At 37.9% G+C, this 243793-nt stretch overlaps 1 protein-coding gene across 11 annotated transcripts; it reads right to left on the reverse strand.

The window, feature by feature from the left end:
- Positions 1–35661: 35661 nt before the first annotated feature.
- On the reverse strand, positions 35662–243066 carry LOC149918847 (uncharacterized). 11 transcript variants are annotated; one of them, XM_090134789.1, is made up of 8 exons: positions 242077–243066; positions 142756–142933; positions 142225–142396; positions 97080–97189; positions 86458–86563; positions 40829–40893; positions 37720–37924; positions 35662–36247 (listed from the first exon to the last, which is right to left on the reverse strand). In XM_090134789.1, exons 5-8 carry the CDS (start codon positions 86479–86481, stop codon positions 36224–36226), a joined length of 318 nt encoding a protein of 105 aa, XP_089990915.1. In that variant the 5' UTR covers positions 86482–86563; positions 97080–97189; positions 142225–142396; positions 142756–142933; positions 242077–243066; the 3' UTR covers positions 35662–36223. The 11 variants fall into 11 exon arrangements, 6 of the variants coding, with proteins under 6 accessions (XP_089990915.1, XP_089990916.1, XP_089990914.1 ...); XM_090134790.1 differs by lacking the exons at positions 142225–142396; positions 142756–142933 and adding an exon at positions 99267–99440; XM_090134788.1 differs by lacking the exons at positions 142225–142396; positions 142756–142933 and adding an exon at positions 133779–133843.
- Positions 243067–243793: the final 727 nt, after the last annotated feature.

The following is a 243793-nucleotide window of genomic DNA, read 5'->3' on the forward strand; positions in this document are numbered from 1 at the left end:
TCAGTAAAAGTACTTAGAATAAAGTATGCAATAGGAAGGCTGCACATACCTCAGAATAGTTATTTCATTCAGAAATCTAATGCAATATTCTTGTAGCTAGTGTAAATGCTAAGCTTCATGTAACATCTAAGTGCATATTATACAGAGAAGCATAACTAATTGCCAACTCTAAACCTATGTTTAACCTAAGCATCTTTTTCATTCCTTTGTTTTTAACATGATTCCTGGCTCATTCTTCAAATCCATACTGGGAAAATCCACAACCGTGCTGCCACATCCAGTGTTACAAAGCATTCTGAAAAGCTAAGAAGGTGGGGAGGAGGGGCATGCAAGACTTCTGTCCACATAATGACAGGAAACAGAAAGAGTTGGTAAAGCTGAGGGAGAATTCATTTGGAAAACACAAAGTCTACTTAATCAGTATTGAACTGTTCCTTATTTGCAACTGAAGTGTTGATATTTTCATGAGTTCACAACAGGGAGAAGAGAATCCCAGCTGAGTGAAACTAAAAGTCTTGCCCCCCATCTGAGGATTACGTTAATTATCCGATAATTAATTTCACATTCTTAAGGAAAAAAATACTGTCATCATGTATCCTGATATCAATTCCGTCACCAACTTCCCTTTATTCCAGCACCCAGAGACACAAAGACTAGCGAACCTGAAGATCCAGCAGCAGTGAATTACCTAGACTGTATCCAACCCAGTGCCACAGTGTGACCTGAGGGTTAGGTCCTCATCCTCACAGTCCCTGCATAGGCAGATGCAGACCAGACAGATACCCCTCAGCTGCAGTCCTTGGGACATTGGGCAGAACTGAGTAACACAATCCAGCTAGTTTTGTTTCAAGCATGTTTACTGCTTTAATTATCCTCATACAGCTTGGATCCAGTTTAGCAGGACGCGATTCCAACGTAACAGGGAAGTTCCACTGAAAAGCCGTAGCCCCCAGAAAAGTCTTCCAACTCTACTTCTGTTTTAGAAGACTCTACCTGTACTGTTGCACAACTTGACTCAAAATACATACACAACTGGGCATATTTTCATGCTTTTGCAAACAAAATACTATTTTCCCCATGCTCTTGTTCCGTTCAGGTCCTGACTCACTAGCTTAGCTTTTCCTTCAGCCTAGAAAGGAACATCTTCCTTTACATAGTCTACATCCATACGTCAATGCTATTTACAAGGCACTACAAGTAACTACCACATAACTTTTTCCTTTGTAAATTGACTTTCCAAGTGTACTTAAGTTCCCACCATGAAATCTACTTTGTTAGAAAAATTTACTTACCTTACAGTGCTAATTAGAAATTTATAATTAAACTGGACCAAACCACAGAAAATACACTGTAAGCAGAAAAATCTCCCAGTGCCAGAAGCAAAGATTACTTAAACAGTCTTTCTTCTTAACTAAAGCCTGTGGCTGCTAATTAAACTATGATATTTGGACATGAACACCAGTTTAGCTATTTAATGATTCCTATTCACAAGTCCAACAGAGAATAGCATTTATTGCACACAAACTTCATCCTTTTTCCCCCATAAATATGACAGTAGAATTTTAAAAATCCACCATAAGCCATAATGTAATGTCTTTTCAGATAGACAAATAGAATTGCAATGACAAATTTGTACCATACAAATACCCTACAAACGGTGCAGTTCCAATAGGGGGAACATTTGAGGAAGGGGTAGAGAGGAGATGTTTCAATAAATTTTGAATATACAGTCAGCTCTTTATATAAATAATCAACCATTTCTTTTTCTGGGGAAGGTGAAAGAAGGCTAGATACCATCAAAATTAATGAACCATGAATTGACACACAATAGCTAAGCAAATGGGACTACTATAACATCCTGGGAGTTTTGCTCCATCCCAGTTGTGCTACATGCCCTTTTACACCTTGCTGCACGACAACAGGCCCTTTGAACATTAGTAGCTAAAGAAAATAAATCATCAGTGCTGTGACAATGCTTCAAGCCTTGAACCAAAAACACAAATGCTAAAACCAATGCAGACTAGATGATGCGAAAAATTTTCCTCTTATTTTTTTTTGCTCTTGCACTTCCTTATTTCAAAGGAAGGTCTTACTATTTGGTTTGTATACTTGAGAATTTTTAGATAAGAAAATAAAATACAAACAGTAGTTTGTTAATCTTAGTTACAAACAGCAATTAAATTTCAACAGCTTAGTTAGAAGCATCTCAGAAGAGTATTTTTGATGATTACCTAGTTTAGGCAATAGCACAACATTAGCACAGATGAACAAGGGTGAGAAATTGTCACAGAAGCTAAAATTATTCAGAATATTCTTGGAGAAAAATTAATCTACCAACATCCCATCTAATCATTCCATCATGCCTCTGTGTCAGCCACCAGTCTGACTAATTTACATTATCTGTAATATATGCAATGACTTCACCCACATTCTCAGTAAGAATAGCTACCACTGGCATGATCCTTCATCTCCCTAAGCATTTCTTGACTCAACTGACTATTCCACGGATCCCTATACAAGTATTGCTAACTATATATAACACAGATGTTACTTTGACAGACAATGCCCTTGCAGATTTAGGTATTCAAGAAGTATGCCATCCCAGAATTGAGATTACATAAGGGACTTAAATTTGCCATCCTTATGCACATGCTTTATGTGCAGCAATTTAGTCCTCCATCAAAGCAGTCCACACTGTCTCCTACAAATAGGAAATCTTTTTAAGTAATACTTTTTCATACACAGGCTGGACTTGCACGCAGTGCCTAAAGATAAAGATTCAGGTAAGACAGAGTTTACTGGTACAAAAGATTTAATCTCTCTCCAGCAGAGATGCCATAAGAAAGGATGCATCGTGCTGCATGAGATGGCTGCAGAGTTCATATGTATGCTAAAGGCAAAAAGGAGGACACACAGCACCTGCAGGAAAGGTAGTATCAGAAAGAGGGTGTGAGACATTTGAACAATTCACCTGCTTCCAGAAAGTACTCTCGGCTATTAGTCTGAGAGGTCACTGGAGCAGCTGCCAGACATGCTGATTTATTCAGGGGACATAGTTGTCACACAACTGGGAACCCTTGCAATGTGGCACTACATCCAAGATGGTTTATTTTCTTCTCTGGGTGTATTAAGCTCTTATATATGCAGCCCTGTCTTGTAATAGACAAGAGGTAAAGAATGAACGGAAAAGGTAGAGCCCTCCAAAATAGGTGATGAAAGTTAAGATATCTTATGCACTCTGACACTGTAGATACTACCTTAAGATAAATACAATTTAAAAAAAAGTTTAAAGTTGTTTTCAGTCCAGCTACAACTTTACTGCTTAAGGATGCAAACCATATAGAGAAGACATAAGTAGAGGAACATAGATCAGACTATATAAAGATGTCAAAGTTATTCTTGACAGAGACAAAGAGGCTTCCCACCTATTTTGGAGAGCTGTGACACTAAGCAAAAAGCCCTCAATTCAAACAAAGCTTCTATTTCATGGGAATTTCATTACTCACATAATGATTTTCTTCACAGATCAGAAGAAAAAATTGGCATGACAACTTTTCACTTACAAAAACATTATAGGAAATTCTGATCAGAAATATTGAAACATCTAAGAGAGAAAAAAGCAAAAGTAGGAGCATCTCCATATTTAAAACTCACTATATTACATCAGTATGAGTATAGCATCAGAAAGTGCTCGTGAAACCCAGGTCCTACATTTCAACCGCATTTCCTCAGTCCCCCTTGTTTACTGAGCAAGTTATGGATGCACAGTAAACTCTTTATAGCTTATCTGCAGTAACAGCTACTGGAATATCTTGGATGTATCTGCACCATTTTAACTTAGTTTCAAATTCCCACTAGAAACACAACCCAATTAGGGCATTTGTTAGAGGTTCCTAACAACAAGTTAATAGAAAAAGATACATTATTTCTGTTGATAGTTGATAAAAATTGTAGAAAGGAATTCTTAAAACACTGCTTAGAAACTTCATGCACAACCACTGTCTCAAACAGTACACAAAGTACAGTTTTAGCCTTTCTACTGTAAAAGGATATAGAATCTTGAAAGACCTGCTAGATAATACAATTTGCTGTGAACTGTGACATCTGAATGTCAAGTAAACTAGCCTAGTTCTGCTAACAATTAAAAGTGATTTTGCTGCAAATGTAGAACAGCTTGGCCATTTGTTACAGACGCCTTCTGGGTTTTGTCACCGCAGACTGATTGATTATCATTGCCTGGTCTCAGTCAAAAGGCTGCAATAAACTGCATTTATTAAATCCGTTTATAGTCCTGTCAGTTTATGGGTTGATGAAATAGGGGTGGATGGATAGTGACCCATAACACTTGAAAGTCATTCACAAGCCAAGGAAAAGAGCTTTTGCCAGACAAACCCAAGATTAAACTAGTCAGTCGAGAAGAGAAGATGGTACCTGATCCATCATAGCAACATTTGCTTTATTGGTGAGTGAATGTGGGCGATTAACTTGTATTTTACCCGCATACTGCTTTGTGGTATGCAGGCTTTTACTATTTTATGTCAGTTTTTGAGATAAGTTTTATTTACATAAACACATAATTAAATAAGGTTTTAAAAGCATAGCTGCCCATTCAAATCACCTTGTTGAAATCATATTTATACTTTTCATTCTGTAAATCTCATTATTATGCTACTAAAAATAAATACAGAAGGGAATGCTTTTAACTTCAGAGAAACGACCCGCTTTATCTTCAAGTTCAGAAAAAGAAAAAAGTCATGGTATAAAGTTCAGATATTGCTATTGAAGTCACCTCCATGACTTGCACTGGAAAAATATAAAACAGGACATTTCATACTTCTTTGGAAGCTGAGTCAGGCCTTGTGAAGTCAATTGTTTCTATAGCAACGTATGAATCAGGGAGAAGATAAGATGTCTGAACGCAAAGAATTAATTTACCTGAGATCATCCAATTCCTCTTTGAGAGGACGTATGCACTTACTCGGAAGAGAAAAATCTCATTTTAATTACTATGCATCATTTTCAATAACACTGACAAAAACACTGAGGTTAAAAGGAGTATCATCCAATGCACATTACCCTACCACTTGGAGTGGTTTGATATTTAATCACCTTCCAATAACAGATCAGAGGTAAATATAACACATTTCTAGATATTCTCTCTCTCATCAAGATATAAGTTAGATCTGTTAGGTATTTAAAAAGTCTACACCACAGTACACTGCAATAAACCTAATTACTGTGCACTGGTTTAGAAGCTTAACTATTGCTGTCCATAAAAAGAGTTCAGATGCAGGAAAATTCATATTTCCAATTGTTTAGTTGAAATGAAAATCTGACTTGCCACAAAAATCAAAAGATATCTGATAACACATGTTAAAACCTTTAAAAAATATTTTAAAAATGAACAGCAAAAGGAGAGTAAAAATTCATACATGTGTATTTCTCAAAATCTGTTTTAAGATTAAATTACACTGCCTCAGGCTGGAATCAACATGTTCAGCATATGAAATACCTGCTGCAGCAAGAATATGATCTAGGTTTTCTATCCTAATCATCCAGCAGCTTTGGAAACACCTTTCTTCTGCTGGAGGCATTACAAGCTAACAACTCACACAGACACAGCACAAAACCACACCCTCAGATATCAGACTCTCCACCCATTTGCTTTCTGGCTGCTGGGTCATGCAAAGCCTGCTATATCAACTGAGCAAGAGCTTCACTCCTCTCACACAAAAAAAGACACAGAAGGAACAAAAGCAATGCTTGTTAGTGAGAACACAAGCCATGAAATGAGATGCAGCTCACAGAGTCATCTGTAAACGGATTAGCCAGAGAAGGAAAAGCAAAACAAGTGCAAAACAGCTGCTTGAATGAGAGAAAAAGTATCAGCAGGAAGTCCAAGGAAGTTCAAAGAATGCTCTCCTGGTTTATGTCAGTTTCTACTAACAAGGCTGAGTTATTTCATGCAATTAATAACAGCTGCAAAAGCATTAAATGCAGACAGAGCAGAGGAAGGAAATCGTGTAGATCAGTTAGCCAGGTTTCATACGCTTCATCTCCTTAAAAAAAAAAAGCATTGAATAAGTCTCAGAATTGTTGAATTGTTACATTTATTAATAAGATCTAGAAGTTACAGAACCTCATTTTCATTTAGCAATTGTATAAAATGTGGGCAGAAACCAGGATGCAGAAATCATTGCCTTTGGCAGACTCAGGAACCCATTTTCACCCTTGCAAAGGAGAAGAACAGCACTTCAAACTTCACTATTATCCTGCAATCAAAAAAAAAAAAGGGAAAAAAAGGAAAAAACACCCAACTGAACCCTCTTTGTGTCACACCCAATACCTGATACCCTACAGTGCTCAGCTGTCTGGATACACCTCTAAGGCCCCAAGGCAAACTTCTGGAAACACCACAAGTAAATGAGCAAAGAGAGGAACAACAGTCTGCCCATAGCCACAGGCCACACACACCAAAACTGCAGCCACCTGCTGTAAGTAGTTAATATACATTCTGGTAATAATGCTCAGGATACACAGTCTTCCAGGGGGACATGGAAAATGGGAGAGATTAGTCAGTATTCAGTTAGACTTGGTGCTGTGCTTCCCAGATGCATCTTGTCATGTGGAAAATTAGCAGAGACTTGACACAAAGATAGATCTTAAAGCTTCGTCCCTGTGGTCAGCCACAGAGAATCATCAGCAATTTCCCTTCTTCCCTTGACACAAACGGATGTGAAAACTGGAGGTGTTTAGGGTCTCCTGGGTAAGATAACTGCAAGATAATGAAATTGAGATAATGAAAGCACATCAGGTGGAAGAGCCACACTAACCAGCAAGGAACAAATTCTTCCTGGTTTGCAACCGCTTAGAAGAGCTTCAGTAACACTGAACAAAATATTTTGCTACACTTGCAGTAATGGGATAATATGACTATGGCCAATCAGAAAAAACACACAGGCTAACTTGCAAGCAGACTGAATCAATACCTTCAACTCTTAAGTGTGAGGTTCCTACCTGCCCTTGTGAGCACTTCAGAGATTACATGGTATTGCCTGCCTGTGATAACATCAGAACACAGGAAAAGCAAGTACAAGGCAACAATATCATGACCATGTTTTATCTGCAGAGCAGTGAATAAAAAAATGCTACAAAATGAAAAGCATTCAGATACTCCAAAATATATATCCAATATTTGTGAATGCACTGTATATTCAGTAAAGAAGAAACAAAGCACTGGAACAGGTTGCCCAAGAAGGCTGTGGATGCCTCATGCCTGGATGTATTCAAGGCCAGGCTGGATGTGGCTCTGTGCAGCCTGTTGTAGCAGTTGGCAACCCTGCACATAGCAGGGGAGTTGAAACTAAATGATCATTGTGGTCCTCTTCAACCCAGGCCATTCTCTGATTCTATCATTCTAAAGTGAACAGTCTTCTGTGCAAAGGATGTACGTGGTAAGCTGCATATTGCAAGAGAAAGCATGAGTGCTGTAGATGTCCAAGCATCCCACAGGTCTACTGCAAGAAGGTAGCTCAGCAGTGACTACAGACACCAGGACATAGAACAACTCAGATATAAGTATAAAGGATTACTGTCACTTGGGTTTATTTCCACCTTCCACTGTGAAATGGGAGCAGTAAGTCAGAGTGTTCGCATGACATCTTAATGCATCATTCATATACTCGTATCAGACATACAAACATCTCACCAGCAGGTTTTACAAGCTTAATGCTTAAAGAGTTAGAGAACAGTCCCATCAAGCTGCAGGAAGATGTGCAGTTCAACAGCAGAGCTCTCCTTCAACTAGCAAAAAGAGGAAACTATAATTGTTTTATCATTTTGTTGTAATTTAAATGTTTGCATCTATTTTCCTTCACACACACAAAAAAAAAGAACAGGAAAAACCAATCTACTGTAAGACCGAAGCCACACCACTCTCCACTGCCAAGGTGACCTCAGGCAAATTATGAAAACATTTGTTCTTCCATATTATAGTTCCTTTTGCTCACAGAAGGGTTGTGAAAGGAGCTTCCAAGCTACAAAAGTTACAGACCAAACTATCTCCTGCAATTTGGTGTTGGCTTTGCTCCAGAACAAACCCACTAGGAAACCAAGGAGGAAGCTAACAAACTCTTAGATTAGAGAACACTGTTCAAGTTTCAGACATTCCAGTGAAGTTTTTCAGGCTTGTAAACAAGCTGATTGCTGAACATTTGTTTCAGAGGGCATTTCTAGCTTGGTGCAGTCAGATTTCAAATGAACAGAACCGAAGCTGTCAAGACAGTGTTCACTTGAAACATTAGCTCAGATCAGCAGAGACCGCTCCTGGTGGACAAACACTGTTACATCTTACTGAGACTCAAGCTGAAGTACGGAAATTACACAGTGCAGCACTGCATAATACCTATATTGAAGCTGCTTCTGATGCACATGCAAGAGAACTGAATGGTGATGCAGCACTACCTGTTCATGTGGCCCCCTTCCAGTTATATTGCCTTAGTACTGAAAGGCAAGACATGAGAGTTTTGCCCAATTCCAGCTTTGCTCTAAGTCAGAATATTCTAGTTAGAATACAGATAATTATCAGGCATAGTTTTAGAGTCATGTATCTGTGCTACTTCTGTTAAATAATTTGCATCCTTTAATGCCTGCAGTTTAACACATTGGGTAAAACTTCTCCAGATTTTGCTGTTACTCAAGAAAGTGTTTTGCTTGATTCACCAGGAAATCTTTCTATAGTTTCCATCTACCACAGAAAAAGAAAAATTAATATATGAATTGGGACAAAGTAAATTTGGTTGCAAATACAAACATCCACTGAGAAGGCAAAATACAAATAATAGTTTTACAAAGTTCTTATGACATTTTGATGTTCTTCAGTTAGTCCTTAAAAAGAATTTCCTTCTGTCATCCTGAGGCATCGTAGCATCTCTAGGACAATCAACTGTTGCTAATAATCACTGATGATACATTGACAGCATGATACTTGAAGGACAATATTTTCCAGCACTTCAGATATGTATACAGCACTGAATTACTTGCTTCACTCCATCTGCAGGACAAGCTATTCCACTGGAAAACTGAACCATGTATCAGTTACATCACATTCCTTCTGGCTTTACTCTTTATGTTTAAAATTTTACAGTATAATGGCAGAAAACTACAGGGCATGAAAAATGAAAGATGATCAAGATATCATAGATTAAAAAACCTGAAACTTGTTAAGCTTAGCCTAGCCAGTGAGGGAAATAAGACATTTACATTATCAGTGTAGTGGAGGTACGCAGTGGCCCATGATGGAGAAAGTTAAAACTATTTGCATGTGATATACCCTGATAGTTTTTTTGGGAAGGAGAGAAGAAGAATAGTTAAATACTAGAGACACTTGTAATTTAAATATATTTATATTTTAGTAGAATCTTGTAGAATTGCAAGAGTGAATGAGAGTGCATGAGTAGACAAACAGAAAATCATGCATCTCTACAGGGCTTAACAGGACTTTGATTAGCAAGCACCATGGGAAAGATGTTCTGCTTCTTCATTATCCTATATCAAAGAAATCTGCAGCTTAGATGAAGACTTCAGGCAGTTCTACCCTCATTTATATCCTTCATTTTATCCTTCAGATAAAAGTTAGTAATAAATCAAGTCAGCAAGGAGATAGAAACTTAAAACCTCAAATAGCACTATATATAGTGCATAGGTCTTAAAAGTTGAATATTCAAGACAGATCATGAGTTTGCATCTCTTGTAAAACTCACTCATGAGAACAAAATTTTCAGAAAGCATTATGCTTGATCTGAGGAGTAACATTCAAATACATTTGCAAAATGTTGACTGAAGTGTTACTTCAACTTTTTTCTGAAGTGAGGAATGATGCAACATTCTAATAACAAAAACAGTTTTGTATTTTCCTGCAACAGACCACTGCAGTTTAAGACTGCCAATTTATAAAGACACCTTTTTTCTTCTTTAATAATGACTATATTTCCCTTTAAGTACTCTGCTGCATCCATTTACAATTCTGAATGGAAGTTGCTTTATATTACAGCTTGCAATTTAGGAGATGAAATTCTTTATACAATGAATGGCAAGAAGTCAATGGAACAATTCAGAGCATCTGTGCTAGATGCACAAGTTGGATGACATGAAGATCTATCTGCAGTGCTGAAGTTTGAATTATTTATTCAAGCTGCAAATATGTTAACAAATTATTTCTATTCAAGACATTAAATCCAAGAAAAAACAAGAAGTTGCTTGTATCACAGTTTTCAAAAGGATCAAAGGCACGTCATTACAAACATGGTTCAGCTTTCTGTCTACTTCAGTGATGCTGCTCGTTTGTTTTCAATAATATAACAATCATTTTTTGTTATTACCAAGTCTTTCTACCTATTTGTGCATTGCTGCTATCAACTTCAATGCTTTAAGCCTGGAAGTCCCAGCAACTTTTTCCTTTAATGAAGTACAGAACCCTATAATATCTCCCATTTAACTTATGTATTGCCCCTCTACAGTCTACCCTGTTCTGCAGGACACTGAACAGCATCATTTGCACAGCAAGAAATCCAACCTTTAGCTTAGAGCAAGGCACCAAGCCTAACTTGTGGCTGCCACAGCGGTCACCCAACTCAGGCTCAGAACATACACCAGAGCACAATTCAGGGCTAGATCTGGACAGCAATTTTCTAGGGTGAAAATCTCCTTGGTTTACTTAATTTTTATTTAGTACTGAGCTCTTCTGCTATTGCAATTGTTCTAGGAGATGTCAAGCTCCTGACAGCTGGAAGAATATTATTGCTGTCTGCAGTATGTCTTGTCTTCTCATAAATGCCCCCTTCCTCAAGGGAGACAACACTACACTCCCAGCTAGACAGATGCACTGGTGGCAATGCTGTCATTCCTTCTAACAACTGACAGTAGCCACGATGCTCAGCACTATATTTAATAGCAGTAAAAAAATTTAACATACCAACAGCAGTAAACACAGTTGTCAGTACCTTGCTGCTTATTAAAATCCGTAGCAGGTATTTATATTGCCCTTTAAATGTACAAGGCAATTCATAAGACATATCTGTAATTTAACTCTCCAAATTAGCAGCTGTAATTTACGGCAAGGGCACCAGCACAGTTTTTCTGCAATAAAACTGTCAGCATCGGTGTTCAGGTAAACCTGATCCATAAAAACTTATCTGCCAGAACAAGAACAGGCATGACAGAGTAAACAAACATAAGTAGGAGGGATGACAGAAAGACAACAAATATTTTTCATCATCTAGCTGCAATGGCATGTTCAGATTTCTCTGCTGTAAAATACAGAAGGTCAAGTGCTAGCATTCCCCACATCTCACATGTAAATATGCACTCCAGTACAATTTCAGCTTCCTCCCTTCATACAGGTGGGATCACAGAGCTTTTTCACTAAGGCCCAAGACAAAAGCCTAGTCTAATGCAAGCAGAGGGAAAAGATAGAAACATTTACTATGCACAAATTTAAGCCAAATAAAAGAACCCTTCCAGGAGTTTAGGTCTTCCTGGAAATCAAGTAACCTTCACTATCTGAATTCCACGTAGGAAGATCATTCAAGCTACTGTGGAGCTGTAGGATCTTGTGTACATGCATACTACTTCCCAATTATTTGGGTTCTGGGAGCTATTTACTTGGGAGATAGAAAAAAACTGATTAGAAGAATTAGAAGGCTTTGTTAGTGCTTTTTCATCTCTGTAGAAGACCTTGCACATCTTTAAAGTGTGAAATTCAAATGTGAGATGCAGCAGACCTGTCACTCCTCAGGGATATTTCCCAAGAGTTCAAGGAGCAATTTGGGCAGCAGCTGACCAAAAAAGCAGCAGAGCTCCTCCTCGCTGCATTACAAGGGTATCCTAATGATAAAAGGGTAGTGTTTAACAGCCATTGAGCCCACCGCTTCCCACAGATAAAAACCACCATTGAGGGAAAAGAGCGCTTGGAACCAGATGCTGAAGTAGGCAGGAATCCCTGGTGCTTGTGACTAAGAGTGGCAGCAGCAGTAAGCCCTGCTGACCAATGCACATGGACTATAACAGCAGCTTATAAAGTTTTGAACTACTGTTTCAAAGTGATTCAAATTCCATGTTTTTTTTCCAGAATCTGCCTTTATTCCCCTTATTAACCTACTAAGGGTGTTTTTCGTTCATTCATGTGTTGCATCAGTAGGAGAAGCACACTTGTGTGAAGCAAAACCATTCTTATTCACTAGAATGCTGATGCAATTGATAAAACCAATGCTAGCAATACTCCAAAATCCTAATCTATATTTAAGCAAAGACAAATCCTAATTATGAGCTAAAATGTAAAGTATAGATCAAAACAAGGGACAAACTACATCCGCAGGGTCATTCTCACAGTGACACAGTATGAAACAGTAACAAACTCTCAATGATCAGCTAATCAGGCTTATTTCTAAATATTTGGTTATCATGTACTATAGAGTAGCCAAATCTTAAAACTATATTGCAATATATCTCCAGTTTTACAGATGAAATTAATGCTTCAGTGTTGTTCCAAAATACCTGACTGCTTACAGCTGTTTTATCATAAAATGATGGGTATTCATCTTGTACTGGGCTGTGAAGTGGTCATTGGCTTTTCCATTGCCATCTGTAGCAGTAATTTTAGAGACTGAATGTATAAGGAGGTATCATTTTTAGGAACAGGGACACTTCTAATTGTTTTATCCTTGTAGTCTTCTAGAAAAAGAACAGGACACAGAGCCACAGTACTCAATCATTTTTCAGTCCTGGTTAGAATCAATAAAAGGCTGTGAATGACCACTCCTCTGACAATGCAGCCTCCAGAAAAGAAAAAGGTAGAGAAAGGAAACACTAATCACTGTAAATCAATAGAGCAATGAAATCTTCTTCCTTTGGAAATAACAAGAAGGGCACTTTATTTAATCATAATTTGCCACAGTCTAGACTCACTTTCTACTTGGATTCACGTACATGCATACAGAGAAAAAGCAGCCATCCCTAAAAGCACCACACACTTGTTAGGAAGTTTCTTCCTTCCACACACACACTTTTTTCTTCTCGAGGATATTTTGAAATACATTTTGAAAATATATTTTAGTAATGAGAGTTATCAATCTAAGTAACTTTCTTCTCATTCTAAAAAGCCACAACTTGTGTTTTTCTGTTGTAAAAGCTAGATTGTAACAGTCATTAGTTCTGCACAATGGATCAAATGATTCCAGAAAACTGATTCCTAGCATTTTGCACCCAGGTGTACAAAAGAAAACAAGAAGGGGAGAAAATCAGAGCAAAGACTGAAGAAATATTTCACTAGTTCTCTTATAGACAGCATTAATGGTATTGAACAGAGGAAATATCACAGATACCTATTCCTTCCTTCAAATAGAGGACCTTTTAGAAGGCTACAAATGTATTCCCCCAATCCAAGAGACTAGCTTAAGCAGAAGAGCACTTTTCTGGTGCTTTTAAGATTCAGAAAGGCTTACACTAATGCTTCAGGAGCCGAATAATACCTGCATTCCTTGCCTTTACATTTTGAGAGAGAATGACACAGCTTTTAGACAAATTAAACCGTACCTGCTGTAGTGACCCACTTGCAGGTTATAATTGGGATTCAGAAGTTCAGTACAATTGGTTTAGGCTAACCTGGTTGAACTCCTCATATTCTGTTGCTTGCCAAAATCCACTGCTTCAAAAAGTCTCAAGCTTTTTGTAGTCAAACCTTCTTTGAAAAAGAAATGAGTAACATTCTGTTTCACTGGTAGACTACAGAAGAGCTCCAGGTTCAAGGCTGTCTTAAAAAAACCTTATTCTTACTTTGCACTTTATCAGTACTATTTAATTCCTCCCTCTATTAGAGGTCTTCAGTTGCCTTTTCCTTACAGTCATGGAAAAGAAGGGACAAATCAGAGAATATGGCCAACACACAGGTATGGGGCTGACAGAGAGCCATTAACAGCCATGTTCTGCTGGCGTCCCGCCCTTGGTAGCAGAGGCCTGTGCAGTGTGATGGGGCTGAACTGCCAGCCATACATACAGATAGGGATGGGTCAATGCACATCCCTATGGCTACCATCAGAGAAGGCAGCAGAGAAATGAGGTTCCAGCCCAGAATCATGCTGCACCTATAATGAGTCCCTACATTACCAATTTAAAAAAAAAAAAAAGAGGTTGTCAGCTCTAACAACAAGGAAGTTTTTTCTGGAAATCATGAGTGAGCTTCTTTTCCAAATTTTTCACTGCTCAGAAAATGTCTCCTAGTCTGCCTGTGCTCTCATTCATGCCTGGGTTACCTACTGCTGCAGGGCATGACCTCCTCCTCCATGCCATTGTTTCTTACCCATCTGCTATTTCTTTCCAACAGCTCTGTGTACTCTGTGTATCTCACTGCAGAGACAAGGCAACAGCATGGTCTGCTCAAGGGAATCCCACCTTCCATGACAATTGGACAAGTGTAAGAGTCTTTATATTCTAATGATTCATTTTTCCACAAAGCAAGGTGAACGGAGCTCTCAGGAGTACAACAAAAAGGACAAAGCCCAAAGTTCTCACCATCACCATAATGGCTTAAAGCTGTGCCAGGGGAAGTTCAAATCGTATACTAGAAAAAAGTTTGTCACTGTAAAAGTGGTCAAGCACTGGAACAAGCTCCCTGGGGAAGTAGTCATGGCCACAAGCCTGTCAGGGTTAAAGAAACTTTTGGGAAACGCACTTAGATGCATAGTTTAACTCTTACATTGCCCTGTGTGGAGTCAGGAGTTCGGCTCAGTGATCCCTGACAATTCTGTTATACTATGATATTAGGAGCATAAGCAGTCACTTCCTCCAATTAAAAACTGAAGCAATCAAGCTGATCCACTCACATTATGTCAATTTGCTACTTACTTACAATACTTTCATACCAAATCAGAATAGCTGAACCATTATGCCATTCTTCTCAATTAACCCACCAAATTCATACCAAGATAAAAGTTTCCTCCTGCCTCTATGAGGCCTTCAAATTGCCTGCTATGGTGTTTTGTACCATTCAGGCACTACTGTGCATTTCAACTAACATACACAACCACAATTTAAAATTAGTTTCTACTGTGACACATCACAGCAGCATCGGGGCAGAAAATAAGCAGCCACAAAAGGGGATTGCAGGAGATGCAGAAGAACAAAGCAACTAACCAGAGAAGCATTTGGAGAAGAAAAAATACACAAACACACACACCTATGGTCTTCAGATGATTTTTTTTAAATCATCTTTTCTCCTTACTTCTAAGGAAAGATCACCACCTACTTAATATTCTTACTGGTTATGCTTGACAGAATACAGCTATCTAACAGCCTGCTACACAGCAGTCTAACAAGGCCATGTGAGAGCAAGCTGAATTTCTCATCTACAACCAACAGTCTGATCAGGTTGTCTCTGGCAACCCAGCAAACAGATCAGCCCTCTTTCAAAGAGAGACTCTGCACTGCTGTCAGACTGTTCTCAACTGCAGTAAGAAAGCTTCCGTGCTCTTACCCCAGCTGGTACCTTCTTTATGGCTCTTTCATCAACTCAGGTTGCAGAGGCAGCAGTCAAATGGCTTGAGAAGTGCAGTAGCAGAATTCCATGTCATGCTTTGCTTAGTGAACAATACCATGAGAAGCCTGGGAAAACACATTTTCACGCAGACTATAAGATTCCTATCACAATAGATCACCCTTGTCCACCTGAGCGTTTCTTCCAGGAGAAGGGTCATAGAAAACAAAAACCATATATAATGTATTAAGTTAAATGTTCTGCTTTAATGATTTTCTTTGTGTATGCTGCTTCAGAATGAAAGGGAAAAACATCTATGCAAGGAAGATGCTTAAATATAGTCATCTCAACTTTCCCATGTACACAGTTACTATTTCCCAAAATAGACTCACCACAATGTTTCCTAAATCACATACAAATTGTGTATTAATTGCTTAAACATAGCCAAACAAGCTTTCTTTGTCACTGGAAGCACTTCTGACCAAAAGGCAAATGTCCACAGTGATTACACCAACAAGAAGCAGCCCTTAGAATGTCTGTGATGTTTCTTTCTACTGTCTCACTATCAAAAGGTCTGACAAAGCAGTGGGAAGTGAACCTCGATATATCCAACAGGTAGCAGATTTAACTGAACACTACTAGGAGGATCCTTAATTCCATGAGTACAATGCCATACAGCCTCCCTCTTGTTTTGGACACCTGCTAGCAGCCTCTGAATCTGAGAAGCACATAAATGCATTTCTATTTGATTTATTCAAAAAAAGTAGCAGCCCTCTTTTAGAAATAGCATCATGCATCAAGCACAGCACTCTGAGATTACAACAGACTTCAACATTTGTATTGGAATAATACATTGTTCCAATTCAGCAGGTTCCACATCCTTTTTTTTTTTGAAAAGGCTTCATTCTTTCTTCAGTCAGTGACTCGTTATTTTTCCATAGTGTCATTTTACTACAAACCGTATAAATCTGCTGTGCTCTATGGCTAGGAATATGTCTCTTGCTCTCTAGCAGGTGATAAACCTAAATGATCAAATAAGGAAATGGACAAACATTTCCTAGCTCACATCCAGTCAGAAAGTGAAACTGCATCGAGTAAGTTCAATCTGCTACAAAAATATCCTCTTTGAAGCTGCCTTTCTTCACTCATGTTTCTTCTTTAGCAACTCCTGGTGGGTCAATAAAAAAACAATCTTCCTTGATAAATATCAGCAGTAGATAGCAGCAATCCAATTTTTCCTCCATGTACACATACAAACTCAGCACGGCTTGAGAATTTCTCTCCAATTGCATTAGAAACTAATGCAGATCTTGAGCAATAACATTATTAAGATGATGACAGTCACTCAGTAGCGTTTGGAAGTTATATCCCACAGATATTCATATTTGATCTTGGTTACCAGCCTGTAACAAGTGACATTAGCATCCTAAACAGCCACAAATTGCCCTGCAGAATTGCCAACTGAAAGTTTCCACAGTATTCAGTGTTTTCCATTATGTGCCAGCTCAGATCACATGATTTAACCACAGATTCATACAATCTGGAGATCATAGCTTTTGTGATGGAAATATCTGTTCCCAGAACTTGTTCAGTAAAGGTTCATTCTATTATCAGATAAAAAAATCCAGCCCATCCTATAGATTTTGAGTAGCACAACACTTGCCCTGTTTCTTCACACACACACCACCTATTCAATCACATGCCTTGCACATTCTTGATGCATAGTCTTCAGTACCTTCTCCCTGCTGTAAGAAAGTATTTTCAGGTTTGTATATTTATATTCACTATCCCATGGTCCAACTCACACCAGAGTCTAAAGCAGCTTGCCCAGCTAAGGACTAAATAAGAATGTGATGTTCTTAATTTAAAGGAAAATTAGTTATTGTTGTATTTATTATCAAAGTATCTTCTGGGGAATTTGAGCCAACACAAGCAGTGCTTTTACTACTGCATGAAGAACGTTCATTCACAAGGGCATGCTGCACATTAGGCTCAGTAGAGGAATCTCATCAGTGAAACTTTAGCCTTGCTTCTGTATCAATACAAAACGATTGCCTCCATTTGTTAAAACATTAAGTGATCCAAACCTAATTTAGGCAGAGAAAAAAATAAAAATTATAATCATATTGCATAGTGAGGGGTGGGGTGGAGAGAATTTGTTAGCATGCTGGAAGGCAGGCTACAGACCTGTCAGACTCCACAGGCATCTAAAGAGAATAACACTGCTATGAAAGGCAGCTAAAGTACATTTCAAGAATAAAATGTTCTCAGAAAGTGAGATCATCAGTAGGGCAAAGGCAAGTTTATTTTTCTGTGAAACCAGACAAGCTGCGCTGATCTGTTCTAGCTGAAGATCTCACCTCTGACTTTCACCCAGTTCTGAGGAAAAGATTTACCTGTATCAGCTTCAAATGGTAGCAAGGATAAAAGATAAAACAAGAAGTGATGCAATCCATCCAGAGGAGTGAGTTAGAATATTTTAAAAGATGGAGTTACAGTGTGCTTTCAGTGTACATGACTTATATGTGGATATTGTGCTTCATAAATATGTTATAACATAGATACAAAACAAAGCAACTAAACAACAAAGATGCAGAACAGATTCTTGTTGGAAACCAATCATATCTCAAGGACATTTCTAGCTGACTAAAAGACTATCAGTTCACAGGGCATACTATGCATAATGTATTCAGCTAGTAAATGTTAATTAAACTATCATCTTCAGAGCGGAAGACTGACAAGTTTCATTTTCTTGGCTTAATTATCAGAATCCAGGAAGTTCATGAATTTAGCACTGGAAGATGCATGTAAGCACCTAGCCTATTAGCAACTGCATCCTCAAAACATATAAATATATACATATGTTTATGTATAGACGCATGATTTTTATGTAAACTGTGAATTCATATCAAAATACCCATCATATCAGGCTTGTTGGATTGTATTGAAGGTGCATATTTAAAAGAAAGCTTGACCAGAGAAGAGAAAGCTTTCATTCACAAATGCCAGCCAAACTACAGAAAATTCAGGCTACCTGTGAATTCTCACAAAGCTAGAAGAGAAACTATTGCACCTCCTGCAAAAATGTTACAAGGCAGAAAACTGACAGTTTGTGCTGGTATCTAATATTCTGAATTAATGTGGGAATCAATTCTGAAAACTGTTTAATTCCTTGTTAAAGGAAAAATCCCTTAAGTTTGACTCAAGTCAAGCACACCCCACACAATCTCCTTAACAACCGTAATATAAAAGAGTACAAAACCAGGTATTCCATGAGAAAAAAGAATTTTACTTGCATATAACTACCCTTGCAACAAACGCCAAAACGATCAAAAGTCTCACAGGGTTCTGGTTTCATTTTAATTTGAATTGAAACGTTTCAAAACAATTCTTGAAGTATATCAACCTCAAAAGCAGTTCCAGGCTTAGTTATACAAGCAGCCACAAAAGCCTGTGTATAGGTTTACACAAAAAGAGTTGTTTGAAAACGTATCATTTCTGCTTCTTTCAGTTGTTTTCTCCGAAGTATACTTTCAGGATAAATCAAAAGAAACAAAACCAAGATCACAAGAGCAACTGTATCTGTCAGCATTACACCTAAACGAGTGTCCCGAAGGTAACAAGAAGTGCTACAGAGAGAAACTGAAAACAGTGGGTTGTAGAGAGACATTTGGAGTCACAGACTCTGACTCTGTTCTGTTTAGTGACCAAGTTATTACTAGTTAGGGCAGGAAAACGTGAGTACGATCACCCTCTGTGTGATCTAACAGAATAAATCCCTTAAGAAGCCTTGCAGAAAGTAATTAGAAAAATCTTATTCTCAAGGAATGTTTCTTCTAGAAATCTCTGCAGTTTGACATTTGGCTTATCCTTGAAGCATGAAAATTTACTCTTAAATATGGTTCTTTTATTGTAGCATGACTGTCAGCATTATAAAACTCTTCCTGAAACTTGTTGATTGGTTGTTCTGAGAGGGGGGGAAAGATGGTGTCAGCCTCATGAGTCATTAATGTCCTTGAAATCTCAAACTGATCATTCCTTCTTTATTTTCTACAAAGAACACATTCTTTATCTGTCTCTCCATGAGTTTTCTCCTCCATGTACTGAACTCTCCAACACTGGGGGACATAGTACTATACTAAGAAATATCCTTTACTCACTATTCTGTTTTTAGTGCATATACATCTCTCATATGCTTTCCTTCAGATGCAATTCCTTCAAGTGAAAAATTAACTATTTAAAAATCTGATCATTCTAAAAACCACATCATTACCTCTTCCCTTTAGGACTTCAGAATTTCTTAATTTGAAGAGACAATATGATATCAAGTCATCTAGTTTGGATTCATGCTGAAATCCAGTCTCCTTTTGACTTTGATTAAGTTACCATACACAATCATCCAACTTTGCAATTTTATTCATATTTTTGTGAAAAGTTTGAGAGCGAAGCATCATTGATGTACAGCTTAGCTGATACATGATATTAACCTTGGATGAAATATGTTTTCCTCCCTTCTAAGATTCCAGACAGTGTCTGATTCATAATAGTGCTTTGACCCTCTCATTAGGACAACTGGCATCAGTAATACTTTGCTATGAAGGACTCTTTGTGGGGTACATCCATAAATCTCTGCAGGCTTTGCAGAATACAACAGCTGACACCACCTAAAGCATGCAGTGGTCGTAGCGCTGTCTTCTATACTCTGCCAGAGCAAATAGCTTTGAAATCTTCCCATCTAATCTCATCATTAGCAAGTGTCTGACCCCCTAACACTGCAGTGATCTTCCATACCCACAAAGCAGTGAATTTAAGTGTAGGCACCAGCATTGGAATGGCCATAGAAATCTACAGCTCTGCAGAGAGCTCCTCACACAGCTGTGTGCTGCTTCACTGCTACCAGGATGAATTGCTCCACTAGCTCACATGCTTCTGCGCCCTGCTCCGCAGCCTCAAGCAGCAAACCTTCACGATACCAAAGAAATAACACTCAATTTACTCTAGTAATGAGCAACACTGTTTCTACCCCACATGGAGATTTCCCTTGGAAACATGCCAAAGTCTTGCAGCACATTCTTTGGAGTCCTAAATACCAAAGCCATTAAAAATAATAAGTTTTTCTGATACACATGCACAAAAGTCTTTCTACCACAGAAACTTCTCTCTCATGGAATAAGAAAGAAATAAGGATTTTTTTAAGAAAGTATTTCAGTAAGCAAATCTTCACACTTCCTGCCTTCAGAAGTTAACCAAGCTGTACTGGTTAGCCATCTAGGGCACTCCCTAAAGCCATGTCTGCTGGCTTTTTCACAGATAGAATGTCATCACACCACTTTATTCCCCAGTCCCATTTTGTAGTCTTACTGTCACATTATCCGAGTTCCCACTCATGAAAAGGAACGTACAAACATTAGTTAATATGCTCTAACTCAGAAGTTACCATCAAAGTCTGGAGCAGAACACTTTGCCCCTCTTTCCTTTTCAGCAGTATAGATAATTGCTACTGAACATAGAATAAAATGGCACAATCACTCCTCTATTACTGGAAGAGTGAAATATGAGTCCAATGTCTCTGCCTGCTCAAATGTTCTTCTAGAATATCAGCTCCTCTATACTTCAAGGGTTTTAATTACATTAGTATTTTTTACATTACTACAATATCCATTAGTTTGAGCAAAAAAAGCCAATGAAATTTAGGAAAGTCTGGCATGAAGTTCTTGAACAGAAGCAGCACAGCAAAGCTGAACAGTCTTCAGAATAGAGAACTGTTATGCACGAACTGTAGTGACTGATCCACCCTAAGATAATTGCTATAGGGAACAAAGGTTTTTTTTCCAGTCAGATGTATGATAGCATAAGAGAGCTAATGCTAGAACTTCTAAGAAGCTATTATGAATCTGAGAAATGTCACAACTTCTTTGCAATCTGTGAAAAAGTCCCTTCCTTTTGCTTCTGAGGCAACATTACGCTTCAGCAGGCATCAAAAAACTTGAAAGTAATGGAATTGGATCAACATCACAGCTCTTTCACAAAGCATTGCTTTTTGCCTCTGAGAAATTAATCTTTTCTTATGAAACACTACTTAAAATAAAGCATCTTTTTCACTGAAACTCAGGGTACTGAGATTAATGATACAAGAAGCGCATCCCCCCCAGTCAAAATATCTACTTTTGAAAGACCACATCATTCTCACCTGTGGTTCACTCCTCCAAATTTTAGGAAAAGTCTTTGACATCTGCATACACATACTAACCAAAAGGTTATTTTTTCCCTAGCCAAGCTATCAAAAGACAAGTAATTCAAATGACATTTTGTTTAGATACTGTATTTATTTCATTTTGAGGCAAAGAGGCCAGACACATTCAAGCCTTAACAAAGCCTTCACTAGAGTATGCTTTTCCATGCAGCTGCAATAGCTAAACATACCTAAAGTATGGGACACAGCCTCCAATGAAAGCAGAGCCAAGATTCCAGCAAGCAATGATTTTCAAACACTGTAACTGACAGAATAGACACTTTCATGGCACATGAAAAATCCTCACCACAGAACAGTATGAAAGATATAGAAGTGACAAATTTTGCTCTAAAAATCTGTGCCATTAACTGAGCCTCGCAATAACTCCACCGGTAGTAACACTTCAGCATCTGCCAAACACAAATATTTTTGGTCCTAGTGTGGAAATATCCAGTATATTCAGTACAAGCTCTGTGATTACTTGGTTTTGCTATACTATTTTTCAAGTTATCATTGTTCAGGATACTTCTGAACTGACAACTTGTGGCAGACTAGCCACAGTTTTCTAGAAAGGCACAACTTCAAATGCTGAGGGGAAAAACCAGAACAAGCCTTTCTTCCAACCACAAACACACACTTCTGAAGTTCTTGTGAACCATTACAGACTCAGAAGCAAAGAAAAGAACTTCTCTGAAACAGCAATGAATAAGACTGAAGGAGACACAGATCCTGCATGAGTTGGCAGCAAGCAAACACTCTAAGCAGGTTCAGAAACTCCATCACCTTTGAATAGTTATTTTTCCATCTTTTTTTTCCTCTTCCTCCTACTCCAAATCACCTCCAAGTTTTAGGTGATAAGTAATAAATATAAGTTTACATGAAATTCTCTCCTCACAGTTTAGGAAGTACACAGCTTTAGCACTTGCTTCTTCCAGACCAGTTGTTTGCTTGATTGTTCTTTCCAAGGTGATCTTTAGAAGGTAGAATGACAGACTGACCTATCAAACCAATGTTTCCTTTTCCTATATTTCCAATCTCTACACAATCAAGCAAGCCCAGAACTCTCAGGCTTTTCCAAGGCCAAAGGTCAGTTTGGTCTCAAGTATTTGCAGAGCTCTTGATAGCTTACACATTGCAGGATGAAAGGATCAACACTCCTGGTTGCAGTTCCAGCCTTAGAAGGATAATGAGGTTGACTCAAAAACCTCTTGTGGCACTCTGAGGTTAGAGCTCCCTTCTCAGCTGCTCAAGAGCCTATTATTTCTTTTTGCAAGCTTTGTCCATGCATGAGTACATTTCCTTGAATCAAAGGGAGAGCTCTGGGGGGTAAAATGGGATGTATATGCAATAGCTGCTTTTTCACTTTCACATTCTGTGTGCAGAATCCAGAAGTCTCACAGATTCTGTAAATAATTATGCATTTTAAAGGTACATTTACCAGGGGGAAGGAAGAAGGAAAAAACTGTCAGAGAAGACTTCCATAATTTCTGCAAGATTATCCAGCACTAGCTTGTCACGTCTGTGGTACTAACTCCTAGCTGAATAGAATGATGGAAGATACAACAATCAGAAGCACAATGACACAGATAAGATAGTTATGATTACACAAAAATCCTCTCATGAGCTGCCACTTGCTTTGAAACAGGACAGACAGCTGAATCAGAAAACTGGCTGTTGCAAAAGAGAAAGTAATTGAAAGTACACTATTTTGGGCATGCTACTGCTCTCAGATAGTTAAGACTCTCAAATACTGGAATTACACATCAGTAACCCTTTGGCTTGTTTCGTGGCCTAGAGATTTTTTAAAAAACATCAATTTTTGTTTAAGCGATTAACAACTGGATAATACCAAAAAGTGATGACTTAACTCAGGGTTCTATTTTTTTCTTGTAACATATTGGATCACTCTACCGGATATTCAGGCAAAAATGACATACTGAAATCTCAATACTAAATACCTGAAGTGTTTAGAATATTTTACTCCAAGTTCTGTCTCTCTACTTAATATTTAGTCAAAGCAGCAACTGTGTTACGATGCTGATCAGAAACTAAGATTTAAAAATTGCCTAGCAAAATAAAAAGATAAGTTAAAACCAGCTCTTTTATGGATTGCATGAATAAGATAAGATGAAAACAACAAAGTTGAGCCCAAAGCAGCTATGAGGTATTATCAGTCTCATAAGTATCAGCAATCACATCACTATGGCTGCCCATAAATCACTTCACATAACTGTGCATGTACACTTCCAAATTTACACTGAAAAGGTTCAGTAATAAGTAGTCCTTCAAGCAATTTGAGTTTACATAAAAAGCTTTTACTCCATAGTTTCAGAGTTCTTCTCAACTACAGATTATCACAGATGATCAGCCAAATTATTATATTTGTGTGTATAAAAATATGGGACTGTTAAAAGTAAAAAAAATAGATGCAATCAAAATCAGCCAAGAGTCTGTGGCAGAACTTGTCAGAGAATACTAGAAATACTGGATCCCGATGCCCCAGCTTAACCACAAAAACAAAGTTCATCTTCTCGTTTGCAGTATCGGTTTCTAAGGCTCTAAGGAAGATGAGGCTAAAGTAAGAGTCATCTATAGCTCTTCACTGACATAGTTTGTACAGAACAGTAATGAGATTTTTTCGTTTCTTCTTCTTCTTCTTCATGTCCCCCAGTGAGGTGTTTTGATTTTAAATACCAGACACACGAACCCAGTCTGTATAGTAGAGTGAAATTGGAAAGATAAACGGAGCAGAAATATCACATTGTGGATTGAATGTTTTCTCATTACATTGAAACACGCATGAATTTCCTAGACTACTAGATTTGTCCAAAAAAAGAACCCAAAACATTTCCACATTCCTGAGCACCTTGCAAGAGGGCAGAAAAGCTGTCACCAAAAAGAGAAAATCAAAATCGAAAGAAAAATGTGACTATAGTTACCTGTTATGTGCCTGTCACATTGCATGGCTATGACTGAAAAGAAATCCCCTTGGAAATGATGCTAGCATTGAATTATTTATTTATTGTGAGAGCTTCCCTAGAGAATTCAAATTGTTCTGTCAGTAAAGCAGTGTACATGAACCAATGCTCTGTCAATTTACATTTAAGCCTGAACAAATATTAATGCTGTAGCATATGTCCTAAGCCAGTAAAAAAAAAAAAGAAAAGTAAATTAAAAAAAAAAAACACTGAAAGGTAGTCAGTACTTAAAAAATAGATACATATACTTTATGCAAGAAACTGTCTTCACTCAAATGACTACAGCTGTCATTAGATTTGCTTCCATTATATTGAGAGCTTATGTATGAAAAGAATATTGGACATGCTTAAGTTACCCTACTGCCACTGGTTCTCTCTACAAATAATGGCAAATTTAATAATTTAAGAGGGTGATTTTAAGAGTTATGTACAAATGAATTTTAATGCAGAATTTACTGCCTTCACCAGATGTGTTGGTACTGACCAGTGATTAAAACTCCAAGCATAGAAGCTTTAAAAAGATCAGATCAAAAGCACACACACTTCATTAGTACCTAAGACCATCAAATCACAGTCTGAGGAAGTGCTTTACATCTGATATAAGGAAACACTTAAACATAGTAACGAGACTAGAAAGTTTGTGATTTGTTTACTGAAGTAAAAAGCAGATAGATATCAAGTAGTGTTCATTGTGTAGGTTTTCATGTTGTTTAAAAAGGATGGTAATGAGATTAAATCAAAGTGGATGGAAAGCAAAGCTGGGATTTCTGTAGGAGGGCAAAGGAGGGGTACAGATGCAAAGTAGCAATGCTATTTCCCTATTTCAAAGCAATTCCAAGAAAAAAAAAAGAGAGAAAGAGATAAACAGACATAAGAGACACTAAGAAATACCTGAGGGTCCATGCACCTTAAGTGCAGGAAGAGATACAATGTACATGCCAATATCACACCTAGTCTTTTCACTCCACTGTACCAGAACCTCACCCCGCTGGAGAACTCAGCACTTCCTAAAGTAGAGGAACACAAGCACCAAGGGGAGAAAGATGTGGAGGGTTTTTTAGCCTTTTTACATTAGGTAGGCATCAGAGCTAGCAGCAATGTAGAACACATTGATCATAATGCTTAAAATAATGCTTGAATACTTCAGGTTTGCCAGGAGAAAGGCATTGAGCCTCCCAAAAATATCATTTTCAGTAGAGTATGACTTTCTTGAGAATTCAGGAATAAATTAATTCATAAATTAGAATGGTTAAATTGGCCCTTCAGGAAATACAGTCACATAAGAGCATAAGAGATCACATTTGTTACTTTTCCCAAATAACTCATAAAAAACCAGACATGAATCTGAGTTAATTCACATTTAAGCTTGAAGACTGTTTTTCTTTGTTCTTCATAAATAAAAGCTTCTTATTCTGCACAAAGATCAAACAAGAATAGATGTTCTCCAAGAACAATTGCATGATTTTCAACCAGTTCCATTTAAACTCAGTTCCTCAATAATCAGCACAAATTGCTACAAAGGAGGACCCAGCAACTACATTGATGTTTATTAGTGGCACTTGAGTTCACATGCATCTTCTCTCTCCAAAATCACTGTGAAATGCTTATCATATTTAAATTGTGACTGAAGTAAATTAGGATGAGATACGGAAAATTTCATCCTTCAAGGGTAAAGGGTCAGGCTATTGTAACTAGCAGAAACCAGCAGAGCAAAGCAGAGCTCCTTATGTAATATCAATTGTTGCAGTTACCACCATCTATATTTATCTGATAAATAGAGTTAGTAACTTGTTCATTCTGAAATCAATTTAAATTTTATTCTGCTTACTGACCACATAGCTAAGAAACAAAACCCATCATGCCCAACCGAGCTTTGCTCAACTGAAGCTACAAAACACTCAATAGCATTTGGATGGGCAACAAACACGTAAAACAAATGCTGAGATTCTTCTCACTTATGTGGAAGTGTAATTAACTCTAGATTGAGTAGGTCAGCTACTGCAGAAGTTAACAGATACTGTTCAACATTCCTTGATTTTTCAGATACTTAGGTTCCCAAACCAAGAACTGAGACATTTCTTTTCAAACTCAGCATTTAAAAGGTATAGGGAAGCTACTCACCATTCAGGTAGGAGATTGGAGAAGACAGTGCTACATTCTGACAAATGGGAAAAATACTAAAGTTACTGCTGGTTTTGGGATATTTCTGGGACTGATACTACCAACTGAGACTTTTGATAGAGTCACAATTTATTGCCCTGGAGTAGCCCAGGAGCTGTAGCAAGCTGTTCAGTTCACTCTTTTTCCACTGTTGCTGTCACTGGGAAGAAGCCTCCACAGGATTTACATCCAGGCAGGTACAACAGTAGGAAAGATTACTGGGTCTTGCAGAGCTCACTTTGCTTAAGCTGCCCTAACATAGTGTCAACACTGGGAAAGCATGTATGAGGTCAGAGGAGTGCTAATGGAAATGCACTATTAGCTCTTCCCCACCCCCATGCACACCGAACACTCTCCAAGACTGCTTGAATATTAAGTTGCAGTAAAAGTGAGGCAGTAATTCTGCTAAACAGGAAATAGCCTAATTGCATCCAACACTCACTTTTTCCCCTAAGGCCACCGTGACCAAGAGTCTACTTTAAACATCCCTAGGACTGGAACTCAGATTTATTAGCACACCATGAAGCTTCAGCAGCCCTTTATCATACCGTGACTATCTTGCATCACAGACACACGCTTTCTCCTTACTCTGCTATAAAATAAAAACAGGACAGAAAAAAAAAAATCCAACTGCTTTCAAACAGGAAAAAATCCTTTTTTACATGTGTTTCAACTTGAGTTCTGACATCACCTTTCAGTTGATTTTGCCTACATAAGTTTACACAAGCACAACACTGCATCTGACATTACTTTTTTCTGCTTCTGAGTGTTCTCCCAAGTACTTGCTATCTGGAAAAAAAAATAGTCACCTATAGGGCAGGATTCAGTTCTGCTGGCTTTTGTTTTTCTTTAACCTAACTCCTCTCAAGCCACAAGTAGACCCTGGAAGGGATTATTTTGACCAAATTCAGAACATTGAGAAATTGGTTTGAGCTTAAGAGATGCTAGAAGTTACCTTTTAGCAGTAACATTTCTTGGCATCGCTAATGAATATCCACACTTGAAAAAAATAGCAGCTACCACACAGCAGCAAACTTGAATAAAAATAAATTTGGAACTGAGAGCAGTTTACTGTGCCTAATTTCCCTTATCCCTATTGTGCTTGCTAATTATGGACATTTTTGTCTAACTTCTTTCAGACTAGGTTTTACTTCATTCTTTGTGATCTAGTTCCATTGCAGAATAATATATATGGCATAACTTTTATTGCCAAAACTCACCTGTAATCTCACAAGTATTAATCACAATGACTTTGAAACAGAATCTAGAGTAGAGCAGAGAACATTTTCCCCCAGAAAGAAATACTGTCATTTCTGATAATTAGTTCAAACAGCAGTTATTTAAAAGTGTGGGAGAGACACAAGTCCGCATTTAAATACAACACACGGTCCTCAAGGAACTTACTTGGATTCTTAGTAACTCACTTTTGCATAATAGGAGAACTGGATATCTCCCCTGCCATTCATCATTTGCACCAGGAAGTCCACTGAATCTGAATCCTCTTTTATCTGAATGAATTCTATCTCCCCACTCTGCTCAGGGAAACGTAATTCTACTTTATGCTTGGTTCCCATAGTACACACATACAAAACATTATAGAATTATGTTTCTCCAGTTCACCTGCATTATATATCTTCATATTTGCCTAGATCTTCACATATACATACAGGGCTAGCTTATGGCATATGAACATCTAGGCTGTTTCTGAACAGACTTCTAAATTTCTTTGAAACAGAGTAACTTGTAAAATACTAGCAGTCCTATCACACCTGTATGCACTGTACTGTCACCTCACTTGCAAACTGGCTAATATCTAATATACTGATAGAACAGACAAATATATTTTATTATGGAGTTATGAGCAATTCCTGAGTGTCCTGTGTACTTGAGGTAACAGCTACAGTACGCTCAAATGTAAATTCTTTTACTGTAAAAGTAGTTAATAGCTCTCAAAGATTTAATGGCATAGTCAAGGTTTATTATAGAATAATATTTAAAATGTGATGGAAAGTGATTTTTTATTTCTATGTGACATTCAGGATAATAAAAGCATTAAGCCACAACAGACACAAAAGTAATGCCTATGCTTATAGACATTTAAGAGACTATTACCAAAACAGAAATTGAAGAGTATTTTTGGTTTCCCACTCACAAACACTTCATTATTTTATTACCTTATAACAATAAAATTGCAATTTCTAGTTATTAACAGTTCATCATGGTGAACATTTAATATGATTTACTTTTTAATTAGGGAGCACTTTCTGAGACTGAACTAGTTCATTTTTATCAATAAGAAAGTCATCATCTTTTTTTCCCCCTATAAACTGTGAATCCTTGAAGGGCTTAACAAGCTACAAGGCTGACTTCGCAATCATTGCTCTCAGTAAAAACTGAGACTATTAAAGTTTATTTTATTAAGTAGAGCAGCTAACATGGTGCACCCTCTCAATATTCTTGAGGATACAGTAGGCTGGGTTTTATAACCAGTTAGTTCTATCTGTACCTTCCTCCACAGGATAATGGAGATTTGTATATATATTGTATTGATTGTATATACATACACACACACACACACACACAAAAAATATAGCTGGTAAATCATAAACAAGCAATCTTCAATTTCAGAGAATAACACGGGGCAGGCAGTGCTTTGACCCTCTGAAGGCAACCTTGCACAGAGCCTTTCCTTCAGCCTGCTGACAGAATGACTCACCACAATGTGGGGGGGGAGTTTAAGAGAAAGCAGCATTGAGCAGAGACATCATCAACCACAAGCAGGTTTCTACAGATTATCTGAGAAAGGTTCCTCAGCCACCAACGTGCTGAGGCACAAGAACAAGAATAAAAAACATTTCTTTACAGGAAGATGCTCATAAAGCTGAAGTAGTAGAGTACTTGAGGGGGTGTGGAGCAGTAGTAAAGCCTGGTGAACTCCATAATCCTACACTTCTATTTGGAAGAAAAGTAGGCGTCAAGTGGGAGATTCACGGTAAAGTACCTTGGCCTGCCCCCCCCCCACTCTCCTTCACTTTTGATGAACTCTATCAGCTGTTCAGAGTTTGAGAAAGGAGCCTTTTTAAAATGCAATAATGTTAAAAAAAAAAAAAAAAAAAAAAAGAAAATCAAGAAAACTGCCATGCAGAGTTTGGAAGGAGAGGCCAGGCTGTGAGCCCAGGTTTGCAGCCTGCTAAAACTGGGAAGCCTGACCAGGCCCAGCAGCGTTGCCATGGTTACCACCAACAATGCAGTAAGATGAGGGTGCACATGCACAACATCACTGTTGCACCCCTGCTTCAAAATTCGAGAATATCCCCTATACAATTCACACAGGACTTGGTTGTTTCTTGTTTGACTGTTCCCAAAGTTCAACATCCTTGAACAGAAATCACAGTTTCAAGGCACACCGAAACACATAACTGACACTACAACTAGAAGCATTATACAATTATATTTCTAGTTCATGTACACTATTCATGTACAGAAGAGAGTGGATTAATTTATATTTTGCAAATGAAAATGCATTAGTAAGCGAGCAGAGTCAGTCTGAAAGAGGAGGGCCAGATTCAGAAGTTTTACCCCAAACCTCACATTTGCTGCTCCTGATAGAAATAAGGATGATATCCCATGGGTAAAAGATCTGATAGCATTTTTCATTAATTATACATACATTTATTAAAAATATTCAGAACAGGCTGGACAAGCCTTGATGGATTTCAAAGGCCAGCCTCTATGTACTAAATAGCCCACATTTATTAAAACTCTGCTTTCAGCTATATATACTGTACATTGCCACTCCAATAACTTCCCATAAATTGATGATCTTAGAAATGTAGATTAATTGAGGCAATGAAATAGCAGCTACAGTAAAGAAATTACATATTCCCTTTCATAATTTCTTCCCTTGAACTTTCAGATTTATCTGTGGTGGCAAATTCTCCAAAACAAGCCAGCAATAGAATATTAACTCATATAGCATTTATTAACTCCAACAGCAAAATTGATAAATGGTTGCATATTGACTTTCCTTTCTGTCATATCATTTTGAAGCAACCAAATAAACATATGGTTGAGCACTGTGGTTGGACACTTAGCTTGTCAAAGAAAAATGAGAAAGAAGCAAGCATAATTTGGTTTGTCATCCTTCTTTGCCAGTAAACTACAGATGCTTATGGAAACAGTGCATTTGCTTCCTGAGACAAGTAATTTTTTGCTTTTCAAGAAGTAATAAACTCAGCAAAGCTCATGGGCCATTTAGTTTCCTGAACAGACTTTGATGCTTTAAGCATATGCCCAGCATTACATGGATGATTTCTTACTCAGTTGGCTCTGGATGGCTCCAAACCATGCAGTTACTGGAGGATTTTTATGCTGTGAATGCAGAGTCACACATTCAGCTAACTAAACAGCAAAGGCACAGAAATCAAGGGTTCTTGGTGTGGGATGCTAAATTGTATTCTTTACCAGTCACATCTACATTACTAGAAGTAAATTGGCTAACTAATAAGTTGTTAGAAGATCACATTCTATGAAAACAGCATAGATCCAGAGCCACTAGTGAGCCCACAGACTGAAGTCTCCTCCTGCATGAAAAGTTACCGTGATAAGAATTAAAACTAAAAATTAAACTTCCTGTTCCTGCCCCCCACTACCAGCAGCTAACTGATGAGCAGCCTTTTTTCTAGAACTATCGATAAGGATAAGAGGCAGCAGCTATAACTGCCTTTGACTAGCTTTTAGGTCACCTAAGAAAGATATTAGTTACAGACCAGTAACAAAGAAGAAACAGCTTACCGTTTTCCAAGGACCAGTGTTTTCCAGAAACATCCGAAGGAAACCATCTCCAAGTAAAGATGTTTTCCCGTCGGCTGCCTGCCGTTAAATGAGGTTAGGGAGGGGTGGATCCAGGCCCCCTCCTTCTGGTCACACAAGTGAATTGCTTGCACCTGTGCTCCCAGGGCTTGCCCCGCCCCTTCACCAGGTGCTCAATCAGTGGTTCAGGCCGTGACCTAACGGCTCCTACACGCCGCCCCGTCCCCCCTTTATACCCTTCACATCCCCCCTTTGGGTTGACTGAGGCCAGGCTCACCATCTGGGAAGTGCATCAAGAAGTGGATAAAATGTAAATGCTTCAGAGGAGTGCTTCACCTTAAATTGCAGGCCCTGTTCTTTTTTTCCCTTCACGAAGTGCATCCAGGCATGCAACAACTGCTACAGCAGCATGGCTGCTCCTAAGTCTCTGAAAAGCCAGACTCTGGTAGTTCCCCAATCTTGAAGATTGTTTTCTCTTCCATCAGTGGAAAGGTAGCTACGTGATGCTGATTATCATTCAGAAAGCACACACCTAATATAACTGCACTGGCCTAGTTACAAAGCTAAGAGAATCAATAATAACAATAACAGAAAACAATAATGATGAAGCAGCTCAGTGTCTGCATTTAAAATGAGCTGTAAGTATCTAGCTCAAATTAATTAAAACACAAACAAAAAAAAAACCATTAGTAAATAAAGCATTTTTTTTTTCTATAACTTCTCCTGTTCAACCTTTTAACTGTCTTTAAGCCACTCACAGCTTTAAAATCTTGTCAAAAAGATTTGCAAAAATCCTGCAGATGGACCAAGCAAAAAGGAGGCAAGGAAAATGAGATCCAGGTCAATTCAGCTAATTCAAAAAGCAAATCGGGAGAACTACTAGCAAATACACCAACAGCATAAATCAGGCAAGAAGTAACCACATCACAGTGTAAGCAGAACTTCTGCAGTAACATCCAGAGGGTGGAGAGCCAGGTGGCAGCACGTCCCAAGTGTGGCTGATTAGGGCAGTTAAGGCTCATTGATGCCTCTGCAGGCCCTGACACAGTGTTTTGTTTCAATGAGCTTTAGTGATCAGGGCCTTTTTGGAGAGACACTGTAGCAAGCGAATATTGCATTGTAAGATATATCAACTGATTTCTTGCTTGCACCGAGGGCTTACATGGTGTAGATTAATGGAAATCCATTTCACAAAGAATTCTACACACATTGCACATAAAATCCATAGGAAACTCAGTGGGAAAACTACAATTAGTAAGCTTCCAAATTGCATACTTTGAGGTTTCTGTCTTTTGGCCTGCTTTTATAACATTTTCATTCTGACAACGGACAAGAGGCCAGCTGTTTTGCAAGGATATTACTATCAGAGATCACATCCAAACCTGAATCTGGAAAAAATAACACAGAATGAGGGCGACCCCAGGAGCACTTTTCATCTTAGCAACACTGGAAGTCAGGAGAAGATCTGAGCAGCAGCTCGTTTTTCCTGCCTGCAGTATGTATGTATGGTCATGTCTGTGGGCATCTCTGTAAATTCCAAACTGTGAATTATCCACACACATAGCAGTGTAGTTACCAGCTCCTCAGCCTGCCTTAGCCTTGGTACAGACATTCCTTGAAGTTTAGTGCATTTCTCTCAAGACCTATTTCCCCAGTACTATTCCCTGCAAATATGGACCTTCATCTCTCCCAGCCAAGGAATGACTTATATTTTCTATGTATGGGATTTAGAGAAAAAGACTTCAAAATGTGTAAGCATCAGAACAGAGATTTTTTTTTTTTTCAAATAAATAAAATGTATGAGATTGCGAGTTGCTCTTTCACTTCTGAAAAACCTTCCTCAAGCCCTGAAGATAACTTGTTTACCTCCACCATATTCCTACAGCCCTTTTAAAACTTCTTCACACAGTGTTCCAGAATACATCAAAAAGCCATCTTTGATTCTAAAAGTAGTCATGGCTCCCTCTTGAATAACACCAGACTACTGGTATAGTTGCACTTGACATGAAGCAAAGCCCAGACACAATTAGAAGAATGTACCCATCAAGTACATCATCAGCCTGTTTAAAGGAGTGCTTCACAGAACATTAAAGAAAAAAAAAAAACAACCTCAGAAGACTGAGCACTCCAAACATACTTGCCAGTGTTTTTGTAGGCTATTGCTGCTTGAAGCTACTAGTTTGAAACAAGTTTCACATAATAAATGTCATAATAAACTATTAAAGGCATGTATTTTTAAATACATATTTTTATGGAATGCAAAATAATCTTCAAACTTAAGCCAAAGCACACCCAGACAATAAGATAGCAAGTGTGGCTTTCACCCTGAAAAGGAAAAATGCCTGCCTGTTTTCACAGCAATATGCCAGCACACATGTACATGGAGACAGTGCAGCCACCTGAAGAAGCAGCATGAATCTACAGAAGAAGAAAGAGCTTTTTCTCCCTCTTCTTTTTATTATACCTCATGTGGTGACATTGACTCAGCAGCAAGCAAGACAGATTCATCCACAGAAACAGAACAGCTTTAAGTGCTTCCACAAAAACAGCAGCAGAAACAAAGGCACAAAAACAAATGTCCCTAACAAACAGCACTGCCTATTAATTTTCTTGCACTACTGTCAAGTTTCAGGGCTATCATTTTCTGTGCATTTTTTTTTCCTGTTATTTTCATCTGCCAGACACTCATTCAGGGCAGCCAGCTAACTTTTGCTTTTGGCGGAGAAAAGCTCTACAGAACTTGAAGCCTACATTTCTCAAGAGTTCTGCTTAGCTGCTGTAAAATTTGATGAGTGAAAACACCATTCCTACATCCACACTTTTTTCTGACAATCATAGACATTTTTTCTGACCCTCCTGTGCAGTGAAACACCACAGTCTTCTTCCAGTTTTAAATCAAATAGGGCCAAGAAAGAAACAAAATCTCTAACCTTATGGTGGTGGTACTATTGCTTTCATTACTACACTCTTTTATCCTTATTCCTTGCTAATATTAAATAGCAGCTACGACATAGGCCTGAATGAGATTGATCCTTGTACTTGTTTTCTAGAAGCAGACAGATTTGCCATTCCTCGATTCCTTACAAATGGCAGAAGCAGGAACTTATTGAGTTCCCTCCAGCTCCTGGGCAACCACTGACCTGCTTTTATTGGAAATCAAGTTGCATCCACTCTGCCTTCATCACTGAGAACTTGGGCTTCTCTCACACCCAGGTCATTACTTGTCTCACCAAAGCCAGAGCAAGAGCTATATGGGCCATACAGATTATCAGAAAGAATGTAGGATCGAGTAATAGCTGTGATTCCAGCTTATCCCAGCTGTGCAGGTAGAGTCAACACTACACTGCCAGATGCTTGATGACTGGATAGAGGAGAGACACTGCATAGTCCTTGCCAAGGGACAAAATAAAACATTTTCAAGTGCCCTGAGATCAACAAAAGAATGACAAAAACATCCTAATAGGAAGAAGTCACAGTTCAATAAATCCTGTCCTGTCAAGACAGTGGATGCAAATTCATAAAACATCACACTTCATTTGCCCTGGTGCTCAGAGAATTATTCATTTAGTGATATTTCCTAATGTGACTTTAATCTCATATTATTTGATAATTTAGCCAACATGTTCTTTACATAGACAATTTTATGAGATAAATTCAAATTATAAGCAGCAAGCAGCAATTAAGACATCAGCACTGAATTGTATTTGATAGGTGGTCATTCTAAAGGACTGTCTAGCTAATGTCTTTATTATTCTTCTCTCTCACCCACATATACACAAACTTCTTTCATTAGCTTCCTGCATGGTTTTGAAAGTGCAGGCCTGAGAAGTAACATGAGTTTAGCAGTCCCTGTGCAGACTTCCAGCCATTACAGGAGCTCAAGTTTCACTTGTTCCCTGCTCTCTTTGAATAGTGACAATGAATCATGTCAACTTGTGCAAGATGCCAAAGCAGTTTTGTGGTGCCAATAAATATTCAGAGGAGACATGCTTCAGATAAAGACAGCAATTTATTTCAAACAATGATCTAAGCAGGGTTCAGACCTAGAGGTAAGAGGATGTTGGACTAATTTACTGCATATCCTTCATCTCGTCAATCCTGGGAATATGAAGTCATATTTTAGGAATGAGAATTAATATTTTTTTCACTGATAATAATGCATGCTAGCCTCATCCTGGCATCTTTATAACTAGGAACAATTCATTGGCTTTTGTTAGAGTACACACGCACAACACTTTCAGGACAGCAATTTCTGTTCTATTAAAATAGAATCAAACTCTCTCCTTCCTTTTTTATAACTCTAGTTTACATTCCAGGATTTAAATAAAATTTTTCTTTCACACTGGACTGTAGATACTGGTCAACAGCCCTGGTAAATTCCCACAGCAAGGTATTTTGGAGTTTTTTTCTCCTTCATCTTCACATCAGATCATTTTAATTCCGGCAGAGACTGAGCGAAGCAATGCTGATTTCCCCAGATGGTTCTGCTTTCTTAGAACCCTGATGGAATGACAATTACAGCTGTGGAGATAGGCAAAGCTGTGAAATAAATGATAGAAAAAACAATAACTAGATTTCACTGGCATGCACAAGCTAACCGAAGCGATCATATGATTCATTATTGGCCCCATGCACAGTGCTGCCAGGCATATCTTTCATTCTTCATCAGATATCACTAGGTCTCTTCTAGACCTCTTTTCTATGAATCCAAAATGATTGGCAAATTTCTAAAGTAAGAAAAATGCTTTTCTTCCAGACTTCTCCCCTGTGACAAATAGGGTGTTATCAGAAAGGGAAAAGCCATTTACTGGATTATCAAAGATGCTACTTCTTGCTATTTCCTTCAGGAACACGTGAAATTCTTTTTAATTTTGAGACAGTTTAGCTGCACTACTGATGGGAGTGGAGTCCCCTGCATGATATCAGAAGCCAAAACCAAAAGCAGAGCCAGGTGACTTATGGATAGGCTCTGGCTGTCTCACAGTAACTGACAGCACTGAATAAATATGGACAATATTTGTTTGAACAGGACTGCAATGCCTCAGAACAGCTTATGTATGCTCAGTAATAGAAAAACAGCAGCAAATCATGGCCATCAGTAGACATTAAGTAAAATACATTGTTTGGGTAGGAGAGAGTTGGGGAAATTGTTGTTTATACTGAAGTTTTAGTTTCCTGTGAAGTTGCTGATTCAACACCTAACTTGTAACAGCTCTTTTTATTTGCAGATATCCTGGGATAATGATAGGTAAGGCTAGTAATCAGCCCAGCAGCTGTCCATGAGATCTTCTCTGATTACGCCTATTTCTTTCCAATACAAGACTTTCTGTGAGGTGCCCATTAGCAGCACATTTCACAGAAATGAGAAAGTGGCCTTGCTTTCTTCCCACACCTTGATGATGCACAAAAGCAGCTAAACAGGGAGAGCCTGTGGCAGCCAAGTTACCCTTTAAACAGGCAAGTCAGCAGAGACTCAGCCTAGCAGACATCCATGTGTGAAGCATCTGCATAAAGCAGGGCTATCTCATATCCCCCACTGACGTTAAACTCTTAACTAGAATGTGCTACAATTTATCCTACCCTCCAGCTGAGCAAATGGGGGGGGCAGACCACTCCTGGGATTGATATTATTCATTATTATTTTATAATACCTGCTGGTGTTATTTTAGCAGCTGCTTGCATGAAGGAGTACCTAAAAGCCAGACAACCTCTGTGGCATCAGCACAAGGCACATACACTGGGAACAGAGAGCAAGGATAGAATGATGCTGGGTATCTGTGTCAGTGCTAGTATTATTACCTCACTATAACATACATGCTAGTATCATGCAATTTCTATGAGTGGATAACTCATAAATCAACCAAGCTAACCTAAAGTTAGGCTTAGTTTTTGGGCATGCTTGTTACCTGCAGTGCAATGGCAGAAGCTTCAGCTGAGAGAACTACTAAGAGCTCCAGCAGCATTGCACAGGATAAAACCTGTCAGCAGGAGAAATACCAGCAAATCCTTACCATTTTTACAGTGTCATTTGCTCTGCTTCTGTAAAGTGTTCTCCAATGTGAGGCCTGGAAGAGGGAGGCAATAATTGAGGTAGCTGGGTAATTCAGAAGATCTCTCGACTGCTGTGCTCCTACTCTACTCCGTGCACTCCAAACCTCAGAACTGGTCACAAGCAGGTGCCAAGTGGCATGATCAAACTCTTCTTTTAGTAGTGGCCTACAAGAGAAGAAATGTGAAGATAATTGATAAGAAAATCATCAGTGATCATTTGTAGTATTATAAATGACAGGGTTACATGCTGTACACTTTCCTTGACTGGGGGAAGTTGCTTTCAGAGACCTAATTCTGATACAGCATAACACCAAATTTACCTAAAGTTTTACAAAAGTTACAGAACTCCCACTTGGATTCTCTCATTTCCTTCAATCCCTTTCCCTTCTATTCTATCTCAATGTCCCACTGTTCTGCTGCACACAGCACTCCCAATCCTCCACTGTTCTGCACTTAAATCCCTTCCCCACAGCTCCTTCCCAGTCTCCCCATGGACACCAAAACACCAAACTCAGCACCTTGATACCAGCACAGAGTTAAGGAGATCTGTTCTGCAAAATGTCCAGGGTCTCCAGAATGTCAGAGTGTCTTGGGAAGCAAAACTGAGCCCTTTCCAACAGTTCTGCAAAATTGGAGGGTGACAAAGGAATCTGAAGACTCTAGAGTCTGGCAGCTACATCACTGTTGTGGGATATGTGGGAAATGGCTCTTTATTTTTCCTCATGTTTATCATCACAGACAACATAGTCAGAAACACAAGGGATCTCCCAAGTTAGTTCCATGGTTTTAGATGTACTATCTTTCCCTTGGGGAAGAAAAAAAACACAAAATCTCCTATCTGTGAAATAATGTAATTGCTCCTCACTCCATTTCTGTAAGTTAGCTCAAGTATATTTCTGCTAAATGTTTTTAGCTTTATAAAGCAGCATCTTATTAAAATCCCCTTATTAAAGTTTCCTTTTGTCTCATGAACATTCAGCTTGGGCTGGAAAGAAAACAGTAAAATCAGTATATTCTAGCACTTCAGTGAGTGGAGTCATCTGCAGAACAGTGAATGACTCTACTGGTAAAAGCATTCACAATTAATACACTATTGACATAGCCACTGTAAAATATTTAAATGTTTATTGGCATCAACATCTATTATGAAATCAATATTATTGAAGTTACTGTAAAAATAACTGAATTTCATTACATCCTAAATAATTACTGTCATTGTAAAAAAAAAAAAAAAAAAAAAAAAAAAAAAGGTAGATAGGTATTTACATGAAATAACGCTGCAGAAGAATATGCAGAAGAATAAGCCAAAAAATCGACATAAGGACAATATAATTTAAGACAGGCAGGGTGTTAATTAGAAGACAATATTTCTGATGAGTTAAACAGATCAGATCAGCATGGACATTTTCATTTAATCAAACATTGCAATTGATGCCATGCAGATTACTTAACCTGTATCCCAAATGCAGAACAGAACTTGTCCTGTTTTCATGTATGTTTATAACTTGTAAATTATATACTACAAGGACAAAACAAATGTTAGATACTGCGATGTGTGTGCATTTTGCTGTGACCTAAGATAGGTCATTCAGTGATGAAATGATTCAGTGTTAAGAATAAGGAGCAATCACACACTCCAAATTCCGAGTGCTATCAAACCTCAGCCTTTTCTCTTTCCTTTCTATTATTTCTTCTCATCTGATCTAAACATAGTGTCTTTTTATATTGGTTTGTATGATTTTAATCTGATTCCAAAACACATGAAAAAATTATATACATGATACACTGGGCATATAATGGGACTGTAAGAGTATTTGTCATCCCTTTAATAAAAATACGGTGAAAAGCTAGAACATCAGGAATCTTATTTTAGGTCCTTGTTTTAGGATAGTTACAACCATTCCAGTTATTACAGACTTCACAGAGAAGATACAACTTTCTTTCCTTATCAGGTCACAACAAACTGCTGAACATCTAAACCTCTGCTCTCTGCAAAAAGACACAGTAGATACATACCGAGATTATTAGCACAGATACTCCACTGTGAGGGTTGCATCCAAATAATCTGAAAATAAGTCATACATGCCTGCTTTTCTCTAAGAGCACAGCTTTAGCAATGAAATTTCCTACTGCTTTAGCATACAGGTCTCTTGAAATTTCCTGCATGCTCCTGCTTGCTTTCATTCCATAAATACTTAATAGATGGCCTTTAAGTTGAACTCTGGCTGATTAGTTTTGAGGTTTGGTGGTTGGTTGGGCTTTGTTTTATTTTGCTTTATTTTGGCAGTTCTACTCTCCTTACTGTAAATACACCACAGTGAAAAGTTTCTGAGTAAGAAGAATGATAGTCTGGAAATTCTTATTCAAGTAATGGTATGAATACCAACAGTTCTGCTTGATTTCTCATGGAATATTCTACTCTACAGACTGCGATATTATTCCAGCTGCAAACCTACTAGTATCTCGGAAATCATGTCATTGCTGCATCTACATTGCTTCTGGTACCAATGCTAACTACTGCAGATACAGTTGGTGTACCTCTGCTGCTCTAAGCTGACATCAGGGACCTAACAAATTCCAATCACAATGGGCATTGAGGAGCAGGGGCTGGATTTTTGTACTGTTTGATATCATCCAAAACTCAATAACTCCAAGAATTCACGAAACACTGTTCAGCTTGCAAAACCACTTCCTAAAGCTGTGAACGTCTAGGTTCTCCATGGAATACCATATTCCTTTAAAACCTCAGTCTTTTTGTTGTCTTTATTGAGTCTAAATTCTCAAAACATCAGTTCCTAAATTCTAAATTTGCCTGATGACAAAAAACAGAATAACTCCTATGACTGAGGAACAAGCCCACTGTTCTCTTTCTGTTTCTGTGTACCCTCTCTATTGTTCACAAATATTTCAAACTTTCAAAGAAGGAAAAAAGAAATACCTTTGTGACATGGGGAGACAGGCCACATTTAACAGGGGAATAGAAAATTTATTCCTCTAGTGGAAGGTACAGCTGTAGGTTCATTATCATTATTTCTTTCTTATTTTATGCTTTTGAAGAAGTCTCCTTACAGGTAGCTGGGAAGCTGAACATGAGCCAGCAGTGTGCACTTGCAGCCTGGAAGGCCAGTTGTATTCTGCATCAACAGAGTGGTGGCCAGCAGGGAGATGGAGATACGATGGTAAAGGAAAAACGCAGTGAGAGTAAAAAGGAAAAGAACAGTAAAGAAGGTTAAATATATAGGCAATGGAGTGCAGTGAGAACATTGCTGTTTTACTTGATACTATTATAAAAACTCACACAATCAAAGATCTAGATAAACAAACACACCTTGCATGAAGGCTGATTATACAAAAATATTGATGTAAAATTAGCAATTTTACCTACTACTCTTATGTTAATGAATACCTACAACACTGCAAAATTATTTCACATCTCTTATCAGCAAGACACATTACCATCATTAGAAAATACACTGTAAGAGTTCCAATGAACTTTTCATCCTTATTTTTATCATATTTTTATCTTGTCTTCTAAGTTTACTTTTATTTTAGTACCATTACTCCGCTCTGATTTACTCTAGTGCTTTGCATCTGATTGCAGAGCCACTCCAATCATATTTTCCAAAAAATTAAAGCCCCCTTCCAAGGAGTTTGGTTGCATATTATGACACAGTGTCATGCCACACTTGTTGAGTTATAACTGAATCACAGGCAACCAGTCGTAGCCTGAAACAGTTAATCATGAAGCTACACAAACAGGCAACATGAAAGGAAAAGGAATTAAATGTACACATTGAAATTATATTTCTTCGACTTGATACGACTCAACTCTCAAGTCTCTGCTGCACATCAGCAGCTAGCTAGTTGATTCAAACCCTTCTTGATTACAATTTAATTATAGGATTATAAATGTGATGTCATTTAGCATTTTGACAGTCAAATTAACCAAATACATTGCTTAACACATCAGCTTAGAGTGGTAAAGTTGCATGCATGAAAGACAAATTATACTTATCTCAAGCGTTCGTTATAGAGCATGTTTTATATCTCTGAGGTTTCAGAAGACACTCAGAACAAAGTTCAGGACTTCTTTTCTTGTGGTCCCAGGTCTCCTTGAAAAATCAGGGTTAGATTTTTGTCTATTCAGGGCTAAATTTTCATAGTGAATCCTGCCCTTTCTCAAAACTGATGAGAATTTCCACATCAACAGAAGTGGGGATGTGTGAGGATCCCCTACACTCTGAAGGAGCTCTTCACAGTCCAGAAAATAGACCACTGGTGCTTCTCACAAGCGAAGGTCTCCCGAAGTTCAAAAAATATGCTTAATTCCAAGGACTGGTGAAAAATCAGACAAATGACAAAATTCAGGTCTGGGGCCATGAGAAAACACCAAAAAGGAAGTAGCAGGATGGCACTGTTGTAGGAAAAGTGTTGCTATTCTGACCTTTTTGTGTTTTACACTGGTTCCATGCTAACCATAAGGTTTCTGTTTATTCACTGTTGCTTCTAATCAACCAAGTTTGAACTCTGCTACCCAAGTCAGAGTGGATTTAAGGTGTGGAGGTACAAACTGACAGGAATTTTGGTCCTTAGGACAAATTCTAGATACATCTTTTAAAAATTAAGGAAGCAAGATGCTATTCAAATACTGAATTTTGTTAGGTCTGCTTTTTCATCTCTAATATGAGGTAGAAATGAGAAGACTTGTAGCAACTTTTAGATCTTAATTAATGGGTCCAAACCAGGAAACACCGCAGTCTGCTGAGCAGTGCTGATAGACACACACTGAACTAATTACAAATATCCTTTAGATGAGCAAAACTTTAAAACTGCCATGGATTTAAGCCATATTGTAAATTTAATTGCAATTATTCACACACAAGTGGAATGAGCCATTTCCCCTTTTCTAGTGAAGTTCATTTATCCTCTTTTAATGCCACGGCACATCGTTTGGCAAGGACTGCTGTTATTGCAACTTCATCATATCATTTCTGGAGAGCAATCATTTTGGCACAGCAATATATGAGACTGTACCATATGGCATTAGCATGTTAAGGGGATAGGATCTTCTTCTTTCCTCTTCACAATGCTTTACATATAAATATATATCTTCTATGAAATAGCGCATTTTTTTCAAGACTCCAGTCATTAAAAAATTCCCAGGCCTTTAAGTCTGAAGTCTTATTACTGCTATGTCTGCCAATGCTGAAAGTTAACTTAAATTTCAAGATGTTAAATTTAAATTTTCATCCAAAGTAAAGATTTTAATTCAGTGAGTTTCGTATCACTTAAAAAGGTAGAAACAGGAACAACAAAGGTGCGCAAGTCAGATCACCATCTTTCAAGAATCGTCAAATAGCTTGATCACCAGTTTCTGGATGACATCAACAGAAACTGAAAAGAATGTTATATATGAAAAATACTTAAAGTTGTTCAGTTTTGGCACATACTTTTATAAATCTGATTCATTAAGGAAAAATAATTCTGTGTAATCTAGAAGTTCTGAAACTTTAAACCTTCTACCAAAAATTTTTAAGTATAGAAAACTGTAAATGATAGTTTTACAGACTTAAGACACACTCTTGACATAGAAAACACACAAGAAGATTACTCTGAAGCTTGTGGAAGGGAGTAATAAAATGGAATATACTGTAATTACTTCACCAGAAAAAGCGTTGACTAAAGTAATTCTGGACATTTCTGGAGTAAAAAGTACACTGCAAAATTAGGTACTAGTTTGTTTGAGCAGAGAAGAAAAATGAGATGCAAGAATATTAGAACACTGATCAGGGATAACAAGGAAGGACCCCAGCTGCACTGAGAATGAGAGTGGTAAAACAGCAGAATAACTACTATAACAGTTTTGTATTTCAAAGTTCTCCTTCAATAGTTTATTTAATAAGGAAATTGAAGAAGAAAGAAAGAAAAAAAAAGCAAGAAAAATTCTGAGGTAGTAGAAACAAAACAAAGCCAGCTAGAATAAACAGAGCAGAAAGCAATAGAGACCTAAAGTTCAGTGATTATATACACCATATCAGGAAAAAATACCTCCAGGCACAGAGAGGGGAAACAAGAACACAAAAGAAAGGGACATGCACTGATTAACTACATCTATTCAGCAAATAGCTTGATATGTTTCACTCCGTTTGCCAAGTCTTAAGACTTAGAGGAATTTAGTACAAGAGATGAGAAGATCCTCAGCTACATGGACTTACATCAGCCAAGGAGCTGACCCAATACCTTGCAATGTAAGTCTCTCATCTTGCTGTTACAGACTGCTCCATGACACTATCTGATATACACGTCTCTGAAAATGAAAACTCTGTACAGGATGCTCCATATGGAGGCTGGCTGCAGGAGCTCCTCTCTCACTCATCTCCCAGAGCAATGGAAAACAAACATTCTACTTCAAGGAACAGTGCATTGTATTTCCTGAGAAGTTTTCCCTCTCCGACCGTGCCCTGCTGACCATGCACTACATGGCTAGTGAGGCCTGTGCCAGAGAAGTGTGTCAAGATATTGAAACTTGTTTTTCAGGGGAGAACTGTCATTTTGTTTTGTAACTTTCCCCATTCTAGAGGTAGTTGGTAATGTTCCCGTACAATAATGCTTTTTTTTCAGACTATGTATAACATACTGTACTGAACTGTATGAAAGGACTCATTTTCCCCTTGTTCAAGTTTCAGATATGAATTACATTCCCAGACTTCTGTTGGATTTGTGACATAGCCCCACACATGCAGCTTGCTGACTCAGGCACTCACAGAGCTCCGAAAAGTAGAAGGATGGGTTGACTGAATGCACCATAAAAAGTTCTATGAAACTGATGGATGAAAATTAATATCTAAGTGCTAAATATTGAGCAATTTCTTAATTATTCTAATCAAGCTTTTAATATCCTTAATTAAGTGTCATTTCAGAGTATGATTTGAAGTTGCTTTTTCTACACTAACTAAGCACTTTAGACAGGGTCCCACCAAGCCCCATATGAGACGATCATTTAATGCACCATCTGCCTTAGCTTCTTTCAGTCTATTCCCTTAAAGGCTTTAATCCATAGCTGCAAGCCAGGCACCTGCAGTCAACAAACTTGTGCTTGAATATCACCTACAACCCATCATTTCCTCATCCTTTGATGGTCAGAAAATACATGTAACTTGCTTCTAATGTGATCTCCTTTTAGATTTTTCTTCTGCTGACTCACTGTGTTTCTTTACAGGAGATGGCAAGCAGAGCCTCTTTATCATAAGTGTCCTTTGATCCTGCTTTCTGACTTGCCTGTCTCTCCCTCGTTTGTTCAGTACACCCTGTGAGTGCCCTTTGATCTCATGCACTCTGGCCTCCCTTATTCATTCTTCCAGTACAAAGGAAGCTGCCTTTTCCAAATTAATAGGTGGACCTCTTCTTCTGAAACCCATACATTTACTAGAACTTTCAATGTTTTAATGTTGTTTTGTTTCTACAAGCTTTAGTTTTTTACTGGCACATTGGATCACTTTGCACATTTCCCTACACCTGAAGCATAAGCTTTTTTTTTTTTTTTTTTTTGGTAAAATAATATATATTTCCTTTAAAATGTTCCTTTGTATATAATCTTCAACTTGTGGGATTTTCTTTACACAGACTGTTCTGCACCAACATAGCTCCACAAAGATTGTTAACACTTAATGTACTCAATACATTAATTCTCATTTATTGGTAGGCAGTTTGAGGATTCCCTTATTACTGTTCAGCAAAATCAACCCAACTTAAAACTTAAATCTGGAAGTAAAAATCCTTCCACAAGTCTCCAAATTTCTTTATTTTATTCACAAAGATTGAAGAGTAGACAGGCCAGTTCTCTCTCAGGGAACCCTGAAGGACAGGTGTGCCTCCTGCCTGTGTACATGATGCTTTTGATGCTTTCAGCCTCTCCCCATAACTCCCCACTGCATCCATGATCCCACAGAAACCTTATTTCTGGAGGGACAGGAAGAGGAGCTGAGGCTGCACTGTGATTTTTCACTCACAAAATGCAGAACCATAATCTAAAAAATTTAAAAGTAATAAAAAATCACCAAAAAAAAGAGACATGCACTGTCTGGACCTTGCTGCAAGCTCTGAGACAGATGGAATGGCAAGAAGTGTCAGCACTGCACCCTCTTTTTCCTTCAACTCTTTGGGACTAAGTCCTTCCTATGCTGCTTCCCCTTGATGAAGTACCTCTTCCTTCCTATGTTTTTTTTACAATTTTATTTGCAGTATCTCAAAAAATACCATAAAGTCCTGATAAATCAGTGCAAAACAACCAGCTACACATCCCACAGCATTTGAAAGCTCAGTTCTCCTTCCTGGTGATGACCCAATAACATCATCCAGTTCAGATGTGCATTGTGGTGTCCTATAAAAGTGGCCCCCTCAAATTATGCTCAGTTAGTATTTTCCTGTACCAGCTCTTCAGTGCATCTGCTACTTCAAAGGGGAACAAGTACCTTCTAACATGACCAGCCAGCTTCAGCTTAAGGCCCTGTAGCTGCTGACTGTGGATGAGAAACCTGCTGCAGGCCATGTGACTACACAACTTATCTTTGACATTTTATATAAGCTCCATTTCCAAATCTCAGTCTCTCCATGCACTTGACTGTTTCCTCCGAGTTCATTTTCGCCTGCTTTCCTTCATCATGTGCAGATACCTAGCATAGGCTAAAGCCTGCAGCTATTGCTGACCTAAGAAAATATTGAACTGCCTTGCCTTCAGTGCTATCCTGACTTAGGTAGAGACATGCTGTTTTCTGGCATTTTTTAAAATTCTTTCTATACACAATGCAGTGTATGCTAAGTGGTGCTGCAATTCAAGCCTTTCCAAATGTAAGAATCTTTCCATCCCTGGCTGTTCCCTTGTTTTTTTATTGACACACAGCTAAATTCTGTTGCCCAATTCAAAAACTTTTTGCAGCCTTTAAAGTCAGCTGAAAGTGTTAAATTCTAATTTGTCAGTGCCAGGAAGCATAAAATCTCTGAGTCCTTTTTTAAAAAGCATCTGAGGAGATGGCTCTCAAACTTTTGTGTGCCACATACTTACTGTGAAGTCTGACAGAGAAAAATGTGTGTTGGCAACACTGCTTAATCCACATTGAAAAAAAGAAAATTGAAGCCATACTTCTAGCAAGATTGGTTAATGATCAATAGCGACAGGTAGCTATAAATACAGTAATGGAGATCCTCTCATATTCTCTCTCATCCTCTCATGCAGCCCTCCCATAACTACATTTCAGGAAAATGAATTTGTTCTGACTCCCACTCTGGGCAAGCTACCACAAAAATAACATGAGATTGGGAAAAGAAAAGAAAAGAAAAGAAAAGAAAAGAAAAGAAAAGAAAAGAAAAGAAAAGAAAAGAAAAGAAAAGAAAAGAAAAGAAAAGAAAAGAAAAGAAAAGAAAAGAAAAGAAAAGAAAAGAAAAGAAAAGAAAAGAAAAGAAAAGAAAAGAAAAGAAAAGAAAAGAAAAGAAAAGAAAAGAAAAGAAAAGAAAAGAAAAGAAAAGAAAAGAGAAAAGAAAAGAAAAGAAAAGAAAAGAAAAGAAAAGAAAAGAAAAGAAAAGAAAAGAAAAGAAAAGAAAAGAAAAGAAAAGAAAAGAAAAGAAAAGAAAAGAAAAGAAAAGAAAAGAAAAGAAAAGAAAAGAAAAGAAAAGAAAAGAAAAGAAAAGAAAAGAAAAGAAAAGAAAAGAAAAGAAAAGAAAAGAAAAGAAGAAAAGAAAAGAAAAGAAAAGAAAAGAAAAGAAAAGAAAAGAAAAGAAAAGAAAAGAAAAGAAAAGAAAAGAAAAGAAAAGAAAAGAAAAGAAAAGAAAAGAAAAGAAAAGAAAAGAAAAGAAAAGAAAAGAAAAGAAAAGAAAAGAAAAGAAAAGAAAAGAAAAGAAAAGAAAAGAAAAGAAAAGAAAAGAAAAGAAAAGAAAAGAAAAGAAAAGAGAAAAGAAAAGGCCAAAGAAATTTCCCATGAAGAGAAATACGAACAGCTGTAATGATAAACAAAAACAGCCTAACCCATCTGTAAAATAAGAAAAATGCAACGACCATATTTAGAGTAAAAGAAGAAGGTGCTCCTGAGGAATATTCTCTGTTGGAATCTTAATATCTGTAGAATACCACTCTCAAGAGATGAGAGGAGACAGAAGTTTATGGACAGTCTGAAAAGCACTTTTTTTTCTGGTAAAATGCCTAGAGGTTCAGCCACTAATGGTTAAAATTCTGATTTTCCTGAGCCTATTTCTTACTTATTAATGGGATGTTCCCAGAAGCACTCCCAGGAAGAGAGGAACCATAATTCTACCTGAAAATGTCACATTTTTTGACTTCTTAAAACAGGCAGTCCAGAAGAAGGGGCTGAATTTCAATCACTATGAGGAAAGGCAAATACTGCTTTCAAAATAACTAAATCATTTCTCAACTGACAGCAGAGCAAATGAGAGATTGAAGGTTCTACAGTTGCTGGGTTAACCACACTCAGCAGCAGCCTCTTGGACTGGGAAGACCCAAACAAGAACACAGCAACTTGAAGAAGTTTCTTATTCAGAGCCAAAAGAAGTCTGATGGCTTCCTGATGTAACACAAGCGGTGGGTTCACTTGAACTACTGAAGTCACTGGAAAGATTTCATTCTCACTGAGATATTTTGATGTAAATTCCAGGTCTATCCAAGAGTATCTCACTCTCTCACTTCAGCTGACTGACCTGGCATTTGGCATGCTACCTGGACATAGTTTCAGAGTGCCTGTGCCTGGTCACTACATTGCTACACTGAGCATTCTCCTATCAGGGATACACAACTCAAATTTCTTAATACAGCTCACCTCGTTGTAAATGTATTGTCAGGAGACTTTCATGTCCATATTCTTAAATTACAATGGGCGTATTTCTTACTTATTCTATTAGATGAACGATCATGATTTCATTCAGCATTAGCAAGGATGTCAGTTCTATTTCGGTGAGAGTCTCATTAATTCAGGGTAATTTATATAGGATTTTAAATGTGTTTAAGTAGTTTCCTGCAATGAAAGTGATTTCTAAGCTTCCTGGAGTGATTATATGTTCATTATCACTTTGTGCATGCTTTGGCATGTTACAAGGACTCCACCGTTTCAGACAACTACATTTGGAAGTCTGAATTTAAAATGTGGGAATATTAAGTACTCGATACACACGGATCTGCAGAATCAAGACACCTACTCTGAGCACTCTTAGACATAACTTAAAATACAAGAGAGCATACCAGAAAGCATACTGGCAGTAACAGTTTCTCAGTAAAAGAACATACCTCTACACTTTCAAAAAGAAAATAAACACAAACAAATAACAATTTTGCCTGTCTTAAGTGAGCTATAAATCAAACTAATTAAAGGAAAACTTCATTAACCATTATTTTTTGGCAAGATATATGTGTAACAGGATAACAGTCAAGGTAAATAAATGCAGCACATGTAAATTGCATACGTATATATTTGAGATATAGTAGAACTGACTAAGCAGAACTATCAACACAAAACGAATTTGCACAGTTAACTAAGAGCAGATAAAGCTCAAATCTGTATTTATTAATATGAATTAAATTAAAACATAGTACCACAAAATTGCAGGGTTTAGAAGGGACCCCAGGAGATCATCAAGTCCAATCCCCTGCTAAGCAGTTTCCTACAATGGTTCACACAGATTAGATCTTGAATACCTCCAAAGAAGGAGTCTCTACAATCTTTTCTGGGCAGCCTGTTCCAGTGCTCTGTCATGACAGTAAATAAGTTCTTCATGCTTGTATGGAACTTCCTGTGTTACAGTTTCTGCCCATTGCCCCTTTTCACATCACGTGCCACTGAAAAAAGCCTGATCCATCCACTTGACTCCCACCCACTGGATATTTAAAAACTCTTATGAGATCTCCTCTAAGTCTTCTCCACACTGAACAACCCAGGTCTCTCAGCCTCCTGAGATCACCTCCTTCGACATTCTGGCCACTTTATTTTTGATTTCCCCAGGATACCATTGGCCCTCTTGGCCACAAGGGTACACTGCTGACTCATGGCCTACCTGCTGTCCACATGGGCAAACAGAAGCAACATTAGTATCCGAACTATTTACTTTTGCATAAGAAGGACTAAAACGCCTAGTGCTACCTTGAAGACTTAGAAATATTTAAAGCTGCAAAGTTTCTTCTTTGTGGTGTCCCACCCAGACAAGGCTGAGTCTGGTGTCCATCCTCTAAGAGTCCAGAAGAAGGTTGAGAAATATTGCCACACAACCCTCATAAAAAAAAATCCTGAGTCCATTTGAAAACTATATCAATCAAGACTTCTGCATTTTCCACTGGCTTTTGGGCACCCAGAGAAATACAGAACAAACTGTGCATACAAAGAACATCCTGTAAATGTTGTAAGCAAATCTGGCTCACTATAGGAGTGATTTTTCTTCTAGATTTACCCTACCTTTCAGCCTTTAAAATCTGATAGCTCCTAGAAAAGAGGTGTCACACTACCACAGCATTTCACTGATTGCAGAAGTTCTGTCTCTAGTCCTTGAGAAAAACACTTTTTTATTCATCCACATTTAAGAGATGTTACTGCATAGATAATTCTTTGCTACAGTTAAACAGACCAGAGCTCCTTTTCTTTGCAGTCTCCATTTCAATCTGTATTGTGAGTTTCCATGGAGATTTGCAAAGGGAGAGATCTCAGCTATGTCAAATCTGGAGAGCACATTTTCTTTCCAATATTTAAGCAAACAAATCTAGAAAGAACACCTTGCCCTTAAGCTCCTTCCCTTGATTCACAGCTTCAGCCTCCTGCTGGATCTTAGAACAAGTTAAAATCTCTGAGCTTCAGTTTCCTATAAATATAACAGTTCTTCTTTTCTGCCACATTTTGCCATTCTTGTGTACTTCAAAGGTATGATCTTTAGGGCACAGAGTCTCTTACTAAAATTTTTTCACATCACTTAAAGGAAAAAGGAAAAGAAAAAGGAAACATTATTAGTTTGAGAATTCATAAAAGAAGTATTCACACTTGTTCAAACCAATTAATGCCAAAGAGATAATTTTCTATAAGCTTGGTAACCTCCCGAGCTTCTGTAGGATATTTTTCCATTTCTCTCAACAGGTGCAACTAGTGCTTCCAACCACCAGTGATTAGACCTTGTCATCTGAGCATACATATATAAAGTTCAGAGCAGAACTAGCTTAATTATGGTGATAGGTATAATCAGATTCTTCTAAATAAACGATTAAAACAATTAACTGAATTTACAAGACACTGAATACACACAGCAACACTATATTGCTTTCAAACATTGCAGATGATTTGGTTTCTTATTATAATGCTTAGGAGAAAACTATTTGCACTGACAATAAACTAATCTAAGAATTTTGTCTACACAATTTCCATACATGAAAACTGTAAACAGCCAGCACTGAGGAAAAGGGAAGGGAAACATCTAAAGAGAAGTTGTGTGGCAAACATACTATTTTCCAAAGGATTTTAACTCCTTTTTCTGTCTTACGTTCTTTTTGATTTTTGTCAGCATCTTACAAATGCCTTCTCTAAGCAGTTTTTCTATAAGGTTGAATATTAGCACATTTTCACCAGTTGATTTTTTTAAGTAACTTCATCAAGGTAGGATTCAATAAACTGAGCCTAGAGAGCAGTCCAAGATTAAATGCTATGGAAAAGCTTCAACCCAGCATTCTGTCTTTCCCCTAACATTGTAGTACATACATTAAAGAATAATCAGATGGAAAAAATCACTTTATTTCTCATGCTGAAGCTGCTTCCCAGGTTTAAATTTTATGGATAATCCTGATCAAGCTTTAAGTATAAAGTAATACAGAGTAGAGGTGAAAGATCAGTTAAATAGCAGGTTTCATAGTTTTGTGAAATAAAATTTATGATTTAATTTACTGTATGGTAACTGCTGAATCACAGCCTGAACCTCCAATTGATCACCTGAGGCGAGCAATGAAGGCAATTCACCTGCACTGCCAGAAGGGGTAGACCTTGGCTCCACCTCTCCTAGACCCCATTTAAGAGCTGACTACCAGTAGGGAAGGATCTTTTTCTGGACATTCCTCCTTTTAGAGTTTTCCAGCAAGCCCAGGATAAGGGGAAGCCCTCTATCCTTTTTTGGTGCAATAACCTGCTAAGTCAAACTCTCTTGCATATTTCTTAATTATAGCATCTGTATATTCATTGATTATACATTTACTAAGTTTTTGCAACATGTGTGAAATTTACCAGTCAAAAACTATGAAATGATCAATTCCCCTTTTTTCATTTAAAAATAAGGATTCTTTCTCTTCTTTCCTGCTGTTTTCTCACCCATATCTTTTTTCCCTTTCAACTCTATTAGCATATTTTCTTACTGTTACGTTCTCAAGTACATTGAGCTGAGAACAAAAATCTTGCAAGGGAAACATCTGCGGAGTTTTGAGAGAATGAAGACTCACAGCAATAGGAATCTTTCGAGCACTATTTCTCACAAAGGTTCACCAATAAAATGATCGCTGCAGGGCTCTGCAGTTTCAAAAACAAAACAAAACAAAAAAAATGTTAAAACAATTCAGTGTATACTTTAAACTGTAGCACAGTACATTTATTTTGGCATTTAAATCCCTCATTTCCCCAAGGACAAACTGTGTACGTCTCGAGTAATGGTGCCCAGATGGCTCTATGGATATGGCTCACCAGTCAAGTTTCTGCTGGTGCAAACTGGCAAATTCACTGATCTTTCATGCTCTCTTGTAAACTCACAAGCTATTTAATCTTCAGGATAGCAAAGTATTGTTAGTAGGTCCAACAGCCTGCTTAAGAAACGATTTTTCGGTTGTAATATTTGCCGTTATGATTTTGAAATGTACTTTCCAGAAATACACATTATTTATTCAAAATACCTTGCTTTGCAACCATTCATGCTACTAAGCTTGCAAGTGAAAGGAAATCTCCAAGGATGTGAACGGTGCCAAAACAAATGCACGTATTAAGTCAAATAAATATTTGCAGATTTCTTTTCAGCATTCACCAAGCTTCAGTGTCAACACGTTTGCAATCACTGCAATTAGCAGCAAGTGAGACTGCAAGACTGTGATGTAGGGAAATATTCTTAAAGAAGGAAGAGACCTCACTTGACTTGCCAGAATGATGAGGAGATAAACTGGAACTGAACAAGCAGCACATGGTGTTTCTAAGGAGTTATACAAGTTTAGCAGAAGGAGCTGCACCATTAGTTCAGTTAATAGAACATTCTGTTACTGTTAATTTGCTCTGTTGCTGTGCAGAACAAAAGAGGAATATATAACTTTATTTTAAACAGAATTAGAGCCTAGTGAAAGAAGATCATACAAAATAATTACGCTATTATGAGACTAGACTTACTGCCAGAATTGCTAGGACTCTCTCTTCATTGTCTTTTTAATCGGTATGTATATTCAAACATAAATCACCGTATATGGAAAACTGACACTCTCTGACTTCAAGAGTAAGGAGAGGGATTTATTTATGTATTTATTTTTCCGTAAGCGTCATTAATAGGCTACAGGCAGAATAAATTCATGTGTTTATTTTGATCATTACAGAATTCAAAGATGAAGATATCTCCTTCATTTTATCACATCACCTTATGGCTGACTCCATAGCAGTTAAAATATATCTAGTTTGCTTAATGGCATAATAAAAGCAAGAGAAAGGTGGAAAATTAAAAGGGAATGAATATTTTGGCCTTTGCAATACAACTTAAAAAGGCAATGCTCTTCTGGAATTAAGAAGCCATATAATAACTTCATTTTCTCCCAGAAAAAAATGTAATTATTCACAGAATGCAAACTAGAGGAATCATTCAAGTTGGTGTATCTCCTGTGATTTATAGCTAAATAGCTCACGAGTTTTTGAATGAAAGAAGGGCTTTCTTTTTTCTTCTGAAGACAGAATCTTGAGCACCTGACAAGATAGTGAATAGGCAGAAAAAACCTTTCCTCTTATTTTCCTACTATCAATTTACTCAAAAGAAAATTACAACAGAAAGGTCATCACACTGAAGAAAGTAGCTGAGGTTTTTCATCCTCAACAAAACACACAACTTTGTCATTCGCTGTTAAGATCTAGCAGACTTTAACAATAAACCTTACAAAAGAGGTAATTTTTATCTTACAGTCATTTTAGCTGCTGTTTTTCTCCCTTCTTATTCTTTAATTTCCATTTTGATTGTTTAATGAAAGGATGATAAACTCTTGACCTTTAAATCACAGGCTGTCAGGTGTGGCATTTGATAAAACACATTTGATAGGTGTTCTCTGTGATAGAACACCTTGCTGTGAGGTCTCCATGTATTGTATGTTATGAAGTTTCTGGGGACCAGTAAAGTGCCAGTGTTTTGTTGTTGTTTTTTTCCCCACATTTGGAACATTTTCAACATTTTTTTGATACAGCAATTCTGTTGCTGTATGAGTCAATGCAAGTTTGGGCTTTTTGATTGTTCATCCGTATTTCTAAGGTTGCTAATTCAGATCATGATAGCAGAAGGCACTGTTGTTTGTGTCTGGCATTTTTCATGGGTTAATCACTGCATTCTCTTAAAACATTCCAGATTAGACTAGCATGTGTACTCTCAGGAGGAAAACCGTTCTTTAAAATCTTTGAGGATGGACTACCATGCTTGTCAAGTTAAGGAAACAATCATCCTCCTGATTCATGTATTGAATTTCACTTCTGAATTTGTCATCTTTGTATTCTAGCCTCATGAGTTTGTTATTCTTGTATTTTTCTGAACATCCATATAGCATAGAAAATTAATTTATCATTGATTGTATAGTGCATCCATACCACTCCAAGGAGGACAGTGTAGAGATCTACTAATAGCACTGTTGAGGAAAAACAAAACATTGAGTCAGCTGAGTGGCTTTTGGTTCTGGACCTGCTTAGGTCAGTATTCACTTACAGTTGCGGACTCTGGACCATTTGTGACCACAAACACCAATGGTACAGATGATATACCTTCTGTACCCTAAATATTTGATAGTTATCCATGTGCATACTTACATTACATAAATATGTTCAGTCAGATCATTACACTGATTTCATGTCCAGATCAAAATATATCAGAGTTTCAAGACTTTTCCATCCTTGCTTGTCTCTACCCTTACCATTATTATCACTAGAGGAAACAATTTGCAATAAAACACAGATTTCCTTGCTCTTTTCAGCTTAACAACCAATTTAGATCATTTTGCATAACTAATCTTCTCTTTTCCAGCAACTATCATATTCCCAAAACTTGTATCACCTTCGAACTTCACTAGTGGTACACATCTTATTAAGCCAATACTAGAAAGAGACAAAAGGAAGCATTTCAGGCAGGAACTGTTTCTCAATGTCTTCTTGCTTACAATTCAATTTGAGACAAAACTTTTAGATATTCTTCATTCACACATTTTATAACATTTTGATTTTGAGTAATTTTAGTTGTTAATGAGGAAGCTGGGTAGTATCAATATGATATCTCATCAAATTATCACTGATTCCCATTCATCAGGAACAACAGTAACAGATATTTCTCAAACAGAATCACAGAATGGCCTAGGTTGGAAGGGACCTCAAGGATCATGAATCTCCAACCCCCCTGCCACATGCAGGGCCGCCAACCTCCCCATTTAATACTAGACCAGGCTGCCCAGGGCCCCATCCAATCTGGCCTTGAACACCTCCAGGGACGGGGCATCCACAACCTCTCTGGGCAGCCTGTTCCAGTACCTCACCATTCTCACAGTAAAGAACTTCCCCCTGACATCCAACCTAAATCTTCCCTCCCTCAATTTAAAATATTTCCCCTTGTCCTGCTGTAATCTATCCTTTCAAAGAGTTGATTCCCCTCCCCTCTGTAGGCTCCCTTTAGGTACTGAAAGGCTGCAGTGAGGAACCCCACAGCCTTCTTTTCTCCAGGATGAACAAGCCTAGCTTCCTCAGTCTGTCTTTGCAGGGGAGGTGCTTCAGTCCCCTGATCATCTTTGTGGCCCTCCTCTGGACCCTCTCTAACAGCTCCCTGTCTGTCTTGTACTGGGGACTCCAGACCTGGACACAGTACCCCAGATGGGGCCTCACAAGAGCAGAGTAGAGGGGGACAATCATCTCCCTGTCTCTGCTGGCCTCCCCTCTTCTGATGGAGCCTAGAATATCATTTGCTTTCCAAGCTGCAAGAGCACACTGCTGGCTCATGTTAAGTTCTTCCATCAGGACCCTCAGGTCCTTCTCTGCTACTCTCAAGGACTGCTCCTTCCAGTCTGGGATTCCTCTGGCCCAAGTGCAAAACCTTGCACTTAGCTGTGTTGAATCTCATTAAGTTCACTTTGGCCCACCTTTCAAGTCTGTTGAGATCCCTCTGAATGGCATCCTGTCCTTCTACTGTGTCAACCACACCACTCAGAACAGAATGTATCTAGCACAATTTTGTCCAGGTTTAGCATCAGATTGACAGGCCAAGAAGTATCACTCTGTTTTAGTATATCTAAATGCTGTGTACTTGTTTTCTTTTATTTCAGGGAGGTTTTTTTTAATTTCCTGAAAAATCAACATCTATAATCCATAAAAGCTCTTCACAAGTTACTTAGGTCTACAACTACAAAGTATTTTCTTTTTATCAGTTTCTGTTTAAGAAACTGCTGAGTTGCAACTCTCTTTCCTTTTCCATAAAAGATGAGACCTCAGTATCCATTTGAAAGCAGACTCAGTAAAGCACAGGGGTCCACACACATCATGCTATGTAAACCAATGAAAAACTGGACTTGTGAGGAAGCATCTCAGGATTTTTATTTATATATTTTTAGGCTAATATTTTAGTGATGTGTTCACAAAGTTATTTAATTCAGGCTTCTGTTTTTCTGTTTATATAAGCAAAGATTTTAACGTGTTTAAAATGACTAATATCTGTCCATTGGTGAGAGAAATAAGATATTAACCTTGCTTTCATATCCTCTCTCATCAGGGTATTTTTCTCTAATGCACACACTTCTCATGTTGAGTATCTAGATTGTTGGTTTGATTATCAATTTGCAAACATTTACTGACATGTTCCTAACTAATTCTAGTTATCATTCCTATCTTTTTCTACTCAAATTCATGGCTAATTAATTTAGCTATGACTAATAGCAGTTTCAGCATTTGGAAACTGCCAAAAAATTGAACACAATTTATCTGTAAGGTATCAGCAACAGGATATGCACAGTTTGTTGTTTCCTCTTCCTTTTTTTTTTAACTTGATACTGTGATCACTATTTCTACTCCCACAATAAAAACCTCCTCCTCAGGATTCATTAGTACTAATACTGGTAATATCAACCAAATTACTGTCTATAAATAAGCAATATTTCTCTACTTTGTTACCAGTGAAATTAGTGCTAACGTAAGCACATGAAACAATTTTGTTCAACTTCTTTCTTTAGTTTTATAAATGCATGGGTCTGATTTGGATTTGTACTCAGTTGATTCTAGCATTCACTTTCTACTTTCTTCTGTTCTTTAATACTCTCCTAATGTCTTTTTGGCTTTGTTTTCAGAATAATTCCAGCAAAAAAACAGGCCTCCTTCTCACAGTTTCTCCAGCTATCCATCACCCATGTTTTGAAAGGGGTTAGCACACAAAGACTAATCATCATTCTCTGAGAGCTTAGCTACTAATAAAATCCTTCTTACTCAGTGGGGAAACTGAAGGATGATAGAATATGATTTTTGGAATGAAATGAAGTAAATTTTATTCAGCAAATTCTATTAAGTAATTCAGTTTCAGAATAGCCATTGGAACCATAGGGATTCAACAAATATTGATTATTCTTCCACTGATACCAGCCATGCAGCTAGTCATATGATTAATACCAGCATGGGTAAATATTTCTACAACCAAAAAGCTTTCAGTATCTTAACAACAACAACAACAACAAAAAAAACCCTCACATTATTGTGATGGATTTTAATGCCATTCCTATCAGTAATGTCACATACATGAACACAATGTTTTATTTTTTTCTTTTTTTTTAAGCAAAACTAAATAGGCCTACATTATTGAAACTGTTGCACTAGGAAACTGTGGGAAGTCAAATTTCTTGAACAGGGTGGATCAATTATTCTTCAACATATGAGGGCTACTCTGAGAGTAACGTATCTTATTATGTTGGCACACGATGTCAGAGGTGGACATTAGTGATATGGCAGTAGAGTTTGAATCTCCCCACCAATATTCCATTACATTTTGTTGCCATGTGACAGATGTCAGTAGAGGGGCAGTCTGAGAAAATGGTGTCTGACATGTAAGTGCATATGAAGCAAAACTGTAACTGAATTCCTCCATGCAAACAAAATGGCACCCACTGACATTCACCAATGCTTACTGAGTGTTTATGGAGACCAAACAGTGGATGTGAGCACAGTGAGATGGTGGGTGGTGCATTTCAGCAGTGGCAACAGTGGGTCACCTTTACTGGTACAGATTTTTACGAGTGCAACATGCAGGCTTTTGTTCATCACTAGCAAAAAATGCACAGCTAATGGAGGTGACTGTGTTGAAAAAGAGTGTTCTGTAGCTGAACACTTGTTCTACCAAATAGTTTTATTGTGCTCTTTGTGTCTGTTGTAGTTTCCGTGGAAATAAATAGGAGGTGTTACATTCAGAGCAACCTACTTACAATGAGAAACTCATTTACAAATTTTCTTCTAACAGTGAGTTTGTGTGACCTGATGTAGACTCCATGAACTGCTTTTGGCAGTGGCTTAGTGCTACCTGACTGCTCCAGCATGACTATGCTGCTACATTGCTTTTATTACCCAATACTGTGTACATAGATCTTCATATCTGCCTCAACTACATACAAAAGATTTTCTTATACGATTGTTTCTGCATTTACAAAAACAGTTTCTACTAACTAGTTGCAAACATAATTTCTATGTCCACTTTGGTCAGTTCTGCAATAGAAACCACTTAGATTCTCTGGTATGGTCATGCTTTCCATTTAGTTCCTGTGTTGATTATTTTTGGTACGGTGATAAATAAACATAGCTCTAGACATAGCAGGAGCTGCCTGAGGGAATTTCTGGGACTTATTCAAATTCCTACCTGTTGTAGCAAGTGGTCTAATACTTTTTTGAGACAGTGGCTGCAAGTCAGAAGTCACCCCATCTCAAGTCAGTCTATGGTCTCAAACAAGTTGCTTGTCATATCTAGGCAAATACATCTATATCAATGAGATCCTGGACTACCTAGAGTACTAAGTTTAGTGCACGAAGTCTGTGTACAGATACAGCACTGATATGCAGCTACACTATACCACAACTGCCATTATAGGAAAAATTTAATTTGCATCCTTATATCTCCCCTGTGGATTAATTTCAATAGATTTTGGCACAGTATGATCCATATTTCTTCTAGATTTTTTGAAGGAAATAATTTACTAATAGATATAAAAATTTGATTTCAAATATCATCCATTTTCATATGTTTATTTATAACCCACAAAGGTCACAAACTAAAACCAAAGCATATGAGGCTATTTGTACTGCTCACTGGGTCTGGAAATCTGCTATGTATTTCCTCTTTTTCCTTAAAATATTACACTGTCTTTATGTTGACCAGTGAGTTTTCTCACTTTCTGTTCTCTCCCCTGTTCTGCCTGTTATCTGGGGAAATGAGCAAATGGCAGTGTGGGTGCTTGGCTTCTGCCTAGGGTCAAATCACCATAAAAGGTAATACCTTTTTCCACATTAAATACTTTAGAGATATTAATAATTTTAGCAATATGTAAACTCAGAATTAATTTAGGAACCATCTTATCAATTTACAGATTATTACTACTAAGTTGCCTAACTAGTGCATAATGATGTGCTTTAAATTTTGCTGCCAATCATCCTAAGTACTCGATATAATGACAGAAAGTATTGGCTGCCATTTTAATTTTTTAATCTGGGCAGAATTTAGCTCAAAGTAAGATTTGGTTTGTATACGGACATCTCCTAAGTTGATAAGGATATACTTTCACTCTGATTTAGAAAACATCAGGCAAGCAAAATACGGTAATGTCTAGACTGAATAAGAAGGTTGTAAAATTGAGGAGATAAGCAAATGTTGATCCAAATTTGACATCAGTGTCAGACTTCTTCATATGCCTAAATGTAATGAAACTTTTGAAATTGACTTCTGAGGGTGACATGATTAAAATCTAATAATGGGTCCTTCCATCTTCCATATTTCTTCTGGCTTAGCTTTTTCATCCACCTCATAGTGATGACCCTTATTTAAGTGTCTGATACACATTCACTCTCAGTCTTCCTTACTGGGAGATGTTTTGAGAGATCAGACAAATGGTTATTTCTGTAAGGCCTTTGGTATCAGTCCTGTTCCTTGGTATTTAGTGTTTTCTGCATGTAGCGAGTTAGATTTTAAGGCCATGCCTACCTAACACATCGGAGTATCATATACAAACTCTTCTGAAAGCCTCTCTGGAAGTCTTTGTGCATTTTAAGGTAGACAGAAGATGAAGACCACTGGCTGGTATTTTCCCTAGCTCCAAGCAGGAATATCATTCCTGTTTCTTAGCAGTCTGTAAGACAACTTACAGCTGATTAGACGTGTTTTAGAATCAAAAACTGTAATGGCTATAAGGATCTCTGAGGCAATATCCTAAGCAGCTCAAAATGTACTAGGATCATTTATATGGAGAGGAAAAAGTATAAAGTAACTTTTAAAAGAAACACACTTAGAGCATATTTTGCTCATTACAACACTTTACAAGAAGTTTTTGGCTCTCTCTACTTTCCGCTTATATCTATCAGTATATATGGCTACTGTTGCATACAGATCTAGAAATTAAAGAAAAGTCACATGTGATTCAATGTGAAATCCAGGACTACCAAACATGCTTCAGTCAATGTTGCCCCAGTGCACTACAGATACGGTAAAGCATAGAAACATACAAGAGAGCTGAAGAATGGAAGCAGGCTGAGTCAGCATTTAATGCAAGTTGACTTTTCCTCAGGCTCTCTCTCAACGCAACAAAAGAGTCATAAAAATGTCCATCATTTAAGCATTTTCTAAGTAATTCTAGGATACTTCAATTAAATTGCATTACATTTACAGAAAAAAATGTTCTCTTCTGTTTGTTTACTTGACTGATTGTTTGTAATGATGGAGTTTGAAGGCTGCTACTAAGAGCACTTCAAAAATCATAAATGCTGTGATTTTGCTTTGAAGTAAAATTAAGCTGCTTTGAATGTTTTGGCCAGTTCAGTACACACTACCCCTCTTCTGAGAGGACACTCAACTGCAGGCACACAAAGCAATTATCAACATTAAAAATAAAAGAGTAGTAAAAATCATATAAAACATCTTAACATCATAGTAAGCCTCAGCTTTTCATCTAGCTTTTTGGTGTTTGGTATGCAGAGAGGAAACTGTAACTGTATCTTAAGTGACGACTGAAAATCACTTTGTTCAGCAGGAAATTTCAGGGAAGTCTATAGGGAAATGCTTCACAAACACTGTGAAGCCTGAGCCTCTAAGGGGTGATAATTAGGAATCTTCTCTAGAGAGAATGTACTTAGAAGCACTCTCAAATTTTGGAGCACTTTAGTTGGAGACAAAAATGCCAGGTGCCTGCCTCTTCTTCAGATTATGCGCGGTAAATCCAGGTTATGCTTAAATCCATTGCCCATTTTCTCATGTGTCTTAATTAGTCCTTCCTTCAAGCTTTGTTTTAAGCCATGCATGCAACTGAGGGGAGATTAATGGCCTGTCCTTTTCCTCATCACTTTTTCTCCCTGTTCTTAAATAAAGGTAGTACATTTGCTATTCGGTATTCATATCCACTCTCCCCTGAGGTTTATTAAAAATATTCACCAGCAGTCTTGCAGTTTCATGTGCCAGCCCTTTCAGCAATGTGGGATGGAAATTAGTTGGTCTCCGGGCTTGAAAAGATTATGTTCTTTGGGTACCCATTTAGGAACTGGTAATTTCTACCTATGTAACTTCACTCCTCTTAGCCATCTTGCCCTTGCTGTAATGGTCAACATCACAGGCCTGCAAAATTCCAATACAAACCAACATAAATTTTGATTCCTAGCTACGCTTGGATTATGCATTCTCTCTCTCTCACTGTGTACCAAACCATTCTTCACTCATTGCTCGTTATGCTGGCATTTTTTTGTGTCTGTGGTTTTTGTTTGCTTTCAAGGCTGAAGAATCTTTTGCTTTTTCCTATCAATATTTCTTCCAAAGTCTCTCTCAGCCTCGCTTGTGGCAGCTCCATTTTTATTCCTATTCCTCTTGACTTCTTATCTAATATGGCACTTGAAAGAATTTTCTCCTTTTCTCTGTTTAGGATCTGTCTTCAGATCAGTACTTTCAATCATTGGAGCGTAAGTCCTAACTTGAGTTCTCAGGCATTTTAATAACATACAAATCCACACATTTGTGACACAGCAGCATAAGGCACAAATAATTGAGAGTGAATGACTTTTGCAAACTGAAAAGAAGAAACTGCAAAGACCTGAACGTGTAACAAAGCAAAAGAAATACCAGTGTTGTCAAGTATATATTGAGGTCTTTGTATGTGAGACAACTCTCCTTCAGACACTCAGATTAGGAAAAGTTCCACTGAGGTCAGAGGAATTACTCTTCATTGACTACGAAGTAATACAGACAGGAGTTAGGATTGCTAAAAGTAAATACTTATAAGATTTCCTCCTCCATTTGGTTTTAAGTTCTTACTCTCATACACTAAGATCTTCTTCAGGGAAACATAAACCAAATCCTGAAGCCCGCGTACAGTCAAACCCTATATCAACACTCAGAATTCACCAGCATTAGGATCCCAGACTTCCTCTAATATTCACTTTTTGCATGGCCCAGATGTGTTCTTCTCACAAGGCAGTGTAAAGTGTTTGAACATTCAGGACTGTCTGTACAAAATGGAGAACTGATGTTTCCTGCAGACTATATGCAAGCCATTAGAAAGAAGGACACATGTCAGTGACATCTCTCAACATCAGTCATATCAACTGCTGCTGCAACCCAATACAGGGTGGAAAATCAGGAGCTGACAGCACTGCTGTTGTTACTGTCGAGGATGGAATGTTACCTTAAACCTTGCGGGTGCTCTTGTATTTCATGGTACATCCTCTGGGCAGTTGGGTGTTAAGAAAGATCACAAGTATACGGAAGTGATCCTTTGGGATGGTGGGAAGTGGCTAAATGCATGAGTCCTTCTATACTTGTGCTCCTCTGTCCATGATCAAATTAAGGTTAAGAATTCATGTGTTAGGTAAATTCGTGTTTAAATGATTTCTTTATGTTGCTAGCAAGACAGAAAAAAAAAATTAAAAAAAAACCAACCAACCAAAAAAAAAAACAGTCACATCTGCAAAGGATTCTTAAAAACAAAACAAAACAGGGTTTACTGAACAATTAAAATGGTTAATGTTTCTACTTGAATATTTTTCAAACTTGCTCACTCCTCACCACAGCCTTACGTTTATTAGACCTTAAAATTAGCCCATAGTGGTTGCAGTGAGCAAGTACTAAGCTTCTCCTTCAAAGTTCACAAGCTCAATTTTTAACATTCACTGCCGTTCATTCATATGCAATCGACGCTTTATTTTGCCTATAAAACTCCCCAGTCAAAGAAAGTTTCTATCACTTTCTTCCATGTTAGAAACTAGGAAATCTTCCCAGTCTCAATACTATTACTACAAACATCGAGAACTCAGTAAGAGAAACATAAACAAGAGATTTAATGCACCAAAGTGAAACTTAACCTTCTTCTCTAGTGTCTTTCGAATTGTTAAATTTGAAGTCTTAAGACAGCATCTTGATATAATAGATTAAATCATCACTTTGGCTTGTACTGCGCTCCAGTATATTTATAAACTTTTTTAAAAATGCCAACTATTTCTATTTTGTTGTACATTTAACATTTGTTTTGCAATCCACAAAGGAATAGACATGCTATTATGATGGTTGTTTCTGAATCAAGACTATCAGTTCCATATAAATTGCACACAAAACCAGTTTAACCAGCCACATCATGAATTCAGTTAATTGGCAGTCTCCTGGAAGCTTTAAATGGACCATCTGCAAGTAAAGACAAGAATTGTAGATGATCAACCTCTATCAAGCAGTAGTAGCCCAATATATCTAACACAACTCAAGGAACATTTACAGATGTTCATTTTATCACTCTATAATGTAATGCACCACAAACTGGGAAAATATCACTGAGTAAATCTCAAGAGTGTATTTGATAATCCAACATTATTCAAATTCATGTATGTGCTTCCCATAGATTCTTGGACCTCAAAGCACTTCTCAGTCCTCTTGTTAATTCTACTCACTGCTCAGAGTAAATCCATTGTGAATAATGCTGCAGATTACATTTAACACAGTCAGATACAGAAAAAAACAAAGCTAACCACCTAAATTCAATGAGAGGCTGAGCAACAGGTATGATTGACTAAAGAGATGCTAATATCTGTGGACTGTAATGGCCCAAGATTTTACAGAAAACCTGAGCGTAAGAGCTGAGGGAGGGTATTTCCTTTTGTATGCTTCTGACATGTCTCTAAAGTGTCACTAACTGCCAAAATCAACACAAGAGTACTCATCCTCGCTAAGAGTAATAGCAAAAAAGATGTGCACAATTGACCAAGGCATTAAAAAAGAAAAAAAAATCCTCAGTCTCTAAGTGTTCATTTCACTCTCAGTGAGCAATAACTCCAACTGATCTCATATCATGGAGGTGGGCATAACTGTAGCAGCAGGAAGCTACAAGGGAGTATTAAAATACTGCACTGACTGTGTGTTGGGCTGTATGGAGGTGAATCAATCAGGTTTTTTGAACCTGCTATGGAAACCAGACTGCTATAAATTACATCTAACGTGCTGTTTCCTGCCAAACCATCTCTCCTCTCCAGATGCATGCATGCAACAGTTTCTCAAGGGGCTTTTCCTAGGGTTTTCCTTACCTCCCAGTCTCTGTGGGACTCCAACACCAGATGCCTTTTTACATGCAAGTTGAACACAGCCATATCATCCACCTTGGTTTTGTTTTGTTTCCAAAATGGATTTCATTACTGCTGAAATGCATGTCATTATCTACTTGTTCTGACTGATGACAAACGAAAGAAAATAAGGTGAGTACAGAGAAAGGTAATCAAGTATGGCTGTAGGCTTATCTGTAGTAAGATCTGTAATACAGGTGTTCAACATCAGACAGCCAACAATAACAGACATTTCAGCTTCATCTGATATTGCTCTCCTTACTCAAATATGCAGTATCTCTTCCTTTTAGAACTCTCTGCCCTCACCTCAGATCCTATATATATATACCGTAACGTCTGTTCAAATTCTCTTTCATTGCTTGCTGCTTGAATGCCTTGCTCTCCTTTGCTGACTTTGCACACATCCTCATCCTGCATTCTTAACGCTTCTTGTTGAAGAAAACCAGACCAGATATCTACTATGGATTTGTCCCAACAGCAGTTACGTCATTAAGCAAATCTCTCTCACTTGAATTAAATTCTATGTCATCATGCAATTGCTTTGCAATTGTTGCACGTATTTATCTTCAGTAAGTGTACAATTGGATCAGATGGACCTTCTGGTAGGAAGTGTAGAGGTAAGGGAAATCAAATATCCAGCCTGCTTAAGTGTAGTCCAAGATATGAATAAAGGGAGTACAAGAGGTCAGCACAGAGATCCTAGCAGCCCAGGATAACCAGTTCCTCAGAAGCCAGCAAATACTAATGTTACTTGTAACAGCGTCACAACTGTGGCTCAGATGTAAAGGGAAGAAAGAGACATCGACAAACCTGCATAGAGCTCTCTGAGGAAGAAATCCAAGCTGATAAGAAGCAAGAATGAAAGGAGACTATCACCCTGCATGAGCAGAGCACAGAGGGGCAGTTCTGTTTACAACTTCTTTTTATCTGTCTCACCTGAAGTTTTCTCTATTTTCAAAGATTTCCTTCTAGTTTATGTTCTAATAGAGTTGGCTATTGAATTTACAGTCCTTTTAGACTGTTCCAGCATGCTCACTGTAAGAAGCAGGTCATCTGGGGATCCTGTTGCTCATTTCTAAAATCCTTGCAAACTTTTCAGCATCTTTGGCTCCTCAAATAGACATTCTCACTTTGACTCCTGTTTCTGCACAGAAGCTGAGTGTCTTACTTCAAGGGAGCACTGACACAATATATTCTGTTTTTCTTCACTTGCTTCCTTTCCTCTTTTATTCTCCCTCCAACAGATGAAGAATTAATCATTTCCTTTTCTTCTCTAATCCTTCATATGTCTCACTCTTGTTGCTCTTCTCCTTCTCTCCCCTGTTGCTTTTTCCCCTCAAATTGCAGCGTATTTTTGCATACCCATGACTTCATTTGTCTCTTTCCTTTTGTCACCTGTTTCTTTGACCTTTAGCTTCTGAGATCTTAGATAAACTGCTGCTACTGGTTATCAGGTATCTCCTTTTCTATAGTTCAGTCTCAACCACTTCTTACCTAGCTTCAGCTTTTCTTGCCCATACTCTCCACTGAGAGCCAACCAGTGCCTAATGGCTGTTTCATAGTTTTGATTTTAGAGTAGGAACTCCATTTTCATATGCTTTGATATACATTCTTCTTGGTATTACCGTTTTCTGTTATTTTATTCTTCTTTCTCCTTACTCTCATGTTGTACCTACATGAATCCAACTTCCTTCATTTCTGAAAGGAGCCAGTTCTTCTACAGCATATCCCATTTAACATGAGATCAGAAATGCAGATATGTTCACCTTGCCATCACCTCAATTACCTACGTATGTTTTATATTTGACTCCTATGCAAATGCTGTCTTGGCCCACTTCTCAGTGATTGTTAGCCATGAAGTGCAACAAAACCTAAAAAGGAGTTCCTGATCCATCCATTCCACAGGCCCTCCTTCTTTTCTTCAGTCAATATAACTTGCTATTTCACCTGTTACTCAGGTTGATAAAGCCCAACCTTATCTGAGCACTTGTCTAAACTCAGTAGTGTATCTTGCATAGAATTTTTGAGTTAAATCCTGTCTAGCTACTGCCATGCTACTAAAAACTACTTTCATACTTTCCCTTCCATTTTGCTTAGTACAGTGTCATTTACTCTAGCTTTGAAAAATAAAGCCTGTAACTGTTCATAGCCATCCCAAACGCTGCAGGAAGGATCATATTCCTAGACAATCATTTAAACTACACCAACTTTTGGTTTGTATCCTTTTATGGAATCCTTTATCACAAAAGTCACAAGGAATTTTCTTTCTTTTCATTTAAAAATTCCATAAAGCGCATTTTCCTTCTAATCTTTCATTACCCACTGAAAGATTATTTCCAGTCCCTGTTTGTTTTGTGACCCCCTCCTGCCATCATTTATTTGTGGTGGTGTAGTTCTTTCTATCTGTCTTTCCACTGTCCCTTATGGCATCTTCCCTCTAAACTTCACATTCTCCTCAGCTATCCAATAAGTCATACACAAAGATGACAAAATATCATTTTCCTGTTTCCTCTCAGCCTCTTTGATAGCTGGATATGCTAGTTTGCAGAAATTTCCTTAAAGGGAGAAATTATTTTCTGTGTGTTTCTCCAGTTCCTAATATAGTAAGCACTGATCAGAGATGAATGCTCCTTACTGGTATTATAATACAAATAAGTGGTAGTAACAATATAATTACAGTAAGAAGTCACTGAAGTCTATTTTTTTTTATCAGCTGCCTTTGCCAATATCTCAGTGAAAAAGCATCATCAAGAATCAACACTGGGGCAGTATGAAAGTGCATGTACAGTCATTCATGCTGGGAAGAACTTTTAGACTGCAAATGCATTTATGCTTGAAAAAAGCTGGTAATTTATTCATTTCAGAGAAATAAAAGCCACATGTCTCAATTGTACTCTGACACCATATCTTTAAAAGTTTGGAAACTTTGCATTATTCTAATATAATCTACCTGTGTGTCGTTATTACAGATACTACAGCAGTACACTCAGGAAATGGACCAGGACTCCAAAGTTTAGGGGTTATTCATGAAGAGAACGAAATGGGGGATCCATTCTCAGCTATGATAGGGTCTATTCTGGATAGTAGTACAAGCCATGCTTTCAAAATTGTCTCTCAAAATTAGTCAAATAAAAATGAAAAGAAAAAGAATTTTTGCATTTCTGCACTAAGACAATACAGATCATTTTGTATATACCATCTGCAGAGTGCTAATTATACACACCGTTGTTATTTGTCAGTATAAGATATTTCAGAATGATATCTGTAAGCCATCTGCCAGCTATCTTACTCACATTCTTTAGATCATCAGCAAGAAATCTTACACATTTTTTCCATAGGTAACAATATGCAATATACAAAAGTAGTTAAATGGGAATGACTTTCTAAAAATGACTTCTTAACATATAACTGAATTCAAGTGAATTATATGGAATTGTTTAGAAATGTCACATATGAAGTCATGTTTTTGATACTCCATGTGAGGCGTTAGGGAAGAATTTCCAGAGTCATTTTGTTCTAATTATTTATGTCATTAATGTGATCTTTGTGTAGAAACAGTAAGGAATTAACGTATTACAAAAAACTACCATGAGCAATTATGTTATGCATACAATTTATGTTCTTTTTTTTTTGTTTGTTTTGTAGCTGCACAACATTATTCATTCTTGTGGAAGTATTTGCATAGCAAAATTTTTTCTCCTTTCTTTACATAATTCAGCCTCTAAAACTATAATTTCATTGCACAGATGGGTACACTTTGGGTACTGGAAAAAATGTGGAAAGGAGGAGTTAAGAAAGATCATTCCTGAATAAATGGTGAGCAGCAACTGAAAAAGTGAAACACTTTCAATTCAATAGCCATCACACAACCTTCTGCCATGACAAAATCAAAAGAAGATCTCATAACCATCTAAAAAATGCCTTTCATTCAAACACATACATAGGACTTGAAGAGTTATGCTCAGTTCCTGACTCTGTAGCAGGTTCCTGACATGACCTTCTGCACAATATTTAATGTCTCCTTATTCAGGTGTTCAGATGTTTATATATATACATATCCCACCATAAAGCCACAGTAATTCTTAATCTCTACTCTAATAATTCTTAATCTCAGCTTTTTCCCGTTTGCTTGCTAAGAATGCAAACAATGAGAATTCCCATCATCTCTTACTTTGCATGTACACAGGATTCATGCCATCAGTGCTTTAGTTTCAGCATGACTCACTGCTACTACTGCAGGATATGCAGGAAACAATCTGGACCATACCAGTAATTCTATTGTTAAATTTGCCAAGCTGTGATGACAGTTGCTTATTGCTGCTGAATTTAAAACATAAGTTCCAAAAAAACCAGTGAGGTGATCCAAGAAATGGATTGTTATCACATGCTAAAAAGAGTTGTAATGTTTGTTCTAACAGATTTGTGCTTCTACTTAAAATTCTACCACGTAGGAAATTTTAAGATAATTGTTCGTACTCTTCCTAACTCACTATTATTTTTATAAGCTTCAGGAGTACTGCCACAGTATTTATTGTCCTGACTAGAGATCAACAAGTTACTGTAGTAAGTATTTTACAAATGTGGAACAAAAAACCCACCAAATTTCTTTCTCAAAGAGGATAAAATTTAGTACAGGAAGTTTGAACATCTACAGACACAGAAGGGATTTTTTTAGACATCTTTTCAGAAGATAATTAAGATGATATGCAAATCTATAAACAAATTCTTGGCATGTAGGTTCTCCAGAATCATGAATCAAATCATTCAGGCAGGCTCTGTTCCTGCGCTCAGCACCTGTCAGAATTTCCTAACAAATATATACAGAGAAAGAAATCGTAAGAAAATATTCACAAAATCAGAATCAACTATCGATAAAAGAAGAAAAAAAGAAGACAAAAAAAAAAAAAAAAAAGAAAAAGAAAAAGTACCCTTCAACACAGAACCAAATGAGTTACTTTCTACTCCCTTCATAAGAACATTAGCTTCTACCTTCACCACCCTCACTCCATCTGATGGAGTTTTTCTACTGTCAAGTACATTGAGTTTATGTTTTCATTGCTAGAAAAAAAGTTGGCTATTTGACAGCAGCACGACTAACCTGATTTAGTTAGAACATTTTGTAAGAAAACCAGCTTTGTAAATGTCATATTAATATAGTTGATTTAGGTCAGCTTATAATCAAGAGGACATTATTATCAATTTCCCCTAGCTACGTTAAGTTTAAGGATCCCATGATTCCAGCTAAGATTTTGCCACAAAGCAACTGTCTGGAATTAGTTATCTACTAAAACAAGAAAAAGCTCACACACTATTACAGTTTTTAAGTCATTTCACAAGCATCTCTGTTTGAATTTCCTCTAAATTCTGTTCAGTCCCCACTCTAGGCTGCCTCTTAGTGATGAGTCCAGTCAGTGTAAAGCCAATAGAGACAAGTTGGAATCATCTTGTTGAATCTAGGATACTTAAAAACAGGACTGTTTGCTGTGTGCATTCCAAATCATATGGCTAATGCAAAAATATTACTCAGATAAAGAAAATCTTTCTCAATAGAAAACAATACTACACTTTCTGTTCAAATTCAGTGCTCCCAAATACTTCCTTTATTGTATCAATTATACAATACACTCAGCTGCTTCCCTCTCCATTTCATTTACATTCTTTTCAAATACACTTTTATACTTACTGCATAAATCTTATTTACCAGTTACATTATGGTTTTCATGTATGTCACAAGCACTGCCTCAAAGAGCTCACTGCTCACTTTTCAAGGAAACGCTGTTAGTGCATGTAAGAAAGAGAAAGTAAGACATGATCTACACTGAAAAGATCATTCAGTTTCTGCCTTCAAGCAAGCACACAGCTTTAATCAGAAGTGAAGTTTTCATTTAGACTCACAGACTCACCTCTTGTTGGCTTTGTAGAAACGGTGTTAAGAAGGAATATCAATAAGTGCAAAGATTTATCAAACAACCTGAAAGAATATTCTCCAAGCATAAAACAATATAGAAAAAGGCACAGACTATGTTTATGTATGAATGGAGAAAAAGTACAGTAAAGAGAAGATAAGTAATCAGGCAGGAGATGCGGACAAACATGGACTTACACAGGATAGTAGGAAAAGCACAAAGTCCAAATCTCTGTGGCATGGTGACAGAAGGGTAGAAAGACTTCACTGCCACATATTCAGTGGATGGGAACAGCATGGGAAAAATCCAAAGAAGGAATATTGGGGCAAGGGGAGTTAACTGGGCTCTGGTTCCTTGCTGATAGAGTTCTAGTTCTTCAGAGGAAAGTAAAAGAAGGAACAGCAAGACTGGAGATAAAGGCAATGATCAAAAAAAAGCATCTCCTACATTATCATTCTAAGTGGCAGTAGTAGCTGTCATACAGTAATACACATGATGAAGAAAGGTTGGGAAAGGAAAATTAGTTATTCTCTGTACAAGATTTAGGAAAGAAACACCTATTCAGTCCCAGCCATACCTGGGGAAGAGACAATTTTGGGTCTGAAACGTCATGGAGAGCCAAGGCATCTCTCTGCAGTGATTCTTCCAGTTACATGTGAACATATTGGTGCAGAGATGCTCTGAAAAGCTGTCATATTCAAGTATATAGTGACTAAGTAGCCAAGGTTATACTTTAGCACTTTACATTACCTTGATAATGTAACCTCATTACTGCAAGCATGTGTTTCACAATCTTGTCTCTAACTTTCATTTAAATCCAAAAGATAAACAAACTCTGCTTAAACTGTCTATTGAAAAGAGAACTTGAAGAAGACAATTATTAGAAAAAAAACTTTACAACTTTGAAGGTACATAAACTAAAAAGACATCACTGTCTCCTCAATTGTATATGCACCTTATTTCTTCATTTACAAAGGTCACCTCTTTTAGATTAGAGTGGAAGAAAGTTAATACCTGGCTTCAACAGTAGAGGTACTTTGTAAATCCCACATTAATTTTGATTCTCCCTGGCATATGGCTTTGAAAGCTTTTTAAGAAATTCTTCATACCAAAAGAGCAACCATTAGTAGCAGCAGAACGGAGATCTACCCCAAAAGGGACATGGCTGGAGAGTTTCAGGATGTTCTCCACTAATCCACTAATCTTTTATAATCTTGTAATTTTTACATTGTTTAAAAGATAGGTAAATAAACTACTGAGATTATTTAGACCTTTTTTTTTTTTTTTTTTTTTTTTTTGCTGTATACAAACAGCCTGACTGCTGTTCACTATAGGGTCTGTGCTTTGAGTGCTTTCCCAAAACAAGTTGTCATCAGTGGCCCCTGCAAATTGTTGAATTGATTTCCCTTAAGTAATCAAACTCCATAGCAGCTTTAGTGCCTCATTACCTGTATCAGATATTACAGTTATCTTACATGGTGGCCTTGTTCTCTTATGTTATAGCTTAATTGTAATGCAAATGTAAAACATTTGTCAGGAATCTTTACAAGAAGTAATTTTCTCTAGGGAAAGATAAAGAAAAGTGAAAATTATTTAAATTTGTGCACCTGGTGGTCATCCCAAAACAACAGAACGTATTCCATAGGAAAGGAACTCCTTCCCCCAAAAATGTAGACTTCCAGGTCATAACAATCCCAAACTGAGGAAATAAAATCAATAAAACAATCAATATGTAAAATCAATCAGTATAAATAAAGTTTTTTCCAGCTGTTATTGCTCTTGCTGCCAAATATTTTTTTCCATTGCACAGTAACTCAGCACCACACAGTAACTCAGCTTCATAGCTTCTTCTCCATGATGCAAATGGGAGAGAAATCAGCTTTTTGTTAATGCATCCACCACCTTTTTTTGCATGAAAATAACTAACAGATGAGTATTTATATTTAGGACTGGAGTTTTGAATAGAGAAACTGCAAATAAATGTGCCCTTGGTATCTGGGTTACAACCTTTAATGATACACAAATACATGCCAGGAGCACTTTAATTGCATTCAGGAGAAAGTAAAAAGTTTGAGAGATATAAAAGAAAGTGCAAGATACAATGAGATATAACAAATAAGAACTAGAAATTTGCAAGTCAGAGCAATGTTCAAGCTTATTTACAAGTCCAAGAAAAAAATAATCACCCTCAGGTTCAAGAAAAAGCCTTTATGGTGACTCATGTCACTGCTAGATTTTAATAATCTAGTCTAGCTTTCACAGAACAGATTTGCCTCCTTTGTGACCCTTTTGGCTAGCCAGAGCCTGGAGGATAGAAGCCATGCTTCTCTCCAAGTAATCGAAAACTGGTCATGATTGCCTACCTACACCTACATACTGTGGCAGAAGCAGTATGCAGCTGAAGTGCAGCATGAGTGATGCAGATGAAATAAATGTCAAGGCAAATGCATGCAACCATGATTCTGGTTTCTGCTGTGGTCTACAGGGACCACTGCAGGAAAGCTGGAAGATTCCCAAAGATCTTTCTGAAGGCTGTACCAGCTCTTTTCATTTCGGTCTTTCTAGTGTTGCCTTTATTTCCTTTTCCCTGGTAAGACTGACAAGGTTTGGAACTACAGAGAGACTGTGGAAGACATGGTTATCTTGTATCAGCAACTTCAAAACTAAGAGGAAGCAAAAACACAGCCTACTCAAATACGTAAAAGCAAAGCTCAAGGCTAAGAGCAGTATTTCAACCTGTGTCCTTGAGCAGAGTGTGTCTTGAAATCTTAGATCACTACAGCTGTCTCACTGACGGACCTTCAAAGTACTTGGTATATTCTGCTACATGAAAGAAAGGTTTTCAGTGTTACTTTCTTCTTGAGCAAGAGAAATATAGTATATATGCCTTATACTGGCAAATAAACAGAAGTGAAAAATGGCTGTAGCACAGATGTGCTTGTGAGAAAATATAGCCAAATAAATGAAAGAGAACCACTGTAGCAATGATTCATGTGTAGCAAAGGTATTCTACTCATCTGCTTGTTATTCTGCAAGGTGGCTCAGTTTGTCCAGATATATCAGCCTGTTTGTTTGCTCACTGTTGGCTACAACTGACCCACAGCATCCCATTCACCTGAGAGTTCTTTTTCCTTGAGTGTTCATATCGACAGATCTTTTCCAAATAGTTTCAAAATGGTGGTCCCTTCTAACAGATGAAACCAATGTGGACAGACTGACCACTACTAAAAGCTAGGGGAAGTAAAGCAAAACACGTGGAGCCATATTAGTCAGCTAGACTACTCAGCACCATGAAAAAAAGAATAATGGATATATGAAGATTTTAGCAAGAAAAATATCATTTGCCATTCATTGTTTTTTTAATCTACCTGTTTAACATTTTTCAGCTGGACAATCAGGAAGACTAGTCAATGCTTTGTGTCCTACGTCTGCCAAATTCAAGAGCAAAATTCTTAATTTCACTTCACTGTGAAAGGAAGACCTCAAAGAACACCACATAATTTGCAAACCTCAGCCTTTTACTGAACAAATACTTCCGCACTTCCCAAACAGTTTATGAACATTGCATTAAGTGCAATAAATAATTCAGTTTGCATTGCTCCTGGTACAAACCATTTTAAGAACTGTGGTAAAATACAGAGAGAGCACATGCCCAGACACAACAGATAAAACCTGGGATGGGGCAAAAACAACACCTGACTGTCAAACACTGTTGCACTATAGAACGTAAGAAGAGCTTTATTGGTACCTACGCTTCTCCTATTCTCTCTAAGGTCTGAGCCTCAGCTTATCTGTGTAGCTGCAATCATATTTAGAAGGATGCCATGACAAAGAGATGCTGCCTCATGCAGAATTTCAGAGCTGCTGATTTCAGAATCTCCAGCACTCCTCACAGTCAGATCCTGAAAGCTTGATAATTTCCAGTGATTTGATGGCTCAACAGCACAGTTCTTCTTGACCCCCTGCATGAACTGAGCTTGTGACATAAAGGTGACAAGTTTAAAGGAGCCAGATCAGAGTCTGAACAGTGTTTTCACTACCATTAATGTTCTCTGCTTTTTACTAGGTGCTTTCACAGGCCATAAAGAATGGTGCAGCATTTCTTGCTCTAAGAGACCTTAGTTCATAGTTTTCCCAGTCCTCAGCAGGACACTGATTGCAATGCTTCTGTTGGGAACTAAGAGCATATCCTACTTTTTTCAGATACTCCTTAGCTTGCTGCCTAAAGCCCCCAGACATCCGTTAGTTCAGGGCTGTGACAGAGCAGGCAGCGAAGCCCATAGCCCTGGTAGCATCCGTGGGGTAAAACCAAGTGGGGTTTCTGTGGCTCATGCTGAAGGATTAGGATTAACAGAAACATTTTGCTCAGCTTAGGTGATAATCTTTAATACTACTGCTGCTTACAGATGTGATCATTTGGATCTACATATACTGTGATCTTCTGTTTTGTTCTAAATACAACTAAGAAAACACTCTCCTCCCAAAAAAAACCTCACCACCACATCCACAACTATTAATTTGAATATTTTAAGTATTTTTTCAACTCCGTTTGAAGCCTTTGGTTTTCTGACAATGTTTGACTCACCTTGCTCTTCTGACCTAAGTCTGTGGAGAAATTTTAAAACCTCAGGAGCATCCCTGGCAAACCAGGCCTCAGTTTTGCCCGCACTATTTTTCGTGCTAGAGTGCCTGCATGTTTGTCTAATGAAGGAGTAGAAAAACCATTACAAAATGCTTCTAATCAATAGCCTGTAGGCACAAAGCTCGTAGGCACAGAGCTTAAATACTGAATATTCACTGTCAATCAATAGAGTAAACATTCAAAAGCACTTGCTGAAAAAAATAAAAAAATTTTCTAACCACAGCCCACTCCCAAATATACTGCTAATGCTAGAAGGAGCATTCTTCCATTCTTCTAAATGATGTTCCTTGCAGACTGTCGATTCCTTTCCAACTACATATTTAAGTTGCTTAAAGCTTTCTATAAAGTAAACATTTTCCAGATTTAATAGTTCTTTTCAGACCAGGAAAAAAGAAAAGCCTAGTTAAAAGACAAGGAGGGGCGTTTAGAAAGACTAACATTTGGACAGACAAGATCTTTAAACCAACTTCATGTCAGGAATCAACAGATATGCGTCTTTCACACAGGCACAGCAAGAGGCATGAGAAGGAATGATATAAAACTGTAGTTGTATGTTTTTCTATCAAAGGAAGATGCCTTCTCAGACTTTTAACCCAGGAGGTTTGCAAATAACATGTTAAGCACAATTTATTTTTGCAGTACTTCTGAAAAAACATGTGAGACATCATATGTGGATTACATAGCACCATACTTCACTTGCAACACTTAAAACGTGTGTACGAAAACTTTCAAAGGCAGTCATCTTGCAAGTAAACAATTTCTTCATTTATTTCAATGTATTTCAAAGGAAAAAAACCACTTTCACACTTCAGCAGTACAGTCCCTAGGGACATGAAGATGATTTAGCAATACCTGGATAGTGTTCAGTTGTATATATATAACAGTGCTTCTTCAGTTTGCTGAGCCATATACTGTGGTGTACTGCTTATAATTTGCACTTTTATGACTTCATCCAGATGAGAATCTCTAAGAATTTTTCAACAGGAATGAATTAATCCTTGCAACTGAAGCAAGGAGAGAGGTTCAGTGACTCCTTCAAGGACACAAAACCCAGCTTTGACTCAGGCTCCAGACTGGCACATAGCAAATTCTCCGTGTCCAAATGTTCCCTAGAAGTTCTCAGCAACATTTCTCTTTACAGCTCTGATTTTGCTAAGGTGATGCAAATAAATGAAAGAGTTTTAGTCGCAGAAATGAACTAGTCCATAAATCATACAACAACACCAGGAGTCAGCTCTCTCCATTCTTCCTAGTCATCACACCAGATTTTCTAATTGGAAATTTCTGGAAATTAGTTGAGGCAGTGGAAGGGCACTGGAAGGCCAAGCTAAATATCATAGAAGAAAATGAACAGCAAGTATTGCCATATTGTCTCATCATTTTTCAACTAATGAAAGTAAATTGCAGAGAAAGAGATGATCGCTTTGCAGAAGAAACAGCAAATGCCCTTGGGGAGATGTGATATGCAAACCTAAGCCATCATTTCTTCCTTTAAGCCAAGTGGGTTGCTGGAAGATCTAAGACTAATGCACACCGTAAGTCAAAACTTAAGACAGAAAATATTACTTTTCAAACAGAAAATACATTTTCCTCTTTTTTTTTTCTGCAAAGAAATAAAGCATATCAATATCAATAGCACAGGAACAATGCAGAACTTAATTCCCCTATATACTACTGAAAGCTCCACTTGAGGATTCTCGTGTAGGCAGGAGGGAAAATCTTCATTTTGCAACAAAATCAGGTATTAGATGTCCAGACAATAATTAATGGGGTTATTTCAGGAACTGGAGAAACATTCAGTTTTTAGAGTACCTTCATTTATTAGTTTGTTTTCAGCCATTTGTAGCAAAAGCACGTTATTTAAACCATAAAACATGCAAAATATATCAAAAGGCATGCAGGAAATAGGGGAGATTCACCGAGGGACATAGTATTAACGTAACTGTACTCAAGTAACTGTTGCTTCAGTAAATAGCTCATTCTTCAGAGCTGCACTGCACAATACAGTTATTCACTTTTTATTCCACCTATATATTCGACCTATTTATTTATTTATTTTTACAAAAGATTAATCTAATATCAAAAAATACTGACTTCTTCCACCTTGCAGGGATTATAAGGAGTATTGGTATGCACAGTGCACCTTGGAAGATTCTCTCTTCTGCATAGATGAATAGCCAGAGTATCAAAGTTTCTGATTCACCTCTTAGCTGAAGATGTTTTCAGTGTTATGCTTAAAACCTTTAAGCTCAGAGGCTTGATCAAGCATTAACACTTCGCTAAAGCAGGAGCCCTGGTGCTTAAGAACAAACACTGGAGTGAATAATACGGTGTTAAAGATCATATTGGAGATTTTAATAGAAATCAGGCATATCTACCTCATTACACAACGAAACCATCTCTTCTCACTTGGTTGCTTTTATCTATTTCCATATATGCAATGTGTTCATGAGACAATGTGGAATATGCTCCCAGGTTAGAAAATAGACATATCCATTGACTTGAATAGAACATACACAAACTGAGGATATGACCTCCATATGACACAAGCCTCTCCCAATGAAAGAACATACTGTCTGAAAGGATAGTTTGCCTAGCAGCAGGAAGCCAATTAGAATGGATACAAAAGGTCAAATTGCCCAACTATTTCTGATCTTACCCCAAAATCAGCAGAATTATTTGCACAGACAGAAAGGAGTTTTGCTGTAAGATGTGACTTTGAATGTAAGATGGACTAAAATTCACAGAATTCTAACATCTAATTCCAGCCCTCCCTAGTTACACGTTTTTTACATCACCCAAATTTCATTTTAAATCAGCAAGACTAATTTTATTTCATATTTGTTAATTAAAATAAGTCTTTTGATTAATTTAGTCCTGGTGGAAAGTCAGAATTGTTCCTTAAATCTGTAGACAGTAAACTCAATATTTTAGCTCATGTGAGAAGAAAATAAAAACAGAGTTAAAAGATTTCTCTCTCATGTAGACTCTGCAAAAAGTATGCTTAATGCATACAGAACAGCAGTGAGCACTGCAGTGAAGCAGGAGTCCATCACATACAAGCACAGCACCCTCAGTCCCCCAGAAAAAGGTTCCACAAATTCTAAAAGCATTAGGATTTCAGTCATAAGCTTGCCAGTTGCTGCATTAGCTCAGGCAGCCAGCATTTTCGTGGGAGATAAACTAATGCCTCACTAATATATTGGCCACACTTCAGTGACATTCCTAGAAGAGCTTTTGTGGTAGGAACTGGAGGTAAAACACCATTTATTTGAGAAATCAGCTTTAGTCCTCATAAAATCACTGTATGCTTTTATACACTTTCCACTTCTTAAGAGACATACTTCTTGTTATCCTATACCAGCTCTTCCATCAGATCTACAGTGGTGTATTTATTTCTCACAGAAAGGGATGCAGAAGGAGGCAGCTGACCCACCACATTTTGCAGTGAGCAGTAACAATAGCAATCACCCTTTAATAGGGCTACATATATATTACTGGGCAGTAGCCCTATAAGTATGGGATATATGGGATACCACAAAGAGCATTCTTATCCTGACCAGGAAGGGCTGACAGAAGTAGCACCAACCTATTCTTTTGTTCCCCCCATGTCAGCAATGTTGTCTTTGCAAGTTGCAGAATACTGAAGCCATAATGAAATTCCCATGTAATTAAATCAATATCAGTGTTGGCCTTTAATATCTCCACTGTGACCAATGGAATTAATTTGTGCTAAATTTCAAGGTAACAAGATCAGCTTCCAGTATGCAGTGTTACTTGTGGTGTGGCCATACCATATCTGTGTCATGACAGAGCCCCATACCGCCAAAGAGAAAAAAAAGCTTGCTACAACTTTCAAGTAATGGGATTTAAGTTTAAGCAAGACTTGGCTTTTTACATTCTTCTTCTTCTAAATACATACAGTCCTTTTATTACTGCTTTATATGCCAAACTCATTCTGAACCTCAATTATGGCACTTTAGCATTATTCTCCTCAAACTATATGAAAGATTCAGAATTAAAGAGACAAATATTTATGCAAGACAGACAAGCAGACAAAGAGAGGCAAAAAACTCACTCTTAAGGTGTTATCTTCTGCCAAACACATTGTACAAGATGCTGAGATCAATTTTTCTACGATATTACCAACTGTCTTCAGCATTTGTTCAGGATATTCAGTGACAGTAGGTTAAGGCCAAGGGAAGAGAAAAGCGGATCGTGCATTAAGTGGAATACCTCAGATTTTTCAGGGCAGCAATTACTTCTCACTGTAACAAGCAGAACACATGGTAATGTGCCATGGTGCACTGCAGCCAGGAGAAAAGGTCATGCTTAACAGAGGGCTGCAGAATTCACTGCAAAATGAGCATCTATTTAATCACCACAATGAGGTCAAGAGCATTATCCACGGGTAATCATATTATTTCTCAAACACAGTTTGTCATGTTAAAACAGTATTCCACCAGAATGAGAAGCTATTTGTGCCACTGTGTGACACTTTAAAGCTGTGACTATCAGTTTGGTGGATTTGTGTCAAATGTACAGAATGCATGAGTAATAATTCCCTTTGAGTTTTCCCATTAAGAGGAACCTCGTGACAAAGAATTTAAACAAAGATGTGCTGATACTATTTGGGCAACTATTTCAGGCAAGCGTGTGGAAGATCTCCTGCTAATTGTATTACTGATAAAGGTACTGGGCAAGTAGAACAGAATAATTTTATCCAGAAGTTCTTCAGGAGTATTTATAGAAAAAAAAAAAAAAAATCAGGTCAAAGAAAAACTAAGTTGAAGTATTATGGTGAAAAGAAATCTTTAATATGTACTTAAGTATTTTTATCTCATGTATTATTCTGGGCTCTAGTGACTGCAAAATACCCAGAAACAGATTTATCTTGTTTGTAAATATAAAGATAGCTTTAGCAGTAGCTTTTCTAAATCACTTAAAGATGAGATTAGCATTCACTTTGATTTCTACAAGTAGAAACAAAGATCTTTAGTAAAAAAATTTCTCTCTACAACTACCTGAGGGGAGGTTGTAGTGAGGTGGGGGTCAGCTTCTTCTCCCATGTAACTGGCAATAGGACTGGAGGGAAGGGCCTCAAATTGCTCCAGGGGAGATTCAGATTGGAGATTAGGAAATACTACTTCTCCAAGAGAGTGGTGGGAATGGGCTGCCCAGGGAGGTAGTGGAATCATTGACCCTGGAGGTGTTTGAGAAATCTTTAGATGTTGTACTGAAAGACATTGATTTAGTGAGAAATATTGGTGATAGGTGTATGGTTGGACTGGATGATCTAAGAGGTCTTTTCCAACATTGGTGATTCTATGGTTCTAAGTTGACTTAATAAAAAGAGTAAGATCAATCATTGCTCAATGTGCACTTCTGCCATAAAACTATGGAAATCAGGTAGAATCTGCCACTGATGAAGCTGAGTAAATTTAACTGAGAAAATCAGATACTATTCCACATTTCAGATAACCATTTCCTCCATTAGCCTCCACTCTTTCCCTTAAAACCTGCTGGATTCGTTATTACAAAGTTGAAAGTCTTTACTTCTTTATCTCTGAAGGCAGTCCCAATTTGTGCTGTTTCCAATTAGGATTCAGCTGCAGACAGCAGATCAGCTGGAGTCAGGGAGAAAGGGTGGGTGTATTGCTGGAAACCCTGGTCTCTGCAAATGAGTTCTCAGAGCTTCAGCATCATGTTTCCATGCCAACAAACAGCACATGAAGACACATGTAAGTAGCATGCTTTGTGAAGAAAAAGAACTATAAATTTTACTTGTTCTTCCCTCTGGAAGATTCATTATAGGGCTGATGAATATCTGTCCATGCACTTTCTTGATCATTTAAGAGAATTAAACATCCAAGTTGCACTTCCTTCAACACCAGTATGTTCACAGAGTTTACCTGGGCCTGGACCTAGCCTGTTCTGTGGTTAAATTGTCCACGTTAGGCCTCTCGATCTTCTGACCCAAAGGATGCCAGGATGCTCTGTACCATTAGAGTGTTATGGCTGCAGGCTACCCTCTTTTGAGTCTCTTAATTTTGGGGCTATTGCAAACCACTGCTATCAGTGTCCTCTGCTCCCTTGCCAAGTGCGTTTGGTTCTGGCTACAATAAAGCACTATGCAGGTACCAGAAGCGAGACTCAAATAGCAGGCTGCAAAGTAATGCTAGGCAGAGATATATAAATAAATAGGTATCTATTTCACATCTCCAAAATTGGTCCCCTTCAGCATCCAGCATAGGATCAAGCACATATCTTTTTCAGGCATCAGCTAAAAATTGCTAAACAGCCTGGTCCCCAGCAGCTGCATTTTCTAAGACTTCACAGCTCCAGCTCCATTCCTCTCACAGGGCTGGCCTCTAACCTTGACTAAAGATCCTTATTTCCTTATTATTTACATCAGTGAACTGGGTCTTGACTATTTCACATCTCTTGAACCTGTCTGCTGAGTCTCATTCTGGTCTGAAATTGAGATGCATTCACATGCCCAGACATTTGACCTAGTCAACATAAGCAAAGCAAAACATATTCTGAGATAAAAATGAAAGACTTAAAATATATACTGGGAGGAATTTGCAGATATAAATTCAAAGGCCAGATTAACATTTAAAAAAAAAACAAAAAAACATGCTAATTGCTGGCTAAGCATAGTGGACTAGGGGCACGCCTAGGTTGCATGGGGCAGGGGAGAAATTCCCAAAGCCACGTGTCAACATTCTTCATTGCTAGTTAAAGATGCTCAGACCAATGCATTTAATTCAATTACTCTTTTGGCGATCTTCATTTGGCAGCTTCCATACTCAGGGCATCAACTTTTCCCACACTCCTCTGAATGCTGTATGCAGAAGCTCTGAGGAGGAGACCACCACTTTATCCGTGGTCAAAATTAAAAGATAGAGTGGGAGGCAGAAGTGTCAGTGGCAGATAAAACTTGAAAGCTTTCCATTCCCTCTTTCTCAAAGCAAAGCCTATGGCATACCATTCTGCTTTTGCAATGGCTCTGCTTAGGATGGACCATTCACTCCGAAATATGTTTGGCACAAGCCTGTCATCTAAGATGAAGTTGTGCAATACACAGTCTTGCCAGCATCATCCTTGGAAAACAAACTGTAGTGTTTTGAAAACCATAATCCATCTCTTCTCATATAACTGTAGAGTTCAATTTACTTAAGTACCATGCATTTGTGATATACAAAGATATTATACAGAGTATAAACAAATATACTGTAAAAGAGACTAAAAACCAGTTGTAAAATTCACATCTATCCAGTTATCCACTGCAACAGTACATCTATGCTGTAGCATCAGCATATGAACATAAACAGCTACTGTGAGGTCACAAAACCTGAAAATCCATAACTACATTTTAAGGGGGGAAGCTTCATATGGTCTGGCTCCCATGGAGCTAGCAATGTAAAGCAATGCTTAAAATCTGTAATGGAGCTATTCTGTTTAACAAATACCACTTAATTTCAAACAAAATGGGAAATACATCCCTACTGATTTTCAACATTATTTCCACATCTCATGGACTTTTATACAGTAATAAATCGGGCACAGTGGTAATTTATCCCCTAAGTTTGTATCTACTATCTACTAGCTTCATTAATGATCTGAGCTCTGTCTATTTAAGCCTCTGTTTAATGACACCATTCCCTGTGTTTGTCCTTAATGCCTTTACAGTTTAATGCAGCATGACAAATGAACACTGTGCATTTCATATAGTTGCAACTACAGTAATGCCCCATTTTGTATTCCTATCAAGTGGAAGTAGAACAAGCAGACAAGAATGTGCTAGAAATGCAAACAGACTTAGGGAAAAATATTCAGTGTTCACAAGTTCTACACTGCTTCAAGAATTTCACTTTTCTGTATTCACCTGAAGTGAGTTTTCCAAGCAGTTTAGGTCACAATGGAATTAATCTCACAGAAAAGTCTTCAGATTTGGCTTACTGCTAACTTTCAATTTAGTGCTGTTGTAGAGTTGCTTCAAACTCATCATTTGAATTCACATTATCTTAAGGGCTACAAAATCTAGAAGTTATTTGTAAAATAAGGGTTTGTTATAGTGAATAGCCTAGAAATTTTTTGCACGTTCTCTTACATACATTTCCTACTGTGGTATTAATAAATAAATAGATAAAGCGCAACGTGTCTGCAGATTAAGGAAGAATCAAATTTTATTTCTTAGACTACTTAGTCTATTTGCACCAAGATAAGTTTAGGTTGGACGTTAGGAAACACTTCTTTACAGAAAGGGTGGTTAAACATTGGAATAGGCTCCCCAGGGAGGTGGTTGAGTCACCATCCCTGGATGTGTGTAAGAGCCGTTTGGATGTGGTGCCCAGAGATATGATTTAGCAGAGGGTTGTTAGAGTTAGGGTACTATGGTTAGGCTGCGGTTGGACTTGATGATCCTTGAGGTCCCTTCCAACCTGAGTAATTCTATGATTCTTTGATTTCTATATATGTTCTTGATTGTTCTGCTGTCCTAGTCTCAACAGTGACTTCCTCTTCTATCCACGCGGCAGTTCTTTATATCTTCCCTGATATGTAACAGTTATTCATCATTTCTATGCTGTGATGAGAATCAGGGGTTATAGTTTTGTTTAAGTTGTTCTTACTGTACTGTGTGACAATCAGATATGGGATCCCCATCTTATTTTGGGTTCTGCTCCCCTCTCTCCAGAAATGATTCTTAAAATCACACTCGGTTTAACTCATCTTCCTCCAGCTCCATTCTCTGTCAATCTCCTTATCTCCAAGGCAAGAATCATCTTTTTTTTTTCTCCTTTTTCCTGCATCAAATCCTTAAGTTCATCATTGCTATAGTTTCATCCTTGAGTACTGCTAAAACAACCCTTTTCTCCCTGCTAGCTGGCTCACCAATACACTGAATGTTACTCATCTTTCTTACCACAGTACGCCATTAAACTTAACTCTCTCTCATATGCCTTTCTGCTTTCTCTCCAAAACACCACTTCCAGAATCAGCTTTGCAAGGCATCAACCTTCAGGTACTTTTTTCCCTAAAAAAAATTATGCTCAAAAAAAATTTTAAAAAGCAGGCATAATCCTAGTGGAGGCGGCTGCTCTGTCTTTCACTATCTAAGAATAAACTTCATTATGCTGTGAGCAACTTGTTAGACAACTGAGTGACAGAATTATTGAAAGATTACATTTAAAAATTAGGTGAAGGTGTTACAAAGTTGAAAATAATATAATCTGCACACATTTTCAGAATTACAGAAGATCTGTTTCAGCTATGCTTAATATAAATAGCTTGCAGCTGGTTAGTGCATGAATGCAGGTTCTAATAAAGAAGGATTTTTTTAAAAGATACTATTTAAGTAATTACAATACAATGTACAAGAGGAATGCTGATTTCATCTAAGTTCAGTAGATAATCTTTGAAGGAAGCTTTACCCTAAAATGAATCATGAGTCACAAACATCTTAGGAGTTGAAGAAGCATATTGTGGAGTTGAAAATAGTTCCATTTTTAACAATAAAATATTTTTAAGTCCTTTGAAGTCCTTGAAATAGGAAAGGAATAGTCCTTTCCTATTTAACTAGCAATTTTGATCATTAAGAAAATACTGCAGGAAAAAGTAAAAGATAAGACCTCGGTGTTTCTTTGAGTCTTAATCTCAGGGTGCAAAAAGATACAAAAACAGAGACTGCAGCAAATTTTGGGATAAAAGCCAAGTTCGCAATTTTTAGAGGCAGACTTCTAGCCAAGAGATCAGCCTGACCTTGTGTATGAGACGTGGCACTCAAAGGCACTCTACTGGAGGGCCTAGAATTAATCCCTGGTACAGCAAAAGAATTTTCAAGCAAAGGATTACTCTTGAGAGAAGTTTATAGAAGAATGTCCTGACACTAATGCAGTAGACAATATAATTTTTCTTTAAGCTCAAGAAGACTTCAGACACTAAAGAATTCAAAATAGGAAAGTTCTCTCATCCTCAGCGAGATGCAAACAGAAAAGCTGGAAGGGCTTACTGCTTTAAAGTCACAGTGCAGCAGGGGAAAAAAGAAACAACCAAATTTAAAAATGAATGTTTTTTTAATTTTTTGTATGAAAGACAGTTTTTGAGAGACAGACGAATTTTTTACTTCACTTATATGAATAACCATAATTGTAGGACACAATCAATGCTGGTACACTGAATATGGTACAACTCTTCTCACTCAATAGACATCTACTTAACAGTTTTAGGAAACTTTCATCAGTTTGCCACTCAATTGTTGGCAGTATCACACGCACTGGATAGAAGGGAATAATGTTTTCCCTAAATGCTAGATGTGTGTTTGGCCTTCTTCCATGCAACAGCACGTTAATTCAATGGTACTCTTCTTCCAGAACAAGAAGTGCAATAATGTGCTCCCAGAACCTCGTCTCCAATAAATATTTGCATAAACTTTGAAGTTCAGTGTTTGAACTCTTTTCAGATATACTTGTCATTAATTAGAGCAGCTATGGATACCCAATACAAATACCTACTTCATAATCTCATAAGTTTTATTTTCTTGACCTCAATATCTTCCTGTGTCTGGAACTTCAACAGTTTAATCAAAAGTTGTATAGAAAAGCATTTACATTTATCAGTTCTGCATTTCCCATTTTAATGTAATCATGTTTGTTCTAATCTTCTGCTTTCTCAAACAATTGGATTCTTCAACTGAAGTTAAAAATGAAGTGATAAAAGAATTTAGTATCAAACTGTTTCAAGGCTGTCCCTCAAATTCTGTACATTGTACTTCCCCTGGATAAGAATCTGAATTCTCATAATCTCTGACATTCTTTCTTCTGATGAAATGCCACAGTGTAGCCATCAATTACCATTTAGTGGCCATTTGGTTGTGTTCTTCTGCATTGTCCATAATACCACAAAGTTACCCATAGGTGCTGCATTGTTATACTCCTACAGATGGTATGGTCTTTACTGTTCAACATTAGTTTACAGGCAAGAAAGCATTTCCTTCCATTTTGCACTCTCGTGAGGACTAGCCACTACAGCTAATGCAAAAATTGACCAATGGAAATTATTTCAAAAAGCATTTGTTTGGTATAAAACTTCTTTGACACCATGCATACTCACAGTTGTCAAACCCACAACTTCCATTTCTCTCCCCAGAGGTTATTATAGATTTCCATCAGCTTGTGCACTGAGGAAGTCAAGACTGTATTTTCTATTGATTCCAGCACTGTGGCATTTAAAAAAAAAAGAAAAAAAAACCACAATGTTAAACAAGTGCAATTTTTAAAAAAGTTTGTTTAAAGGCACAGATGAAAGGGAAGGTAAGCATTCTACAGTTAAAGAACTGGAAAATGATTATGTTCCTCTCAGAAACTCGTAATGGCAGTCTGTCAGAGGAAACAGCCTTTGCTTTTCTTCCCTACAGAAGTAGGTTACTTGGCCCAGACAAAATCCCCCTAACCTCCCAGAGTTCTCACGCCCGGAATAACATCCTGTCTTCATGTATTTTTCTTTAATACAACAGAAGTTACTCTAAGAGAGAGAAAAAACTCACTAGTTATTCATTCTGCATCCAAAGTGGGGTCAGAGTAGAGTGCATTAAATGGGGCTTTCAGTGACAACAAAGTACTGAACAGGTGTATGTTTTCTGAGCAATATTCACGTCTGTGCTTTTAAATGGTCATAGGTCTTGTGAGGGGAGAAAATACATAAATGGTCTACTGACAAAATAATGCTTATCTTAGAAAACACTCATTCAGTATAACTGCATTTTCCATGGAAACATATCAATGCCATTGAACAGTTTGACTTGAAAGGCGGTAAGACAGCCCAGAGCTTATTTGAACTTTGGTTTGATTCCAGATTTCTCAAAAGTCAAACAACACTGATTTTGTTGTTGTTGTTGTTTGCTGGTTCTCCTTTTGCTTGCCCAGAAAGCCCTGCTCTCTTTTCAAGGAGCCTGCAGAATTTTTTCAGCTTTATGTCCCCTCTGCCTTTCACATGCATTTCAATTTTTTTTTGCTTAGTGAATAAAGTTTCGAAAGATGTGTAATGTATTTATTGATTTATTTCACTGTCAGAAAAATCCCCACTTTAGTCAGTTCTAACTATGAGCATTATTACATGGGCCTTTATGAAGGTTAAAATAGCCTTCAAAGACAACTCCATCTAGTTCACTTTGCCAGAGGTTTGACTTTAGTTTGCTTTAACTAGTCTGTACGTACTCTGACACTCAAAACATATACAGGACACTTGGGAAAAAATGTCTATCTTGTCAGGAAAGTCAGAATTTGTTAGCTTGGCATCAATGCAGCTTCTCCTCTTCATAGTTGTACCAGAGGATGACTGGCAAGTTTCCAACCAGTGCTGGATGAAAACAGAGCAGTAAAATACCTATGTATATACATACACATCTATTTCCCATGCTTTAGCTTCAGCAGCTTAGCAAATCAAAGACCTTACCTACTTTTTTTTTTTTTTTAATTCAGCTTTTCTGTCTACTCCACCATGCCTGCACAGCAGGTAAGAGAGAGGAGTGAGAAATGGGAGAGAAGAAGCCCTGCAGTCCCCAAGGTCAGTGCAGAAGGTGGGCAGCAGCTCCCTGCAGGCCAGGGGAGGCCCATGGAGAAGCAGGCTGTCCTCCTGCAGCCCACGGGCACCAGATCTCCACGGTCAGCCATGGAGGAGCCCACAGTGCAGCCCATGGATACCCTTGCAGGAGCAGCCTCTTTGAAGGATGGAGAGTGAAAGACTGATGTGATTGTGCTTAGCTATCTACTAATGTTAAACCATCACAAGCCATATCTACTCTTCTTTCTTCCTTGCCCACGCTGATGAAAACAGACAAATCAAAGCCAAACAAAATACCTTTCATTCTGAACACACATTTTGCTCAGGTTATAGTTATTTCCCCAAAAGATTAGATTGCAGGCTATTGGCAAATTAGGGTATACTATCAGATTACAGCAATCTGATTGTATGTATATAGAGTACAAACACCAAACACACAAGTTCCTCAGCTAGACCATTCTTCATCTTAAAACAAAATAGTTTGATTACCTTTTCTCCAGTCTTACATTTCCAATCTGCCAATTTTTAAATTGGTTTATCACCTTCCTCAAGTTTCAAGTAGAGGTGTTTTGCACTTATTTAAATACTACTCAGTGACCTTAGCATAGTCTGTTCTTATCTACTGTCTTTATGACAAGCACAACTGAAGGTCTCAGGAGACAAAGCAGCCAAGGTGAGTTTCTGTATTTCTAACACAAATGAAATGGAAAAATAAACCTGGGTTAAGCTGTTACAACTTTCATGGAACAATTTTGTTGTTTGATACACTTGTTTCATGTCCTATTTTTTCCTAGGACTCTACTATGTCGTTAATTCCCTCCTCAGATTGGAAGTTCCATCCATGGAGATGTTCAAGGCCAGGTCAGATAGGGTCCTGGGCAGCCTGATGTAGTTGGAGATGTCCCTGTCCATGGCATGAGTGTTTGGACCAGGTGATCCTTAAAGAACCTAAAACATTCTATGATTCTGTGGTACTTAGCTGTATTATAAAATAAATAAATAAATACCGCTAGTGGAAATACTTTCCTTTGATTTTCATGGAACTTAACATCTGAATCAAATTTAATGGGTAATAATTTTTGAAACAGATATTCCTACTCAAAAAAAACCCCAAAAAAACTGTAATTCCTAAACTGAAATGAGACAAACTGAACTAAGATATCCTTTAAGCTATTAAAATAGCATCATAAAAATCTGCTTGGCTATTTTTTATAACACGGAATTTGAATTATTTTGTAGTGAGTAGGCATCTGAATGTAGGTTCTTAGGCTTGATGAATTGGATCAGTGATTTTTATCAGCAAACAATCACGTACTATTAAATTAGTGTTTCTTGATAGCTATGACAATGACTTCTTAATCTTTCATTTGTCCAGAAATTGCTACTCATTGATATCTCCAGTCCAAGGTTTAGAATGCTCCAATAGACAAATTATATACAGTAGGATAAGGGAAAGTAAAAATACACCACTTTCATTTCTTCAAAATTCAATAAGTAGCTCTGTAATAACAAGGAAAGAAACTTAGCAAGATAGAAATAACAAGTATTTGTGAATGGCAAAGATAAAGTCTTCACAAACTTTGTCTTGAAACAGGCAGCCACCAGGGTGCTCCAGTCACACCAGAGCACCACAGTTGCACTGTTAGCATGTAATGTACAAATGAACAGCACACAAGAAAAAAAAAAAGCCTGGAGCTTTTAGGCCAAAGTATAGCATCTTGATAGAGCGCGCTCACCTGAAATGAGAGGGGCACAACAGATAACAGATAAGATACAGATAAGATAAGCTGAATTCCAGGCAGCAAAGGGAAAAATTCCCTGCAGCAGGAACTAGAAGGTATGGCACAGAGGTCACCTGGTTACTGCTCAAGGCAAGCTTACAGCAAAATGGGATGGCTCATTCCTCAGAGATAAAGCTTGCAGTAACAAGTGTAAAGGCCTGTGATCTAAAATAAATGGAATCCCTCATTTTTCAAACATAGGAATGTAACTACATGAAAGAAGAGGTAGTATTCAGGAGTAAGAGTTAATTAAAGGCTGGAAGTAACAGTCAGCTAAGAGAAAAGAGAAATAACAGACTAGGGAAAGCCTGGCCTTCAGCAGTCACTGTGCCTATGTATTTATCAGAAGGCAGATTCATCTTTTTTAACTTTAGGCAGATTTTGATTTCTTGCTTGCCAGTATTTCTAGCCTTCCAGCTTAATGCTTTCACAATGGCCAACCTAGCTCAGCAGAAGCCAGACCCATCCTGTTGGTTCCATCACCATCATTTAACTACATCAAAATAAGCATGTAATTCTTGTGGCTATTAAATCTTCATTTAGCCATGTAGAAAGTAAACCTTGTGATGTTTATGTGCAAAATGCACCCATTTTGAATGGTATGTTTAAATATCTTTGGAGATATTATTTAGAAGCCATGAAAAAGCTCGTAATGGCAACAAAATGGGACAAGAACGATAAAGAATAGCAAGAAGGATGCTCTTTCTACTCTGGTCTTGCTCAGGAACAAATTATTATACCAGATATAAAGTGAATGGCATAAAGATCACCTGCCTAATTTTACATTCATTCTGGGTGTATGTACAAGACTAAAGATAGTGCAAGTCAGAGAAATAAGCCTAAAATATTATTTTGATAAGTCTGGTTTTTGTTAATAAGGATAAAATAGTTATGAATATACAGAATGTCCTTAAAGAACATTGGTTTACTTATATTCCAAACAGAGCAATTTCAGATATTTGTAAAATGTTCATTGAAACATACACAAATTTAACAATTTTCCTCTTAAAATGTCTCTTCTTTGTAATCTCTCATTTCCAAGAAAAGCTGGATTAATATGAACATATTGGAGCCTGAAATGGAAAACTGTTGTGAGATTTCTTCTAGCCACTCTACCCTCTCTCTGGCAGAATCTCTTGCATCTGTTCCAACACTAAATTCTAAAGTGTAGTTTAAGCACCCAAGTGAAACTGAACTATCCATAACATTAAGAGTGCAGAGGTAGTTACTCATGCCAGTTCAGAAATAAAGGAAATGAAGGTACAAATATAACAGCCTTTAAAGATGTCCATGAAAGGCATAGAGTATTAGCAGAGAGAAAATTCATGAAACGCTGCACAGCAGTACACTGATAAATCACTTCAGCTGGTTTTAGCCCTGTGAATATGCACTACTTCTCTAGAATGGAAATCTGGGTATTAAATAGAATAACTCATAACATACAAAGTAGGCATACGTGAACAACTCATTCAGGCAATTAAGAAAACCCATGTGGCTCAGGTTTTTTGTTCAAAAACACCTTCTCATTTAGTGGTACAAATCAAAAGTAATTGCATTAAAAATTAAGAAATCAAACCAGTATGGGAAGAGATACAGATCCATTTAAAGTTACGTAGAAAGCCAAATTTCAGACTCAAGAGAATTCCTAACACTTCAGCAGTAATTTCAATGTCAAAAGAGAAGGCACAGTGAAGCATAATAGTGTAGTATAACAGACAGGTCTGACATACTAAGCTAAAAAACCTTAAATTGCATTGTTAAAATTTAAGCTATCTGCAGAGTCCTTATTCTTCAATATTGATTAAAAACTAATTATCTTCATTGGAAATTTCTCAGTTTCTAAAGCTGAAGAGTTTGAGGTGCTTGTTCTAAACTTTCCTATAAAAAAATGAGAAGTATAAATCACCATTGAATAAGAAAAGCATACTTTCTATCAATAGCCAATATATTAATCAGAAAGATTCTTTCATAAACTTTAAGACTTTTGTAATGTTAATGAACAAACATTTTGCTGTCTCGCAATGTAATCAGAGAACTTCATTAAACAATTACTCTTCTTCTCATGTAAAGACAGCTGACCAAGTAAAATAGCGAGCAGTGTTTCCTCAGTCTCTGGCTTCTTTAGTAGGTTAATCAGGGAAGGATTCTATAAGAATTTTCTTATTTTGAATTAATAAAGACATAATCATATGGTTTCCCCAGGTGTACGAATAAATGTGTTCCTGAATCATTTTCAAAGATAGTATCACTTCACTGCAGAATTCATTTATATTTATGACATTATAAATGTTCTTTACAGCGGCTACAATAGATGAGGGCTGCTCTGAAACTAATGCCTCCTATTTTATTATTCAGACCAGTGACGTCAGAGGCAGAAGTTTGTGGTATGGAAGTAGAGGTTGAAACTTCCCACCAATATTCCATTACATTTTCTTGCCATGTGACAGATGGCAGCAAAGGGGTAGTCTGACAAAAAGGCATCTGACATGGAAATGAATATGGAGCCAAAGTGTGGAACTGAATTCCTTCAAGTGAAAAAGTAGCCCCCATTGCCATTCATTGACACTTCCTGAACAGTTATGGAGACCCAACAGTGGATGTGAGCACAATGAGATTGTGGGTGGTGCATTTCAACAGTGCCAGCTCTGGGTCACCTCCACTGATGCAGATCTTTAAGACTGGGTCATGCAAGACCTTGTTTGTTGCTGCTGAAAATGCGTATCTAATGGTGGTAATAGAAAAATATTGTGTTGCAGCTAAGAATTTGCTCTACTCTTTATGCGCCAGTTTCCATGGAAATAAATAGGAGGCATTACATTCAGAGCAACCTATATATTTATCAGAAATCTTGAGATTATTCCGAGGAATGCAGGGAAATATAATCTACTCTGCCACTTTTTTTTTCACAAGCATAGCCAGATCTCTTTTCTCTTCACTCCCACACACTGTGGAATTGGTGGTAGATTTCAGCTTTGGGTCAGGCCCAAAGGGCAGAGATATAAACAAATCAGTCTTGTCGTCAAATCACAGGTAAATTTGTTCATGGTAAAATCAGAATTAGGCTGACATTTCATTTGGTGTTTTTAATATTTATGTCCCATCCTAATTTTGAACTCCTCAATTCTCCACAGAAAGGCTAAAACAGTTAATAATCTGCCATCTTTAAGTCACACCCACAGCATCTAGGAGTCATGAAAATCACACCTCTTGTCTTGTGACTCATGTCTGCAAGATTCTGTCTACTAAATGAGAAACTTCTGATAACATCAGAAAAGCTTCAGAAAATGTGAACTCTTGGATGCTCACTTTGCCTAAGCACAGCAACAGGTTTTGCAAACTGTCCTGCCTTCCAGCTCTGCACATCCCCAAGCTGTGTCTGCCTGTCCTCAGGGTAGCTCTGCTATCACCCAGTGTATAACCTGGGACCAGACTGCTATGAATAGGTTTGTAAGAAGCCTTGTTGTGTCTCCCACCCATCTTGGATCAGGAACTGTATGTAAGCTCAGGCACTTGCCTTGCGCCTTGCTGATTGTGGCTCACTGTATTCTTGGACTAAGTTGTCCTGTCTCTTTACTGTGGATTGAGGCCCTAAACACTTGGTTGAACTCAGCAGCCACTCCTGACCCTGTTCTGCTTTTCTTTGTCACATGCTGTGGGCCTGTCCCTTTGTCAAGGAGGACACTTCATCTATATGCAGACTTGTCACCCTTGCTTCCATCTTGTTTTCCCTTGCATAGAACAGCTCTCTCCTTTTGTTCCTTGACTCCTGCTCTTCAGCTTCTCAGAAACATTGGTAACTTCCCACACCCTATTTAATCCGTCCTAATTAACTTGAGACAGCTGACAATGACATAATACATTCTACATCCAAGAAGATAGAATCATGGGTTATCTCTAGAAAGCGAAATACAAGTGAGGAGATTTTTGGAACTCATTAACTCCATATCAAGAAAATATGCAACTCTGATCCAAATTAACCCCACAATAGGCAAGATAATTGTACAACATTTTAGGTGTTTAATAGATGGTTGTAAAGAAGAGTTTGTCTGGCTGAACCCTACGTGCCAGAATTATGCACACTATGCTGGCTGCTGATAATTTTCTGGGGCAGATGAAAATAGCAACTAGGAAAATCAAGCAAAAAGCTTAGCCAGCATAGAAAGCAATCTCTTAATTAAGCAGGTTAATCTCTCTCTCCCATTTACGTAAAGAAAGAAGATGGTAATCAAAATGTAGTGTTAAATCTGGAGGAAGAGAATACCAGTGTCACCAGTTTCTCAAAGTACAGTGTCGGTGACAATTACTGTTAAAAATGAATTATATCTGGTTTTTAGCGAAGTATATACACAGCACGTACGCCTGAAGCCTTTTATCTGCTGTTTTTTCATCTGCTATTTCTGTATGTAGCCTTCTTACTCACATTTTGTCCTGTAAATAATGCATATCTTTCTATTTATTTTCACTTAGCTAGCTGAAGAGGGTTTTCTTGAATGTTGGAATAAAATTTAACAAATCTTCATGATAATATTCTGCATCTAAAGAAAGCTATTGAGAATGAAGCTTTATTCCAGTTAAATCATCTTTAAAATAAATTTTATTAACAGGAAGGTAAAAAATATATTTAAATTTTAGTGACCCTAAACCATACCTGGCTGAGGGAAGTCTATAATAATTGTTGAAGAGACAGTGAAACTGAGCATTCAGATTCAGCTTGTGCTTTCCTACTGACATCAGTGCAATACCAAATATGATTGTAGCAGTGGGAAAATGAAACTATAGAACAAATTTTAGGTTTTAGATCAAGCCCAAAACGTTTAAAACACATGGTCATAAGTCAGTCCTCCACATTCTGCTCCCAGCTCTGCTATTCACCTGCAAAGAAATGCCCATTTTTCCTTGCTATTGATTTTCAAATAAATTCGCTTTCTTCAAGCTTTTGTGGAAAGAGCTTTCCACAGCTACCAACAGATTTCAAAATCCTTGAGTGAAAGGAGATACATACATGCAGCTTGGGGATATTTGTCTGGGACTTTACAGCAAGTCTGCACTGCCTGTAATACTAACCCACACAGCCATGAGGCACAGAATGCTGAATGTGCTGAGCACTAATAGAGGACATGCACAAATTGAAATGTTCTTCAACTTAAAGAGGCTTTTTTTTCCAAGCAAGTTCTGCCTATTTTGTTTCACTCAGATTAGTATGTTTGCTTTTTTGTTTATTTTGTTGTTGTTGTTGCTGTTTGTCTGAATGTATCTTTAAACATATAAAAACCTCAGTTCCAAGTTCACATTTATTTCCTTGTCTTTCTTACAAAACAATGCTAGAACCTGCTCTTTAATAATAAAAATTAAAATCAGCAAAACTTTGATTTCAAATGCCAGCCTAAATGATATCCTCATCATTCAAACACAGGTTGCAACAGGCTGATGGCCTTTAATAGACTAAATCATGAAAATTCTGTATAATCATGTTTGAGAGGACTTTTTCTGGGCTAATTATATTCATTGCAACTAAACATAATACTCATAGCCATGTTATTTTTATGAAGGACAAACTTTACAAATTTTCAGGAGAAATTTTTATTTAGATTTCTCAAGCCTGATTTCGAAGCAGACCTTTGATTTCTTCCGCATAAGTACCTCTCAGAAAAGGGACTGAGCAGGAATGAATTAAACTATATTATTAGATGCATTTCTGAGTTTTGTCCTTAGCATATATTTCATAACAAAGAACATCAGTAGGTGTTTAAATTCAAGTCTGAAAACAGTTTCAATAGTAATCAAGAGTGAGATTCATAGGGTAAAGGTGAAACCATACTCTTAAGTGCTTTTCTGAACGAGTGCCTTGGTCAAATTGGTAATTTCATACTGTTTTGAAGTACTTTTATTTATTTATTCTACACTGTGCTGAGGCTCTCACATACTGCTAAGATTATAATTACATTATACAGAGTACAAGAACAGTGAAATAGTCCCTGACCAAAGTCCTGGCAGTCTAATTAAAGAAAAAATAAATAAATAAATAAATAAAAATGAGAGAGAAAAGAGATACTGAGAGGGAATAGAACTGAAGATTTCTAATTCTTAGATTATCAAGAAAACTATATTGCATGTGCAGGCAAATTTCACTATTTATTTCAACTGCTTATGGATAGGCACAACATACAGAGAATGCTGAGATTTCTCAGTCTCCTACAGAATTTCATGAAGTCAGTATGGTTTCCAAGACTTCTCTTCCTCCAAGAAATGTAATTTTTTGGAATTATTTTTAGAAACATCTTGAAAACAAAGGAGGCAGATGATCATAAAATATCATGTCAAACTCTAAGTTAAATGCATGTGCTTAAATGTAGGATTCGGAATCTTAAGTATTTAAATAGTATATCTACTATATATATGTATTATTTCATATTAAAAAGAAAAAATATTGTAATATATTGAAGGATTAGTACTAGGATATTTATCAAAGCTGAAAAGCTGCAAATTCCCTTATTGCCAACTTTCAGAAATAAGCAATGGCAATACCCAACAAGTTCTTGGCCACAGAGAATTAAGCTGCTCAACTAGCAAATCAAGAAGAATGCTCTTTAACAATGGCTTTTCAGAGAGGAAAATGAGTTTGCCAAAGAGAGGAGACAAAAGAAAAGCTTTATCCAGTGAGTGCTTCATAGTTACTGACAATGTCAGTCATTTACTTCTTGCCAGAAAAAAATGAATCACATCAAATCATTCCAAGATCAACAGCATCCGTTACTATCTGGCAGAAGAAATAAACCAGTAAGATAACTCTTCATTACTTGTGCTGTTTAATAAGCACTGCAATGTTAGTTCCAATCTTCTGGCCAAATTCCAGTTCAGGTAATTGCTTCTCATCTCCCAAAACTCCCTGTGAATTTCACTTAGTTCAAATGCTCTTCTGCCTGCTCTAAGCTGCCCATATACTATTAAACACTAGAACTGACTAATTCCAATAAGTGGATTATACAGTGAGCCAGTGCCTCCAGTTCTTTCTCAGAATTCACAATATGCCCATACATGATGAGAAACATAACTGAAATTTGCAGTATGCATGCATGAAGCATTTTGCTAACTGTTACTGGGCCTACCAGGAAGTTTTAATTCTGAATTCACTGGATGCATACTTTAGTATGAGATCGGGTGTTTTGCTGGTTTGCAGGCCTCAGCCAATAGAACCACAGTCAAAATGCATTGTGCTATATATGAGCATTCTCCACTGGGCTATCAATGGATTGTATCATGAGCCCAAAGGCACAAACTTTGTCCTAGCTTTTTAAAGGGTCTGACTAATTTTTATTTCTATCTTCTGTATCACAAAAACAGGAAAAATCAGGATGTACAAAAACTGCCTGCTATAAAGATACAAATTCTTACCATCTCTGCACGGCCATTCTGACCTCTACCAGGAATTTCTGTCATCCCATCCTCTTGGAATATTACATACACAGCCCCCAAGGTCAGTACCACAACTCCACTGCAATTCCCTTTGAAATTAAGAAGAAATAAGAGAAGAATTATGATATTACCACAAGAATGTGGAAAGTATGTATCCCAATTAACTGGGAAAATTACTTGCATGGCCTAGAAGTCTGCATCTCCGATATTCATAATCCTTAAAGACAAGGTAACCTTAATGTGAATAGGTAAGCTTTAGGCAGCAAAAAGATTCACTGCTCCTCTCATTTATTTCTCAAAACATTAAACTACATATTGTCAGTCATTTCACCTGTTGGCTAAATCTCCATACTTCCTCACACATGCAAAAATGAATGCAGGACTTGTATCTAACAGAGACATTCTTGTCACTTACTTTGACCTTTAGGTTGCAATTACAAATGATTTTTCCCTTTTTGCATATTTTGCTTTTCAAGTGCTGTGTTCTTTATGCATTTTAATTTTAAAAAATTATCTAGTGAAAAAAATCAATACAAATTTAAAATAATTTCAAGTGCTGCACAGATACCAGAATATGTCTCTTCTATGAGTAAAGCAAAAGGAAAAAAACTATATGTTGGAAACAAAATACTCTAAGTTGCAGTTTTATATTTGGTTTAGTCAAAGACATGAGCTTCATCCATGAAGCACCATCATGAATTTTTTATTTTTTCATTTCCGAGTTATCAATATGCAATTCCTTTTCTTTTTAGAATGAGCACTTATTTTCCACATTTTCATTAGTTTCTCAATTCCTTTCCAAATTCCAATATTCAGCTGCCATATACACCATATCTAAGGGCAACAAAGAGATTGCCTGAGACTTGCAGGCAACATACAATCGTGAGAAAATACAATTTCCTTTTGATGATGAACAGTCATCTGTGATAGTCTCTTGCTGTAAGGGACTGGCATAGCAGCTTATTTTTCTACAGATTTAATGAAGAATCAAAGCCAAACAGTGTCCATGAGGACAAGACTGCCCAATCAGCTCATCATTACATCAACAGTATGACAGACTCCAAAAGTAGCTCCAGAACCCATCACAAGAATTACCTCATTTGCCTGCAATTTCTGCCAAGGAATAAAATATTGCCTTGCATCAGGGCACTTGGATTTGCAGCTAAATACAACTAAGCAGGACAGACAAAATCCTTTCTGAATAGAATTGTTCAAATATGTAGCACATAGGAAAAAACATAGGAAATAAGCAACAAAAAAAAAAGTCATATGCAGCTCTCTAGAAACTGTAGTATGTATGTCAGGCCAAGAGCTCAATTCTGCATTACTTTATGCAAAAAAAGTCTGAAAGAAAGCATTCCTTTTATGCAGTTAATCAGTTACAACAGAAATTATTTTTCCTTCTGTGGAGAAGATGGTCCATCCATAAGGCCTGAAGCTGCCCTGAAGTGCCAGAGTTTCTTGAGGACAGAACTCCTCTTAAAAACAGGTAGGTGTTCACCAAGTTGTTTTCAAAGCAAGGTATAAGCACAGAATTACTTTTGAACAGTGATCTGAAATCATACTGTAAATAATTTTGTAAAAGCAAAACAAATAGCAACCAGACTTTCTGTTAGAGAAGAAGAAGGTGGGCTTTGTGGCCAAGGCAGAGCACTCAGATTAGACAGGCATAATTCCCAGCTCTAACAGCACCATTACAATGACATCTGGGAAAATCATACATAATCCTTTGAGTATGATTCCCCCTTTATGCAAACAAGAATCTCCAAAAAATCTTATTTTTTGTCATGTTACTTTAGTATATAAACTCTTCATGTTCAGAAATCCCTTATAATGTTTAGATGCACTGACCAACATAATAATTCTCCAATTGCTGCTGCCTGCCTGGTGCAGTACAAATAATAACCAGAAACCCTGTTTGCCAAACATCAAGAAAAAAGAAACAGATTAATTTAATACATAAGCCCCGTGTTATGAATTTAAGTTATTTCAGAAATGACCATGGGATACAATATTCTTTCACTTTTTTTTCTGCTATCTATTTTGGCATTGTAAATTCACATTCTTCCAATCAAAAAATATTCTTTCCTATCAAAAAATAATTAAGAAGAAGTTAAATTTTTCCATACACCTCAAGATTACAAACATTAGAGGTAACTAACTAACCGTTCTGAATAAAACACTTTCCTTGGAATGAAAGAATCACATTTCCATCAGTAAGATCCAACTTCCACTTAAAGGCACAAGCACTGTTGCATTGAGGACACACTAGTTAGAGATCCATAAAGCCCTTCATGGATGGCTTTTACTTAGAGTTCACCTGATTCACAGGTTTCAAACCTGAAGAATGAAAAAAACAAAAAGGGGAGGAAAGGAATAAAAACGAAAGGCAAGTAAAATCACAGGTTTGCAAAACCACAAACTCATTATTTGGACTTGCAAAATCAAGACAGTCATAACTCCACACTTGCACTGCAGCAACTTGCCTTTGGCTCTTTGCAGAAACTGCAAAAACATTCCAGGAAGAGGAAGGTGCATTACTACACTGTGCAGATGTACCACCCAGAAGTGCAGCAGCCCCTTTCCAGGAAAAAATGAGCAGGGCAGCACCACTCCAGTAAGGCCTTAGAGAGGGGAGGAGAGGAGAAGCTTGTGCTTTTAGCCTTGGCTTTTTTTTTTTTCTAATGCTGTTTAGGTGCACCTACAGTCCCCCTGAGTTAGTCAGTATGTTGCAGCTGGAATGAACTCTGAAAAGTGCTATAATAAGCTGTATTGAATATAAAGCAACCACAAGACTGGGAGATATTGCAAGGCCTTCTCTGATAATACAATCTAGAGAATATCTATACTGGACGGATATATCAGATTAGATATTAGGAAGAATTTCTTCTCAGAAAGAGTGGTGATGCACTGACACAGGCTGCCCAGGGAGGTGGTGGAGTCACCGTCCCTGGTGGTGTTTAAGAACTGTGGAGATGTGGCACAGAGGGACATGGTTAGTGGCCACGGTGTATCAAAGGTTGGACACAATGATCTTAAAGGTCTTTTCCAACCTTAATGATTCTTTGTTTATCCCCATATATCCATTTAAAAGAAAACAAAAACGTTAGTAGAAGCATGATTTTTTAATAAAACTAATACAAGTAAAGGACATCAAAAAACCTCTTCAAAGACTGGAAACAATACCACATGGTATGATATTACTTTCCTTTTGTTACTTATGGGTATGCTGTTACAAATCAGAACTGATGTACTGTGACATGCCAGAACAGTGACACTGAGCACAGTATGCAGTGTGACAGGAATCCCTACACATAACATATCTAGCTTTCTTTGATACTGGACTTGCTATTTTATGGAAGGTTTGGAAAGTGAGGGAGCTGCTTGTTTTGTTTTCAGCCTTTTGTACTGTGCTGCCCTGTGTAGCATGATGAAAAATCTTTCTGCAAATGTGCTGGATAAATTACTCTGCATGCATTTCAAGAGAAGGTTTCAATACTTTTCCATATCTTAAAAGCTAAAACTGTGTAAGACCCAATACTTTCCTTTTTTTTTTATTAATCCATTAAAAAAAAATCTATTGAAGTGCATACAAGTAAGTAAATAATGTTGGATATTGATTGACAAGCTAGGCAGATGTTAAAGGATATTGACTGGCTACAGTTGTTTTGCTATAGTGGGGTTCTCTCTCATAAACAGCATCAGGAATAATACGTAATGCTTATCCCCAGAAAAAGATACTCAGTCTCCATTATAAAAATAAGGTTTTCATAACAGACTTGCCAGTGAACACTCAAGATTTACAACAGTAAAAAAAATACCAAATTTACATGCTAGTAGGTCACTTAAAAGGCATGATATTAAAACTTGAGAAAAGAACAGGTGAATAAGATGAGTAGAGAGCACTCCAAGTTGGATTCACAAATGGTACAGAACTTCATAGGCACCACTGAACTGCACAGCTGTCAAAGCAAGTGCTCTGGAGCACAGACATTGCTAGTGTGCTCCACTACATTAAGAGTACTTCAAAAGAGAGAAAACAGCCAGCTACTCTTGGTTGTTATAAGACTAGTCCTACTGCAAATCAACCACCGCAGAGTGGAGGAAAATTCTGATTCATAGCCAAAATGAGGACACAGAAGAAAAGTATGACCTTCCCCACCTATTTTCTCCTTCTTCCTTGTCTTTTCCCTGAAAATGAATTAGGCTATTCACTGAAAGACTGTTTTCTTGCCATTAATTTCAGCTGAGTCAAGAAATCACCATATATGATTCTCCTAACTCTAAGACCGAATAATTTTGATTATATTAAGAGCTACAGATTGCACCTTCCAAGCTGTACAAGGTCAGGACCTGCTTTTACGACCATATTCTGGCTGTGAGATGTACAGAATACTCAAGGAGTTTGCCTAGGAAGCAACCAACAAGAGCCACCACCTACTAGGTACCAGTCTGAGCAGGTGCACCGCTTTCCCAGATACAGACAACTGGTAGTTATACAGCCTCCAAAATACACAACCTGCTGCAAAATGTAGCAGTGCTATCATTGCCTACACCTGTGGCTGGAAAAAGAAAGTCTGGGAAGCCCTTCTGAACAACATATACCTCTTGCCATATACAAGAGTGGTATTTGTAAAATAACTAAATGCACACCAAAAAAATACACTGTTAAATTTTGCATCATGTTAAACTGTGCTCAATAATCATACCATTAGCAATGCAACATGAAGCCCTGACCTTTAGTTTAAGAAATTTATCTTATCTGTCAAAAAACAAACAAAAAAATTAAACCAGTTAAGTAAATGCAGTAAAAATAGTGGCACATCTCAACCAAAAATCCAGAATCTGAAATATCAAAAGCTCAGTACATATACTGCTAGAGAGAAGGAAGAACAACCACAAACAATCATCTCAGACTTTCAGCAATCATCCACAAATCAGGGAGAGGGAACTGGCCTTGAAAACAAAGATTTACCTCTTATCACTGATTTTACTGAATTTCTATTTCATCTTTCAAAGCCAAATATCTGGTCAGTAATTTGTGATACATACGAATGGAGAATACCAGTATAAGTTTCTCATTCTGTTTTGCCAATGAAAGAGCAAACCAGCTATCTAGGACATGTGTAACCTTACTTTACTGATAGCAAAGGCTTCATCCAGAAATGTCCTTTTAACCAAACTATAAGACCTCTGGGACATTATATGAGAATATCAGCTCTGATAAGAACTGTAAAGATCATAAATCAGCAAAGGTTATCACATGCATTATCACAAGGCTATGTCTACTACAGAACATTCAAAATCAAAAGATTTTCAACGTGTAGAAAGGCATGCCTGTACCTCCACTCCATCACATTTCTTGAGGACCAAAATTTATGATCAAAGTGGTTTTAGTGAATCAATTAAATGGTCCACTCTCTTACTTATTAATTGTGCTCCAGAGTATAAAACCCTGACTTACAAAAGAAATTAAGGATTAACTTCTCAGGGAAGCCAGTCCTTGATCATTTTCATTGATGTCATTTGAAGTGATCAGTGTTCAACACTTCTGGGAGAAGGAAAAGCCCTGCCAATCTCATGCAGCTGTCATCAAAATCAGCAGCAGATTAATGATGTATAAGCTAGAGTTTCAGAAATTCAAATGGCATTTTTATATCAACATCTCCTTGGAAGAAAAGAAGAGTTCAGCTCCAAAAGTATGAAAACATCCCACCCATTTTCTGTTGTTTTCTAAAACAAGGGGCCATATACAGGCAATTATTTTAAGACTTTTTTTTATCTTGGTTGTGTGTTACAAAGAAAGACACCGTATTTACGTTAGCAACTCTCTGAGCACCTTGCTATTTTCAGTCTTCTCTGTTGTCCTTCTAACACTGTTTTCTGAACTAAACAGATGATGTCTTCCTTTTCGATTCTCACAGAGTTATTTCTGTCTACAGTACAATGATGTATGTTTTACTTTTAGTGAACATCTTAAATTTTACAATAAATTCATTGTGGTGCGATAAGGAGGAGTTAACATCATGCTCAAAGTGTATTTTAAATCAAGCTGTGTTACTATAGCTCTCTGTACTGTGAAAGAAAATGTGATCATCTCCAAGATTCCGCTAACACTCGTAACCACTCCAAAACAATTGGTTTTAGCAGTTTCATCATGAAACAAGATCAGGCCAGTTTGAGACAAAGATTACAAATAGCTGATGCTTTGAAAAATGCCTCTTAAATAAAAAAAATCTCCCTGTGAGTGTGCCACTGTTACACTTTTCATTTTTAAAAACATTTAATCCTGGAAAAATATGCTACTATATTTTAGTAATTCAAGATATGCACAAACACTGACTCTCAAAAATAAAAGCTCTGCACAAGGAGGAACAACACAAGAAAATGCACAAGGAGGAAGCTCATCCCTCTGAGCAGAGCTGATTTTGCTCTCTACAGAATGGTGTCTGTTTGGCTGAAACTGGGAACTGCTGACTGGGCAGCCTAATTCCCTCTAACAGACAACCTGCATATTTGGTTTAAAAAAACAATGCTTAAACTTAGAGTATTTACACTAAGAAGCAAATCAGCAAGATTCGGGACAGCCACTGCAACTTGAGAGAGACTCAAACATACCTTCATTTAGTATTTGCTGTTATATACCATTCCTATTGATTATGGCAACACACTGAGAGCTTTATGAGATGGAAGTGAATTTGCCTTGCAATACACTGAATACTGATCATATTGTAAATACTGCTGCATTGTGCTATTTCCTATGAGATGAAGACAAACTCTTTTAATCTTGCAAGAGGTAATAAAGATTATCAGACTCAGAAGTCTGAATGCTTTGCATCTATTCCTCTTTGCTGCAGCATACACTCACACTCCTGCCTGGCAGCCAATTAACTCAGCAGCCTTTGGGAAAGGATTTCTTTCTGCAGAAATAGACATAAAGACTGTAGTCTCTTTAATATACTTCAACGTGAAAAATACTTTAAGGTTAATGTTAAATAACTTTCTTTATTAACTGTTTTTATGGCTTTTATGTTGTTTTCCATCTGATCGTATTGCTACAGTGGCTGCACATTATGGAGTGCTCTCGTCAGCAAGGGTTTGATGCACACCAAGGGCAAGCCTTTATTTAACTCAGTGCATTGAGATTTCACATTAAAGGCACCTTTGTGGAGAGGTACTCCACAGAGTTACACAGACTTTTCAATGAGCATATAGAAACACAATATATATATATATGTAGGTTGCTTTGAAAGATATGCTTCCTACTTATTTCCATGGAAACTACAACAGATGCAAAGAGCACAGTAACACTGTGTGATAGACCAAACGCTCAGCTACAAGACATCATTTTTCAACATATGCACCACCATGAGCTCTGCATTTTTGCCCGTGATGAACAAGAGCCTGCATGACCCAGTCTTAAAAATTTGCACCAGTGGAGATGAACTTCTGCTGCTGCTGCCACTGCTGAAATGCACTACCCACAATCTCACTGTGCAAACATCTATAGTTGGGTCCCCATAAGAGTTCAGCAAGCATCAATGAATGGCAATGAGGGCGACTTTTTCCACTTGAAGGAATTCAGTTCCAACTTTGACTCCATATGCACATCCGTGTCAAATGCCTTTTTGTCAGACAGCCCCTCTGCTGCTATCTGTCACATGGCAACAAAATGGAATATTGGCAGTAAGTTTCAGTCTCTACTGCCATATCACCAACATCCACTTCTGACATTGTGGACCAGCGTAATAAAATAGGAAGCAATACTTTCAGAGCAGCCCTAATAATTCACCACCTATGAGGCACAAAATTTGAACGTACACCAATTTCAGGATGTACAAACCTTTCTGACAACCAGTTATGTGGGCTAGGTTTGCTTCCTTACATTTAAATGAAGATGTTAAAGAGAAAACACTTCCTCAAAAATCATCAGATATCATATGCATAAGAATTTTGATAATATGGGAAGAGATTTACAACCATGGTACTTTATTCTAAAAATTAGCTTGCCATAAAGATTAAAAAACACCAACAGAACAAAAGTACACAAAGCAGAAAAGTATCCCTGTTACATACTGTGAAAACTTCTGCTTTGAAAAACAAGGCTACATGAAAATTTGTTACACAGACCTGCTAATGCTTTTAGCAGGAAAGGGATTACACTGATTACATTCGATCCATTGGTTGTTTTGGGACGTAGTAGAAGCCATACTGACTTCCTTCTTCTGAGACATGCCAGTGAGAAATACACAGTTAACAACAAGAGAAAATGACTGCATTGCCCTTTGTGAAATGGGATGGTTGGACAAATGAAGGTAATTTATCACACATACCCTAAGCACACACCTAGGACCTAAGACGTACTTCATTTCTCATCGGCTGTTCTTGCCGCCTTCTATTCTTCATGCAGCTGCTGAGTTCTTGCTGGGAAATTCCACATCCGCACGTTCTTCTTTCAGAGTTCCCCAACTCATAGCTCATTCTGTCTCTTTTACTTCTAAATATCTTTTGTTTCATCTCTCTGCAGTTTCTTTGGTCATTAGCCCCACTGACTCTTGCCTACACTTTATCCTTCTCCATCATCAGATCCTTCTTGTGCTCCAAAGCACTTTGTTAGTTGCCTGAAAAGCAAATACCCAGCAAAGCTTTGTGCTTCTATTTGAGCTTTAATTTTCTCTTTCGGGACCTATCTTTAATACATGAATGAGCTCCGATGCACCTTTTTTCCATATTTGCACTTTCTTTATCTGTCTTCCTCTCAAGATTTTTCCTCTGCAATATCCCTAGACTGTTTTCTGCTCTCTTGCTGTGTCTGATTTTATTAATTCAGGCCTTGTACCTGCTTGAGGTTTTGTGGAACGTGCTCTTCTGCAGCCACATGGTGGAATTTAGCAGAGACATGGGAAACTGACTACATGTACCAACTTGGGAAATATGGAACTTTAAATAATCATATATTTAGAGCAAAAAAGAACATATATAATGCATTGCATATATTTAAAATTGCTTAGGAGATATCTTTAATTCCTCCATAGTGTAGCAGATACTTTCAGCAAAAGAGAGATGCAAGTTTCTCATTACCAATGGTCACGGACTCTAATAATTATATTCTTTGCCTTTCAAACTGTCTTATTTTGACCCCATTTTATCCCAAACACTCAAATGATTTTTAAGCCAATGTTAATCTAAAAATATATGCTTCTGAAATTAATGCATTACCAGATAATAAAAGTTCAATGTATCTCAAATTTAAAGAACGAGTTCCCTAGAGTGATAAAGCTCCAGCAACCACCCACAGCTAATTTATTTTAGATGTATGTACATGGTTCAAATTTTATAATATCCCAGCAGAACAAGGCAATCTTAACCTTGACTAGATTATTATAATTTCCAAATTAGTTGCCCATCTTGCTTTGTGCCTTAGGGAAGTTTGTATCAAATGCATTGTTAGAGCAGGCGAACCCCTGGAGTGGGGCTTTGGAGAAAATGATTAAAACACAAGGATGGCATTAAAGCTTCAGTACTGTATTTTTAAATAGTAAAACTTTAAAAATGGTCCCTCATCCTTTCTTCATAAGAGAGTTGTTTCAGCCCTGGTAAAACGTGTTCCACATGACACCAACACTACTAGTCAAGGACAGTTTCTTATGCATCAAGGATAGATCTAGTATAAATACTTTTCTTAAGGACTATCTGCTGATTTGCTGCCAGCATTATGTACTTTCACACTACACTTCACTTGTTGGAATTCAATTCTGAATTGTGAAGATCACTTGCTTCTGAGCTATACGTGATGAAAAGCAACAGTTCGACTTCTTTTCTATCTGATCCTTTCCATGCCATGGGTATCAACACTTCAGTCACGCATCTCTTCTAGGTCTCTGTTGTATGGTGCAAGTTATACCTAAGTTCACAAATTAGGAGTTTCAGTACTAATTGACAATCGTTACAACCTCTCCAATTAAAATTCTGCCAGTCAAAGAACTGTCCTCTTGTGCCAAGGTTGTCCTCACAGTACTCATGCTGATTACACAAAATGTGACCATCTTTTAACTCTAGTTCCACACCCCCCCAAAATTGCCATCTATTTAAATAAAGGATTAAAAGCACACATCCCTCCTCCTCACAGTCCTGGAATATCCTTCCCTCAAAAAGCCAAAGCCTCTTAAACCCCAAACCCTTCATCTAAATCTCTTGTTCAGTCATCAATTCACATCCAAGATCTTCTGCTTGCTTTCTTGAATGAATTCCTGACCATTTTTCGCTACATCATCAGCTAACGCCATCCTAGTTAGCACCAATCAAGTCAGCAGACTGGCATCAATTTATACCACAGGCTTTCATAGTCAGCATTCATTATGCATCTGACATATTATCAATATACTACACCAAATGAAGTTGGCATTGTACTTTATAACATCAAAGTTTCAATCAAAGAAAAACATTCATATTCCAATACATTGCCAATTTCTCGCCATGTGCTTGTTATCAAATTAAAAAAAAATTAAACAGACCTTGGCATTCCAAAAAATATAGGTTTTTTTTAATTAAATAAAGTTAAGATTCATTTATTTGAAATAGAAAACAAAGTAAAATCAATATGATATAAAATTCCTTTGTCACTATTATAACTAAGATGTTTCATTCTGTATTATAATAATATTGTGAAGCAATTTCCTCATTTCTTTTGCGCTCTAGATTTCTCACTTCTTTTAATCAAGGCAACGGTTTGTTTAGCCTAAGAGAAAAAAATATGTTTACTTATGGAATATCACTCGGGTAATCCACATTTTCTCCATGTTAGCACGTAACAAAATGCTGTGGGGTCAGACTGAAGTTTTTGACATCTATGTTCTAAAGTTCGGCTTCTTTTTTGTGGGATGGAAGTGGAACTTGTTCAGCACCTTTGAAAATTTAGCTGTGAGTATTTAGAAAGTGAAACTGTTCAGTGTTACTTAACATCACACTGCTTAAATGCAAGGACCAGAATACAAACTATTCAACTTCTCCACATTCCTTGGAATTTGTAGTAAACCAGTCAGATAACATTTGGCCTCATCTGGTCTTAGTCTCACTCCAGGTATAGATATATCAGGCCACCACCTCTGATAATTGGCATGAGGCACTCTCTTCACAGGCCTCCTTCATTGATAATTAGTGTGAATCAATGGACTGGAGTTAAACATTTGGTTCTTTTATCACATTTATGGGCTACTCACGCTCAAAAGATAGAAGTCTCATGTAACCTATGACAACTCACATTGATACATTCCAAGCATTTAGACAGTTATCTCTATTTTTATGTATTGTTGGTTTTGATAGCAAAACCAGGAAAAAAGAAAAAACAAAAAAACAGGAGTGGATCTCCACTGTTACCTGTGCTCCTATCCAGACTTCATTGATTTCTGTGGCAATTAGGCACATAAATGCAAATTTGAGTACCAGGGCCTGATTTGCAAAGACTCTTGAAGCTAGCTAGCGAAATCATTTTGAAAATCCCAGTAGGTACATATCTTCACATTTTGCCCTGTAACTGCCAGTACAGTTAGCCCAAATTCTCAGCTGAAAATGAGGCTATGCTGAGATATGTTATGCTCTTAAAAGTTCTTCAATTCTACCTCACCTGGCTTAGCCAACTTCTAGTACTTTATCCCTAGGTTCACTCATCACAGAATGGAAGTCACAGAGGTGACTCAATAATAGCCTGGAGGTAAATAAGGGTGTAGAAAAGCATGACTATCCAAAATACAATACTTAAAAGTTCTGATATAGCAGTTTTCTTCCAGAAGATTTCAGTGGATCTAGATCTCTTCTTCATATGCTAGATTGTTTTTGCTGAACTGCTACAAGTCCGGTTACATCTTACAAACCTGAGGGAAACAGGCGTCACTGCTATCTGTCAAGTTTAGTGAAACACAGACAAATCTGAATTTGAAAGTATTTAATTCTCCATATCCTGTCCACTATGATGTGGCTAACTCCTTTATAAAGCACACTCAGTCATGTGCTGTTCCTGTACTCAGGCAAGCATTGGTCCTGCAGGTTTAAATACCCATTCCATATTGCTCTCAGATGCATTACAAATTTGATTCATCAGTGAATGAGATAATCAATTAAAAGTCAAATCTCTGCTTTTACTGTACCATACAAACAAGAAGTAGAGCCACCTGTGTGTTCTTTCTCAGAAAAATTAGAAATGAGTGGGAAAAAATATATCCGGCCCCCTTCCTACTCTCCTAACCTCCCCCCCCCAAAAAAAAAAAAACAACAAATCAACCCCCAAACATTGCATTCACTAGGAATAAAACATAAAAATTACCTAACCAGCTCTGAGAACTAGGTTCATTGCCGATCACTGACATTACATAACATCTCACTGCTGTGATTCCAGTGTACCTGAGCTACCATTCTTATACTGAAAATGTTAAAAAGCTTTCAAAAGGGCAGTCTAAATTCCTATTCATCCCTAGGCCCAAAGCTGAACATACACCTGCTAGCTGTTTCACCTAAGTTCTGCACTTCAAAACAACTGCCCTACAACAATGAACACCAAAAAGAAATACAAGACTTTTACAGGTTAAAAAAAAAAAAAACAAAAAGGAAATCAAAATCTGTTGCCCTTTTCCTAAACGTTTTTCTAATCAGACTGCTAGAAGATAATGTATCAAACCTTAAATTTGCTAATAAGAACTTCCAACACAGGGCAATTAACTAGCTTAACAGTCATACCAGCTTAGCAGATAAGCAGCATTTATTGTGGTATAAAGGGTAAAAAATTACTTATATTTTGAGAGATGAGAATTCTATCAAGGAGATGTAAAAGTCAGGCTCATACCTTGGCAGGAGATTAGCTTCAGTTACTAAGCAGAGGACCACTAATGCATCAAAAAGTAATGAACAACTATGGCCCAAATTTCTGTAATAAACTCTCCTTTAAATCCATTCACATTTTAATTAAATCTAGAGTTTAATTAAAACAGAAAAAAAGTGGAAAAAAAATGTCAATCTGGGCCACAACTCCATATGAAATAGTTTCTAAATGAGGTTCTTACAAAAATATTCAAAAGCAAAATTAAACCTTTCTTTTGTGGTAATAAGGCTGTGAAACACATCAAAGATCTATTTAAAATAAGCATAGCTTCATTTTAGTAAGAATTCATAATAAAATTTGAAAGTTGTGTGGTAGCATTTGAAATAAGGTTATATGCATTGAAAAATAGGAATCTATTTGAAATGTGAGAGCATTTTAAAATAATTCCTAGGTTTGGGTTTTGAGTTAGAGTGCTTTGTATAAGTTTCTACTAAAGCGGTCTTCATTCACATAAAAATATTATGTGAAATATTACATAAATACTCCAATATTGCAGGGATTTCAAGACTCAAGACGACAAAATTGCAATTAAGAGTAAAGGAAAAGATAAACAAGTAGCTTTTATGGAGAGGTGATAGCAATCACTGGAGTTCATTGGTTTAACTGTAGCTAGCTGAAAAATTTATGTGAAAACATTTATAGTAAACCATAAATATAACTTAGAAGCAGCCCAAAAGTACAAGCTAGAATGAGACTCCTTAATGAAAGAGAGCATCTCTCAATACAAGCATCGCTGACACTGATAGGCTAAGTTAAATCTTAGCTGGTCCTCCAGTATTTTGGGCAGCACATGTCCTCATGAATATGGATAAACGAGAACAGTATATTTCTGACTTGTGTTTGCCATCTTTATGCAACTATACATGCCCTGAAGTCTCAGAACCACATTATTACATATTTCAAGCATATTAACACTTCCATATTAACAAAAGAAGGATGGATTCATCTCAGAATGTTAAACTAAACACTAACACTCCTGCAAAGGTGAAGGGGAAAAGTATTAAGACGATACCCTACCCTATGTCATCCTATACTAAAAATATAGGACTTCTACCAACCAATCCACTTAACAGTAATTCACACTCAAGTTAAACAGCCATTGAGTAGGTCTTAATGCATATGAAGATATGTACAAGGTATGACCCACTACTCTTCTTCTCATGGTGGGAAAAAAAATTCTCATATTTTTTCTTTTGCTACACAGACCTTATTATCTTTTACCACAGCTCTTATTACATCTTAATAATTCAAAGGAGGTGTTTTATTGTTTCAGGTACTCCTCAGGACAGGATGGACATTATGCAGCAGTATGAAAAGATGATAAATGTCTTCAGCCTTCTGAGCTAACAGTGGAAATCAGTCTCTTTCTTCATGTCAAAAAGACCTTTGAATGAGTGGATTGCTTCTTCCCTGTTGATAATTATATTTCATATTTTTTTCCTAAATATTAGTTCACAGTACTTCCCATGAAGGAGATCATCCAATGCAAAGCTGCAACAAGCTGTCCTGTGTTATATTCTGATGTATTTTGATATTGGGAATCTCACAGTTGTCTCTAGACAGAAGGTGTATGATTTAGCTTTGCCAGTCAGAAAAAAAAAAAAAGAGCGAGGAATGAATGCAATTATGATAGCATGAGATCAAAATCAGGTCTTGAAACTACTATAGAAATCACACTTGGTCCAGTCAACAAAGTGATCTGTATACACACATGCACTTGCCATGTGTAATTTATATGTCTAACTATATTATCAATTACCTTAGACTGCAATCTAGCTTGTCTGATACTGATTTCATCTACTTCAATTAATTCAGCTTATATAAGAAAAAGTCTTGTGCACGGCTTCTGCTTCAGCCCTTTTTTCGGGATACAAATATTTCATCATGATTATTATTTTTTTGATTTGAAAGAGCATCATACTCTTTAATTAGAGTTTAATAAAGGCGACTTCATCTTAGCTACTGATTTGTAACTTCAGTTGCTAAGAAAAAAATCAAGCAAATCACAAAAATAGGTGTTGTGAGATAGAAAGGAAAAATCTAAATGCATCAAATTGCAGCCCTTAATAAAAAAAGCTGTTCTCCAAAGCTACCTACGTTTCACTTATTTCACCTTCTTTGGCGTTGTCAGCTACCCCTTCAGCTACCCAGTTTTGCTTCTGTCAAAAAAACAACTTCAATTTTTAAAGGCCAAACATAAAACACTACATTTAACTTGGGACAAAGAGAAAAATCACATGGTAGTCCTAGTACCCTACAAATGGAGTTGAAGTGTAATTCTTATGGAGAACTGAGACTTCAATATGCTTGCTGTACCTTTGAATAACCATACAAAACAGTATGTCATTTCTTAAACAATGCTTGGACAAGAGTAGATTCAATAACATTTACACTTTTCATTATTATATGGCACAGAATTCTTTTTGGCTGAGTCATGAAACCAAGTGTCATTGCTGCTGCTGGTACTAAGTTTGCCTTCCAGAATTTAACATAATTTGCATGTGCTTTCAGAAGTGTCTAAACCCAACAGGGTATACTGGCATGCTTCAAAAATATCCACAATCTGATAACAGCAGAAGATTTTGCACATCAAATGTAATGAGTGTTTATATTATTATCTAATGATTTAAAATATATATTTTTTTTAAGATTTGAAAAAAAAAATCATATATTTTGGTAATGCCTGCAGATCTGCTACAGAGTATAGTCAGGAAAGAGTTCAAAAGAGTATTGCATAATAAGCAATTTTATCAGTACTCTCCCTCTCTAGAATCTATTACTAACTATGCTATAAAAGCAGTGCAATCTGGTACTATATAAAACATAAGGAAGAAACAATCATCCAGTCATTTCCTGGTAAGCAGCAGAAAATATGCCTGCAATTAGGAAGTTCTCCATATGAGCAGCCATTGGTCTTGACTTAATACGCATGGTTATTTCTTAACTGCAAATTATCTGAGAGCTGCAGGAGATACAGCACCAAAGTCTGCATTACTACGCACTAGCCTCGCTGGCTCCACACTACACCAAAGCTAATGAGGAAAATGCCAAATGTAAGCAGTGAGGAGGGACAACACACCTTACTGCCTTAAACTAAACAAATACAAGCGCTTAATTCAGTCACAGATAGGTTAGGAAATAGATTAGATTCATCTGTCTGCATAACCTCAACTCAGCCTTTGTTATTCACAGTGCATTGTTAATACGGAATTAAGACGCCATCTGACTTTCTAACACGTGTAAATGGAAAAGTCAGCATCTGCTCATGCAGACAGACCATCACTGCTGAAAGACCCCAGAGAAAGAAGACCTGATCCATTAACACTAGCAGCAGCAGTTCCAAGTTTTGCCCTCATCCACACGTGCATGCAGAGCTACCCCAGCCATTTCTTTCCCCTTTTCTGTACCCTATTACCCAAATTCCAATAGGATTGCTGTCTAATCCTCTCACCACCCCAACATACTCCTTAGCTCCTAAAACCAAGACCACAATTCTCCTTGAAGAACACAGTCCCCTTCCTCTGGAGCAAAACTCAAACATAGCTACTTCTGTGAATGTGCAAAGCCTTTCTTTCCTCTCTCAACCTGCTTTAATCTCCATGGCACAAGGAGCCAGAAGACAACCAAGGTCCTTATGTAGCAGAATATGACATAGAAGCTGGTGCTTCCATGACATGGAAGTTGGTGCATGTGACCAACTAGCTGCAGGCGTTTTAGAGGTAGCTTATACAACTCTTCCAGATTACAGTGAACCTCTAAAAATAAAGGAGAATTTCTGAAAGCACAAAGGAACTTTTCCAATCACTCTGACTGGCAATAGAATAAAAATGCCTAATTAGGCGAGAGAAAGGTCAGCAGTATACTTATGTGCTTTCAGTAGCAGTACAGCAGTGCAAAATATTAAAACGTATTTTGCATTTCCTACAAAAGAATTATTATTATGAAATCTGATACTGCAAATAGTTAAAATAAAAACAAGGTATTTTTGTAGGTATTCAGGGAGTGGTCTATTTTCAGTGTATATTCCTGAAGCAAACTTTATAGCTAGACTTCATTTACACAACCACCACTATCAGTTTTCCATGTTACGTATGTGCATATGATATATTTGACTGGTTTCTTTCTTGTTTTTATAACACTGCTCTACTACCTTTCATCTCCATGTTGAGATTCTCCCAAGCTGGTATCTTAGTTTGTTGTTGCATCATTATAATTTCCCTTTGATACACCTGCTACCATTATCCAGAAAGTCTTTGAGGAATCCATATGGCTTGTTTGGGCACTTATAAACTTTTCTCAGATGTTTATACTAATAATAGGTCCAACAAGTTTTTGGTAGAATTTTTCCCAAGAACAGTTTCTAGCTGCCTCAGAAATAACAGGTATTTGATTCCAGGCCAAGCCAAAACAAACTTTTTTATGTTCTCAAAGCTGCTACAAGTCTTTTACAGCAACATGGGGTCCACCTGCCACTTTCACCTCTCATTTATTAAGTTCTTATTTCTACATGAATTGTTAGATACAACTGCAATAAAGTCAGTGAGACACTGAGCACTGTGACTAGCTAATGGTCTACCGCCTCGCCTGGATGCTTATTTTCTATAATTTCCCATCTATGAATTAGCATTTATCTTGCTGATAGGGACTATTATCCAGTTGAAATCCATATGCTACTGAAATGGATCACTTAATTAACACCACAGTGCAATTCTTATTGTGTATAGAAGTATTTCCCCATCATTTACAGTACACTGAATGCTATTATAGCTATAGGAGCTGTGCAGTGTAATAATATACTCTCGAATAATAATTTGCACTTATAAAGCAAAAAGGTGGCTAGCATTTTTCAAAGAGCACCACAGTATGCACCCTTTAACTTGTTTTATTCAAACTGTGCATGAATGGACACAAATGTATTTTCTGTTAATATTCCCAGTAATCACATCAGATCTTTTCTGACCAAAATTTTGAAGGATCTTTAAGGAAAATAAGCAGATTGAAAACACTAAAAACACACCAATCACATAATTGTTTTATCTACCTATAACATTGTATTTGTTTAATGAAGAAATTGCAGGATTTCAAAATTAGCAGTTCCACATATGCTATTGAAATTTCAATTGCAGTTGTACTTTTCTCTTAGACACCAAAGAGGGTAAAGATTCACATTGCTATCAAAGGAATTTGGAACACTCACGTTGAAACAATTGATTTTTTTTTTTCTTATATACTGTCTTGAACTTATAGCTGCCAAGACAGTTTCTAACAGCGCAGATATTACTTTAACACTGCACTTTCTTAACAACTAGAACTATCACAGAGGTGGTTTGTGATTTCCAATGGGGGAAATATTGGCCTTTATGGCAGAAAATAAGAGGACTGATAGCGAATAATACACTTGCTGTAGTAAAATAAAATACTTACACAGTAAACATCAGAGCCCTACTGTGGATCATCCCTACTTGAAACAAAACACAATGAAATACTTCTTTTTGATCAGCTTTGGACACAGCCTCATCACTCAGTCATAAAAGAATATTTGTTCTCTCATAGAAATCCCCTAGAATTCATTTTTAGAACAACCTTTTCATCAATTTTATCAATAGAGAAAGAAAAAAGACCACATACAATAATTCTGGAGGAATATAAACACTACCAAAAAATGAAACATACCTATATTTTCTAAAATCTCAGGGTTCATCCTTTCTTTGTAAAAAAAAAAAAAGAAAAGAGAGAGAGAGTTCTGATTTAAAATACAGTCTCTGTTCCTCCAGCTGAACTATCAGCTCAAAACACCTCAGAGTTCCAAAAATCGATGAGGACTGTTCTCCTTTCCCAGTCCTATAATTACCTTTCATCTCCATGTTGACTATATTTATTTCTATAATTTCAGCATCTAGCCTTGGCTTGGAGCAAAGCGGAGGTACTTCAGCTTTGTTAAGGGAAAGCCCCCATTCCATTACTAGTTCTTCAAACCATTCAGCTCTCTGCGATCTTCTGCATCAACTTTTCCCTAACCCACAGAGAGACAAAAACTGTAATCGTTACGCATTGTCAATGTAGCTGTTACTTCATCATTGCTACCATTACCACAATACAACTAAATCTCTCAGTGGCATCCGAAGAGGAGATCATGAATTACTTAACATGGCAAAGAGGAAAGAATCTATCAAAAGCCACGATCTCAACCTGATTTCCCTATTTTTACACAGAGGACAAAACATTTACCTGTTACTCCATTTGCAAGTAGGAATCAGGACACCCACTGTAGACCCTGACTTCAATACAGGATAATTCTTCCTTTCACCCAAATTTCAGGGCAATTATAGTTTAACTCCAGCACTTTGATCACTTCAGAGAAGTAGTAAGTAGCTTATAACTATGCCTTCTAATAATATTAAAAGATTCTTAAGTGTCAGGACAGTAATATGAGGCAGAACCTCCAAAAGCTGATGCTTGAACTTCTTTAAAACTAAAATTAAATAAAGTGTTTGTGAGAATTCTTTATGTAATTAAAAACAGTCACTGCTAAGGAATTAATTTTCCTACCTATCAACTAGATTTAACAAGTGCCAAGGTGGACATAAAATTCAGTGAGTGTTTTTTACCATCTTCATGGTTAATAAATAAACCATTTAATTGCTTAGCCTGTTAAAATAAATTGATTTACTTACATAAACTATTGAAGAAAGAATATATAGTAGTAACAGACAAATCATTGTTCTGCAAGGTCACTCGTGGATTATATATTTTTAATAAGGCCACTGAACCTCTTATTACAGTATTAATACACAAGCATATACTTATTTCAGAACAATTCATATGGTTTCAGCAATAAGGTATATCATGAGATAATGCACAAGAAATTAAAGGCACTTCTAGACTACATACTGTTTCTAAAAACAAACTGGGCAGAAAGTATCATATACCTGCTCTGCATTTCATCACCTCTGCACTCACCTGTTTCTACTTTCTGCAGATCTGAATAAGGACAATTGAGTTTCTAACCAAGAGTTTACAGATAGCAGATCTTAATAATACACCTTAAAGTGTGTGTTGTGGAATCATATACTTTTTCTAGAAGAGGTAAATGAGCAATTTTGATGCTGCAATGTCTCAGTTGCAAACTTTGCTGAAAATCCTTTACATTCAGATGATCCTTCCTCGCTGAAATGAAATAACCTGGGTCAAGAACCCCCTTCTACTGTGCTGTTACTCTCTGTGCAAGTCAATCAGAAGTTCTTTGAAGCTCAAAATACTATATAGATCTATATGTAAGTTACATTTGGAATGTCTTTGGTGTTAAACTTGAATTATGCATTCCCTTGAAACATAAGACTATCATTTTGAACCACCCTTTCTGGTAGCATTTTACATAATGGACAAAGTTAGGGTAGATACACTTATATAAATATTGTATTTCCCCTTATTCTTCCAAAATATGTCTCTCTGTCCAAGCATTTGTCAAAAAACTGTGTCCATCCTCATCAGGAGGGCTTGCCTGTGAAATCAGTATAGCTAATTATTGCTTGCTTACTCTGAGCTGAGCAGTTTGTAGACAACTATCTAACAGATTTTTTTCACTCTCAAAATACCATTTCAACTTTTAAAATAGCATTGTGTACTTCTCGTTACTTTTAAATTTTAGCTGTTTCTGGATATAGATACAAACTTGAAAATAATTCTCAATGAGTTAACCAGTGTTACCTAAAAATAGGCAGGACAACCTGACTATATTAAGTGGAGAAAGGAAAAGCGGGGAAAGTAAAAATAAAAGAGTAATAAATCCTCTACTTCTTCCCAGAGGCAAAATTCTGAGAGACTGTGAAGTCTTTATATCATAATTTAGTAGGTCAACCCTACAGATAGGAGAACTACTCACTTTTAATGACGTGTGGCAGATTTTGCCATTTCTACTGCTGCAAACTGTGAAATGATTTTCATTTCTTTATGGGTTTTTATTACAGAAATAGTGCAAGTAAACAACATCCAAATGAAGGCAAGGTATGTATGCTTTGGGTCTTTTCCTTCACTTCGAAAAAATAAACAATAATGCTGAGATTAAAATTCAGAAGCTTTACACTGAATTCCACCCAGTAACTGACTTCAATGAGATCTTATGTCAATCCATGTACCATTATTTAAAACCTACAAAATAAAGGTCTCTCATGCATTTTGAAGAATAACCACCTGTAAATATATTTTAAAAATAATTGAGCTTATGAGTTATGAAACAAATGGTCTGTTGACCTAAGGGAAATAAACTTTTTTTTCTTTTTTTCTTTTTTTAAAACCATTCTGTGCAGTCTTTCTAGTTTTACACCTGCTTACAGGCTACCCAAAATAATCTGGTTGACAGTTTTAAAAATCACTCTTATTTTTACAGCACCACATAAGCATAGTCTTTCAAAATACATTTATGGAGAAATGATCACAGTAAAGCTGACAAACTGTGTAGTTTCAAAACAACATAAATTAAAATGGCCATACTGGCATGCAATGCCTCTATTACAGAGATTTATTAAGGAAAAGCTGAGCAAACTTTAATTACAGCAGCATTCCCTGTGCCGCTGTATTACTGACAGGTCTATTTCCTCTTGCTCCAAGCTAGGATTATAGCTTTACTCAAGGGCTTTCTGTTTGAGAACCTCCTACATAAGCTTTCTATGACAAAGTGTATGAGTAAAGTACCTAGAATTGTACTGTCTAAACCAGCATAGCTCAGTGTTTTTCAAAACAAAAATCTGGCATCCTATGGGAGCCCAGATCATTTTTAGAGCAGGCTAAGTCCAGCAATGACATAAGGCAGGATACAGTTCAGAGATAGTGGCAATGGGGACCATAAAAGCTAGCTGCAACTGGTAGTTTTCAAAAACATTAAAGAAATCAAGCAGTCAAAAAACATAATGAAATTCAATTTTTATGATTACTTCTTCACTATTAGATCAGACACATTCCATACAACACACTTTAAATGGCATAAATTAGACAACTACAGTAGAATTCTGGTCTAGGTGGTACTCATCTCTAGCTGCTACAAAATGTAATTTCCTTAAGAAAGGCACTAAAGATTGCTGATTTAAATCAGCTAAAAATCTGGTGAAATAGTCAATATGTTACTAAAGTCATTAAGTATCCGAGTTAGAAGGTACAGAAGCAGGCCAGAAATGTCAAAAGCCCAAAGTTTTCTTGCTGCTTCTTCTCTGACTTAGGGAGCAGGGGTGTAATCAAATTTGCAAATGTTTTAAAACCATTTAGTGGTTAGTACTGCTAAGGATGAAAAAGCCTTCTTTCCTCAAGCTTAGTGATAATAATCACAGAGAACTGCTAAAGACTAAGAATTTCAAGGAAGATCTTTGAGCAGCTTGGCCTACTGGAAGGAGGCAGGGGGACTGGATGTAGACAATCTTTATGATTTTTTCCAACACAAACCTTTCTACATTTCTATGATCTGACACCAAATTGGTCACTGGGAATGTTAAAAGTGAAGAGCCTTAACAGTGTAATGAACTCACACCTTACACTGTGTTTTCAGGGATTTCTTCAGACTCAGCTAAGGCTGCTGTGAGACTACAGCTCAATGGGACTGTGCATGACAGAGGCATAGATGACGACAAATCAAGAAATCATTTCACCTTCTTGACTCAATTCCAGGTGCAGTTTGTACATACAAATCCTGCTGCCAGACACCTTTAATTCCAACCACTCCTTTGAGGTCATTAAAGGATTTTCATACCTGTAGAACAGCTGTACATGCAAATGCAACCCCACTTTGCACACCTCTTTACCAAGAACTCTGTAGTGAAGTAAGAAAATTTCCCAGTGGAGACAATTCTGTTCTGAGAATGTGCTTCTGAAAGCCAGAATGCAAAAACTTTTTGCAGATGCAAAAGTCAAGCTCCTTTTTTTTTAAACTATGTAATATACCAATTTCTACCTCACAAGAGAATCTCAATACAAACCTAACACAAGATCGGACTAACAAAAAAAACCTCACATACCTATGTAGGCAAAAAAAAGTAATACTGAAACCCTTCATAGTTAATTAGCATGTACACAGACTATTCATTTGAATAATTGTAGATCTCAGTGTTATTTTCAGTGCTAACTTAACAATTAGATGCAGGGACTGCAAAGCCAGTTTTGAGAACATCTGGAGAAATACACAATACACTGTCACCGTGTCTCTGACTTTGAAGCTTTTATCTAGTAGCTAGTTGTCCTTTCAGTGATCTAAACCTCCAGAAAGTGAAACTACATACTCTCCAGAGAGACTGGAGATATTCTCAGTAGCCACCCAGTCATTTTCATCTCATACCACATGGGCAGCTCTGCAACAAAGGATGTGCTAAAGTAACGGAGCTTCAGCTTCACTCTGGCCCTAGATTCTGGAGTTGTAATGAGCTGATATGTGTCTACTTATTTACCATAACGATACCATAACTAGACAAAAGCCCTTCACCTTCAAACTCCTTCCTTCGGACTCTCTCTACATGGAAGTCAGATGATGAATAAAGACTCCTTTCAAAGCACCACTATGTGGACCAACAAATGGAAGAAAATCATAGCTGAGAAGTCCTTCTCCTTGGGCCTTGCAGAGCAATCTCGTTCTGCATTAGCCATTAAAATATATATAAAGGACAAGCAGAGGACTCTGATTGAGGGTTTGAACATTGGCTTAACTTCGTTGCTTGCTTAATTTCTATATTTACAAACCATTCTGTGCAGTCTTTCTAGGCTTCCTGGCTCTATAAGTTACATTCATCAAAGCTGTTCTTTCTCTACTGTGAAACTAAGACCAAATGAATTCACTCAGGACTGTTGATAACCTATCTCACTATAGCCTACACCTATCTCCCACGCTGCACAAAGATTCTCCTCCTCACGCATTCTGCCACGGCTGATCACCGCTTTGCTGCCTCCAAGATTCACAATTTTTCCCAAGATGGGGAGACAACATGTCGGGTATCTGTCTCGTGTTGTCCCCAGTTAAAGACGAAATTAGCAATGCCAGAATAGCTGTAATTCGGAACCATCATTACAAAGACGTTCAAGCATTGTTGATAGCAAGTGTATGACACCGGACAACAGCTAAAAATGGGATCGCTGTAACTCAGGGGCCCACAGTGACATCTACTGGAATGATTCGGCTTGAAGTACTGTTAAAAGACGTCGTTAAAGATAACAGAGGAGCCTTTTTTCCTTTCCATACAAAAGGGATGGAAAATGATAATATGAAATCATCTATAATCTTGAAAGATGAGCGGACCATGCTAGAATTCAGTCCCTGAGTCTACGGCAGGCTGGAGTACTGAATCCAGCTCACACTGAAAAATGAATCCCAAAACCTTTGGTGCGCCCATCTGCTACCCCCTTTGTCTCTTCCCTCCCCCTCTCCTTCACACTGCAGCCTAAAGAAACAAAGATTCCAAGCACTCCCAGAGTGTAGTCAGAAATAATACGAACATAGGCTGGCATCTCCTTTTGCTCGTTTCACTGAAAGCACAGCTCCTGATCAGACTGGGAGAACTGCCAGTTTTCTAACAGTGTTAAATCCTTCCAAGTTTTCTCAACCATAGATTTTTCTCCTTTCTTCAAAGCAGAGTGTTAAAATCCTCCAAATCTAAACTGACCAACTTTAGCATACTCCTAGAGCACATCAACCTCATTTAAAAACTTGGAACTTCTTTTCAGCAACATTTGTAGTAGGCTTTTAACAACACTAATTCCATTCAGTCACCCTGCTTATATGCCATTTTCTTTATATATATATATATATTTACTTTATTATTTGCTGCTATAGTTGTTAGCTGAAATGTCTTTCTTTAAAGCTGTAGTCCTTCGCAGCACTAATAAACAACAATTTGGGCACTGTGGGGCCAAGTCCTTTCAGGTCACCCTTCTGCATGCTACAATAAGAGGAGGTATGTACAGCCAAGATGCCTAATCATCCTGATGATAGCATCACAATACATTTTGGGATGTGTTTGAACATCCAGGCACTGAGTGACTATAAGAGAAGCCTACTAAGTCAGGAATTTCTTTTCGAACAGCAGCATCTACAAGAAAGGAGAAACTAGCGGTTGATAGCTTAACCTGGGAAGGAGAGCAGAGAAATCCATTATATATCTCATAGGATTCAGAGCAGCTGGGACTGCAGGAGAAACAGACCTCACCAAAACTGAAGATGGAAGAAAGCTCTTAGAAAACTCTTAGTAAGAAAAAGTAGTAATTGCTCTTGCATACATTTCTGTGTCAAAAATTTGAAGAACTGCAATGCATTCCCTTCCTCAAAATAAAATGCATAAGCTGAAAGCCATATTTTAGGTACCAATTTATGAATTGATGCATGCACTAACATGGCTATAAATTCGTGCTTTATCTAGGTATGCAACATCTAATATGCAGGCATCCCATTACCTACAGGGCCTTCAGCTCCAAAATAAGTGCCCAAAACTTTGTACATTATACAGAAAGACAAAGAACATTGTCAAGACAAAGCTGGGATCCTGCACAGCTTAACTGGCAGGGAAAGACCTGGAAAATAAGTGACATGGAGAGCCTAATTTGGCATATGGCAAGTAGGCTCAGCATTCTGCACTATGAGCACTTTCCTGAAGTTAGGTACATATATAACTATATATATATATATCAGTTGTTTAGGCCACTCCCATATCAATTCCCTAGTCCACCTGAAAAGCTAATAAAAGACAAAAAGAAAGAAAAACACCAGAATAACCAGTAGCCTACTGGCTACAGCAGTGATGCAGCATACATGAAATCCAATTTCAAATCACTCCTACAAAGGACAAAGTTAATTGTCTTAATAATGGACTTAATCCTATTTTGAAAGCTGGGAGACATTCACCATGCCAAGGTATTAGCAGAAAAAACTGTCAGGCAGACATTGTCACCAGTATGTAGGACATTGTTTGTGGACATATATGCCAGCTGAGTGACAATTTAGAGTGTGAGTACTGTCAATTGAAAACTGAACAGTCACATTACGTAGATCTTCAAATAAAAGACAGAGCATATTACCTAATTTTCAACAAAAACTTGATGAAAATTGTAAAATAACACAGAATATGAGTAAACTATTAAAGAAATACAATTGGCTTATAATTAAGCATAGGAAGGGAAAGGAATCTCTATGATAAAGCACTTTTCTTTAAAAATATTAAACAGTCATTTAATCCAGCTGATAGCTCTAATGTTTCAAGAGCTTCAAAAATTTCTCAGCTAGAAACATAGTTGTGCCAAAAATGTGTCAAACAGGCTTTTAAGAAGTCATGCCATCTGCTATGTTAACATTGCAGTTCTTGATCACTGGCTTTAGTTCCAACAATTCATGAAGTGGATGAATTATTTTTCACTCTTTCCACAGTTCTACTGCACAAGCTTAATCTGCTACTTTGTCTTCTCTGTAAGACAGACAAGGGACATTCTGTAATTAGACTGCAACTTCATTAAATCCTTTGGGAACCACTGACAATATACCACAAAGAAAAGCAAAGCCTTTGACACATCTCCTACAGCATACTCCTGGAGAAGCTGAAAACCCGTGGCTTGGACAGGCACACTCTTTGCTGGGTAAAGAACTGCCTGGCTAGCCAGATCCAAAGAGTGGTGGTGAATGGAATTAAATCCAGCTGGCAACCTGTCACAAGTGGTGTTCCCAGGCGTTGGAACTGGGGTCTGTCCTATTTAACATCTTTATTGATGGTCTGAATGAGGGGACAGAGTGCACTCTCAGTAAATTTGTAGACCAGGCTGGGGGGAAATATTGGTCTGCCTGAGTGTAGGAAAGCCCTACAGAGAGATCTGGGCAGGATGGATCACTGGGCTGAGACCAACAGGACGAAGTTCAACAAGGCCAAGCGCGGGGTTCCTGCATTTTGGTCTCAACAATCCCATGTAACATCTACTGGCTTGCAGCAGAGTGGCTAGAAGACTGTGCAGAGGAAAATGACCTGGGGATGTTGGTCTGTGTTTGGCTAACACAAGCCAACAGTGTGCCGGTGGCCTTCTTGAAAAAAAGGCTGTGGTGAGGTAGAGGTTTTCCTTTGCTACCAGATAACTAGCAACAGGACAAGAGGGAATGGCTTAAGTTGCTTCAGGGGAGGTTCAGGTTGGATGTTAGGAAGAATTTTTACTCTGAAAGAGTAGTGAGGCATTGGAACAGGCTGCCCAAGGAGGTGGCAGAGTCACCGTTCCCGGAGGCGTTGAAGGAAAGGGTAGATGTAGTACATATGGACATGGGTTAGTGGGCAATACAACTGGTAGGTGGATGGTTGGACAAGATGATATTCAAGGTCTTTTCCAATCTTAATGATTCTATGAATATTCAGCTTTTAATAATTTTTATCAGTCTGAGTGCTGTTGTCACACCTTTATCCCACCTCAGATCGGATTGAGCATTCTGTTAGGCCCACCCCAAAACCTTGTCACCCTGCAAGCCTTCAAGCAAGTAGAATAATGAGGGGCTTCCTCAAGTCCCTCTTCTGTTTGAACAGTTAGGCCATCAGCCCCCGCTTAGAAAATAAATCCTTCAAGACACAGCTATTAATTAATTGCTAGGCTGGCAGCAGTTCCCATCCTGACACTATGCAACAAAGTACCTTTTCTCTGGCTAGGCCCATGTACTCCATCAAATCCTGGTTGTTCAGTGCTACCTGGTAAGTAATTATCAATCTTCTTTGCCTGTGGCCAGCTGCAACCACCTGCTGGCTGTGCTTGCCAGCCTGCGCAAACTCAGGCCATTGCAACAGAACATTTTGGTCAGCTAGCATGTAGTCATTAGCCATGGATCTCTCTCTGATAAATATTAGTCCTCTCATAAAATTTCAAACTTTTCTCATATGAATACAACATTATTATTTTTTTTCTGTCAAGAAAATCAAGATAGGGCATCATACAATATGACGGCTTCCTGAGGTGGAACAAGCACAACAAATGCCTTCTCTCTTCACAGACTCGTGACTGATGTGTCTTACATTCAAGCAACCACTGGAATCTTCTTGATGTAGCACTTATCCTTTCAAACCTCCTCATTAAAAAGCCATAGCAAAGACTTAGGAAAAGTTCACCTCATAGAAAAGTTGATGAATCACAAAAGTGTAAAAGTGATGGTACTATATTATCAAACACATACCTACCTACAGAGATAAGTTAAAGCAAAATCAAAGCCAGTTCTATGCATTAACATCTCTTTTTGTTAAACCACAAATAAAATGGAAACCTTTGTTCCTCATTAGGTTGAGTTTCACTGGTTAACGTGACTGTGTTCAAATACCAACAAGTCCACTATCTGCTCAATTAGCAGTAAAACAGGCATAACAAATTGAATGCCAGACACTAACCAGTCAGAGCAACTTGAGGCCTGGTTGTTCACATTGTGCCACAGTGATACTATTAGACCAGAAATTCATTCTTTCATTTTTAATCTGCTCTCTCCACATAATTACTTTGGCAAAGTGCAGAAGAACTGATAAATCACGGGTGAAGAGAGTAGCAGAAGCTGGTTATTTGATAGTTCCAATTCTTTTTTAAATGTTACTGATTTTAATCTACATTTTACATGGCAGTAGGCTGTTTCTCCATCTCTTCCAGGGAAGCAGGGATGCAGATCTGAGGTAAATTTATGAATAAATGATAATCCTCAAATAAGTTGCAATTTTGTCAAACTTCAACCAGCAAATTCTCACTCTGTTTAGCATGGCTTTAAAGCTGGTGAGATGAAAGTGGAAGAGGCACAGGCATCTGCTGCCACGTCTGCAGAAAAATGAATCCAGTTAGTAAGACACAACACCAAAAGTACATATAGCAGCACAAGACATCCCTTAATCATACTGGGAGCTGTTCCAAAGCCTCCTTCTGAGCTGTTGTTTCTTTTCTCTGACCCTCAGACAGCACTCATCCCCTCTACAGTCTCTAGACATTCTGTCCATAGATTTCCATCTTCTCACTACACACAGACATCTCTGGAGCCTAGAGAATGAACTCACATAAATCCAGCTACGTCTTTCCAAAACATATTCAAAATTAGGTATTCACAAAGCAGTTTATAAAATGCTAGCTGGGATAAGCTCAACAATAAACTTCTCTTAACCACCTTCTCAGACAAATCGTATCTGTCTCCTGAAGTGGTTTCTGATTCAAACAAGATCTACAGACCATAAAGAGTTGTGTTAGCATACCACAGTCCAAACATATATAACGCTTTATAACGATCAAAGGCAACAATGCCAACACTTCAAGAGATGTACTTTCAAACACCCTGTTTCTGACACTCAAATCTCTACATCAGTCTTTTTTTTTTCCAGAAGAAATTGCAACGTTTTAACAGGCATAATACAGCTTGCATTTCCTAGTGTTATGTTTCACATCCTCTTGCAAACAGGCACACAGGTTTTTCTCTCACCCAGTTTCTTTGTGTGTAGAATCCAGCATCATAGATAAAATTTCAATGTGCAAAATATACTCCAAAACCGCAGCCGCTTTGTGCACTGCTTTTGTCTTTAGACAAAAATCAAGCCACTTTTGCATTCTTAGGAAGCAAATGCACCAGAAAAAAGTTACAAGACTTAACAGAAAAAGAACAGTGAATGTTAAAAATCTTAAACTTTCAGCAGGCAATAAAAAAATTTCCCATCAACACAGTAGATTTTTAACGCTAGCTGCATAGATGTTATCACTAATTTATACAGCACATCCCCAGCCATACTGAGGTTGACAGTATCTCTCTCTTTGGTTTAATGAGAACAAGCTTTTCTGGTCAAGATTCTGAAGATAGACGGGACCAATTAAACTGATCGAGCTGCAGAACACCAACAGCCATAGAAAGTCACCAGCTGTTTCTATGTCAAGTTAAAATAATTCACAGATGAACTCGCACATTCATCTGCCAAAAAATATCCAGTTCCATTTCAAAATTTTGCCCAGGGAACTAAATCCATTTCTGCTTTTAGTTCTTTTCTTCTAGCTGATCTTCACACATCTTTGTTTCTTAAAGAAATTTCCAGAGTCAGGTAGATTTCTCTTACAGAAGAGATTCTAGGCAACAGTAATTACTTCTTAACCTTCTTTTCAGTATATTAATATTTATAAACTGTATCTATAAATTCAAGAAGAAAATCTCGAAAAGATGCTGCTTAGTCATTGAGGACGAATAGAATGACTCATAAAGACTTAGATGGTAAGGCAGTTAATACAAATTGTGCACTGTACCAAATGTTCCCTTACTGGGATCTAACAACCCTTGAAATTCTGTTGTTTGTGAAGAATGAAATTGCTCAATGTGCCTCTTCTTGCTAGGGCTATAAGACTTTTTTAATTGTGGTGGTTTGGTCAGACTGTATACACTGGACACAGCAGTGAAGATCAAAGACAATGTTTCATCCATTTTCCAACCAAATTTCAACAGCCCATCACCTCAGGCACCCCTGAGTCACAGTGCAGATTGATATATAAAGATTCCTGAACGGCTACCATCATCATCAGAAAAAGGTTGAGTTTCACTCAATTTATTCATTTTGAATAAGTGGTTTTCAAAGCTTAAGGAAACTGATGCTTTCAACCAGTTCAAAATACTCAATTCCAGTGCTAATATTATTAAACAATCATTTCAACAAGTGTAATTTATCCCTGCACAACTCATTAACACTTCCCCTTGGTGGTTTAATTTTGGACAAATGACAGGTCCGATTGTCCCTGATGCTCAGATTATTGTAAAAGCATAGAATTTCCTTTAGGGTCTGCTGGTCATACATCATGTAATAGAGAATCATGAACTCTTAAGATATGCCAGTAAATAAAAAAGCAGAAGAGCAAATTCAAGTACCAGACCTTTGCCTGTTCAAATTGCCTCATTGTTAGTTCAATTTTAGATCTGTTACAAAATGTTCTCTACAGTTTGCTATGCAGGAAGAAAGCTCTAAGCTCTGTAATCTCACCAACACTGCTCCACATTAAATCCAAGAACTACTAGTGTCTCCTTCCTTCGTTTAGCAATACAGCTGTACCTTGCAGTGGTATTTCTGAGTGCGACAAAAGTGCAGAAAAACAACTTTCTTTCGTTTTGCCTTCAGTCATGACTAAGCTGAAACCAGGAATAAATTTTCACAAGGTAATTATAAAAACAAAACCTAATAGTTTTGATCATCTGTGCTTTCTCTCACTTTTAAAGATACAGGATAAATTACATATCCAGATATTAGCTGCTACAAGCTTTTCATTTCATGCCTGAAAGACAAATGTCATTAATTTTGTTCATCAGTTAAAATTAGCCCAGTGTAATTCTCACGGTCTCCTTTCCCCCTCACTTTACTACTTTCTCCTATCTTGAGCACTACAACTGTATTAAAAACAAAATAGACCACACAAATTACCCTAAACTGAATTATAAAGGACTTCTCATTCACATCGCTAATTCAATTGTTTCACACAACTTGCCTATTCCAAAGCTAATTTTAAATCTAGTGTCGATGGTTGAATTTTTATACTTAGCAGCACTAGCAGCAGAAGACCCTTTCTTCTCCCATCCTCTCCTTCTATTTGGAAAGATTCTGCAACAGCTGTCAGATCTGTGGTGTCTAAGATCAGTTTCCATGGATATAAATAATTAGCGCTATGTTCTAATCCATCAGCAGAGCTTCTTGGTCCAGTATGATTAATTTCTCACTGCCAGTGTGCATCACAGACAAAAGTATGCCTTGCCTCCAATTTAAGGAGAATTCAGAGAAAAAAGGTCTTTTTGCCATCCTCTGCCACAGATTTTAAATCCTATCAGCTCTCCCTGTGCCTGTTCATTGCCAAGCCGCATCTTTTGCCACACCTTCCATTTATCCTTGTACTTTTACCAGTCTCCATGCCTACAGTTCAAGTTACATAGTTTATCACATACACTCATAATTCAAGTCAGCAATATCACTAGCACATAAAACTTAATTTCACTAGTCATTTGCAATGAATGACAAATGAAATGAAAATGTACATCTATAACTCCTTCCCAAAAGCCTCTATTCAATCTTTCACTCCTTTATTTTCAGCCATATTGCTTGATGAGGAAAATACTTCAAACGAATATTAAAGTTCAGATAGTTATGATACATTGTTCTATATATTTAATAAGAGAGTGAAAAAGAGTGAGAAGATTGCTGTCAAAATGATTTTCTACGTAGATTAATACAGAAAGATGAGAAGACTAAATGGCTTCCTAAAATCATCAATCTAAAATAGAGGATTGTGATGAAAATCTTCATATGCTGTGTGCAGATACAGAGAAGGAAAATGAATAGAAGACAATTAAATGGGTGGCTCTAATAAAATTATAAAGGGGGGAAACTTCAGAAATGCTACTCAACTGCAATCTTTTACTTTCTGTTAATACAAAAATGAGGGAGGATGTAAAAATAGGAAGTTATAATAAAGACAAACTTTAAACAAGATATAAATAGAAGGAAATCATTCTATAGAAACAGACACACAAACACACAAGAACAGGATATTAAGAACAAAGTTATTATAGAGACAGGGGATCATCCCTATACGTCTGTTATATGATATACCATTTATGCTCATAAACACTAGCTAAATACTGAACAGTAAATTGGTAGTCACTGACAGTATTTTAAGTCTTTCTTCTAATTATTTTATAAACTGCTATGAGGAGACAGTTTCCAGGAAACTTCAGTACTGAAGTTATTGCTCAGTACAAGAGCATGCCTGTGACAAGAAGGATATTTGAGATACAAAGCAAACAGCCTCAAGCCAACACCATCTTCATCTGATTTCAGTTACTACTTAGTAGAGAAATCCACCAGCGAGTTTCTTTCTGAAAAATGCGATCAGCTACAGATCTCCCAACAGCAAAAGAGAAAATTCTTGAATAACAAAAACTCTTTAGTGGTACATTCTTATCAGGCATGGCTCTTACTGTTTGGCGATTAAATAAAGAAGTCTTGAGTTGCCTTAGAAATAGTGATTAGTGATCAAGAACTGAATTCTCTCCCTTCTCATGACAAGAACAAAAAATACATTTAGGCAGTTTATTACAACTTAAAATTTTAACAAAAATTTGAATTTAACACAGTGAGGTTCTTTGACAGGATGGATGGGGAATACATTAAACATGAGATGAATCTGTGTTGAAAGCCTGGCTCTCCTGATCTTGCTTGCTTTGTTACTAAGCCCAATCAGGGAAGGCTTCTACACATTTTTAATGCATATATATTCTGTAGCATAGATCTTAATCAACTTCCACCTGCTGCTATTTACATGTATAATCCAGAGCTCACCTGAAAGTCTCTCATTGATTTTATGGACTTTATAAAAAGATCTGAATTCTATTTTAGCCTCTTATTTTTAAAATAAAGAGGGAAGGAAAATGGAAGTGAGGAATAACTAAAATTCCAGAAATTGTGTGTCTCTATTCTTCCTCAAGAGAAAAACAGAGCCTTTAAAATTAAAAAACAAGACAAAATTCTCCTAGTAATGAAAACATGAATTTTTGAAATCATTTATAATTCTGTGTATCTTCTTTACAGAAGATGAAAAAATCCCTGAATGAAATAGAAAAAAAAAAAAAATATATATATATATATATATATTTGTTTTCTGAGAAGTGAATATGATAAATTATATGCCCATGCATTGTGTGAATAGGAATCAGACTGCTTTTTTATTCTATAAAAACGTTTGAACACCATAGAAAACCCTTTTGGAACTGGGATGGTACTTTTGCCAGCTGCACTGCTGGTCAACTGTGTAATTTCTGATTGACACAAGTGGTCTCTGTAAGCTAAGGATGGTTGTTCATTTGCTGGAGGCAAGAAGGTTTGGAATCCAATGTTTTGTAGAGTCTTAGCTATTACTACAAAAATTCTCAATGAAAATGTGATAGAGCAGAGAGATGTATCGTGCATCCTAAAAGCAAAACTCAAATAGCATTTCCTTATAAAGGTTTCTGGCTAATCCTGTATGTTAAAGCATCTGCAAACAAGAGCAAGGTCCATTAATCTTACATCACATCTGAGGGGATAATAAGCCAAGAAATTTAAGACCAAAGACAGCTAAAATGGTAGTGCCTAAGTGACACACAGCAATCTCTGGCTAGATAGCAATATAATGAGAAAAGGAGGAAAAAAACTGAAAATTGGCAATAAGTAACATTCTCAACTCCACAAAGCCAGTGAGTGTCAGAACTGCAAATAGAGCCCAGGCATCCTAACTTGCACACTAATGCCCAACACCGTCAGCTTAGAAACTTGCAGAAGTATTCATATCCATTAATATTTCTAGTTACTGAATATCATTCTAACCCAAACATGCATGCTACTACAGGCTATTTCTGCATTTGGAAAGCAAATCACCAAGCGATAAATAGGAGCAACCAGCAAATGGTGCAATATATCACACATCCTATGCAAGAAAAGCAGCCCTCTCCCACTTTGCAGCCAATGAGCATAACACACAAAGCCACCTGAGACACGGCACTTCCTCACAAAACATAAGAAGATGGATATCTCAAATAAAGCACTGTGAGCAGAACAATATTTGACTTATATAGACTGTTAGAATGCAGATTTCCCACCAAGCCTAGGGAATAAAGGGTGAGAAAGGACATGATAATTAAAGTATTGTTTTGGTGAGTGTTCATCTTACTTGAAAACTGTCACATAGCTAGAACCAAATCCAGTCTGTGCTGGCCTTGTCTTGCTCATGTGACTTTACTTAGATGATGACATCTTCATTGCAAAATCCATTCAGTACCAACTGTATTCTGAGTATTGAACATCATAAATAAATATATCTATATACCACTATATTTAAAGAGTTGTGGCAACAAAATCAGAGAAATGAATTTTGCTTTTCAGATTAACACCTACTCATAAGAGCATACACAACCAGTGCTTCACAGCCAGACCTGACAGGAAATATGACTGGGTAAAATACATTCTAATAGATTCTCCATTGTGACAGGTGCTGTAAAATTGTACTACAACTGGCAAAATACCCATAAATGTGATTAGAACAAACTCTTTATATCATAGAGAAAGACAGGGCAAGAGCCAATTAAAAAATAGTCAGTTACTAGATTTTGGCCAGTGAGCATGTAATCCAGGCAATTTCACTCTCAATCTTCCCGTTATTTATCTAAACATAATTATAGACATTTCAAAGATTTTCTTATTAAATTCCTTAACAAAGCAGTTTTTACTGGGCACCTTGTTGACAGCAATCCAAGTTTAATGGAATGACTCATAACTTTTGTTTATAATCTAATAACAGCAGCCCAAAACTGAATACACATCTAAAAATACACTTTGGCACTACAGTTCCACAGCAATAAGGTAACTGGAGACAAAGCCATTTTGGATACAAGACATCATGCGAGTGAGAAGAAAAGTGGAAATCACTACAACATGTATCTTTTTGATAAAAATAAATAAATAAAAGTTGTTCCAAGGATTTCATACCTATATGTTAAAATCTGAACACTTTCTTTGTAATCGTAACAGTTTTTAATACAAGCCCAAAAATATACACTGGCAGATAGATGTGCTTCTGCCTGGCATTCACATTTTCATAAGAGACCAAGAGTAAGAGGAAAAAAAAAAAAAAAAGATGTATTCTTAGATTTAATGACTAATAAACATACTGTTGTGCTGCAAGAGTTCAAATAATTCTGGTCACTTCTATAATTTTCATAGAACTGGAAGTAAAGAGCTTCAGTTCCTGTCCCCTTGTTTGAAACAATAATTAATTTCAGTGTCGATAGTGGAGAGAAAATTATTTCAAAAACTCTTCAAGTAATGTTGTTATTGCAAATTTATCAAGTCACTTTATACAGAGCATCAAGCATAGCTCCCTACTTTTATTTGTGCGTCCTGGATTCTTTTCTAGTCAGACGCATACTTGTTCAATAAGCTGCAGAAGCAATTAATATTCTTCATCACTCTTCTCATAGCAGAATATAAAATTAGTAGAGTCCTGAAAATAAATTATTCTCACATAGCATCTATTATCTCACAGAAAGAACTGAAAATAAAGCTTCCATTTTTGTAGGGCAGATTGTGAAAGTTTACCCAATGTATAATAGACTCTTGTAATATAATTTTCCCAGAAATCTGATTTTGTTCCTCACTCTTAACACACAAGGCGAGTAAACCATAAAAATTAATACAGGCTTTGACTCAAACATGAGCTAAGTGCCCAAGTGTGCACTTTGGAGAAAACATAAGGAGTTTTGAAAAAAGAACTGAGCCACCAATTTCTCTATTTGATATCACACCCAATAACCAGAATATCGCAACAAATATTCATTTTTTGATGAGTTTTCTTTCCATATATTTGACAAATGATGACTTGATTCAAGAAAGGTGACATTTAAATATTTACAACATGGTTACTTAGATCAGATTCAGTCATTTCTCTAAGCAATTTGAGAAGGAAAAAACTTAAAAAAAAAAAATAGTAATAATAAATAACCAGTATATGTGACTACAGCACTGTGTCCACGTTTGCAGAAATACAGAATTTAATGTGTAACATAGATCATTTTTAGCCCTATTAAGATTTTTAAATGGAAATAAGTCATCTAGGACTTTCAATCAAATCAATTTGTTGAGGGTGCAGACAACTCCAGAAACTAATAAAGAATCAATACTAATAGGCAAAATGTCAAATATCATACTGCTTCAGCACTAGTGTCTGCAGCCTGCTAAAAGATAAGAGTTCTAACAGGAATCAAATATTCAAACCTATCTCCAAAGGTACCTGTATACATATTTGTACAGAAAAATTACCTTTTCCATAGCCAATTGTTTGATTAGCATCAGCACGTCAGATTTATAGTTTCAGACTTGGGTACCTAAGAAGATATAAAAATCCTGGTGTAATAAAATTACCTATCTAACACAGGAAACACATCAGGAAAGCATGCAAGGTAATAGAACATTAAAGGCAGCAGTTTCAAGCAGTCAACTTCAGAAAGACCAACTCTGATTTCATTTATACTAGTTGAAGTTAGAATCTCATTATATCTACCTAATAATCCATCTTCCTGACAGGAAGGCTGGGTGCCTTTGCAGGCCTCAATGGCTCAACTGTTGATGCAATCTTACTAGGAAATGTTAACTTAGCTCTGCTGACTCACTCTAGTATTTGATTTATTTCAGCAAGCAACAAGAGGAGACAGAGTGTGTCTATGAGCTGTGCAGTATGACTGGGTAGCCATCACATGGGCCATGCCTGTAGCATGGGGGAGGGTTACCTCGCTGTTTAAGCAAAAAAGCAGAAAGTCCAACTGATCTCCACCTCCTTGATACCCTGAACATTTGCTCAGGTGTGACAGGAAGGCAGGCATACAAGTTTGGAAAATTGGATGAACTTTGATGGCACACCTTCCAAACCTGTACACTGTTTGTGTTCAGTTTGCATATTGCTTATATTTGCCTCTAATCTGCATATGTATTTTAAACAATTCACCAAAACTGTGCTCTTACAATTGAAAGCAATCTTCAATTACTTCCAGCCAGTGTGCAATCTTAGCTGCCAATTAATTACAGAGTTTACAAATTAGGCAATCGAAAGACTAAACAAGGCAGAGGAGTCAATCTGATGAGGCAAGAAAAAAAAATAATTTATGACTCAGTTGTGGTGTCCACTATTGAAGACTGAAAGGAATGCACTAAAAGTCAATTGGTGATTTTCCAGGGTGCCAAAATGATGTTTCACATATAACAGGGCTCCACAAATTGTAAGATTTATGGTGCATTCCAAAATATGAGGCTCATAATGGCAGCAATAGATCAGTACTTGTTTTAGGAGTTACAAATACTTTTTAAGAGCTTTTTTCCTAATAGCCTTCTGATTTCATAATAACTTCAATTAATGTTGACTAGAGCTGTGCTTCCTAATTTTTTCATGTTTTGCAAGAAGATAGATATACCATCAGTGATTCAAAAGTTAAAGAATAGGGGGAACTTATTGTAAAAAAATACCTGGGTGATTAAGTTCCTTCACCTATTCTAATTTTCTATGAACTTCTCGTGTTCCTTCTTTGGACCAGTTTGATTTTTTACCCTTGCAATCTGACTGCTCTTCTAATTTCTAAACTAAGTACCATCATATCCAGTTGCTTTTATGCCAATGCTGACTTAAGCAGGTGGGACTTTTTTTTTCTGAAAAGACATAACTGCATTGTAGAACTCATTACCACAAGATGATAGTAATATAAATGGATAAATTAGAAAGCAGGGATTTATGGATGAAATATATAAGCTCAAATACTGATCAAATAAATGATTGAAAGTGTGTCAAGGACTATTAAAAATACACATGTAATTTTCTGAACTTTTCACACTTCAGACTTGAAAGCGTAAACTGAGAAAGAATATGACTCTGCACTTGTCAGTTCTTATGTTATTGTCATAAGCATCCAATGCTAGTGACTAGAACAGGACAAGAACTAGGATAAACAATAACTCCTGGATTATCCCTGAGCAATATTTCTCATGTAAATATAAATCAAGAAAAAGACCTCTACTAATCAAAGGCTGTTTTCCACTTTATTTCCTGACTAGTTTTTTTCACTTGGAATTGCAGAAAAGAACTGACTCACTTTTGGTACTGAAACATGCTGAAGGTTTCTGATGTGGTCACTGCTAGATCCTGTGATGGAATTTCTTTTTTCTTTTCATGGGATCACAGAATGGCCTAGCTTGGAAGGGACCTTTAAGATCATCTAGTTTCAATCCCCTGCTATGGTGAGGGACACTTTCCACTGAGTCAAGATGCCCAAGGCCCCATCCAATCTGGCCTCGAACACCTCCAGGGATGGGGCACCCACAGCTCTCTGGACAGCAGTGCCAGCGCCTTTTCACTCTCTGAGTAATGAATTCAAGATTTGTTCTAAGTTATTTGTGAAACCATGAGAGCCCCTGCAAATAGGAAATGCAGGATCTTTTACCGCTTCCTGACAAGGCAGGGTGGGGCACCACCTCCATAGGATAGCAGCAATCAAGCACTTTTAATTTCAAAGAATTCCCAAAAAAGCCCCTAGACAATAAAATCAGGAATGGGTCTAGGATGGAAGCACGCTTTAAATAGCAACTTTCTGAGTAGCCTTTGCCATGTGAATAAAGCTTTCCATCAGTTTAATTGACTTTGTCAAGTACTATACAAAACACTGAATCTGTCTTGATAGCAGGTGATGTGACAGTAACAATAAGACCAATCTCATCTCCTTGTCCTTGCACTCTGAACGTATTGCCATGGAAACTTTTCTCTCTTCACCCAAGATCTGTTCCCTTGATCGTGCCCAGATATATAAGGCTGTTGGCCGTTTTGGTTTAAGAGTAGCTGAGGGAGAGACAGGGGGGCCATGGGAAGACAGACACAATGCTCATACAGCCTAAAGCAATATGTTTATGAAAATTCCCTTGCAGCGAACTATATCTCATCCTGATTGAAGTACCCTTTCCATGTTCCCCCTAAACTATGACCAACCATACATCTTTGACAAGTATCAAAACACACTACCATATAGAGTTAGCAGACAGGCAGAGAGCCCTGCAAAGGCATCTTCTGAAACTGAATCAATCCCAGCTCAAATCTCAAAAAGCAGTATGTGCTTCTCCTGACAGCAAGGAAAGCAAATGTTTAGGCTACATAAATGTTTAGGCAGGACTGAGGAAAGGTAATTTATTTTCTCCTCTCAATTATTATGTTGCATTAACTACAAATAATAGGATTCTCCGTGTGGATTCTTTCATAGAAAATGAAAGACTAAAGGATGACAAGGGCTCTCTAACTGCACATTTCAAGCAGCATGTGTACTCTCAGCTGTAGTCTGGAAACACTTAACTTTGCAATGTTAACACACCAAGACCAAAATATCTATTTCTTTAATATGCATAGCACAAGTCTTCAAATCCTAAGAGCTTTTCTTCCTCAAAATCAGTGGAGGGTATTCATCATCAGATCTATTCCCTTGACTGAAAGTATGCTTCCATACTTTCAGCTACACATTTAAAAGCATCACTGTTGCTCACTATAATGGAAATTAGACCAACTTCAGTTTACTAACAAATGTCTACATTAAGTGACCATTTTTGGATTTTAATTTCTATTTAGTACTTTTATCTTGCAAAGTTTTTTGTAATATTTGTTATCTTTAAAACTGAAGCTTATTAGGTTAATTTTTTGCATCCTCAGAAAATCTATCTATCCAATTCAGGATGTTTTGGGGCAGAAAACTCTTCTCTCTCTGCATCATATATAGGCTTGATTTCATGACTGGAACCAAAAAGATACAAGGGACATTCTGGGCTGTAATTTTGGTGCATGTACAGTTTTTCATACACCAGTGCCTCCAAGCCCTTCTTCACCTGGCTGCTCTCAATCCATTCATCATCCAGTCTGCATGGATGTTTGAGGTTGCCCTGACCCAGGTGCAGCATCTTACACTTGGCCTTGTTGAACTTCACAAGATCTGCATAGGCCAACCTCTCAAGCCTGTTCAAGTCCCTCTTGGTGGTGTCCCTTCCCTCTGAAGTGTTAACCGCACCACTCAGCTGGGTTCATCCACAAACTTGTTGGTGCTCCATGTCACCAACAAAGATATTAAACAGTGCCAGTCCCTATATGACCCTTGAGAGAACCACTCATCACTAGTCTCCACCAGGACATTCACAAGATAAAGATACTAAGCCAGATCCACACACCGTTAAGCAGAACAGAAAAGATTCTACTGACTACTGTCACTGGATAAGAGTCATTTTGAAATTGAAACTAGCTACATATGACTCCAAAATATACTGCAATAACACAAAATCCTACCTGAACAAAAATAACTATTTAGGAGCAATATGCCTGTGACAATTCTGGAGCAAAGATCCAGCAACTTTCAAGGGCAATTAAATGAGGAATTGCAATGATGTTTCTGCACTCAGTCTTGGGTTATATATGAAGTATCTAATGTATAGAAGTTTTCAGAAGTTAAATACGTTGATGCTTTAAAACCAAAATAAATTTTAAATATGCAAAAATCTGGAGAACCTTATCAAATTTTCCTTCTGAAATGAATGAAAATCAGATGGAAATTTATCAAAAAGGAGCAGATTTTATTGTGTGAAGTGACAGAAAATGAAGGGAGAATTGTAACCAGAAGGAGCTTAGCTCAGAGCCACAATTCTAAGCATCTGCAAATTAGGGTCAGATTTAAGATAACTTATCTGATGTGAGGAAGCCCAATATATCCCATTGGATCTCTTCCTTCTTAAAACTTAACTTTCAGTACAAAAATCTGAACAAAAGGAACACGTTTCTGTTTTGGGATGCTGAATAGACATCAGTCAGAGACTTTTCAAAAGAATATTTGTGTTTTGTTGTTCGTTTCTTTAACTGGGGATTAAAATGGGGATAAACCCAACATCAGAATCCTACTGGTGACTCTGGTCTGCAAAAAATCCCATAAATGGCTGATTTTTACATTGAAACATTCAGATTTCTCATTTCAATACTACTTTTCATTTGAAACTTTTTTGGTACTGTATTGACATTGTTATTTTTATAAAATAGCAAAATTAAACAGCTGTTTTAAATGCTACAGAGATGTCATCCACTATAGGGGGTTACTGTAAATGAAATTGGAAGTGAAGAAAAGGAAAAGGTTACAATTGGTGTTTATATACAGCTGTACTGAAAAGCAGAATTCTGAGTCAGAAGGGCACGTTTATACAAATGTAGGCTTCCTTTCAATTAAGTGCACTAACTTACCTCATTGTTAGATTTTGATTGGCATTTGGCTTATTTAGGACAATAGCAGCTTGAGTAACACTCATACCAGGGAAACCCAATGTCTGCCACTGGGAGACCAGATATTCCACCCCACTAAAACCAACAGGCATTAATAGGAGAACACGTTATTGAAGCTGCATGTCTGAAGTACTGGATTGAAGTGGAATCTCTCTCCTCAGAGACCTTCAGCTGCAGACAGACCCACCTCCTGGAGGTTTGGGGGAAACACAATAGCACAGAGATACAGATGAGTCCTGGTGAATGAGAACAGCAACAAGACAGAGTATGCTGTAATTCGGCAGTGGATATTATCACCACTGGAAGAAATAAAAGTGCTGCATAGCCTACAGATCTTTATATTTCTAAGAGCCTCAAATCAGTGTCAGTCAGAACAAGGAGAACTGCTTGAATAAAAGACACTGTTGCCCCAGAAAAGCACAAAGACAAAACTCCAAACTGGTAATAAAGAAGAAAAAAGCTCCCATATTGTACTCAACCATTTTTTCAACTTATTAATTTTTTTTCAAAGAGATTTATTCTCATTTCCTCTTATGTAAGTAATCTCCTGCTAAGGGAATAATCAAAAGTGAGACTGAACAGTACTGGAATTTAAGGAATTTGGCTTTAATTACTTTCACTAGCTCCTACATTTTTAATATTTCTTTTACTAAGAAGACCCAGATTAAAATCAGATTGCAGATTGGTAACTTGGGAAAGCTACCTAGTGACCATGCCAGACACACCACATGAACATCATTCATGATGTCAAGAAAGCATAGGCAGTAGCTACGGTGAAAAAAAAAAATTAACAGAGAATAGCATGTTGCCCAAAATCCAACAGGGCACTGTGCTGCACTGATTCTTACAACTGTGACTGAGCCACACATGCACAAAAAATTATAACTGAGTTAGATAAAGCAGCACCAAAAATGTGCTTATTCTAAAAGATTGTTCTTGTTATTTATTTTCCCTATATTCCCACTTCAATCATTAGTGGTCACCTGCTAGCAAGCTTAGAGATTTCTTAGATGCAGCAGATTGCTGACTTCTATAAGTTTTAAAACAGGCTGAATCAAAAGCCAAGGAGGGGGCTCATGGGATTTCCTGGAGGATCATCTCTTCAAACAACTTCAACCCTTCAGCAGCCATGTTGCCAAGATCATCATCACATTTCCTCATTCTGTGAGGGCTTCTCTGAAACTAATGCTTCCTACTTTATTATATTTGCCCATGACATAAAAAACAGGTGGTGGTGGCATTGCAGATGAGGCTGAACCAATGTTCTGTTACATTTTGTTGCCATGTGACAGATGGCAGAGGAAGGGCAGTTGGACAGAATGGCATCTGACATGGGAATGCATATGAAGCAATCTCCATACAGTAAAAAAAAATGGCACCCACTGACATGCAGGCTCTTGTTCATTGCTGGCCAAAATGCAGTGTAGTGGTAGTGACTATGTTGAAAAATAGTGTTTTGTAGCATTACTTATAGTGTTACTAACAAACACTGTTATTGTGCTCTTTGTAGCTGTTATAGGTTCCACAGAAATAAATAGAAGGCATTACTTTCGGAGCAACCTATGTACAAAAAAACATTCTCATTTCAAATAATATGGAAATACACTCATTCCAACTTTTAATTTTCCTGCTGAATCAGGAGGATTTACATGTGTAAATATTGCTGGCACTTCAGATGACACAAAGAGGCAAGGTAATTTCATCCTAGAAACTGAACATCATGCAAGTATTAACAAGTGACAGAAAACAGAAAAAGAATGTAAATCATTTTATAGCAGTAAGGTTCTAATATACTCTCTCAGTAGTTTCAGACATTAGAAAGAGTGCAGTTAAAACAGAGACCGGATAGAATCATTAGTGTCATGGCACAGTCTCTACAGAAAGAGGTTTGTTGAGCCAAAAGAGGGAGACATATATGGTTAGAATAAAAGCCTGTTTGTGCCATCCTGAATCTTCACCAGTAACAGTAAAATAAATCTATGTCTACAGAGAGGGACAGAGGAAAGGAAACTTCTGATAGAGTAATAAAACTCTATCAGCTTCCCTTTATCATCTGAGTTCTCTTGAAGAGGAACCTTTCCAAAGAAAAAGACATATTGCAGGTACTGAACTACAGTCATGGTTTTGTAACGCCATCAGACAGGTTTTAAACATTAGTAGGGACTGTAATTTCCTTTGTAGTACCCACATAAACGTGTATCTTCAGGAAAAGAAAAAAAACACAGAAAGACAGTCACATTTGACACTGCAGACAGAAAGGCTGTGCCTAATGGGCTGGAGAAAAAGTCTAAAAGTGGTTCATCTTTCTGAACTCCCTGAATGACCCCTGTAATGCAGTTGTGGCGAGCAAGACATATTGCTACAAAATGGGCAAGAGACAATTGTGTGAAGGACAGTTAAATCTTGCACATGTGGTCAATTTTTCAGAATATTTTGAGGCAAGGCATCAGTCTGTCTCCTAATTCATCTGGACAGCCTAATACAGCCACCTTCAGTACCATTAATGTATTGACCTAGACTCTGGCAACCTATTTAAGGCTTAGTAAATTAAAGCTCTACATAAGGTTTATTATTTTCTATCTGTTTTCAGGTGAAAAACTACTATTTAACTCTCTATTCACTGCCAACACATTACCAAGAGCTATAATCTCACGAGGGCTGTACTTCCTACAAGGCAGAACAGGATCACATATTTGATCTCCACACATCACATCAGCATTAACCAGGAACAAAGAACAATGGTTACCCACTAGATAGCAATATTCAGACATTGCAGAGGAGTCACTCATGTAACATACTACTCACTTCAGCACTATGACAAGGTTAGCACAGATACAGTGGAGGTTATTTCCTTCTTACTGCTGCACATTGCTTTGAAAATAGTGCTGGCTTTCCAAAATAAAAGAGCTGAGTGACAGAGCGAGTATTTAGTTTCACCCAAGCTCCAAGCATCCTTTGCTTTCCAGCCAGGTGCACCTCAATGCAGAGTGCTCAAAATCAAAGTACTAATTCATCTTAGTAGATTAATTCAGGGATATTTAACCAACAAATTTTCTTATCTAAAGGAGCAACAGGGCTACTTCAAAGCTGAAGTTCTACTAAAACTAAAACAACAAAAAATAACAACAAGACAAACAAAGTGGGATGGATAATTCCCCTGCAAATGCTGCTGCTTTTCATTCAACATGGATACCCAAAGCACTCAAATTTTAGGGTAGGCATTTCCCTGCTCAGAAAGAAAAGGGACCAAAGCAAGAGAATAGGGTAGGCCACTGCCTGCCCTTGGGCGTGCTGAGCTCTCCAGCCTTTCTGTTAATCATAGACAGAAGCAGTAGGAAGTATGGAAACAAGCAATTTTCTGTTGAGAGGAAAAAACAATTTGGTTGGACCTTATTTAGTGCTACAAACTGGGGAGCAAACTGAAAACCTCACCTCCCTTGGGCACATGCCTTCTCAGTAGCAGTGTCCCCAGTTGTCTCATTTCCCCCAGCAGTTTTTCAGGTAGAATGGAAGACAATAATTGGGGCAATATTTGACTTGCCAAGTCTTTTCTTCTGTCCACAGTGTGTAAATCAGAAGATTGGCTGTTGTGTCCCAGGTTGTTCTTAGGGCAGATAGGAAAAATCAGGTCTTTAGATTCAAATCAACTAAAGTAAATTAACAAGTTCCAGGCTAAAATAGTTCTGCAACTATTTTCTAGTAACAGAAATAATTTCTGTCTACTTGCAGCCCTGCAATATCATTGTCACAAAATCATTTCCCAGAAGAGAAATATATTTTAAGGAGAAAATATCTTCCAAATAAGGATGACAAAGTGTTTTGTGCTCCCCCCATTCCCTATAGTAAATGACTGTAATAATTATGAAGATCCCATCTCAATGGGAATGAGGATATTGCATCCCTCTCCCGATAGCAAGCACTTGCTTTTTATTAGAGACAGCAATAAGAAAGGTTGTCACTGACCTTAATATTGCAGTTCAGAATACAATGAAAGTCTGAAAATCCCTGTTGAACTTACTGACAGCTGCACACATACAGAACACTTTGAAAAATAGGTCCATGTCTCTTTTAAGGTCAACTCTGCCAGCAGTCTCCTCTGACAGGACTGGAAAAACTCCCAGTAATCCTCCAATAAACATACCTCAATGAAACAGAAGAGAGGGTCAGTGTTTTAGTTGTCCTGCTGCAGTTTTTCACAGCGTTTTGGGCCCTCCACAATAAAAGTACAACCGTAAAGCTGCAGATCAGAGCTCCATAGCAACTCTGCTTGGCTTCACCATGGAGTAAAATGCCTGAATGTTGTTCCTTCATAGGATTTTTGGCAGAGGACACCAGAATGATGGCTCTGCATAGAAAAATTTGGCTGAAAAATGAGAGTTGTAATTTAGCAACTGCGGGCTAATGCAGTGAGGTTGCATGAACAGTAACTCATTTTTCTCTCTTGACTGTATTTCTAAGCAGGTCTCCACTGTCCTAACCTTTTTGGGAGGGATTATGGAGATTTCCCTTGCATTAGTGAATGTGAACTGCCACAGATTTTAATACTTGGAATTCATTTTAGGATCAGGGTTAAATCTTTACTCTTCATAGCCTAAGATGAGAAATGTTGGAAGACTTACACCAGACCACTTTCTTTTTCTTTTTCATACTAAGTCTGCTTTTGTCTCAGTGGAGTTTAAGAGTTATGAGGTACCATAGTATCTACTGCAATATAGGTTTGTCTGTGAAAGCAACAAGATCAATTACAACATCCACTCTGACTAAACAGCCAGCTAACTCAATCCTGAGAAGCATTTTACTTTGAAGTTCAAAGTACTTTTGTACAGGTAAAAGGTGTGATAACTTTACTCAAAAACAAACAGATTAGATAGGCTGTGCTTTTCTCTCTCCTTTTTTTTTTTTTCCTTATACAGGAGTAGAACATCAGAACTCTGAAAATAGCCTTAGGCAGAGAAGAGACAGAAAAGTCTTTAATTTTACTTTTTTGAAAGTAGACCTTACCCTGCCACATGCCTAAAATCCCTACACTCACATAGAACTCAATTCTGTAATATATTTTCTGTTACAATGGGTAGAGGAGCTGAAGGACAAGAGATAAATCCACATGCTGTGACATATTCACTTATCTTGAATCAATAATCATGAAATCAGCAGTGTAGAGCTCTCACCTATTTGTAATAAATAGCAGGAAAGAGCTGGGCACACAGCTTGCATCCACAGGGATGCAATACATCACCCATTTACAGCTGGAGAGTGGACAGACAGAATTAAAAAGTTATATGGAAAATTGATAATTCTATATGATTTTCCTTTTTAACCTTTCTCTTTGTGTTGTTTGCAATATAAATATCACTAATCAATTCACAGACATTTTACCAACATTAATCAAGGTGGATAGCATGCCTATTTCACAGAATCACAGAATGGTCAGGTTTGGAAGGGACCTCAAGGATCATGAATCTCCAACCCCCCTGCCACACGCAGGGCCACCAACCTCCCCATTTAATACTAGACCAGGCTGCCCAGGGCCCCATCCAATCTGGCCTTGAACACCTCCAGGGATGGGGCATCCACAACCTCTCTGGGCAGCCTGTTCCAGTACCTCACCATTCTCACAGTAAAGAACTTCCCCCTGACATTCAACCTAAATCTTTCCTCCCTCAATTTAAAATATTTCCCCTCGTCCTGCAGTTATCAACCCTTTCAAAGAGTTGACTCCCCTCCTGTTTGTAGGCTCCCTTTAGGTACTGAAGGGCTACAATGAGGTCACCCCCCAGCCTTCTTTTCTCCAGGCTGAACAAGCCCAGCTCCCTCAGCCTGTCTTTGTAGAGGAGGTGCTCTGACTTAGCTCGTTCATTTTATCATAACAACATTTCTGTGTTGTAAACGGAATCATAGGGAAGGCAATCAGCAGGAGCAGCAGGACCAGCATAGAATCTCACAGTTCTACTCAGAGAAAGGTGCATTGCCAGCACTAGCTTTGCCACTGGCCCATTCCTTTATCTTACCCTCTATATCTGTACAACAGAAATAAAAGTGTTTAGCGGCTTTTAAAGTAATTTGGGATATAAAACACTGAAAAGAATCAAAGCATTGCAATTTGCATCATTACTAATTATTGCAGTGTATGCAACTCCCTGATATTTAAAAAAAGTAAAAGAAAAGGAAATAGTAAAATAATGGCTCCCAGTGTTAATTTGAAAATCGTGGCCCATTTCTGGGGCCTGAATACATACTCATCTCTAGCCACTCATCAACGCCCATCTACCAAATCGTATTTCATATCTCATTAGTGACTTGGTGACGTATTTAAAAAATCAGCATATGAGGAGAGTTGGGTTCAAGCAGGTCAAGATCAAAATCCAAACTGAGCCTGGTAAACTGGAAAGGAGGTTTTAAATCAACAGGATGTGGTTCAATAAAGGCAAGCTTCAAGTGTTACACAGGATGAAGAGAAATCAAAATCAAATACAAAATGCGATGCAGCATTTTCATTTCAACAAGTAGTGATGCAGCAGTGCAACCCAGAAAGAAAGGGAAAAACCCCACCTCTGTTTACCACATATAGGTTACAGGCCAACACACAGCAGTAGAGACAATACAGCAAGTCTCAACTCTAGGTACATTAATGCAGTGTCAAACACCACATGATGTATTTTTTCCTCACTTAGGTTAAACCTCAGTATGTAGCCAGCTTTGCATGGGGTGCTCAAAATAACTAGCAGACCAATTAGACAAAATCTAAATGAGAGAATTGGGAAGGAAAAAAAAAAGCTGTGAGAAAAGACTGAGGAAATTAGTAGCAAACAAAGATCTTGTATGAAAGGAAGGAAGGGTGTGGATTTTTTGGAGCAAATTTAAAGACTGTGATGAATTTAATCATCAAACTGGTGAAATGGGTATCGACTGGGTAGGGCTGTTGAGGCAGCTTCTTAATTGGAAGTTTTTAAGGAAACGGTACGCTAGGGACTGTCAGTATACTTGTCTGTGCACATCTAAGACATGAGCTGATGACCTACTGAGTTGCCCTTCTGCCCTGCCTAAATCCTAATCTGGAAAGTGCATGTTACTTTTTTTTTTTTCTTATCACTTGCTGAAAATACACTGCATAATTGGCATTTTGTTTTGGGATTTTGTCAACTTTTGAAAAATTCATTTATTTAGAGCAGAATCAAAAATGGGAATGTAGCATCTAGAAACATACGTAGGTTGAAGTTTTACATAATACTGACACACTCATAGAAAAACATGTAACAGCAAAATTTAAGCAGGCAAAAACAAGCTACATAAACCTAGAGTGTGCAAATCAATGCCAACACAGTCTGCTAGTAGACCTGGCAGATTACTCCAGCATGCTCAAGTGGACTCTCAGCTGTTTGGTGTTTGTTCATTCTTCCCCACATTCTTTCCCTCAGTGCAGAATGCATTCAAGCTTTGAATTTCAAGAGCAAGGGTATGCCAGCCCGTTTTCTGATTGCTGCTTCTTTGTTTAAATTACAAGCTCTCAGCAGAAGCACCTTGTTTCATATTATACTACAAAACACCCACCACTGCGCTGATGTTCTAACAAAGACAGACAAGACAATAGCATTTCAAAAGGCTGATTAAGAAAAGCCATTACTCATCTCCAGGGCCTCATACAATCCCTTCTGGGAAGATGAATAGTGTTACAGATATGGGGCTTTCTGAATAAGGCACTGAGATGATAAGAATTTAATTTCCATAAGAGGAAAGATACATGTTTAAGTTATAGCTGCTCTTATTCTTGTGAGCTCTTCCAGTCAGAATTTAATCGTAGTGTCACTAAGCAGATTAAAAGATGGGGTACCATTTAAGGCATACTACAACATATGGCCGCTATTAATTTCTCAAGATGGACTTTTGTCAGTAACCACCATGTGAGAAGGCAGTTAATGTAAAAATCTACAAGCCAGTAAGTCTTATGGATGTGTCTGGCCTACCTAGCCTTTCTATATTATGTGAATCCTCCAAGCTGTGGCTGTGTATAGAACTTCAGCCTGCCTCAAACAGCTAAAACATAGGCTCACATTGAAAGGAAACTAGAAAAAACTGGTTAGTTTCTGAGTTACTAAAGGCTCTTGAAGACATGACGACACCCCTTAAAGATTTCCTGATATTACTGAAAATTAAATGTGTGAGAAGAAAAGTTGTCTGGATGCATAATCTGCAAAATGTAATGAACGTTCAAAAAAAAAACAACAAATAAAGGATGTTTCCTGAAGGAAGAAAGTTCTTTCATATTTGCACTATTGAAGCATTCAGCCTTCTGGCTTTAAGAATAATGCCTATCTGGATTTTAAAGCATTTCATTGCAGTGTCAAAAGCACATTTCAAATAAAAACTTCATTTTAAGTAACCCCCAGTAGTTTTTGCCATGTTTGTGGTTTTAAAGTCGCATTAGGAAGCAAAGATTACATTTCAAGTATACGTTCTTTAAACAGCTATTTTTTCTTGCTTTCATGTTAGTTCTTACAGCTTAAAGATCTAATCACATAGAATAATCTTTGTAGGGACCATACATAGATTTATAATGCACATCCCATAGAAGGTCCCTGCAATACAACAACCATGACATACTCCAATACATGTTTGAAAGCACAGCACTCCATCACAGAGAAAAAGAAAAATCAGTCCAAACAGTCCCACCATATTTCCTATTTCAATCTAGGAAACTGGAAAAAAGACTCTAATCCCAACTACAACAAAGAGAATACTCTGAAATACTCCAAAGAGCAAATATTGGATGTGAATGACTCCATCCAAGCTGAATTACTGCATTCTGATGGGAGAAAAGCAGGGAGTCACAGCTCTTTAGTTGGATTCAAATGCGTATTGTAGAAAAATCTCATTTTTAGACACAGCTCTCCAGTAGTGGATTGCTTTACTTAAAAGACAAATGCCATCACAAGGTTGATGTGCATGACTTTGCCAATACCTGGAGAAATACAAATCTCAGCTGACAGTCAAGAGAGTTTCCATTATAATACCTATAAAAAGAAATGAGAATTCCTAAGGGGAAGTCCTTTCCTAAACAATTAAATCTCAATTAGCAATTCTCCCTGCATTTTAAAATTACTTATCCAAAGAATTAGAAATGCCTATTGGCTACTCAGTTGCTAATCCAGAAATGTCAAAAATAAACCTCTTCAGACTATGCTTCTCTTACTTGGAGAACAAAAAGTATTTGAAAATGAACCAAAATTCTATGAGGACTGCTCCAAAAGTAATGCTTCTTATTTTATTATGTTGGCTCATGACATCAGAGGCAGATGTTGATGGCATGGTGGTAGAGGCTAAACCTTTTTGCCCACTGGATTTTGTTGCCATGTGACAGATGGCAGGAGGGGCGTATTCTGACACTATTGCATCTGACATGGAAGCGCATATGAAGCAAAGGTGTGAAACTGAATTCCTCCAGGAAGAAAAAAAGGCACCTACTGACCTTCATCAATGATTATTGAATATGTGAACACACAAAAGTGCTGCATGGTGCATTTCAGCACCAGCAAGGAGATGTGAAAGACAAACTGCATTTCAGACAGATATGCGCAGCTGTCACCCCCTGAAATCAGAAGTGACTCAATCAGTTCATCTGTGCAATCAACAGATTATGAGCAGGGAATTGTGTACAGAGCTGAATATTGGCTTCAATACATTGGAAATGATACTGCCAGTTCCGGAATATCAGAAGGTTTTGTGCCAGGTGAATTCCACAGATGCTCACATAAGAACAGAAAGAACAACATATGGCCAGGCTGTTCTTGGTGATTCATAGTGGTAGGACAGGGAGTAATGGCATAAAACTTGAACATTGGAATTCCATACAAACACACAAAAGAACTTTACACTAAGAGTGATGGAGCACTGGAACAGGTTGCCCAGAGAAGTTGTGGAATCTCCTTCTATGGAGATATTCAAGACCCGCCTGGACGCCTACCTGTGTGACCTATTGTAGGAAACCTGCTGTAGCAGGAAGGCTGGACCTGATCTTGAGTTCTCTTCCAATTCCTGCAATTCTTTGATACACAAGTTTGTGCGGATCTATTGAACAAATTGGAGGCTGAAGGTGGCTGTTTCCTGCATCATATCATTAGCAGTGACAAGATGGAATGTCACAACTGTGAGCAAGAGTAAAAAAAAAAAAAAGCAGTCCATTGAGTGATAACATGAATTTTCCAAAGAAAATGTTCAAGATGCAGCCCTCAGCAGTTAAAGCGTTCTGTGCTGTTTTTTGGGATAGGAAAGTGGTGGTCCTTCTGGACTCTCTGGAGTGCAAACTATCAACGCTGACCATTATATTTCAATGCTGACTAAACAGAAGGCACAAACTTCCAGATCAGAGCCAAAGAATAAGAGAACTTTTCTCTTATAATATAGTGACACCAAGCCCCATACCAGTTTGAAGACTACAGAGCACATTGCCAGTCTTGGCTGGACTGTCCTACAACACCCACAGCATACTCAAGAATTAGCACCTTTTGACTTCCATCTGCTAAGGCTGATGAAAAACAGACTGTGCGAGCAACATTTTCCTAGCAACAATGCCATTATAGCAGCTATGAAACAGTGGGTCACCTCAACTGGTGCAGAGTTTTACAACCACAGCATGCAGACATTTGTTCATGGCTAGCAAAAATGCAGAGCTAATAGTGGTGACTATGCCAAGAAACAATGTTTTATTTCTGAGAATTTGCTTTATTGAAGTGTTGTTGTGCTCTTTGTATCTCCTACAGTTTTCATGGAAATAAATAGGAGAAGTTACTTTCAGAGCAACCTAAATAGAATGCTTCATATTGTCAAATGCCAACAAGACCCAGAAATACAGATTCCCTGACACCAGAAAATTTGTGGAAAACTGTTACAAGAGATGGGTTATTATAAAAAAATCTTTTTTAACAAGAAGGAAAAAAAATTATAGCTACTCTCATAAATTCAACTTATCCCGGTGTTCAATCAAGTTTTACATTTTTCCTTTTCCCTTGAAAGGAAGTAAAGGCCTCAGAGCATCTTTATTTCCTAATCCAGAGCAAGAAAAGACAACAAAATGGCATGGATCTGCTCTCATCCAGCACTGGCTTCTCCAGATGTGTTAAGCAACCAGAGAGCATTGCAGTGTTGTTGCTATCTTGTTGTTTCTGTTGTATTCTTTTTTAAATATGAAACATGGAAAGTTATGCTAATGTACAGAAAAAGGATCTCCCATGAAGGAAAAACTCTGCTAAAGTAAGCTCAGCCAAAGAGAATGAGCCCTATCCTCAACTCAACTAGTAAGAAAGCCTTATTTGTTCTCTTCTGCACAGAAGTCAGCCAAGCTATCTCTGGAGGTAGGAAAACCTTGATTGATTTTCCCTAGTTAAATCAGGGATTTTTGTAAGTTTTAGTGTAAGGTGAAACAGAGTTATTCTGTGTCTCTCACAGAGATGCAAAATTCTCTGTTTCTTCCCAGATCATAGATAACAGAGCCATGGACCATTGCTCTACCAGAAGTCTTGATATAAGAGGGCAGAAGGATTAAATTATTTTGGTTCCTTGTTGTCCTTGTAGAAATCTCCCAAACTGCTTTCTCCTCTGTGACCTGCTATGGCTTCTGTATTTACTCAACTTCTTTTTTTGAGTACTCAGCCTGTCATTATATAAGTAGATTATTTATCTTGAGTATGAATCTCAGCAGCATCACCATCTGTGTTTCAACACAGTCTCCTAACATGTAAAGAAAAATGTAGGGAAAATACTATGTTTGAATTTAGGTCATCGGAAGAATTTTACAGGAATGCCAATCAGGAGAAAACATGGAAGCTATCTAGCTGTTAGGAAATGCAGCACACATATTTAATGTTCTTTGTGGATCTAACTCAAAGATACTTTGATGCAGGCAGTATGTATATCATTTCCATCTTACATATTAACAGCATATGAAAATCTTTCCGCTAAAAAATATATTTCAATTTTTTTTTTCAATATATATTTTGTACTTTTTTGTCTCCTACTTCGGTAAAACAAAACTTCCCTTGAATTTCAGGTACTCCAATCCTTCCTTATTTTCAGGTCCAAAATTATTTGGAAAGAGATCAAATTATACTGAAATAGAAACCTGGAAAAGTATGTTTAAATATGAAGTTATTCTTGTCTATTAATCTTCAATTAGAGAACTCAACTATTTCTCCTTAGTAGAGAAAAAAATGTCAGGGCAATGATAATTCCCCTAAAACTCTCTCTTTCCCTAAAATTAGGCCATTTCTTTTGCATTTTTGCAGATAGATGAGCCATACAGCAATTCAAGATAAATAGTGCAGAATATTTAACTAAATGAAGCTACAGAGGAATTTCAGGTAGGAAGAACGTAATTACCCAAACTAGATTTTTTTCTCAAAATTATGATTAATTCCTGCAGAAAATAGGAACGAGTTTTAAAAACAATAAATCACAGAAATATGAACTTCACATAACATCTGAAAGGTATTGTCTCTTGTATTTTGTTTTTTTTTCCAGCTACTTAAAAGAAATTTCTGTCAGTGTGTACACATAGAGGCATGCTCTGCACATGTATGCAGAAAGGGAGAAGAAAGGTAGGAGTATTTTTAATTATGCCAGAAAAAAGGAACATCGGTTACGAAACAGCTGTTATCACTTGTGATTTTCCTTATAGTCTCACTGAATTTATAAAGCAATACAACTCTTCTTAAAGCAACAAATTTTGTCAGAAGCTGAAACACCACACAGAAACATTCCTACCACAAATTACAAGAAAACGAAATCTTCATCTATCTCAAGTTACACCTACAATATTCTTCTCTTACAGTGATACCAATTTTATTATGTTTTGATGCTCTAATATAAACACGAACTGCACTCATATTTAAAAATAATTATGTTTTTCTGATAAATCCCAATAACCCCAAGATTTCTCTTCAGCCCCCCACAATCTTCTCTCATGTATATCACTGACACCAATGAAAATCTGTCTGATCAGAAAGGTTTCTGGATATCCCAAGCATTCATTAGAGAGTTTAATTTATCCTTTATTTTGAGTCAAAATACAGCTTTCCACACCTCATTATATTTATCCATATGCCCAAGTCATCTGGTAGAAATCTACAAGAATGTACTGTAGCACAGTTTCAAACATAAATGAACCCTTGTAAGGGTGGAACAGTCTTGCCACTAAGGTTTATTCATGAAAAATTAGAGGAACCCTTTGAACACTGCTATTGAAACAGTATTTCAAAGAAAACCTTGTAGAAGATTTGGGAATTTTGTATGCCAGTTAAATTAAAAGGAACATTACTGGCTTCAATAAACAATTTCTAGTGGACATCAGGACATAGCTACAGTTAATATGATCACATCCTCTGCTTATGCATTTTAGAATGAATGTCAGGAGAAAAACATTAAGAAAAGAGAATTATGTATACTCATTAAAAGACTGGTTTCTGCAAAAAAAAAAAAATCAAAGCTCTACTTCATGCAATGAAGGTAATATGCCATCAGCATGTTAGAAAAAGACAATCACGAGCCTACAAAGGTCTCGTTTTTCATCAAGTACAGTGTAGTGTATTTTCTAATTTGTGATAGTTTCTCCTGCTTGCACCAATGCAGTATTCAGAATAATTTTGCAATCAGCAAGTTGGCTGTTAACTTTTTTATATGCTTACTGGAGTTTTAATTATTCAATACATTATTTAGTATATTTGTATTCTAACTGACAATTTTCATTATACTCTCATGAGCAGCAAAATCTCTAGCTTTCAGATATTTCAAAATCACTTGAGCTGTAACATTTCTTTTGAGGTAGCTAAACTCTACTGAGCTATGTACTGTCTACTAAGGGCCCTGCAGGCATGTTGTGGTAAAAGGTTTTTGATGCTCAGCTGCTAAATAATTAGATGGTAAAAGCCAAATGGAAATTAGCTTTAGTTCAATCAGCCTTTCTCACTGTGCAATTATATCTAGAAAGTTGTCAGATGCTGATTAACCAGAACTGTTCAGAACAGTTTTGACGAGGTAGTCAGAACATGGAGGAGGCTAAAAAAGTAAGGAGTAAGGAAGTTTGAAAAGAAGTCTTTTAATATGACAGTTTTTGACGTATGTCTTTTGGAATTTAATGAGCAGCATCACCAGTATTTTATTTAGATGATAAAATTTAAATAATAGTCTGTCAACAGCAATAAGATAAAAAGTGAAATGATTTAATTCCTTACAGAAGAGGCTTACAGGGTCACAATATATAAGTTTGAACTTGTTAACAGCCTATTTTTTTCTGAACCTGTAATAAAGTAAGACAGATCATTCATCCCTGATAAACCTGCAAAATTTCCTTGATCAGTAAAAGTGAAGTAGATTAATAAAGCAATTTAGACAGTTATAGAGAACCAAGTCCTATTATCAGATATTATTATTATTGTCCCTGACAGCTAAGAAATTTGAAATTATCAAAAACCACACATAACCACAAAGAACAGAGAAATGACAGAATTATTTTAAGTAAAATCTAAGAAATATAAATTGGTAGGCTACTCATATCACTGCTGGAGCACTGAGCAGAATATCAAAAGTTTTGTTCTGGATGCGATGTAGAAAAACTCTTTTACTTATTTCTTATCCCACAAGAAAACTTTTCATATTTCTTTCATATTCTGTTTGAGAAAACTACAAAGGCTACAACAAAGCTAAGAGATAAAAATGCTAAATATATTTCTGGTAACTAAACACAAGTAACAAAACTGATGAAATAGAGCTATGAACAAAGCTTGAAGAGGCACATACTTAATTTAGGTAACTTCAGAACTATCTAACACCAAACTGCAGAAAATTCACTTTTTTCCTCCACACATTTAGGGTGCAAACTTTTCATCAAAATCCATGAGAAAATATCATAGGTTTCAATAGAATCAATACTGTCATTCTGTCCAGCTGTAGTGGTAATTGCATCTTTAAAACCATTGCACACAGGAGGCTCAAGAAAAATGGTAGAATGCTGAGATTTCTTTAGTTGGAATGAATGTGACACTGAGATTTTAAGTGACTTACAGAGTGCTTAGAAAGGGGACAAGAAGATGGAGGGGAAAAAATAAAAGCAGTTAATTCGTGTTCAAGACCAAAAAATAGAAGAGCTTCAAAAAGAGATTTCCAACACAGAGTGAAGTCAACAAAAAAGATCTACAGGTTGAAGGTGAGGAGGTGGTGGATGCTCTGTTAAAATAATTCATCCTACCTTTCACCAACATATCATCCTATATGTACTATTAGATAACCATGGAATTGTTATCCATTCATCTTTATGTGCTGTCCCTAAATATATATCCCCAAAGTAATATAAAATTTGATATTCCCAAAGTAAAGCTTATGTGGCATAAAAAATTTCTACCTAGAAAGAACCCACAGTTCATACTCTGTAACAGTGCATTACACATTAGTGTTCCCAATAAGTGCCAAGCTTAGAAGTTAGCCTATTCTGAGCTCAGAGGATGCAAGACCCTCAGCGTATAAAGAAAAAGTCATATACAGGTTTGCTAGATGCCACATTTTTGGCTGCCCTCTTTCTACCCCAGTGGTCAAACAGACCCATCATTTTTCTATATAGGCAGGGTACTTCTGATCACCTTAAATCACTTATTTCTTGTCTTTGTATCTCTGAGTACTACTTCTTCAAACTCCTATTTGCCTCTTCTTATCTGCCAAATTCCCTTTCCTTTTATTAGAATGGTTTTGACTTCAAGTCTATTTTTAAAGGATAGATTTTAGCTCCAACAAGGTATTGTATCTTATCCCTTGAACACATTACAGGGACTTTCACCTTCTTCCATTTTCTTTCTTTTTATATTCTCAGTTGTGCATACTGTCCCTTCTGTGATGCTAATAAGATGCTTTTAGAGTGCCTTCATTCAAAGGATCTAATTTCCTAACTTCTTCCCTTCATACAGTTTTTAACTCCTTTTAAACAGAAAAAAAAACCTTTCCTTTTTCAGGGTTAGCATTCCATTTTAACCCCTTGGCCTGATACCATATTCAATTGCTTAGCCTCATCCTATTCCCAGTCATCTCCTCTCAAACACCAAGGACCACAGAGACCTATTCAAAGATGCATACTTTGTAGTTTTGTCTCTATAACTTTAGCTAACTGACAGTAATTCTGCAAGAATTGTTTACACAAAGGAGGTCTAACAGGTATTTTGCAGAATTGGTGTGATTCCCACATGTAGAATTTACCTCCAGTAAAATTCAGGAGAGATGCCCTAACTGTAGGTGCAGTTCCTAACCCCAAATCTTGGAATTTCAGTGCCAGCTTGGCTACATAGGAGCATTATTTTGTATCTAATTTGTCTTTGTAAATGCTAGACAGAATGAGGAGGTTGGAAGGAAAAATGAGAGAGATCAAAGAGCACCAAAGCAGAGATGCCCTGCAGCTAGTGGACGATCCAGGTTGGAGCAGTTGAATGATTCCTGAAGGAAACTGAGGCCCATGGGAAGCCCATGCAGAAGCAGGTTTATTCTACAGGACTGCAGGATGTTAAAGGTCCACACTAGAGCAGGGGGGGGAAAAGAGGAGAAAGGAGCATCAGAGAGGAGCTGTTAGGGACAGACCACATCCCTGTATTGCCCAGTCCTTCTGTGCCACTTACAGATTAGGTGAAATGTAGAGGAGTCTAAAGTAAATGAGTGAAATTAAGCCTGGGAAAGGGAAGAAGAAATTAGTTGTCTTATTGTACATTATGTTTCCACTGTTTAACTTCTGGCTTCTCACTGCTGAATTTATTTTAATTGGCTGTAAATTAACTTTTGACAAGTCAAGCCTCTTTTGCATGCAACAGTAACTTGCATATGATCTCCTGTCTTTATCTTGAACCAAGAGTTCTCTTATCCTAATTTCTGCCCCATTCCACTAAGTGGGGGATAAGAAAGCTGCTGGGAACAGCTTTTGCTGCTGGCCAATGCTAACTCACCACACCAGCCCTGATGAGGTTCGAGATTAAGGAAAACATGGTTCTCAAACAGGATAGCATGGGGTGAAGCAAGAGGCCAGGAGGCCTGTGTAATGGCAGGGAAAATAACTTCAGTGTAAATGTCCTGAAACATCCAAGAATTCCAGAAATATGCTAAATATTTTAACGGGAGCCTCCATTCCTCAAGGCACATAACCTGCTAGACCTGAAATTAATCTCTTATTTCACTAGCTAATGGTTTTTCTGCACCATGTCAGTTAACTACAGAATCTGGGGAAGATAACAGAGACACTGGAAGTGCTGCAGTTCCTTTATAATTCACAACAGAGAGACCGTGAAACCACCAGAGTCTTTTTAGTGCCACTCCTTGTGACATAAGACATACAGGAGAAGAATGTATGTTGTAACCTGCTCCAGTTGCTGTGCCCCATCCTGCACATCTATGGTAGAGATAAAATTCTGTATTCCCATTTCAAGCAAAAGTTTGTCTGTGGTGTCTTACCTTCAGACCTGGCAGAAAAGCAACAATCTCAGCAGAGAAGCTGAAACTGGAATTAGGTCAATTGAAGAACCTGCCAGATTACAAGCTTTTGAGGCAAACTAGTGCAGATTGCATCAGCAAGGTCAGCTCACACACACTGAGATGCACTCTGTTCCACTGTGAAACAAAAAGGTACTAAGCTTTTAATGGCAACAAACAGGTTGTTCCAAGATGAGCAGAATGAATTGTCCCACCTTTCCCATGGGTTTGCACATTAACCTTCACTCTCTGATAGCAAAAACACCATTCACTAAAACTGCTAGTTCACCTTCCTATCCACTTGTACTCTCTCACATTGCTACGTTAGTCCACTTACTCTGCAGCTACAATATACCCCATGCTTCTCCCCAGCATTGGCTGTAGGTGTTTTGAAGCTTCCTATGTCAGTTAACAAATGTGGTTGTGTTAAACATTCAAGTGGCAGGACAAACAGAACACACCCAATTGGTTACTTTTGCACTGAGGATACAACAGATACAAAGGATACAGAAGTGATTAAAACCTGCCAACATTTGCTGGCAGGCAAATGTATGGAAGGGAGGAAAGTCACTTCACAGACAGCAAACTTAATTTTTCCTTCAAAAATGAAAATAAAATAATAATATTTGGAACGTGCCTGTGCTATTAAAATTTTCCTTGAACAAAAGATCAGGAACGCCATCCACCGCAGGAATGAGGTCCTTGGGTGCATCACACCCTATGATCCCCTTCATTCATTCTTGTTCTTGTTTATCTACCAGTTGGGCAGGATAAATAAAATATTGCCAGTAGCAGAGATTGATATAGGAAAATATATTTTTTTTTTCAGTAATTTGTGAAGTTTCTGATATAAGAATCTAAATAATACTTATATACATCATTTGGAAAATGTAAAGCACTCAGCTAGATGATACTGCATTCTAGTTGATAATAAAGAGACTTTTCCAAAGCAAATATATAATTTAGCAATGATTCCTGACCTTTTCCACTAAGGAGTCTCGGGAGAATAAGTATATATTTTATGTACATGTATACATATACCTTCCATAAATAAGCATATAATCAACACTAACTTTGCCAAACGCCTTCCATTCCCAGTAGAACATAAAGCGAATGAAAAAGATAACACTAAGATTTAAACATCTAATTTAATGTTTCAACAGCAATCTACTTGCTTCTAGGCTAAAAATATCAAGACTAAATTAGTTGGAGCTTTAAAATTAAGAAGATTTCATGCCTCTGGTTTGTCTTTTCTGTGCTATTCGGTATGGCAACAGCAACAGGATTAAAGCATTTGAAAACATGCTAATTTGTTTATACTATATTTTGGCAATAACCCAAGTGGAGGAAAAAAAAAGCTCTCTGGCATGAAGCTCAAAATCAAGTAACAGAAAATTAGGTTTCATAATGCATTCAAAAAAAAAAAAGACGACGATGAAGAAGAGTAAACTCAATTGTTTTCTTCATAGTCAGAAATTCTCTGAGGCTCAAGCTACCCTTGATCTGTTCCCTTGTGATACTTTCCAGAAGAAAGCCCATCCACAAAAAGTTCTAAATTAATATGAAGAGTTCACTTATGTTTGGCAACTGTGAATTATTAATTTGCAGTGGATCTCACCACAGAGGATTGCAAGGTAATTACTGTCTCAGAGGTATTCCTTATACTGCAGTTGAGAAGATGTATAGTATAGTTGAGATGATACATCCTTGTCAAATAAATATTTTTAAAAGCACAAACTTGAACTGCTCTTCAGGTGCCTTTTCAAACTGACAGACCACAGATAGATGACCTATAAAGTTTTGCTGTCTTGGACAGCTCAGTGGAACTAAAGTATTGTGAAGACACCAGAACTAAAAACCGTCCATCCATGCCTTCTGTTGGGACTGCAAGTTGTGGAGTGGAAATCCTGAATCTCTGAAGATGATGCTTGCTTCTTTAATCTATTGATTTGCTATGATCAAACTGGATATGTTGTTCAACACTCCACTGGTATATAGTTTAATATGCCCCTTTAAGGTCTTCCTTCTCGTGTTTAAGTATTACAATGTCTCACTTACTGTGAAAGTCCTCAGTATTTAAGGGACTTTTCATGGTATGTGTACAAACAGCTTTGTCCTCAAGTCTTCAGAAAGGAGCTAGTAGTAATGGCAGAAGGTTGGGGCTAGTAGCAAATGGATCCATCAACTCCCTGACCCATAAATACAGTCAAGATATGCTGTTTCTCTCATTAATTTTCATCAGTGCCTCAGGATGCAGAATACTGTCCACTAAGACTAACAGTGGACTTATTTCCAAACTTTTTTCAAACAGTTACCAGCTTCACTATTTTAAAAGTCCTGCTTTCATTATAATGGTGAAAAAAATTAGCATACTTTCTATCCTGAAGCTGTGATTTCCACACTTGCAGTGCAGACAGTACAGAAACTTGCTGGGTTTTACCAAATAGTAACAAAAAAAAGTCCATGAAAATTCATGATATACAACAGAGCATGAACTATCCTTAGAAATAATGTATCTATATCCTTAGAATAATTCCAGAAGCAGTTTCTTCCTAAGTGAAACCAGAACAAGAAACTAGAACAATAGTTCTTTAGGGACATACACCAAAAAGTACGTTTGTCATCGTTAACATGGAAATGGCTTATATGGCTCATGGAAAAAGCAGCAGCATAGTCTCTTCGAATGTGGTTTTGTAGGTGAAATTGTGGAAAACCATCATTATAACAGCACCTTGCTGCTCCTTGCAGCACTCCTCTCCAGCAGCCTGAGATCAGTGTGTTTTACATTTTCAGAATCATGATCAAGGATAAATAAGCAGTATAGTGGAGTACACTCTTCACTTCAGGAAATGAAGAGATTCTGCACCACCAGTACTTCTATGTCAATGTGGGGTTTAAAGAGCTTGTTATCCGGATAGCTAGATGTTGTCATCTTGCCCACATCTTGAACGTGACAGCACAATCAAATAGATTAGACTGATCCAGAATACAGTAGCTTTTGACTGCTGTCCCAGTGACTAACCTGCTGGGTTATCCTGAGCTAATTCCCTCCACCTCCATAGCTTTATTTTGTCATTCTTTCATAACTCTGGAGGAGTAGAGTCTTTCAGTCTTGAATGATAAACTTCAAGGGTGCCCTGCAGCAGCTTGGGAGTTTTAAACAAAACGTTGACATCAGAAGTATAAAATTACAGATTTCTCTGTTGGTTACTCATTACCCTTGGATGCTGGGTGCTTAGCATAGCAGTGCTATAGCAAAACTTCAAGGATAGAAAAAAGCAGGCTAAATGCCTTAATTATTTTTTCTGGCTAAGCAAAGATTGTGAGGGTCAGCTTAACACCACAATGACACATGTTCATTATGCTTGAGCTGCAAACAATTTTAGACTTCAATGGAGAAAAGATACCAGATAATAAAAAGTTGCAGAAGTGAGGCCTTCTACCTATCCATTGATTTCACCAATTTTCAGATAGACTCTCCCAGCCCATACTGACAGCCATCACCAACTCCTGCAGCAACAAGGACATGAAAGACACAGTATTTCCTTGCTTAGTCAGCAGGGCTATATGAAATAACAAGGAGCTGTCATGCAGGGTTGCAACAGTGGAGGCTATTTAGGAAATACACAAATTCTCTTATACCTAGAAAATTTTGAGTAATAATAGAGAATAGAACAGCAGATGGATTTCATAATGCCAGTAAAGATGGATCTACTTGTACAAAAGAACTTATAAACTAAGTTAAAAGAAAAAGCAAAGGAGAAAGAAGGATAAGGCAGAAGGACAATATGATTATGTGGTCAACTGGGAAACTAATAAATATGAATTGGAGATAACACACTAGGTTTTTGTTTTGTTTTCAATGTAATTCTATTAACTTGAACTTTTGAGTCTGTAAATAGCTAAATGAAAAAATGTTCTAGGCAGAACATGTTCAAGGAGCAAATTCAGCAGGAAAGTAAAAGATGCATGTCCCTACCCAGGCAGGGAGTTCCTGGCAAAGGAGACATCTGCATGAGAAGGCAGTGAACTAAGTTTGCTTTGAGCTGACCTGCCTGGCAAACCACACAAAAAGCAACCGTGGTTTCATTGAACCATGATTACTAAAGCAGCAACAAGGAAGAAAATGAAAGAATAGCACATTTTAAAACAAAGAAAACAGCAATCTTTTACTATGTGCATTTAAACACAGAAGCTCACTCCATCACAAAGAAACATAACACCACAAGTCAAATACAGAAATGTACATGCTGAGAAATCAGTCTGAGAAGGTCTGACAACCCCCAGACTAGTTGAATCCCATTGAATAAGCAAGAAATGATAAAGCTATGACACCAACAGCCTGCCAAAGGCCCCAGTTGCACAGTGGCATCAACAGAGAGTGGCACCAACAACCGGTGGCACATTTGTACAGATCTTATTAAGATACTGCATACTATATACTACATATATATACTACATATATTAAGATATATGAAGACCACGGGACTGTATTTACACCCGATGAAACACAGGAGACTCTCATGGACTTTTTGAGCAGCTATCAGTCAGATGCCATGGGCACATCCATAAAATGCTTCTTCCTCCCGTTCCCCCCCACCTAGGAAGCAGCTGGAGTTGGCCAAGTCCAGGTCATCTCTCACCATGTAGCCTATCACCCATTCCCTGAAATACTGCTACTCTTGGATTTCTGAGGCTTTAGTCAGTGATTATGTGCACTGCACTTACAGCTTCCCCATCACCAAGACAGGGAAAAAGAACTGATGGAAGCTAGTGAAAAGACACTCCAGCTTTTTAGATCACAATTCAGACAGTAACAGAGACTGCAGGCAGTTATTTTGCTTCTGTCAGCCTCAGGTTTACAGGGAGCATTGAACTGTTTTCTTCACTCCTGACAAATAAAAAAAAAAAATCAAATGATTACAGCGAGCAGCCCTAACATTGCGATACACACTGTATTGTATACGTATACATACAATACCTTTTAAAACATACTGTAATGAGGATAATATCTAACCAGCAGCTCGTTTAAAGGCTGTACACTGCCAGTGACCCTCAAGGCTATGTGATGCATACAAACTGCCTGTTGGCATTTCAGAGGGGTGGAATACAGTGTTATGATCTGCTGACATTTTGTGGCACACACTACAATAAATAAAGTTTCATATCAGCAACGGACACCGCCAAATTCCTTACTCCCAAAGCCACAGCACAAAAGCTCTTCTGTTTGAGTGATATCCCATAATACAAACTATTGCTTTTCTTTCTTACCTCTGGTTTTACGTTATTTAAATTACGGCAACATCCGGAGTGCTGACACCATGCAAACATGTAAGAGACAGCTGAGTTTCCAGCAGAAGTAAACAGCACATAAAAATTAAGAGGTATAAGTTTAAAAGCATGTGGTGGGGATGGAGATGCAGATGGTTTAAGTGACTTGCCCAAGGTCAGAGATGAAGCCTGGCTGAAAAATTAATCTATGCAATTTCCTTGGGATTAATCTGGTTCAGAGAGGGAATTTATATTTTTCCCCAAGGACTGTGGGTAGGAAAGTTATACTGCTAGGAGATCAGATCAGGGTAATATACCATGCTTTTCCTGCACAGCGAACAGCAAACACAGAGACTCTCATCCAAAAAGCTAAATTTAAGGTCATGGACTTCAGCCAGCTTAAAACTAAGCATGTAATTAAGACCTTGGCTAGAGAGGGGTTTGGTTAAGGTTGCAAACAGCCATCCCCTGATTTCAGAACACCTGTATTTCTGCAACAACGGTCCCTGTTCTTAGGAAAAGAGTTTAATGCAGCTGTATCAATAGGAATCACATTCATGCGTCAGAAAGGTATAATTTTCTACTCTTAGGAATCAATGGAGTTCTTCCAGACTTTCACTTTCATAATAAAATGAAAATTGCTGTTCAGTTTAATTCCTTGATGTCTTGCTGATTTTTCCCTCCCACTGAATAAGCTGAATTATTTTCCAGATATATCAAGTTCAATTCCCTGAACTTTAATTTTTTTAATGTATTTTCTGTCCCTATCTCCAGCTTTTAAGTGCCTGTGTAAATGTACACTTGTCCATCTTCTCCTGCCTTCTTCTGATTTTTCCTTATTTAGCTCTTTCTGGGAATTTCCATTTTATTTCTCCTTGAGATCAATAACAAAGATATTTAGTATGATACGCAAGTTACTCAACCAGACATCTTTCCTATATATTTACCACTAGATATCCCAGTTTTCAGAGGACCTGACAAAACCCTGCATAAGTCAATCAGAAATCATTTTCAGCTATGCTCTCAGGAGGTATTCAATCTCCTCTCTCCGCTCTCCTGTGAAATTCATGGGCATAACTGAGATGTTTGTATAACGTGCTACCTGCGGAGACTAAAGAGTATAACAGCCTTACAAGTAAAGTTAAATTATGGAAAGTGTATAGCCAACCTTGAATTATATCACGATCCCCACATCACTTTCATAGCATCTTCTTTGAACTCCCTCTTCAGAGACACAGGACTTCCCTCACCTGACTCACCTGCAGAAGCACTCATTTCAGAGCATGGACAAGCCAATTAATCAATAAGTTTTTCCTCAACTACAGCATCATAGATCACAAAGGCCTTTGCTGCACACAAATACCCCACGTAGCTTCTTAATCACTCTCATTCCTTTCAGTATCAGTATCTAACTTGCTGTTAGATATCCACAAGAGCAAGCTGTTGGCTTTGTACATAGCTTCTCATTGAATATATTAGTATTATAGTGAATTCATATTTTACCCTTACCACCCACTGAAATCTGCATTATCACATTTAGTAAGAGCACTTCAGATAATAAACGTGAGTATTTTTCTGGGTTTTGTTGTTGTGTTTGTTTGGGTTTTGTTTTTTGTTCCTTTTTTTTTTTTTGAAGAAACAAACACTTTCTTTGACAGTTCTGTCACACCCAGTGTCTTTATTCCTGCTGATGTGCAATATCAATACCTCTGACACAGTGCTTTTAAATTATAAACTTCCTCTAAGTAGATTATTTGCTACCAAAGCACTTAATTAAACCTATCAACTTCTCTCTTGGATTACTAATTCACTTCTAATTTTGAAGGACAAGGTTATGAGGGTACATATGGCTCTTGCAGCATTTATTATTTAAAACAAAACACCTGTTATAAATGCAGGCAGCACCACAGCCATCTGCAATTAAAAGGCAAAAAAGAAATAAAAACCACTAAAACCATACAGACATTTGGGCATTAAGGATAGCTTTTTTTTTTTAAACTTGGAACACAGCTAGTAGACAGTGTGACAATTTTAACATTTGAATAGAGAGAAATAATATTCCTGGCTTTGTTTCCAGAATGGTCAGCAATATTTACCCTTTCACATAAAGTTAATATGTGTTGCCTACAGAATTTTATCTAAGTAATTCACAAAAGACAGATATGCATTTGCAGCCTCTCAAGGGATTGACACCATCTTTACTTATTGGTACTTCACTGCAATTTCTAGGTATAATTTCCTAGATCATGGGCCCTTGAAGTCACCCCAAAGAGAAGATCTCTCAGTATGTTTCTGCATAATATTGAATAAAAGAAATGCAATATCAATCTGTCAGAGTCCTGACATCAAGTACTATACATATATAGTATAAGATAGAGGCTTATAGTTCCTGCTCTCCTTGGCTATTCCCTGATGAAGACTGACCCTCAGTCATCAACCTAGCTTTAGTGCTGAACTCTATACAACAATAAAAATTTAGGTTTTTCTTTAATTCTGGTACTTCAATATGATCACTTTCCTGTTCAAGTGCAGTACATTTGGCCATGCATACTGACCCCCCCCACCATTCAACCTGCTTGTCCAATAACAGAACTACACATTGACTGCCCATCTTTCAGAGCTTTTTAGAAATGCTGCTTGGTCTGATTGCCAGCTCTTGGAAGCAAAACTCTGTCACACACTTCTGCAGCTCCCAGTCAAGCACGAAGCTTTGCAGGTTTGTGGCCAGAAGAGGTTATGTGGTTTAGGTGATGTCAGATCTTCTCAAATCTGCTGAGAGGAATAAGGCTTTTCATATGGTGTGCTGGCAAAAACAGTCAAGGCTAAAGGCTAAGGCGGATTAATGAGCTCCACCAACTACCAAGTACCGCATCAGCATCTCTGTGAAGCTGAGGAGGAAGGGGGAGAAGGGCTATGACAAACTTCATGAAGGTTTGAATCCCCATCAAGTATGACAGCATGAAAACTGATGAAAATTTACCCAGGAAAGGAAGGGACAAAAGTCCCATTTCATTTAGTTCTACCTGCATCTAGTCAAATATCCTAATGTATGTCGTAAAGACCAATTCTTTGTCTTTGCCTTCCTCGTTAATTTTTTCCATACGACCTAAAATATGAAACAATAAAATATCTTTCTGGGTTATTACAGTCAGTTAAGAGCCTAGTTTCCTGAAATGAGAGTCAATCTCAAGACCTTCAAAGTAATTCCAGAGAAACAATAACACTCAGAATAAGAGAGTTAGAAATACAATGGCATATAGACCAAACTGATTTTCTTATAAAATCAAAGTTTTAGTGGAATTTGCTCTGTTTATAAGACTATTATTCCTCCACTTTCCACTGTTAGAAAAATCTCTTCTGTCATTTTCCTTAACAAGAAAATAACATACAGAGTATCTGCATATAAAACTTAAAAGAAATACATATCACTCTCTTTCTGAAAGTGATATACCATAATTTGATTATGTCAAATACTATCCCTATAATTATAAGAATCATCTTACAATCATTTCTTATAGATTTCAATTTGAATCACTGTTTTAGCACCTGATGAATAAAATTAATGTGTCAAACATATAAAGGAGATTCATATTGAAACCATATATGGAAACAATTATACAGCAATTAAAGTACAATTTCATGACGATTACTAGGAAATTTATAGCAACTGACATAGTAAAGGCATAATTCTCTTTTTATATGGTGTGTTAGTTGATTTACTTTATTGTATTTTATATTAGATTTTCCATTGTCTTGATTTTTTTTAACGGTTAATTTTACGTGGAAACTTATTCAAAAACAGTTTCTCAGAGACCCTCAAGTTTCTTGGGCTGCACATGCAATATAAATCAATGTTTAGGTAACATCACTGCCGTCTTACAGTTCTGAGGGTCAAACTAGCTCCCAGTTCAAAATGTTTGGTCATTCAATGGGTAACAAGAGCCATATATACCGTATATATTCAAAACAAAAATAATTCAAATCTCTCTTGAAAGCAATTCTTAACAATTTACCAAACATTATAACATGCACCATCCTTTGTATCAGGTCCCAAATCTGCAAAGCACTTGAGATGTGCTTAGATCTCTCCAAAATGACCAAATGATTGAATCAAACTTCCTGAAGACTCTCACTTTTAATGCAGTGAAACGAGTCTGGTAGATATGTATTCAGCAGTGTCATGAAGTTCTCCCTTATTCCCCTCCACATTTCTCTTATTTTTCACAGAGAACCTCTGTAATCAGCTTCAGCAGTTCTATCATTCTTATTGGCTCTAGCTGCCCTCTACCCTAATAGAGCCCACAAATATCTGTATCACATTAAAAATGTAATAGCTGCGTCTGGAGGGAGATGCATTTTCTAATATCTGTAATTTGCACAATGGACCCTAGGCTATAAGTGAGAGTTTTTTTTTTTTTTTGCAGCTAAGTCTTTTTGTAAAGTATAAAAGGAAATCGTTCTTTGTTCACATAACTATTAGATTAAGCATCTGTATGTTTTTCATCTGTGCAAACAAATTTGGTAACAGGCATGAATATGCAGATTTTGAACTCTACACATTATTTAAAAGATTAGGCCATGATATTTCAGCTGCTTTCCTCGGTGCATTTAATCAAGTGCCTTGCTTAATACTTAAACACAATTCACGTAACTATAAACAATGTATGACTGAGAAAGCAAGACTAAGAGCTACTGCAAAATAAATGAATGTAATAGATTTTATAACAACAGTCAATTTTCGTGACTTAATGTGCAGCTGATGAGTGAGATGCCCTTGAAACAATCTGTATTGATATATACCAATATATCGTTAAGGTAGAAGACAGATTTTCTAAATGTAAATTTATACTTGTTAGAAAATAATGTTTTTTGTAAGAGAAATATGTGATGTAATGCACTTCAACTGAGTGACTTCTCCTAAAGATGGTCTGAACAAATACCATAGAAAAAAACACATGCAAAATACAGTCCACTCCCCTTGAACTCTGCTTTCAAGATATGTCAAAGAAAGAAGCAGAGCAGCACCTTGAATAAGTAATGACAAAGCAGAACAGAGACAGAAATTCAGCACCAGGAGAGGCCCCTAAAAGATAATTCTTTTCAGCGTTATTTGCACAGTCATTTGAACTGTTGGCTCTAGAATATCTCATCTGCTATATGAGCAGGAACAACTCTACTTCCCATACCTTCCTGCTTGCTTCTATTTTGGAACACAACAATCTCTTTAAGAAAAATTCAAGACATATCAAGTCCTATGTATGAGTACTAGGCCTGAGATTCAAGCAAAAAGAGAAATCTGGCAATGAGTTCTTATTAGAATGAAAATAAAATAACAAATCTTTTATCTTACTGAATATACTACACCAATTTATTGCTGTGATGTGGTGGATGCACAAGTTATTTTGTTATTTCATTTCCTACAGCAACAAGACTTTCTGTTAATTACAGCTGGTAATTCTGCTGCTATTTGTGATGGCTTGTTTCATATTAGAGGTACTTTCTGAAAGGCAGTCTCAGTGTAATGTTAGTGTTGCAAGGCTAGGAGAAAGGTATGGTCTACATCTGTCAGGGTCTTGGGGAGCTTGGACTGATACAGACAGACAGGAGTGAACTGAAGGATGCCAGGGGACTGCAGAGGGGACTTGAATCAGCCTGCACTGCCTGAGGTGATAACAGTGCCTTTAGGGGCAGATGAGAACAAGTATAAAGCCCTGAATCTAGATGGATGGGACAGGGACACAAGGGTGCATAGAAAGAAAGGGAAGCCTTGAGTTATTTGCTTTTCCATTACTTGTAAATCTTGTAATTTTTTTTTTCTCCTTAAAGGGTACATTCATAATTTATATTTCTAAAACCAAAATCTAAAATCCACAAAATGTACACTTAAAGTGGAAATGAATTATGCAGAGGCTAAGGGTGCATAAGTCCACACATAAGAGCCTTCATGATTTTGTTGTCTTGGCATTAAGAAATTTTGAATTAAGTGAAATTTTACCAGCCCCCAAAATTCAACCCATCACATCATCACTGCTTGCCCTCTTACCAGCTGAGTACTGGTATGAAGGTGTTTAAAACATCACACTCTCCTGTATTTGCTAGCACCAGCAGAAGCTGCCAGCATTGTACAGTGACACTGGTTAGAGCTCCAACACCCAGCATAACCTCCCCATGCCCTCCCAGTTCTGTCCTTCCTGAGACATGGACACCAGGATGGCACCGAAGGCACACAAGCACCACAGCTCTGCACAGAAGCATGGAGTCCTCTGCCTTTTCCTACTACCTCTTCTACTCAGCCCTTAGATACTGCAATATTATGCACGTAAATTGACTGTGAATCCAGACAACTTGATGCAATTATAGTATGTCCCTACCTCTGCCTCATCACTTCTGTTCCTTGCCCAAGGCACAAGTTGCGTGGCAGTTCTTACAGCAAATCATCATATGTTCAAGTCAAGGACAATCCGTGCAGCAAGCACATGAATCTTGTTTACCAGATTAGGAGCATTTCCATATTTACCATTAGATCTTTCCCTGAAAATGACTGTTTAACTAGCTCCTTTATAGTCCATCTGCAGCGCTGTCAAGACAGCTGTACAAACAAGACCCTAATGCAATTTCCCATTCAGGTTCTAGAGGCAGAACAGATCATTAATTTTGCTTAAACCAAGCAAAAATTCAAAGACTCAGAAGGGAGGGCTCAAGTGTATTCAGAGTATTATATATATTACCTAAATACCAGCTAGAATAAAGGCTAAAATGAGCTATGCTAACCACACCATTACCACTATGTCCGTTAATTACATCTTCATCTCACATTTGAACATTCTCATCTGAACTGATTTGTTTGAAAGCATTTTAGTCTGAAAGACTGTTCTCTGTTTCCCTCAATTGTGAAAAGATTATGAAATATACCTAGTATAGTCCAAGAGAATAATATATTCTCCTTCAGAAGCTGACACTCAAAATTATCAACAGTGAGCACTAATTTTTGGATATGTGGTTCATTTTGGTTTTTAAGTATTATTTTCAGTGCTTTATGTACTTATAAGCAGAGATAAATACATTCCTTAACATTTTGTTCCGTTTAAGTGCCACAGGCTAATATATGAGCCATCTACAATCATCATTAAATTATGATCTATCAACAATAAAAAGCGTACATCAAATTCTTGAGAAAACAACTAAAGGAAATTCATCAGTTATAAAACTCAAAAATTAATTATTAGGAATATAGGCAGCAACTGTACCTATCAATACATGAAAGGAGTACATTACCCATGTACAAAATATGGAAGTACAACACTAGTTGTGAGATGTCACCAGGCAAGATGCAATGAAATATCATGATGTGTCACAGCATTTACTGAAAGCCTAAAAGCAGAAATTTAGCCATGATATAACCTTCTGAATCTTCTACAGCCTTATTGATTTGTCCTTCAACTAAAAAAGGCTTAATGTCCAAAGGCAGGCTTTCCCTTTCCTACAGCCACAAGAAGCTTTTTTTCCTCCTTTTGCAGCTTGTCTGAAATCTGCAGGAAAGACTATTGATGACCTAATGACAGAAGCTAAGGTTCATCTATCAGTATCTCCTTTCCGCATGCAGTCTGTCTTTGCTATCAGAAAGAATCAGGCTGTACTTCTCCCAGTTCAAATATGATAAGATTTCTTTGTGCTTCAGTCATGAACATACCTGCAACATTTACAGAAGCAGCATGCATGGCAAAGGATTAAAATCCAACAAAGGTCTATCACCATCTTATTAATGGTAGATTATCTATTTGTTGATTTTAACTTCTTTTTAGCTTATTAACCAATATTAAAATAACTGTTTTGGCAACTACTGGGTCAAGCAATCCTATGATTCTGCAGGTTTGATGAATGAGTAAATCTTTATATTAAAAGAGACTAAGTTGAATTCTTAATCTTTTATCATAACTGTTTAAAAAAACCAACCCTTCTCTAAAGTCTCTTCACATCAGATGAAGGTTCAGAGTGATTTTTTTTTGTCCTTACAGGCCTGTTATCAAGGCCTCTCTACATAAAAATCTTTCACTGACACTCTGATCTCTAACTTATTCATCTGCCCTTTTCTGCTCCTTTTCTTCTATTTTCACTTTTTCCATTTTGTTGTGTGCCTCTGTCATCAGAGGAAGATATTTTTTCTTTACTCCTCAACATTATACCTCACACCTTTCCAGTGCACCTCCTACTGGCATTCTGGGTACACCAGAAGCATCAATTCCTACATCTTCCTTTCCATCCTGGGGCTCCAGAAAAGTGCTCTTTCTCCCTCTGAACAAGATAATACAGGCATAACATGACCTGCCGAAATCTGGACAGCAATATGTCAAGCATAAATAATTTTGACCACATCAGAGCACTTCTTGCAAGCAGAAATAAACCCTTAAAATTCTGTGGGAAACAGAACAAAGTTCTTTGGTACTTAAGAGATTTACATTAACTTCAAATATATTCTTGTTGCAATTAGTCGTGTATTTTTCCTCATTCTTCTCAAAACATGTCTTTTCTCACTAAGTTATGGTTTCAATAAATATAGAGGAAGATTCTACTTTTCTGCATGGATGCTCAGTAAGAATATTTAGCTGGCAAGAGCTGCAGAGGTCACCCTCATCGGTGTTTCATTATTTTTCTGTGTTGTATGACTGTATTTGCAACGTTTTCTTCTCTACTTTTACATTTTGGTTAGTGCTTATCTACTTCAGGCAATGTAAACAGACAAACAAACAAAATATTTCAGGCCTTTAAGATTTGTGAGACCTATGCTATCACATTTATTTATATGTATTCTTGGACTGACAAAGGAACTACACATAACATACCTACTTGTGAGTTTTATGCACCTTCATAAGGTCTGGAAACAAGTTCTTAAACTATTCAGATTCCTCAACCAGCTCCCATACATGATGCACTAAAAGCTGCTGATTCTATTCCAGAAAATATAACTGCTAAAGTTCCTTCCTCTCTAGCATCTTGTGTCATGTGTTGGATTGACTTACACGTATCACGGGATTGCCCTGTCTTCTTTGGCACTGAGAAAATTCTAAGAACTTGACTCTCTCTGATCAATAGGTTCAGTTGTTAGAGGTGGTGACAAATATTTTGTTTTTTAATAAAGCTAATTTCAGAATACATAAGCAAGCTTTTAAAACCTTCAGTCCTGCTATATTTATCACAATAATAAAATATATATTTTTTTAGACTTCTGTCACATAGCAGCATGTCAGAACTCCGTTACTTGTCTGAGACATCTGCTATTTACATAGAAAGAAATATCTGCCTAAAGAAACCTAAAATGAAACGTTTCTGCATACATAAAATAGAATTCATGTAGAAGTATGAAGAAAGGTACGCTCTTTTTACCCTAACAGCAATGACTCACATGGAAAAACTTATTTCTCCAGAACTACCAGAGTAATATTTTTCTCCCAAAATAATTATGGAACTGAATCACTCCTGCATTACTCTAATCCCAAAATACATTGAAATCAACTGACTTTAAAAACTGAAATTATGCTGCAATGAATCAGTTTTTACATATACTTAACACAAACTATTTCTAGATATTGGTTCTTTTAATATTAAACAACCTCTGTAATGCATATATTTCTGCACCTAAGTATTGAACTAATCATGTGTACCCTAAAATACCCTTACATCTTTCCTTGCCCACTTTTTGTTTGTGCAAAATAGAGTTATAAATTGTTGAAAATTCATATAAAAAAATTAGAAGGGGTGAAGATTTCTGCTTTCCTGCCTTCCTTTACAATGGCCTGTCGCTTCTTTCTTGCTCCTGCCTTTACAAAGACCTATCACCCTCTTCACTGGGAATCCTGCCTTGGCCAGATGCTTCAATTACATGTTCCCTTTAGTATCTCATAAGTGCAGATGAACTTTCAAATCACCAGATTTCTTACCTGTAACAGTCTTCATATTATTTATATTTAGTGTGCAGGGAGCAACACTCCTGCTGATGAGGAGAGCTATCCTGTACAGGTGATTAGAATGAAGTTGTATATCATTAAAACTGGCAGAAGGCATCGGATAGAAACTACTGGACTCCAGTGCTCCTGATGATTTTTCAGACATCTCTGTGCTTTTTGCAAATAAAGTATTTTACACACCAAAAAGGAAGAGGGAAAGAGTTAGAAGAGTTCTATTGTTGCCTCTTTCAAAATAAATTGTAAAAAGTCCATGGAAATCACCATGACAAAACTGAGGTTTTAGCTATTTAGCAAATTCGATCACATGACGAAAGTGAAGGAGTTAGATATCCAACATCATAAAGTCTCACAAAGAAGTGCCTACCACTGTCATAGATACTCAAGTGTGAACAGTTCCTATTCTGAAAAAGAACACAAAAAATATACACTGACACAGCAACTAAGCACACAGTAGATGAACAGAAGCAATAGTTAAAATCATTTTAGATTTTATGGAAGACACTAGTAAAGCAGTGAGCCTGAATTTCTGCTTAACTGACTTTTTTATGAGTAGGCTTGCAAGAGAAACAGTCACAGTTTCAAAATCCAGAACTGTCTCTAAATAAACTCACATTGTTGAAAATGTTACCTCTTCTGCTCACTCAAGCTAAACTGATTTCACTGGTAAATTCACTGATAGATTATATCTCATTCTCAAAATTGAAATTAAAATTGAACTTCATTCATTAATACATACAGAGGAACATATAAATGGGAATCCATTTTCTGAACTGCGTCTTTTCATGTTTAAGCATGACCCCAAGCCAGTCAGAAAATCTTTGAATTTACTTAGTTTCAGTTTATGACCTTAATCACTCTAAAATGTGCACAATCTCCTCATATGTTTCTCCTACTCAAAAATTTCAGCCTTCAGACCTGTTAAGCTAGCCTTATGGGTATCACAGATATCATTATATTAATAAATTCCTCCCAACACAGAACTACTGCCCTTCCTCTGACTTTCTGAGCAAGATCAGGGGAGAGGCCCTTTAACTTTTAGCCGTTAAACTCCACAGAAAAAGGGTGTAAAATGTCAATCAAAAAAGTGTAATCATCAATATTAACAGTCAAGTAGTAATCAAGGATGACAACTGATGGTATTTCTTTACATTTTCAGTACTTTTCAAAGCCTTTGCCTGACTCCAGAAAATAACCCCAAGACATTGCACAATTCCAAATGTATGTTAATTTCTCCTAAATTCCAATTTCCTTTTTTGTTTTCCCCTTTCAGCTTTTAAACAAAGCATTCACTACTGTGACAGAATAGTCTGTACTCAAGAAGATAACCTACTTTGCTGAGATAGTTATATGAGATTTATAATAAAAGATAAAATGTATTAAGAAATTTAAATCAGGGGAAAAATCATGTTGGACCAGGAATTTCCCATCTTGATATTCAAGCATCGTTCTTCCCAGATTTCTGTGAAAATAGTTGATCATTTTCCTCCATTTTTTTCCAATTTTTGATCACACACAAGCGGACGCAATGCAGCAGAATCCATATTAAATATGTCAACTCTTTATCAAGTGTGTAGACTAAACAAGCAGATCAAAACTTTATGCAAATCACATAACCACCACTTGGTGATTTTTTTGCCAACAAGTATCTCAAATTGACACAGATATTGGATTAAGTACTAGAAAGGGACAAATCTATTTTCCATACTACCACAAAAATCATGATTGAGATGCCACATGAGTCTTTGCGTTGCACTGGAAACATGCAGTACAGCCATCCTATGATAATGGCTGTGATAACAGATTTACTTTCTATCTGCCTCCTTGGGCGATTGTTGTCACTTACTGTATAAGTAGTAGTCATCAAGGACATACATGTCCTAAATTAAGCTTCAGCAAAATAATGAGTCAAGAATTTTATCAGCATTAAATGCCTGATCACACATGCAAAGCATCTGTTACAAGTGCTTATGGACCTATGGCAACGGAGTGGCTAGAAGCAGTTAACAGCTAAAACCCAACATCACTGTTTTGTTTGTTTTTCTCTAGCTGCACAATTATACAGGCTCTAAAGCAAGTCAGGAGTCCTGTCTCTTTTGCTTCGTGTATTAAAAAAATCACAAATATGCTAGATTATCAAAATCCAATTTCCACATTCAAGTATCTGTGAGCAGCTGCTGACAGTTCAATGCCTTTAGCATCTTACTGGCAACAAAGTTGTGGGAAACTACAGGAATGGTTGATGGGGCAGACATTAAGAAAAGAGTATGGAGTGGGAGAGGAACCAGAAGACTCCGAAAAATCTGTAAGTGTGCAAGTTTGGATAACAGGTTTGCAAAATCACACTCTACTGCATTACTACTATTGGTCTGCTGGAAGAAGCTTGTTCAATAAGATACTTTGATAATACAGAACATATTCAGAAACGCATGAAGTCTGCAAAACCTACAAAAATAGCAGAAACCTGGATGTAGGGTTTTTCTTTAATGCAATTTCAGTTAATGCACCACACTAAGACACAACACGGAGCAGAAATCATCTGACTTATTCATAGAAGAAGGTTAGGATCTCTACTTTGAATTTCAGAAGTTCAAAATGAGTTTGCTGCTGAATGTACTACACACAAATACAGTATATCTGATGTGTAATATAAACATACAAGTGAGCACCACAGTGTATATGAAAATTCTGAAGCATATTCAAGCATCAGCACAGCCAGCTCATCAGCAGTACGGACTTCCAGTGCTTGTTATACTCCAGCTAGAAAACAGCACCCAATTTTCAGATTCCCAATAAACCTCATGAATGAATAAGACCAAATTCAGCAGCGTGCCAGCAAGACAACTAGAAGTCAGAGCACTTCCCATTTGAGAATAGGCCAAGGGAGCTGGGCTTGTTCAGCATGGAAAAGAGATGGTTTTGGAAAGAGATCTAACTGTAACCTGCCACTAGCTGTGAGGATATTGTAGAAAACATCAAATCAAGATCTTTGCAAGCCTTGTATAGCAGGAGGATGAGTCAATGGGTTTAAATTTCAACTGCATTTCATTCAGAGTGGTGCCAGGATATGCCCAGATGGGTCATGTGATCTCCATCCTTGAAGTTCTAAAGACTTAACTGCATAAAGCTCTGAGCAACTTGGTTTGATCTTACAGCTGAAGTTCCTTTCATCTAGAGATTGGATTAGAAATCTCTTGAGGTCCCTTTCCAACTTAAGCTGTTCCTATACCATAATTCAGCTGTGTTCAGTAATACAGTTCTAAGTCTGATCAGAGAGAGCAAATAGATTTAAAAATACCTTTCTTTCCACTGGAACGAGTAATTTTTCAGGTATTCCGAAACTCAGTAGATCCAGGATTAAATCCCTGCAATTCTTACAGTTATCACAGGTGTTAAACATAGCTACATAGAAATCAGGCTTGAATTCTAAGCTAGTTATCTACAGGCAGTAAGATACCTCTAAGTTCCTGCCATTCTTATTTGATTTAATAAGTTCACATTCAATCACCACAGAAATGCTGCCACTTCTCTGGCAGCCAGTGGCTCATAGAAAACAGCTGGCATCTATCCTTCTTCTGCCTATTAGTAAGACTGTCACTGCAACAGCACTGCTGTAGGTGCTCGCAATGGATGTTTTCACCTTATGTACAAGTACCTTTACTTTTGGATTTTAGCCAGTTTTGATTGCTAGGCAAACATGCAGTTTCACAGACAGTGCTGTAGTAAAACAGTTGGCAAATGCTGCCTCAGTAACTGTGACCTCTGTACCAGAAAGCATGTATAATTGTGCTCGTACAATAAAGCATCTGAATACTATGTGTGTACATACATTACCATTAAAATGACATTACTTTAATAGATGCAGTGTGACAACAGCCATAAGGATTAACAGGAGAAAACCTGCCATCATTTTATTGGAGTCTATTTAAAATATTTTTTCGTTAATAAAGTTGAAGGATAGATCCTCCTACTAAATTAGCTGAGGAGTTTATGATCCTTTGCAAGCCGTATATGTATTATTCTCTGGGTTGTTAACTCAGGATAGTATTTTAGGCTTAGTGAACCTACAATGCAATAAAGCTTCAGAAAACAAAGTTAAACTCAATATATTCCAAAATAAGTTCAATTTCTGACAGTCTTACATGATTAATAAGCTTGCCATACCAACTTTATACCTGTTTTAACCCCATTCTGAACATCATTTTGCCTCATTCTGAATACTACGACTTCTAATCTGATTACACATTTATAAATACATAATGTAAAAACACCAGACACCCAGTTTTTAAAGAACAGTGAAGCAATTTCTAGTATTAGTAGGAAGCATTAGTAGGAAGCTCTCAAAAAAAAAAGCATAGTCCTAAGTGTGCTCCAGATACATCATTAAATCACAACACTTTGGTTTGTATTATAATTTATATGAACTTATGGATATAGGAACAAAAAAATGAGGTAGTATAGGCAGATTTTAACATTCATACACCTACTGTATCATCATAGCTGTTGTTTGAAAGTGCTTAAAGAAGTAAAAGGAAAGGACGCTCATGTCCTATTTAAGAGTTTTGTCCAAAGCTTTCCGTAGTATTTTGTTTTGAAGAATATACCTCATATACTTCACAATATATCAATTCAATGGTTACAATGCAAGGATGCCTTAGTTTGACAGCTCAGCATCTTCACAACCTCCCAAAGATGGACAGCAATACACTCTGATCTGTCTCTCCTCCAATTTCTTAACTCCACATTAACAAAAAAAATTGTCTAAACCAGGTTGCATTTTGCATTTTTTTCAGAAAGTTTATCCCATATCTCACTTTTCTCATTAATTTGAGTACAATTTTTCAGTAAGAGATGTCTCAGAAAATGTCTCAGAATTGCATCATTTCTTTCCTACCATTGAAGGTAGCACAATATTTCTATTATTGAATTGAATTTCAAGAGTGGTTGTGGGAAGTGCCAAGGAGCCTCCATCAAGCGGAGCAGACTGAAAAGGGTTCAAGAGCACTAATTTTTATCAACAAGAAAAAAGATATTTTTTCTTTTTTCGTCTAGCTCCAAAGAATGGCTTTAAGGGAGTAGTCATTTATATCAAGTTGTTGTTGCTGTTTTTTGGTTGGATTTCCTTGGTGATAGCACAAAACAGTGCTGTCTTGGTTCTGGAAGCCAAAAAATGGTTTCATTCTGGGCTCCCCTGACATCCAGGAACTAGATTAAATGACACAGTGAACCAAAGGCTAGTCCAGTTTTGTTACTGTTGTGTATATGTGTATATCTATGCGCACACACAAAGTAACATTTCTTAAGGCATTCTGAGTTTCGAGATCTTAACCAATTTCTTTCTGTCAGCCTTACCCTTATATTAAAGCTACACTGTTCTCAGATTATTCTTGTGTATTTTATGACATTGTCTTTACTGCAGCCTCTCCTCTCATTTTCCTTTCTTTGTGCCTGTTGTTGCCTTTTTGCTACAATAGCCCTCAAAGGGGGGAAAACAACAGTACTGTATTGCTCAGAAAACAAACCTACATTCTGACTGCCAGCCGTGACACAAAAGCACTCTGCATAGAACTTCTCATCAAGCAAGGCACTTCATCTTCTAATTCCTCAAACCAGTAAGAAAAATAAGGACCACTAATTCACAATAAAAACACTCATATTTAAGTGACAATTAAAAGCATCTTCTATAGATAGCAGTCTAACAAGACAGAAAATAGTATAACTGAAAGAAAAGTAGAGAGGAGAATTAAAAGGCTGTGGAATAATATCAGTATATCCTGACTAGGTCGTGTTCTCAAATGCAACACTGAAATCAGTTTTATTTTCCTCAGAAGGATGCATTCACAATCTTGCTTTTATATCACCAAGGTTTTTGTACAGGAGCTTTTGTACTCATTATTTTCAGGCTTGTTGCTTTTCTTTATGGCATCATAAGTATCTTCCAATACCACATGCTTCAACCTGGGGCTGATCACCTGAATCCTGCTCTCCAAAGGCAGCAAGACTTTCTGATCACCAGGGCTTTGTTGCCAAAGTGCTGTTTATTTTATACAGCAGCACATATTTCTGTCTTCCCACTGTTAGGCAGCCACAGAGAGCTGATGTGCTTTACTTTCCTGCTTCTTTGGCATCCACTTAAGATTCCATATTCTCACAGCTAATCTAAGAAAATCAGAACCTGCTTCCATCAGATGAAGGCTTAAACTTAAAAGTGTTATTGCCACATACTACTTTCTGCTGACTAGGGTTCTGTCAAGGAAGAAAAATGGTCACATGAATCAAAATTATTTTCTCTTAACAATCAAACATCATTTCTGCTACTGATAATGAGCAGGTGTTTTTTTAAAAACAAAGCCTCTTAAAACGTACATTTATCTTTTAAACTTTTTCTGGGAGAAGTTTGTTATTAATTTCTGTCTTGCGTTTAGGGATTTATGAAAGGCTCTTCTAATTCCAGCTTTGGGAGGGGGCTGATGTTGGGCTGGGTAGGGAGGAATGAACAAAACAGGAATAGGATTATTAGCTCTGCAATTAAAATTAACATTTTTTCTTGTCATACCCTGAACATCCTGAAAGCTCTACCACAGCTAAGTAAGATTCATCTAATAAAAGATTGACTACACATAAAATTAAATTAGACAAGCAGCTTGACTGTTTTCACAAAAACTATGAACTGATGCACCCGTATTACCCAGAACAGCTGATGTAGATGAGAACTCAAACTCAAAAAAAAACAGTAATAGCTCTTGTGAGTATTTGAGAAATGTGATGACATAAAACAACAGAATTCTAGTTACTAAAATGAAACATCTATATTATCAAATGCTTCTATGAATATGGAATTCATTATCAGTAAGGGCTTTATCTGATCACGGACATTAGAGAACAAACAAATCCTTATGACTACCTGCTCAAATAGAGAATTTTTAGCCGATTGGATGATTGACAGTAAGTTTCCTACTAGAAGCATCAGAAAGAATATTTCCTCAGAAACAAGAGACAGCACCATTTGAAACAACTGATATTAAAAACAGAGTGATCAAGAAGAGACCTGTGTTCTCAAAACACCCTAATATAGAGAAGCAAAGCATATCCTCAAATAATCCCAGACATCTACACCTTTGAGTATGTTTACACCTATGGAGAGAGACGGAATGAAATTCAGGAACTTGTGGAATCATTTATCCTACAGCAGGGAGGAAGCAGGGCCCCACTCTTACTGAACGGGAGTCTTATCTTGAGAATTATCAGTTTTATTTATAGGATATTTGTAAAAGGTCTAAAGATGATTGCTATCCGATTAAATTGCCTGAGGTGCAATACCAGTTACAACAACAAAAGTATTTCTTACGTAATTAAAATTGCATGTAGGCAATGAAATCAATAAAGCACAAAACAATTCCCGCATTTTAAATCTTCTTTACTTTCTAAAGACGACAGAATTCAGATTCCCTACAGAGCTATACTGCCTACTTAGCTCATATTGCCATAACTTTGCATAAGGATCACAGCAATAAATCTGTAAAGCTCATTGAATTTGGGGATCGTTTCAAAAAATATATATCCCTCCCTCCAATTGGTAGTTTCAGTAATTAATAACTATTCTTCCACAGTTATTCACTCTCACTTTAGACCGATTATACATATTTACAATGACACTTTTATCCAGAAAAGGCAATGACATATGGACAGTAGAAAAACTCAACCAGTTGCATAAATAATGCATGAAATATATATATATAAGCTAAGAACATTTGTATATATTTCACCTGAAGACCTGAGAGATATCAAAACCGAAGCTCAAGCTGCTATTCGGCATACCAAAATTTCACTATAGTTTAGAAGAATGCTCTGACACCAATCAAATTCAATACACTAGTCACAGATAAAATCTCAGGGTATACCAGATGTTTCTCGTATCCTATCATAGAAAACAAACTGCAAGAAACCCAATTAGACTTTCTTATGAGTTCCCACCCTTTATCAGAGATGTGGCAACTGGTTATACGTGCAATATTAATTATCTGCAAATATGAAGCTAAAAAGGTTAATTTAATTTCATTATTATTATAATTCTTCAAATACCACACCATTTCCCCATCTGCCAAAGGGTATTCTTCTCATATTTCAAATACCACTCTCATCCCCATCTGCCTGTGGGCCATGCTGGTGCTCCTATACAAAGCAAAGCACTCAGATCAGACTGTTAAGGACAAAATTTCTCAGTTAATTTCACTGGCACATGAAGTAACTTCATTTTCTATTGAGTTTCTTGTATTATGTCGTACTATCATATTCAAAATTTATTTTCCTAAATCTGTTATTGATAGCAAGAGGATGTAGTGTGTAAACAGAAGAAGTGGTCTGCTAATGCCATACAAAAGAATTTGCAGTCTTTGTGATGCAAAATAAACAATCTTATTTACAGATTTTACTTCATATAGCAGTTTCATAAACTGCAAGCATATAGTGTGTGTGCAGTGCCATAACTCACAGCATATTTATTGTAATGTAGTAATTAGGAGCTGATTTTGGGCTCCTCACCTCCTCTCTCTAGAGCAAAAAGGATCCCTTCATAGTGTGACAATAATGAGAGCAGTGAACTGCAATACCAGCTGCATCAACAACTACCAGATCCTATTTTTCCTTATCCTAATGCCTGGTAATGGAGTTGCACCTGGCAGCAGCACCCAGACCTCTCTGGCACAGTCTAAGCCCAGCAAATCTAGCAAACCTACATTTCACACAAAGCCCAGCTGGCTGCATGCAGAGTGAAACACCATGCAGACCCTCCTATTTTTGGAAATCTTGTTCCAAGTATTGTCAGAATTATCTTCCATCAATAACAGATATAATTAAAGAGCATCAGACACCCCTGTACTGAGTCCCTTTAGAAGATATTTCTACTCTATTCATATTTTTTCTGTTGTGTACCTTAGGAATAAACATAACTCAAGGTAGAAAAGAGACGCTATAGATATAATTAAGTTATGACCTGCTTTGAAAAAGAGGGAGTATTTATGACACACAACTACAAAAACGTTAAGTAAACAATTAAGGAGGTACTGCTGTTTGCTACTTCTTAGGGGTACTGGAGCATGCAGTGTTTGACATGAGTGATTAGTGTACCCCACTGAAAGTTTCTGTCCTGACATACAAAGATCCTTCTTGATTTTAAGCAGCCATCCAGTACGGAAGGTAAAAATGTAATACTGTGTATTAGTTGCCAAATCAAACAAGGCCTTGTGCTTAACTGGATAATGCATACATTGGGATACCAAAACAGTCTGGCTAGCATTTAAAAGTGTTAAATATAAGCACTGAAGAAAACAAATGCTTTTCACTTTACTCTGAAATGAGTATAAATACCGCAACTGTGGTGTCTGTAATTGTACGCACAAGAGGCATTTATTGTTACTTCACAAATACTTCTTCCCTCAGTCCTAATTCCTAACACAATTGCTCTTCAATTCTTTCCCAGTGCTAACTCAAATCACAAGCAAGCAAACAATCAAAATCCCTCCTATTCTAATTAGAGAGGCTTAGACTCATATTGTTACAGGGTAACCTTCTGCCCCCTCCCAGGAAGTTTGATCGTCTCTGTTTTGAGAGATCATCAAATATGAACGGGGCAAATGAGTTTGAGTCATGTTTCCTCTTTCTGCAATGCAATAATTAAAACTGACAGACAGAAAGAATGCTCAAGTTTGACGTTCTCTTATCAGGGTCAGCTAATTAAACCATGACATTTTGAAGGTACCTATCACTTTCATATTTTTTCAACATATCTTCAGGAGTCAGGGTGTTTAGAAACAATTATTAAAAGTCAGATTTATTTAGAACCTTGAGTCCTACTGACAAGGAATACATCTCCAAAGTAATCTGGCATTATTTTTTTGAAAATGCCAGCCTGAGAGCAAAGTTGCAATTTATAGCCAGTCAAACATAGGAAATTAATAGATTGTTCTAAGGGCAGGTCAACCCTTTGCTAAGAATGTGCAATTCCCATGCCCACTAGCAGTGTGGATGGTCAGCATCTCACCAAATCCTACATGCAGACATGGGCCCCCTCTCCATAAGCCCAGCATGGTGAAAGATGGTATCTCAGCAGAACTGCTTTCAGACAGGGCTCATTAGTTAATATATAAATTGTGAGAGAAAAATAATATGTTTCAGAAATAGCACAAAGGAATTTTTCAATTAACAGAACTAGGCTGTGATGTTTAGAGCAGATCTTTTCCTCAGTAGATGACAGACATGGCTCCACTGAACTTAAGGGAGCTGGACTGGCTGATAGCAGCAGAAGCTAACTCAAGATTTGACTGTTTTAACACTAAACAGATTTCATTTGCACTCTTAATTTCAACATGCCACACCTCCCCTCAGGCATTCATTTGATATCCTGCATGGCTAATTTGTACTAAACATAAAATATGCATGCTTGCTGCTGCCTATGGGACTAAAATATTCAACTTAGCCAAGCATGCTAATGTCAGGTTCTCCTGTACATTCCAGAGTCATCAGAATATGCTATAATAGGCAGATTTGTGAATTGGGAATGCACCTGAAATAATATAAAAACGTTTTCAACAGCTTACTGAGTCTTTAATCGCAGGCACTGGTGTGTTTACTTCTCACACAATTGCACAACAATTAAAAGATCTACTTGCACACCTACAAATTCTGCAATTTAACACAATTCTCATTCTAGAAAGAACTCAAATCCCATTTGTACAAGGCAGCCCTTGCATAAAAATTTTTTTCTAGAGAAAACTAGAAGTAAATAAAATCGAAGCTAATGAGCTGCTCCTCTCCTTGCCTCTATACCAATAGAGTACAGTTTAAGCCTTGGGTGTTACGTTTGCATTTGAAGCAGAGACACTGCCAAACAAAACAGCCAAGCAGCACTGCCACCCTGCTGAGAGCAGCAGTGTGCTGCCTGGTGGGTTATGTCGCTAAAGCTGTCACAAAGCAAAGGCAGCTTCTCCCAAGTCTAACGTGCTGCACTTTGGTTGCACTTTGTTAAACGCAAGGAGGGTTTTACGCTGGCATCTGTCACAGATTTACTGCTGTACCTGGTCTGCACTGGTAAAAGAGAAGGATTCAAACATTTAATTAGGGAAATTATTCTGCACCAAATTTGTTTCCTTACTAATTCACTTCCAATGGGAGCCATAAAAATTCAATTTGAAAAAAAACTTAACTCACAGATCAGATTGAGAAATCCCAAGCTTTAAAAACTCTCAGAAGAATTCCCAAAATTATCCAAGCATTCAATATTCAGAGGAGAAGCTGAAGGGAATTTGTGCCCCATTCCTTCTGGTGTGTAACCTGACCAACATTTGAAGCTGTTAACAGCTCTGAGGTCCCTGGGCTATTTTTTGCCTGCTACAATCAGGATAAAAATCTTCTGAAAAATTGGAAAATTGGGTTCCTTCTTGTTTTAGCTCTAATGTGCATGGCAAAGTCTTTTAATTGGCCCTTCAGACCCACCGTGCTGCCTGCTGGGAAGCTCCACCACATCTCCAAGCTCCGAGAGTGGCACAGTCACAACACTGCGCAGATCCCAAGTTGAGCCCACCCAAAGCACATCTCTCAGGCCAGACACCCTGGAAGACAGACAGGTCTAACAGTGGCTGCAGACCCAGACTTTGGCACAAGCTTCATAATGGCCTCAAGGGAGTCATCTTAAAGACAATCTCTGACTTCTCTACTTCAGCTTCCTTTGTCAAATCTCCCTTAATGCTGGTTTGGATCTGACACTTTTCAAAAGCAAGAGCTGTACTGCTTCTGGCTCAAGTCCCTGCAATAAATACACAGGTGAGGTGTGACAGATGGCACTGTGTTTATCCTAGCCATGACTGGAAACTGCCCCATGACTAAAGTGTTAAGTTTGTCAAAATGAGATAACCAGAATAAAGAAGAATAACAACACCAATATTCAAGGCATGAGCCTAAAAGGAATGCCTGCAAATCTTGAATGACATTTGAAAAAACATCACTGCCATCATCTGCTACCTGATATCTTGTGCAACGAGAGGAACATTGCATTTTCAGATTACATCAGACAATCTGTAGGGCCAGGGGTGAAGATGTTAATTGGACATTTATTTTGTGGCTAAATTAAGAGTGACATGAGCTATCTCACATGTGTCGAGGAACACCAGAGAGCACTGCTCACTGTATAAAGTGGAGATGTCACCAGGTTAGGGGGACTGTTGCAAGTGTTTGGCTCTTTACAATATACTATATGTAATCTGACCACACAGTAAAAGTTTTTTCCTCCCAAGAGAAAACATGTTGCAGCAGTAAGGTACATACTCCTAGCCTCTAAGCTATAGAAGTCTTGCATGATATCCAGGCTCTGGAAAAGATTTCAACCAACACTTATTAGACTGAAATCTAACAAAGACTCTACACTGCCAGCAACCAGAACCTCTCAGCAAGTCAACAATATTAAGACAAACTGCTACTTCTATATCTCACTTTATATTCAAGTCATAACCTCTACAGCTTTCACTGTTAAGTAGTCTGGCTAGCATGAACACTTAGATCTTGTCAGTGTGATATATATATATATATTTTTTTAAGGAACATTCTATGATTAATTTCTCTCCTAAAATAGCATGATGATGAAATCTGTGATTTAATTCCCCTGCAGTTAAAATTCTCTGACTACAGTCTAGCATTCAAAGTATTCTTCAGCTATCATGTGTTGGACCAAGCATAGGCCTTTCGCTGCCAAAGATTTCATGAGAAGTTGAATTTTAAGTACTACTAGATTAGCGTGGCAAATTGAAGTTCTATTAGGCATTCAACAACTGTTCACACACAGCCTGGAACATAAAATGCAAGATGATAAAACAGCTTGATAGGGAAATAAAGGGCACAAACATATCAGTTTTGTCATTTTTTTTTTCCCCAGAGAGCTCTGAGATAGCAAACAAAGAAAATATATAACCCACCATACAAAAACAAAGAAGTCAGGCTGGATTTAGATTTGGTACAAAACCTCTGTAGACTAAAAATGTACCACCTTTATGCAGCAAGAGATGGTTCAATGTCTAATCCACAGTATGGCAGAACTCTATGCTTACAGCAGTACTTGATCATTGTCTGTTGATGAAAGATTCAACATGAGCAGGCAATGTGCACTTGCAGCCCTGAAGGCCAACCATATCTTGAGTTGCAATAAGAAAAGTGTGACCAGCAGGTCAAGGGAGGTGACTCTGCCCCTCTACCCTGCTCCCACTTGAAGTACTGCATCCAGTTCTGGGCCTCCAACACAAGGAGAACATAGAGCTGTTGGAGCAGGTCCAGAGGAGGGCCACAAAGATGATCAGAGAGCTGGAGCACCTCCCCTAGGAGGACAGGCTGAGAGAACTGGGGCTCTTCAGCCTGGAGAAGGATCTGGGAGGACCTCATAGCGGCCTTTCAGTACCTGAAGGGTACTAAAGAAAGATGGGAAGGGACTTTTAATAAGGACATGTAGCAACAGTACAAGGGGAAATAGTTTTTAACTGGAAGATAGCAGATTTAGACTAGATATTAAGAAGAAATTCTTTGCTGTGACGGCGGTGGGACACTGGAACAAGTTGCCCAGAGGGGCTGTGGATGCCCCTCCCTGGAGGCAATCATGGCCAGGCTGGATGGGGCTCTGAGCAACCTGGACCAGAGGGAGGTGTCTCTGCCTATAGCAGGGGGGTTGTTGGAACTAGGTGATCTTAAAGGTCCCTTTCAACCCAAACCATTCAATGATTTTTTTTCCTCAGCAATGAACTCATTTATTCTAAGGACTCCACACCATAACCAAAGAGTGAAAATGCTGTAAAGAAATTTTTTTGCTCCAAATTAATGAAATTCTTACCTTGCATAAAATAACTTTCATGTACAAATCACTGAGATAGTGGTGGATTTTAAAGATCTAGTATTCAAAATAAATATTAAGATTCTAGAGTTCAAAAGACAACTTTTGTTTAGGCATTCAAAAATGCCTCTGTATTTTTTCTGGCTAGAAATGAATGACTGTGAACTGATGGACATGCATCTCTGTCTAAAAATGCATTCAGGAAGGTGTACAACTCCCACATGCATCTCCAAAGCCACTTTTTTCTCTGAGAATCATTTCCCATGGCACACTGTTCTTCCTAATAAAAAAGCCTAATCTTTACAAGCCATATTAGCAATGCCAGAAAGTCATCTTTAGTCAAAAAAAGCACCAACTCTTAAAAAAAACTGCAACATCTCATTATGAGTACACGGTGCATTATAATCATATAGTTTTAGAGACATGCAAAGTTGGCAGAGTTATTTCCAGCTGAAAAGCATCCATCAAAAATTTTGGAGAAGGCAAAACATTTTAGCAGCTTAAATATATATATATCTTTTCAGTTTTGTCTGTAAACAACCATTTAGTACAATAGATGGGAAATTTTTAGTGATGTACCACAACCCAAATTTAACTCATCTTTTATTTTCAGCACACAAAACACCTTTTTTTTTTTCTTTCTCAAAAGCGAAATGTTTTGCAACAAGTCTGGATTTTTTTTTTTTCTGGTAGAAGAAAGGACATCTCCAGTAAAATATTAAAATCCTTCTGGTTTTGTGGGCATATATTTTTTCTGACATAGGCCCCCATTTTTTTGGTCTGTTGAAAAAACTTGCAATGATAATTTTCCATTTCAGATGAGCAACGATGATGAGGACCCACCTTCTCCATTCAACTCCACGGACAAAAACACTATGGTGATCATTAAAACCAGCCTCTAGATAACTGCGGAACCATACAGCCAAAAAAAAGTTCAACTACAATTAAAAGAAAGAAGGCAGATCCAAATATACACATCAGAAGTGGAGGATTATGGAGCAAAGATGAGAATAAAATGCTCACCAAGGGTAGCATGTATAAAGAGAAAAGCCCAGAGAAGAGTTAGGAGCTTTATATGATTGTAGGAAGTCATCCTGAAGGAAGTCAGGAACACATAGAGCCTACAAAGCTTGGCAAAGGTTCTACAGAAGTCCTGTAGTGATGTAGCCTCAGCACAGCATGAAGAAACTTGATGCTTTAAAGAAAAGATTCAAGACAAGAGAACCCACACAACATCTTCTCCAACGCTTATGAAAAATAAGGCAATATTTTTAGTCTATAAGATAATTAAATATTACCATAACTTCATTTTATCTGTGAAGCTGATTTTTCGGAAGCTACAAACCCTGTTACCCTCCATAATGGACTGGCCTAGGTTTAAACTACCAGCAGAGACAATGGCTATTTCTTAATTCTTCTAACACTTAACTGAGCATTGTTTTAACCTGCATTTTAACTGCATTGTTTTACTCTTCATGTCTGAGATATATCTAATATTGTCTCCTAGTCACCAGGGAAGCAATAGCAGGATTAACAGAAGAGGTGTGATTAAGTAAAGGAGCTATCTTTGTCAATACATTACTATTTTCTGAATGGTTTAATTAAAAATCTTGACACGAAGAGAATTATTTCCGGTCATCTTTTTAGTGCCTGCTGCCTTGGAAAAAAAATCACCAATAGGATGCCATAGAGAGTTTTAACAGTATAGATATAGAATTGTACTAGAAAAATGAGAGAGGTAGGTATGTGTAATTTTTCCTCTTACAGAGATCTGTATTAGAGTACAAATGAATCTTCACATTTTCTAAGTGAAACCCATGTTTGTAAACATTTAAGCTCTCACTCTGATGCCTAGTGAAAAGAGAACAAACAAGTCAAAATGATGTCTCAGAAGCACTGGCCACCAAACTGCTCTGCAGCAAAAATAAGGCAGATATTTCAAGACATTGCTCTCAGTACAAAGCCCTTCAGGCAAGAAGCACTTTTCCAACATCTTTCCTTTAAAAAAATAAAAGCTTAGCATTATTGCCAGAAGGTGAACAATTTCAGGCTATTTGAGCTGGTGAGAATAATGCACTCCAAAAGATAGAAACCTTCCATGAGAACATTACAATAGCAGCAACATCTGGTTTGTATTAATATAAGATGTCTTGTTTGCCTGCAGACCTTAGATGAGCTGGTGTTTTGCAGAGTAGAGAACATACCAGAGATAGAACAGTACAGTTGTAGACAGCTCCTGTGTGCAAAACCAGCTCACAAACACATCTTCAGGACAGAGTAGCAGGACATTGAGGGTATCAGAATGAAAGCCTAAATTCAGATATCATGACACCTGTTCAACAGAAAAATTAATGACCCAAATCTAAACTGCAGCTACTTGCTCTCCTCACACATCGGCATGTCTTGTTCTAGTTGTTCAGTTGTCCTGAGCTGCACTCAGGACACAATTGCTTTTAAGTGGGCTTTGGCTCTTCCTTCCACCAGCATTCAACTTCTGTGGGAGAAACAGGAGCCTCTACAGCAGAAATTTCAGAGCAGTTAAGATTGCTTTATTGTGAAAAAGGGCTTGTGCTGCTTTTTAAATAAGTCCTGGAAAGGCTGTCATTCCTATTTCAGGAAGCAATGTTCCTTGTCCACAAATGACATTTTTTATTTTTATACAATAAAAAAAATCTATAATAAGCTTCATACGTTATAAAGTGCACATGAAATTGATCAGATGAGGGAACAAACAGCCTCCCCTGGAGTACCATAGCAAGAAATGAAGCACTTCACATTTTGCTCTATAAACATCTGCTTCAGAAATATGTTTGCATCAGCAAAACAATCAAACACTTTTTCCACTATTGCAGGTATCAGCTGGGATTAGACACCGGAAGATGCTAACTCAATAGGAATCAAAAGTACTTAATACCTCACAGCCAAAATATGGCTTGTTGTGGGATCTCACCTGAAGCATTAAGAACCTGCCTGTGTTTTGGATTTTTGCATGGATGCACAAACAAACCCACCATGAATAACAGACATTTCTGCCATGCTTCTCAGAGCTAAACACACAATTTTCATCTATAAAGAACAGCAGCAGCGTTTCAGCACTGCCGTTCCAGTGACCTCCGTGAGGCATTTAATCAAGACTAGCATATTGCTGGTGCTTCAGAGATTATTTGATTTCTTCTCAGGAAGGAGTGAGACAGCTCTTGTTTCAATTAATATTTCAATTTCTCAGAACACTGCATAATCAAAAAATGTAAGAGGCCTCTGCAATTTCAAAAAATACTGAACTCCATAATTAAAATAAAGATTAAAAATATCACGCAATCCTTCGGTGGCCATAGCAGTATAAATACACCTCACACTACCATAGCAACACTTCCTTTTTATTATTAGATATATTAATTATCTTGCAGGCTTCTAAGACATCACTCTCTGAAGAGGAATTTGGGGTATCATTCCATCAAGCTTTACTGCTCCCCTCCTCCTCAGCTTGCCAGGCTGAAACACCAGAGGTCAGTCTCCCAAAGACAACTAATCACTGCTCTGCTCTAAATTCACAGGAGTTATGGGACTTGAACCACATCGCATTAAAACTGGCTCTAGGATTCATCACTCAGCAGAACGCCAGGTTGAAATCGCTCAAAACCTCACAAGGGTGTCAGGCTGAGGGAATGGTTTTGTTGTTAAGACAGTGTTCTTTGAGTATTGACTGATGGAGACTAAACCAGATAGACAAATGGGAATTTTGCATTGTATTTCACAGGCAGCCGTGTGAAGCCAAGCCAACAAGCACAGAGATAGAATAAACAAAGGAAACCACCATATTTTTACCAGGGCAGAGAACACAGAACTCAAATTCTCCCCCACACTTTTGTTTCTTTTCTTTTTTTTTTCTTTTCTTGTGCATGTGGGCTGGCTTTGGTTCACGGGGATTTCCAAAAATCTAAGGGAGCAAGCAGCAAAACAATTGTTTATTTGAAACAAAACAAAAAAGAAAACCGACTCTCATCCAGAAAGAGAAAAAAGATTAGTTTCTTGCACAAGAAGTAGAGCCAACTTCTATTTCTTTGCTTGTTTTGACTATCCTGGATAAATCACACAAGAGTAACAAGAACGCCTTCTAGAGTAGAATGAATGGATTTACTGGATTTGCAAACAGGGAAAGTGCAATTTAAATCATTTACCTCAACATCAGCATGGCTTTTGACAATCTTCCCTGAAAAAAAGGCATGTATTCAAGTTTACACAGTAAAATGCATTGAATGCATAGTTTCAATAGTCAGGTCTAGCACAGTAGGATCATCTGAGTAAGAAGACTAAGAAACAGCTCAGGTAGTAGAAGGAAAATGAGATGAAGACAGACAGGAATGTTCTACAAAGGACAACACTTCCTCCTGCCTTGCAGAATTTAAGCCATGTATTTATAAAACATAATGAAGGTCTAATTATGTTAGCTTGTAATGGACACTTAATTGTAATCAGCCACAGTTTCAAGCTGAAGGGAATGGTTATTTTCCTTAATGCTAATTAATGTACAGAATGCTGTGTAGGATTTTTTTTCTACTAATTCTAAGTGACCTCACCTACTGCATTACTTTCCCATCTTTTATTACGTCAGGTTGCAGCTCTGCTTTCTCTGATGTTCATCACAATCCCATATCATTTATTCTTCCATTACTTCTGTTTTCTTAAGCTGCGTAATTTCTCTCCACAAAACCAGCAAGACATTAAAGTAAATGCACATTATCTTAGCGTAGGTATAGTCCCATTTGTTCCAATGGATTTCTCAGAACAGGATTTCAAAGAACTTGATTTTGGATACAGCAGATAATTTCCTGAAAATTGTTTTGCTTTGGCTGGTTTTATTTTTTTGTTGGCTTTCATTTCCTATCTTAGGTGTGCAAAAGAGAAAAAAATGTTCAGTTTTTGGCTGAAAAATCCTTAATTTCAAAGTTATGCAAATAAAATATCCACCTTTTCCACATGTTTGAAAAGTGAAATTACTGGGTAAAATTATTCATATAGACTAAAGGAAGTTGGGTATGGTTGTTTTCTTCTGTAATTGGCTGTGGTACAGCTCCCAGAAGTACCATCACAAAAAGCATTTTTGGCATTTTTCCACTACTTTTCATTTCTTGTTTCATATCAGTACTCATCTGCCATTCTCACTGGATTAGTTTTCAGGTCTTTCTTCTACTGCCTTCTCCTGACAGGCCAGATCTGGAACTATGGAATCAGGTTCATGTTCACATCTTTGATATCCTCCTAGTAACCTTTCAGAAATCAACCAGCATTTACCCTGTTATTCCTCTTTATCTCTGGGAAGAATTAGGACTGTTTCTAATTCTTGGAAAATGTTCATCATGTGGCTTCCACATAATTCCCAACAGCTGAATCATTACAGAAGAAAATTATAGTCTTCCATCAAACCTAGCATATTCTGAAAATTCAGAAAGAGAGAAGTACTACTCAGCACATTCCAGCTTGGCAAGACATTCCAAAAAAAATCTGCATTTAAAATCAGCCTTTCCTGCTTTATTGCATGATAATAGGCCAATACGGGAAAGATTGCTTTCCATTTGTATCATATCTAGATCTTACAAACTGAAAGATTACATTTTCTGGAGAGCATGAGAAACATTACAATTCACAGAAGGAGAACTAGTCACAACTCACACACATGCCTGGTACCTTTTCAAAAGAAAAGCAGTCCAGGATTTTTAAGTATATATGCTACAATCTTACATTTGACTATGCTATTTAATTCAGTTAACAAAAAAACAACAAACAAAAACCACAAGGAAAGCAGAATTCAAACTCTACTGATTAAGGAAAAGGATAGCTTCAAGGAGGAGGTCATGACAACTGTTGTTTCAGCTGAGACACGTAGTACTGCCTATAACTGTCAGACAGATACAGACACCAGAGCAAATGGAGCTTCATGGCTAGTCCCATATCTTCTGCTGGTCATCGTCACATAAAAGTATTGATTGCCATCCTCATGTACTCTCTAAATCCAGACATAGAATCACCTTTGAGAACACCTGCAAAAAAATCTCATACAAGAGAGCCCACAAAAACAATCATCATCTTTCTATAATTGCAAGAGCAATGATCCCAGACAAAATCTTATGGCAGGCTTTGTTACTCCATAACCAGTAGATAAATGCCAGACCTGTTTTGGTTTTTTTTCTATTTGCAGTAAGACTTTATATAAATTAACAAGGCCAATATATTTTAAATGTGTTGGTGCATGTGTCACCTCAGGACAACCTATCATTGAATAGTGAGCTGTATGGTTTCCAAGGGTTACTACTGTGAGTCACTGGGTTCAGGGAAAACACTCCTCACAGATGGCTCAGCTCACTCAGCTCAAGTACAGCTCACAGACCTACCTAAGGAGCATGTTAGTTTTCACAATGTAGGATTCACCACTTCACAGATAACCACATTTCAGAACAGACAAAAACCCTTTGTGTAAAAGCTTGTTCTGTATTTTTCCCCAGAGATTAAGTGATAGACCCACAATAACCTACAATGTTGTATGTGTTAAGTGCTACTTTACTGTTCTGTGTTTCTTTCCTACAGTTTTTTCCTACCCTGGTTTACATTTGTTTGGAGTGGTTTTTCAAACCAATTTCCCCATGCTGCTGACATTAATGAGTAAAGCAGCTCCAAAGATGCCTGAAAGAGGTATTTGAAATCCTCCATGGTAATACTCAGGTACATTAAAATAGCTCACAGCATTCGAGCTATTACCAGGAGGCACGTTTTAATATGACAGATGCATAGCAGCTCATCTTTTCTGAAAGCACAGAAGGGAAGGAAAGAATACAGAGTTCTGTGAGCACTTCACTACATGCCTGATTTATGTAATCCACACATTAATGAGAAAAAGAAAAGGAAGATTCCCTTGCTGAAATCCCAAGCAGCCAATGTGGTATGTCCACTCTAACTATAGTTCTTTACTTAACATAAAAAAAGGCTGGTCACTGAAGATGCCTTTAGATTTCCTGGACAGTGGAGCAGCTCCTTAGGAGCTTCTGCATTCAGCACAGGTCTGGCCTTTAGCACATGACCACCTGGGGAACCTCACTGCAGTGATTTAATACACTGCAGTCTGCTCTTCCCCTTAGTGGGAGGGATGCATGCAACAATACCCATGCTCAGGTAACCACCACACAAGTCACAGCATCATAGACTCTGTAGCAGAGACAAAAAATTAAAAGATTTGAACAGAGGAGTCAGATTTTGAATCATAAGAGCAGCTGAAAACAGATTTATTTCAGGCTTATTCTGCTGCTCTGCACTGTCAGCAATCATTTTGCCACAAGACAAACCATAGAAGGGCAGGAGAAGTTCCTATTGCCAGATTCACAGTATCCATAAGAACCTTAAAGATCTTCTCTGGATTCCCTGACACGCTGTCACCTGAATTCACCACACACTGTTGAGATTCAATTAGTAATTAAGTCATGAGGTTTAAGAATCCTTACCAAGTACAGCATTACTATGAGGGACAATAGATTGCCTCTTCACATGTACTCAAAAAAAAACCCAGAAATAAAACTACAATCTTGATTTACTTTTCCTCTTTATTACACCACAGCCCAAGAATAAAGGAAAAAGCAACAACTTAAAAACAGCATTAGAGCGTACATCAGATCACTCAGCTTCTAAGACAGAATGACAGTAGGGATAACAAGAATTTCCTGACACCACACAAATCCTTCATGTTGATTTCGTATTTTTCATTTTTTTCAGATATTTTAGTAACATAGAGCTCTGCAGTCGACATTAATCTTAGTTATGGAATAGTTTTATTTCCAGGAGGACATCAACACCGATGATATACCAGCCTACATAACACACAGGGTTCAGGCACTTAAAAGTAAAGCATTCTCCTCAGGCACATTGAAAAGCAGCAGCCTTATCAGCAGCAGCAGCAGAGGTCTCCACGAGGAGGAGTTCATTGCTCAGGGTGCCAGTCCTTTCTTCCTCAGATTCACTAAGGATCACTCTTACGTTTGCTAAACAGAACCTGCTCTTATAATCATTCTTTTGTTTCACAGTTGGTTGGCTTTGTTTCTTCTCTGGTATCTCTAAACTAGCTTTATCTGACTGACAAGACAGGTCTCCTGTAGAAACTTCTTACTGATGGAGACCTCCAATATCACCTTGCATTTTCACTTCACTGCACAACATTTTATTTTAGAGATGGTTACTTGCTACTGGAATAAAATAAAACTAAACTAAAGCCAGATGACTTCTAGATAATCACAGCTATCATCAGCTTAGCTGAGGCAAGCTTAGATGAGACCCTTGCATTGCCATATCAGGCTTTACAGAGAACATGGATTTTTACTAAGAATGAACACAATTACATTCACAGCACCGTGAGTGTTCTGATCAAAACTGATCCATTGGATATAAAACTTCAAATGCTGGGAGACTTGGGTGTTTTTACAGTTAAGTGTCAAAAATATTACAGTCCATGCATTAATGAGCAAACCTATCCGTCCTGTGTCAGCAGTAGCCATTCTCAATGGGTTAGTCATAGAATAGTTTAGTTTGGAAGGGAACTTAAATATCATCCAGTCCTTCCCCAGCCATGTGCCACCAGCTTAGGCTGCCCAGGACCCCACTGAACCTGGCCTTGATCATTCCTAGGTATCCACATCTTCTCTGGCAACCTGTTCTAATGCTTCACCATTTTCACCGTGAAGAATGTCATCCTTATATCTAATCTAAATCTACCCTCTTTCCATTTAAAACCATTTAAATAGTTTTAAAAGCCTTTGTCCTATCAGTACATTCAGTGTAAAAAATTCCTCTTCATCAAAAGCAGCAGCCCTCTTTATGTATTAAAAGGCTGCAATGAAGTCTTCCCAGAGCCTTCTCTTCTACAAGCTAAACAATCCCAACTCTTTCAGCCTTTCTTGATAGGAGAGCTGCTCCAGCCCTCTAATCATCCTAATGACCTTCTGCTGACTTCAGCAGGCCCACATCTTTCTTGTGCTAAGTGTCCGAAAACAGAATGCACTACTGCAGGTTAGGGCTCACAAGGATGGAGTAGAGGGGGACAATCACCTCCCTTCTACTTTTGGTACACTTCTTTTGATGTAGTCCAGAATAAGATTGGCTTTCACACATCTAATTTTTCATCCACCAGTACCTCCAAGTCCTTCTACACATGGCTGCTCTCAATCCATTAATTCCCCAGACTGTATGGATGTTTAGAATTGCCCCAGACCACATGTAGAACCTTGCACTTGGCCTTGTTGAACTTCATGAAATTCACATGGACTCAAGGTCCCTCTGGATAGCATTCCTTCTATCACAACTTGATATCACAACACTCAGCTTGATATTACTTGAAAACCTGCTGAGTTATTCCAGATTTAGAACAGCTCAGATCCCAGATTGAATAGTATTTATTCAAATATGAACTTCTGAAGGATACTGCTCATCACTGACCTCCATCTGCACATTGAGTCATTGACCCAAACATTCTGGATGCAGCCATCCAGTCAATTCCCTATACAATAGGTAGTCTGCTGTTCAAGCTCATCTCTCCAACTTAGAGACAATGACACTGCCTGTTTTCCATCAGCTGCTGTAGATAATTAAAATGCCCTGTAATAGCAACTTTTTTCTTTCAACATTACTAATACATAAGATACCATAAAGGAGAATTAAAAATTGTATTTTAAAGTGTTCAACACAAAGAGCAAAGTATGTGGTTAATTTAACCCTTTTCCCGATAGTGTGACTGAAATCTGACTTTTTACTTTAATTAAGGAAATGATCCCCACACTTCACCATAGGATTAGCCCAACTCTTCTGCCTCCTCAGGATCTTGCAGCAGTCTCAGATACAGAGACCTTTTAACTTACTTGGCAGTGCTGTATCTAAATATCTTCCTTACCAAATATCCTAAATAATTCTATTGGGTAAGTTATGAAAGTCCAACAATCTCTCCTGATCTCATCTGCCCATAGCTTTGAAGTGTTTGATGTTAAGGGAGATAAAGTTTGAAGAGTGCAGCAGCTTCCTCCTGCTGCTGGGGCAGGACAGGCTTTCCTCTTTTTAGGTTCAGCCAGTGGCAAAGCTGAGTATCTGTCCCAGAGTGTCCTGGTTTTAGCTGAGATACACTTCCTTCTTAGTAGATAGTATGGTACCTTGGGGAAGTTGATCTGGGATCCTTAAAGGAGCAGACTCTCTTTCTACACATCCTCACATTTCAAACCTTAATAAATAAGCCTTTTCGAATTCACCTCCTTCAGATACATTAATGCAAGCATAATCACTGTCCCTTCAGAATGGCATAGGACAAAATAGGAAAATTCTGACAGTGGAGAATGTACAATGAGCATCAAAACAAATGCAAAGTTTGTTGCTTTAGTACAATCCAGTTCCCACTTAGTTCTAAAAACCTGAGTTTCAAGCCTGTGACAGACATTATCTCCTCATGAAGGTCAAGGCACCCCTAAAATACTTTTAGAAGTATCAGTCATCACCACCAGAATAAACTGAAGCCTCATGTACTGAGGGAATCAAGTGGAAGGCATATCCAATGCAGCACGCACTAACAGATTTATTCCTTGGGCTTGCCTCCTTCATGTATCATCTGCTTTTTATAAAGAGAGCACACATCTCACACAACGACATTTTTTGACATTTCACATCCTACAGAGTCAGCAAAACCTTCTTCAGAACCTAGGCCAAAACCAAATAGTACAATTAAGGAAAGATCCCAAATGAATCCCATCAAAAACTGAATGCATCCATTTTCACTCATCTATTCATAAATCATTTTATATTAAAGAGATGCATCATGCAGGTGTTTCATTTAAGCCATTATTAGAACTGAAAGTTATAACAATTTCTTCATTTCTAGGGATTAGTGATCAGCCTACTCTCAGCAGCCTAGAAATCTCACCGGGGTTGAGATGGTCATTTTTCAGAACCCAAAAAAACTTCACTGCCAAATCAACAGAGACCTACTAAATTACAACAGCAAGGAGTGTAGCACCAAAACTCAGTGATTGGATTTGGGTCATGTCACAGGGCTGACAGCCTCCCTCCCATGAAGAACCTTTCAGAATATCAGCAAATAGCAATGTCAGAGTCTAGTAGTATCCTACCTCTCCTGTGCCAGAAGGGAAAGAGCACTAAGGGGGAAATGAGGATGTGAACACCTTTGAGAACCTAGGACTTGCAGAGCTCAGCCTAATGAACGTGGTTGGCATCACAGATTTTGTGCCAACCTTCCGCATGTCTTCTCCTCCCCACTTTCATGATGACAACCTGCTTGCCTCAGGGGTAGACACAGCCATGATACTTCATACAAATTATTTCAAAATCCTACATGATAATGCACGAAATAGTTCTTATAATTACTGTGTAACTGTCAGGTGTCTGCTCTAAGGAGATGGTGAGCCAGAAAAAAGTGCCACAGCCCACTGTGCATTGCTCTGACATTAGATTTAGGAAGGCAACAAATAAAGAAACAGGAACATAGAGATTAAATCATCCTAGGCAGAAAAGGTCAGAGACAGTCCATGCTCAATTCAGCAAATTCAAACAACAATCCAGAAACAGACACAGAAGAGGTTGACAACCCTGCCTGTGGCAGGAGGGTTGAAATTATGATCTTTGAGGCCCTTTTCAACCCAGGCCGTTCTATGATTCTATGAAGAGCTACACCTGCAGTCCTTTATATTCAAAGGAAAAATAAGATGCCTACATGTCACCAGTGACTGCACCCCAACCACGTACTACTTCCAATGGTATGCTGGTGCCACATGCACCTTTCCTTGGGAAAAGAGTCGTGTGAGATCCCCTTCCTCTGCATTAGACAGAACACAAAGATACCACCCCAAACTCCTCAGACTGTTTGAAATAACTCAGTGGACTTTGCCTGTGATAGATTAGCACTGCTGGAAACAGTTACTGCTAATGGAAGGTTGATTATGAAAAGCAGGGGGCACAAAAGCCAAAACTACTTCAAGCAAGCTTCAGATGAGGCCTCTAATAGGAGAGATTAATTTCACTTCTGTTTGAAGACTAATGTTATGCTTTATAGCAACTAGAGATGTCTGAGCAAAATAAAAATCTGATTAGAAATCAAGAGTTGGGTGCCTACTTGAAGTTAATGAAGTTAATTTGTCCTAGATCCTGCTTCCAGTGAAAATAACAGGCTGTGTCTCATGAAAGACTGGGATAACAATTGTTCTGAACCTGGCAGTGCTTCTAGAGAGAAGCATAAAATTAGCAGTCAAGAAAATGAAATATATGTAGGTCACTGAAATTAATGCCATCTATTTATTTCCATGGAAACTACAACAGGTGCAAAGAGCAAAATAACACTACTTGATAGAGGAATTTCTCAGCTACAAAACACTATTTTTCAGCAGTCACCACCATTAGCTGTGCATTTTTGTCAGCGATGCACAAGAACCTGCCACACTCATACAAATCTGCAGCAGAGGAGGTGAACTACTGTCACTGTTACCATTGCTGAAACACATCATCCACCGCCTTGATATCCTCACATCCATTTGGTTTCCAGAAACTTTCAGCAAGTGTTGATGAAAGTCGGTGGATCAAACTTTTTGTGCATGGAAGAATTCAGTACCATCCCTTTGTTCCATACGTACTTCTAGGTCAGACACCATGTTGTCAGTTTATCCCCCTACTGCCATCTGTCACACAGCAAGAACACATAGAAGAGTATTGATGGAAAGGTTCAAGTTCTACTGCCATACCACCAACATTTGTCTGTGATGCTGTGGGCCAACATAGTAAAATAAGAGGCATTACTTCTCGAGCAACCCTTGTATAGTCATACACACACACACAGTGCAGGGTAATCTTAGTGAAACTAAGTCCACATAGTATTTCTGCTCCTTAAGTAAACCATTTGAAACAAATGTCTGACAGTACCTTGTTCTCATGTTGATTGAAAAAGGCCTGAGTGATCACACATTTCCAGGGGTTTAAACTTGGGAAAAAAAATGAACTGAAAACAGAGAGTAATGCATCATGATGCACAAAGTAAAGGAACAGATCTGAAGAGTATAAAAATAATCATCATGATCAGTTTAAAAGGGCTTCCTGAATGTTAAATTAAAGCACCAGGGCCTGTTGAGTGTAGAATTCTGCTCTCTATCAAAGTCAACACAACATTCATTCATGTGTACCTCCCCCGTCCCCACATTCTGAATATTTGCACCCTACTGTAGTATGCTACAAAAAGAAGCCACATATGCATAAGAGATGGAAGATCAAATGCAGTAAAAATATGTAAGGCTTAAGTGTTTCTTTGGTTGTGTAAGTGGCACTTGAAGTATGTAATAAAACAGATGAAATATATAAGCACTGGGTAAAGGTTTTTATCAACACTCACCGGTTTGTTTACACAATAAAGCAACATCTGCAAAAAACAAAGTAACCAGACTTCTCTTACACCCTTTGCTAGTCTAGCAGCACAAGAAGGACAATGCTGGTAGATGATACTGAGCAGAGAGATGTTATCTAATATGCAGTACCCAAAGAAACTAAAAACTGAAGGAAGATCACAAAGAATTTTGGCATTTGGAGGTCTATTCCGAGGAAATTTGAAACAACTATGGAATTACAACTCTGCTTCAATAGGATACAGAGAAATCCACTACAGAAAGAAGAGAAATAAAAAGGTGATATATAATTGAAATCCATCCTAGTTAATTTTGTGAGAGTTAGATTGTGTTTGTGCAGTAGAAAACTTCTAGCACTAAGGCATAAACCTTCACTAAACTTTCTTACAGAATGGCTGTAGGGTTTGCTGTTCACAATGACTTGTTAAGGCTGTGCCCAGTACAGGTTAGAGAAAGTCTAGTACATGTTATCCTCCTGTCCCCCTTGAAAAATGGGGACCTGCAGGTGGGTCTAACATACATTGCCTCTCGTCCCCTTGATGAATGGGGAACCAGAGGGCCTAGTATACATTGGCCACCTGTCACCTTTTGAAAAATGAAAAACAACAGGTGGGTGATTAAGCATATATAGAAGCATACCTTAGCAACTGGGTTGAGTAGATTGTGAGCCTGGGATGCTCTGCCAATGAGCGACAGGACAGATGTCACATGCATCAGTGAAAGTATTTAGTATGGATTTCACTGATTAAGAGTGCGATTTTTCCCTTGCCACAAGAGGGTGTGCACCAGATATTGCAATAATGAATAAACTTCACTGCTTCACGAAGATCTTTGCCTGATTGGAAGTTATTGATTTTTGAGCTTTTCTCACAAGTTTAAGGGCAGTAGAGGCTGATGCAGTTCAATAGGAATGCAAAAGTGATAAGCAAGAAACCTCTAAAAATACAACCAAGCCTCACAGGTAGGATTGCACATTCAAAAGTAAAAACCAAATAAAAGATGTATCAAGAGAAATATTGAATTTCAAATTGCAAGGACTGTTCCAAATAACTGTAGAGATATGTTAAGATTTAGAGTCACCTGAGACAGAAGGCAGCAAAAGAGTCAATCCTTCCAAAAACAGCACAACTCTGTAGAAAAGCAAGAAAGAAAAAGCAAGATACAAGGATTACATTTCTAAAGATGATGAAGACTAAGGACTTCTAAGCCAGACAGATGGCAAGTGCCAGGATAAGTGGCTATATTCTTTTTATTGCCAAGTGGAAGTATCTGTGAACAGCATGCAAATAATCAGTGCACATGCAGGGGAGAGAAACCAAAGCTGAGTTAACTTGTTCCCCTTTTCTACCCTATCCTTGCTTTCTTTTGTCTTCGTCCTCATCCAGCCACACCTCCAAATAATCATCCTAAGCAATTTGCTGAGATGTGCAGAGCATGTAAATCATAACCATTTTCTATATTCCCTAATGGTTAAGGAACAGCACCATCCACAGACTCCAAATAACAGGAGGCAGCTCAGTCTGCAACTGTCAACACAAAGTCCTTCCACATTAATTGTATTAACATGGAGAATGCGCTGCTGCTGTTCTCATCTTTTGCATATTCTTTTTTTCCACCTCACGTTCTCTAAGAGGCTGGACAAAACACCATTAGTGGAAAAAATCAGATTGCACAAATGATTAGTTACAAAAAGTTTGTATCAGAAGCAGAGGCAAACAGTTAGAGGAAGGCAGATCTTATTGCTTATTTTACATACATTGTTGCTTTATTACATGCTTCTTCATTTTTCTCATCCTGACATTAGACACCAGGCAGCAGGTTGCTGAAAGGCTCAGCAAGAAACTTGGGGAAGAGCCCAGTATAGCCAATAGCAGAAGAGAAACAAACAGGTGGCAAGAGCTCCTGAGGTTTTGATAAGCATCTAGTCACAGGAGAGTGCTCAGACTTGAAGACAATTGGAAAAAGACTAAGACTGGCATTTATGAAATTTCAAGTATAAAAAAAAAAGAAGCCTGTTGTTTTTCAAAGTTTGAGAACAGGTTATAAAAGGTTGTCAGTGGTTTTTAGATAACCAGAAAGCTAACTGCTCTTTGTTCTACTGAGATCTTAAAGCTAGTTTGAAGACCATACTCATGTTGCTAGATTCTGCCCAGCCTCTGCATCCAGCATCCTGGTTAAACATCCTTATAGACTCTAGCCCAGTGCTATTCTTCCTTCAATAGCATCTCTCACCAGCAACAGTTTTCTGCTCATCATAAAATCATTTGAGTTGGAAAGAAGCCTTAAAGATCATCTCATCTAACACTCCTGCAAGGAACATGGATGCCTACAGCTAGATCACAGTGCTCAGAGACACATCCAGCCTAATCTTGATGCCCCAGGAATGGGGCATCCACCACCTCTCTGGGCAACCTGTGCCAGTGCCTCACTACTCTCACTTTTTCCCTATATCCAACCAAAAACTTTTAGTTTGAAACCATTTGCCTTTGTCATAAAATCATAGAATCACCAAGGTTGGAAAAGACCTCTGTGATCATGCAATCCAACTGTTCACCTGTCACCAATATTTCCCACTAAACTATGTTCCTCAGCACAACATCTAAATGTTTCTTGAACACGTCCAGGGATGGTGACCCTACCCCCTCCCCTGTTCCAGCACCCAACCACTCTCTCAGAGAAGCAGTATTTCCTAACATCCAACCTGAATCTCTCTTGGCTCAACTTGAAGCCATTCCCTCTAGTCCTATTACTAGTTACATGGGAGAAGAAGCTGATTCCCACCTCACCACAACTTCCCTTCAGGTAGTTGTAGAGAGAGGCTTGGGGAGACCTCCTCTCTCTCTTTGTCCTATCACCACAGACACTGCTCAAGAGTCTGCCCCCATGCATTTTCTCTTTTCTTCCTTGGGGCCTTGACTGTGTGCCTTGCATTTGGTCATCTTTTCAGAGACCCTTCATAGGTCATGTTTTAACACAGGTGGCCTACATTAACTTTTTTTTTTTTTACCCATCACCTCCCTCAGACAGTCTGACTTAAAGAGAACTCCAAACTCTTCAAAAGGTGATATTCAGCTTGCCTCACCCACAAGTACACCATCTTCTTTGGAAGTTTTTCTTTCAAAATCCCCAACCTTTCCCTTTCTTTCATATATCAGCATTTTCTAAAAGCCACAAAATAGTTTTCCCATATCTCATACTACAGTAGCTGTCTACAAACACAGACCATATGACAAAGAAGCCATATAGTCACATTTATTCATATTTTGCTATGGTACAAATAATCACTCTGGCATCATTTGCAGTGCTAGAGATCTAATTTTTAGTCAGAAAGACTTCAGCTCAGTAGTGTTAGACTACAGAATATGCAATCATTCTGCAGAATTGCAGCTTCAAACCATTTCCTGCAGATCCAGCAGAATTGCTAATATTCAATGTCATTTGCTGAATGTGTAAGGCAACTGAAGCATGGCCATCTGTAATTATAAAGATCGTCCTGTCAGTAAGAAGAGAAACATTTGATTCATACATCACTATCCTCTTACAAAGATTATTCCCCATTCATCCATGAAAGAAACAGAAATTTAGCCTCAGAGATAGTGACCAATTCATAAGCCAGGAAGTATCTCTTATGTCTCTATCATTAAAAAGTACATCCTTCAGGCTGTGCTGTATCCACCTGTTAAAACTGGCTTTTAACTGCAAAATATTTCAATATTAGCATGCGGCTGCATCATCAGCAAACAACAACCGAACACTTGCTTTTCCTGGCTCTGCCTGGAGTGAAACTCTCAGCTCAGTCATATAATGAAAACTTGTGGACTACAAGAAACTGAAGCCTTATTCCAAGTGGATAAATTGTCTGAATTATTAGCAAATCCCACCCTACAATGCAGAAGATTATCTCCTAGAAATTCTTTATAACCACCTCAGTTATCAACATCAAGCAGAGTTTAGTGTGGCCGGTATACAGCAGTGTAAGACCTTGCTGTATACAGACCACACTAAACTCTGCTTGTTTATGCTACCATTGGCAGTGCTAATTTACCAAAGGCACTGGAAAAAATCCTCAGTGCCTCTGTATTCACACCCTTATGACTCCTAGTTTAAGATACTAACTGGTGTGAGATTAGTTGACACTGGAAAAGTGTGAGGGTTTGGATTTCAAGCAAAGCTTGTGTGGTGTATCTCTAGGAAACTGATTAATCAGGTTGAGAGTTCTTTATGCAGAACAGGGTTATCAGCAATAGGCAGCAAAACAGCTGCAGTCCACAGGATTAACAGCTGGGAAGAAAAGGATGCAGAGGAAAATAAGGATAGAATACCAACTTAAAAGAAGCAGATGCTACATTTCTTGAAATTTGCATGAACTCAGGAAGAAATGGTAACCCAATGAAAAGAAATGGAAAGGAGCCAGGAGAAGATATTATTTCCACAATTCATACAATGGACATATTCCTAATTCAGATGCTCCATAGTTTGATAGAATGGACACTGTTTGCCACTTCCGGAGTGTAGCTGAACAAACAGCTCTTGGCAAGAACCAGATGTGATGCTTTATGTTGCTCTTTGGAAGCTATTGAAATATTCAGGAGTTACCATCCCATCCCCACTCAAAATTAAGTACTTCCAAAGGAAACTTCCACTACTCTCTAGCCCAGCACAGACTAAAGACTGAACATCTGTTCATCAGATGTAAATGTAGCAAGAGATGCTCTCTGTTGAAAACCTCTTGTTGCTTTAGTCCTATCAGACAAGCAAGGTTACAGAAGCATGTGAAGAGCAGAGTTCTGCATACTTCCTGACACATCAAATTCCACATCAACAATGGAGGACATTACCATAGGGAATTACAGTTCAGAAGAGAAGTAGGCCAGAAGAATACAGTGGAGCAGAACAGTTTAAACCAATTTCATAACATGAATCAGTCTTCCATCATTTCTTTCTGTTACAAAAAACTAATAGCAATTTCTTCAAGTGATATTAATTAAGGAAAGGAGAACGCCTGCTGGGCATGTAACAAAATCATCATACTTCTGTATCACCTCCATTGTTTTTCCATACATACTGGCTCAGTTGTTAATGCTGAAGGCTGATAAACATCTCCAGTGCAGATGATTTTCCAGATAGATAGCACCTCTGTGTTAGGCTTGGAAAGGCACTGGAACACTTTGCAATATTTGTAAAAAAGGAGATTCTGTTCCCTGTGCTAGAAAGATACCTCTACTAGAGCATCGTTGTCTAAAGGCAATTGTGATGGCGGCTTCAATTTCAGCAACATAAAACAGAATGTTGCAAAGATTGTGTTTGGGATACTAAACCCCTTTTTTTGTCCTGAAGGTATTCAGCTAATAATAGTATAATAAAACAATATAATAGAACAATAAAAAAAGATAAGCTTATATGTACTGTTCAGTGAAGCACAGAGATAGCTCAGGAATCATCAGAAAGCAATCTGACCTTTGAGATACTATAAAGCAGTTCTACTAAGATGCACACATTCTAATAGACCAATGGAAAGATCTCCTATGAAATAATATGCACTTTGGCATAGTCTTCATTGTGCAAGGAACAGAATTCCTAACTGAAAAAGCAGCAACTCTGCAATAGAGATCACAGCTTTTCGTACCATTTTCACTGATACAAATAGAAAATAAAGGTGTTGTACTTTTACTGCACCTACCAAAAGAATGCAACATCTTAGTGTCAACAGTACTCCATTTTAAAACATAGACCCATCAGGGTCTTTGCTCCCTGCAAGAAAATTCAAACATAAATAGCTATCTTTTTTATTCATTCCAGTACAATGGCTGACCATCAAAACTTTTCAACTGTTCATTTTCAAGCTTTTCAAAAACACAATTTTTAGTACAATTACAGTCAAGTTCTGCTGTCTCCAGGATGCAGGACTCTGTTTCTTATTTTGTTGCTGAACTCTCCAGTACTTTACTACATTTCAAAGCAATGTGTCTTTATACATAGTTATTACCAGCTGTAAAGAAGCCTCTTTTGAAGTTTTTCACATGGTTAAGGTGCACAAAGGCATACTAAAATCTTTTCGTTTGAATGCCAATACTCAAATGCCAGGAACACTTGTGAACAGTAGTTACCATTAACAAACAAAGGGGCTTCAAGATTAGCAGGAGAAGGAGCATTTCATCTTTAGGTATTTTTACATTTTAATTTATGCATGAACCAATCTGCAGTGGTTGAACTACAATTTGTTGAAATATCATCTTGCGTACAGCAAAAAGCGTATATCTAAATAATTCACTTGGTAATACAGAAACTTCATACGTTATAAGCCAGCATCACAAATATTTTTCTGTTATTTCTTAAAATCCTAAAGTATTCTACAAATCTTCCTGATGCCTCTCAGCATCTGTATGCTTGGGAAGACTAAAGAATAGAAGGCTAAGTGATTCACAGTTACACAGTATGTAACAGCAGCATGGGGTCCAGTTCAAATGGAGAGTAGCCAAACCACACAGACACTGTATCATCACATGATTTGCAACTCCTGGGCTGAGAGGAAAAAAGTATTTTATCTTTACAGCTTATCAAGCTTTCTCTCTGCCAGTTCTGCCTGGAAATTACTAAGTTTTTCTATCATTTTCAGTACATTATCACTGTTAATAACGTTTAAAGAAAGATGGTTGAATTAGAGACATATAAACAAGATACTTCTGGAAAAATGAAAGAAACAACTCAGTGGTCCAGAATGAGACCATCTACAGTTGTGCTGAGCTGTGTCACAGAAACTCTGACCTGAAGAGCATGTGCATAATTTCCCTTTTCAACCTCAGGGGAGTCTCTATAGGTAAATGGAGGTTACCCTCAAATAAGTTTCAAAAAGGAAAACAAGGAGAATGTCTAAATAGGTTGTTTACTCAAGATAAATAAACACACTGATCCATTTACCAGAGTAATATATGTGAGAGAAACACTTTTTAGATAAGCAATTTTATCCAAAATTTTTCACTTGAAAAAAGCATTTGGTGCAGATTGTCTGAGTCAGTCATTCTGCTTTCTACACAGCTACTTTTGAATCATTTTCAGTGACACCCTGCTGCCGTAAGACCGGGATACAGGTTTTGATGGGGCACAGTAGCCAGAGGGCCATTCTAACAAGCTTCTGAGCCAGGATGAACCACAGATAGGAAATTCCCAGCAGGATTACAGAGAGATCCCTTTTTCTGGGCTAAATAAAAAGGCATTGCTATTATAAATCAGGAAAAATTATTGGATTCTTCACACTGCAGTTTTGATGCATATTTGCTTCCACAATTTTAGTTTTCCTTTGGTAGCTCAGCTTTCTAGTAAATGATAAATTTAGACATATGGAGGTTAAAAATACTAAAAATACCCACAACACAACTTGCAAAATATGACAATGGAGATTTTATTAATGTTTGGCTAAGAATGAGTTGTACCCATGCTTGGAAGAGATTCACAACTTTTGTCATAAAACTACCTATGATCCCAAAATGAACACAACTTATCTTAAATCATTCCATCAGGAATTATTGTTTCAGGACATATATAAACACACTGGAGTCCCCAAGGTTAAAATGTTATTGTAAAAAACACAATAGAAATAATGTACAGATGTCTAAGTCTCCAAAAGGAATCCTAAGATGATCAAATGGCAACACTTATGTGCAGTTTCCTGAACTCTGAACTTAAGGACATTGGGCATCAAACCTTTTCAGCCTTGTATTCCTTATCTCCAGAGCCAGCATTAGCTATGAAGATCCCAGGATGTTTTTCCTTATATATGCCCAGCATATATATGCCTTGCATCAGCAAGATGGACTTTCTCCAGCCATAGCTGGAGTCTCTGCACCCTCGCCATTTGGCAAAAGGAGAACTGGCTCGGTGTTAGTGCTACATGTTCCTCCTCCCATCTCATGGAATCATGCACACCTCACATACAAAAATCAGAGAACTGTAATCAAAGCCTGCCTTCTTAGTGTATGTAAAGACACATCACAGCTTCCTTATGCATCTGCTAGTAGATGAAAGAAAACTTTGTTGAAGCAATTCACTTCATCCCTGCCTGTTACCTCAACAACTGAAGTTGAAGTACACAAGTGCACTATTCCAAACTCTTCATTATTTCTGTTCATTATTATTATTAAAAACTGAATCATTTTATGTCTTTGGCATTCATTTCTCTCTCCTCTTCCCTTTTTCTTTTTCACCCTTTATGTTTCACCACATTCCTGAGTATCCCAGATCAAGCTCATCACAATTCTGCATGCAGATTCATCTTCCTCCTGTTCGTTCTTCTTTAACAGCACATAGAGCTGTGCCTTTTGACTCATACTTTCTGGGTATTTTTTTTTAAGCCCTGTTTTATGAAACAGTCTAAAGTGAAAAGAATTCAAAGTCACCATTCCACATATATCTACAGTGAACCAACTTTTTTATCTATTATCCCTTAAAAGATCTAAAGCTTCCTATCTGCTGTATTCCTCTTCATTATCTGCTGCTTCTCTCTCATCCATTTCTTACCAGCACTGCCTTTGTTCTCTGCCTCTTTTTTTTTTTTTTTGCACCAATATTAATACTGCTCACAGCAATCTAGAGATTCACAATGGGAAGTCACACAAATGGTTTGCTAAATATGATGCGGATCACAAAGAAGCCTTTATGTCACTCATTTGGATAGTGTTATTACTCTAAGGTCTGCTCTGCAGTAAGTGCCCTGGCTGCTCTCTTACCTTACAATGTTTTTCTCCAAGAGCACTTGGGAAATTGCACTGTTATACAGTAACTAATGGCAGAAGAGACATGACTTTCACATATTCGCAGCTACATCTCTCATCTCCATGCTTTAATGCTACATACACTTGGCTTAGTGACACTTTTTAATTTCATACTTTAAGCAGCATACATACAGACTGACGTACATCTCTCTGTAGCTGTGACATGATTTATTAGCAGTGGGTGAATTGCCCATCTCACATTCATTAGAAGATGTCTCCCTTTGTACACAAGAGCCAGCTGTAATCTTTATCAGTATTCAGCAAAGTTACCACTGCTGTAAATGGCAAGTGACTAAAATAATCAAGTTTAGTATGCTTATGACTTTGTTATTTCATAGCCAGGAATTCATCAGTCCTCAGGAAGGCACCAACTTTCAGACCCCAAATGGAACTAACTTGTCTCTGAAAAATGCTGGAAGTTCTCAGCTCTCAGGATGCTGATAGGATTGAAGGATTGCAGCACTCCCTTCTGCACCTTTTCTGTACAGCTACACATGAAATATATGTATGACATACAGACTGCAATGCAACAGGACAAAATCCACAAGAATACATTACAGGAAAGATTGTTCTAGCAAAAATATCCCTTCCCTAGCATGGGCTTCCTCCCATGAGTGCTATCCTTCTCAAACTGATCCCACATTGCCTTCCCACAGCTTTCCCAGCACTGCTCCCAGTTGGCTCCGTACCACAGGGTCCACCCTGCTGGTCCTGCTCCACCCAGTGCCCCACAGGCAGGAGCTCTCCCAGCCCACCTGCCCCACTGCAGGCTGCTCCAGCTTCATTACAACATCTTAGAAAAAAACATCCAGAACTTAGTCTGGAATCTGCTTGCTGTCTACTTGGATTTTATGGATTATAGGGAAGAGAGTCAGCACAGAGAAGGGCAGAAATAGCTCTGCAGTCCATTTAAGGCCTTGTCATCTCAGTAAAATGTCACAGATTACTAGAATCAATCAGCTAACATACCTTACTTAAGCCACTCTCACCTAAAGTTTCACTAATGCCAAAATGGAAGACATTTGATAGCAAAAAAAAAAAGCAAAAACAAATACCTAGCTGGAAAATCTCTTCCATCAGATAAGTATGCGCACACACTTCAAAGACTTAAGCTATCAATCTGAATCAACACAATGACATTCAAATACTGGGATGTGAAGGAATGAAACCCGAAAAAGGAAAATCTAGCAGTATTCATTACCTCACTTAATTTCCACCACTGCCTGGAAGGACTTTCACACAGCTTCAACAACTTCTATGAAAATGTCATACTACTCCTCCAGTCTTATAGTGAAAATTATGATACTTCTGTATTTTTCTTTTGAAGCTCTGATCCTATTAAAAACTCTAGTGGTACTGCTCATGCTTGTGCTTGCTCAGTAAAGAGAGGAACTTCTTCCTGTTCTTCTACAGGAAGAAAAGTAATAAAAGCCAATAAAGAATGTTTTGCTATACATTTATACTCAAAACTCTCCCAGTCCTTCCTCCACCCATATGTCTAATGCTACTTATTTACCAGTCAGAAACACTGGGATAAAAATTTCCTTCCATGTGTGCACATTCCAGAACACCAGAATATGATATGCCTCAAAACACCTCCAGCACAGGAAGCACAGTACAGTACAGGACATCAAGTTCACTCCACAAGACAAGGAGTGTTGGATTTGTCAGCTTGACTTTCACATACTGAAAGGAGACAGTTCTGAACACTTCTGAAGATTTGGAAATGCAGGCAGCTTATACTGCCATACCAATGAGAATACATTTTGCTTTCCAAAGAATAAGATTTCTGATTGTGAAGAGATATGTCAATCAAGTTGATAAAGTCCAGATTTCAGTTGATATAAGCCCTGATAAGTTTATGATGGATCAGAACACCACCATCTTCAAAAGAAACTTAGAGCAGCTCATTTTAGTTGAGGGCTTTAAACTAGATATGAAGGGGGAAGGGGATAAAACCAGGCCTGCTAGAAATGCCCCTGGGGGAGCAGCAATGGGAGTAGTGTTGAGGCGAGGGGCTCAGCTGAAGTGCATCTACACCAATGCATGCAGCATGGAAGCAAACAAGAAGAGCTGGAAGCCATTGTGTGGAAGGCTAACTATAATCTAGTTGCCATTATGGAAATATGGTGGGACCACTCTCATGACTAGAATGCTGCAATGGCTGGCTACAAACTCTTCAGGAAGGATAGGCAAGGAAGAAGGGGTGGAGGCGTGGCTCTCTATATTAGACAGTGCTTTAATGTTATTGAGCTTGAGGATGAGGATAAGGTTGAATCTCTATGGGTAAAGATCAGGGGAAGGACTGACAAGGCATACTTCCTGGTAGGCATCTGCTACAAACCACCAAACCAGGATGAAGAGACAGATGAGGAGTCCTACAAGCAGCTGGTGGAAGCTGCGTGATCACCAGCCCTTGTCCTCATGGGGGACTTTGACTTCCCTGACATATGCTGAGAATACAACACAGCGCAGAAGTAGCAGTCTAGGAGGCTTCTGGAGTATACAGAGGACAACCTTCTGTTGCAGCTGGTGAGAGAGCCAATGAGAGGAGCTGTCCTGCTTGACCTGGGGGTATTGAATGATGACCCAGGAGTGTGCCCAGTTGGCCAAGAAGGCCAATGGCATCCTGGCTTGCATCAGAGACAGCATTGCCAGCAGTAACAGGGAAATGATTGTCCCCCTCCCCCTGTACTCAGCTCCGGTGAGGCTGCACCTCAAGTACTGTGTCCAGTTTTGGGTCCCTCACTGCAAGAAAGACATTGAGGTCCTGGAGCAGATTCAAAGAAGGGCAACAAAGCTGGTGAGGGGTCTGGAGCACAGGCCTTATGAGGAGCAGCTGAAGGAGCTGGGATTATTCAGTCTTAGTTCCAGTATTTCTTTTTTTTTTTTTTTAAGTTTTTAAAATACAGTTACTAAATGACAGATTAGCAGAAAAGTGAATAAATTAGATTGGAAAAGCTTCTCTAAGAATCTACTGCTATTGCACTGGGAAGGCTACAACTCAAGTAACATTAGCAGGTACACTTCAAGGACATGAATGGCTTATTTGTTGTTTATCTCTGTTCAATTGGGCCTGAACTCAGTTCATTTCTCCCTAGTCTAGCTCTGAATACCTACTCAGAAAAAAAAAATCTTTAATACATTTCACACAGTTTCCACACACTTCTCTTAGCTTTGAAAATTGTTGTCTTTGAATCGTACTTCCATAGGTATCAATGAATCTACTTCAACATCCTGTACTTGGAGAAAAGAAAACATGACCTCAAGATTTTTATCACATTAGGAAGAGAAAAATCTCTTTGACCCCTTTCCTGTCCTTATGAATCATATTTTATAATTTTTTTTTTTTTTTTTTTTAGCTCAAACACAGAAACTGGTTGTCTGTAGAAGAAATAAAATCACATATGGAGATGCTCACAACAGAACTGGACACAATCCTGGGCAACCTCTAGCTGACCCTTCTAACAAACATTTCTGTAAATTTGAGATGAACAAGCACAGAATTTTGAGGTTTTCAGGGGATAAGGGAGATGTTTGCTGGGTGAATTCAAGTTTCTGTATCCCTTTTGTATCTTGAATTTTCTACTATCTCTCTGTGACACACTATTTTAATATACACAACTGATAACCTGAGACAAATAGTAGTAAATACTGTAAATGAAATTGTTTGTTTCTTTCGTTCAAAGAAAGAGTAGCTAAAGCTGCAGCTGTTTTTGCTTTGATCTACCTGATAGGATGGAAATTCAAGAAAATATATATTCACCTTAAGGAATTACATCTATCGAATACACAGCAGTGCAACCCCGCAGGGATGGAGGCTCTGGATCTGTAAGCTTAACAGCATGAACTCTTCTTGTGCTCAGCTAATGCAACAGTACACCAGAGATAATAAAGGCTTGCTGACTTTAGTACCTTTTGTTCATCTAAGACTCCATAAAGAATATTTGAAGGCAATATTTTATCTCAGCATTAATCTCTGGCAAGACTTTCTCAGTTGGAACACCTCTGTGAACTCTTCTCACATTAGACAGCACACACATCTTAAGGTAAGGTTTTTTGTAAGAACAGATCTCAGTATTCAAAGTTTCTGAGTAGCAACACTATTTAGAAACAATTTTGCTAACTTCCATGCTTTAAAACTTATTTCTATTCAATTAATGATATAATTTAGACTGCCATTAAATTAAACAGTAAAGAAAATACTTCATACTACATAAAATCACTCTGAAGCTGTCTGCTTCTTTTGTCCCAGTGACAGTTAACTGCCCAAATTCCCTGCTACAGTTATTCTATTCTACCATCTAGATTTGACTCTTGTAAGATAGACTTGAAGTCTTACAGGTCTTTGGCATTGGCAGCCAGAACCACCAACTGCACGAAGGTTACAGCAAAAAAAGGATGGTCGGGTAAGGGCTGTGAGATTTACTCACCAGGATTCCATCCACAAAAGAAATAAATTGTGAGTAAGAAGAAAAGACAACAAAGGTTTGTCAAGAGTAATACTGCCCACAAGCCAGCAATGTGCCTTTGTGACAAGGATGGCCAACAGCATCCTGAGCTTGGAGTATTGGGGGATCTAAACAACATAAAAAGATACCTGAATGAAGGATGCAAGGAAGACAGGCCCAGGCTTTTTTCAGTGGTGTCAAAGTGGCAGAGAAAAGGTAATGGGCAGAAGTTAACACTTAAGAAGACATCAAGATACACAAAAACTTCTTTACTCAGAGTGGTCAAATACCAGCACAGACTGTCCTCAGAGGTTGCGGAGTCTCTGTTCTTGGAGATGCAACTCAATCACACATGGTTCTGAATAATTTGCTCTTACTGGACCCTTTTGGGAAGGGAGTTTGACCAGATGATCCTGAGAGGTCCCTTCCAATCTAAATATTCCAGTTTTAGTTGCATGCCCATGGCAATTCACTCCAGCTTTGCTTTATATTTACCTAAGCTCATAAGAGTTCATTTCAGTGATGAAACCAATTTACAGAGCTAAAATAGTGATTTTTATTGAGCATTACTTCACTGTCTTCATCTACATGTTATCTGGAGAAGGCTGAGTTAAATGTCTGCAGATTAGACTGAAGGAGCAGGAAAAGTAGCATTTTATAGCCTGTAGTTAATGAGTCAGTCAGCTTGAGGACAAATATTTTGAATACCAATTGCAGCAGCCATCATTCCTACACCCATCACTTGCTTCACCAACAGCCAAATTGCAATTACTGGAGAGAGGAGAGTTAAAGGACACAGCCATCACTTAGGGGGGCAAGTAAGGGATATTAAGGGGTCACCAACCGCCTCAAGCATATTAATCACTCATCCCAAATGATTACAATGACCCACAATAGAGTTGTTCAAATCTGGCCTGAAAAAGGACAGCAAGGAGCCTAATTCAACAGGAAACAACAAGATTCAGATTCGTACAGACCAATGTGAGCCTTTATCAGTTTGCCTATGATAGCACAACTTGTGTTTTTAATTCATGCAGAATTAGATGCATGAAGGATATACATTATACCATTGGTTTTGAAGCATGCTCAGTCTGAACAAGGAGACAAGCATGTATTCTTCTAGCAAAACATTCATAACTGCTTAATACCTACTAGCTGTTGTCCCTGCACGACAAACTTCCACTGCTCTGCCCCTCCTCCCTGTCCCCTTAAAGGAAAATTCTGCTGGAAGGTATATGACAAACAGCAAGTTGTCACTACAGGGTTGTATTGCACTAATCATCTAATGACAAATTATGCCATTAATATGTAATAGCTAACACTTCCAAACACAAGCTGCATCATCTCCATAAAGATCTTTATCATTTGTTTTTCAGAGCCATTTGCCTGCAACATGAGAATTCTCAGGCATTAGAACACAGACCAACCACCATATGTTCTTTAGCAACTGTTTGAAAGACTTTTATTCTAATTTTTCAATAACTACATATTTTAAGAAACAAGTGTCATGAGAAGATCACAGGCCTGGTTTATTTGCAAACTTTTTAAAGCTTCCATTGTGACATTGTAAATTGGTTTCATCATAAACACTTCTCATGGCAAGTAAAAATGTTGTGCCATTTGCCTGGTCTGACCACTTACCTATTATCTGAATTACCCACCTCATTAGCTGGAACTACAGGCTAACACATGCTGATCTACTCAAGAACAGCAACCACTGAGGATGCAGAATGAGGCACTGATGTCTGGATGAAGCATGAACTAAATCTAGTGCATCTTAACAAATATTGATCCTGTTGTTTTTCTACTTTTAATTAAAAATTGACTTTTTCAGTCATTAGTAACAGATGGGGATGAAATAAGGATATACAAAGATTTGCTTCTAGTACCTAGAAGACCTAATATTGCAGCAGTTAAGAGAAATGAGCTTGAAATAATCCTGTGCACGTGCTTGCCAGCAGCCTGCCATAGCACAATAGCCAAGAAAGTGACAGCATCAGCCATGGGGGAGGAGAGTGCTGGTTAAATTCAAATTCACAATAGCCCAGGTGATTGGATTCCTGACAAGTCTTAGTGTATTTTAAACCCAAAGGAATGCATGTGGAAAGCTAATGGTAGGAGTACTACTAGCTACCCAATTATATCATAAGTCTCATATTTTGCATCTTCCTTAGAGACTTATTTCAGAAAAATCTACTTTTTTAATTTTTGGGCCTTCTGGTAGAGGATAGATGAAGAATTTAAACCAGTCCCCCACTATGAGATAGTTCTTCGGGAAAGAATGAAGACAATCTATGGATTTTTAAGCTAGTCCTGTGATTCAGGGATGCCTGATGCTGGAATTACTGTACTGACATAGAAGAATCTATTTGATTTCCTGTAGCACACTTCTGAGGGAGACGGGGCAACCGGGAGTTTGATCATGCATTAACCTCTCACATGTGCATACTTCATGTCCAGATACAATATTCCTACTGAACAGGTAGCATTTTTGATAATCTCATATTCCTTCTAAATCAGAAAGAACAGTTCTAGTTTACCCTACTTCTTCCCTCATCTGCCTTTAGTAGAAAAAAATCAAGCATAATACACTTGCTTAAAATTTATTGCAGAAATAACCATTTACATATGCATGTTACCTATACTGCATAATTGCATAACCTGGCTTTGAAAGCCTCATCCCAGATGTTATCATCTATTCTTAAATAATATATAGCATAGGACAATCAGAAGGGGAAATATTTTTTCAAGCATGTCCAATATTTACGCTTCCAAAGCAACAATTGAAAATCAGCAAAGCAGCAGAAAACACAAGGGATGGAGAACTCCTGTGTGTACACAGACACATGACCACCATCAGCACTCAGTCATGACAAGGTAAAGAACTGGTCTCACCAGACAGGCAGACATCAGCGCTTCAAGTGGGCACATATTCAGATGCAATCAACAAAAGCACATATTAGCAGCACAAAATAACATGCAAACCTACACCCATCTGTAATATTAAGTACTGCATGCTTGTACTGTCCAGTTCAGAATTCATGGATTGGCTTTAATTATGAAGAATGCTCATTTGAGTTTCTGCACAGTATTTGTTTCTGTTTTTAAGTTATCCTCTGATAAGCCTGGAAGCTCATACAGTTTTTTTTTTTATAACCTCAGGTCTAAGAGAGAAAAACAAGGCAGATATAAAAACACATAATGACATGTACAGACAGATAACAGTGGTTAGACATTTATCATATGATTATACCATCCTCATAATTAATTACATCAGAATTCAAAGAGACCTTCATTTATGGATTACAGCTATCAGCAACACAGGAAAACCCTAGCTACTGCTTTGTTTCAGCTCTGCCTACTCAGTCCTAGTATCATTCACAGAGCCACAGTGTCACAGCAATGAATGCTCTGTTCAAGGGAGATACAGCTGTGCCAGTCTCACCTCAGCCAACCACATTCAAATGTAAGCATTTCTAGGAGCATTAATAATGCAGGGTAGGCAAAGTACAAGGCTTGGCACAGCCTCATGTGTGCATTAGCTGAGGTAACCAGAACAAACAAAAGTTAAATATGGCTAGATGAGTCGACAGACTGCATGGATTCCTGGTACCCTTTTCCATCACCCTCAAGGGCTTTATGAATAAAGATAAGCTAGACAAACACTCAACATCTATTCTCACCCTCCCCCCCAGCATCATTGTATGTGCACACTTAATAAACTTCCTTATCTCTTTTGGTAGCAATGACCTGAAAGATTCAACAAACTCAAGCCTGGATAATTTAAAAATAACCAAACAAATAGCTGAGAAAAATGATAAGAGAATGTTTAGCAGACAATGGTGGACAAAAACTTATCTTCAACAGACAATGCATGCTGTCAACACAAAAATTGCATCAAATAAACAAACAAAAGTTACCTTGACCTTTCTTATTGGTATTCAGTGACTTCAAGTTAAAAGCCTGCAGCTAAGAAAATCCAAGAAAGAAAAAGGAAGAAAACTCAAATTTGTTATGACTTTGTACTAAGAATTTCAGGTTTTGAAAATCCATGGATTTAGCATTAGAGTTAATGCAGAGTCATAAGCCTCTTCTGCTCTTATTTCAGGGTTTGAGCCACTTCTGCACACCTCCCCCTCCACCGCAAGACAACATAATATTGTTGATCAGAAAAGGGAAAAGACGCTGTGCTTTGCTACAAAGCTGCCTCAAAGCATTTATCTTTGATAGTCTTATTTGCAGAGTTGCTTGAATTTGACAAACCTTCCTAAAGTTAACACAGCCTAAAAATAGTGTGGCTGAGCACTAAGCAGCTGAGGCTTTGCTCCACATGTAGAGAGTCGCCTCTGTATAAAATCAGTTTTGCTGGCATCATGAACCAGAAAAGTGCACATGCTGGAGAGGCAGCTACACCAAGGAAGAAGCAATCCCATTTATGAGTATGGCACTTATTAAGGAATAACTCTAATATCAGCATACTATGCTTTTGGTATGGTTCAAGTCAGTCTGAAGACAGAGGTGTTTACAAAAGGATTAAGGAATGCATGCAGAAGTTCCAGTCTAAATCATGTTGAGTTTATGTGCCTTTGACATTAGTTAGACAGCCAGCATCTATGGATGTCTAGTCATCCAACTTGTGGTATTCCTCAGCATTCGTGGTTGCCATAGGAATTCATGCAAATGACTGCAAAGTAATAACATACAGAAGTCTCAAAGGTTCACATTGTTTTAGTATATTTAAGGACAAATGCATTTAGCAATTTCCTAAGCAACTTGATTACAAACTGCAGTAGAACTTTAATATTTAGAGTAAAAATTGCTTTTAAAATTGCTTCTCTAACTTAAAGATGTACTACCACTTCAAAAATAAGCTGCATGAAAGCTAAGCTCACAACAGCCAGGCTACAGTAAGTGAATTCCCACAACCACCAGGCCAGAACTTGCAGCAAGTACACCACAGAGAACTGAAATGTCTAGGTTAGTGCAACATAACATCAGCTGGGAGACTTTCACCAGCTCCTGCATGCCTTGGATCAAGCTCCTGGGGAGGAAGTAAAAAAAAAATAAGGGTGTAGGAGAGGGGAACATACTAACATAAAGATAACTTTGTTCTAATTTATTAGCATTAGACTAACAACTTTATAGCAATATCTATATAGCTATAACAAATGTCACATTTCAAAAATAACAAAGGACACCAAGACAACAAGAACAAATTGACTAAACACAACTGTTGTCTGCATGTTGTGTCTTTTACAAATTATTCCTAAATTCTGTGTACCTACAATAAAAGACTCAATGTCTGAAATTTTCCATGCATGTTCAAGATATAAAGAAAGCATACATTTTCTACAAAGACAGAAGAGCCTTTCTTACCATGTTTACAAAATACACAGGTAAATTAGCTTCAATATAAAGGTACCATACACCCTGTATACAGAAAGAATACAGGGTTTTCTTGCAATGGTTTTCTTACTATACACTGAGAAATCTTAGAGAGCATTAAGAAAGGGATTAACACAAGGCTGCACAGAATGTTTCCTAAATAACCAAGCAGGAATGTTTCATCACAAGCAGCTGAGGAATTCTGGTAAAGCAGCAGTGGAGTTCTCCAGAAATAATAACAGGCAAATCCTAAAAAGCATGGATAATTCATACAAAAAAATAATGAGAGTATGAGAAAATTCCTGGAAAATATCAGCTGCAATACTAAAAACAAGAAGTATGGATTCCTAAAAAGCAAAAACATGCTCATACAAACTGTAAAAAAGATTCTTGACACCAAAAAGGGGATGATCCTAGAGAGTAAACAAAGGAATCCTAGAAACTAGTGAATGATGAGTCAAGATATAAATTTAGAAAAGTCTTCCTCTTCTAAAAACAAACATACCACCAAAACCATGCAGTTCCTAGAAAGTAAATAGGAGAGTAAATAGGAGAGGATCTGTAGAACACAACAGTGTGGCTGTGCAGTTGAAATCCTATACTGGAATTCTGTTCTGAAGATCTCATTATATAAAGAATCAACAGAAAATAGCTCAAGCCAAACCCCTAAATATTTCAACTGTGAAAAATCATTAAGTCTCAGAGAACTTCAGGGCTGGACAGGAAGATCAGAGTTTGAATCCAGTTCTTAAGTCAAAAAGGAAGTCTTTGGAACAAGATCTCCAGTGCCCCTTTCAACCCAAAGGATTCTGTGATTCCACAATTATTACATGCCCACCATAGAAAACATTTTGCCTTCACCAATGATGTCCTCCCAAACAACTGTGATCTTAACTCCAGAAAGTGTCAGTCTGCCTGCAAACGCTGGGAAACTTTTAAGAAGAATAGATCTGTATAGAAAGGTCAGAATGCATACACTGAGGTTTGCCCATGTTATTTTAGGAATGTTATCTCTGTGCCTGTAAAGGATTACTCAGCAGCCTCCTGTGTTAACCTTTCTGTAATTTCTGTTAAGAACAATATCTATGTACTAATCTGTGTATTCTATGGAAACTACCACTGCAAACTGAAACACAGAAGAGTATCTACTACTGCTTCTACCATTAAGTGAAAAGCAGATAAAAGTATGTATTCTCACTGTCTTTGGATAAGTTAAGTTCTTGCTATTTGGACCACAAGGTACATCCTTCATGGAAGTAGGGTAACATCCCTAGCTACCGAAGTCACTCCCACTGACATCATTTAAAGTTTTGCTGCAAAAACACCAAAGAAGCTGGATTTAAGCATCCATTTCTGTTTCATTGCTTGCCTCTGCCTTTTTCATATTCTGATTGGCTCCCTTCCGAAGCAATGAACTCCTCTGAGCCAGAATTTGACTCCCGTCTTTCCCCTCCCACACTTCTTTTCTATTTAAGGAATCCCTTCCACACTTTATATTCAAGAGAGGCTACATGCAAGGACCATATGCTTATTCATCACCATACCCCATCAATCTTTTCAGACATGACAGACTGAAAAAGCATAAGCCTGTGTTTCTGAACCTACCTGAATGCTCTTGCCTCAGATGGCATATGGGGAATGGGATACAGCCTTTGCTAACAGAAAGACATCAGGAATGGAAATGAAATAAAAGCTTAGTTTTAACTGTCATCTTAGGTCTGCAACACTGAAAAGCAAATCAGCTCGTTAACAGTAGTAATTTAAGATAAACTCCAGAAAAAAGCTTGATAGATATTTTACTATCTCAGTTTTAGAAATTCAGGTAACATACCTTAAAATAAGGTTAGTACTAGTGAATATAACATAATAGAAACAGTGTACTGCACACAGGACAGACCTGCCAGGAATCCTGAGCAAGCTACATAAACTGCTAGGTGCAGAGGAATGTTACCCCCCCAGTGGATCTGCATTTCAGAGAAACAAACAACGGCTGCAAAATGGCTGAGAAGTTGCGCCATTTATAACACTGGGGCTCTAAAAACTCTAAACTGAGGTGAAAATGAAAAGAGGGGGCAAAAGGACAAAGAAGGACAAAGTCTTGTTTGATAGCCCTGGATATTAAAGATTGCCACAAACAAACTGAGCTCCCAGCTCTGCTGGTGCTCCTTCTTGCCCCTTGCCCAGGCAGCTACCAAAGCACAGAGGACCCCAGCTGCTCCCTGTCTTTTATTCTATCTGGGAAATTCTCCATATTACTTCATACATACATGGTCCATTGATTGTTACCTTGCTAAGAGTGCAAGGGATGTGAAATCAAGATGCTATTAAGCTAGCCCCATGATGCAGAAATGGAGCAGGTTCTTGCTCCAGGCAATAGGAGGGCATTTCCAAGGATTAAAGGCACAGCACCCACATAATCCCAGTCTAATCTGTCAAAATATGCATAGAGTACTTTTATAATATATCTGCAAGGCACAAACATGTTGATTCAAGACCAGCTCAGTCCTACCATGGACTTATAAGTTCACATCAAGGGATACACAAAGCTGCCCTCAGTCTCAAGCTCTGCATTGGCTCTTGTTTCAACTCCTGACAAATTCCAGCCCCTGGATCAACAGTGACAGCTGTAGTTCTATAGTTTACAAGTTCTACTTGTTCTATTGGCCTTCTGACCCCACCAGAAGATTTTACCCCTAAATATATTCTTCACACACTCATTATATGACTGTCATATATGGTATCAAAGAAACTTATCAGTAATTTTCAACAAGTATTTGACCTTCTTTAGCCAAGCATCATTCCTTGTGCATCTGATCCAGTGCTGTGGAAACAAATCTGTTAGGGTACATAGGAAAATGCCTGCTCCCATAAGGATACATTGCCAAGAATCTTTTCCAAGGCAAAAAGGGATAAGAAGAGAGGGAGGCAGTGATAGGAAACAAGTCTGACTAGGCAGAGCTGGAGCAAGGCCACAGGTCACAGCCCATTTGCCTATGCCTTCCTCAACCTGATGCTGTGTGTGGGGTGCATATACTGGGCTGGAGGAGGCAGTTGCACTCACACCACTCTTTGCCTCCCTTATGCTTTTTTCCTTACAAGCATTCTATATAAAACCATGTAAATCTTGATGCAATAAAGTAGTCATTCAGAGAAGGATAAAATAAACCTTTACTTAAAAAAATTAAATAGAAGGTAAGATGATTTTATTCTTATCAAGACACTTATAGATTATCCTAAAGTCTCCATTAGCACAACAGAAAATAATCTCTTTGATCTGCATTTATCTTTCAGACATTGTGCATTTTCTGTGGGGAAAAAAAAGGTGTTCCTCTGACTTTTGTTGTTTCACTTCTTCACTTGTTCTCTAATAAATTACCTTCTGACAGCCTGAGCTTCACAACCTATTTGTGTAGCCTCTCTACCTTGGAGATATGGGTGATGTATTCTCTTTCAGGATAGTCAATACCAAATATCTTCAATGCTTCACTCTGTGCAAGGGATGCTAATTATAATCCACTTTTAATTTCAAAGCAAATACCACAAATGCCTACATAATTCTGAAGTGGTTTTTTAAACTAGTAAACAGCTGGTGTATTGAAATGCCTACACTACATCACGCTTTGTTTTTTTTCTGATGGATACACTAGTAGTGCAAAATACACTACTAAAATGATAATAGGCCTAATGTTTATCCAGGCGAAGCAAAAAACTGATATCATCGTGCTGCAAACTGCCAGAGCAGTATTACTTACCAAGCTGACTACAGATAGAACACGTAACTGTCTTTTGTCATAGGGCTTAATCTGGGAGAAAATGGAAAGGCTGAACACTTTGCCAATTAACAAGCTGATGTGTAACCATCCAGGGAGACTCCTCCTCTACACATTCATCACCTTACATCACATACACAACTAACATACGTGCCAGACCAGTTTCCAGTTTTGATCCAGAGGCACATGGCACTTATATCTAACAAGGATTACTCAACAGGACAATTAAAGCCTACTTGGATATCTTTTTATAAGCGCTTAACGCTTCTACTTTAGGAAAGAACACTGCAAAGAGTAGAGTGATTAAATACCAGCTTAACATCAGAAAACATCTCGCTTCTGCAGGATTTAGCTCCCTCCTCAATAATTCTGTTTTGGTTCTTACAGGTGTCCAGGCCACCACAAACATCATAAGAGCAGAAGTATTTGATATGAAGGGAGAACACTTCTGAGTTAAATAGGTTTGCAGAAAGCCATTACTGCCCAATTACAAATTCACAGCGGCTGTGGCATCATTTAAAATTCCTTCCCCTGCAGCTGTTTCAGTTTCTACTCTTGTATATCAGTATTTCTTCTCACCCGTACTTATTTGCTAGTGCAGATGAAGATCAGAAAGACCAGTTCAAATCAGAAATTCAGAACTCACCTCACTATACAGATATAACCAAGGCATCCAACCTGATGCATCCACTTCCCACTTGGAATATGCAGAACCCAAAATTCAAACCAGATGGTGATCCACTCTTTTATAAACACATTTTATTCATCATAAAGTCTTTTTCCAGCAATAGCATATGTCACCTGTCAGGGTAAATGCAGATGAGTCTTCCCTAGTTTCAAATTGAAATTGACCCACATTTGGTAAACAGGGAGACTAAATGTAGTTGCACATTTTGGACATTCTCAAGGCAAAATGCCCTTGATTTAGTTCAACACAGGACCACATATGAGGAAAAGAGGTAATCAAGATGTCAGACAGACTTTAAAGACTGAGTTATCACAGAAGGCCAAGGACCTTAGTAACTCACAAACTATCCATGAAATTAGACATGGCCCTATCAAGCTTCTTTTTTTTTAATATATTAAGTCCTCACAGGGAGAGAAAAAAAAATCACAGACTGCAACCAAGGTTCCCAGATGAAAGGAAAAAAATAAAGTTTATATATACACACCTATATCTCTACCTGCTGCTCTACAATGCCCTAAAGGTGTCAGTCATTCACTTGACATGTGCACCTTGTACCCAGAGGCTCCTGGCAGCCCAGGCACACATTCCACACACCCATAGGTTTTCAAGGGAGGCATCACACTGGAGACAGATGCTGCAGTTAGAAGTGACATTCTTGGCAGCTGCTATTGTGAATATTCCTTAGAAATTCATGCCACTTATCTACCTGCTCTTCCATGACTGGCAGAGCTAAAAGCAAGTCAAATATTGATCCAGCTGTGACAGATGTGTCATCTTATTCACCATCATCACAAGCTTCTGCTAGATGGGCTGGAGTTAAAGAGACCTACTACAGGAGGATGCCCAGAATGAACCTGCATCCCCAGCCACCTGTAGGGGTCACAGAAAGAAAAAGGCTAGAAAAGCAAGGAGCTAGGCAAGGCCTGTTCACATGCATGGGTCTGCACTTCTCTCTGGAACCAGTATCTCCTTATAGAGCACCCTTACTAAACAGCTGACCTTACAAACCTGACCTGCTTTGTCTTTGCAGTCTTTTTCCTTCTGACTGATCGTTTCTGTCCTATTGTCAGTCTCTCAGTTCCACATTCTTGTGAGACTTAGACCCCAAACCCAGAATAGTCACTACCTCCTTCTTCCTGTCATGCTTCAGAACTTACAGCCATCTCCCACCATTCGCCCTCAGCTGATACCACCAAAACATTTGACCAGAACAAAGCCCAGCTAATAGCTGTGCAACAGCAGCAGAACCAGCACAGTGAGATGTTACAAAAAGAATGCTCACCCACTTCTGAAGATCTAGGCTTTGAAAAATACTCCACAGAAGGGATCCCCAACCAGAGATCCTTCCCCAGTGGCAGTCAGACCTTAGATGGCATCTAAGAGAAGTGCAGCCACACTCCATCCCTTCCAGTCACACAGCTGAATTGCCTTCACCTGTGCTCCAAGGGCTGACCAGGTCCTTTTTCCAGGTGCTCAATCAGTGGTTCAGGCCATGACTCAATTCCCAAACAAGCAGTCACAAACCTGACCTCCCACTTGCCCCATCAATTCATTAATAAGTGTGTACACCTACAATTCAGAACACATTCCCTCTTCTGCAAGGTCTCCCTCAGCCTCCCAGACAGAGTCCTGCAAAAACACCAGTATAGCAGTGGGACAAGAAATATGGTGTTAGTACACAGGAAGAAAAAAAAGAACCACAGCAGTGTGCACTCCACAACAGCTGAAAAACAAAATCTTCTATCATGCTGTCACCAAAAAGACAGACTGGCTATTGACTATCATGCAATTTACCTAATGATAAGAATAGATACACAAGTTTATCCCCTTAGATAATTTTAAATCTAACACTTAGATCTCTAGCAATTGTCATTCATATCAGCATAGCCCCTCTCACCTACCTCCACCTCCCCTTCCCCAAAAATCTTTTGAGGGATTAGACTATCTGATCCTGGAAATAACCTCAATTACTGCAATTATTACATGCATTCAAGGGCATATTAAAACACTGTAACAGCCATTATGTTTCTCAGCACACTGCTCCCACCACTCTCCCTAAACAAATACACTTGTTTTGGAAGCCTGATTCACAATCGTTTTACTTAGCTTTCATTAAGGACAATAAGGCAAGGCTGAGGTAGACCAAAGGCATTATATGTACACTGTTTTATATAAAAGAGCTTTTATGCTACAGAAGCCTTTAGTCAATCTATTTCTTGAAGAAAGCTGACTTACTACCTCAATTCTTTTAAGAATAAATTGTAATTAGCAGTATTATACTGATGACAAGCTGAGTCACTAATCAGAGCTCACATAAGAATGAATAAAACTGAGGTTAGAGCCCAAGTAAAGCTTAAAAAAAAAACCTGTAATTAAATAAGCTGCAAATTTCACACATGGCAGATATATTTAGCTCTGTTTGAGGGTTTGATTGTCTCAGCCATACATGTAGATGAACCATTCTAAACCGATTAAAATACAGAGCTGTCAATATCAATGCCATTAACAAGAACAGATTCATAAGCTTGAGCCTGAGATTCAGGATGTTTCCACTTCCATGTTTGGTTCTACATCATCTGATTTACAAGACGCTGCGTGGCCTTACAGTCACCATACAGCTCTGCTGTGTACACACTGCAATATGAAACTGTAAGATTACATCACACCAAAAGCAATGTTGCCCCACCAATAGGTAACACTGAAGTGTATATAGATACACAGATGTACATACGTGCTGTTAAGTCTCCGGAAAGAACACAATGATAATCAAGTTTTGCCATTAAAGAAGTTCCAAAAGAACCTGACACTAGGGTTGAAAAACACACTCATAACACAGAATTCAAGGAAAAATCACCAACTGCATTCATGATGCAAGAATTCTCTTCCCTGCACATAGGTATAAATCCCCCATAGTCTTGGCAGAGTAACAGTCAGCATCTCTACATTTCATTATCTACAGCAAGCAACCCCAAGCAGAGAAAGGGCTCAGTGAGGAGGAGGATGCTGAAGAGGTACCAGGAGTGCTACCACATTGATGCGACCCTTGCCCTTCCAAACCACAAGGCAGCTCCTTCCCACACCACCATGCCTCAGTCTAGCTACAGAAGTCCTCTCCTGTCCTGTCTCACCCCTCTCTGTGCTCAGCACATCTAAATCTTCCATTCGAAGGGAACAGGCAATGATCCTTATTATCATTTTTCAGAAGGGAGGATGGGAATTCTGCACCTTCAAAAGTTGCCAGGAGAGGATTTGAGTGCATAGGAAACATAGCAAAGTATGGAGGAAGCAGAGTAGAGAAACCTCAACTTAAAAAGGATAACGAAGGTGCAGACTAAAGTAACTAAATCTACACACGGAAAGGCTTCATTCAAGGAAAAGTGATATTAAGTACCACACTGATCTTGCTGTAAAGCCAGTAAAGGCAACCTGATGCCTCTCCTGGAAAGGTTATAGACTTTATGGTTAACGCAGACACCTCAAGCAACACTGCCTGAGTCAGAGTTAAAATAAACAGGACTTCAGATACAATTTCTAGAACTTCAGGCAGGCTGAAATGCATAATGTCTTGTTTCAAATTTATTTCAGTCTGAAAAGCTGGAGGTAATTTTTTTCTTTAATAAAAAGCTTCAAATCCAGGAGCATGGCAAGCAATGAGACAGTCATATAACATGAGGAGCCTTGACCAGGCCATGCAGTGTTTCAAAGTGAGAAATAAAATAAATTCCACCATCCACATCTGTGACAAAGCTGGGCTTCAGAAGGGGCTGGCACGCCTGCAGCCACATCGATGCCACAGAAACACAGCCATGGCATGTGACTGACAGCCCACAGCAAGGGGCATCACAGCCTCCACATTCCTTCTGTACTCTTACCCTCATCAGCCAGCATGAGGCATCAGATGTGTTCACCAGCTTCACAGTTCAGTGCCTAAGAGCAGAGTTCAGTGCAGCAAGTGCCTTACTGCTTCAGCACATGCTATGACATGTCATCCTCTCTGCTGAGGCTCAGAAAGCTACAGAACTATTTTGGTAGCTATACAGTACATCACTTGACAGCTACGCAGTTAAGCAACTGCTTTGTTTTCTCACAGCAAAAAAGCTGTCAGGGTGAGATTTGTCCTTTTGTTTAACTGATGCTGGCTTAAGCTTCAGTCTTTTCTCATTTGGCATCTCTTATATCTTCTCTATTACATGGGTTGCAAATCCCACAGCTAGCATCAGCAGCAAGCATGAAGCCATACTGATCAGACAATCATCAATAAATGCATTCTGAGATTTCAGCATGGTGTGAGCCAGCTCAGGATGTTCCAGTTGGCAAAAGTCTGGCATTACACCTCTTGCAAGAAAACTTCTCACGGTGCTATGCACTGAAAAAAGAGTTCCAGCTGCTGTGTCAACAACAACACCGCTCATTAAGAGGGAATTGTGTGGGTTATTTTTAATATAATTGCATCCTGGAAGAGACTGCGCCTTTGGAGTCTCATCACTGGATGTTGACACAGCCTTAAGAAGGAACAGCAAGAGCTGCTGGGATTTGTCTCATCATCTTGATAGAAGGAATAAGCAAAGTAATGACTGCTTAAAATGATAGAAATTAGTACCTGCTAATTATGGTAGATAAATATTTGTTGATTCCTTACATATCATCACCTGCTAGTAAAGGAGGCTTTTGTGATAGGTTGACTGTGGGTTTTTTTTTTTTCCTTTTGGAAGGAGTTCTTTCCTTCACTGAGCATTTAAACAGCACAAAGAATGTTTTCCTTGCATCTTTCACATACACAACACCAGTTACATAACAGTCATTTAAAGAAAGAATTGTCAATGGGGTCCCTTAATAGGCCTTCATTTTGTGCCATCACAATTAGTCCAAAATGAGTTTGGTCAATGAGAAGAGCAGTAAACAGAAAAACAACCAAATGGCACTAGCTGAGGGGAACAAGAAGGCTATGAAATCAAACCTGCATGAGGTCAAAATCTGAAAGAGGTTGGGCTGAAAGGAAATACCAAAAATTGTTAGGCATTTTCCAAGCCATTTCTTGCATAACCAGGGTAAAATTGAAACTTTCCAAAGATATGTGGAAGGAAAAAAGGATGCTCTTTTCTACAGATAAATGGAGTGCATAGTTAGGAGTAGAATAGATTGAAAATCTAGACTACTGACCACTGCAGTGTCCTCCTTCCACTGAATCATTGGTGCCCACATGCACATACTCACAAAAGAGAAAAAAGTAGACTTCTTTACAGAGGCACACCACATTGGTGGAATACTCTTGGTAACTTCTGTCAGAGAATAAATTTATCAGATTTATTTAACTGTGAAAGGAGTTTTGGTTTCTGTTTTCATTAAAGAATTAACTAGCCCTTTTACATTTGATCAGCTCTACCTTGGTCATTACTGAATGTTTTCACAAACATATGGGCAAAGCAAAACCTAAAAATTCAAATGAGGATGCATTCTGGCTTTCCAGCTACCTTGCACAGAGTCTGCATTTCACACTAGAGGCAGTGCCAAAAAAAGCATTAAGGTGCATAAGATATACCAAGAGACAATTAAGGCCAATCAGTTTTCCATAATAAGCATTTCCTTCAGCTTGGTAACAACCCAACATGTACATCTTCCTTCCTGCACACATAAGAGAAAAAAACATGTGCAGGGCACAAAAAAAGAAACTCATACTTCTCCATTACTTCCTACCTCCTTCTGACCTTTAATCGGTTATCTAATAAGTCATATTCATAGATGTCTTCTCAAGATTGTCTTTCAGGATAGATGACTTCACTAAGTTTGTACTGTCAAGGATGCTTATCAGATTATAAGCAGCCTACTCCTGAGCTGTGTCACAGGACTCTAAGAACCATGACTATGAAGTGTACCACCAGAAAAATGGAGGTTCACAGCAAAGGACTGGCACCCATCAGAAATACTGGCACAAGCTTTTATGATGTGCAAGGGGCATTACCACAAGTACCTATCCAAATAGGAACCTAGTATGCTGTGCACGGACATTTAAAGACATGAAAAATTTCTTGGTTTAGATTAGTTTCAGCATCAGTAGAAATCATATTTTGCACAGTTTAATTCTTTCTTTCAGGTTTCTAATCTTAGATATTTCTCTCAATAGTTCACCTTCCATTCCTAAACTCTGCACCCTCACATCTCAATTCCTTCCCTTGCCATTCCAATACAGATACATTCCTGTCATCTGGATCTTCTTGAATAACTGGATCCATGCTGAGAAAATTCATTGTTAGACATCATGCCAACAGCCCTAGAACTGCTCCATCCTCATTCTATAATGCACCAAATAGAAAGCAGAAGTCAGTTATGAGCAAGACTTTCCCCTCACCTACCTTACATAGATCACTTTGATTTACAGCTTTAACTATAGTGCCAACAGTCCTGTGGAAAAAAAGTAAATTTTTCAAAGAAGAAAACTACTACTGCATGCATATTTACTTCTCTCTCTCAACAGAAAGAGAGAAACACAACAGGTTCAACATCTTAGGAATCTCTTTTGCATAACTCTTCAGACTCTAAGAAGTAGGTAAGGCATTCCATCATTCAAAAATCACTAATGTTAGATTATTTAAATCCATTATCACCATCAGTCTTAAATCTGAGTCAGAGATCAAGTGAAGGTATGCTATATTTTGTAGCCTGGAATGTCTTGAAAGCATTAGAGAGTTACCAAGTAAATAGTCTGTAGATAGAGAAGGCACCAAAATAAAGCACATTAACCTGTTTAAATAGTCTTTTCTAATCAAAGTAACTCCTACAAATTCTAAATGGTGTTTATCCAAGAGTCCAACATAGCTCCCAAGTTACCACAGCCTTTATATTTTCCCAAATTAATTTAAATTGAAGCACGTACAACTGCTGATCCATGTCAGTGGATGTCAGGATATTACCATTTCCAAATGAAATCTTTCATTACCAGTAAGATGATGCTGGGTTTCTGAGGAATGCTTTCTCCACATGTCAAGAGTCGATGAGAACACTGAATCTGAATACCAGATGCACATGTATTTATTACCTGCATCCTGAAACCCTCAGGAGAACCACGGTGCTGAGAATGTCATCACAACATCAGCTACTTTAAGGCTACAGTTTACCATACACTCTTCTTTGGGTCATTACTACTTCTGCTGTAGATTTTCTTTGCTTCCTTATTTTTGCAGCATATATTGTCCCTATGTGGATTTCTTGCTTCATAAATTGGCAAAACTCCTGTTAAATTTTAGGGTGCTAAAGCTCAGCAAATACTTATTGGAGGACTGGAAATAAGCAGTAACCAGTCCACATGCGACTACGCAAGAGGACAGCAAATTTATGGATTGCTGAAAATGGTTGACAAATCAAAGAGAAAGCTAACAGTAAACCGCAAGAGTGACTAATTTGAGAATTGACCAAAACCTCTTATTGTCAAGAGCTCACAGCAATGTAATCCCAGAATTTCTTTCTTTCCTTGGCTTTGAGTTTTCTTGCTATTCCTGTAAAACCAGCTGTATAAGAACTAGCCTTTGAACTCACTCTTCAGACTGTTAATACAGCAATTAGCTTACGCCCCAAGAGAGGTAGGTGAAAGCTAAAAATTATTTGTTGGAAGGATTACATTATACTAGTGATAACAATAATGGCTTTGTTCCTTCCTTGTTTGTACATTGTTCTTTGTAGTATAGATGACCTGTGTAATTACCTATTTCATCATGCTCCACAAAGGAGACCCTATTGCTCTGGATCAAATTATTCATGCAGAATAACCTAGAATTGTTAACTGCACCTTGTAGCTGCAAATAATAAATCAAAGAGCAAGAATCAGTACAAAACATACCCACTATAATTACAAGCTAAATTAACACTTCTGCACTGAATACACCCTCTTCTTTCCACCTGACCTCAAGTATTATTTCCTGTCCTACCCATATCCATAGATTCAGTGTTCCCCTGCACTTCACTCACTCATTTCTTTCACCCAGAGTCATGCTGAACAATTCTGCCTGGCCCCAGCACTGATCCTGCTGGCATGGTTCTAGTCAGGGACAGTAGCAGTGGGTCCCAGAGGAGGAAGTTAAGGCAGTTCCTGAGAAACAGCCAGCCAAACTACACATCCTCTGTTCACAAAGAACTGGCATTTATTTAGCTTATTTTAAAAGAAATCTTTCCTTAAAAGGAATCACAAAATCAGTAACCAATAATCAAATGACAGTATTTCTCTACACAGGTACATGTAAATAGACAGTAAGTAAACAGTGCTAGAGCCCCGTGTGGAGTGGTAGACCCTTAACCACCCCAAATAGCCTCACTCTGGGTGAAGCTGACAATCAAACCTTTGTCCATAGGCACAGTATCACAGAATGGCTTGGGTGGGACACAGTGACCCTTCCAACCCAGTTCAAAGCCCCCTGCCATGGGCAGGGCTGCCTCTTGCCAGATCAGGCTGCCCAGGGCCCCATCCAACCTGGCCTGGGCACTATCAGGGATAGGGCAACCACCAATTCTCTAGGCAGCCTGTGCCCACGCCTTCCCACCCTCTCAATGAAGAATTTCCTCTACTATCCAATCTAAACTTTGCCATTTTGGTTTAAAACCATTTCCCTTTATCCTATCATTACAGACCCTGCTAAAGAGTAAGTCCCCTTTCTTATAGCCCCACTTTAGATATCAAAAGGGCCGTTATCAGGTCTCTTCAGAGCCTTCTCCAGGCTGAGCAACCCCAGCTTCCCCAGACCATCTTCATAGCAGAGGTGCTCCAGAAGCTCTAGTTAAGTTCAGGCCATACACCTGCTCCTTGACTGAGCTGCATTATTGCTGTATCTAGCCCCATCTCCTTAGACCTATGCTGTAGTTCATAAGGACAGGCAGCAGCAGGTATAGTTGCTTTAAACAAAAGAAAGGTAATGGCCACAATCCAGAAATAAAGAAGATATTGCTGACCCCTTTCTGAGGATTAGGGCTTGCAAGGCTCTCTGAACACTCCAAAGGAGGCCATCTACAAGTAGAGATGCTTCCCTTGTGGCTTCCAACCCTTAAATGAGATTAGGAAGGGGTGACCTCCTAACTGCTTTCACCTGTACTCCTATGGCTGCCTCCACCTTTTCACCAGGTGCTCAATCACTGATTCAGGCTATGACCTAACCATGCCCATACACAGTCATACATCCACAGGTGATGGTACATTGATTTCCCCTTCCCACACACCACTGAGGTTTCTGGCCTCACCTGCTGCTGAGATGGACCCTGGCATGGATCCCCTGCCTTCTGCAGTACAAGTATAGCAGTATCTGTAGCCTAATGAAAAATGGTCTTTACCTTAGTTTTCAGTGGTTCAGTTAGCTGGTTATCTAAGCTTAACCATGATTTTTACATATATCATTAGGAAAAGTCAGAAGGAAAGCTAATGAGGCATAGCTGTTAGCAAGAGACCTTCTTTCAGACACAAATGGAAAAAGTGACCCACTGAAAGTTATTTAAGTGGTGACTAAGTGAGACATCAATGACAGGACTCTGTCCCTCCATTTTCTATGCAGTAGGAGTATCTACAAATCTTAAGATGAGGACAGGTCTGTTAGAAGGCAAGCAATATTTGTACAAACACTAGTTCAGTGATAGCTGGGATACTGCCTACTGCAACATTCATGACAAAGCTAATTAAAATAAGCAGTAATAAACAGCAGAATTGACTTGGCATTGCAGTGTAGGCAACACTGCACCTTCTTTCCCTAGCAACAGGTGGAGCACAGCATTAAATGAGAACCTCACCACCCACATTCTGACCTACATGTCAATTGCATCCCTACTTCTCAGGCCAGGACCAATTCTTAGCCCCCCAGTTTCAGGGCAGTCCACTTCTCAAAGAATATTAGGCATTAAAGAGAAAGTTACAATAAAGAACAACAGGCAAAAATTTAAGTCAGATTATTCAGACTACAAACAAGGCATTTTCCACAGCAAAAGTAATGGTCCACCAGAAAATGCTGATCTCAAGGAACGTTCCAAATTAAAGCTAGCACCTGAAAGCAGTGCACTTTCTGAATGACAGGTCCTAGCTAAATTAATTTACTGAGTTCCAGGTGCAACAGGGAGAAACTGATGGAAGGGAAGAGTAAATGAGGTGATCAACAGTTATCATTAAACAAAATACATTCCTTCCCTCGTAAAACTGGGATGTAGCAGTTGCAGTACAGAAAGCAAAAGTTATTTGAGTACTGCAGATAATTTTAACAAGTGAGCACTGTAGAAGTTGCATAAAAACTAGATGATTAAGCAAGCACACAAAAGGTTTACTGCTACCTTACACTAACACAGCCCCTGAAAACATGAAATATAGTAAAAATTCAGAGGTTTGCCAATTAGACATCAGACCTCATTGCTAACTGAGAACATATGTGCCTATCCCACTTTTGAAGGTCTCAAAAAAATGGAATAAGACTGGAAGAATAAAAGGCTAAGATGTTTATGAAATCAACTAGAATCAAAGGAGCAGTTTTTAGATCATTGTTCACTTCCCCATTACTCAATGAAATTAAAGATTTACTACAACATCTTCTCATCCCAGTCATTAAAGACATCCCAGTGCAACCAGGCCAGATACAGTGACAGAGAAACCATTCTATTTCCACTACAGAAGTATAGAACTACAACAAAACATAGGATAGGAGACAGATTCATGCTGTCATACCAACCTTCCAGGGAAAATTTTCTTCCTTACTTCATTCTTTGTGGTTTGTGGGTTTTTTTTGTGGTGGTCATTGGTTTCATCCTTCTGAATTTTGGGGTTTTCCTCCCTCTTCTCTGTTTAGCTTTACAGAAGACCAGCTTAACTGGCCCAGATTGCCTTTCTTCCTCTGTCTGGGAAAGCCTGTGATCAGAGGGGAGCCCAGAACAGCACTGCTGCCACAGGGTCTTGAGAAAGCTGTGCCAGAGCACCAGCTGGGCTGGCCTTCCTCCAGCAGCCAGGATACCACAAAAATCCCTTCTGCCTCCAGTTTATCCTTTCACTCCCTCTTTTCTCACCTGTTTCTCATTTGGCTCTAAACAGAGATGAGATTTTAAGCAGTCCACTCCTCAGTTCTTCCACAGACAAAGGTTATCCATAGCCATCCCTAATATCCAGGCTTCAAAAGTGACAGTTCTCCACCTACTTCTTACAAGAATTGATTAAAGCCAAAGGATAGTCCTGAAAACATTACTTAATATTTCCACTTCCAAGCACTTCAATTTGTTATTCCTTTTTCAATTGCTAATAAAAGATTAAAAAGTATTTTCACGGGCAGAAGCCATGGGACCAACCTAACACCCTCAGGATACATCTGGAGCTGTGCTTCACTGTCACAGACCCAGCCTCACAGACAAACTGGGCAATCCTCCCAGGCAAAGGGTTGCTGACTGTATAAACCCACAGTTCTTGCAGCAGCTTGTCTATATAACTGCTCATTAACAGGGCACTCATCTCCTCATGCTGTTTTAGTGATGTGTTTACAGTAAAGGTATTAAGAAAAATAAGTTTCAAAGTCTTTCAGACATACTTAGAGCTAGACAAAGTGGCACATACAGGACTATCTGTCCACATCCAAAAGCAGTTTTTATTCTCTTACATAATTAATGTATTTTTTTTCATTTACTGTTGTGCTAAGACTGAATACATTTAAGAATTCATTTTCAAGCTCAGGTATTTACCAAAAGCCCATTTTGATGCTGGTTGCTAAGTTCACAGCTCACACAGTCAGCACCTTAATTCATTTAATGAACAAAACTCTTCCATTCTCCAAAAACAAAAGTCAGAACTCATTGGTCTGAATTTCAAACTCAGGACTCAAGCAGGTGCTTTGCAGACAGCTGACATCTGCTCTGAAAAGGTCCAGAGCACTTTCAAACCAATCCAAGATAGGCACAAACAAGCTTTAGAACTTGGGAATTTGTGATTGTTTGGAAATGCATCAGAGGAAAAAATATATCTGAGATGTAAAGTAATATTAATACGTAATTTCAAACTAATTTGATAGGACTGAGTTTCAGCAACTTAGTGCCAATCAGCTTCCAGAAAAGTCAGTCTTTTCTGGAGTGTACTCCTAGTTTAGAGCTTCAAAACAGCACTGGAAAGTCACTACCAGAAGACCCTGGCATGAACAGCTGTCTCTGTGTCCCCCAGAACCACACATAAGCTTGCCACTGCATACTGGAGCTTGAAACCATGTTTTACATTCATGGCTTAGTTGTTTGAGATCATGGTGTAACTTTAAAACACACATCACAAATCCTCTTAAAGTAAGAGGTGAAAATGACTACCAAAGTGAAAGCTGCCAGCCTTACAACAAGAGTAAGGAGAGCTCAGGTATCTGTGTTCCTGATTTGCTGTCACTGACACCATTCCAAAGCAAACACTGCACTGTCACCTCTGAGACTTGCAGCTGGAGACTGCTGTACTCAGACTACAAGCCCACCTACAAGCTGAACAATTTTGCTTCCTTCTGTAGAGGTATATATGCTTTCTAGACTCCCCCCCACACACACAAGTATTTTATTATATACAGCAGATGCTGCATCAAGCAAAACCAATCCTATGCTCTCTGGGCAGTAGGTCTCATGGAGGAACTCAAGTCCACCATTTGTAATTCGCCTGGGTTACTTTAATTTACAGTTGAAGATGCAAAAAACATTTTGAAATAAAACAGTTTGCATCCAGTTGTCCAGAAAGCCAATGGGGTCTAAGGAGAGGAACAGATCAGCAGTAGAAAATAAAACTCTCCCTCACTGCATGGATAGATAATGCTCACAGGACTCCAAGAGAAAATGCAGGGATCACCTTCACAGGGAATACTTCAGTCTCCATTCTTACTCCCAACAGGAGCAGCAATCCGGCGCACACTGAATACGGTGGGGAATACAGAAAAAAAAACTGTGCCTCTTAGGTCCGTAAGGCCAAGCATGGATTTTCGGGGAGAAAAAAAGCCCGTTAAGCCTCCTACCTCCGCTCCGCAGAACGGGGACTGGTGGGAGCTGCTTCTGGGGCTCTTCAGCGCTTTGCTGCCTGCCGAGGATCTCACTGCTGGGCTGAAAGCACCACCTAGCGTATGCAGCGTCCCAGCTCGTTTCTAAACGTGGTTTGAAGGAACCATTCAAAGCCCAGTTCTCTGTTCCCTCGTAATTCAAGGTTACTTACTCCTCTGCGAGACTGACCACCAACAAGGCACCCTGCATGGTTTTACTATTACGAGATCAAAGCAGTGGAATTCAGATCCCGGGGGGACACAATCAGACTCAGAGCTTAATTAACAGTAGATTAAAAGGTTGCTACAAAGCAAGAATTTCTGTGCTATTGTATAATATTATTTTAATAATCTAATTAAAGCTGTTTGGTGCTCAGCAGAAATAAATGACAGTGATTAGAGAACATAAAACTCTCACTATGTAAACTTACATACCTTTATTTTCAGAGAGTAGTTATGAGGTCTGCTCCAAAAGTAATGCCTCCTATTTTACTATGTTGGCCTACAACATCAGAAATGGATGTTGGTGAGATGACAATAGTAGAGGCTGAACCTTCCCACCATTATTCCATTGAATTTTGTTGCCCATGCAACAAATGACAGCAGGGAGGGCAGTCTGGCAGAATGACATCTAACATGGAAGTGTATAACTAAAACCTTTCAAGAGGAAAAAATGGCCCCCACTGACTTTTACTGATGCTTGCTGAATGCTTATGGAGACCAAACAGCAGATTGGTGGTGCACAGTAAGGTGGTGAGCAGCAAAGGTGGGTCACATCCCCTATGCAGATTTGTCTGAGTGCAGCATGCAGGCCCTTGTTCATTGCTGGTGAAAATGCACAGCTAATAGTATGACTATGTTGAAAAAGTGTTTTGTAGCTAAGAATTTGCTCTATCAAACAGTGTTAATGTGCTTTTCATATCTGTTGTTCTTTCCATGGAAATAAATAGGAGGTATTACTTTCAGAGCAACCTGTGTATAAATAACATCGCTTTCTCCTAAGGACTCCACCTGATAGTCTCTTTTTTAACTTATATAGAGCTGAACCCTACTCAAACATGTTTTCTGTAATCATTTTAAGGAAGCTACGATTTACAGACACCACCTAGTATTCTTACCATTAAATATTATTCAACTTGAAAATGAATAAAATTTGTTTTAATTGGCAGGATGCTACATACACATGTGACAGCCACAAACTTAGTCAGCATTTCATCTTCATTATTCTGAACTGTATGTCATTACCTTATGTCTAATGCCATTTAGAGATGCAATGAAACTTGCTGAAGCTCTACTCCTTTCAAACATATAACCTTATTTACCTTGCCCAGTTATTATGAAGAGTACTCTGAAGTTTCCAACAGACAATGAGCAGTCAAAATTTCAAGTACATTCACTTCAGAAAATAAACATTCTCTAATAGAATATTGTTTGCATACAATGGATTCTAAGATACAGCTTAGAGAAGAAATTATCAAAAGAATCAGAACTCAGAACCTCTAGCATGACTGCATTGAAGATGGAGCAACCAACACACTATATAAATAATAACACGTCTCAGCTGCACACATACACTGTGCTAGAGATCAACTATAATTTCTTCGGCTAACACAAGTTGAACCATTGCAATCAGCTTAAGTCAAGTTTTCCAGAACATCAATTATGTCCCCCCAGCAGTGTTTTCTAGGCTCTGATGTCCTTTTTCCTATTCAGAAGGGCTGGTCATATTGATAGATGTACTCCAACTAAGGACAATAGTAGCTCGCCAGATATTGTCCCTCCCTGCTCTTGTCTCTGTTAGGACACATTGCACTTCCACATCACCTAGTGAGCTAGCAATATAACAGGATGAAAGCCCACAAGACAAGCAAGAAGCCCAGAGCTTACATACTTCAGTCTAACTGGTGGAGCCATTGCTTACAGCATGTTATAAAGGAGACTGAATTACATTTAGATAAATACAAAACAGACTACAGTAGGTGAACTAATGCAAACCACACCTCAGAATAAGTGAACTGTCAGAACCATTTTGAGGTTAGCTTGTATTCTGCATTTTAATTACAACATTAGAGTTCAGTACAATTTAAGCATCTGAAAGCACTGCATTCCTCTAAATACAATAAAACATCATAACAATACACAGACCAACATTATGAAAAAATATTCCAGAAATATAGCAGCAAAACAATCAGCACAAAAAGAACACATTATTAAAGAAAGAAGTACTCACCCATCACTGAGGATCTAGGCTCACCACAGAAATCCCACAGAGAAGAGAATTCTAATCAGAAAACCTACCCCAGTGGCAGTCAGCCCTTAAATGGGGTTGAAGAGGGGGTGCAGCCAGGCTCTACCCTTTTGGATCACACAGCTGAATTGCCTTCACCTGTGCTCCCAGGGCTGACCGGGTCCTTTCCCCAGGTGCTCAATCAGTGGTTCAGGCGGGACTCAGCAGTTCCCATACAGCTGCAATACCTAGCTTCTATTTGATGAACATATTCATGCAAGAAGTATTGGACAAAACAATTACTGTCCGTTGTGTCATATATACTGTCCAGGGCTATGCTTGCTTTTTCCAGTATTGATACTTGCTCATTTATTAATAGATATTATCTATTTTATTTGATTAGTGGAATCTTCATGTACTATTGCTAAATTTGGTGTACTTATAGACCATCTAAAATTCTCCCTTCTTGTTACAAGTCTCCTAGTTGTAAAACGTGATTTTAGCATTTTTGCAACTATTGCAGATAGGGTTTTTAAGGGCACTGTTGAGTCACGGCATGAACCACTGATTGAGCACCTGGGGAAAAGACCGGATCAGCCCTGGGAGCACAGGTGAAGGCAATTCAGCTGTGTGACCCAAAAGGGTAGAGCCTGGCTGCACCCCTCTTCGACCCCATTTAAGGTCTGACTGGCACTGGGGTAGGTTCTCTGGTTAGAGTTCTCTTCTCTGTGGGATTTCTGTGGTGAGCCTAGGTCCCTGGAAATGGGTGAATACTTTTTTCTTTAATAATGTACTCTTTTTGCACTGACCATTTTGCTATTATATTTCTGGAATATTCAGCTGTGTGAGCAGAAGGGGTGGAGTCTGGCTGCACCTTTCTTAGACCCCATTTAAGGGCTGACTGCCACTGGGGAAGGATCTCCTGGAAATTCCTTTCTCTAGAGTTTTCTATGCTGAGCCTAGCCATTTCTTTTTTGATTGTCTTTTTCCACCAGAATAATCTTTCTAGCTATGAACCTGTAAAATACCATCCTAACCATGTTGCACTTCTAACTGTACAGTTGTTAATTGTACAGTAGCTGTCTAGGTACTGTCTGTAGTACATTACCACCCCTTTTTTTCCATAGTATGTTCAGTTAGATGAACACAAGTCTGTGACCCTGTGAACAGCACATCCTGCATTGCATACACTCACATTCATTATTACTTTTTACTCTTAAAGCTCAGAACTACATGGTTCAACAAAGTAGACTCTTATTCTATTTAAGTGCTATCTGAACTGTGCTCAGCACTGTGCAGTTAGAAAGCTCCATTTTTACCTGTTTGCTGTGTAAACATTCTTAGTTACAGTTGTTCTGACTACCAGTTAAAAAACATGTCATAAGGACACTGTATGAACAGAGTCAGAGCATTACTACTCACAGCCTGTGTTTCTGTAAGGGCCCAAGTCTAATAAGCAGCTTGTTGGGAGAAGCCCTCCTGCTGAGTCACTCATTCAGAAATGAGCCCTTTGCTTTCTAAACTCTTTCTCAGAGAAAAGCCTAGGTGTGTCCAGGTCAAGTCTTAGTCCCAGACCTCATCAACAGGTTTATATGCATAGTAACTTATCACAATCAACTTTTGCCTCTGAGAGTGCCCTTAAGGGTTTCCACTGAAATAGGTTCACAATCACTTCCCTGCTCTCTACCTACTCCAGCACTTTGTACTGAAATGGGTTCATGCTGTCAAAAACAGATCTTTTTTTTTTTTTTTGAGGTAACAGTTAACAGATTCAGGATTACTATTAATAAATGTACAGGGTGCATAAGCACTAAATACTGAGATATTGAATCAGTAATTTGTTAACTAATCCTCCAGGCATCACCTACAAAATATTAGAGACACAATGTCTTACTATATGAGTTGTCCTTATTAACAGAAGAAGGGGACTGAGCCAACCCCGTCAACCTACCAAAGTTAATGAAATGCATTCCCTCAACAAAGTACACAGGGAGAGACAGATTTAGACAGATTTATACTATTAATGAGGTAGAATTGAGCCAAATGCACTGACGATCATCTTAAAAAAGCTGGTTGTGTTGTCAGTTTAGGGAGTTGAGGCCAGTGCTTGTCACGGAGGCATGGTTGCTCTGCCTTAACTGAAAAGATAACATCACTGAAACAACACTGGGCTGTGCCCTCCCCAGACACCGTTTAGTCACAGTAATCAGCTGGCTTTAGGAAAGGTGCACATCTCTGCATCTTTCATGTGCTTTGACCAGATAAGCAAGTTGCTCAGCTCCCACCTTTGTTCAAGCACGTTGCAAGATATGCATACTTATTAAATCGTATTTTTATTCAAACTGCCCTTCTCTGCTGATTCATAATCATTCTTTCTCTCTACATAGCAAGTCTGTTGATTTCCTACCTGTCATAGTTTTGGGGAATATACTAAACTATCCTCACCTGACACTTGAAATCTGTAAATGTTATCTCTTTATCTGATTCATCAAACTGCTTGAATATTTTTGCAGACAAGGATGCATATGGGGGTGTATGGGAACTGCTGAGTCACGGCCTGAACCTCTGATTGATCACCTGAGGCGAGCAATGAGTCAGCCCTGGGAGCACAGGTGAAAGCAATTCACCTGTGCTGCAGGAAGGGGTGGAGCCTGGCTGCACCTCTCCTAGACCCATTTAAGAGCTGACTACCAGCGGGGAAGGATCTCTCTTCTGAAGATCTGCTCCCCTGGAGTTTCCTGAGCGAGCCCACGATACGGGTAAGCATCCTATCTATTCTCTTTGTCTTGCTTTGCCTAGCTCTCTTGTTTATTTCATTATTATAACATCTTAATATTATTTAATTATACAATATTCCTTTATACAATTTTCCTTGATTACACACTATCTTAATATTCTTTGATTATACAGGGGGCTTTGGAACAGACTGGGATTTAGGGCCAGTAGATTTTGAGTGAGTGAGAGATGCTGCATAGAACTGAGATTTGATTTTACTCCATGTTTGGATATTATTGCTCTATGGTCCAGTCTATAGCACTTGAAAGAACAGTCTCTCTCCAAGTCGCTCTTCAAAAGAAAATCAAATGTCAAAAAATCTTTAGATTTCCACTGTGTGTTTGGAGCTTTGTGTTTATATGGTTGCAGTGGAAATGCTAAGTCACTGCTTGAAACAGTGATTGAGCATCTGGTGGGGAGTCAGGCCAACCGAAGGGAGCTCAGGTGCATGCAGTGTGCCTGAGTGGCTGGAAGGACTGGAGCCAGGATCCTTCTCAGACCTCATTTAAGGGTTGGCAGTGTAGGCAAGAGGCTTTTGCTGGAGAACCCTGTGTACTTGAGGCCTTCTGAAGATAAGCAGCTTTCTTCCTTTATTTCTGTGCCCTCATCTATTGTATTTGAGCAAATCTTTACTTGCTGCAGCCTGGGATCTTGTTGCTCAACTGTTATTGTTGTGTTCTCCATTACATTACAATGGTTTTGAAGAATTCTTCTCCAGAGGCTCAGTTGCCAGTGGGGAATTGCAATTTTTAAACTTTAATTTCTATAAAGTCTCCTGTAATTCAGAATTGCTGTTTATTATTTTAATTCCTCAGCACACAGAGAACTATTTGTATCTAGGATCCATAAACCCTGATGAATAAGTCTGAACTGGTCAATGGGACAGAGAAAATAGGCATGTAATTATCTCTGGATAGGAGGGAAACATCTATTCTTGTTTTGAATCTACAACAGTGACTCCTCAGCTCAAGACAGGCCATCATCTACATCTATCTGAAACATAAGGAGGATATGTTCTTTCTTTGCTTGTAATGATCCAGCTCACATTCCAATTCACTTTTGTAGCACGCTAAAATATTTGAAGGAACTCTCCTCTAAACCTTTCCCTGCCTCTCACAAGGTACTGACCTCCCACCCACCTCATGTCAAACCAAGTATGCTGTGCTCATGGGCACCTGCAGCAAACAGAGGACTCCCAAAGAAAACCCTCTAAACTGAATAATGTCTGTAATCAAAGTACCAATACAGATACCGGTCTTAATGATATATCGTTGCCCTTATACTTGAATGCACACAACACATCTGCAGGTGCAAACTGTATCTACTCTCAACTGATTGCATGATGCTACACACTCCAGAGCTAGCTGGATTTTTCCAGTAGGGATCCAGAATACAGTCATTATTTCAAGTAAGTACTGATTATCTTGTTGCAGGGTAGCTGGCATTCGTGTTGTCACAGTCTAGTCTGCCTACTGTGCATTCCTGCTATTTGTTTTCTTTTTTTAGTGAAGCTTGATTTGCCTTTTTTCCCATTTTTCATCAGTTCACCAGTGCACATCTGCTGAAAAGTGATTACATGAATAAGGTGTGGTTGAAAGCAAGGGAGGCTTTTCTCTAGTAAGACAGGGCTTAAGGAAGTCTAGTAAAGAGACAGGATCAAGTTTCTCTTTGTGTTAAATGTCTGATTTCAAATGTAAGATACAGAGTTGCAAACTTGCAAGTAACGTATTTACGTTGTCTAAAAATTGAGTTGCAAACACAGCAAATAAAGATATTTTCAGAAGTCTTGAAGCCTATTCTCAAATTCCTGTATAAAAACAGAAAGCACAGCTGCATAGTTTTCACTATTCACAGGACTGGGAACGTATCAAAATGAATAAGATTAGTTGCCATAACTTGAGTTTGTTACAATTGAAGTTTCATTTCAAATGCTGGTATCACTTGAAATATAACACTTGTTGGCTGTTTTGTTTTTTTTTTTTCCTTGAAGATGTATGTTCAACTCATTTGAATGAGTGGTTAAACTCATTAGAAGGTGCTAAATCTGTGAATCGTTCTTACAGTCTAAGTTCTGGCACCATTTTTTATTTTGATTCTATTAACCACTGGATTTCATTTCACAGATCATGAAATCTTTCTAGCATTTTGCCCTGACTTAACCATCTTACTTCAGAAAATGGCATCCTTGTAATCAGCCTTCATACTTCTAAGGAAATATTATAAATACATTGTTGTTTTACTCACCAAACAGCACAGTCGCATGGCATGTGTAACACATACAGGTTGTGGACTGACTGCATGTGGCAGGTACAAGAGGCAGGGTTGGCCCTGAACTGCACCTTCCCTTCCACATCATTCCATTATCACCTAGCATTCTAGCATGCGCTCACACAATTGGCTCATTGTGACACCACGCTCCCCTGCCCCTCTCACTGCCCTCTTTACTACAACTCCCTCTTTCAGCCTGGCCTTGCAAACAAGATTTATACAGGGTTGATAACTATCAATAAAACAGATTAACAACCACAAATCTGTCTCAAAGTGGGGGCTGAAATAACTGATAGCAGACACCTGGTTCAACAGCTGAGGGCTAGTTGAGCATGTGCCAAGAAAGCTATCTGTCATCTTATCCCATAAATAGTGAGCAGTCTAAGAGCCCCTTCAGGATCTTCAGTGCTGCAGTGAGCTGCATGGCTGGATCTCTTCTTCAGTAATGACAGCTCTTGAGATTATACCTGCATTGATGTCCCTTACATCTTGGCATCAAGATGCCTTGCTAATACAGATAATCAGTAAGTGCAAGATCATCTTGAAGATCAGCCAACAGCACTCCCTAAGGAGTCTCCAATGTCTCTGGGACTCTAAGATGCCTCCAGGATCATCTTGTGATGACTTGCTGGTGAACTGCACACAAAATGTGTATGACAATGTCATGATTCTTAAATCATTCTGTGACCACTGTGGTGACACTGTGACTACTCTGTGATAATCCCCTTTTGATTCCATGTCTCAGTGATGACTCAGTGTCCTGATGACAGCTCCATGGCAACTCTGAGATCACTTGGTGATAACTCCATAATGATACAACAATGGATCTATGAATTCTTGGTGATGATTCCAGCACAACTCCCTCATAAGCTCATGATGGCTTTGTGAAGACTTCATGAGGAATCTGTCACGATCTGAGAATTGAGATAGGGTTGTATTGACTACCTGACAACACTGAGGCTTCCAAAAGGCTTCCTTTGATATTAAATCAATTACAACTTAAACAATTACATCTATGTTAGGATATTTCTTTTCCCTCCAGAGTTTGAATTTACCCTGCAGTGCATGGTTTGGAAAACTCTGTTTCAGAATGAACTATAGGTGCACTTAATTACTGCTTGGAGCTGGGTGAGAAGCACTGTTTCTAAAAAAAGCAGTGTGAATGCTATAAGTTATTGAGTAGGAGGAGTGGTAACAAGATCAGCAGAACTAAACTCCTGTTATTTTGTCTTTTCTGTATCTCTCTACTGTTATATTTGTCCTTTCCCCTGTAGCAAGGTTAGCCACTCTGATAGGTTTCTCTGGGAAACTGACATAAATATAATGTCAAACTGTTACCTCACAGGCTGAATGGTGGAACCACTCTTTGATTGTCCCCTCTGATCATTAATAGCTTATTGTATTTAGCATTCATGTTTTGAGTTTTTTAACTGAGTCTTTTGGAGGACTCTGTTTGGAAAGCTCTTGGAGGAAAAAACACAGACTGGTAAAAAGCAGATGGATAAGAGAAAAGAAAAGTTATAAGCAAGGAATATGAGGGGTGGGGGAAGAGAATGCATGTTGGTAGAGAAAAGCAAGGAAAACTCAAGGAAAATAATTTGCAAAGTTAAGTAGCCTCCACCAGGAGATTTCCACGGTTTAATATTTATGCTGTCCATAAAAGATTGAGTAAAGTAAGGGGAAAACGTGGAGC

Source organism: Phasianus colchicus, chromosome 2, assembly GCF_987193195.1.
Source record: "Phasianus colchicus chromosome 2, bPhaCol1.hap1.1, whole genome shotgun sequence".
Taxonomy (NCBI): Eukaryota; Metazoa; Chordata; class Aves; order Galliformes; family Phasianidae; genus Phasianus; species Phasianus colchicus.

Coding starts and splice junctions, on each gene's coding strand:
- LOC149918847 (XM_090134791.1), bottom strand. CDS start 86,481: ATGGAAGTTGTGGGTTTGACAACT. Junction 37,925..40,828: donor GTTCAGCTTCCCAGCTACCT/GTAAGGAGACTT, acceptor CTTCTCTTGTAG/GCCACTACTAAAAGAAGAGT. Junction 36,248..37,719: donor CAAATGACACTGTAAAAATG/GTAAGGATTTGC, acceptor TTTATTTCACAG/CTTTGCCTATCTCCACAGCT.